The sequence below is a fragment of the Pelecanus crispus genome, chromosome 4 (assembly GCF_030463565.1).
Source record: "Pelecanus crispus isolate bPelCri1 chromosome 4, bPelCri1.pri, whole genome shotgun sequence".
Taxonomy (NCBI): Eukaryota; Metazoa; Chordata; class Aves; order Pelecaniformes; family Pelecanidae; genus Pelecanus; species Pelecanus crispus.
The window spans coordinates 58,017,879-58,306,236 of NC_134646.1; the positions used below are offsets into that span (position 1 = coordinate 58,017,879).

Sequence of the window (288,358 nt, forward strand, 5' to 3'; positions counted from 1 at the left end):
CTCTTGGTTTTCTAAGACACCTACATTATCAGCTCTTCAAAAATTCCAGAAACTCCCAAGGCATCCAGAGAAGCTTTCAGGTTTAATGCTCAAGGGTTCTTCAAAGGATCTGGGAAAGGAGGTTACACATATGGTTACAAAAAGAGCAAAACTCCAAATCCAGAAAATCATCCACAGCTCACTTTAAATGAATATACTAATTTGATTTTATCTTAAAGATAAAATTCTAGTTTTAAACAGACTTCTCTGCCAACACTGGAAGCCAGAAATGTGGATGCTACATGTGGGCATAACCCGAGCTACTTAATATCTAGATAACTAACAGCAGTTAAGCCACAAAAGTACAGACTTCCATTAAGGTCTTCAAGTACTGTGCAGACTTAGACAGCTCATGTCAAGGCCTGTGGTAGTGCAGCTTCACTGGTTTTTAGCCAAACAGATTAAAACTACCTTAAGCATACTGCAACCACACCTACCAAAAATGTATCTTAAATATGAACAATTTACATACAACCTTCTGATTTTTAAGAAGCTGAAACAACAGCTACAACAGATGCGAGATACCTGCATATTTCAAAGTGATGGTAACGCTACAGCTGACAGCACCTTAATTGCCAATGCTCTTGTGCTGATCCAGTGTATTTGTGTTGTAGGTTCAGCAACAACTGCTGTGCATAAGCACAATTCCTACTTTCTACCAGTAAAACATCTCCCTTACATGCAGTCCAGCTACAAATGACAGTGATGGTTTAGAACATAAGCTCTGCATCACATTTTTTCCTTGGCACTTTAAGATTTTCAGTGGGAGACCCCTTTGGAGAGGCAGTTCTGAGGGTCAGACTCAAAACTACACAGGAGTCTAGTTCTCGTTTCAGCCTCATGAAATCCTTTGTGGAACTTCTATTTATTTTAGTATTGCTGCTTCTGTCCTTGCCTTTCTTACTCATCGCCACACCCATTATCTTTCTACTTCTCTTCCAGTACTGTTTATTATATTCAGGTCTAAAATTAGGCTCAGATCTTACAGACTTCACTTAATATTTCACGACACTGATTTCAACTATTAGCTGCCCAAGACAGGAATCGTGCCATCATCCCTGTACTTGAAACACATAAATGTATTTTCATTTCATTAATGTGACAGCAGAAATTATGCCAGTATTTATATCCATTTTAAACAGCATACTGGTATATATCCTTACTGGCTTTATATGGACAAGACAGAGCTTTTACAAGTCATTACAGAAACCACAATTACGTTTGATAGAGGTGGTCATCAGCCACAACACTGTTCAACAGAATTCAAGACAGCAGTGAACATAATTTTCCAACACTGTAGTGAATTTTTGACAAAACTGACTCTTCTATAACCTCAGGAATACAATCAGATATTCATCACGGAGCACTAACACCTCTCTACTGCTTGGGGATATTTTGACAGGAATAACCTGTGAATCCACTTTAACCACTAAAGTGTTTCTGCAACACTACAAAACATGCCTCTTGAGAGGAGATTTCAGGCCTGAAAGACAAAGTGTCCCACAACAATTCAGGGCTCAACTACAAATACGTACCATTAAAAGTTTTGTAATTAAAAATGAAGCCTAAAGATATAGGAGCCTAGAAAAAAATGCAGGGGGTTAAGAATGCTCAAATTCTGACCCTAGTAACCTCAGAATTATTTAAGACACTAAAGAAGCAGTGCCCTGAGTAGCTGAACTGATTTAAAAGCTAGCACTGAAAGGAGATGCTCTTGCTTCTCCTACCTCCTGCTCCTGGCTTTGTCCCCTCCTTCATAATCGATCTGATACTTACCAAACCTGGTTCAACTCACTGATCTGCAAGACCTTTCACTAACTCAAAGACTCATCACTGGATTTCCCAATCCAGCTTACAGCTGTGAAAGTACTCATGTTGGCAGCGGCAGGTGGGACAGGAATGTCAGATTAGAGAGTCTTTGAGTAGTTATGTAGGGCACTCAGACCCTGATTTTGGTCCAGTTTTCATTAGAAATATGTATCAGCTGTGACTATTGCCTTTGAAATCCAGATCAACCACAGCAGTGGCAATTAACAAAAGAATGTGATCCTTGCCTGCCAGTCCTAGCTTTTGCTCCTGTAAACAGTAACTGCCCACAGACTAACTGTAAAGATTCAATCCAAAATGATGGCTTTGGACCAGCTTTTGGGGCACACAAAGGAGTTAAGAGAATTAAATTCCACTCTGATCTTGGGGAAACCATTTAGTGCCTCTCTGCTGCAACAGGGATAATGACCCTTCGTTTATCTCATGGTGATGATATGAAGATAAATGTGTAGATGTGGTGCTTAGGGACATGGTTTAGTGGTGGACTTGGCAGTGCTAGGTTAACAGTTGACTCAATCTCAAAGGTCTTTTCCAACCTAAATGATTCTATGTTTTTAAATAAGAGGTTTGTCAATACTATGGTCACTGGCAAGACATGAATACCCTATTATTTTAGTATGAAAATAATAGTAATTTTGATATTAAATGTACATTTTTCTTCAGCAGCTGTACCTCTGACAGAACAATAATTTCCGTTTAGGAACTCTGATTTTTCTTTCCTACCCTTGTGAATATTTTTTCATCACTAAGGCCAGTAATTATTATTGTGGCCTAACCCTGTAACTGACCGTGTGCACTGTGCATCCCCCTGTACTTGCCTGAAGCTCCAGGGATTTCCCTGTGACTTACATGGACCACACTTCCTTGCCATAAATCTGTAAAGTACGTGAAAGCTTACACCCTTTCCCTCAATCACCGCCGTGAACTGTTAAAACAAAGGCTTTTGTTTCTAGAGTCAAGGTCTCAATTACCTTTTCTTTCTGGTCTGCTTCCAGAGCAGCTCAGTCGATGAGATTAACATACGCAGGGGTGGCTTCGTGGCCCAGGGGACATTGAAAAACACGACAGCACAAACCTCCCTTTTCCACTGCCCACGACGGTCACCGCACCGCTCAGCTGCCGCCGCCGGCTTTGGCGGGGGGCGGCTCGGCCCCCGCAGCACCTGTCCGGACCGGAGCCCTCCCGCCTTCAAAATGTCACCGGCGGTTGGGAAGAGGGGACCTCCCTCCACATCCCAGTCCGAGTGGCAGGTGAAAGCGCACAGGTGGGTTGTGACGACCTTGCCTTTTGACGCCGAGACCCGACCGCTTCACCTTCCCCTCAGGCCTGAGGGGCGGCCGCTGCCCGGGAAAACTTCGCAGGCGGCCGGCGGGACTGCGGCACCTCGGGCAGGGCCCGGAGGGCGGCGCCCCCCTTCAGGGCGCCAGCCTCGCCTCGCCTCGCCTCCCTCCCTCGCAGGCGGCGGGGGCACCTGGCTGCCCGCGGAGCCGAAGCCGGCTGCGAGGCCCGAAGGCCGGCGGCCGCGGGCAGCCCCGTTCTCCTGCCGGCTCGTTTGTCCCCTCGTCTGGCTCCGCCACAGCCTCCCCGCGAGTTACCGCGGGTTCCTCCCACGACCGCCGCTTCCACCTTTCCCTCCCGTCACGTCTCGGCCCAGCAGCCCGGCACCGGCGTCCCCGCCCGCCCCGGCGGCCCTGCCTTACCGGCGGCACCGCGCTCATCCCAGCGCCATGGCCGCGACCCCCCCCGCGCCCGCCGCTCTCGCTCCGTCTCCGCCGCTGCCGCGCCCCGCCCCGCCGGTGCTGCCCGGCCCCCCGCCGCTGCGCCGCGCCCCTCTGCCGGCTGCTGCTGAAAAAGGAAGGGAAAAAAAAAAACCCAGAACAAAGTTCTTGGCAGACCCATTGGTCCCTGTGGAAAGGGACTGGAGTTACCAGTGCTTGTCCAGTATCAACCATGAATTCCTAACAGAGAGGCGGGAGGGCTGTGCCGAGCAGCGGTAGCTGGTTGTCCCCTCCTTCCCATGTTTTCCTCTCTTGTCCTGCATTTTAGCACGCCCCGGGCCCCTGACCACACGCTGAAAACACTCTGGTTACATTTCGGTGAACGGCAGCTGATGGTCTGTTCTTTGAGGCACCCGTATGGCTAGCAGGAATTCCAAAACATGTTGGCGTGTTACATGGAATAAAAATGCATCTACGTGCTGGAACTCCATACCTGCCACCTTGAAATTACGCAGGTTTCTTCTTCTGGGCAGGCAAAGATACAGAGTTCTTCTGTTCCCTTGGCACCTTTGCTGGCTCAGGTGCCGTAGGAAAGAGGATGCAACTCTGGGGAGGGCAGAGCAAACTGCTGCAAGACGCAAGGTGGTAGTAGGCCTGCCAGAAGACAGTTACTTTAATGTTGTTTAATGGGTTAACGTATTGATTTATTGGAACTTTCAGGTTAGCATAGGTGTTTGAGGAAGAAGAGAACATCACACAGCTTTTAACAAAATAGCCACCTTTTCTGTAATTGCATCGGCACTGTAAATAATTCATATGCAGAGTCCCACATTTCCCGTTCATATTTTTTCATGCGTGTCAGTCCATTCTGTAAGCTTACAACTACAAAAGCCATCATTTTGTTTCCCTTGTTTGCCCAGCAATAACAATTGCCTCGATTAGGCCTACACATCAGTGTGCTGCAAAAATACCTGACCAAACCATTAATGAGCTAGCTTGGCTGCCAGAAGGAGCATAGCTGCCTTAGTGCAGCACTCTGTGCGGTTCAATTAGATGTGCTGAAGCAGGGTATACGAGCTGTTCGGAGAGGTAGGTCTGATTGGGTGGGTGGGAGGCTTTACTGGCACCTGACTTGGCCATTACACGTACATGTTTTTACTTTTGTCCTTTTGTACTACTGTCCGGTAGTACAAATGGTCTTGATCCCAAGCATGCAAAGCAATCATCCAGCATGTCTGAAGTGCAATTATACTGATTTCTCCCAAGTATCCTACGGAAGAGTAACTACAAAGGAGAGCATCACCAGAGATAGTGCTTGATTGAGAAATCTCACTGATAGCTTTTCTGTGTGGAGAGAATAACACTGAATGTCATCCACACCGGTATATCCCCTTTTTTTCCCAGAGAGGTCTGCAGGTGTCTTTCATATTCATTCCTGAACCAGCACATGAAAAGAGAAAACTATGGGCACGTGAGAGCCTGTCCTGGTTTCGGCTGGGATAGAGTTAATTTTCTTCCTAGTAGCAGGCATAGTGCTGTGTTTTGGATTTAGTAGGAGAAGAATGCTGATAACACACTGATGTTTTTAGTTGTTGTTAAGTACTGCTTATGCTACTCAAGGACTTTGCAGCTTCCCATGCTCTGCCAGGGGCACAAGAAACTGGGAGGAGGCACAGCCAGAATAGTTGATCCAAACTGACCAAAGGGCTATTCCATACCATATGGCGTCATGCTCAGTATATAAACATGGGGGGTTGGCCGGGGAGCGGCAATCGCTGCTTGGGAACTGTCTGGGTATCAGTCGGTGGGTGGTGAGCGATTCCATTGTGCATCACTTGCTTTGTATATTGTTATTATTATTATTATTATATTGTTATTATTATCATTACTATTTTACTTTATTTCAATTCTTAAACTGTTCTTATCTCAACCCAGGAGTGTTTCTCACTCTTATTCCTCCGATTCTCTCCCCCATCCCATCAGGGTAGGGGGAGTGAGCGAGCGGCTGCGTGGTGCTTAGTTGCTGGCTGGGGCTAAACCACAAAAGAGCCATTGATGACTCCAGCACAGTAGGAGAGCTCTTTGGTCTTCTGCATTCGTCAAATCCTCTATCTGTTCATGGCTGCAATAGCTCTGCAAGTACAAGCATGAACAGCTTGCTCAGCTGTGCTCATATTGGCACCGGTTTGGACACATGAAAGAGAGGAACTTACATCATGGGAACCATCAACTAAACATGCTGGCAGACTGAAAACTTTCCCACGAAGACCTGGAAGGAAGAGGGAAATCTGTCATAGCATGCCATCGAACATTTCCCGGAGCACCTCAAGTTAATGACATGCTAAGAACTTGGATATGATTCCCCAGATATTCCAGTGCCAAATCCACATAAATAGCAGTGCCAGTGGGGATTTGGGTTTGTAGACATAGATGGTTATCATTTCTGCAGTGTGGATGCTCCTGGACCGGCCTGGCAAGTACAAGGTGCATTCATATCAGGTCAGTGGATGTACCTGAGAGATGTAGTGTGTACTTTCGGTATAAATAGTGACATACAATGATACACACTCTGTTTTAAATATCTTTGAATATGTGGTAGCAAATTAATCATAATTTGTAGCCAGAAAGGGACTTGATTATCAACCAGTAATTTGATCACCTTCTTCCTCCTTAGCTCTGCAGTAAACCCAAATAATTTAACTGTAGCAGAGATTTCACCAAAAAACTTAAATTTTAAGTTACGTTGAATTATTGTTGACAAGATCATTGGATAAATGATGTATTTAGAGACGTAACCAATGTTATATGTGAAACCCCAATATTTTGCCAGTGCAAATTAAAGCTGTCTGTTGTGCATATGCACTAAGGTAGTGTCTTATTACACGATCCTCAGATATATTTCCTGACAGGACCCCGGTCTGACTCAGTTTACAGGATGATGGATGCACAGTGGATGAGACAGCTCTTTATCTGTTCTAGTCTGTGTGTGGCTATAACCTTTATTTACTGTACACTGTCTAAATCTGTATGGGTTTATTGATTTCCTCGTGAGGAGATTGTGTTCATCACTGGAGTATTTTATAAACATTCATGAATTTTCCTTCACAGCTCCCAGTGAGACAAGAAGGTGCTACTACTTCCATGTTACAAATAGTAATCGAAACACGGGAGAATAAACACCACAGCGTGAAAGTGTTTGCTACTGATTCTGAGACTACATGCTCAGTTTGAAAGATCTAACATTTTTATATTTTTACAGTGCAAGATATATTCTGTGTATATTATGTCCATTTTGCAAATCTTGAGAGAGGTAGAGTAGGTATGTAAATACTATCATGGGAACTTTCCTGAAAGGCACCTTCTGGGTCATTGAATCTATTCCCTTGTTGCAGGCATGCCGTGTAGTCTGGTTCATAAACTGACTGAGCTTTATCTAAAAAGTAATTAGGTGTTTTGCTCATATTACTGTATCAGAAAACTGTTCCAGAGTACGGTTGCTATGAGGGTTAAGAATTACCTTCTAGCTTCTAAACTGAATCTCATACCCCTTTGCTCTTATACTAGCAGTGACCACTGTTTTAATGGTTTAAATAGTTCTTTTTGTTCCTGGTGTTTATCCATCCACCTTTGTTTTGCTAAAATAAACCAGATAAGAATGAATTATATCAAACTGAATGAAGGCTAACTAAATTCTGAATAAAAGTGTCCAGCCACAGGTGTAATGCCATTTAACAAATCCATTGAGACCTTAGTTAATGTTGTATAATTTGCCATGATGTAGCTTGTGTAGACAAGTTTTAAGGGAGTAACTGACTGTAGTCTTCACTCATGCAATACTCATGCTTTGCCTGTGGTTTATACCATTATGTTTAGCCAATTGCAGAATGCCAGGAATCAGGAAGCTTGTGTTATATCCCTGTTCTGGAGGGCAGTTATTAGCAGTCAGTAGGAGTTACTATTATTGACGTAGCATTTACTGATACACTACTTACTGTGGTTTGGCCAGCATGTGTATTGGGAACTTCCATCCTGAAATGATGGGACTTTTTGTTCTAGGGATTTTAATTCTGTTGCCTGTTCTGCCAAAAGTAACTATCAACTGGAATTTAACAAGGAATCTGAAAGAGTCTTTCACTTTTAAGGGGCTCTGAATTACCAGGACAAGCAGAAAATCATCTTAAATGAGGTATCATCATCTTACTGCAGCTCCTAATGCAGGAGGAATTTACCTCTTATCTTGGCATTAGTACTTTCTACAATAGGGAAGCTGAACTGGTAATCTATAGTGAGACTCCAGCTTCTAACAATCCAGGTTCACTACCCTGCTGAACTAACACGGGCTCATTGAATAAGAGGACATAAAACTATAACTCTAAAGAAAAGGAGCGTCATCTAATGCTGCTACTTCTGGGCTGATGGGAAAGTGTGTATGGGTTGGAAAGCAGTGGAATTTCACACAGATGGCTTTGATGCACTTGGATATATTGCTTTATCCCTTCTTTTTCTGTTTACTGTGGTGTGGCAATTTCCCATGGCTAATCTTCAGTCTTGTCTTATCTACAGCTGTAAGCTTGTTATTAGTGTATTTACACTGCTACAGTTTTATTGTCCATCAGAACATTTTTGATATGCACTTATGATATGTACTTATGTGCCTTCCTTGTCATTGTATATATAAGCAAGTTATTTGACTTGTTGATTTTATCTGGTCCACAAAATAACCTTAATTCTGTGTCTTCTTTTTATCAAACCACTCTATCGGCTAATAAAATGAGCTGAGTCAGTGATATCAAATTAACTATTTAGTAAATTTTGCTTTTTTCCTCTCTCTCTGCTTGTAGAAAGTTATTGTCTGGATTATAATTTTTCTCAAGCTTTTTCTCCTATTCACTTTTTTTTTTTACAGTTTTTCTAACTCATAACTTCTGCTGAACAGATGACTCCAACTTGCTAAACAAAATTTTTCACTATTTTAACATAGTTACTTTTGTCACAACTACTATATCAATTTCTTGAACAAATAATAATAATCCAGCAGATGGATATGAAGATGCCACTTGGACTTTTGATTCTCTCAAGTATTTTCACAAGGGAAAATCCAAAGCTGTATTTTCATAAGATGGTTAATCTAATTTTAGGATATCTAGTATCAGATCAAAAGTGTTTACAAGACACCACACTGATAAAAACTCATTGTTATGGTTCACATGTATTTAAACATTTATGAAGGTGAAATTTTGTCCCAGCAGACCTTATATATGATCATCTCACCTACTAGAGCCAGTATAAACCAAGATGAAGATAAACCATAGACCAAGACCAAGACAAAGCACAAGTATGGCTTTAGCTACCGTGGAAGAAATGTTACCACATGCGTGTTTCTGATCCACCTGGGTAGCCAAGTACATCACAGATCCAAGATTAATTAATGAAAAGCCATGGTCATGGTAAAGACAAGAGAGACTTATACTTTCACAGGTATCTATAGGTCAAGTTCAAACTTAGAAGGAAGCCTAGGGTTTACTTTTAACTAGTACTATATGTGACAATATTAGAACAACTGTTCTTTGCTAGGATTTTATGTCATGTAATGCATTGTAATTAACATGTGGAAAAAACATATCCTGTCTTTGAATGAACAATTTCTATTTTCTCCTTATTTTCCTCCTATAGGTAGAGGAACTATTTAAGGAAAACTAGGAAAATTAACATAATTGTAAATTTCCTATTTTAAGTCACTCAGGATTTCTCCTGAAATATTCTCCAAACTGTGAAAGGAAAATTTCTTACTACGCTCCTTACAGTGGCTTCTGGAAGAATGAGTAGACCATGTCTGCACAGTGCAAAGAGAAATTATCTGGACAGCTCTTCTTCAGAATTTGCTCCAGACTAACTCCAAATAAAAGCAAATGCCATCTCAGCTACTTCACTGAAAATTAAGAATATCTCTACTGATGCAATAACATCAAACCATTGCAAATCTGGTGTGAGCAAAATACTAATCAAAGCTATTGTCACCTGCATAATGAGATTCATTATTTCACTATAGCAAACCCTATTTATAAATACATGCATTTTCCTACCTTATGAAAGTCTTCCACTTGTGCATGAGCCAGAGGGTCTTCAGACTTTTTCAGCTGGTTGGTAATGCTTTTAGGTAAATTAGAACAGGTTTTTGTACCTAGAAAGAGAGATTATACATAGGCAAGCTGAGTTACAATGGTTTTATTGGCATGGCTCTCTTACTCATCAGTGACTAAGCCACAAGAAAATTGTTTGCCATTACAGTGTGCCTCTCATCTTTTTTTTATCTTTGTTAATTTGAGACAGTCTCATGCTGGAGAAAAAGGGAAATTGCAGTAATATAATTCAAAGCAGAATTTGTCCCAGGAGTCATGGAGGTCATGCATGGGTCATGGAGGTTATACAACTGCAGCAACAGTGCAACAGTTAGCAAGGTTCAAGAGGTTGGTAACTATAAAGAAGTTGTCCAGGACTCTTGCAACTGCTTCCTAAAGTCTACTTTTCAAATTAATACATGAATATTTAGTTAGCTTTGTGAGAAGATGTCATTTTGAAATTTTTTTTTTCTGGCCTCCTTCTCCTTTGCAATGTATTTATTTGTATTTCTCATGAGCACTATATTTGCTGTGTTTGATATCATATTGCCATGTGTTTCCTAAGAAAAAAGAATTTCTATCATTCTGGACATATACCTGGCTTGCTGCTTTTCCCAAAATACAGAAGAACTACTGGTTCTTATCAGATATTATTTAAAGTTAATAAACATGATGGTGTAAAGCCACAAACTTAATGGATTTCTACACCACCTGTAGGAACAGTCAGATACTACTATCTTAATTCTGCACATGGGGAAACTCAGATGTGAGAAGATGAAGTGGGTAGGAAATAATATAGTGGCAGAGTTGGAATTTTTTCTTTATCCTGGTTCTGTGCTAAGTATGGTAGTCACACAGTCTGTCTCAGAAAACAAAAAATGGGAACAGATGTTAAATATCCTTCAAGGAAAGTTGTATGTGTAGGTGTGCTAACTGACTCCACTTTCCTGAGCTTGGATACAGGCATGGATAGACAGGATTTGTTGTGCTGTAGGAGTCTAGGAATGTCTTCAGTGAAGTCTATTCAGTTGTTATTTCCCATGGAAAAGGAAGGGCAGAAGTAGGAGGTAGATGTGAAAAGTTGCCCTTTATATATTATTTAGAGACCCCAAGGAAGTCCAGGCATTCTGGCCAGCACGATGTGCTGCCAAACTGGACACAGACTGACAAGACTGCGAAAGACTTGCAAGTTGGCTGTATTTGCCCTGGAAGGGATTTAGTAGTATAAAAGCACTGCTGTGCTGTACTGGCGAAAGCACTCTTAACACAGATGTAGCTGTATCAACAAACTGTGCTTTTTCTTAGTCTGTTAAATTACTTTCTCTTTCTATGCCCCTGGTGGAAACAAACTCTGTCAGCAAAACCAGTTTTGCCAGCGTAACTATTTGACCAACAGCTGTTTTCATTACCTTAAAATATTATGTGATAAAAATAAAATCTATAGCAGCTATCATAGTAGCTCTCAGCTCAGAGTCATATAATACATGAAGCCCATGAATTCCTTGTATGGATGACGGGAGATATACCTGGTAGTGTGTTTATTATTTTAGGAATACTTTCTCCCTGCTGCTATTACGATGTGTTGGTGCAACTTGCTATGCAGCATATTCCAGTGTCTACTAATTGTTGTTTACTAATAAGGCTAAGAGTCATCATAATCTACCTACAGGGCATTAGTCATCATAATCTACCCACAGGGCATTTTCTTTTATCTTTTGTGATGCCCAAAGAATTTTGAAAAGCACCAACACACTATTACCATTCATTATTAATATTAAAATTTTAGGGTTAGGCTTAGAGAAGGGGAGGGATATTTGGCCTATAGTTTTACTGCATCTGCCCTAAAAGTGATTATTAATTTTCTGTTGTTGTTGTCTTTTTGCATTCCAGCCATTACAATTATTAGGTCTGCACATGGTGAGTAAAATTCCGGTCCTGATGCATACATGGTATTCAGTTCACCTAGAACTTTTTGGCATGAAAAGAGGTATGTAGAAGAATAGAAATGGTAACAATAGATTTTTCCTGATAAAATGGTAGCAATACATCAGATGAAAATAAACTCTTCTGTGTGTTCCCTGAACACAGGGTAAGAAATAATGGTCTTGAATTGCAGGAAAGGAGAGTTAGGAGAATATTCATAAAGACTTCCGTTGGCTGGGAGATGAAGGCTGCTCCCTCTCCTGTCAAAGAAGCTTGTGCAAAGAAGTGTGTCTTGGAGACAGGAGAGGAAAGGCAAGACATCCAGGTCCAGAATAAGTCTGTGCTGGCCTAGCTGTGGACAGCAGATGGTGACCTGTGGGACATGTGAGCATACAGCCCCAGTTACTGACTCCAGTTTGTGTTAAGCTATGAGTTGTTACTTTAGTGGGTATATGGCTCAAGCCAACTACAGGCTCCTTGGCCTACAGAGTAGGTCGCTCTTCTGGTCTAAACTAGTCCCCTGCCTCTGTCCTACCAAATAGTGGGTGTGATACCAGCTTCTGGTCCTTCCACTACTTCAGGCAGGCAGGTGTTGAGATGTCTATGGTACAGATATTTAAAAAACCTATGATAATAACTTGTTTGACTTAGGATAATATGTACAAGATTTTTCCCAAGTACACTCGGAGAGTCCGGCAATGGCAGTTCCCCTCTGAAAATCTTGCAATGTAGCAGATCTGTTTTGAGTGATCTCTTTAGTATGTTCTTGTCTGTGAAAGGTGGTACAGAGTTCAGTACATGAATTGTGCGTCTCTGAGGTGTTGTTGAACCACAAGAATGTCGCTCACAGCTATTGCTAGATCTTCAGTGCAATCTGTGGAAGGACAGAACTGATACAGAAACCAGAAAGAGGATTTTGAAATTTCAGAGTGAGAAGTGAAATCAAGAACATTTAAGGAAGTTCCTCTAGTTACATCTCTCTACTGGAAAAAGCTAGAGAAGACAGAGACAAGTATAGAGCTACGGACATAGACTGTATCCACTATGCATGATATAATGTACTCTTCATGTCTCATAGAGTGAATACACAAGTTTATTATATTTACAGAATGGGGTGGAGGGGGAAGGAAGAAAACCAAAATTTGTCATGGTTTTATGTGCTTAAATTTTACAAGAAAAGTAATTTAAGAAACTGAATTCTCATTCAGGAGAAATTATGATTATAGATTATGAAGAGCAAATAGCTGATGAAGAATACTCTGCTGCCAGTGTCATGTTGTTTATCCAGCCTCACTTATTATGAACTTCACTGGCTGGTCAGAGTGTAACAATTAAATAGAGATACATAATTTTCAATCTCTTTCAGCTGTAGCATAACTATGAGCATGTTCGTATGTACGCTTCTACAAAAGCTTTGAGATTCCTGGCTTAATAATTAAAGTGATTCACTGATCCACTTCATGTGTCAGGCTGTAGTTTCAGGACCAATTTCATCTGATTTAAGTGTGGGCTGCCAGAAGGGTTAGTTTTGTCTTCCCCCTAGGTCCTAATGACAAAGTTGTCTTCTGTTCGAAGTGGTCCTCTGTTCCAACCTGGCTGAAATCTAACCCATGAAAAAAAAAAAAATCAGTGCAAAAATAACAATTTGTTTTCAGCCATATCAGTTGCAGTTTTATCCTGCAGCCATAGGCACCCTAATGCTGGCAAAAGGGAGGGGGAAATGAAGCAGGACTGGAAACAGGGGCTGGGGACCAGTGGGACCTCTCTTTTCCATGGCAACCTACATTTAGCTCAGCTTAATCTGAACTGCAACCTCATGTTTCCTCTGCATTTAAAAATCCCATTTACTGGCCCCTCCATGTTGATAAAATGCAGAATTATCTATTTATTTCTATTGCCATACCAATTTAATAGTTCCTTGTGGGTCAGAGTTATACTGGTGCTCAGATGCTCTCCCCAACTGGGTATAGAATCATAGAATCATAGAAAAGTTTAGGTTGGAAAAGACCTTTAAGATCATCCAGTCCAACCATTAACCTACCATTACCAAGTCCACCACTAAACCAACTGAGGGTAGAGTAGCAATTTCGTGTTTCCTGGCTTGGTGGCTGGATCATTTGTAATGAAAGTAAAAACTAGGAATCATTAAGATTAGAAAGGACCTCTAAGATCATCAGTCCAACCATCAACCCAACACCACCATGCCCACTAAACCATGTCCCCAAGTGCCACGTCTACCCGGTTTTGGAACACTTCCAGGGATGGTGATTCCACCACCTCTCTGGGCAGCCTGTTCCAATGCCTGACTACCCTTTCCGTGAAGAAATTTTTCCTAATATCCAATCTAAATCTCCCCTGACACAGCTTGAGCCCATTTCCTCTCATCCTATCGCTAACTACGTGGGAGAAGAGACCAACACCCACCTCACTACAACCTCCTTTCAGGTAGTTGTAGAGAGCAATAAGGTCTCCCCTCAGCCTCCTCTTCTCCAGGCTAAACAACCCCAGTTCCCTCAGCCGCTCCTCATAAGGCCTGTGCTCCAGACCCTTCACCAGCCTTGTTGCCCTTCTCTGGACACGCTCCAGCACCTCAATGTCTTTCTTGTATTGAGGGGCCCAAAACTGGACACAGTATTCCAGGTGCGGCCTCACCAGCGCCAAGTACAGGGGGACAATCACCTCACTGCTCCTGCTGGCCACACTATTCCTGACACAAGCCAGGATGCTGTTGACCTTCTTGGCCACCTGGGCACACTGCTGGCTCATGTTCAGCCGGCTGTCAACCAACACCCCCAGGTCCTTTTCGGCCAGGAAGCTTTCCAGCCACTCTTCCCCAAGCCTGTAGCATTGCATGGGGTTGTTGTGACCCAAGTGCAGGACCCGGCACTTGGCCTTATTAAACCTTATACAGTTGGCCTCAGCCCATCGGTCCAGCCTGTCCAGGTCCCTCTGCAGGGCCATCCTACCCTCCAGCAGATCAACACTCCCACCCAACTTAGTGTCATCTGCAAACTTAGTGAGGGTGCACTCAATCCCCTCATCCAGATCATTGATAAAGATGTTAAACAAGACTGGTCCCAAAACAGAGCCCTGGGGAACACCGCTTGTGCCCGGTCGCCAACTGGACTTAACTCCATTCACCACAACTCTCTGGGCTCGGCCACCCAACCGGTTTTTTACCCAGCGAAGAGTATGCCCATCCAAGCCATGAGCTGCCAGCTTCCCAAGGAGAACGCTATGGGAGACGGTGTCAAAGCTTTACTGAAGTCCAGGTAGATGACATCCACAGCCTTTCCATCATCCACCAGGTGGGTCACCAGGTCATAAAAGGAGATCAGGTTGGTCAAGCAGGACATACCTTTCATGAACCCATGCTGGCTGGGCCCCATCCCCTGGTTGACCTGCACATACCAGTTGAGCATACTCAATATGAACCACTCCATAATCTTTCCCAGAACCGAGGTCAGGCTGACAGGCCTGTAGTTCCCCGGGTCCTCCTTCCGGCCTTTCTTGTAGATGGGCGTCACATTGGCAAGCCTCCAGTCATCAGGGACCTCCCCTGTTAACCAGGACTGTTGATAGATGATGGAAAGTGGCTTGGCAAGCTCCTCTGCCAGCTCCCTCAGTACTCTCGGGTGGATCCCATCCGGCCCCATAGACTTGTGAGTGTCCAGGTGGCATAGCAGGTCATTAACTGCTTCCTCCTGGATTATGGGGGCTCCATTCTGCTCTCCATCCCCATCTTCCAGCTCAGGGGGCTAAAAACCCCGGGGGATAACTGGTCTGGCTATTAAAGACAGAGGCAAAGAAGGCATTAAGTACCTCAGCCTTTTCCTTGTCCTCGGTGACAATGTTCCCCCCCACGTCCAGCAAGGGATGGAGATCCTCCTTGGCTCTCCTTTTATTGCTGATGTACTTATAAAAACATTTTTTATTATCTCTTACAACAGTGGCCAGACTGAGTTCTAAGTGGCCAGATCGAGTTCTACACTTAGAGCAATGTAAAACAACTTTATGCTACTATAATATTAAGAACCTCTGATTATTAAATTATTTCCCAATGTTTTAATTATTGCCACTACTTCAAAAACAAGGACAACAAAAGGATTAATTTTAAAATATGTTTAATTACTGCAGTTTAGGTTGTGGGTTATCTGTAAAAGCAAACACATCCCTCTATAAGTCAGCAGTAATGTGGATAGTATAATGCAAAGTTCACTCCGCATTTCTCTCTCATAAAGCTGCTTCTTTTCTTGCTGTCCTGGATTCTCTTGCCTACCTACTTACTGTTCTACAAGTTTCCCTCCCTGCCTCTGATTTTGTGGTTATCTGACAGCATACATTCCGAGGGGTGGGGTGGGTTATTGCTGTTGTGGTACAGAAGCATGAAAAGCTGGTATTGCTGAGACCTAAGACCTGATGGCAGATCCAAATAATGCAAGTCCAAACAAACTCTGAACCGCCAAAGGCCAGTTTTGTATGCCCTACTACTTTGTAGTTGTACATGGGATCAGAAACATGGAATTAACTAACCCAGCTCTGGTTTCCTTGCGCAGTCTGACTTTGCTCCTCATATGTCAATAGGCTGAATCCAAAATATTATTTTAAACTACACATCTATGAAAAGTGAAACTTTTTATTCTTCAGACCTGCAAAAAATAAGCTGCTTTGAAAGCATTCACTGAGATTGTGTCAGACAGAATGGTGGTTCCCTGTCCTCTTTTATGTGTTCCTGTCTTTCAGGTGTTCCATCTTTGCTCTCTTGCATTTGTCATTTGTTTGATCCTTTTCAGCTGAGCGGGACATTCATTACCTTTCTCCTCATTCCCCCTAACTTGTTTTTCTCCAAGTCTGAATTGCCTTCGTATTTCTTGTTTGGAGCAGAAGCTCCCCCTGCTGCTCTATTTTGTGGGGTGCAACATTGTATGGTCAAAAGAAACTGAGTAGGTTTCCAGTTATCTAACAAAGCAAGTTCTAGGGGAATAAAGGAAATTATTAGTGAAAATTATATAAAATAATTTTTATTTGCATGTTCAGCTCTTTCTGAATTTAACAGCAGCATCAAGTAATTTCTCCATAATAAAATTAAATACATTTTCCAAAAGCCTTTATTAAAAAATTGAATCTACTAGCAGTAGCAAACCCTGAGAGAAATTGGGTGCATCTGAAAGTTAACAGTCAGCAAAAAATGAAATCGGTTCTTCCCCATCTGTTTCTTCTCCAAAACTCCCATGCACCACACTGTTCCTACAAAGCCACGTATCTGTCTTTGGAGGAGATGTGCTGCAAACTGACTTAACCAGCCTGGGGTTTTCCACAGACCTTACATCCACCAGTACAGGCTTGTAGCTGCTTTCATATTCTTATGGCCCAGTGTTACACTTACATACCCAGAATTGTTTGCCTGTGAATTAGCCTAGTGATTTCAGTGAAATAAGGTCTCCCTACAGGTATTTCAGTTCCTGTGCAGTTTTGTGTCTTGCTGGGACTTGAGTTCGTACTGGTTTTCTCGTAAAAGTGGTCAGGGCATTTTTGCTTCTTCACATTCACATTCAAATCTACTTAAGACACGGAAAGCTCATTGCTAATGCTAAAACCTGTTCTGTAAACCTCCTCCATGGTCTGGTTAGCATTGAACTCCCACTTTGGCAAAGCAGAAACAAGAAACGAGTTGTTTATTAAACACTGTACCAGCAGCATGGGCTTCTGTATTTAGCATTTCTCCTAACTCCCTCAATTTCATTTAATATCAGAGATGTGGTGCCTGTTGTAAGCCTGGAACTTCCTCCCCCGCCATCAGCTGGAAGGTTAGCCTGTTAGGAGTGAAAAAGCAGAGCTGCAAAACAGGCAGAATGTGAAAATAGCTGAAGTGTTATATATATATATAATATATATTTATATATTAAAATATATATTATAACATCATATATAATAATATATAATATTATATAAAGCATATAATTATATAGTATATATTTTATATTATATATTTATATAATAATATAATATATTATAAATATTATATTATACATAATATTATATTAAGTATAATATAAACCTCGTAAAATTCTGGGGGGGGTTCAACCTCATTCGCCGTCTGACTGAAGGTTGCACAGAGCGGCGCTTTGCCCCCCAAACCCGCCGGGCGAGCCCCCGCAGCGCCGGGAGCGGGACTCGAACACGCCACCTCGGCAGTTTGCCCCTGCGCATGCGCCTCGCCGCCGGAGGGGCGGGGGGGGGGGGGGAAGAGCGCTCGCGCGCCGCCCGGGCGGTCACGTGCTCGGGGAGGCGGGGTGGGGGGCCGCGGGGCGGGGAGGGCCGGAGATGCTGCGGCTGCTGGAGAAGCTCCCGCCGGGACGGGCCCTCGAGGTGGGCAGTGTCGGTCCGCAGCCCGCCCGACGAGGCGGCTGCTTGCCGTGAGGACGGGGCCTCCGGGGCCGCGGCCGCCGCCCTGAAGCGAGCCGGGGGTGGGGGCGCGGCGGGAGTATGGGGGTCCTCTCCGGTCCCTGCCGTGCGGTGTCCGGTAACGCCTCTCCGGGCGGGGGAGGGCGGTGTTTGCCGCGGGGAGGCCGAGCTGCCGCTCTCCGGCACCTGTGAGGGAGGCCGAGCCCGTCGTCCGCCGCCTCCCCGGGCTGCAGAGCGGTGCTGCTCCCCTCACCGGGCTGTGGGCCGCGCTGCCTGCCCTCGCCGGCCTCACTGGGCCTCACCGAAACGAAACCGAAAGTACCAGCTCAAAATACGCCGGGGGTGTACCCAGCGGGTGTTTGTGCGCTCGCTTTGCTGTTAGAATATTGGAAATGTCCTTGAGCTCTTCCTAGCGCCCGTTTTCCGCTCTCTGAGGGCTCGGTACTGAGGGAGACGGCCTGCGTGCGGGAGCTCTCGGCTGCTCCCAGAGAGGCTCCATCCGTTTCCAGGCGGTGAAGCGGCGGGCTGGCTGGATTTGCCTCACTGCGCTGCTCGAAGAAAAATTACTACAGCAGGCCAAGAAGGCAGGCATATAGAAGAGCCTCAGTGCTAGAGGGCAGCGGTTTGAGAGACTAGGGAGATGCACAGGCGCAGGGTTGGAGGTCAGCACTTTGAGCTGTGCTTTGCGTCCTGACAGTCCCACTGCAGAGATGGCTGAGGTGTCCTTTAGTGTGGCAGCTCTGCTGCTCGGCAGCACGGTACAGTCATGCACCAAACTGTTGAGTCCAAATGTAAATCCAAGATGAATCTGCATCACGTGATTTCTGTAGCCAAACCTGTGAACTGACTTTGTGGGAGCAGGGAGGACGGTTCATATTCAGGGACTACGTCTTCATGACTTTTTGGAATGGTGCATGGGCTGCACTCAGACAAAGCATTGAGATGGTACCACGTGAAGGGAGGGATGATAACTGAATCGCCTGCTCAGTCTCGTATCTGGTGTAGGTTAACTGTGATAGAATTGTGTACTTAAGTTATGTATTACATTGTTTCAGTTCCTTCATAAAATAGTTGATGGCATATGTGGCCGTGCGTATCCTCGATACCAGGATTATGGCAGTATTTGGAGCTTGTCGGAGTGGATGGAGGTTTTAGAAGAAACAGTGACTTATTTCAAAACTGCGGTTGGCAAAAACATGTCTGATGAAGAGGTAAGGGCTCATCACTGGGCTTGACTTTGAGAGATCATACTGGAGTGATTAGTCTTGTAGTTTTTTAGTACTAAAGTATTTTTGTAGTGTAACATTTGAACAGTTGCAGACTAAGCCTAAATAGGTAGGTTGGCAGCATTTAGACATACACTGTGAGGACTTTTAAAAGAAAAAGTGAAATTGGACACTGATTTTTTTCTTTTTTTAAATAGGACTGGATAATACTTGTCACAGTACAGTTTTCATTACTTAAACTGATATTTTAAGTACCACCAAATTAAATCTGTTTTCCTTAAAATACATAACCTGTCATTACTGTTCATTAGCAATAAAAACAATTCATACACTTGTTTGGCTTTCTTTGTTCATTACTACTGCATTGAAGTGTTTTAAAGTGTTGACTGTATGTAAATCCAGAAAAAATCTGGACTGTGAATGAAGCACCATGTAGGACAGGGCCTATAATTCAGGGCATTCCAATATGTCTAAACTTTGCAAAAACTTGTTCATATTTTGCCTGTTGCTTGTATTTTGACTACCTGCTAGTAGCTAGATCAAAGAAAGATACTTATGTAGGCATAGTCCGTACATCAGTATGTCTGTTTCAGCTATGCTAATGTATTTTGTCTCCACTCTGATGTTCAGAAACTCTCAGAGGTAAACTTGTGGTGCTTGTGTGTGTGATTTTGTTTGGTTTTGTTTCGATTTTAGTGTCGCATCTAAGAAGGCCAATAAAGCCTTTATCCTCTGGTCTCTTTTAATTTAAATTACAAGAAATTATTATTTTTTTTTTAATACATTGCTGTGGTAAATACTAACTGTCAAATACAGAGAGCAGCCACTGAGGGCAGTATAAGAAGAGACTATGCAGTCTAGTATAGCAGCTATCTGGGTAGAAGTTTGAATGGCTACAGAGCACAGCTATTACAGGTGGTGCATGTTATTTCTGTGGTTCTAAGTAATCACAATTTTTATTTTTATTTTTGTAGGCTGCTCAGCAGATAAGTGAGTTAAATTCAAACTATGAAGAAGCAATCACAAAATGTCTAAAAGGCAGAAAGGAAGAAATCAGGAACGCACTAGTGGAAAAAGTAAATGCAATCTCTTCTGCCCAGCTGCAGGATTTTGACTGGCAGTTAAAGGTGAGAGTGTTGCCATAATGTTGTTTGAAAGAAGTGTTCCACAACACAGAAGTATCTATTGATATAGTCCCCATAGGCCTGCTCATTCTGGAGCATGGTTCAATTTTTATAGGTATCAGAAAAGCACATTCATGATAACATGTCAAAGACTTGCCAGAAATTTGTATAAATTGTACAAATAAAATTATTATTCTTTTTTTTTTTTTCCTCCTCCTTTCTTTTAAAGCTGCAGTACCTATCTCTTTCCTAAAAGGAGATTGAGTGTTATCTAGTGACACCTGAAGGTTTCACATGCTGTTATGATTTTGAGGCCTGAATAGACTATTTTTACTCAAAGGAAGAAGAAATACTTACTTAATTTTAAGAGTACCACACTGATTCAGGATGTGTTTCCCTGACTTTTTTTCAACTTTTTAGATTCCTACAATAAACAATTATTTAATAATTACCTTGAAATCATTTATCTTTAGACTTATTTTGATAATAAGCCAATGATAACTGTGTTGCCTGAAGTTGGATGGTGCTTTGGGGTTATGAAGACAGCTGCCTTAAATTGAGCTCTATCAAATACTTAAAATATAAACAGTATAAGTAATTATGTTGTTTAGTTAGTCCATGGGAGCTGTTAAACAGATTTGTAGAGCTGTTAAATAGTTTTCCATTTCAACAAGTGTTAAATAATTTGTGCAGCAGACAGCTTTGGAAATCAAAGAGCAGTGCCCAGAATAGACAAGATTTTGCAAGAGCAAATATGGCATCGTAATGCGCTTCAAATGAAGTGTTACTAGGGATTGATATCTTGCTAACTGCATTTACTGCTGACAAAAATACAAACTCAATTTATGTGAACTCTTTGTTTTTTGCTTGTAGTGTCTTTTAACTTTTTATTCTGGAGGATTTTTTGAGTTCTGTTTTGTGATACAAATTTCTGGTATGTGTCTGAACTGTGGTACTCATTTTGCTTTAAACCACTTTTTTTCCCTTGAGCTGGTTGTGATTTATTTTTGCTTACGATAGTTAAATCCTGCCAAGGACATTGTCTCTCCTCTGCTGTACCACATTCTGCTCTCTAAATAAATAAGATAGATGTGTACTATACTGACCTACAGTATTGTCAACTGATCTTTGATTTTAACATATTTTAAAAGCCTTATTTATACTAGCGTGAGTATGATAGTAAACACAAAAGGCAGCACAATTGGCAGGTAATCCTCTTCATCAGTGATTGTCAAAGAGGATATCTGACAAACAGTGTTTGATCAGCTGTAGAGAGAGTTGAAAAATGCACAAAGGTGTCCTCTTTCTCCCAACTGCCCCCTTCTATAAGACCCTTCTTACTTGTTGATTACCAGAACTATTTGAATACGGTGACTTCAGAATTCATCTACTTTACTTTTAAAGAGCCATGATCAAATGTATCCTTTCTTTTCACCTAGAATACAAAAATGTAGAAGCCCAGTTATTTTAACAAATTGTTTTGACAAATGTATTGCTATGAAGAGAGGTTTTAGTATTTCAGTATATTGTTGGTTTTAACAAACAAACAAACAAAAATCCCAACAATGGGGGGGAAGCAAAGCCGAAAACTGCAGAGATGACTTGTGAGAAGTTAGTTTTGTCATGTTGGTGTTCTGGTAGTACACACAATATATAGTGCAGATGTGATGCTATGAAAGACTAAAAACTTAATGGCTCCACCTTACACTGTGGTGTTGTTTCATCAATCTGCATAGCTTGCTCTCTCCAGTGATAAGATCTCCATGCTGCAAATGCCACTTCTTAATCTTGATTTGGATGTGAGAGAAAATGGTGAAATTAAACCAATTTCTATTGAGATGAATAAGGAAGAGCTGCAGAACCTAATAAATGCACTGGAAGCTGCTAATAAGGTACCTTTTACTGTTATCATCCTCTGTTCCTGACTTTTCATGTACTGAGTTTATTTTGACTGAAATAATTTGTTCTGGGTATCTTGCTGAAAAACCGGAGTAAATCGTTCATTGGCAAAATTACTATAGAGTTACAGAACGTCTGACATAAGGCAGACTATCTTGGATAGACTTCAGGGTTTTTTAGCACAGTTTAGTCTAGAATTTTTTAAAAATGTAATTAGAATCCTGATAAGCATAATAGTCTGTTTAGAGCACCATTAAAAAGTCTTCTGAGAATAGGAGAAGCAAATGAAATGACGAAGTGTCAGATGAGAGTTGATTTTGAAAGATTGGAGAGAACTCCAGTGTTCCCCCAGCTTCACAAAATGTCAGTGGCTGGGAGTGCATACGGGAGAGTTGTTTGGTTCAAATTGAGGGCTTTAATTTCCATGGTATAGTAAATCAGGAAGAAAGTTACAAAGATTCCAATACAGTAACCTAAGAAGAAAATTTCAAGTGAAACTTTATTTGGAGTGTCTCAGATTTCTTAATAGAAAAGACTAAGGGGAGTGAGGATATGAAGAAAAATTGTTAGGGGAAAAAGTGTCATCTGACTTGCACCCTGGTGGTAACTGAATCCTGGAGTCCCTCCTTGTTCAGTTACCTTTCAGTATTAATTCTGGCTCTGTTATAAAGGAAAGTAGGTTTTTGGCTTTGTTTTTTTAATCTGAAAATGTCTTAAATATTTATGAAGTCTGTTCTCCGAGAGATGGAATTCTCTGACATCTTGCAGGATGGATGCGAAAGTGTTGTATCAACATGTTTTAGAAGTCAGCAGCTTCTAGTTGCTTCGCAACGTTTAGCAAGTAAGGGGTTTTATATAATGTTATGATGCTATAGGTGGAATCTGTAGACCAACATTTAGAAAAAATCTTCATCAGTATATAACAACTGAAAATAATAGTTTTATAGCTCATAGAGTTGAAAACTAAGTTACAATAGCACTGTTAATATTTTGAATTACAAAAGACACTGAGATTATGTCTGTCAGTTGCTTTAATGAGGCTGATGTGAGGCTTCTGCAGTTCCCAGTAAGATAAACGCATTAGTCCAGATACAGGTGGTGTTCTCGTGAAATGAGAGCACTTAACAGCTTGCTTTCCCCTGGAATTTTTCTTCCAAAACTAAATAAAAATAGTAGCTTGTCACGAACTCTACACTAGGCAAACAAGGATTCTTCCGGGACAGACTTAAGTCTCCACATGCCTTCTGTTCTGCTTGAAGGTCTGTATGGAAGCTGTGGGATGTTGCCATCTTCTTTCTTAGTTTTATGTGTGCACAAGGAGGAATTCGCTCTAGAAATGGTCCCTCCTGCTTTGTGCGGAAAGAATCTCTCTGGACCTGGAAATTACCACTCTACTCTTTGATTGCAGGGAGCTGAGCAATGGTTTGCGTGCAGTAAATGCTAAAGAAAGTTATTGGAAGTGATAGTTGTGTGAGGTTGTAAAAGAGAGCTGAGAGAGGGATGGTGTGTTTTCCAGAGGAAAGACATGTTTATACAGTTGCATATTTTACTGTGACAGAAAGCAGAAAGCTGTATTTCCTAGACTGTTTAAGGTTTGGTCTCATCCAACTTTAATCTCATTCCTTTTCTCCTTTTTGAAGGTTGTCTTGCAACTGAAATGATGGAATTGAGATCATTGACAGTATCTGCTGGCGATGGCTCCCCAACTGACTTGGGGGGAGGGAAAGAAGAGTTCTCTGCAAAGCCAAAAGTTGTTGATGCTATAAAATACTGAAGTGAGAAGGCTATTACGACTTGTGACCAAATAAACTACTAATCCTCCGATGATAAAATCTTGTATCTGTTTGACCAAAAATATAAAAATCCAATGTAGAGTTGCTTTTAGTACTAAAGATTTCTAGAACTATGGATGAGTTTCACTTACAACATGTGCCATATTTGTTTTGGTTAAACTTCAGCAGTGACTGCACAGGTGCCTAGTAAAACCAGTCTTACTTGCATAATACGTTATCGTTATCTAAGGTGCCATGATAATGAAGAGCATGACAGAGCACTTGTAGCATTAATGTATTTATACTTGTAAATAGTAAATAAATACTTGATTTTGTGTGTGAATAATTGCAGTAAATGGTTTCTTGATTTCTTCATCACTAAACTCAATCTTTTTAGATGCTGGGAAAAATCAGCTTTACAAACAAAAGCAGTATAGAACCACAGAATAGTTGAGGTTGGAAGGGGCCTCTGGAGGTCATCTCGTCTAACTCCCCTGCTCAAGCATGGTCACCTAGAGCAGGCTGCACAGGACCATGTCCAGATGGCTTATGGCTTTTGAGTATCTTCCAAGGGTGGAGACAGCGCAACCTCTCTAGGCAACCTGTTCAGTGCTCAGAAGTTGAGGAAGAAGCACTGGGGCTTTACTCAGAGTAAAGTTTGGGTTTTTAGCTTTGGTTTTGTATCTTATTTAACTGAAAAGCCATCAACTATATTAATGTTTTCAAAAGGGGGTGCAGTGCTGGAGGGGGGCTGACCTACGTAGACTGTGAAAAGGATATTCCCAGCCCGTTTAATACAGCAGATAACTGGTAAATCCTAGGCTAAATCTTTCTGAAACAAGGTTGGGTCTTGACTGTAGTATGTAACAAAAGTTAGAAGCCATAACACTGGAGAAGAGTATACCAGGAATCTTACGGTTTCTACTATTTGTTAAAGCATTCTTCCATATGTAAAGAGCAAATTATCTGTAATGCTTACATAAATACTAATGTACACTTCTTGACATGCATGTGTGTATATACGCATGTTTTGTATATATAAAAAGGTAAAGTATTGATGACTTACTTTCTTCATAGTTTCAAAATCAGTGTCTTGAGTTTCTTCCACTATAGTTTGTTGTGCCATAGGTTTTCATGTAAGCAAAGTATAAAATAATACATCCATACAAAAAATTGGATTTCAGAGGACTGATCAGAGAAGAGGAGGAGGACAGGAAGCTCTCTTGTAGAAAGGCCTCTGAAAATTATTTTAATAGGCTTCATGCATAGGGAACCTAAATACATGTTTCTAATATTAAAACTAGCACAGAAGTTTTGTGGGTCAGAGAACATTTTAAAAAAGATAATGTGTATAAAATGTAGTCTGTTTCCCTTTTATTTGGTACTGGTACACTTAGATGTGCAGAGCAGTAGTTCAGTGTCAGCAATTCAAGAAAGATCAGGAAAAGTGGAGAAGGGGGTAAAGAGTCATAAGAATGAAAGACTGGAAAATACCTCTTACGGTGAAAGGACTGTGATCTCTTTAACAGATATGGCTTGATTGTAATCTTGAATGTACATAAGCAACAGACATTGGATAATGGATCAGGTAACAGATAAAGACCTTGCATAAGTGGGACCAAATTCAAGCTAAAAAAATTCAGGTTGGAACTGATATTTATTTAGCTTTATAAACAGTCTGGGAAGAGTTACTGCAGGTTGTCCAATAGTCTGTTCAGGAGCATGCTCTTTTTTTAATTGTGAGTTTAATGAATAAATTGGTCAGGTCTATTTATTTTATTCATAGAATCGTTTAGGTTGGAAAAGACCTTTAAGATCATCCAGTCCAACCATTAACCTACCATTACCAAGTCCACCACTAAACCAACTGAGGGTAGAGTAGCAATTTCGTGTCTCCTGGCTTGGTGGCTGGATTATTTTTTTAATGAAAGTAAAAACTAGGAATCATTAAGGTTGGAAAGGGTCTCTAAGATCATCAGTCCAACCATCAACCCGACACCACCATGCCCACTAAACCGTGTCCCCAAGTGCCACATCTACCCATTTTTGGAACACTTCCAGGGATGGTGATTCCACCACCTCTCTGAGGAGCCTGTTCCAATGCTTGACTACCCTTTCTGTGAAGAAATTTTTCCTAATATCCGATCTAAACCTCCCCTGATGCAGCCTGAGCTCATTTCCTCTCATCCTATCGCTAACTACGTGGGAGAAGAGACCAACACCCACCTCGCTACAACCTCCTTTCAGGTAGTTGTAGAAAGCGATAAGGTCTCCCCTCAGCCTCCTCTTCTCCAGGCTAAACAGTCCCAGTTCCCTCAGCCACTCCTCATAAGATAATATACCTCATAGGTATATTTGCCTTGACTTCGCTTTTCCCTTTTCTCTATATATAGTCACTTTATAGAAGAATGAATATACTGCTTTGATACAGCCTTATGTGTTTAAATGCTTCATGGATTGTATGATGCATACTGAAGGTGTAACTCTGCTTTAGCTTTCATTATACTGCGATAGCACATATTGCTAAAAGGCTTTTGTAGAAAAAGAGGCTTAATTTTTGGTAGCTGATTTTTTTTAACTGATTTTTATTGTTGGCACAGTTTTTATCATTTAGGACAAAAGGACTGAAAACTATTGCTTTTATTTACAGTAGCAGAAATAATAACCAGCAATTTATTTCATACGAGTGTACACTATCAAGTTTGGGATGTCATTTGGATAGAAGACACTTGTGTGCTGATCCATTTATACAATTTATAGATGTACTGTGAACACATTTAAGAAAGCAGATAGCTAGAAAGGTCGTACTTCAAAGAATATTAAAGTGGATATTTGAAACTTATTTTGCAGTATGTTGCTGAAGAGAACTTTTGTGTTGCTGTTTCTTAGTTTTCAAAGATCAATTGTTCAAAAATACAGTAAATTCTTCAAAATAAAGTTATGTGTTTTCTCAACAATAAAAGGCCACAAGTGATAACTTCCATTTTTACATTCAACCTATGACATTTCTGTTGCAAAATCTGCCACATATCTAGCTGATAGAAAGCAATTTTTTTTTAAAATGTAGATGCTATTTAAAAATATTTCTGAGTTTTTCTTCGTAGTAGAGACTTAAAGTTTACATAATTTTATTTAAATTTTATAGCAAGTGATGTAAAAATGGATTTATTATAATTACTCTAAAGGTATGCGGTGGCATTTCATCTTCAGTATCATCCCATATTTGTCTTGTCCTTTACTGCAGCGCTGAACAGGAAAGGCTGAAGAATAATTTTTCAATTTTTTTTTGCTTTAAAACAAAGAAGACAATACAGTTTCTGTTATGATGTGACAGCAGTAAATGTGCAATGAGCTGCTGCTTCGTGGGTGTTAGACTTTATTGAAAGTCTGAGTATTTTTTATATAACCATCAAAATGATGTTTTTGACAGGGGGCATGACAACACCGTGTGAATGGCTAGAGAGGGAGAGGAGCACCAGTCGACAAGCAGTTGCGAACTAGCAGCTAAAACATGATTGTCATGGAATTGCATTTGAAATGTGCATCCTGACCTTACATCTCTACAGAGAAATGAACTGTCCTTGTAAGGCACGTAATGGCCTCCAGTAGATGGAAAGGAAAAGGACCAAATAGAACGGAGAAGAGAGCTGGCTGCTCTGTACTTTGTACCATCTATCAGAAAGTGGTTTTGTTCTGTTTCTGCTCTGAGAATTAGGTACTTCTTCAGCAAGCAAGGTCTCCAGTTGTGACAGATAAGGCATTTGTGGAGACTGTACCAGGCCAAATTGATGCAAAAAGCTAGAGATTCCACAAAACCCATTATACTGGTGTCAGCTTCAACATACATTTTGAGGAATGCAGGTAGACATGAAAAGGTAGTGAACAGGAAAAATGTATGCATCTAAACATCTAAAACAACCTCATGTGTCCAGGGGCATGTCTGTCAAGTTGGCCCGGCCATGCTCTCTTCCGGGCTGAAGAACAGGGGGGTTAGGTAAGGAAGTTGCCATTGCATTTCCACCCGGGTTTTCATACAGCGCAAAGCACTGCAGCGCATGTCACAGCCCCTGGAGGAACTGTATGCTGGGACCAGAGAGAAATACAAGAACTGCACCGGTAACAAGAGCTGTGGAGGGGCTGTGATGTGGGGAGCATCGCTCACAAAGTCACTTGAGTCTGACTAAGGGGGGAATCGGAGAAATCTTCTGAAGGTGTAGGAATTAGACCAAAGGTGCAGGAGTTTAAAGAGACTCCATTAACATTAAATAACTTTTAATTTTGTCCTTGCCTATCTGCTCACTTTGCCCCTATCTGTGTTTTTCTGTGTTCATCCAGGCTTGAGCTCTTTCTAACTAGCTGGCTATGGTAAATTGAATGGCTTTGATGTTTGCACAGTCCACCAATGCTAGCTTGTAATGGTTGTTCCCAGGTGACGCTCCCCCTTTTTGTCCTGTTTCATGTTTGTTCCTGTTCGTATTCTCCTAGTGTTTGCCCCTGCAGAGCAGCTCACTTCTTGGTCCTGCGGTTGCGTGGGCAAAAAAAAGGAAAACAACCATCACGAGTACATTGGCGAAACATCTGTGGTTTTGCAGGTACTATGTACAGACCTCTTAAGCATGCAATTAAGACCAGAAACAAAATTTTGGGCAGTAGGTTCTTTGAACCAAAAGTCCTAACAAAAATAGTACATATAATAGACATACTGTGTGAAGTTTTAATTTCAACAAGTAAAAAGCACCTACAGAAATTCACAGTGCATAAACAGACCTGCAATTTGAATCAGAAAATGCAGCATATATTGATATGAAATATAAAAGTGAATTATAAAAATTATGTTATTTGCCCTCCATTAGCATTCATTGTACTTCTCTCCATTTCATAGAAATCTTCCCTTGATTTCAGAAAAATCATGTTTTTCTTGATCAATCATTTCAGCTTTGATCTTGGCACATTAAAGTGAATCAGAATTGGATCTGACCAGCAAACTGGTTGGTATGGAACTGACTACTGTGATAAAACTGCTTTTGGAACAAAGCGATTGTGTGTGTCAAGAAGCTGTGTTTTTCAAAAGATCTATATAAGCCTGTAGAACATTTCTGAGTTCTGGAGCAAGCCTTTCTGATAACAAACACACTGAAATGTGATTAGGCTTTTATCTGAAAGATAAAGATTAAGAACCAGTAACACCTTGTCCTGAAGTATGCACACTTTGCTATCACTTTGAGTTGTGAATTAATATTTATAATGAAGTACCAGAAATAAAGGGATTTTTACTTTTCTGGTACTGGAGAACGCTTTCATAAGTGCATCAAGATAGTCTATAAAGTTTTTTACTTCTTTAAATCCACTTTAATTACATTCAGTAATATCCTACGCTTCCCTCTGTAAATTTATAGTTTATACATACTTCAAGACCACTCCAGAAAGACCAAAAGACCACTGTCAAAATACAGAAAAGGGGGCAAATGTCACAAAGATTCATCCTTTGGACTTTTACAAGCCTGTGTGGTTCACATGATCAGGCTGCTCTGTGTAGAGGTCATCACAGGAGCAGAACCTCATGTTTTAAGCTTGTGGAGGATATACCCAATGTTCAACCCTTCACGTTGTCTATAGCTGCAAATTTTACTCAAAGGTACACTTCATATGTGCTAGCACCAGTGGGAGTCCTACATAGAGAAAGCTGTGGCTATTTTGTAGCATCAGATTAGTCAGCTATTTAGCTAATACAATAATGAAAAGCACTGGGAGGTGTGGAGACTTTTCTAACTGGAAACTACTACAGGTGCAGGAAACGGATATATTCACAGATGCAAACAAGGTTGCTGATGCTCTCACTTAAATGCATAATCTGCCAGAGGAAACCATCTTTATGAACATTTTTGATGGTGTGATTGATATTTCATACTTTCCTCTAAGACAGTGCAGATACAGATAGGCAGTGATGAATTAAAAGACATTATTGATCAGGGACCGTCTTTAGAAAAATGACATGGTTCTGCTGCTGTGAAATTATCTTAGCTCCTTATTGGTAATGATACTCAATGGATTTTGCCATGAATAAAAGTCTAAAAGAATGACTACCATGCCATTTCTTAGACTGGCACCAGCACAAGACAAGAGGTGATGTTTTTATAACACTTGGAGACTCAAAATGACTTATAAAATAATTGAAAAACAAACATGCCAAGGAGCAGACAACATAATTAGAGTTCACTCTGCACTCCAAGACAGTAAGTAGACCAAAATCACCTAATCTTCCTTCAAAAACTGCCGGATTTCTCATTTGTCTCTTAATTCTTTCATGTGCATATACATTTCGGTATCATCACATGCTGAAATTCAGTATTCTTCTGTGATCTCCTGCCTTCTTTGGGCCGCAGGGTGGATGCCTGTGGGGGTAGGAAGAAACATACTTATCCAATCACAGATGTGGGGTTTTATGCTTTTCAATGCAGAAACCATTTAAAAACATTTTTCTATGCAGCAGGGATAACCAGCCTTTTTTTGACTAATACTCGCAAAACAGTGTTAGCAGTGCATCCTCAGTACATGGGAATTCAAGAGAAGGGGCAGAGGTTCGTTGGTGATGGGAAACAGAAGCATCTGGTTAACATGGCCCTCTGCCCTGGATGACTTTCCTCATGATTTATCTCAAGAAATCCTCCACTTGCAGTACAAGGGGATGGAACATTTTCTGTAAGGGTAAACAAGGTGAATTAGCGGGTAACTCTGAAACAGCAACTTCTGCACTGTTCAGTGGTACCATAAAGTGCAGCAATGTTGTCAGAAATATTCCTATGATACTGAAAATGTTAATTTTTTGTGGTGTTTTAAGACCTTTTCTACAACTATTGCTATTCCTTCTTAGTTGCTTTGAATTGTGTGGGAATTTAAATGAAGTGGAAGGATTTTGGTTTATCCTTTGGAATGACTGCAGCTGCCTCTCACACACTGTTTCGGGCTGATCCCAGCTCTCATGCCTGCCATCACAACAATAAGGATCTTGTAAACCAGTGGTTTTGCTCAGCCAAGGAAGGTTCACAGGCTGGCTACCCAGCTGGGTTGGTATTAGAGAGATGGGCAAAATCACTGCAGTCTCCTGGCTGGCTTCATCCCAGTCTGAAGGCTTGGACAAGCACAGAGGAGCTATTTAATTTACCCTGCTCTTGGGGAAATACCTGTTCCAAACATGTTGCCAATTTAGCCACTGACTGTTTCATTCATAATTAGGTGGGATACTGCTGAAGAGAAGCAAGATTAGAATGAGATTAAAAGATCATTGTAAGTGTGAAATAAATAGTTTCAAGAGCATGAAAACCAATGAACCTTGTTTTCCCTGTGGATCTGGGTATTGAATTGCCCTCCCGTGTGGATTCTCTGATGACCAATAAAGTAGTGTTTCATTGAGTCCCTTTCTTCCAGAGAAGAGGGATGGATTAACAGGACCTTTGTCCTCTGCTCAGCTACCTGCTTTGTTAAAACTTGTAAGAATGTATTATCTCACAGATTCTTACTGTTCTGTTATCTTTTGGTTGCAACTGCCAATGGATTCAGATATTTTTGGGAGACTCCCACATAGGCAAACACATACACACAGAGTGACAGTAGAAGCTCGCATCTTTGGAAAACCTAGCTAAAAAGGACTTCCACTGCAAGTTTCTTTAAATAATCTATTCAGACTCACAAACTGCATGAAACAGTGGCACAAATTGTAAGGGGGGGTTACCTGAAACCTAATTAGCAGTAGGACCTTATCTATGCTGAGCTTGAAGTCTGGTTCCTACGGGCAGGCAAGATAACTACTAAAAGACAACAGCGACAGAGCTTAGCATTATGGCGTTATCACATTTATTGCTTAAAGCTAGCCAAATGACTCCAACCTATTGACAGGAAGAGGTTGTGTTTCTTTTGTACTCACTAATTCCTAGCTCCAGATGGCAATGTACATGGGTAACCCATACATAGCCACATTTTTCCATCCTGTGCCTCTAATAACCACAGCCTTTTCCTTGCTGGCAAGCTATTGCTCTCAAGTGAGAAATATTTTCTTACGCTTTCTTTCTAAAAGTAGTGGAAAGAGGGAAAATGTGCTAGTTATGGTTATACACCCTGTTCCCAAGTTTTGGTTTTAATTCTCTTCTGAGGCTTTGAAAGAAGGTTTAGTTTAAATCCAATGTGCCTTGCAAGCTCGTGTGCCAAATTCTGTTTTCTTTACCAGAGTTAGTAGTTAAATGTGCAGACAGGAGCTCAGTGGGAGGCAGGAGATGCTGGCTCTGGGCTAAGATATTGCCTACCTGCAATAAGTGGCTCTTGCCTCTGTATGAGCTGCGGTTATTAGCCCCTGCTGCAAAGCTTTGTGCTGAGAGCTGGCAGCTGTTTCCTCACTCACGACCACAGCTTCCAGCTCTTGAAGCGGCCAGGCCTTGCTGCATGCTGTTCAAAAGTGGCAGCAGGGCTGGGGGTTGTATCGGTGGCGTGTGTTGAAGGACGACTGATGCACGAGGGTGGACCCCTCTGTGTGGCAGAAGGCACCACCTAGCTCAAACAGGGTCTGATGCAAAGTGTTAGTAGCAAGGCCTGTTAAAGCTTTGGGCTGCAAACTGTGAATTTTCACCTAGATGTGCTGACTGTATGCTGAACTCCTACTTAGCTACATGAAAGAAGGCCCTGAAACCGGAAAGATAAGGTAGCCACAACCATCAGCAGAAGCTGCATCCATTAACGTAAGAGAAGGAATGTCTCAGCTGGAGACAGAGAAAGGATCCAATAAAGAACAAGACGACCCCAGACCGAAATATTGCTATTGGACTGAATTGTCACATGACAGGAGTGGAACTTAAATTGCAAGGGTATAATTGCCCAGGGATTTCTTCGTTCAGGGTCCGTCTCCAGAGGCACCCAGCTTGAGCTGTCATTTACCCCTGTACCACTCAATAAATCCGCCTGCGTACATCGCGTCGAAGACTCCGCTTTGGGGAAACGTAGGGTCGAGCCTGAGGGGAGAGGATGCACCTGAGAGTGAGTGTGTGTGTGAGCGAGGAGTCAAAAAGGGGCACCCGTCAGCTCAGTGAAGCTGCCTGCTGTGAAGGGACTCCGGTCCTAGCAGTTAAAGTCTCGGGTGGAGCGTGTGCGACTCCCTGGATGGTGGGTGAATGCTCCAGTGGCAACCGCTCCTTTAACATCTATTTTGGAACATGCTGTTCTGAAGGAGTTCTGCATTTGCACTGCTCTTGGTTTGTGAATGGCCCTTCCTCTGCTCCATACCCCTTTTTTTTTTTTCTTGGAACTGTAGAATGCTAGCTGCTTTTAGCCCATGTGCCTAACTTCTGTGTGTGAACTAGCTGGATGATCCATAAGCTAGAAACTATGTATATGCAGATGTTAGGAGTCTACAAGAAAAAATGCTGAAAACCAGTAGAGCTGATCTTTGCTCTTGTAGTAGAAGGCAAGGGATCCTTTTCTATTACCTAAATTCTTGTTTCAATATCATGTTGGATGTTGGTTCTTCCTAAATGTCCACTGTGCTGTAAGGAGGGGTTGTAATGTCTCCACACCACTGGAACAGCTGGGTTAAATTACTGACCTGTGGTCTGTCTGTGAATATCTTTGGAAAATCAGGTAATGCAATAACATGGGCCACTGACAGTTGTTTTTCAGAGTATTTTACATTACAAATCTGCAGAATGTATTGCTTGAATTTATTTCTGTGTATAACCACAAAGCTGGCAAGTTCACTGGCTTATGGACTTATTCTCTCTGTTTGTAAAGTCTGGTGCCAGTTTGTTGAATTCAAAGCTGTTTGATGGGGTGTGTGTTTGGAATGGACAGCACATATGGCCCTACTGCTGTCTCCCTCCTGGGGCTATTTTCTGCAGTTACGGAAAGTTCAGTTTGCTGAGCACGCAAGACTTCTATATGTTCTGTGTATTGTTTATTTTATGATACCACAATATTATTGTTAGTTGCCACTAAATGATTCTTGATCTAAACAATGTTTAGATTTGACGAAAAAATTAATCAAAATGTCCCATGCGGGATGATGTGTGGCAGTTCTTATTTTGTTTGCCGATATGGTGCAAATGTTGAAAAATTATTTGGAGTTCTTTTAGGGTGGGGATAAGCATACAAGTTGTACCCTATTCAGAAGAGCCATTTGACTGAATTAATATTATCCTGAATCATCTCAAATTGTACCTAGTGGCTGATTAATCCGGTAAGATTGTGCAACTCTTCAATAGGCTGGACATTAAAGGTTGTAGCAGAGAAGAGACAGCTGAGAAGACCACCTTTGTACTCCATTGAACTTGGGATGAGACTAGGACTTTGGAGCCCATGGAAAGACTGATAGTCTCAAGGACCCTCCTAGATTAACAATGTCAAATGCCTGGTTTTCAGCCTTTTATTTTTTGTAATGAGTACATTAAAGCTATTCCCTTTCTTGTTTGGTGATTTATCATTCCAGACTGTTTCTGCAGAAGCCTGCTGCACAAAGAGAAGGGGCGGCAGGTCCTGATCTGTTAGGAGATCAAGGCCTTGCAGGATGTGACAAACGTTAACATGTAAGAGTGGTTCATTTATTATTACCTTCTGATTAAAAAGCTGTAATGTCAACTGGAGATAAGGTTATCAGTTGACCTTACTGCCAGGCAATGAGGAACTGGTGAAGAAGCTTTCCACATCGCTCATTTGTATTCCCTACTAACTCCTAACTGCGGATATTGCTGCCTAATATCCCAATCAATGTTTCCTTCTGTACCAGCTGGCATTGATAACAATCATCTTGGTACCTACATAGACTCTGTTGGCTTGTATATCTTGACTCTCTGAAAAGTATGAAACGCTTTCAATACAAAATAAAATTTAACTGATAATAGTTCCGTTTCAACAAAATGCTATGTTAGGCAACATAGTATAAACATCGTTAGGAAATAACTGGCAATAGAGAAAGGGAATGGGTTTGATACAGGTAGGAGATGACTGACCTATTGCTCCTCAGTTGCATGCAGCTTGCTGAGCACTTCGCCTGCAGCTCCTTGGCTGTGGTTGTGTCAGGCGATCAGCAGCCGGGTGGGGAGAGGCAACTCCTCAGGACCAGTGTACCCAACATCACCAGTGTGCCGTAAGACTCAGCTGCATCTCCTGTTCCTCAGTGGAGTAAGGAAATCTGTAGGAAACTGTGTGCAGAACTCTTCTCAGATCTGTTCTCAGACATCTGTGAACTTTTTGAGAATGTGTCGCAATTACCAGCCACAGGAAACCTGGGAGTCGAGAAAAGTAGCCACTCTTGGGCTGGGGTATCCCTCGGTAGTTGCTTCCAGGGATGATCATGTGTTTGTTTTCTACTTTTTAATACAAAATTAGAGATGGCACAATTGTTCTCATCAATTTCAACTTCGCTACTTTGTGGAAATAACAAAATTCCAGTTAGGTCCAATCAGCTGATTCCTTAGCTGGAAACTCAGTGGGATTTGTCTCTGCTGCCGTTTCTTTCTTTTGAAGATCCCTGCCTCTCTGAAAATGTGAATTGACTTACATCTCCTTGAGTGACAGTTCTCACATACACTATGAAAATACTTCCTAGTATAACTATTAACTTCGAAATGATGTGTGATGTAATAGTTATAATCCTTCAAACAGTTATTTCTTCAAATTTCTTTACACTCTAAATGTTGAAAGACTGTTACATGACTACTACTTTGAGTTGTTTTACCATCTTGTTTGGAAGCATGCTGCTGTGGGAATACAGTAAGACTAATTTTTATTCCACTTAAATAAGAGATAAAAACAGGTACGGAAAGGTCATGGGTGATGCACAAACTCTTTGTAAAAATCGAGGTATAGCGCTTTTGCTGAAGACGCTCTGTAAGAGCAGATGTGTACTATTCTGATCTGAATGTAGTGAGGCTGGATTTGTTGGTTTTTGTTATTTTTTTCTTGAAAGCTTAAATCTAGAAGTATTCAATGGCTGGGTATCTTACCTTGAACATGTAACATTATGGCTACTGCAGTTCTTTGGAGTTAACAAAATTGGGAAGGAAAGAAACAAGTCTAATTATGTTAGTCTATGGTAACATTATTGCATAAATTAGTGGACATAATACAGCCAGTAAACAACATTGAAAAGAATAAACGTGATGGGAAAGACCATTCTGGACCACTTGTCTATCGAGTTAACATCAGTCAAATCAGGGATTTTGACTTTGATCTGGGATGCCCTTCTTCGTAAGCGTCCTTTTTTATGAAGCCTGTGCCTGTCCAAAGCACTCCTACTGTAGAGGTCTCTGCTGGAAGTGGCTCTTCTGTACTGCAGGTTGGCACTGTCGTACGTGTATGTGGTGGCTCGGGGGTCACGGAGACTCGTAAACACATCTGAGCTGCTGACGTCATTTCGTATTTCAAGTGGGCTAAGCAGCATGTTTCCATGGGGATCAACCTGTGTCAAGGAAGGAATGTGAATTAGACAAGTTCCTCAGCCAGCCCCAGGTGTCTCCCAGATGCATGGGTACCTTCTGGCTCTACTGCCAAGGTGGTCCTGGGGCTGCAGTGGCAGTTGTGCCTTGTATAGCTTCAACAGAAGTGAAAATGCACTTTCCTGACTGGTATGAAATTATCTGTTAGGCATCTAAATAACTTCCATTCTGACCCAGCTCTTTGGTTTGGGACCTTTTCATTCAGTTAGTTATCTCATACCCTGTAAAGTAAGAGTTTTCTAATTTTATCTTTAGCTTAGATCATGGTCTTTATGAAATATTGAGTTTTAATGTCTGGTGACCTGGCACCCTAAGCTTTCATGTACCTCAAGGTGAAAAAAAAATATTACTGTCTCTGTCAATTTTATACAGTTTTAGTGCTGTAGGTTAGTTTCAAGAACAGTTTTGTAACAATGGGTTCATCATATGATGAACATACAGATACACATGCATTTTATCAGTTATTGTACTATGCTTGTGATGAGAATTAATTTTGGAGAATTACTACATTGTGGAGATGGAAATCCCTACTCCCTACAGCATACCATTAACTTGCTCACGTGCAGATAGAATAACCCATTTTACTCAATGAAACCTTGCATTCAGTCGTATTTTTAAATGTTGGTACCAGAAGTAGTTGTTTCAAATATGTTTATCACTTTATTTGTGCTGTTAGTCACAGCACTGTAAAACTTCAAAAGTACCGGAGCAAAGAGCTAGAAACTGCAGCCAGTATGTACATGTCTGGCGCAAACAATAGAAATATATATTTCTATAAAATACTTTAATATCATTGCCTTTTTTATATATGAATGTAATTAATCATGAATGGCTGCATTACTACAAAGTGTTTGCCTTTTTACTCATCTTTAGTTTTCTACATGTTTGTAGTAAAACCTCTTTTAGGAAAAGTTATTTGGTGTTTACAGGATGACTCCTGACTTCTCCATAAAGACTTCCTGGATGTTTCAAATTCCTGGATACTTCAACACCCAGTGTAGCTCATGTGAGGGAAATACACATCAGGACACACACCTCTTAAAAGAAACTTCAAAGACTTCACCTTGAGGCTTGCATATTAAAATTGGTTTTTGTAAACTGTGGCGTTGGACCTACCCCAAATATATTACAATCTATAACTGTCTGGGGATGCCTTTATACCAAGGAAAAAAAAAAATTACTTGTTGCCAATATCTAGTCTTGTGAAGCACCAGTGATATGCAATGCTTTGTTCATGCTCTGAGCTTTACATTTTTAGCAAGACATAGCAGAGCTGGTAAATGGTATAATAATCTACAGCAGGTTTGAAGTATGTTCAAGAAAAAACTCCAAGCAGAGCACACGGGGAAATCCAGTCTCTGGGGGTTGCTGCAGAGGAAAGCTGGAAGCCAGAGAAAGCCTTGGTTCTACCTGGCAGCATGGAAGATGTTCCTTCCCATCACCAGAAGGAGCAAACATTGTGTGATGACTGCTGGCATATTTACACTGTGCCAGACTAAGCACTTGCTAACTGAAAACAAAGAAGTGAAGGGGCTATTTGTACAAAAGCCACCCAGGAGAGCTGTGGGGAAAAAAGTTTGCTAAATGGAGTAGTAAGTCACCACAGAGAGAAAATGTTCTAGTCAGGTTTAGCAACTGATTCTGTACATGCTGAAATGAGCATTCAGTGGGAACATCCCAATTCCCACCACTGTTTTTGTGGAAAAAGCTCACATATTCTGGGTTAGAGAGCCCAGCTGGTCACAAACCGGCATGGGGTTTGCAATCTTTACTTGAGATATGGGCTACCCAGTTTATGCTTTTTAGGTCAAGTCTTCAAATTTAAGCAGAAGGAAGATCTAAGCTAGGGTTTCCTATTCTCCAGAGGGCTGCCATAAATATGGGACTATTCATTACTCCTAAATTCTGACATCTTCTGTGGAAAAAGTGATCTCAGAGTTTTCTTCATGTAAAAAGATAATTTTTTTTAACTCTCAAAAGTTTTACAAAATTTTCTTCCCAGTTTTACAAAATAGCTCTTTGAGCTGTCTTTGATTACATAATTTAATGTTTAAGCTAATTGACTTCACTGTTATAATAGTAATAACAGTAGTGCGAGCATCATTAAGCAGTTATTATGGCTTCTCTTTTGTGAAGACAACTCACAACTGCCTACAATCTAAAGTGATTCATAGGGATGTTTCTTAAACTAATACGCCCTGACAGTTTATTATAAGGCAAGCAGAGTATGAATTCCCACTTTAAGTATTATGAATGAACCCGTTATATTTTAAAATTAGTTTTATTTAAATCATTTTAGGCAGGATGATTTGTATACGTCATGAAGCAATTCAGTCTTTGAATTGCAGTCTTTGCAATTCAGAGCAAAGGGCCTTACACTGATCTTGAATAAATTAGCTCAAAGGAGTATAAAACCTCTTCTTATGTACCTGGGTCAAATTCTCTGCTTGTGCAACATGAAGGTGGACTAACAGTTAATTTCCCACATTGTTAAAACCCTTTCAGAATTTATTGAAGTTCATTCCAAAACATTCTTAAAACTTGTGCAGCTGAGGTTTTGTTACTGAAGCATAGGAATTCTACAAATTCCTGTAGGAATCTGGAAAACGTACAAATTGTTAAGGGATCCCCAAAAGAGACTTGATATTAGTTTTGTTTATGTTAATGTTAGAATGAATTAACAGCAAATATGCACATAGTAAAAGCTGTAAATTTTCTGTCTTAAAATCTTTTCTCCCTACTTAATACGAGGTTACCTGGGGCTTGCTGTTGGTCCTGTGCTGGAGGAAGCCTGTGCATCACAAACAGCCAGCAGTCTTTACCTCATTCTATCCCATGTCTCAGTGATGAGGCTCTTCCCTCACATCAGGTATGTACTACGGTTGTACACAGTCTTTGACATATTTGCATTGGATGGCATGACAAAAAATGGGAATGGAAGAGACAAGGCTCTGTCTACTCATTTTTCTGGCCCACTAGCTGTCTGCCTGCTTAGGAGTAGAGTACCTTAGTCCCCTCCTTAGGTAGGAAAGATGAGCCATATCAAGCCCAGAGTAGTTCTGCTCAGCAGGGATATACTTATTCAGGTGTGGATTTACTTGAAGGTTGAGCTAGTTGTTTGGTTATGCGCTCCCTCATTTTTCCCCTTCCAGCAGCCACTGTACTGGAAAATCGTATGTTTTCCTCGGAGCCTGTGGCTGGTCTCTGGCTTTCCCTCCCAGGTGTTTTGTGGTTCGCAGGTGGTTTGAAAAGAAGGTGTGATGCTGTGCAGAACTGGGGAGCAAGAGACCATCTATCACCTGCCTTGTGTTGCCATTTATGAACTCCTTGATGGCTCACACTCACATGATTGCATCCTACCTCTTTCTCATGCTTAAGAGACATCTTCTGTGTAATGATTATGCACATTATAATTGTCTGGGGAAACAGAAGCAGCTGCATGCTAACTAAACATTTTCTTGCTGGGTGTTTTTTCCTATTTATCCGTAACTGTGGTGGTTTCCTCAGTGACATCTAGCTTCAACAAATGGACAAGGAGATATAAACAGTCTTTACACTTTATTCAGAGAAATAGAAAGCTTGTTTACTACAAATTAATATTTTTTGCATATTAAAAATTAAAATGGCATAAATTGTGAAACTGGAGAAGCTTTACTTCCACCTTCTTCAGTCTGTAGAGCAAGGAACAGCCACATATGAAACAGCAGTATGGTTTCATTATCCATCTGGTCTTCTCTATACTGTGTTAATATCATGGTCAGTTTGCTGAGTGTTGCTCACGTCTAACGCTTTTGTTATCTGATGAAGGAATTTGAACTCTTTTAGTCATGGGAGTTGTATGTCAGGTGGGAATGAGCAATATCTTCACCTGGCACAAAGAGAGGAAGCACTGTTACATATCTTCTGTGGTTATAGGTCCCTATATACGGTTAAGTGGTATGGGTCAAGAATAAAAGGGAAAAAAATATCATAGCTGTATATACTCACAGCTGAACTTCTTTTGTGCTCCAGAAAAACTTTCCCCTGCTCTGGTACAGACATCATAATGCCAGTGAAAAATCTCAGAACATGATGGAGAGGAGCTGGGAGCTGTCTTCACTAGAGATCACATAAACTTTCTGTGTCCCACTGCTCCAGTCATGTACATTCTTCCTGCCAAAGACAGAAATATGGCTGTTGGACATCAGGATTTCCATGCTGAGTAAAATGAATGCTCATAAGGTCCCACATCAATATATCTCCAGTGGGATAACAAAATCCATTGATATCCATTCACGTGTGTGTGTCTATGTGTATGTGTAGAGATATATATATATATATCTAGAATCACAAACCTGCACTGTACAGGCAGAAAGCTGTCTGTTCACTTAAAGCATTCTCAGTCTCAGAATGAATTGCAGTCTAAAGCGTGAACACTTACAAATCCCGGTACAAAACATGTATGCCTTCCATTTTCTGTCAGAAAAATGCTGATATATGCATGTGGTGCTCTGAAAAGTTCAAGTGTGTTTGTAAATACTTTCCATCCCAGTCTGAGTACTGGTCTCAGCGTAATCTTTGCCAGCATAACATTTAGACAAACATTTTTAGTCATGAGTTAGGGCTTTTTGTTAAACAAAGTCTCCAAATATGTAGGAAGAAGAGCTTACCTGTACTCTTATCCTTTACACTTTTTCATCCTTTACTCAGTTCAGTGCACTGGGGCCCATGTAGCCAAGGCTGACCTCTGAAGAACTGTTGCGTCCCTCTTCATCATGATCCCTTGCTGTGCTTCTTCTCCCCTAGGCTGGGTTATCTCAGGAGCTGTTGGGGTGGCTGGTCAGAGTTTGTGGGTTTTGTTGGGTTTTTTCCCTTCCTTATCTTCCACAGAAATAGATAGACAGTGTCTGCGCACAACAATCCGTAATGGGGTGACTCATCTCCTCTGCTCTGTGGAGGACAATACTTTGTGGGACCTTGGAGACTGCTGCAAGCCTGAACTGAATGTGTGCACCCACTGGAATAAAGCATCTCCTACACATTGGGACAGGAGGCAAATGCTGGTAAGGACTTTTACTGGGCTCATGAGTTCATTGAGACTGAGGACATGATGACTCTGTTAATGATGCTTAACTGTAGTGGTGTGGCTGCTGGGATACACGACACACAACTCCAGAACTAGTAGAATATCACAGAGTTTCTGAAATGCACTTCCTGACATGTATGTGAAATTACAACCATCCATCAAGCTAAAGTCTTACCTGTTTTATGTGTTGGTCTCATTCTTCAAGCTGAACAGGGGGCTCAAATATAGTTTAGTCCAGATGTTATCACCTCAGGCCACAACAGTACAGAAGTTTATAGGATACCCTGGGTAAGAGCTCATTAATATTTGGATTTAATATATTGTAAGAAAAGCAGAGAACAGAAGAAAATCTTTGGCTCATTAAGATATGTATTTTCCTCTGAGTCAGGGCCAAATACACCTGAGGGAAGAGTTTATTTTGGAAAAACTGGGAAAAAACAGAATGGGTTTATGGAAGTTTGCAAGTGCTCAGTGATGTACTGCTAAATTAAACTTTTTCCTGTTACAAAAATGTTCATAGTATTACTTCCTGGAGTTTGTCTGGCTTGTTTTTTTAAGAGGGGGTGGCTGTGATCTGCTTGAATTTAGCCTGAGGCAAAAATCCTGATGTCTGTGAAAGCTGTTATAACCTAGCAGCATCCTCCTTGCCTTCCTGGAAGCTCAGTGGTGTGGGCTTCATTCAAGACTCACTGAAGCAACAGTGTCTGTCTTTGCTTTCTATTTTTGGTGAAGTTTCTGTGTGTAAAGAGGAACTATATAATAAACATTCCTTCTATACCACCTTCTATAGCAAAGAAATATACAGTTGGAGTGGTAAATATTTAACTTCCTTGTACCCCTTGTATTTCTTCTGTGCTGCAAAGAAATGCTTGTTCTGAATATTCATTTGCATTTTGTATAGTTTCTTACTCTGTTTTCAGCTGAAGATGGAACAAACCATATGTTGCTGTAATCTCCTTAAAATATGATATTTCTCTAGATAATCTTAAAGGCTTTTGCATATGTGTTCAAACTGCATTTATCTCTATCATCATATACATCAACATTGTCACAGCAGAAATAATGTTTGAAAAGTTAGCTTGAAATTTTTACCTGGACTCTATTTGTTTCCAGTCTGCTCTTCTCGCCTGTAGTGTGTCCTGCCCTGCCTGCTGCCTTTTTTTGACGTTGGGGTCCTTTGCCAAAGAATATGTAGTTTACAAAGGCATATTCCAGCAAGGCCAGGAACACAAACACAAAGCATCCCATCAGGTAAATATCTATTGCCTTGACGTAGGGAATCTTTGGCAAGGTCTCCCTGAGGTGGGTGCTGATGGTGGTCATGGTCAGCACAGTTGTGATTCCTGTGAAAAGAAGAAAAAGACATTGACTAATTGGAAAGGAAGATATCCTTGCAGGCCTGCTGATAGCACCCTCCTTGGCTTTCTATGCAATGGAGGGTGAATGAAATAGCCTTCAAAAGCCCAGGCTGTCTTGGCTCATCTTGCCTTAATTTTTACAATAACTCTGCTAGGGAATGTGGTGTTAGCTGACCTGGATAGCAACGAGTTGATCACTGTTCTTTCTATGTGAGGAAATGCTTCTCACTTTATTTACAGCAGTAGTCCTGCTTGACCCTATAGGATGGCTTGCATTGCTCTGGGGAGCTGGAATAAGTATCTAGCTTTTGAAAGAAAACAGAGGATCGAAAGGAGAAAGGGAAGCTTTGTGATAAGGTGATGGTCTTTGATGAAGAAAAAGTGATATATAGGCTTGTACCAAAACAGCTTTTCCTGTTAAAGGGATGCTTGCAAGTAAAGCATTTCTATCTCATTGTGTTATCCATCACTGCATTATTCTTTCTTTTTTTTTTTTTTTTTTTTTTTTTGGTGGGGGGTGTGTGTTTTGTTTTAGCTGGATGAAATGATTTTTTAGTCTGCTTTAATCACAGGTCATTAATGCATCTAGATAATAGCTCTAGGCACAGGTGTAATGAGTTGAATTTACAGAGACGTGGGACAAAATGGCTTTCTGGCTTTAGCATGTGAAAAGCATATGTACCTTAAAGCATAGATGGTGGTAGAAGATCTTGGCTCTTATGGAAAGTTGTAGGAAGGAATATGGTATGGGAAATAACCAACTATGTAGGTAAAACACGCTTATTTGATATAAGCTGGTATATCTCCATTGATACCAATAGGACCTTGTGTATTCATTCCAGCCACACATCTGGCCTGAGAAGATGCTTTTTAACATCAATAAAACATTGATGCAGCACAGTGTAGATACCCTTAGATACCTGAATTAGGCCTTTACGCTTCAGTTTGGAAGCAAGATACTTTTGGCCTGATCCAAAGACCATTAAGGCAACTGGAAGTCAGTCAAGATCCCAACCTGACTGCAGAGCAAGAACTTCAGATGTAGGCAAGGTGACATCTGCCTGCCTTCCTGATAATGAAGACCCTGTGCTGTGTGTGTAAGATTACCATTAATGCTGCTGCAATCAGCTGTATGGATTTCGTGCTACTGTTTTCAAAGGCAACAATTATCTATATAGTTCAGTGATTTTGAAAAGAAGTTACCTAGAGCAACTCTGGCTGCAGAGGCATCATAATTGATCCAAAAAGATACCCATGACAGAATTGTGATCAGCGTGGAAGGCATATAGGTTTGCAAAATGAAGTATCCAATATTTCTTTTAAGCCGGAAGCTAAGTGATAATCGAGGATATGCTCCTGAAAGAAAGAAGCCATATAATGACTAATGCCTAACAAAAGTTAGACACTGATATTTCTGGGTTGGGGAAGAGGGAGAAGCTTTTTTAACTAGCCAGTGCTTACCTGTTGTAAATTCCACTCTCTTTGATACCATCTTGTAATCAACAATAGAAAATTGTGGGAGTTCGATGTTATTAACTCCCGTTACTGCCGACTCTCCTCCATTCCAGTAAAATTCAATATCATCAGTAGTGTATCCATCTGAAACAGAGGCACAATCTGATTATTGATTTTTCTTTTTGTTTTATTACTTGGCTTAAATAGTTGCAGTTAAAGTGGAAGGAGCTGCCATTAATCAGGAATTCAGCCTTCTGCTGTGTCACATTTCTGTTATACAGGAGCCATGTAGCCTCCTCTGTACCCAGGGGAAGCCTCTAGGTGTGGAGAGGGAGAAGACAGAAAACAAGGACAGAATTTAAGATTAAAGATCAAGTTTTAGCTATCTCTAATACTACTACTTTTTTATTCAGGCTTGAGTTGCTCAGTTTACCAACAGACTGATATAACATCAGTGAAACTTTTAAACCCTCTCGGAGGAGCTCTGACAGTAAAACCAGGTTCATTTCCCAGCTTTGCATTTGATTCACTATACAGGCTGTGACAAAATACAGAGTTTGGAGCCAGTGGAAACAAAGATGATTCTAGAAGAAATCAGGTGCCTGTCCTGTTACTTGACAATATCTGTTGGAGCTGCAGGTATCCCTTTGATATTCACACATCATTTTGTATTTTAATTAGACCATGCCATCTTTGATCTTCTGTTATCACAGAACTATTTCCTATTGGCTTCAAAACTGGCACGTTTCTTCTCTTTCATTTTAACAGCGATGTTGATTACTTATCATTTAATTAAAAATTAATTTGCCATTTTACCACTGGGAATGTCAACATTATTGTTAACATTTTCAAAACCATTTTAATTAAACTCCAAAGTGACTGAGTTTCAAAAAAATCTCATAATTGATGACATTTTTGAACTAATATATAGTTGGGTTCCAATTTGTTGCATTTTACTACTTTCTCCAGATATATCTAGCAAAGCAGAGAGCAACATATCTATTTTTAGACTGTTCCTTCAGGTGTTAGATTTAATCAGGTTTAAATCATATAACACAGATTAGATTAAAACATGTGTTTGAACTCAAAGCTTTAGAAAACTTGACAGTAGTTTTGCCAGCTGAACCAACCATAGCATCAGAAGCCTCTACAGAGTTAAGAACTTGTCCTTTCATACGCACTAGTAATGCAATTTCTAGCTAGGGAAATTAGTCCTGAGATGTCTTTTCTGATGATAGCTCCTGGTAATAGCCTCATCTCTGGAAGGCTGACCACGTACAGAACGGGTCCATAGTTTCCCTGGTGACAATCAGAGAAGCTCGCGCAACTTGCTGACAGGCTCAAGGGACTGCTTGGAAAGTCCGCAGTTATTGAACAGCTATCTTTTGATGCAAACCCACAGTGATGGGCTGAACAAGGTAAGTGTTCACATACCTTATTTGTGAACTGCTCAGTGCCATGGTTTGCTATCTGAATTGCTCCTGAAACCATACTAACCTGTGCAATATGGATTGCTGCTGTTTACTTAAATCTTCTGTGCTTCCCATTACTTATGCTATTTTTTTTTTTAAATGAACCACCCCAGGGTTGTCACACAGGGCTCTCTTTTTAAAAGGCCAAGACTAAGACTGTCAGGGAAGTGTTAACTTCATTTCCTTGCAAATCTGTACTATAAAAAAGTCTCTCTTGAATGTTTTTCCTTTTTAAAAAGATGCAGAAAAATAGAGGAAATGGTAAGCTGTCATCTCATACAGAAAGGGTATTGATTATCTGTAGACTTGACACCACACAGGCATCCTCTACACGAGGGAGCAGTCATAGCTATTTCTTTGTCCTTAGGGGCTAGAATTAGAAAGAAGAAAGGTGCAGCACTACCCAGTAGTTTCACCGGCACTTGCTGCGAAGTCACAGGTGAGGGTTTAGATGTGAGAATCCTGGATTCTGTTTCAGGGTTTGGAAGAAAACGGTGAACCTTATTCTTCTGTTCTCTGCGATCATCAGCTGGGGCCCTTTTCAGACCCCTCCCTCCAGTTTTGCTCCAGTTCTGCTGCTTCCTTGGCCGGTGCACGCTGGGACCCAGGGCAGAGAGAGGCACAGTCTCCAGTGCTCAGAAAGTCTTAACTTCATTCACTGTCTCACTAAGCAGCCTCTGCCAGCCTCTCTGCAGCTTCTCTGCCTTCTTGACAAAAGAAGGCACCTTACTGCAGATAAAATTCCCTTCCCCAAAGCTGAATTATTGTAGATTTAGTTATTAAAGCCAAAATGGTACCAAACAAACACCTGGGATATCACAGGACAGATTGGTAAAATCTCCCCAGGCAGCCCATTCCCTGACGTGATACAATTTTTGTTGTGTGATGCCCTTCATTACGTGCTTCGCACGTTGTCCTAGGTGTGTGAGAGGTGTTGCTTTCATGGCTGATGATGACTCACAGATGCAGGGCTTGGAGGCCCTCACGTTCCACAGGCACTGACATTGCTTTTTGCTTTCCAAACTAGCAAACTTGAGAGGAACACAGCTGGCTGCAGTTTAAAGACTGAAAAGGATCTCAGGTCTGAAGAGAGTTAGCAGAGGACAGATCACCCCTCCTTTTTGAAGTGGATAGTGCCTTCAAGTGAGGAGCTGCAGTGATGTAAATTAAGAAACATTCAGTGTGGAACAGCATTAGCTTCTGGCTAGCAGGCAACGATAAACCCTCATTTCTGGCAGCATATGCCTGTCGTGATTTAGCCCCAGCCAGCAACTAAGCACCACGCAGCTGAAACCAGGACAATGCCTTTAACATTTACAATGGAAGAAAAGCTATTTCAAAGAGAGAAAACGTTGGTCTAGCCTGTACAGTGGCCGGCTCTAATACACTGATTTGTTCACTGAACTTATCTGTACTGCTCAGGTATTCCCTCAGCAGCTTTTTCCCCCATGTGATCCTTTTCCCTCTGTATACATATCCATGTCACTGCTTTAAAGGGATGCCTCTGCTTTTGTGACAGAGAGTACAGTACTTACAAGTGGACAGTGATGCCTGAACACAAATTTCATAAAAGTCAAATAGAATCATAGAATAGAATCATAGAATCGTTTAGGTTGGAAAAGACCTTCAAGATCATCCAGTCCAACCATTAACCTACACTACCAAGTCTACTCTAAGCCAATCAAGGGTAGACTAGACTAAACCATGTCCCGAAGTGCCACATCTACCCGTTTTTTGAACACTTCCAGGGATGGTGACTCCACCACTTCTCTGGGCAGCCTGTTCCAATTCTTGACCACCCTTTCCGTAAAGAAATTTTTCCTAATTTCCAACCTAAAACTACGGGGAACCTGAAATATTTCATTTATGTTCATAATAGCTGTCAAGAGTGGTTGCAGCTTTAAGATTAGGATTATTAAGATTAGGATAAATTTAGGATTATTTCCCCAAATACACAAGACTGTGACATGAATAACATTTAAATAACTTAATAACAGGAGCTAGTCTATCTCGATTATGCCCATTCCCTAAAAAACCAGAATCAGTTTCTCAGCGGTGGCTGAGCTCCAGTGTCACTCTCAAGGCACGCACGGGCAGCTCCGAGGGGGCTCTGCGGGGCTTTTGGCCCCGCCCCGTCTGGCCCCGCCCCTTCTGGCCCCGCCCCATCCTGGCCCCGCCCCTCCTAGCCCCGCCCGGCGGCGCGGCGCACTGCGCCCTAGCGGCCACGTGGGGGCGCCCGCGCTCCGCGGCGGCGGCCGGGCCGCGCCGCCCCCCGCCCCCCGCCCGCTGCCGCCGCCGTCGGGCCTCGGCCTCCGGGGCAGCCTGGCTCGCCCGGCCCGAAACGTGCCATCCCGAAGGGGTTACTCCTGTTGCCGAATTTGGCCAGGACAGCAATTAGCGTGCGTTAGGGGGAAGCCGGGTTTCGGGATGGTGATGGGCTTAACGTCAGCGACTGCGCGTAATGGCTGGGCTTCATACAGGGGATGCGTTGGGATTTAAACGCATTTACTCAATACCTCTGGAGGAAGCAAGGCTTGATATCTGGGCCGACATCCCTGGCAGCCTAGTCTACTTAATCGAACACATTCCCCAGGATTTCTGTGTGTGCTTTTGTTCCACCTAAATCATAAGTGATTGCTAACATTTTTTTTTTTTAAATTAAGAAAGCTCCCATGAAAATTACTTGATCTATTTAAGCCTTTGTTTGCTTGCTAGATTCTTTTTTCAGCTTCACAACCATTAAAATATGTTTAATTGCCCAGCACCAGATATTCAACTTCTGCTTCCTAGAAAATAATGTCTAGAAATGACAATATAGTCCTTGATGTGCCAACGCTTCCTTTTTTTTTTTTTTTTCTTTTGCTTCTAGACCAGCAGCTGAGAGTTTAAGTGAGAACACTTAGGCAGAAGTACCACAGATCTAAAAAGTAACTAGAGTTAAGCATGGCAAGAAATAGGTTATGTATAAATCCTGCAGTTCACAGACAAAAAATATTTTAGAAATGTTGCTGACGTGATATAGCTGAGGTTAACAATGTATTAGATGTTAATGTCACCAGGCTGTTTTATTTGCCTCTGCAGCCCTTACCATTTCAAATACCTCTGGGATAAAGATCTGTATTACATTAACTTAACAAATAATGTCACAGTTCTACTATTATTACCACTTCCACAGAGATGTCCAAATGGACCCTCTTTTTCCTTCTGATTCCTCAGAGTAGGCAGCTCCGAAACACCCAGCAACAGGGTCTCTGCCATAGGGATCTGAGTCTAAATAGGGCATTTCAAAAGAATATTTCCACCCTGTGTGCCTCAAATCATTTGGCCTTGTGTAAGGACATGAGGCTGGAACCCAGCCTTCTTCCATCGCTACTGGATCGTCCCTTTCCTAACAACTTAATCTTCATTGCTGAATGTATTCTTACAGTAAATTTTTTCTCGTTTGACATAGTTATTATTCCTATGACTGTATTCAAACAAGAAGATAAGGCATTTCTTGCACACACCACCGAGGTGGTCCATACAGTGGTAAATTTGTTGTACTATTTCCGCTTAAACCCAACACATAAATGAGGCACTGCAGATCTGGAGATGTGTTTTGGAAAACAATGTCACAATGTAACATTAAGGTTGATAGAATTGCTTGAAATGGCTCCTTGCCACCTGTGTTAAAGTGGGTGTTTTTATCTGTAAGTGACTTTTTTTTTCATGGAGAAATACTTTCTATAGGCAGATGGCAGATTGTAACTGGAGATATGAGTCAGAATTTAGCCTAAGCAATACTGACCCAAATGAAAACTTCATTAGATTGCTGGAGTACTACAAATTGTCAGTTATTTAAGAAGGTTTCTCAAATAAAAATAAATTTAACATATGGGGCAATCTGTGCCATCCCAGTTGGAGACATCACTTCCTATTCATTAGAAGCAGAAAATAAATGTTATTACAGCATAAAGTCACTCTTGCAGCATCCTAATCTAGTTCAGAGAGTGAATTACAACCTTGTGTTACTGTGCAAACACATTTAATATTGGTTCATATTTACTTGTTATAATTTTTTGCCCCTCTAACTTTTTAAACCTCATTTGCCAGTAAGACTTGATTACGAGGTTGAAAGTCCTTTGGGAGAGGAATTGTTTGGTTTTGCTTAATGTGTCTTTAATGGCTAACACAGCAGGGATTCTCAGTATCACTGCAGTCTCAATAGATGGAAACATTGAAGGTTTCTGGATAACTAGTCAGACTTGTACCGAAAATGCCTTACCGGTTTATTTGTCTCCTTCTACTGGATTATGCCAGTGATGTCAAAGGACCTACTGAGCATAAAATAAATATAATGCAGTGCACAATCAGAAATACACATTAATGTGTTTTATCTAGTATGGCTTTCATGTGCAGCAGTAGGTTTTATAAAGAGTACTGGTATTTTTATTTTTTTTTCCTGTTCATTAGTAAGAGTTTAATTCTCATTACCTATTAAAAAAGAAAAAGCAAACCAACAAACCAACAAGGCATTATTAGGAAAGGAAAGGAGAACAAATGCAAAATCCTTTGTTTGCATTTTCATATGCTTTCCAATTCATGTTGTGCTATATCTTGACTATTATATGCAATTTTCTTTCTTTCTCAAAAATAGCTGTACTAAGTCGGCTACAAAGAAGGGCCACTGAAATAAGGTTAAGGATAGACTTGCTTCCATTGGAAGAAGGATGGACTGACTGAGTCATGATTCTTCAGCCTGGAGGTAAGGGTGCTGAGGGCACGTTATGACAAAAGTCTGTAAGATCCTAAGTTAGCATGGTGAGCTTGAATAGGACAGGATTATTCACAATCCCTCACGCTTCCAGACTAAGAAAGCAACAAATCATATGTCTAGTGGCTAGTTTGAAAGAAATAAAGGGAAATACAGCATACAGATAAACCGCAGAACTCATTACACAAGGTGACATGAGTGTCAGAAGTTCATGCTTGTTCAGAAGCTATCATACATATACAGAATGAAAAAACTGTTCAGGTTATTAAACACAGTGATACTATTTCTGACTCGAGGTAGCAGAACACTTACTGGAGGAGTTTACTGGGGAAATATCAGCGTATATATCCTATGGTCTGTTCTAGCTTCATAGGCGTGTGCTGCTGGCCGCTGTCAGAGACAAGATGATGACTGAGGTAGACGTGTGGTCTGAGACAGTACAGCACTTACCGGTCTGACATGTTCCACTGCAGCCAGATTTGCCCGTCTCATGTCTTTCACCTTTACAACTTGTATTTTTACTTCATCACTGGAGTGGTGATTTTTAGCCTGATGTTAAGAGCCTCTGACTCTACACATCTTTGTGTAATTTATGTAAATTGCTATTAGAAAACCTTGTTCGTGCCCATCCATTTTGAGTAGTAATAAGCAACCTGCCCATAGTAACTCAGTGGCCAAACTCAGAGGTCTCTTATATGCAGATGTTTAGTGAGCAGTGCCAGTGATTTAACTTTGGACTTGAGACATTTTGATGCCCTGCTGTCTCAAAATTAGCAGCAATGATATTGCTTTTTTAACTTTTCAGGTGTGCAATATGTGCTCCTGACTGGTGTCGTCTTGCGCAGACTAGATACTTGTGTAACATGTACAGATGCACAACTGCTATTAACAGATCAGCCCTGGTAAGTACAGCCATCATACATTGGTTTCTACAGACCTTTAGCTAGTTTCTCATCTTACAATCTAGTTCGAATGGCTCTGAAGCATGAAGTTTTAAAATGATGCTTTAGTTACTTTGGTAGTTACAACTGCTGAGGATCTGTTTGTTCAATTGCTTCCATGTTTCTTGCTTCTTTGCCCGAATCCTCTTCTCCTGTGGGGTTGAAACCAGCAAAGTTCTGAAGTCACACTGTCATGTTCTTGTCTAAAGGCTAGTCAACAGCTATCAGGGCATGAGGAGACTAACCCAAATAGTTGCCTTGCATCCAGGTTCACTTGCTGCTGGTACCAGACTGTCCTTGAGAGTCTGGAGCTGGGAATAGAGGCGTTGTTTCTTTCCAGTAGCAAGTATCAGAAATCCCGGTCATCTTCTCTTGCTTTCATTCTGAGATGCCTTTTTCCTGAATCTGCTTTGAGCTTTGTCCTTCTCCCTTTGTTCTTCTCCTTTTGAATGGACACTTACACTGGATACCAGCTGTATCTCAATCTGCAGAAAGTTGAACCAAAGCTCCTGGTTTCTTCTGGTGAGGTTTGCTTGCCCCCCCCCCTTTCTTTTTTCTTTCTTTTTATCTTCTACCCTTCATTCCTTCATGGTTTGATGAGGAGGGGAAAAAAAAAAAACCAACATCTTTGGGAGCACTGAAATGCAGACCACAAATTGTTTCTACTCTGATGCTGGCAGCAGAGGCCAGGAGTGCCTGACTCAGGATGACAGACCTCAGCATGTCGAGAGAGACCTGACCTCTTCTGGAAGCCCAGCGTTGCTGTCCTTCACCTCTTTTGCTAACTCAAGGGACTTCCACACCTTCACACGAACCAGACTAAGTAACCTGCTTGCAGTGCTGTCAGGAGCACATTTTATGCAGAGTTTAATGCAAATCAGCCTTTTCACCCTTCAGTTTCCTCCTCCTCCTTTCCCATCTGGAGCTGCTGTACAATACATGGCTATCCCAGTCTGAGCCATAATCCTGGAAGTTTGTTCAGACTTGAGTTGCTTTACAAAGTTAAAAAGAGAACAACACTATTTATAAGCACGTTATGTAAACATTAGCAACAGAGGTCCAGCTGCTTAGCATTCAATCAATTTAGTTCAGTCAATATTGCATGGTACATAGTTTTGTCTGCTCGTATAGTAAACACATCTTGCCCTTGAGCACTTATTTCATTTGACTAATTAAGATCTACTTCTAAGTGCTCCCATTTTACTGCCAGGCAGACTCCCCCAATTTTAGGTACAGCTGTTGTGCTTGGTGAAAAAGGCATTTGAAATCCAGGTCCATCTGGTTTGTGCTCCATCGTGTCAGGCCAAAACCTGCTCTTGTTTAAGGCAGGAGGGCCTCTGTTTTCAACAGACTCAGGTGGACTGTAGATGAGTGAGGACACAGCGTGTTTCTTACTTATGCCAGCACAGCTTATGCACATACACCTTATTTTTGTATTTCTATGCAATACTGTGTTCCCCTGTCCGAGATAGTGAAAACCCTTTTAAAATTTTTGTCACTTAATTCAGGTGCTTAAATTTTTCAGAGAGGTAAATACTGAGGTAAGTACAAGGCCAGTGTACTTGGGCTTTTTAGATAAACAATGGGAATGAAGTTTTCATGGTGGTCTCACTCACTGTGCTGACAATGTAAGTAGCTGAATTTTCAATTCATGAACAATTGTAGAAAGATTTAAAGTTACACTGAGCTACATGAAAAGTTTTCTTCAGCCAAAATGAAGAATAATTGAATGAAAAAAGGTACTTTTCTAAACAAAATTAATTTCAAATAAAAAATACAACTATTTTTACTATTGAAAATCAAATACTAGAAAATATATTTTATAATGCAAATGTATTGTGCATTTATTACACTTTTTCTGCATGCATATTTTGGCAAAATAGTTGCACATTACTGAAGTGATCTACTTCACTGGGGAAAAAGCCTTCCCTGAAAAATACCATGTTGTTCTTTAAGACTACAAAATGAAATTTAGATCTATTTGTCTGTTGCTTTAAAACTTTGTCACCAATCTGCTTTACTTCTGTAACCATAGGTCAATACTAATTCTGTGCTGCCAAGGATGGTAGGAGCAAGAAAGCCCTACGAAGAGCCAAAACTTAGGGGCAAGTACATCCAGATCTGTACTTGGTAAACAGATTTATAGCTGTAACAGAAAAAAAAGGAGCTTCAGACTGAATTCTGGTCTTGGGTCTAGAGAAATTACTCTCATTGCTTATGAAGCTGGGATGGCATTGGCTTCTCCTGAGACAATTAACCTCCACTAAGGCACTCAGATAAGCCAGTGTCATTTTAAACACTGTGACACATACTGCAGTTCACACCTGGGCTAAGCAGTGTAAGCTACCAGCATTTTGGGGGCTGCTTGCCTTGCTGAGGCTGAATTTGTGCTAGCAATGATTGGGAACAAAATAGCAAAACTATGGTAGAAAATAGCAAAATTCTGTTACTACTAAGAAAATACATATCACTTCTCATCCACAGACTTTAATACAATACAAAATCAATCCATCTCCATTTTGTAGGGAGACCTGAAGTGCATAAAGGGGAAGTATAGAAGGAATATATCACACTTTACCAACATGTTGCCCTATTAATTTCACCCTGGCAAATCAATGATAAGCCAAAGACAGGGGTATGTAGAGAAATATTAGACCTTACTAGTCTGGTACAGCCTCGGCTGAAAATCAGAATTAAAAAGTTGTATGTTCCTTGGGCAACGAACAGACTGGGTTCTGGAGTAGAGTAGAGTCCTGCACTGAGGTGATGAATGACTTCTTGGACACCAAGCTGTCCGTGATACTGCTATGGCTGCCATTTTTCTTTAAGTGCTAAAGAATGAGTGTGGGATTTCTGTGGCTAAAAGTGTAAGCTAAAGTCAAGGAGCAGCCTTTTTAGGTGATTGATATTCAAAGTCTGCTTAGTATCTGCAGTTTTGCGTGGAGGCAGGCATGTGGCACGCAGTCATTAGTGGACTGGTATGAGGTGTTAACGGAGGGGCAGGCGCTCCATAGAGGGAGAAGGTCCAAGGTCTTACAATCAAAGGATGCTGAATAATTTTCTGTGTGCCCAATCTTGTTGACACAAATTCCTGCCCACAGTAAGCATGTGAAATATTTGAATTACAAGTTCTGTTGCTTTGACCCTAAATGTAAATTCCAATAAGGCATGCTCTGTGTGGTTTGGATTAGAAATGGTAATATGTTAAATAATGGTGTGTTTTCTCAGGAAGAACTCTCTGTAGGTAATTTAGTGTTCACAGGCACTTACAGAATATAAATGAATGAGAATGGAGAGAGAGACTGTGGAGATTAGCCATATATTCTGGGTTAAAAGTAAGTCATTGAGGGTATTAGCCAAAATTGCACTTCATCATCAGGAACAGATATACTGAATAGCAATCTAGCAACCTTTAGGTGCTGCTTCATTAGCTCAGATCTGTACTTAGAGTTACTGTGCAGCCTTTTCCCTGGCTATCAGCACTATGGCTATGCAGTCCTGATCCTGGTGTCCAGGGCCTCATATGAAATTGATCATTGTCATCTACATGCTGATGGGCAGTTGTCCCTTGTACAAACCAGGCTTGCACTGCAATGGTAACAGGTATTTCAAAGACTGAGGGAGACAAACATGCACCTCTCTACACAGATGGTTCCTGCATGGTCAGGGACATCGGGGCTGGCAGTCTGGGAAACTTGGTGCTGCTATTTCTGTGGAAGCCTGATGAATTGAGGGCTGCCAATCACCAGAAAAGATGAATTTAGTGAAAAATCATATTAGGATGAATGAACTCTTCAAACACAACCGAAATGCTCAACACTTTCTTCTTGAAGTTTCCCACATTCTGTGGTTTGCTCATAATGACAGATGTTTCTTTTTGTACAGGCTACTCTTGCATGTAATTTTGTTGCTTTAAGTTTATGCAGAAGATGAATCAGTACCAAATAAAGCTGTTAGAAGTGGTAGCAGAAAGCTAATGGAGCAAGCATTGAGATTTTCTTCTCACATGCTCAGTTCTGTTCTCAGTTCTGCAGAGTAGATTGCTGAGGGCTGGAGGACTTGTAAGTAAGTGTACTGCCCACTTAATAAAATTACTTCATGCTAGTGTTGTGCCAGGTCAGGTAAGCAGTCTTTCCAGATAGAGACTTGAGGCATTCTGTTTTGTTTATCTGTATTATTGCGGTGTCAAGGAGCCATAAGTATAGATCAAGACACAAAGTGCATGGCACTGAACAGGAAGTTTCTCAAGATTTATAATATCTGTAAACTCAGATGCATTTGGGGCAAGGCTTCATTCTCACAAACTGAAGTGAATCCATGAGTTCCAGGATCTTCCAATTTGTTTTGGGTTTTGTTTGTTTTATACAGCAATTCACACCTTGGTAGAAGACAAGTAAATATATAAACTGTACTTATGGCTGTAATATCCTAGGACAACTGCATTATCTCAAAGCAAAATATACCAGCTCTTCCTAAAATGTGGTATGACACATGCAGAGATTATTTTTCCTGCTGCTCTGACTGCAGAAATACAGACTCATGTAAGAGCACAGCTGTTTCCTAAGAAATCAGCCCCTCCTCTAAATGAATTTTATCTTTGAAAAGCAAGCCCAGCTTTTCCTTTTGATGTTCCCGTGGCCTTGGGGCTGCCAGAGACTGAGACCTGGTGAGGCTGTGCTGGGAAGTGGCTCGGCTTCAGCTTTCCTGTCCTCTGCTGTCACCAGGGGACAGCCTGGGCCCTGTATCAGTACCTCTGAGGCTAAAAATGAGAAGAGCAGTCAGCGAGAATAACTCTGCATATCTCTGTGTGCAACAGAGGCGTGCTTAAGGTACACCAGATAGTTGACTTGGCTAATTTCATGTGCTCATACACTGAAATCGTTGAGTGTCAAGTATTTGCTATTAAAATCTATGCAGCCATATGAAGACAAGCTATTTTTTCTTTTTGAAAATAGAAAGGGAAAGTCATACAGACTATACTATCAGCATCTATGTAACTTCTAAATTTGCGTGCAGTGTAAAAATACATTGTGAAAGTAAAAACTGATTTATAGTCCTCTGGGGAAAGAAATCTTTCCAAAGTGTGGAAACAGAGCAGTCACTGTGGCTTAACACTAGTGTACTGTGAAGAATGAATTCTTTTAGCTTAGTGACTGACTTAAAAGCTGAGCAGTAAGGAATGACAAACTAAGCCAAAAATACATTTTAAATTTTGATGTGAAAAAGATGAAACATACAGTCCTATTTGGCTAATTTCTCAGTTTCAGTATCAACAAGCTATTTGTGAATCTGCATCTCAGAGTATCTGAAAAACAGCTTGCTCAGCTCCACAGCTCTGTGCTACTCTTTCTGTTCCCGTGATGTTTAAATCTGCTGCTGTGGATGCTCATGCCGTAACTTTAAAACCACTCCTGTTTTGCTGCCAGCATTTTCTCTGCAGCTCAGAAGGATGGCATTTCAGCTATGTCAGAAGTTAATGTGGATCTACAGATTGCAGTGTGCGTGCAGAGTCCCCATCCTTCTGAGAGTGAATTTGCAGTGATACAAGCTCAGTGTGTGTATTCTGCATAGGGTATATGGAGTGACCTAGGGTGTATTATCTGAATGTCTTTAGAAATGATTAAAGTGTGTTTCAAATTGCAAAATATGTTCCCCAGAGAGTAGTCACTTTGCTGTCCCAGTGGGTATTTGTCCTGGTCCTGGTTTCGGCTGGGATAGAGTTAATTTTCTTCCTAGTAGCAGGCATAGTGCTGTGTTTTGGATTTAGTAGGAGAAGAATGCTGATAACACACTGATGTTTTAGTTGTTGCTAAGTACTGCTTACGCTACTCAAGGACTTTGCAGCTTCCCATGCTCTGCCAGGTGCACAAGAAACTGGGAGAGGGCACAGCCAGAAGAGTTGATCCAAACTGCCCAAAGGGCTATTCCATACCATATGACGTCATGCTCAGTATATAAGCTGCGGGGAGTTGGCCGGGGAGCAGCGATCGCTGCTCGGGAACTGTCTGGGTATCGGTCAGCGGGTGGTGAGCAATTGCATTGTGCATCACTTGCTTTGTATATTGTTATTATCATTATTATATTGTTATTATTATCATTACTATTTTAGTTTATTTCAATTATTAAACTGTTCTTATCTCAATCCAGGAGTGTTTCTCACTCTTCCTCCTCCGACTCTCTCCCCCATCCCACTGGGGTAGGAGGAGTGAGCGAGCGGCTGCGTGGTGCTTAGTTGCTGGCTGGGGCTAAACCATGACAGCATTATATGGGATCACACCAGCAGCCTGTGTGTACTGATCTCCATTCCTGCTCTTGCTGGGATGTTTCCAGTGGTACTGTCATGCTTGTTTTATCAGTGTGCTGTGACAAAGTGTGCTTTTCTGTTTTTCGGATGTTAACTATTCTTTTGCTAGGGTTTGTGGGAGCTAGTTGCTTGAATACGGTATTTGATCCATGGCAGAGTCCTCGTGAAAAAAGGCATTTTGTGCATGTCAGAGCAGGCAGCAATGGGAGTACAGAAGGCGGCATGGAGGGAGACCCACCTGCACACTGGTGAATTGTGAATGCTGTGAATTGGATGAAATGCAAAGAACCTCGTATCCCTTTCAGCTGACGGATTAAGTCAAGATGGGCAGGCAGGAACTCTTCTGCCTTTTGCCTTCAGATAGTTAGTCTCAGAAGGATCCCACTGTTTGAGTGATCTGAGTTTTGGAACAGATACCTCTCTCTCTCTCTTCATAGTCCACCAAGTTTGAAAGAAATTTAAGGCTGAGTATGTATTTTAGGACAGTTAAAGGAATTGGCCGGAAGCGGAAGAGAGCTCTTATTCCCAGTGCTACACTGTAATAACCAGAGGCAAGTCAAAGTGGAGACAATGAGGTTTTTTTCCCCAGGGTTTGCAGGGCCTGTGGGAAGTGACACATGCCGGGACACGGGTTTATGGCTGACATGTCTCATGGGGGAGCCTGACAGGCGGGTGAGTGCGAGAAGCTCTTCATTTACAGATCTGGCAGAACCTAAGCAACTGTGAGGGGTGGGAGCTGCCCTCATTAGAAACATCAGAAAGATGGAATCTCTTAAAAAAAGCATGGAGTTGAGCATCCTTCCAGCGTTTTTTTTAACTGTAAAGGGGCTTTGCAACTGGTTTTTAGAATACTCTGAGCAATGAGCTCCTTTGGGAGGGGAGAAATTATGCCTTCTGTGGAAGCAATTTGATATGATTGGTGAGAAGAAGCAGGATGAGACCAGATGCCCTTTTAGTGGTTTTGGATACTTTGGGGAAAAGACATGAGTGGATCCAGCTCAAAGCTCCTGCTGCCTCACGTACCAGCACAGTCATATTCATTAGTGAATTTTTATTGCCAGGCATGAATAAATTACTAGTTATCTGGTGTGTGCAGACAGGCAAAGGAAAAGCTGTCTGGGAAAGCTTGGATTTAAGACAGGTTTTTCATCTCTAATAAAAATTGCCTTTTTTGTTTGAGGTGTAGGTTCTTACATCCTTGGTAGTTCAAGTGCAATTATACCCTGGATCAATGCAATCTTGTCTCAAGCAGGGAGCTGTGATAAATCTGTTCAAATCTCATTCTGTCAGACCACTCTGTGCCAACAGAGGTGATAATGAATGTTTAGGTATGAACACAGCTGTTGTTTTTTCTGGCAACAAACTATGTAGAGGTTTGAGTGGAGTATTTTATTGATTCACTGCAATATCACTTTAAGTTGGTTGCACTTTCACCAAAGCATTACATATATTTAGTGTTAGTGTCCCCTTCTATATGAAGCAGGGACAACCACAAAAACAATGGAGTCAAGGCGGAATTGCCATCTTCTATACTGTAGCCCACTAAATAAATCTTCTGCTTTTCCCCAACTTGCTCTGTTCAGGTTTCTGTGGGCTTGTTCAGTTCACCCACACAATTGAAGTGGTTTCTTAAGAGCGCTGCTGACAAGGCTAATGCGTAGTTCAGTGTCGATCCCTGAATCATGCCGCAGCTTTACAGTTGTCATAGAGACACAGATTTTTGAGACCAAAGGGACAGTTCTGATAATCTGCTCAGACCTGTTGTAAAACACATAGTGGCTTGCCAATAAGTAAATCACTTTGCCAAATTGGAGCGCAGCCTGGCCCTCCCTCTCTTGTGACAGTGAAACACATTTCACTTATGTTTGGGGGATGCTGGAGATTTAATGTGGATTGAATTTATTGTGGATTTAATTTATTGTCGGAGTGGTGCTGTCGGCACATCGTTTTTTTCTGCCGAGTGAAAGCCACGTGCAAGCTTAGTCCACAAGGTCATGCCGTGATTGTGATCCTGGCGACTTCAAAGGGACAAAGAGTATTAGAGTAATAACAGTATCCCGTCTTATCATCTAGGTGGTGTGGTGAGGTCAGCACTCGTATTTGTAATGAAGGATGCCAGAGCGGGGCATCTGTGTGCAGTCAGAAGTCTCTGACTGACAAGTGCTGGGTGATTTAGCTGCAGCAGTTTGATGCTACTGTCCCTGGTTGTTTGCCTCCTCCTTCTGTCTGCTCCTTTATCAGCTGAGATATGCGTCTGCATCCCAGCCATGCCAGTCCAGAGCCTGCTGCAGCTGCTGCCAGGGATGGTGGGCTTGTGCCAAGGCACTGGCTTGTGAACTGCCATAGCAGTTGTAGCCCTTGCCAGAGGCTACCTGGTACAGCAGAACTAACAGCTGGGGGATTTTACATCTTAAATTGCCAAGCTGACATCCATCAGAGCTCACGTGAGCATGCCAAATCATCTGGGTAACCTCCAGCCAAGTATTAAGTCTCCTCTGTCCCAGTATATGCTAATCTGTGAGAAATGGATTGTTACAGATCCCAGCTCTGCTGATGAAGCAGTTCCAGTTATAAAATCCCATGATTTTATACACAGAAGTTTCCAGTGGCCATCACGGCATTAGACACTGAAACAGGTGTAAGGCCTCTGATATGGTCTCCCCATCTGATGCTGCAGAATTTGGACTAAGGTGAACTGCTTGAGCTAAGACATGAAAATGTGTGTGAAGGAACACGTGCAGCCAAAATGCTCTCCTCCTCCTAAATGCATGCATTTCTCTGGTTGTCAGCTGCGCATGCATAGCTTCTGCAGTCCTGTGAGATAGCCTGGGGAAAGCTGGAAATGTAATTTTTTAATGAAAATAATCTGCTGGCTCAATATATTACCCCTGTGTTGGCTGTTCTGCTGGAGAGGTTTGATAATGGGGCAGAGTTTGCTTCATTGTGCTCTTTTCCCATTCCTGTGTAGCACACTTGTTTTGCTGCTATTTGCAGTGCCTGAAATTACACACTGGTAAGTATTATTAAGGAACAATTCTTAGCACTTCAGATTTTCAGGGATTGTCTTTGGCTAATTTCCACAGCATCCCTGTGAGGCGTAATGACTTACTGCCTTTCTGTTCACAAATAGTGCTATGTTCGCCTATTCTTTGAGCAGTTTAAGAGTAATTCATCTGTGGAACTGCCTGGTTCACAGAGGAACTCAAGAGAAGGCCAGGTTGTGTGTGCTACAGTATTGGTGGGCTCTGGCACTGCTACAGAGCTGCGCAGCTGTTGTGGAGGCGCTGCGGAGCAATGAGCTTCTGGAAGGCCAAATGTGTATCCAGTTTGCTTGGTTTAGAGGTGGGGAAGCAACCTGGGACAGAGAGAGGACACGCTCAGATGCCACCTTCCTGCCGCCCTTTAGGGATGAAGGACATCCTGCAGCTCTCACGTTGAGGGGGAGCCGGGGAGGGAGAGGGGGCGGTTTGCAGCAGCTTTCTGACCTCATATCCATGCATGGTCCAGCCACAGTCTGGCCCTGGGTAATTAAGCGAGACTGAATTGAGAAAGCAGACATGGGACTTCAAGCACAGGGGACAGCATGGTGCAGCGTGCAATGCTTGTGAATCTCAGTGTAAAATCTGTTAATGGACATGCTTTCCAAAGGATGCTCTTCAGGAAACCACTCAGCAGCCCTACTGTCCTTGTACATGGGATTAGAAGAACATAAAGCTCATAAAGTTTAGGGTTTTTTAAGGGGAGTTTAGCAATGGTGTGAGGAAGACATGATCCATCTTGGCTATGGCCTAGTGTCTCAGCATTGGTTTAAGTGGTTAGGCTTTTGCTTGCTGTTTCTATTGCACAGTCATACTGCTTGTGATTGCACCGGCGGGTATGCACCTCCATGCGAGCCATGCATTTACGTATGCAGGAGAGTGCAGACTGGTTTAATAACTACTCCTGTTTAAATGCCGGATAGATATTTTACAGGCCCATACAGACCTTTGATTTGGTTTATTATTCAGCCTTTGTCTTTTTGCTTAAATTCCAAATTGTCATGTGTATTTTCTACAGGAATTGAACTCTCCTCGTAAACATTTATCTTCATTTCTGAGTTAATTTACAGTGTTTCTGCTGATCAAATCTAATTTAAAGGGTGGGGCTAGGAAAGGGTCATCCACTTGGAACAAGCATTTGAAACAACTAATAAAAAAGCAGACAGGGAGGATTTTCAGTTAGTGTGAGTTGCGGTGGTTTAATCAACGAAAATGGAGCCATGCCAGTTTTCACCAGCTGAAGATCAGACATGTTACTCCTATGTCAGACTATGTGCTGCTGAGAGCTACTAGATTTAGGACTATTAGCACTGCATAGATCTACACATCCATACAGGTCTTTTTGCTCTCTATGGGTTTAGTTTCATTTATTGTTTTCTTTCTGCACGCACCAAGCTTGCATGACTACTGGCAGCACCAAGGACAAAAATGCTGTTAAGAAACAAAGGATTAAAAGAAGGTCAATGTTACTGTTATTACATTCCTGCTGAAGCCAAGTAGACTGTAGGTAGCAGAAGAAGAAAGTCAGTGGCAATGGCAACTTAGAGCACATCTCCTCAAAGTAGCGATTATTGTTCAGTGGTGGTTTCCATGAACCTTACTGCTCTGGAAGCTGGTGTCACGTGGGATAAACCATATAACTGTACACAGTATAAAACTGAACAAAACCACTTTACAGTGCTTTGAAAACGGTCTGACAGTGCATGTAGTGCACCATATATGTCTAGCGGTGAGAGATGCTACTTGCTGTTACATAGGCAGTTCCAGGATTTCTTAGTGATTACAGCACCACCTTCCCCGGCCCTTTTATTTAAGGAACAGTTCTGCCCTGGGGTTTATTTGATTCCTGTGTCTTCCAAAATTGAGGTGGAAAGGCAAATATCCCTTTCTTTCAAAGGGATATTTTTTTAACCAAGAAAATGTTAACAATTTGATTTTCATCCTAGCTCTGTGAAGATTTGTATACTGGCACAACAGAAAACTGAATAGCTGAAGTGCGATGCACAGCTGGAAGGAGAGGTTGAGGATGGGAATCTCATAAACTGTCTGTCATGGAAGAAAACGTCACATGCATAATGCATGTGGCACTAACAGAGAGGCAGTGGTGTATTGGGCTTGCGTGGCAACGTTTTGGGAGCAGGGGGTCTATGGGAGTGGCTTCTGTGAGAAGCTGCTAGAAGCTTCCCCTATGTCCAATAGAGCCAATGCCAGCCATCTCCAAGCCAGACCCAGTGCTGGCCAAGGCCGAGCCCACTAGTGACAGCAGTAGTGCCTCTGGGATAAGAAGGGGGAAAAAAAAATGCTGCAGAACAGCAACTGGGAGAAAGGGGTGAGAATATGTGAAAGGAACAACTCTGCAGACACCAAGGCCAGTGAAGAAGCAGGGGGAGAAGGTGCTCCAGGCACTGGAGCAGAGATTCCCCTGCAGCCCATGGTGAAGGCCATGGTGAGGCAGGCTGTGTCCCTGCAGCCCATGGAGATCCACGGTGGAGCAGATATCCACCTGCAGCCTGTGGAGGACCCAGGCCAGAGCAGGTGGATGTGCCCGAAGGAGGCTGTGACCCTGTGGGAAGCCCATGCTGGAGCAGGCTCCCGGCAGGACCTGTGGACCCATGGAGAGAGAGGAGCCCAGGCTGGAGCAGGTTTGCTGGCAGGACTTGTGACCCCGTGGGGGACCCACGCTGGAGCAGTCTGCTCCTGAATGACTGCACCCTGTGGAAGGGACCCATGCTGGAGAAGTTCATGGATGACTGTCTCCTGTGGGAGGGACCCCATGCTGGAGCAGGGGAAGAGTGTGAGGAGTCCGCCCCCTGAGGAGGAAAGAGCAGCAGAGATGTGTGATGAACTGACCGCGATCCCCATTCCCATCCCTCTGTGCTGCTGGGGCCAAGGAAGTAGGGAGTTTGGCAGTAAATTTAAGCCCAGGAAGAAGGGAGGGGTGGGGGGAAGGTGTTTTAAGATTTGTTTTTCATTTCTCATTACCTTAACTAACTTCCCCAAGTCAAGTCTGTTTTGCTCTGACAGTAATTGGTGAGTGATCTCTCCCTGTCCTTATCTTGACCCATTAGCCTTTAGTTATATTTTCTCTCCCCTGTCCATCTGAAGAGGGGAGAGAGAGAGTGGCTTTGGTGGGCACCTGGCATCCAGCCAGGCTCAACCCACCACAAATCGTCACAGTTATCACCTCTTTATTCACCCCCTCCACTCCCTGGTAGCTTTCAAGGAGATTAATGGGTACTACCAAGTGCTGAGTACTGAGGACAACTGGATTCCTTGTACTCAAATGCCTAAGAGAGAAGTAGGCAGCCTGGTCTTGAGAACTGTGTTCTTCTGCTGTGTACATGAAAATAACTTTCAAGAGTTTTAGACATGCAGACGAGAAAAGCTGTGGTGCATTAGAGGCACATTTAGGTGGAGGATTGTTCCAAGATGCCAGTGCTCCTGACACATCTACTGCCTGTGGTCTTTCGGTAGCAGGTGAGCATCTTTGTGTTTTTGGAAAATCATTCAGTTGTTAGGAGAACTGATCTAAATATTCATGACAAGTAATGTACTCTGCCAATTTTGACCTGTTGGCAAATTTTGAATGAAGATTTTGTTGATTTCTTTGGATCGGCTCAACAAGTATTAACATATCAACATATATATCTTTAGAGACATGAATTATTTATAGCAAGTGTTCAAAAGGTCTGAAAAGCAATTTTCTTTTGGGAATGTGTGACCGACCACATGGGTGACATGGTATTCTCTCATCCCTGATTGTCTTAGCATTTTAATTGCTTATTCCATCTGATGCTAATTTTGATTCTTGATGAGGTCTCAGTGGTAGTATCTAAGTCCATTTTCACTGAGCATTCATCCCTACAAAGCTTCATTTGTGTGAAAGCTTGTGAATAAAGAAGTATAAGCCAGCCAAGTGTCACTCTAGTTTTGTTATTTGGGCTGCTAGCTGATATATACTCATGTAGTTTGATCAGCTTTAGTCATGACTGGGCTGGAAACTTCAAATCGGCTATCTCCCAGCAAATAAATTCAGGTATGAATTCAATATGAATTCATATTTTGATTGCTGTGGTACTGTGTATATATTAATTTCCTCTGCTCATCAGGTAGGAAAGTTACTGAAGAGATGTGTTATGCACTTTATTTTGAAAATCAAGAAATTACTCATTCTCCAAACACATTCATTGCATGCCTTGTTAAGTTTAAGCCAGAAGATGAACTAAGCAGCAGCAAGCAACATCAAGAAAATTGTTTTGTGCCAAAAAAGACAGGGAGCTGAAAAGCCCAAGGATGAGTATGACAACCATGCAGCTTAATGAGCAGCTCTGTAGGTCCTGTAAGGTGGTGAATTATGAGACTCAGCCAGAGTTTTGCACTAGCAGAAAGTAACTGGGAAGATCAGTAGGATGATGGGCAGCACTGGAAAGGGAAGCTAAAATTGCCTACTGCCTCTGCTTCTTGGGAATGAGAAGAAAATGGCTGTATGTGGGCTCGTACACAGGGGTGTGGGTTTGCAGTGCTTCAGTCAGGTCAGAGCAATGTAGATACGGACAGGCTAACTGGAAGCAGATGTGCAGGGAAGGTTGATGCACGTTGGTCTAACACAAGGATTCATTACATGCACATTGGCTTGGCCTAGCTTGCCACACTACTGCATCTGTTGGGGGGGGGGGGTGGGGGTTTACTGTGGTGCATACAGTATGTCCTTGCAGAGACTCCCTTGTACGTGTTGAATGGTGAACAGAGAATAAGCTATTGTGGTGACTTGGGACTGCAGCTATTGAGGTGTTTCATGGGGAACCTTGACAACACTGTCTCCCTGCTTCTCTTTCCAAGATGTCTGCCCGCAGTGCCAAAACACTAGGATCTTAAAAATAAAAACCACCTTTTTTGAATCTCTCACGAAATAAATGAGCAGGTTCTGTTCTGACAATGCTCTCTAGTAAAAATAATTTTCATTAAGCCTACTGTGAATGTTTACTTGATTGAAATCTTTTGCTGGTGGAATAAAAGGTTTGTTGTTCTCAGCCGGGCAGAGAATTTTTAAAATCACTGTAAAATGACATTCCAGGAAAAGGAGAAAAAGCAAATAATTCTTGGGGAAACATTTTAAGTTTCTTACCAAACAATTTAAAATCTAAATGAAAAGCTGCACCTCCACTGATTTATATTAAGGCTGATACTGATTACGTACTTACAAAACTCAACATACGTCATTATGGAGAGTAATTTGGAAGGTGTGTGCCCATTTCAATGCTTTAAATAAGACATATTTCTGGTGACCTCAAGTAGAAACTGTAAACAAGCATAAACATTGGGCTGTGAGCCCGTCTTGTCTCTCATCAGTGCTCTAGACTGACTGTAGGCTTTTCTCAGTGCCTGACAATTGCCACATCACAGATCTGTTGAGATATACTACATTTACGTATACTCAACTGACAAAAACCTCTGCAGTTCAGAATAAACTGAAATCTTCCCCAGCAACATTTTCTAAGCGTCAAAGTGTTTTTGTCTTCTTTGGTTTAGACTTATTTATTTTATATTTGTGTTACAATACTATTAAACTTTTTATATGTGAATATTCCATTCATCCATTCCAAACTATGAAAATGTTTTTATTTGTCAAATCTAAACAACTGAAGACTAATAGAATCCTTTTGAAAGTTGATGCTGTGAGATTTTTTGGGAATTTAACCCCTTTTCAGTCCAGAACAAAATCTTATACCATGAGTTTCTGCAGAATGAAAACTGCTTACTGGACTTCTGATAACTTTTATTTCCTTGAATGGGAGGTGCTATAAACAATGAAAATGTTGCTTTTGTTGATGACATAGGTATTAGGAAATGATTTTGGTAGATAAGGAAAAACCCTTAGTCCTGGGTCAGCTTGTTTCTCTGTTTATTTAATACTTAAAACTATCCATCAAAATAGAAGTTAAAATGCTAAAACTGTTCTTTCTCTACAGTAAGCTGAACCAAAATACTGGATTTGGGGAAATCTGTTAATCCTTTCTAGAACCTGATACTTTAGAGAGAAGTATTATTATAATAAAAAATAATTTAATAGTGCAACAGTTGTAATGTGACAAGTGGAAGTTCTTAGAAAACTGCTGCATTATTTTGCCTTGGACTCTGTGTAGTCTTAACGAGTTTGTTTAGACAGATTGCTCTGTGGTCAGTGGCAGCAGCTCGTTTGACCAATGACAGAATAGAAACTCTTTTCAAAAACCTTGATAGGCATTTCTTTAAAGGCTAGCACCATAAAAGATATAAAAACTATGTTAATGACAAAAATTTGCAACTGCACACCTTGATCCTATGCTCATGGAAGGCAATGGCAAAGCTCTCATTAACCTTGGTGCTGAAGGATCAAGTTGTTTCCTTTATAACCTCCAAGTATTTTCGTAAGAGTAATTGATCAATCCTCCCACCACTGTGTGGGGCAGATGTTGATGTTAGAGATGAATGCACTGAGGTGAAGTAATTCATTCAGGTCCTGTGGTGATGAGGCACTGAAGATGGACAGTGCTCGGTTGCTGCCCTCTGATCTAATCATCAAGAAATACTCTTCTCCCTTCCTTGACAAGAGATTTTGAAAGACACCTTACAAGCTTGGATCAACCAAATATTGTGAATTAAAAATATTTTGGCTTATGTATTATAGAAATATATTGGGTATGTTCGGTGTGCAAGTTCACTGAACACACAGTATTTCAACAACTTGCTCCTGTTTTACCTAACCTGTAAATGTCTTTCAATCCACAGCTGTTATTTGGCCAACCCTCTCCCTCCAGTAACTTACAACTTTCAATTTCTAGTGTGCAATTTTGTTCATCCAGAGGATATCTGCGTAGATCCATCATGCAAGCAGCTGTTGTTGTGATCCTATAAGAGGAGGGTGAAAAAAAAAAAAAAAGAGATTTGAAACCACATTTTACTTGTTTGAGAAGGCAAGATTTTCTATAGTGGCTTTTCTGTTTGTTTAAATACAGAATGGTTATGCACACAGATTCCTGGCATACAGACTTTACGTAGCTTGTAAAGCATCATTAAATAATTTATACAGCATAATATACTGGTTACAGTATAAAATATCAGAGCATATGCTGAATACCATAGAGCAGGATTTTGACTGAAAACTTTAGGTGCAAAAGTGCACAGTGTTTCGAAGAACATTTAATGAGATTTCTACTTGGTCATCATATTTTCAATGTTTTCAATTCAGACATCTTTAAATTGTTTTGCAAATTGTTTTATTTATAACTCATACAGCTGATAGCTTTTTTTTTCATTTTGTTGTCACCTACTGCTGTTCTAATTTTGTCTGATGTGTATGTGCATTTTCATCCATGCTGTGGAAATACTGGTAATATCTGATTCATTATTTTTATTGTTTCATAATCAGTTTATCATTAGCTATGATAGTTGAACATCACCTCTTAAAAATGGCATGATGCAATCAAAAACTTGTGAAAAGTAACATTGTCTGGTGGTTACTTAATGAACATTGAGAGTAGTTACGATGTAGGCTGGATCTTCCAGATCCTTGCTCCTTCTAGAGGGCATGTGAGTTGACATTTGGTCCCTGAAGGTGTTCTCCATTGCCTAAGCCTGTTTGCAAGGCAGTTCCTCTCCTTCTGGTAGACTGTAAATCACAGAGGATATACGCAAATGCTTGCTGATAAGCCTGTGACACCTGGGAGGAAGGTTAAGTGACTGCATGGGGATAGAGGTCAAATTATAGCTTCTTTTAAAGATCCCTTTAAGAAAGATACTCATAGTGGTGCTTTCAAACTCACAAAAGTAAGTTAGCACCTGCATTTGCCTTTTTTTGTGATAGATGGGTTTTTAAATGCTTATAAAACTTCTGAAGTTGTGAATGGGAAAACTTGGCTTGTAATTTCATTGATCTCTCTCTCCCCCTCTCTCCAACAATTCCTACTTGAGAAAGGCAGATAACCTCTTTTCTTGATCTGGATTTGGTCCCGTTGTTCCAGTTCCATGTTAATTAATGCCACAGGAATACATCTGGAGATTTTATTTTTGATGTGCTGAAAGTCAAGCACACTTACATGCTGTATTGGGGTGATAATACTTGCTGTCACAGAACTGACAGAATTAAAAGAAAAAAAAAAAAAGGTACTTGCTTCATTACTGTGACATGCTTTAAATTGTCCTAAGTCTACAAAATCCATCTGTCTACCTGCATATAAGGACCATCTAGCAAGTGCTGTTATGAGAAACAGTCCCCAAAACTACTCTATAATACTGTGTAAAGTACCATGGAAATGGTATATTTATGCTTTTCCTCAGGCTGATTTTTGTCACATTAAATTGAATTACATGTGTCTTAATGGGTTTTGCATTTGTCGTAGAAAAGATCGAGGACTTCAGCAAAGGTAGGACCTCATTTAGTTTAGCCATGTACTAAATATATGTTACTGAGAGGCATTGAGAAGACATGCAGTAATCATTTGTCAGACTCCTACTTAATAATGTTTAAGATCATAACAATATACTCACATTAGTCACAGTTAAATGCTTTTTAATGAAGGTTTCATAGGGTAATGTTTTGTTCCCAATTAATAAATCAGCCTTTATGGTAATTTAGTTTACCTGTATCAACCAGATTTATTTAAATGTGTACAGAAGTAGAAGCTGACATAGTGTTTCCTAGACCACAGAGTTACAGTGGCGAGATATTTCCTAACAGCTGGTATGTCTATACTGCTGACTTTTGCAGTTTTGCATATTCTACATCAGCTACATAAGTAGTAGCAATTTGTTATTCTTAATAACATCAATACAAATTAATTGCGCAGTAATAAGCAATGCAATTGTTGTATACCTGAGTTTTAAATATTCCACGTAATTATTTTTTCCCCGACATTGTAATTCTGATACATCTTTGCTCAAATGTATTGTCTTCTCACTATCTGTGCAGTTTTTGGCACACTGGTTTGATGGGTCTGATCACTACTACAATCCAAGAACAAAAATAAATGTATGTGTTACTAAGACGCTGCACTGCTAATTGCAGGTGGAGTCTGGAAGTGAATACTTGGATTATGCAGAAGAAAGATAATAAACTCTTAGTATGGGTTTCTAGCAGCAGTAACTAATCCAAATCTGCCTGGCCTGTCTATTGGCAATTTCTCATCTTTCACCCTTGTTAAATGACTCCTTGTCTTTCTGCTACAAGGAAAGGTAAAACAGGGGCACTTTGTGTTCTCTGCCTCCCTCGGCTCTGTTTTGCATTCCCTATAGTGCCTGTAAGGCAGTGTAGTGTGTATATGTCAGTCTCTATACTTTGGGGAAAGTCTTGAAGAGCAGTCAAAGGTGGTGGTGGGGAGCAGCTCTCCCCCTTGTGACTCTTTTAACCCCTTAGCAGCAGTGCTGAATGCTACAGCAACTCTCCAGTGAAATAGCAAGCAGATGCTTCCAGGGAAGCAGGGAGTGATGGGTTTTGCAGAAGCTCGCAGAGACGAGAGCTGCACAACATGAGATGGGAAGGACAACAGGAGACTATTGTCAAGCAGGCAGTGGAGGGTGGCTGTCAAGAAGCTTGTGGCTTCCAGCAGCAGGAAAAAGGATCCCACTTCACCTGTAGACCGGCAGCTTTGGACATGGTACCGTGCCCTGGGCAGGGGTATGAGGAGCAATATCTGCCCAAGGATTTGTCAGAGCCAGCTGAGCCTGAACTGCGTGCCTGTGTGAATGGGAAAAGGCAGGCAGTAGCTACTGGAGGCTCCTCCCTGAAGGAGACGGGGGCACCAACCTGCCCAGCACAATGTGATGTCTCCTAAAGCTGGAGGTGCTTAAACTTTATTGGGAATCTTAGGCTTCCTTGAAAATAGCTGCTTGCAATTGCAGTAGGAGTGCTTCAGGATCCAGCAACATTCATTACCTGTAGTTCATAAATCTGCCTTTCAAGCATTTCTTTCTGCCTCATAACAGATCTCAGCTGTGTAAAATTTTTAATGGCATTATGCTCTGGATAACCACAAAACTTGTTTAAGGAGATAAATTAGACCCATATGCATTCATAGTAATTGCTGTCTCAATTTGAAAAAAATCAAATCTTTTATTATGAACAGAGTAAAATCCCAAACCTGTTACCGGCTGCACTCTCTTATTGGAGAGAGTAACTGATGGCTTGCATATGCACCAGAAGCTTAAAAATGAAGACATTCAAATGCAGGATACAAGGGTGTAGTGGCAGGAAGGGGAATGCAATAGTCTGAAGACAGGACAAAGCTGCAATAAATCTGTGCTCAAGAGGATTAGTCCTGAAAATCCCTGGGCACAAGCAGTTTGTGGCAATGGTGGAATATCATGAGGCTCTGTAAAAGTTTAAGTGGAGGACTAATCCTACACTTGAAGCAGGGCTATTTATATCTCGGAGTAGGTTATGTTACTTCGAGGCTTTCCATTTTTAAAACATGTTTTAAGTTATGTATTTTTCCAGTGTTGGGGCTAATTTATTTTTTTGTACAGTTTCTTTTGCCCTACTATCCTTACATTCTTTAGATTCTTTTGAATACAAATGATAAAAATGGGATTATGCAAAGATGACAAGCAGTTAGGTGGAGATATATCATTGTGCTACTAAATTTCATTCATGTCAGTACTCAGACATTCTGGGATGGAGTAAAGTCTGAATTGCTAGCAGGCAAGATAAATAACATTTGCAAAAAAGCAAAATGAACTGATTTTTTTTTTAAATTTTGGCTTGGGGTTCAAGTTATCTGATCCACTGCTTAGCTTTTATTTTGATGTCTGACTCTCTGAATACCAAATGCTTACTATATAATCAAGTTATTATTTGCCAAAAATAAAATTATATGAAAGGAATCATTGATGTCCAGTATTTGTAGAACTGACTTCCTTAAGTAATACCGTCAGAGGTTTCCCTGCAGGGCAGCAGGTCGTGGAGGAACAAATGGTAAAGCTTAATATTTTGGGTTAAGTCATCAGTGAGCAGTTAAATTAAGTTCAGAATGAGCCCTGGAAGTGGAGTTATGGTTCAGTACTTGAGCATTTCACCAAAATGCTGTCAAAAAGCTGTTCCTGAATTCTTGAAGAAGAAACAGAAGCAATATTTTAGACAGCAATGACAACTAAATGTGGAGATGATCAGAGCTAAACAATGCAAATTCTGTCATAAAATGTTTCTTCCATTTGGAGGAGAGGTATCAAATTTTAATATGTTCGTTCTTTTTCTCTCAGTCAACAGAGCATGAATTAGAAATGTATATGAAGATATGAACTAGGACGGACTAATTTTTTTCCTTAAAAGAAAAATAAAATCTTAAAAAATCAAATAGAAAATAGCCATGCTTCTCTTAACCACTGCAGAGCTGGGGCTCTATTACACACTGGAAATAGACTTTCATATTCCAGGTAAAACATTGCTTTTATTATATCAGTGTTAATTTAACTTTGGTGGTATAGGGGAGCTTAATCCCATAGCAACTGTTTGACATCAGAATCCAGTCCCATATCTCTGGTGTAATTGGCTTCATTTTTCTGGAACCAGGAAGACTCTTGATGTTTAAGATTCAATGGGATGTCTTGTAGGCAGAGCTATTGAAGGAATAGAGGAAGGCAGAAAAACTGTACATTTAATCTGCAATTTTTTTCTCTGTACATGGTACATGTACAAGGTTTACAGTTGTCATGCCTGCCGACACTGTAAATTTCCAAGAAAAGCCTGAGTGGCTTAGTCCTCGGCCCTGGGAGAAAATGTTGGCTCTGAACCTGCAAACATGCCCAACTTCTAGTGCTGGAAGAGTCTGCTTACAGGAGGTACATTTGAGCATTAGCATTATTTGTGTTGGTATCATGTATTTTGCAGTGTGTACAACGTACGTGTGTCCATGTATCAATGTAGTGTGTACTTGGGAAATCTGTGGTTAACAGTCTATGTAATGCTTGTCTGGTCAAATTCTATTAAAAAAGAAGTTAAACACGTTAGTAAGATTGGGAAGGGCCAGCAGGTGCTTAAATAAATAATGCTTTCACAGATCTCATTAGAAGTTGAGAGAAAATAGGAAGGTCCTGAGCCAGACGCAGTAAAAGATTTAGATACTTAGTTATAGATATGAGCACATTAACATGTGGAAACCAATTTTTTTTATGATTATAATTTGGCTATTTTTTTTCCTTTTTGTTTGTTTTTTTTTTTTTTTTTTTCCCCCCACAAGATCAGTGGGAAATATGTCTTCGACTCTAGGGAGACAAGCTTTCAACTGCTAGGTCTCTGCTGTAGACTACACACTTTGAGATAACACTCAAGTTTATAAGGAAAACTTTTGTATGGATTTAGGTTAACAAGTGCAACACATATTTCCTTTTAATCTTGCTCAGAGAAACAGCAGAGTTGCATAAACATGAAAAAAAAAAAAACATCTTGAGGAAGACATGTACAGAGAAATATACAGTCCAAAGGGTTAAAGTTGTAAGCAGCTGAGAACAGAGTCTAGCATGAGAAAGGCCCAACAAACTTTATTATATTGGGTAAAGTGACTGGTTCTACTAAAGTTACACAAAAATGAGGCCAGGAAAAATGTGTCATGCTATGGGCTTTCTACTGTGTTTTATTGATACCCTGAACTGGTGTTTGCTTGATTTGCCTCTCCTTCATCTTTCTTCTTCGTTGAAAAAAAAAAAAATCAAAAAATGGATTAAAATTGACAAAGAAGTGAAAATGGTTTTTAGATGTGGAAATCCTGTGGTATGCCTTTCTGAAAAGGCTGTATATTTATATATTTGTGTATGTGTATGTATATGTCTGTATGTAAATAAAGATGCTATTTATATTTTGGATTAAGCAGATGGATGTGGATTTAACACACTGCAGATAAATAAACATTAGGTCAAACCTTTCTCCCACACTTTATTAGAAGTTTGTTGTAATTATTTTAGGCACAACTGCCCAGCTAGCCAGTGGTGCTACAGCGATCTGTCACCATAACCCATAGTGCAACCAGCTTCTGGCCATGCAAGAGCCAACCTGTCTTCAATGCAATAACCAAGCACGTCTCCAGAAGCCATCTCTTCCACCGCTTGTGGACAGCGATGGCGTGGAAAGGCGTCTCAGGGACAGACTGCATGTTCTGGCTATGGCTCCCACTGGCCTGTGATGCTATTGCCTCCTCCTCCCCTGCCACCATGTTCCTTTCCTCCCAGTCTGCCCCTTTAGTTGTCCACATTGAATCTTGAATGAAATGCAAGCAGCTCAGCAGTAAGGTTGGTGACCTCAGGTATCAAGGGGGGCAATAATAGCTCGAGCTAGTATAGCTGCAGCCAGAAAAGGACATGTGGCTGAATTCTGCAATGATTTTCAAAGGCTAAAACATTGTTCTTAAGATGAAAAGAGCTGCAGTGGTCAGGAAAAAAGAAACCCCAAACCTACTGAAAAAAATCAGAAGAATTAACTATAATAGTACTGCTGGCTAGTGCTGTAGTACAGTAATGGACTGGGATTCATGCTGAGACCTAGAGGAGTCATTCTGAGTTTATTGTCTATCCCTGTGTACCTAGTAACATACGTGAGAGCGAATACACTTGTCAAATGTAGAGGAGGAATATTTGGTTTTCTCTGAGGTATAAATACAAATGTCTGTTGCCAAGTAAAAGACAGGCATGGAAAGTCAATCTACAGGGTGTCAAATCAATCAACTGCATTGGCTTGAAAAAAGAATGTTTAAAAAAGAAACCTTAATAAAAACATTACTGTCCCTACTACTCTTTCTATTCATGTATGTTCTCCCGAGAAGCTACTGAGCTGTCTGCTTGGACTGCTGTGCTGTCCTGTAGCTCCCCTGGGACACTTCTTACCACATTCCTTTTTCCTCTCGGGCATATCAATATAACAGGTGCCCACCAAAATAAGGCAGAATTTGCCTGAGTTCGTTATTGTACTTGTTAAGCTGGTTAGGAACATGGATCCGCTCATCAGTTGGGCTCACTGCTGGGCCCCAAAGATGGTTAAATATCACAATCTCTGAAGAGGGAATTAAATTTAGGAATGACCCTGGACTGGCGAGAGCTGATGAAGGCAGTGCTGGCACACAATATCAAGGTATTTGTAAGGTTATTCCATTGTTGGTGTTACACACCAGCAAATTGCCAAGATCAACTCATTGCTGGTAAGCTTCTTGAGCTTTGTCTCAGACAGAAGTCCTGGAAGACTCAAAAAGTAATTCTTAAATAGAGTTTTCTGTCCATCTCAGCAGTAGAGACTACTTCTGTAGGGAACATTCAGTACGTTTTAGGCACGGGCAAGCCACTGATGTAATGCACAGTGTGACATTCATCTAAGAGAGAAAGAATAGTTTGAGTGTGCCTTTTCATGTCCAAATGGTTACCAGGTGTGACACAGGAGATGCTGGCTTGTAGTGAGCACCTGCCTAGTCTTGCTGTTGTGGTCATTTCAGTTTGCTCTAATTAATATTCTTTAACATAACCCAGGCACTACTTTCTTACATAGTTTTTGTACCTACAAAGCTATGCAGTAAATGGTGTGTTTTTCACTTAAAAATCATGAGTTCTCTCTAAGAATGCCTAGTAGCTTGGTGGTGAGGGGAAGGTAAAGCAAGAAATTAGAAATCATCTTAAGCTCTTTCCAGGCCGTCTGCCCTTAGTGCTGGGGACAAGATAATGGGCTAGATGGACCTTTGGTCTGACCCTTTTTCATGTTTTCTAGCATTATTATCTTTGACCAAGTTAACAACTTAAATGGACGCTTACCCCTCACCACTTTGTAGTCCATCCCAGGCTATCTTTCATTCCCCAAATCCTTCCTTTCTGAGTTCAACTCACCCAGTACGTTTACATGGATATTCTGCATGCACAATGAATGAGTTTGGGGTAGTGCTTCTCAGGGAAGCAAGGTCGAGCTTCCTTCACGGGATTTAACACACTCTAGAAGATGGGTGGAAATAGTCCAGTCTTCTACAGGAATTACAATAGTACAAAGCAAGATTGATTTAAAAAGAGGAACATGTATCCATGATATTCACTCCTGTATGCCCATGAAATGTTTTCTATTCCCAAATATTTGATCTAGTCTCTTGCACCTGTGCAGTAGTGATAGTACTGCTTGGTCTTTAGATCTCTAGTTATATGAGTGGTCCTGCTCAGTTACTCGTTTGACCTGAAATTTTGTCAGTAGGGATTGTGGCATCCACAGTCTAAGGCAAGTACAAGTGGGTGCAGTGCATTGTAACATCTTTAGTGTGTATGGTAATATATATTTTTAAAAGCTTGAGTCATGAGATCATCTAGACAGAGAGATGAGATGTGGATATTGTCACAAAACACCTGAAAAAAATTCACAACTCTTAATTCTTTTTTAGATGTACACAGTGGCAAGACATGTGAAATTAAAAAGGAGAGCTCTTGGACTTGCATATTGTGGATTCATTTATGCCTTTGTAAGCAAGCCTATGATGGTGTCAGACTGAGTCACTGGCATTTTGTGCCAAGTTGGAGCAGGTGTAAATAACTAATGCACGCTACAAAACAGAGGAGCTGCGGGTCTGTATCTTTATCTCTGGCAATTCCAGCCATTCAGGGTGAGCAAACTATTAAAGACTACAGATTCTCCTAAGAATCAGCTTTGTGCTACCATCTATTCAAGCATAAATACTCTTTTGCTAGACTGAACTGACTGTGATTTTGAAACCTGTTATCCATCTGCTGTTTATTCTTTTTTTTTTCCACCTCTTACAGGTTGTATTTACTTTCTTTTCTTTTTCTTTTCTTTTCTTCTTTTCTTTTTTTCTTTTCTTTTTTTTAAATGATGAAGGGCTGTTTACTGGAAAAGGTCACTGCTGGTCTTCCTTTAGGCATCCCAGGTTTAGAAATTTCTTGAAGCACATTGAAGCTTATAGGTTTTCGGATGAGGGCTTGCAGCTGTAGTGCCTTGAGATCACGGTGCTGTGACCTATAGGACAGTACTGTGTGCTGCCTGAGAACTGCATGTGACAAGCAGATGGCCTGGATGCTTTGCCACCAATGCTACCTGGAGCACTGGGCTGCTGCATGCTGGTCCCTCCACTGTGTTAGCACAGGTTATCTGTGGGACAGAGGTGTTACCAGAAACACTGAGATATTCAGGGCTAAATACCCACTTTTCCACGATGAAATGTTATTTCTAGTCCAAAAGAAGTGTCCTAATCACATCATGTCTCTGTGAGCAGTCATGCTGCAGAGTCAAAGTGGGGGTGTGTTGCAGGGAGTGGGGGGCCGGCAAGCAGCTGCCTCCTGGAGAGCAGGATCTCCTTTAGCTAGCCCTGCTGCTGACCCCCTCCTTGTTCTCCTCCTCAGCTCATGAACCTACAGTCTCAACTACCATTCCTCCTTAAAAACAGATCTCTCATTATGCTCTGTAAATCCAGAGTGAGAGCTGCTTGTTAGTAACAAGCGTGCAGGTGGGCCAGGCTATGGCATGTCAGGTGTTGAGGTGAGAACCTGATGGGAAGGATTCACTACACTCCTTCACTGCCTGCATCACGTTCCCTTTGGGTTTATTCAGTGATCCCCATTGAAATCTAGCACTACACTGTCATGCCTAGCTGAAAATTTGATTTGGGCTAGCAGCTGGTTGATTTGAAGGTAGGTTTTGGAGTCAGTAAAAGAAAGCCAAGTATATTAAACACTAGCTCAATGGGTGTTCACCCCTGAACTCACCCTCACAATGAACCAGATCTTCAAATGTAGAGACCTGTAAAGTGCCTAACACTGTAAAGCATAACCTAACATGGTAACATGTGCATGAGGAGGTGTTCAACCCATTCAAGGTGTCTGATTCCTTGGAAGAAGTCAGGATTTCTCACCCTATACTATGTATGCATTCTGGCCAACTCTTTTTATGCTTTGTTCACATAGAACATTAGTTGTCTTGGGAGATTTACCTTGGCACTCAAAGTAATTGGCAGTAAATTAATCATCATTATTTTGCTTAAAGAAACAAACCCTTGTTGAATAGTCTGATTTTTAGCTGCCAGAACTCTGCTTCAGAGAATGGTTACATAGTACAAGCAGAAAGCAGGGATGGGGTGAGGAGATTACCCAAAATGGGGACAAATAGGCTTCCTGGCTTCTGCCTTCCCCGGGAAAAGAGCCTGAAGCTCCAGGGCAGTGGTGGGAGTAGGAGGCAGTGGGGAAGCTCTGATGTGGAGGAGTGGGAGGAGAGAGGTAGTGAGAGAAAAGGTCTGTAAGAAAATATTTTGCTTTGACTGAATTAGAAACTTGTAAAATCAAAACCTTAAGCCAGATATGTACTTTTTATAGATAATGTAAGCTCTTTTTCTGTTCAATACAGAGTATCAGAAATAATTCAGAGTGAAGATGACTTGCTTATAAAGATCTAGAAATATATTAAAAAATTCACTCAAATGTTACAATGTAACTTGTTAAATATTAGCAAAAAGCTCTCTTTCTTTGATGCTTGTAAGCCGAATTTCAGTGCAATGAGAATTTTTACTGCACAGCTATAAACCCATGAAAATAAATTTTATAATATAAATCCCAAGAGAGCTATAACTATACCAGGGCAAACAAGATACTTCAATAAAAAGTGCCTGAGAGTTGGAGCTGAAATATACTGCAAAAAGTAATTTAGTTTGACAATGCATATATGTTGCAAGCCAAAAAGAAAAAAAGAGTGAGCCAGATGGGAAACGCTTAGCACGAAGAAAGGTCCAAGAGGGAAGTCAAGTCAGTTAACTGGTTTTCAGTCTGGTTTTAATTAAAAAAATGGTGCTAAATCTGCAACTTTTTCAGTATCTCTATGCAAACCTTCTAAAAGTGACTAAATGCAAGAAGAGTGATGTTATTACTGAAATTCCTAGATGCAGGTAATATCCACAGACTGAAATATCCTGCTGAGGAGGGAATAGAGGTCTGCTAGATGGCAGCAGCGATGTTAGCGCCATTTGGTATCTTCATCTTTGGGTTGTTTGTTTTCTTGTTGTTTATTCCAACATAAAACCAAGCCAGATGCCAAGATATGTATTGTGTGTGCGTGAAAGAAAGATACGCACATGTTCGGATGTCTTCCCTTCTTTGGCAGAAGAGAAATCTAAGCAACATCTTACACACCCAGCCTGGTTTGTAACTGGAAGGCTTCAGGATGTTCTTGGTCAAAATGACTGGTTAAAAACTGGATTGTTTCTGGGATCAGACCTACTTCATATTGACCCATTGCTATCTAACTTCCTTGTAACCAAGGAAGATCTTTCTGGATTTTGGAAGCAAGGGTGAGACTGGAAGAGAGTCCTGTCATTTCCCTGTAGGTGCTGTACAACTGACTCTTCAGGAACCGTGACTTCTCATGTAGCTTCTACACATCAACATTGCCCGTATCAGTGCATCTCAAACAGAAACCTGCAGTCAGGGGAGGAAATGTGCAGAAGCAAGGATCAAAACAATTTCTTGCTTTCATATTTCTTGCCGCCTTCTGATGTCTGGCCTGTTGGATTTTCCAAGATGGGGGAGACTGCTCCTTTTCCAGTGGTTGTAGCTTTACCTATGCACTGCAAAAATGGGCCCAAACTGTGCCTTCAGTACTAACCAAACTTGGCTGAGAGACATACAGATCTAATGGTCTTAAATGAAGAGAAATGAGGTGTTATAAGCTTTCATGGGTGGTATGGAAACTCTTTCATCGTTGAGAAGCTTAATCCTTTCTTGATTTTGTGAAATGTAAGAAACAAAATGATTTTGAATGTGGCGTGTCCTCTGGCTGTTACGCAGTTACTATTTACTAAAAACACAGGTTGTCAGCCCTTACTGTTGGTTCAGAACACCTGTGTGGGCCAGCAGAAAGGGCAGGGCTCTGAGAGAGTAACTGGGAGCACCTGGGGAGGTACCCGCCTCTTTCTGTTGGTTGTGTCTGGCTGGATGTCTAGCTTCTTCTGGAACCATTAACTGAGTGGGGAGCTGCCTTGGGGAAAAAAAGTGGTAGAAAATACAAGTAAGTGCTACACTTCTGTGTTTTTTGTGGAAATGGGTGCCTGACCAGGCTGAGTGTCTGTTTAAGATGTGAAATGCTAGGCTTTTTGCTGATGGTAGATGAGCCCTGCTTCTTTTTTAGCTATAAGGAAGAGGAAATTCGTAACTAATCAATTGCAGACAAATTTGACTTGAAATAAATTTTAAGGCTTTGTGGTCCTGGATTGCTTGAAACTACAGTCTCTGTTCCTAGGAGAGTGCAAAAGAGAGGGAAGGCAGCATTTTCTATAGGGCTCCTGTGGAGAAAAGAAGGAAGGGAGGCAGGAGGAACCCTTTTGCAAAGGAAAAGAGGCTTCCACTTGAATCTGTGGTTAGTTTTATGGCCGCGCTTCTTTATAATGAGCTCACTTATGAAATCTATTAACAACAGGTATCACCTAGGAAAGATTGCAATAGCAGCAGTAAATGGCTTCTTATGGTATGGTATTGTACTGCTTTATGTTTGTAACTGACTGTAAGACCTAATACTCATTAAAATATGCTTTTACCACTTACAGAGAAGATCTTAAATTATCAAGCCTTTACAGACCACTCAAGCGATTCTTAATATAAAGTGTGATTGATTTCTGAAGGTTTTTCTCAGGTCTCTGGTTTTCACTGTTTTCCTGTGTTCTCCCATCCTGATCAGACAGTAAGCACACCTCATTTGTTCAGATAGGTAGCTGAATGTGAAAACTAATAATTCCAGTCAGCAAAGCTGGCAGTGTAATTATGTCTTGATACATATGTTGTGAGCAAACTCGAGTGCATCTGAAGAAGCTGAACTGCTGTGGCTAATCTACCATGTGTGGTGACTAATTTCATTGGAAAACTGAAAGTAAAACAAAAATCTTGCACTAGGACCTTAATGAGAAGATCTTTGCTTTTGCCAAAATATTGACCCCACCGGTGGTGTAAAGCGTGAACAAAAAAATTAGATTGCCTTTTTGCATATGTCTGACTTGGGAGGAATGCTGATGTGATGTTTGTGTAGGAAACTGATTGATGCTCATGCCCTGTCAATAGATCTTAATTGGAAGATGAGATAAATCAGAGCAGAAATTAATGTTTTCATTGCATGTGGCCCAAGACTGATTCTGTGATGGTGGATCAGTTTAAGACACCTATTACTTCCAAGAGATTTCTAGTTACAACAGCTTATTAATTCTCATAACTTTTTGAATGAGCATAAATGAATTATAACATTGAAATAAACTTGGGACAGTAGGGTGTTTCTGTTATTCCACTACAGCTTTTTTGTAGTTCTTATGCCTTATTTTTCTTTGTGAATTGTGCTGTTAAGTCAGTTAAAGTTGAGTCAGGAATAAAAGTTGTACCCTGACATTCATTTTAATTAGAAAGCAAAGTTTGGGACACAGTGGGAAGGGAAGGATCTTTGGACTGTTGTTTGTACTACTGCAAGTACTGCCTCATATTTCTTTCATAACCTGATCAACATGTGTCTTAAAATACTTGGGAGTAGTAGGGCAAACTATTAAACAGGAAATTTTTGGGGAACCACGTTTTTCTGATAGTTACCCCTCTAATTTGCAGCCTGAATCTTCTCCCAAGTGGTTGGTGATAGGAGGAGAGGAAATGGGCTTAAGCTGCGCCAGGGGAGGTTTAGGTTGGAAATTAGGAAAAATTTCTTTATGGAAAGGGTGGTCAAGAATTGGAACAGGCTGCCCAGAGAGGTGGTGGAGTCACCATCCCTGGAAGTGTTCAAAAAACGGGTAGATGTGGCACTTCGGGACATGGTTTAGTCTAGTCTACCCTTGATTGGCTTAGAGTAGACTTGGTAGTGTGGGTTAATGGTTGGACTAGATTATCTTAAAGGTCTTTTCCAACTTAAATGATTCTATGATTCTATGAATTGATTTATGGCTAGTGTGTACCCCTTTGCCTTTGGGACAATATTGTCCTGTGACTTACACGGCACTTTTCCCTATTGTCATTTTTCCCCTTTCTGGACAACAAGCACATCTCCTGTCAGTACTTCTTTTGCTGGGTAAAAGAAAATTCTCTGTCCTTGTTAAGCAGATGTGTGCCCTTTCCTAGCTGCAGCAGCACAGAAGAGGTTACCATCTTCTAATTTATCCCCCCTTCCCTGGAAATTGAAATCCATTATTATCTACCAGCAGAGCTACTGATGTGAAAACACCTTGAATAGCCTTTGTGAATCTGTTGGTGTTGACTGTAGTTAAATTGGGTAAGGTGGTAACTAGCTCACGGTGACTGAAATAGATTAGGAAGTGTTCACCAAAGCAACCTTAGTTAGCATCTGTAAGAGAGCTGTAATCTCTAGCAGAGAAATGGTGATGGGTAGATTGGGAGAGACCTTCTTAAACGAGCACGGTGTGGATTAGGAGAGAATATATGTGTACATACGCAGGCTCCTCTGTGTGAATGTTTTCTCTGAGCTTGTCCTTTTCACCCAGTTCTTCAGCTGGGCTTGCATAAGATGGAGCAGGCTAACAAGCCCTAGAGAGTGAGTAGCTTAGTTATACTTAGAGCATTTAGTTTCTCCTGACTGCCAACACTGATGAGTCATATGCAGATTTCATCTGAGTGGGTCACATCTTTGAAAAGAAAATTGGGTTTGTGCCAATGAGGTATTTTTATCCTAAAAGATCTGTTAACTAAACCTAATATTGATAACTTTGAACTGGTAGGGGGTGGATGTTTTGTATTTGAATGTGTTGGGGGGGAATATTTTCTGCTGTTTTTGTCTTTCAGTAGTGCTAGTTGTTTTACAAGGTGGGGTAGTGGTTGTATATACCACAAATGTCTTATGGGGAAGAAAAAGGTACAAAAATTGTAAGCAGTTCTAGAGCAGAATATATTTTTATTTGTTTAAATTTATTTATATTTTAACAGAGATGAGAACAACTTGCACCAGTGTTGAATCTTTGTCCTGTTTTATTTGGTTTTAGTCTTTGTTTATATTGAAAATGTAATTCTTTTTACTTTTAACCAATGATGCTTAGTGCTCTCTTATATTCACTGAATACTGTGTGCACCAGTGATCCAGCAGACTGATATGTAGCTATGTAGCATCTTGAATGCACAACATCTGTCACTGCTCCTTTGTAAACGGAACGTCCCTCATAAACAAAGCACACAGGCTTGTGATAAGCAGTATTATTTCAGGAATTAAATATATATTTCATAATTTGAAGAAGCATCTATGTCCTATAGATAATATACTTGTATAAATGTTTTCCCCATGATATCTTGGAGGACCTTATTTTGTCTGTTTGCTCTTTTTTCCAATTTTTTAATTTTATTTTTTTATTCCAAAACATTCACATTACTTTTAAAAGTTTCAAAAAAGATTGCCTAGTCATCCAAGCTAGGTACTCAAAATCCAGTAGCTATTCTAATCTCTCCTTGGCACAGAACATTTTTCAAATGGATGGAATACAGGACAGCCAGAGAGGTGGACCTGTTCAAGTAGGAGAATAAAAGGTCCAACTAAGTACTTAAAGTTCAGGTTGTCCACTCCATCCTCATTATGGAATATAGACATACTTAGTATTTTATAGGGCTGGCAGGTTGTAATTAAAACTGTGCCAATTTGTATCTGAAATCCAAGAAGAGGTATGAATTAAATCTCATGGCATCTTTTTACATATTCATTCTGACTGTAGAGCTACATTTAAAGTACTAGCATAGAAACGCTTGATTTTTCACTAAAATTGTGAAGGTTAGCTATGTTCTGAATGGTGGTGCAAGCACATTCAGCACGATTGCATGCACTTGTAAATGAGGAAGCTGGATGTTATGTGCATGTGGGGATGTATTAGCTGTTGGCTCTTCCAGCAGAGAGAATCAAAGCCTTGATGAAAGAAACAAAATGAGCACGTTTTACGAACCAAAACTATGAGCTGAACGAGGGCAAGACTTGTCTTCCTCAGCTCCTTAAATATCAGGACAGATAATACTCATATACTTTTGAGGGTTTCCTGCCTCAGACTCTGGTGTTGACGTATATCAGGCCTTATTGCCAACTTTTTCCTCCTGCCTTGAGTAAGCTTTAATATTCTGCAAGCTCGGACTCTGCAGGCTTTTGTTCTATCCTAGCAACACATCTGCATTTGATTTCTACAAATAGTTGACATATAATTCCTCACAGTTGGTATCTGTTGTTGTGCCTGTTTCTTCCATCTTTAACTTTAAGAGCTGTCCTGGTTTCGGCTGGGATAGAGTTAATTTTCTTCCTAGCAGCAGGCATAGTGCTGTGTTTTGGATTTAGTAGGAGAAGAATGTTGATAACATGCTGATGTTTTTAGTTGTTGCTGAGTACTGCTTATGCTAGTCAAGGACTTTTTCAGCTTCCCATGCTCTGCCAGGCGCACAAGAAACTGGGAGGGGGCACAGCCAGAATAGTTGATCCAAACTGACCAAAGGGCTATTCCATACCATATGACGTCATGCTCAGTATATAAACTGGGGGGGGTTAGCCGGGGAGCAGCGACCGCTGCTCGGGAACTGTCTGGGTATCGGTTGTCGGGTGGTGAGCAATTGCATTGTGCATCACTTGCTTTGTATATTATTATTACTGTTATTATTATTATATTGTTGTTATTATTATTTTACTTTATTTTATTTTAATTATTAAACTATTCTTATCTCAACCCAGGAGTGTTTCTCACTCTTACTCCTCCGATTCTCTCCCCCATCCCATCGGGGTAGGGGGAGTGAGCGAGCGGCTGCGTGGTACTGAGTTGCTGGCTGGGACTAAACCACGACAGTCCTTTTTGGCGCCCAACGTGGGGCACGAAGGGTTTGAGATAAGAACAGATTAACTAGAGTGTATTAAGGAGTCTGTTAACAGTTGCCGGTCATGATATTAGTTCATCTGATCTGTACCATGTTCTTTTCTTGGCTGTGCATGTTAAAGCTTGGTGTTGGTCTGTGCATTGCGCTATGCTCTGTAGTGATTAAGGATGTTTTGATTGGGAGGTTCCTTATCAAAATCCTGACCTTGAGCATGGTTTTGTATCTGGGTTTTATACACAAGTCATTACTGTACTTCGGGTACCACCTCATGGAGAGAGTTAGCAATTATACCTTTCCCTCGGAGACGTCTGTTGTGGAGGAACTACAGAATGGCACCTTCATTACCTTATTCTATAATGCTTCCTCCCTCATTACAGAAAGTTTTCAGTATTTTGAACATCCCTGGGCAGTTAAGATACTTCTATTGATACTTCTTGGGAATATTGTTTTGGTTTTGACAAAGGTTAGTAAGCAATTTAAGAATATCATCCAGAGATCTGCCCCAAGGCTGGAGAGTTATGAGTGGCAGGGTGTGTGGGATCGTATGCGCAAGTACCTAGGGCAGTGGGGACCTCCAGTGTTTTGGAACTTCACCCCTGAACAAGTGCAGAATCCTGAAGAACTAGTAAAGTATTTGGAAGAAGTATGTTCTCACCCTGGCAACTCCAAAGAGACACAACTCATTGCAACATGCTGGGGACTGGCCCATGCCTATCGAGCCCTGTTCAACACTATTCAGTACCCTCAAGGGAAAGAGAGGGTCTCTGGATCTGATGACAAAACAACAGGCACTGTGGCTACTCCAACCACAGCCATGAGCACTGTGGCTACTCCAACCACAGCCACAAGCACTGCAGCTACTCCAACACCCACCACAGGCACTGCGGCTACTCCAACACCCACCACAGGTACTGCAGCCACTCCAACCCCAGTGGTAGGCACTGCGGCTAAACCAGAGAACCAACCTGCGCCGGTATCAGTTGCCCCTATACAGAAGAAAAAATACACAAGGAAATCAGTTCGTTTAGTAAGGGATGAAGATGAACCAGGGCCATCACGAGAACCAGAGGAGGAAGAACCCATAAATGAGATGGTGACCACCCGATCCCTATCCCTGAGTGAGCTGCGAGATATGCGAAAAGATTTTGGTCGTCATCCAGGCGAGCACATCATCACCTGGCTGCTCCGATGCTGGGATAACGGGGCCAGTAGCCTGGATTTAGAGGGTAGGGAAGCCAAGCAGCTGGGATCCCTTTCCAGGGAAGGGGGCATTGACAAAGCAATTGGAAAAGGGGCAAAACCGCTCAGCCTCTGGAGGCGACTTCTGTCAAGCGTGAAGGAAAGGTATCCCTTCAAGGAGGATGTTTTATACCGCCCAAGCAAATGGACCACCGTAGAGAAGGGTATCCAGTACCTGAGGGAATTAGGCGTGCTGGAGGTGATTTACAGTGACCTGAATGATGAGCAGTTAACCAAAGACCCAGATGAAGTCAGGTGCACACAATCCATGTGGCGGAAGGTGGTACGGAGCGCACCAGCATCGTATTCCAACTCGTTGGCAATACTAGCCTGGAAAGACGACGAGGCACCAACGGTGGATGAAGTGGCTAGACAACTCCGGGACTACGAAGAAAAGCTCTCTTCCTCCCTACGGGCCTGTGTCTCGGCTGTGGAAAAACTGTCTGAAAAAATATGCCAAGAGTTCCAACAACTCAGAGAGGATCTGTCCTACTCCCCACCTGCACGGACCAGTGTCTCAGCCATTAGGAGTCAACGTCCCTATGCTCAAGAGAGAGGATATAGAGGATACACACCACGGGGCACCCTGTGGTTTTACCTGCGTGATTATGGAGAGGACATGAGAAAGTGGGATGGAAAACCCACCTCAACCTTAGAGGCACGGGTGCGTGAGTTGCAAGGAAAAACTATTAGGAAAGGCGGTTCTCCCAGGAAGATTGCAGCTCCAGTTTCCAGTGAGCAGTTCCCAAGACAGAGTAAGAGGGCTAATTTTACTTCCGACCTTGATCAGGGGACTTTTGATTCACATTTACAGGAAGTGAACAGCGAATACTGTGACCAGTGTTAGAGGGGCCCTGCCTCCAGCCAGGTGGAGGAAAGGGACAACCGGGTTTACTGGACTGTGTGGATTCGATGGCCTGGAACGTCAGACCCACAGGAGTATAAGGCTCTAGTGGACACTGGTGCACAGTGCACGCTAATGCCATCAAACTATAGAGGGGCAGAACCCATTTGTATTTCTGGAGTGACAGGGGGATCCCAACAGCTAACTGTACTGGAAGCTGAAGTGAGCCTAACTGGGAATGAGTGGCAAAAGCACCCCATTGTGACTGGCCCAGATGCTCCGTGCATCCTTGGCATAGACTACCTCAGGAGAGGGTATTTCAAGGACCCAAAAGGGTACCGGTGGGCTTTTGGTATAGCTGCTTTGGAGACAGAGGAAATTAAGCAGTTGTCCACCTTGCCCGGTCTCTCAGAGGACCCTTCGATTGTAGGGTTGCTGAAGGTTGAGGAACAACAGGTGCCAATTGCTACCACAACTGTGCACAGGCGGCAATATCGCACCAACCGAGACTCCCTGATTCCCATCCATAACCTGATTCGTCGACTGGAGAGCCAGGGAGTGATCAGCAAGACTCGCTCACCCTTTAACAGTCCCATATGGCCAGTGCGAAAGTCTAATGGGGAGTGGAGACTAACTGTGGACTATCGTGGCCTGAACGAAGTTACACCGCCGCTGAGTGCTGCCGTGCCAGACATGCTAGAACTTCAATATGAACTGGAGTCAAAGGCAGCTAAGTGGTATGCCACAATTGATATTGCTAATGCATTTTTCTCCATCCCTTTGGCAGCAGAGTGCAGACCCCAGTTTGCTTTTACCTGGAGGGGTGTTCAGTACACCTGGAACCGACTGCCCCAGGGGTGGAAGCACAGCCCCACCATTTGCCATGGACTGATCCAGACAGCACTGGAACAGGGTGAAGCTCCAGAACATCTGCAGTACATTGATGACATCATTGTGTGGGGCAACACAGCAGAAGACGTTTTTGAGAAGGGAAAGAAAATAGTCCAAATCCTTCTGAAGACTGGTTTTGCCATAAAACAGAGTAAGGTCAAGGGGCCTGCACAGGAGATCCAGTTTTTAGGAATAAAATGGCAAGATGGACGTCGTCAGATCCCAATGGATGTGATCAACAAAATAACAGCTATGTCCCCACCAACTAGCAAAAAGGAAACACAAGCTTTCTTAGGCGTTGTGGGGTTTTGGAGAATGCATATTCCAAATTACAGCCAGATCGTAAGCCCTCTCTATCAAGTGACCCGGAAGAAGAACGAATTCAAATGGGGCCCTGAGCAACAACAAGCCTTTGAACAAATTAAACGTGAGATAGTTCATGCAGTAGCCCTTGGGCCAGTCCGGGCAGGGCAGGATATTAAAAATGTGCTCTACACTGCAGCCGGGGAGAATGGCCCTACCTGGAGCCTCTGGCAGAAAGCACCAGGGGAGACTCGAGGTCGACCCCTAGGGTTTTGGAGTCGGGGATACAGAGGATCCGAAGCCCGCTATACTCCAACTGAGAAAGAGATACTGGCAGCATATGAAGGGGTTCGAGCTGCTTCAGAAGTGGTTGGTACTGAAGCACAGCTCCTGCTGGCACCCCGACTGCCGGTGTTGGGCTGGATGTTCAAAGGGAGGGTCCCCTCTACACATCATGCAACTGATGCTACATGGAGTAAGTGGGTTGCATTGATCACACAACGGGCTCGAATAGGAAACCCCAGTCGCCCAGGAATCTTGGAAGTGATCATGGACTGGCCAGAAGGAAAAAACCTTAGAATATCACCAGAGGAGGAGGTGACACGTGCTGAAGAGGCCCCACTGTATAATAAATTGCCAGAAAATGAAAAGCAATATGCCCTGTTCACTGATGGGTCCTGTCGTCTTGTGGGAAAGCATCGGAGGTGGAAAGCTGCTGTATGGAGTCCTATACGACAAGTCGCAGAAACTGCTGAAGGAGAAGGGGAGTCGAGTCAGTTTGCAGAGGTGAAAGCCATTCAGCTGGCTTTAGATATTGCTGAAAGAGAAAAGTGGCCAGTCCTTTATCTCTATACTGACTCATGGATGGTGGCAAATGCCCTGTGGGGGTGGCTGCAGCAATGGAAGCAGAGCAACTGGCAGCGCAGAGGCAAACCAATCTGGGCTGCCGCATTGTGGCAAGATATTGCTGCCCGGGTAGAGAACCTGGTTGTAAAAGTTCGTCATGTAGATGCTCATGTACCTAAGAGTCGGGCCACTGAAGAACATCAAAACAACCAGCAAGTAGATCAGGCTGCTAAGATTGAAGTGGCTCAGGTGGATTTGGACTGGCAACATAAGGGTGAATTATTTATAGCTCGGTGGGCCCATGACGCCTCAGGCCATCAAGGAAGGGATGCAACGTATAAATGGGCTCGTGATCGAGGGGTGGACTTAACTATGGACAGTATTGCACAGGTTATTCATGAGTGTGAAACATGCGCTGCAATCAAGCAAGCCAAGCAGTTCAAGCCCCTTGGGTATAGTGAACGATGGCTGAAATATAAATATGGGGAGGCCTGGCAGATTGATTACATCACGCTCCCACAGACCCGCCAAGGCAAGCGCTATGTGCTCACCATGGTGGAAGCAACCACTGGATGGCTGGAAACATATCCCGTGCCCCATGCCACCGCCCGGAACACCATCCTGGGCCTTGAAAAGCAAGTCCTGTGGCGACATGGCACCCCAGAAAGAATTGAGTCAGACAACGGGACTCATTTCCGAAACAACCTCATAGACACCTGGGCCAAAGAGCACGGCATTGAGTGGGTGTATCACATCCCTTACCATGCACCAGCCTCCGGGAAGATTGAGCGATACAATGGATTGTTAAAGACTACCCTGAGAGCAATGGGTGGTGGGACGTTTAAACATTGGGATACGCATTTAGCAAAAGCCACCTGGTTAGTCAACACCAGGGGATCTGCCAATCGAGCTGGCCCTGCCCAATCAAAACTTTTACGTACTGTAGAAGGAGATAAAGTTCCTGTAGTGCACATGAAAAATATGCTGGGGAAGACAGTCTGGGTTACTTCCCCCTCTGGCAAAGGCAAACCCATTCGTGGGATTGCTTTTGCTCAAGGACCTGGGTGCACTTGGTGGGTGATGCGAAAGGATGGGGAAGCCCAATGTGTACCTCAAGGGAATTTAATTTTGGGTGAAAATAGCTAATGAACTGAATTGTATAATATTAATTGCTTTATAATACTGTATGTTATCTCTTAACTATATGTTATCTCTTAACTGCATGTTAATATAATAATATAGTAGGTTAATATTAAGTATATAATACTGTATATTATGATTGCTATATGCCACATCAATGGTATTGCAGTAAGAATTGCCCAGCTTAATGAAAATGAACTTTGATGAAACCATTTTGGAATGAGAACTGACTTCAGCATGCAACAGTCCAACACTGCACACCACCTCTCCTGCTCTGAAAGACTGTGATGACAGATGGAACCCAAAGTCATGGACTAAATGAACTCAATGGACATTTTAGAGGGATGGGCCATAGACGAAGGGAATGATATCTGTGTGTATATCAAGATAGGGAAAGTGGTGGTGATTAATTGGAACACATTGGAAAGGGGAGGGCCTGTGCATGACTTAGATGGTATAGAATAAGGGGTGGATACTGTCCTGGTTTCGGCTGGGATAGAGTTAATTTTCTTCCTAGCAGCAGGCATAGTGCTGTGTTTTGGATTTAGTAGGAGAAGAATGTTGATAACATGCTGATGTTTTTAGTTGTTGCTGAGTACTGCTTATGCTAGTCAAGGACTTTTTCAGCTTCCCATGCTCTGCCAGGCGCACAAGAAACTGGGAGGGGGCACAGCCAGAATAGTTGATCCAAACTGACCAAAGGGCTATTCCATACCATATGACGTCATGCTCAGTATATAAACTGGGGGGGGTTAGCCGGGGAGCAGCGACCGCTGCTCGGGAACTGTCTGGGTATCGGTTGTCGGGTGGTGAGCAATTGCATTGTGCATCACTTGCTTTGTATATTATTATTACTGTTATTATTATTATATTGTTGTTATTATTATTTTACTTTATTTTATTTTAATTATTAAACTATTCTTATCTCAACCCAGGAGTGTTTCTCACTCTTACTCCTCCGATTCTCTCCCCCATCCCATCGGGGTAGGGGGAGTGAGCGAGCGGCTGCGTGGTACTGAGTTGCTGGCTGGGACTAAACCACGACAAGAGCACAGAACGATAGATTCTTTTTAATGCTACTGTGCCTTTATTCATGCAGTGTTCATGAGGACAGAATAAGCAAAAATCTCCTTAGATGACAGAGATGCTTTTTACCATAATGTTAAAATATTGAATTAAGATTAAAGCTTATACAAACAGATGAATTTCTTTTCCGCTCAAGTTGTCTCTCTCCTTAAGGAGCATTTTCAGATAAAATCAGGTTGTTTATGGTGTTTAATTCTTACTTTGTATTGTTTTTTCACAACCTTGCTGAGTTGCATGGTTTCTTGGAGCCCTGGTAGGTGATTGGGTAATTTTACTTGTTTTTTTTCTCCTGAGACAAGAGAGAAATACAGTAAGACACTACTGCTTGACTACTGTATTGTATTTTCTTCTGGATTTCATAGTTCAGAAGTTCTTCCCTTAAATGTTTTAATGATAGAAGCCATAATAAATTACATGGGCATTCTTTCATCAAGATAGCTAAAGAAAGTGTAGGAAAGTATGAAAGACATCATGCCAACCTGTATTGTTTTGAAACTCTCATCCTTCCACTTCCCATCCTGTATAAATTTTTTGCCATTATTCTCATGTTTAGTAGCTAAATAACATGTTATTGTTAAGGCTTAGTGTTTAGGTAAGTCTAAAGAAAAAGGTGCTCTAATAATCTAAAGCCTCGATGACTGCTCAGTGGATTATCATGAACTCTAGACTTTGAGAGAGCAAGATGGCTTACTTCAGAGATAAGCAAACAGTTCCTCTCTTACCCCTAGCAGATGCAGATGCAAAACGAATATGTAATTTATAGGGAATGATTTACACTCTGGGTTTAGCCCCTTTTTTGCTGTTTCAAAATTGTCTGAGAGCATGAGTTCCTTGGGTGAACAGGCTTAATGTTGTTTGCCAATTTTTGCCTTCTCTTATGGGCTGCAAAAGGTTCACTATAAGGAGCTATCACACTGTGTTCAAATTCCATACCAGTTACCCAGTGGTTTCACAGAAGGGTTTCTTTTCTTTGAATGGACACCTTATTTTTGTATTGAAGGAAGGAGTTGGGAACCTTTTCAGGAGAGGGATCTAAAAATGGGTTTGGAAATGTTATATTTTAAACTTTATATATTGCAGCTTCTACTAGTTTAATACATTCATCCTGGGTCTAATATAAGGCTCCTTTGGAAGGAGGAATATTTACATATAAATTTTACTTCTTGTTACATTTACACAAAATAAGTGCATGCCTGGCATAGTGGAAAGAACTATGATAAGTTTTTTCCTTTGATCTTTTAACTCCTTTTGCTAGGACCAGGGCTGTCTCTTTGAGTATGCTAATAGCTCTTCAATTTGGCAAATAATACCTTGCTTATACTGATAAAATTTCCTACAGGTGACTCAGTATGGCAGAAGACTGAATTACTCCCCATGTGAGTGAAAATCCATGGACAGCGCTGTGCAGTATTCAGGCAGCTTTCCTTATTATCTTGTGGGCATGCAGGCCTTTGAATTTTTTCAAGAAAATGCTTTGATATTTTCACTGGCATCTTAAAAAATAAACCTGACACTTTGTCATTAAGAAATAATAGCAAAAAGGAATTAGAAATTGAATAAAAGATCACCAGTGAATGAAAGCTCTTTTATATATATATTTATTGGGTTTGCATGGCAAGGTTTTGGTAGCGGGGTCGGGGGAGCTACAGGGGTGGCTTCCGTGAGAAGCTGCTAGAAGCTTCCCTTATGCCCAACAGAGCCAATGCCAGCCAGCTCCAAGACAGACCTGCCACTGGCCAAGGCCGAGCCCATCACTGACAGTGGTAGCACCTCTGGGATAACGTATTTAAGAAAGGGGAAAAAAAAACCTGCTGCAGAACAGTAGCTGGGAGAAAGGGGTCAGACTGTATTAGAGGAATGACTCTGCAGACACCAAGGCCAGTGAAGAAGCAGGGGGAGAAGGTGCTCCAGGCACTGGAGCAGAGATTCCCCTGCAGCCCATGGTGAAGACCATGGTGAGGCAGGCTGTGTCCCTGCAGCCCATGGAGGTCCACGGGGGAGCAGATATCCACCTGCAGCCCGGGGAGGATCCCACGCCAGAGCAGGTGGATGCCTGAAGGAGGCTGTGACCCCATGAGAAGCCCGTGCTGGAGCAGGCTCCTGGCAGGACCTGTGGACCCATTGGGGACCCACGCTGGAGCAGTCTGTTCCTGAAGGACTGCACCCTGTGGAAGGGACCCATGCTGGAGAAATTAATGGATGGCTGTCTCCTGTGGGAGGGACCCCATGTTGGAGAATTTCGTGGAGGACTGTGTCCCGTGGGAAGGACCCCATGCTGGAGCAGGGGAAGAGTGTGAGGAGTCCTTTCCCTGAGGAGGAAGGAGCGGCAGAGATAACGTGTGATGAACTGACCACCACTCCTATTCCCCATCCCCCTGCACCACTGGTGCAAAGGCGGGAGTAAAGTTAAGCCCGGGAAGAAGGGAGGGAAGGCGTGCTAAGATTTGGTTTTATTTCTCATTACTCTACTCTGATTTGATTGGTAATAAATTAAACTAATTTCCCCAAGTGAAGTCTTTTTTGCCCATGATGGTAATTGGTGAGTGATCTCTCCCTGTCCTTATCTCTACCCACAAGCTTTTAGTTATATATTCTCTCCCCTGTCCAATTGAGGAGGGGGAGTGATAGAGCGGCTTTGGTGGGCACCTGGCATCCAGCCAGGCTCAACCCCCCACAATATATCAAACAGCCATCAGCTCAATGCTCGTAAAAGACAAACTCCCATTGCCATTGAGAAAACGTTTCCAATGAAGCAGGCACTCCATCACTGACGTCCCAGTCTTGAGGTTATAGGGAGACCTACAAAATATCCTCAAAGATGAATCTGGATACTAAGCTTTATGGCTGTAACTTTCATAACCAGAAAAGTTGCAACGATATGGGTACAAAATACTTGTGGAAAAAGCTGCTGCATGTAATCCCGGGTAGCTTAATTGCACAGTGCTCTGAATGGTCGTACTTGGTGGAATGGAGGAGGAAGTGACTGCAGTACGAGTTGAAATATTTTACATGAGTTTTGTCAGGAACGAAAATACTGATGGATCTGTGAGTTCAGAACAATTGTTCTAACCTGTACTTAACCTGAAACTTGTTGTTATGGTTTGACCTAAAGAGGAGCTCGTGTGCCTGAAAACTTGTCTATTTTTTTGCAGTTAAATGGGGTGGTGCAATAAAAATACTATTCTTCCATAAAAGACAAAGATGAATTTTGGCACTTTTCCTGCAGTCTTAAAAGTGTTTCAGAGAAAAAAAAAAAAAAGAAAATTACTGTCTGGGCTGTTTTTGCTTGTTGGATGTTTGGGTTTTTTGTTGTGTTGTGTGGTTTGGGTTTGTTTTTTTTTTTTGTTAATCAAACTGAATAAACCAAATTCTGTTTATGGCCTCTTTAATGATAGCCACCCAGATCATCTGCCAGTTTGGATCCTTTATATGTAGCACACAGGCTGTCCATTTGAATTGTCATGTGTTTCCCAGAATTAGGAATATTTTAAAATATTTTAAGTATTTAACTAATACCAAGCAAATGCAGTTGTTATGCAGAGAAAAATTATTTTTTTCCTGTGTAGTGATTCGCTTATGAGAAATCAAGCATTCAGTGTCTCTAAGGTTGATAATATACCATATGTAGAGTAATTAAATATTACTGAAACATCTGTGACACCTTCAAAACAAAACTCTTTTCTTTGCTTCTTTTCTGAAGGCAGAGTCCCAGCAGGGGGCTCCCAGGTAACACCGAGAAATCTTAATGCACACTAGTTGCCCACACTTGGATGATAACTCTGTATTTTAAAACTTCCTAGAATTTGAATTAAATTACTATTTAGAGTCTCTTTTTTTTTTTTTTTTTTTTTTTTTTAAAGCATTTCACTTAAGGAAGGTTTTAGTTGCTAAACTCTTTTGGCTCATCTTAAAGTGTTTCAGTGGAAATTGCTGTTCCTTGGATCCAAAGGTAGATGGTGAAAAGCTGAAATTTTTGCCTTAGATCTTTTAAAAAATCTGGCTAATCTAGGTCTTGTGCCAGTTTAGGCTTAACACCATCTAACATCCCAGAGAGAGCTTGGAATTCTTATGCGTTTTAGTAATTTTCTGCAAACGGGTTACATGTATACCCTGTATCAAGAAGAGGTGGCATTAATTGTATTAAGAGCAGAATTATCAGTCTCGTGTAAAGAAATAATTTTAAAAATGAAAAATTGATATACCATTGTAGAATCCTGTCCCCCTCCCCCAATGAAAGTGTTAATTTTATAGCTGTTTCATTTATTTCTTTCAGTGAAAGACTCAACAGTTGAGAACTTGCAACAAGACAAGTAGGCCAGTACCCAACTGTATTTCAAATCATGCCACCTGGGGTCAATGGAATAATTCCTGGGAAATAATTTGACAATTTCTTATTCTCTCCCATCCCCCACTTGCAAAATGTCTGACTAGAGATTCGTCAAAAGTATTTGTTCAGAAAAATTTCTTCAGGTATTGAAATATCTCTTGTAGAATAGTTTATGAGCTAACAGAATAGAAATGGAGATTTTTTTTTTTTATTGAACTCCAAAGGTGTGTTCCACAGATGTTTTCTGACAGAAGAAAATAATGAGAAATGGGCTAAGACATTATTTGAACTAAATCCTTACCAATAAAGTAAATCTGTGCAACAGTTTTCTTTCTGTCCCTTGATCAGAACACACCAAAACTAATAAATACAGCATTGGGGACGTATAGGTGATTTACTTGAATAACCGTTAGGCCTTTTAAAAACAATTAAATTTTATCTCCCATTTTACCAAAAAATAGATAGCCTTAAGAGATATAGTCTTTCCTTTGTAAAAAGGTTTATTATCAAACCCGAGAACAAATTTAAAACATCCCACATCAGATAATAAAACAAAAAATATTAAGATTTCCACACTCGATTTACTTTCCAGGTTCTTCATTTACACAAATATATTAGGAACAGGCCTGGAAGTAGATTTATGTTTCCAATACAACCACTTGATCACACTGTCTTACATAGTTTACAAATCCATCTATCTAAAGATTATGAAAAATGCTGCATTTGCAGTCTCTTGTGACCATGCTCTCGGAGGTGGCTAGAGTGGCTCTGCTAAAAGAGACATTAGCAGCATTCAACAGAGCACCAGGTAGTTAAATTTCCCAGGCCTGAGAAGTGCCAAGGGGTCTAAATGTCCCCAAATTTCTTCTGCCTGTGCCATGATGCATGGGAGATGTCAGCTTACCCTTTGTATGAAACTTATCTTCTCGGTTGATAAAATTTTCTGTCTGATCTATAGAAATGATGGTAATATAAGAGGCTGTATATATATATTTTTGGAAGATGATAGGTGTTTTGTTGGACCAAGCCTATTGTTATGCACGTGGCTTTGAAAAATTGGTCTTTGGCATTTTTTTTTCATGAATGTGAAGAACTGGACACTTTTCACATGTGGAAAATACAGAGTTTTGCAAAAAGTAAGCACAAATAATTTGTACTTGCTTTGATTTGTTTTTAGCTGCTCTTTCCAAAGAGAAGCTAAGTGTATACTCTTGCTGACCTGACTCTAGGAAGGACCTGTGTGTGATTTTTTTGTTTGTGTGTATGTGGTTTGTTTGGTGGGGGGTGTGATTTGTAGGGTTTTTTTGGTTTTTTTTTTTTTTTTGATGATGTTGGTTCTGGGAGTTTTGGTTGGTTGGTTTTTTCAACAGAATTTCAAGAATTGGAGCCAATGCCTCTGGCAGTGGGTCATGTTGCTGTTGGTACTGATGTCAGAGGCTGTGACTGCTGTGTTACTCTTGTGAGCAGGTACCTCAGCTAAGGTGAAACCAGCCACGTTGTGTGTAGACAACACTGTACCTGGGCTGGGGGACCTGAGGCTGATGTTGCTGCCTGATGATTTACCCAGAGATCAAGAAATAGTTTGCAGTCAGCTCAGACTCCTGGGTAGGTCACTTCCATGTAAATCTACCTCCTGTAGGTTTAACTGCTGAATGAGTTTCAAGTTGCTTTGTCCACGCTTTTGACTCTTGCTTTAGGCTCTGAGTAGCTCCAGTACTTCTGATTACTTCTAGATTCTTCCCTGAAAGATGATGTCTAATTATATTTGTAATCCAATCAAATATGTCATCCAAAACGACATAAATTGTATTTGAAGTACCTACCTCCTCATGTCTGCTCAGATTGACTTCTCAGTCTAACAAAAAGAGGTCAGACTTGCAGTTTAAGGTGGGATTGTATTACCAATGCTACAGCAATACTTGGTAATTTCACCTTATTAATGGCTTTATAAATTAAAACATTCCAGTTGTCACACATTTTGCCTCTTAAAATGAGGTCATTTTGGCCTGGCAGCTATGAGACCATGTATCAAATACTGTAGCAAAAGTGCCAAATAGAGGAATGTACTATTGTATTTTATAGAGTAATTCATTTTACATTTTTTTATATCCAAGGGCTTGGCTATTTTCTAGATTGTAAATTCTCTTGCAGCTACTTCTAAACTATACCAATGATATTTGAGAAGAAAGGCTAATCCTTTTTTTCTTTTAAGTGGAGATATTTGTAGAAGAGTGAGGGTTAAGGAGAAAATACGTTGCCTGAAAACATTTAAAAATTTTTTTTATGCACGATTATTTGCATCTTAGCATTGTACTCAAAAACCAGTTCTCGATCTGTCTTAAAATTACTTAAAAACGCTGTGTTTGATTGCCTTAGTGGATTAATCAAAGCAGGGTTGCTCTTGATGGTGATACCCTTAAACACTTGACATGGTCCAAGCCAACCTTCTGCATGGTGCGGCACAGAGCAGGTGTGGCCTGATGGCTGTGAGCTTTGTAAGCAAAGTGGATGTCTCTGAGAAGCAGCAGCCCCCACAGCCTGGCACCTTTTATTAATTTTCCTTTTTCACTTTGTGTGTTGTTGTGAATGGGCTGTCCCAGCATTTGTTCAGGATTTCAGCAGCTTTAGGGTAGCGTTAGTTGGGATGGTTCTTGTCTCTTGGAGAGAATACCTAAATTAAGACTCCTCTCTCTTGTGGATCCAAGTGCATTCATCAGTCTGGTGCAGGTCTGGTAAAATATTTGCTGTCTCCCCCAGGACCTTAATTTACCTGCCTGATACTTTTATTGCATAGAAAAGGTACAGATTTACCCCTCACCCCTTGCCTCTCTGATTTTGGTTGAACAGGTACTTCACTGATGTCACTGATCAACATCAATATAAATGAAATGAGAGAGGCTGGTTTTGAGCAGTTAAGAACTTACGTTTTCTCCCTTAATAATTGTTCTCAGCATGCTCAAAATTAATAGCATGCAAATTGGAAATCTGCAGCAAAGTACAACTTTAATTACTGTCCTTTTAAAATTTTTATTATTAGAGGGAAGTGGATTTGCTTTTTCTTAAATGTCTTTTTAATGAACTTCAAGACCTGGAAAACACATGCACTGTGGAATGTACCAAATGCATGCTGATATGAAATGTACTACTTAAAGTATGCTAGCATATTAGGATTCAGCACAGCTCTCTATTGTTATGTACCTGTATATAGCATTATATAAAAACATATGCTAAATAATCTGTACTATTAACAATACATACCAGCTCTGTAAGTTAAATTGTAGTGGTTTTTAGAAAAGCTTTTGCCTTTTTCTTTCAAAAATACAAGTGGTGTAACTGTATATGTCCGTTTGGTGTTCCTTGCAAAGTATAAGCAGCAAGAAATGTGTTCAAAATCCAGTATTTCAGGGAAAAAGCAAATATTATAAAGTTATGCAAACTCAACCACTAACTTCTAGAGTATGAAGATAAAATATGTGCTACCGCAGGGGTGTGTATGTAACTGGCCACACTGATATGGTAGGAGTTACATAGCTCACTTGTGAAAAGCTTGTGGGGATTTTCTTTCTGGTTGCTCAATTATAAGATATCTGTGCACCTAACAGGTTATCAGGCACGGTTTGTGAGGGGAGAAAGCTGTGATGGTAAATATACAAAGGTTCCTTTCTCATCTCATACCTACCCCCTAAAAGCAAGTAAAGAAAGAAACACTCGTAAAAAATTGCCTGTGCTATTATTGGATGAAGTGATTCTTAGAGCATATATAAATTTATTTGAAATTCTTCTTGATCAAAGGTACTTCAGTATTAATCTCTGCCATTAAATTTATTTTTACTTAATTTCCGTCTCCCAATGTGTTTGAGGCAACTATAAATAACAGCATTATTTATACATGATAGAGATGAGCTTTGGTGTGAATGGAGTTCTTTTAAACATAAATAAATAGTAAAAAAAAAATTAAAGGCCACTATATGTAGAAGTGCAATTTTGATGCAGATTTGGTTGACAGTGGCAGAGTAATAATTCCAAAGTATTGGAAGACATTTGCACTTCTGATATGAGAGAAAGGGAAGACTTGCTCAGATGAACATAGTCTGTGAAATAGAGGAAAAGACCAAAACCAATTTATATCAAGACAGTAAGAGATGATGTGCTGCATAGAAAATATGTAATCCATACTGTGCAGCATCCTTCGGCTTTAAAATGAAACATTTGTTAAATGTTGTTTAAATATATTTTTTATTGTTCTTTGGATAGTAATAATGTGGTTAAATAGTATTTTAAAGATATTAATATATTTAAATAGGTGACATAATTTCAGTAATCTGAGTTTGATCTAAATCTGCTTGAATTAAGTGGTCTTTGAATAAAGCCTAGTGGGCTTTGCTCTACAAAGTGCTTCTAATTCAGTTCTTCAAAGTGCTGTACTTGATAGCCACAATCAATTACAGCATCTAAAGCTTGTGTTTAAATTCAAGCCTGTGAAGCCTGTTGTTGTGACTCCACCAGACTGCTTATGTACTTAACTACTGATTACAAGAGCCACCGCTCACATATTTAAAGCCGAGTCCATGTGAAGTACTTGTGTATTTTTGTTGTTTGTTGGGTTTTTTTTTTTTATGCACTCTCTACAGGACTCATTTAACCTGAAGTGTTTCCCCACCTTCCCTAGGTTATTTTCACATTCAAAAATGCTACGTGAAAATGGAATAAAAATTAAGTTGGCTGAAATTGGAGGGAAAAGTTCCAAATCAAATACAGGAAATTATTTAACAACTCAGTAGCAGTTTATGAATAGTTGCTCCCCACAGAGCTGTGCGTTTCTGCCACATCTGCTGTTTACTGGGAGTAAGAGAATGGGGAGACTTGCCACGCATGCCACTGGCCAGATTTTGGTTTGCGTGCTGTCAGTGATGAGGAGATCACCTCTTTTTGGGATGGGCCACTGGTGGCTTCCCCCCAGCTGTTTGTGAGGCCACTGCTGCTACAGGAAGACAGCAAGGCTGCCTCTGAGTGATGCCTGGGACTTCTTACCCTGCCCTGGCAGCCAGAGAGGACCCTAGCTTTCTTCCTTTTCCTTACAGTTTTGAGTCTTCCATTTCCATTTGTGCTATTTATTAACTACCAACTTTTAACTACCAAGTTTTCTGGTTTACCTGCAGTGGTAAAGACCTACCTAAATCACGCCCTGTAAGTTTTAAGGGCTGTACTTACTGAATTTCCTCACTTTTGGCTGTGTGCTTTCAGCTATAAATTACTACAATGATCTTGGTCTTGGGTATTGTTCATCAAAAAATGCTAAAGGAATGACAAAACCCTGTGCCAGTTGGTATGTTACATTCTGTATAACAAATGTGTAAGGTAATAGTGAGATTGCATTTCACTGTATATACAGTATTACATGGACATAGCTTAAAGGTTACACATCCAAGCACTCCAGAGCGAGCAGGTGCCTGAACTGAGGTTGTCTCTTTGATTTTCACCCGTGGCGTTAAGTGATGAAGTGGACAGCAGCCTCTGGGGATGGGTATAGAGCAGTGCGGTACGTAGAGTTTCCCACCAGTGCCCAGCTAAATACTGGAGAAGTAAAGCAATGATGAATTGAGCTTTGTGCAGTGAATGGACTAAATGTGCTGGTCCCCCACTGATTTATCATCCTTATCATCCTGCAGCACTCTGTCCTTTCCAATCTTTGTACATTAAGTAGGGGAATAAGAAACTGCAGGCTGGGCATGAAGAGTACTGGGAGCAGCTGGAGGAGGCAGGTTTGGGGAGAAGTGTTCATGCCTGGAGAGAAAAGTGCAGCTAAGCTGTCAGGGAGTCTAAATGTGGGTTTCAACATCTAAGCTGGAGAAAAGTCTGGCTGGACCTTAAAAAATATTTCTGAAATGCAATAGGCCCAGTGGGGAAGTAGAGCTTTGTGCTGCTACTGCCACGTTGCCTGCTGCTAGCAAGTTAGATGGCTGCAGGGAACACCCAGCCTGGGGAGGAGACAACCATTAAAAAAAAAAAGGTAAATCGAAAAGGACTCTCTGTTTGAAATAGAGTAATGCAGTGGTTGTATGTGGTGAGCTTAAGAGTGGCTAGTTCCTTTATTCTTGCTATTTTTTTTTGTTTGGTGTCTGAATATAAGTACATCTCCTTGCATCAGAAAAAAAAAAATCAAAAGATCAAATACAATTTCTGCAGGATTCTTTTATTCTGTTCCACATTTTTTCCCCTCAACTAGAGCATATAACTGTTCTTTAGTTAGATTTGCTCACTCATTCACTAAAAATGAGTAATGCTGAATGTCTCATTCCCTGGTGCTCCTTCACCATTCTTGCATAGACCTATGAGACAGACTACACCTGCACTGCCTCCTTCCAGCAGTACTTGAACAAGAACATGTCTCAGCCTCCGGATAAAAAAAAATAACCTGTATCTTAGTATGCCGGTGTCTGCTTGAGTGCTACTGTGCTTCATGCAGTAAATTGCAGACTGTAGCTCTATTGAGATGATAAAATATATATTCTTTTTTTTTTTTTTCCTAAGAATGTATTATACAAACCAGTTTGCAATCTCTATCAGATTAACTGCAGTGCGTGGCAAGTGACCCGAGACAGACTGTGTCAAATTAATCAGTTTTGTACGTGGTAAGAACGATCCTGAAAATGCATTTTAGCTTATGGCAATGTCACATACTGATGGTGCTGCAGCTCCCAGCCAAATACAGATATTCTCTGTTTTGACTTTATAGCAGGGTGGAGGAGTCCTTGCTCAAGCATTAGGGAGCATAAATGAACTTTGGTGATTTTTTTTTTTTTTTCTTTTTTTGCTTTGGTAACCATCAGGGGTAAGGAGTAGCTGTTTCTCCTACAGCTACTGAAGTCTGGTTAATAAATGCAGCTGTATTTTGGCCATGCATCCTGTATTCCGTGCATAGACTGTTGGTTCCAACTGCTTTCTCCCCATGGATTTAGGTACTGGTCTTTGCTCACTCATCTCCTCGCAGCAGCCACGCTGTGCCCAAGGACTGGGTTACAGACTAGGAAGAGGAGATGACAGTAGGATTGACAGAGGGGCACAGACAATTTGAACAGTCTGCAAGCAGTGGGAGGGACAAAGAAGAAAATCCATCTGCCTCAGGATCAACCTGCCGTGTCCTCTTCCTCTCCTTTCTTCCTTCCAAGTTAAAGAAATGCTCCTAGCAGCGCGTCTCCTGTCATTAGGGGCCATGCTGGCTGCCCACCAGGCATGCTTGCTCATTTAAGGGTAGTGTGTTGGAAGAAAGTTTGCAGTAGGCCCGGTGTGACCTGTGGCAGGCTGAATTGGCATCCACAACGCGTCTGTGAACTGCCCCCCCTCCCCTTCCTAAGAGCTGTACACTGAGGAATGTATGCATTCGCCTCTGAATCTGGAAAACTGACCCTCAGAGACCGAAATGTTTTGGGAGGTGGAAGAAATGACAAATATTTGATTGACTGACTTTTGCAAAGTTCTTGCGTATCTTCAGGTTTCAAAAATATAAAGGAATTCCCAAATTGGTTCTTGTGAGCCTTAATACCGGGTAACTGCATATAAAAATACTAAGTAGGAGAAAGTTTTCTTCATCAGCTGTGATCTAATGTCTTGCTCTTCCTTGGATTCTTTACTCCAGCATGACACTACTTTTTTTTTTTTTTTAAAGATGCCTGCTGCTAAATCTTTTGGCATCAATACATGGAAAGAATAGCTTTTTATATCATTTTCAAAACTACTCTATCACCTGATGAAAGAATGCTTTATAAATTGCTCTGCATTTTCCTGTAGAGCAAAATAAAAGGTAGGTTTTTATTTCAGTTAGATGACATAATTTTTTATAATTTAGAAGGATTACAGTAATTTCTTTTTTTTTGGCTGGAGCTGTTTAGTAACACAGGTGAGGACAATCTGTTCAGTACCTGCATAAGGAGGCTGCTTGTTGCCTTGATGGGATGTCCTCAAAAGTACACCATAACTGACTCTTTAATCAAACACATGAAGGTATATGGAGGAAAACCAAAGCACCAAATCCATAGCCCCAAATCACGGCAATACAAAACCAGTCCAAAAAGCAGTGAAATTTCACTGCACTAAAAGATATGAGCACCTGGCTAGCAAATTTCTTTAGTAACTCTCAGATATATCACCAAAATAGAGACAGTCGAGAAGGGAAGTTTACACTTGAATTTACTTTTAAGATTATATTTAAAACCAAAGCATTCTGCATTTAAATATAGCTTTTCTTGTATTCCACCTTCAGAATATGCTAGATGGACTTCCATGGATATTGCATGAATAAGTGGTTAGTAAATCCAATGTTGCATGGGTCAATTTGCATTTGTGAATTGGTTGGAGGTAGATGGATGACTCCGACTGTTTACATCACAGAGGACCTTCTTTGTCTAAGAAGTGCTGAACTAAGTCCTAACATTGAAGGCAAAGATCATCCTTCTCCCCTGTCTCCTTGCAGTTGTAGTAGTCCCTAGCAAAGTGGCATCCTCTGCTGCAGCACTACAAAAACGTGTGGTCTTACTAAAACCAAAGGTTGGTGGTGGTCCAAGCCAGACCTTTGCGTTCTTGTCATGATGTGCTCAGTCCCCCTGCCTTGAAATAAATGAAGCCCTCTTGTAATGAAAGATGGGTTTGTGTCTGAACATCAGAAGGAAGGGAAATCTGTGTAAAGGTATCACTGAAGGTATGCTGCACTTCTTAATAACTAATACTTTTGAAGGATGTGCTGCTTTCACCACACCAGATGAAATTCTGCTGATGTTTATTTTGAGGCGATGTCATGATAGCAGAACAGATGCCTCTGAAGCAATAAGACATCATTGTTCTGCTAGTGAAATGCTGAGAATTAAGACGTGGCGTAAAAATACTAGGAAAGGATGATTTAAAACAGAGCTTCTATTCTTGACATCATGACATAAGAATTTTAATATGGAATTTAATACAATAGATTAATAATGTTTCCTTAAATATCTTAGACAGATTACATCTCTAGCATCTTACCCAGGAAAGAGGGAGAAAGGACAAGCAAAAGAAACAACAGCATATGTTGGCTTGAAAATCTAGAGGTTTGGGAGAGATTTGTAGAGAATCTTGCCTGAAAAGGCAATAAAAGTAATGAGACACGCTACTAGTGCCAAAAGGGTTATAGCTAATGGGATCTGCTGACTTATTAAAAATGGGAAAAAAATAAAGAAGAATCCAGTATTTTACCAGCTGTACTGGGACCAGGCTAGAGCTGTCTCAGACACGAGCCTCACAGTGCTGCAGGTTTGCACACTGACTCAAAGGGATTTTTTTTTCTCTTAAGAAGCAGGTGGCTACACCACATAAAATAATAATAGCTGCTGGTGGGAGTATTTGATAGAAACTGAAGAACGACGCACTTCAGGTACCTAATACTTAACAGTGACACTCAATTTCCCTAGCATATTTGAAATGGAATTCAGTAGAAATATTAATGTGGAGTTAAAGATGTTTATGTGTGTTTACTTCCTTGGATAATAGGATGAAAGAGTCATTTGGTTAGTAATGGTATGCATTATTCATTACTGCGAATAATTAACAGAAGTAGTATTTGCAGTAAGAGACAACAGCAATGCACAATTCTGGAGGGTAGAGGGTTTAGGAGTATTCTGTGTCTGTACAACTTTATATGCACACGTTCTTTAAACTGTGGTGATACAGCAGCTGAAAGTTACTGGAAAAAATAGCTGAAGGGACTGGTTTTTTTCATCGTAGAAATAATACCATAATTGAGACATACTGAAGTGATAATGCTTTGTTATATGATCTAAAACCAGTCCAGTGTATTCAGTGCATATTTCCCTTGTTTATTCATCTGTAAAGCCAGATGGATTAACCTTGTTTTATTTTTCCTCAACTCTGTTGAGACTGAACATTGCATCAATGCCAAAGTGCCGAGGACATGGATGCAAGCAAAGCAGGTTATCTAGAGCTGCCGTGATTGTTCCATTTCCTGTGTAAAGAAGCCAGTAAAATTTCATATCTGAACCTGAAAAGAAACATTTAACTCTGGATTGAAAATAGAAAATTTGTGTGGGGAATAGGAGACACAGGGGAAAGCAAGCATTTAAATCATCCTTGAGAGATGTTTTAAGGTCCTGCCTAATTTGCTGGGAACTCAGACGGTGGTTTGCAGCATAATTGGTGTTATCTGTCTTGTTCAAGTCACGCCAGGCCAATGATCTGTCTTCAGTAATGGAAGAGAAACTCACAGGTCACAGCACCTCTGTGAGAGGTTTGGTGATACTATCTTTACGCTCTTTACTGCGTAGAAGCTAAACAGAAGCTAGTATGTCGCAAAGTTTCTTCTTGTGAGGCTAAGATCGGAGCTGTGCTCAAATCTCTAACAGGCAATGCTGAATTTTACCTATGAACATTTTCTGCAGTGTTTTCTGCTGTTCCATTTCTTAGGAGACATGTGTGTCGGCTGGTATATGAAGAAATTGCTCTTTGTACGATCTAAAGGTAATTGAGAGGCTGACAGAAGCATATTTATTACCATGAGGAAAGTGACCACTAATACATGCAAACTTAGTGCAGTAATTGCATCTGTTGTACGAAACCCGTTTCAGTGTTTCTTAACTTCATTCTTTCTTCTGCTCATTTGTTATCTTTGTCTTTGACCAGATCTTTCTTGTGGGATGGGGACATTACCTGTGTTTTCACTGGCAGCTGGCAGACCAAAGTCTGCTCACCGGATGTGTCTAAACAGCTGCCTTGTCCTTGGAGAAAACACGGCGCGTCAGGTTGAGCTGTGAAAAAGACCCAACAGCTGAGTGTCATCTCCTGCGTGTGGCTGGCGATGACAAAGCTGTTGGTGGAGATGGGCACATCCGGCAATATTGGGCCCTGCTGCACCCTGAGCCCCCGCTGCCTTCCCTGGGGTGAGAAGGTGGGGAGGGCCAGAAGCCTGGGAGAACCCCAGGTTGCCCCTGTGCCAGCGTGCATTAAGGGCATGGGGCAGGGGTGAGGGAGGAGAAGGGGATCGCCCAGTACTAGAGTGCAAGTGTGTGGAATATAGGTTGCCCTCTGTTAGTGTGGGTTTTTTCTGTTTATTTGGTTTTTTTGGTTTTGTTTTGGTTTTCCTACCCAGAGCAGTGAGGTATTGGGTGGGGTATTAAGTTGCAGAGGTGCAGCTATTACAGAGTTGCAGACCTGCTGCTTAACCATTCAAATGTGAATGGTTATTTAATCACATGAACTAGCAACCTCGTTACGTGAAGGTGACCATCTTTGCTCTTTGCTGTTGCACTGGAGGTTTGCCTGAGCACCTCTGAGAGGAAGAGCATGGGCATTATGCTCAGGCAGGGTCACAGCTTCTTGGCTAGGCTGGTGCTTTGTGGATGAAGCATGTGAGAGGACTTGCAGCAAGTTCATCAGATGTGTCACAGCTGCTTTTGCTACCTCTGCAGAAGACAGTTATTTATATCAGATGTATGGCATGTATATGGAAGTATGTGCATGGCATACATTTCTAGGTGTAGTTTATATTCTGTACAACTTCTTGTGAAGGACTACTCAAATGCATGTTCTTGCCACTGTGCAAATCCTGGAATGTAAATAAATTTAATTCCTGGCCTTAGGAAAAAGAAAAAAAAAATTTTGAAAAGTTCTTAGGCCAAAAAATCCTGTAATACTAACTGCCCTGCTAAGCTAATTTTCAGGAGTCAGTCTGATTGAAAGGAACTGTAGGAGGCCTGAAGGCAATGGGAAAGATGTATTTTTCAAATGCTCTGTTTAGCAGATGATAATGACAGCCTGTAGTCTATCAGCTATTTCCTCATGGGTTCCTTGTTTTCTTTGTCACAACTAGAAGTAGCAGTTTTTCTGTAGCAGAACAGATCTGGCTGTAGCAAAGTGCCTCTGTGGTCCTTGGTAGTGACTGACGCGCTGCCTGCAAATCTGACAAGTTCAAAAGAAAACTTATGATGAACCAAAATAATAATTTTAAATGATTTTTTTTTTTCTTGTGAAGCTTGACTTGATAGGTTGGAAAGGTTTTTTGGAGTGCATGGTTGGTGTTGTTATGTTATGTTAAAAGGTTATGTTTTTATAGGCTAAGATGTAATTTCAAACTTTTCAGTAAGCTCTAAGTTAACTTTCCCCAAATATTACTTTCATTTTGAATTGCTGCAGCAGTTTGCTTTTTTTCCAATCCTGTCTTAGGTACCATTTTGAGGTATTTCAGCTGGGTTTTATGCTTTATGATTCTACACAACCCCCCCGATGAACTGAAATACACTTTCAGGTTTATATTCTCTGGACATTATTTTCACTGTTGAGTGATAACAGTGATCAAAGGTTGTTTCAAGCAGGTGGTGTTTTTTCTCCCAAGCAAAGCTACCTTAACTTTAAAAATAATGCAAAGCCTACTCAGGCTCTGCAGCAACCTCAACATAACAAATAACTTGGTTTAGTTTTAATGTTCTATTTGTGCAGTTTATCATTAGATTGTGCCTGTTCAGATTTTAGAATATATTTTTATCTACAGGAGTGAACAGAGCTTGCACGATATGAAGAAGCAGTTGTGGTGTGAAGAGGCAGTGATAAATCAAGGCAGATTAAAGAAAACCTGTAGTCGGCTGTATAGATAATCCTTAATTCATGTAAATTTTCAAATGTCCTCTTTTTATTCTGTACCAAATGCTGGTTGCATTCTTCAGAAGACTCCCAATTTTATATTTTACATTCAATTCTAAAGAACTGCTGGAGAATTTCAGAAGGAAGGAAGTGTTTGTCTAAGCTATGATTGATTACCAGGTGAGAACCATAATAAAGAACTCAGTAGTAGCGTTAACATGCTCAGAAGAGCTGAAAGAGAGGGAGGCATTAGGCTTTGTTAGTTATGCCTGTATCTATTAAAGGTAGTTTTGATGCCTTGAGGAAAATTCTTGGATGTATTGTGATGGTCTAGATGGAGTATTTGCTGACTCATAAAGCTGCACTGAGAAACCAGGAAAAAGGAGAGGAGAGCAGCATTGGTACTAGCTGCACTTACCAATCACGACTTGCATTCTGCCAGGACAGCCATATATCCAATTAAAAAACCCAACATACCGTAGGCCATAAAGGACTGTCCCATCTGGATGGAGTCGAATCATTCGGTTTTTCACTGTCACCCCATGGACAAATGACTTCTTGTCATTTTGGAAATACGTGTCCGGCACCCAGAGCTGATCAGCCACTCTGTTGTCCAGAGTTAGGTTCAAAGGTATTCCAGAATAAGAGAGCCTTTTATCCCTCCAGGACTGCTGGAAGTACATGGTCAGGGTGTAGTCCTAGGGAAGAAATAAGAAGGGCTTTTTGTATTTTGCATACTGATTAACTTAGCAGAAGTTTATTTCTTAGATAACCCTCGGTAACTGAGTATCAGTGGCAATAGAATTTTAAGGATCGTTAAGATGGTGGTGTTATTAACCATGATTGTAAGTCTTGGCCTGTTCATGTTAATGTTGAACTTCACACTACTCACCGATGCCAGCGACCGTCCACAGCCACAGGCTTTCAAAACCTCTTGAGCAAGAGGGAACACGTGATACATTTGGGTCTTCAGTCTGTGGATCACACTTGCATGTTTTTTGATAGATTTTCTTTAACGTGAAAAGAGCAGGGTTTAGCTGACCTCAGCCAAATAGCATTGCAAACCATTGAGGACACTCTTTTGACATTCCCTGTCTTTGTCCTGAAAGATTCCCCCCACAATCCAGACAGGCCAGCACTCCCTAGACCGCCTGAGAAAGAGCAAATACGACCTCAGAACGTGTAATGGACAACTTCTCATTCTGCATCTGCAGAAGTTGCCAGATGTAGTGACCTTAGATAGCTGGGCACACCTCACCTCAGCCTGGGGAATGTCGTGCTTTCTGTCCTTGGCATCAAATATTACTGCATAGAAAATGAACATTTTCTCTTGACTATCATGTTGTAGCTTAGGTGAAATACCATTTATGCAGTCCTTCAGCTTTCACTTAGTCTGAAAAGAAATTGTTCTAAAAGACTTCTGGTCTGATTTACTCTCTCATGTCTGTCTTTCTGGGAATTTGGTGATTTTAAAGTGGAAAAGCCCATATACTTTGTAACTGATGGAGTTCTTAAAAGATAACTGTAACAGCAGTATGTGGAGTATTAGCTTTATCTTCCATGTCTCCTCCCCCAGCCCCCTTTTCAAGTGGCAGGTCATTTTGTCACATGTCTTAATGGTGGAAGTGCAGCGAAATTATAGATATTATTGGAAAAAAAAAGGTTAGGGGCAAGATTTTCTTTTATGTGAGGGAGAGCCGTACCTCTGTCACCCTCACAGATCCTAGCCTGGACTGTAATTTTTGAAGAAACAGAGAATAAAAGTTGTCTGATGTGATTTGCTCTCTTCATCTTCAATGGCTTCTTAAGACTGTACCATTGCCATGAAATCAAAGCAGAGTTGTTACCTTTCAAAAAGACTTTGTGCCTGGAATGTTGCATGTAGCAGAGCTATAAACTATAGACTTATCAGTAAAAGAAGTTAATGAAAATACTTTTCTTGCTGCCCTGGGTCTGTAGTAGTTGTTTGTATGGAGGAAATGCCATGACTTTGATGATCAGTGGTCATATACAATAGGACAATTACATCCATTCTGAGCACTGATTTGCAAGGAGTTCATAGATATGCCCTTTTCCAGGCCTGCAAGACAATGGTTACCCAAGACAGAGCCAAGAGGTGGTATGCCAAAGGCTAAGTTGGTTTTCACTTGTTTTGTGGGGTGGCTTGGTTTTTTTCCTGGCCCAGGTAACTAGGAGGAGGTTAGGACAGCTTCTTTTGCTTTTCAGACTGCGCTGGTCAAGCCTGGAACTGCAAAGTAATGTAGTGGGGTGTATGCTGTGCTCTGTTGAGTAGGTGATTTATAATTTAAATAGCGGTATGGTGAAGCATGAACCCCAAGGAGGCATTTTTGAATGTATAATTTGAATAGAGTTGGGTTAGAAGCAAACACTTAAGAGAAGTTAAATCCCTGCCCTTTGTTCCTCTTATGCATGTAGAGACCCACAGACGGGATGGGAATTGGATGAGGAGAAAAGAAAAAAAATCACTCTTCTGGTGCAGTTTTCATATGTTGTATCTGTTTTCTAGCCTGTCCTATTTCAAATAACTTCAGGTAGAAAAGCTTTCATAAATGGCTGGTACACGTTAAATCCTCGGGGCTCAGTGCTTCACTTAGTATCCTCTACATCTTCTACCTGATTCAGCAGAGCCTGTGCAGCCTGCAGCACAGATGGAATAGAAAGTCCAATTATATGTAATCATCTTTTTCCTTCCTGCTTTCCTTTATATTTTCACTAGGTCTTAAATCTGGTTTTGTAGAACTGTCATGCCATCCTGGAAAAAGGCTAACAATTGAGAGTGGTGCCTACGTGATGGTTCTCAAAGCTCAACCAAGAGAGAAAAATAGCCAAGATAAGCTACAGGAGATCTTAAAGGATGTGATCAGGTGAAAAAAAGAAATTCTATCTCTTGGCTATGGCTAGTAGAAGAAATTCAGTTGCTATTTTTAGCATCATAGTCTGCTTTAGAAATTTCATTTCATCCAGCTGTGCTATATACAGAATACTTCTGTTGGTAACACTACAGTAGAGTGATCCTCTGCCCCGCAATTGTTCTATACGAGGTAGAAGTACATGGCAAGCCAACGAGTGTTAATGGGGAGAAAAAATCTGAGCTTCATCCTAAAGGAATCTCAGTGTTTCTTAACTGAGAAAGAATTATCTATTTACTTTTTCCTTTCCCCAGAAGGCGGGGGTGTTACTCATTCGATAGTTTAATGAGGAAAATGAAGAATCACATGCCATGATTGTGAGAGTCCCTGTTGATGTAACTTCTTATTTTTTAAAAGCATAGTTAAAGTTTTTTTTTAATGAAAAGCAAATGATATCTGAGCTATAATAACCCAAATTATGTAGTTCACATTTTCTAATTTTTTTAATGGAATACAGCCTTACCTTTCTCATATTTCATCAGTGAAGAATGAAATGCTGGCAAACCATATGGTTAGCCACATCTTAGAGGTGTTGTTTTGGGTTTTTTTTTTTTTTTTTTTTTTAATATTTTACAGTGGTGTGAGTGAAGTGAGAATTTAATGACTACTTGCCTTCTACCCTGTAAAATTTGCTGGGGATTTTGTGGTTTCAAGCTCTAGAGTCTGTGAATAATTTCTGAATCTTTCATATCTATAGTGGTAATTGGCTGCAGAATTTTTTAGCTTTTTATTACAGCTTCCCAAGATCTCAAGCATCAGCCTAGATATGAAAATAAGTCACACTATGTTTAAATTTTGTATTTAAGAATTTCTAATCATAAGTTATAAAAGCAGGGCCCAACGTAAAATTAAAAAAGAGAATATGTTTTTGCAGATAACTGTTCCTTTAAATGATTTGTTTTAAAAAATATTTCACTTTTTTTAGAAGCACACTGAGTATTTTTTGCTTAACTGTTCTTTCTATAATAAAAGAAAAAGCTGTAATGCTGCTGAAAAATCATGATATTTCAGTAGATTTAATTGAGCTGTCTGTGCTTTCCACAAATGCCTCCCTGCTTTTCCAGGGCATAGTCAACATTCCTAGTGGTAAATGCCTGGGCACCAGTGATAAAGTTGTTTTATGTGTGCTGATTTTTTTTTTTTTTTTTTTTTTTTTATGTCATGAAATCTGATTTGTTAGAATGAGATGGGTTTTTTCTTTACCTAATAATTGTGCAAATTTCTTATTTCTTTGTATCAAACTGCAAATGTGTAAGTGTGTGTATAGACATGTACTATAACATATAAGCCCATCTGTGATCAAACAGTGTTTTAATAAGGTGCATTAGGTTGCTAAGACAAATACTTGCGTGCTAGTACTAGGTAAGAGGGATTCTATGAAAATGTGAGCAAGAGAAACTAGTCTAGTTTACTCAAAATGGTGAATTATTTCTTAATCTGAATTTAAGCAGCCTCATAAATAAATATTAGTATCAAGCTTCACAGTTCACTCGGTAATATAAATTTCTTGTAGTAAAGAAAATGAATGGACCAGTGATGCATGTTGTAATTGAAAGTAGAAGAACAATTTTTAGTTCCAGTAAGTAATAGACTGGAGAGCTCCCATACAATACTAAATTTCCTTTTTATTTCTATTTTTTGGTTCCCTAATCTTTTTTTGTGCAATATGTATAGGTGATGCAAGGGCAATAATGGAATTTTTCTTTTCTGATAAACCTCTGTAGCTCTCCAAAACCAGTAAAGATGCATTAAAATAGCTAGATTATTTGGACTTGCTGGTAATTTCCACTCTGTGGTTTACCAGTTCAGCACAGCAGAATATAATGTGGAATACATTGTTATATTATAATCTAACCTTCTGGGAGACACAGAACTGGTACTTCACCATGCTTATCAGTTGAATTAAGGACTCTGTAGTAAAAGATGATTTTACACGTCTGCTGTACTGGCGGTTGCTTCGTCCTTCACAAATTCCAGACATACATGTTTTAAGGGGAAAATAGGGAATCTTTTAACTTGCAATGTTCAGCTTTGTGATCTAAAAGACCTTTTGTGTTTGTCCTCTTTCCAAGGTGGCCTCAATCTAAGTTCTGTTATTGTTTCATGTATTGAAAAACAGCTTAGCACATTATGATATATTTAAGTAATAACTGAATATCAAAGCACACTCCAAAAGTCTTGCCAGCTAAAAACTAACAATATGGATGCAATTCTTAGCAAAAGTTAGTATGCAGAATAATATTTTGTGAATATTTAGCTGTTCTAGGTCAATTAAATATCAAATGGTAGATTTCTAGATGAGTTTGCATATGAAGGCACAGTGCAGCAAAACAAATACATGAAATTAATCAATGTCATACTTTTAATAGATAACAGTGTATATTGATAGTTGTGGGATGCATACTGTACACCCCAATTTAAATGATATCCTCGGGAACCATCCAATAATTAAATATCTGGCAGCATGACAGAAAATGAGATGCAATGCAATTCAAACATAGTATAACTTAATCAAGACAAACATAACTGAAATTGCAATTTAAAATTAAATATGGAGAGATGATCAGAATACTAATATTGACTGCAATAAGTCTAATAAATGTAGAACTGCAATATATGCACATCCTGCTGTGACTGCAAGCTGTTATTAATGGGGGAAGATTATTTTCCATGTTTATTTGATACTAATGGGAAGGGCAGAGTTTTGAGACAATGGTAAGTGCTGAATTTGCAAATTGCAAAAAAACTTACTCATTCATATGTTGTAAGCATGCTAATGCATCAGAAGAAGGTGTTAGCGTTTGTTTAGCAACAGTTAGCTGTCCTATCTTGGAACTCCTAGGGAAGATCTATAATCTCACCTGCAAAAGAGCTATTTTAAGATAAGAGAATGCAAATGGTGATGTGTTTTTTTGGATGTGGGGTTGGTTTTTTTTGGTGTGTTTTTTGTGGTGGTGGTGTGGGGTTTTTTGTTAATCCTGTATGATTTCCCGTATACTTGGTGCTCAATTCCAGATACTGCACTGAAATTAGGGAAAACATTTTAACTCAAATTATGGAGGAAGAAAATACTGGTTCTACTCGTGCTCTTCTCTAAAAATGTCAGGGCAGCTACATCTCCTCATTAAGCCTGCAGTCCGGCCACACAAGGCAGCCAGCGAGTTAGGGTTGTGCATGTTAGTGGATCAATTGTATTTGCCTTTCTTTCTAAGGGCATAGTTCAGTGTTCCTTTTGGTTTTGTTTTCAGTGAAGACTGATGCAGCATATCCCATCCAGTTCCCCTCTTCTGTCCAAAGTAGTGGGAGGAGGGGGCAAGGACCACGTACTCAAATTATTCAGTGCACTGGCCTAGTTCACAGGAGGCTGTGGTGCTTGTGAACTACACTTCTGGTCAGGGGAAACAAGATAGGAAGCTCCATTGACTCCAGAACAATAGAATAAAAGACTTCTATTTTCCTGAGAGAAGCTGTTTGGTTTTCTTTAACAAGATTGGAATTTTCCCAGAGCAAGCATCAGTTTTGCAGAAATCATGTTTTCTGTCAGAAAATTGCAAATCACTTGTAGGTGCAAGATTTCTGTAGGAGAAAAAGATGCGCAAGGTATTGTTATTCTGTTTGATCCAATTGGTAGCTCTAGTTGCTAGTGAAGTGCCTTGCATTTTTGTTTTTCAAATGTGCTGATAATTCTCCAGAGAAATGTTTCATAAACCTTGTTGGCATTTATAACTTCACAATTAAATTAAGTATGTGGCATCACAGTCGTGTCTTGCAGAAAGAAGCAGAGATCTGGCAGGAGTCCGCATAGCTGTAATGATGATGCTCTTTATTGCTCAAAGCACAGCCAGGAACAAGATTAGACTCGTTATAAGTGTAGCATGTTGGAAATGAAGATGCTTATCATTACTGTATTGGGATCCAATATTACTGTCTGCAGTCAAGGCAGAAGTCCCCTTAACTGCAATGGGATTGGAATTACATCCAATGTCTTCAATCATTACTGAAAAAGCAAACCAAAAGGCAAAACGTTTCTCAGTTAGAACAGTAGACTATGTATTTTGTTGCAGTTTGTTCACAGTTTTAGTAACAATACCTAGCAGAAGTATTTATTACTGCTTCTGACATTTAAATGGGTTGTTATGATAGTTGTGTTCCACGAGTTTGGCATTATTTAACAGAGAGGAGGGTAAAATCCCAATTTTATCTTGTGTGTTCTACTTTACCTCTCAGGGAGAAGAAGAGTAAGGACTTCTGTACTTTGGATCAACATTGCCTTGCCCTCTGCTTTTTTTCTCTTATTTGAGCTTTGCTAACCTGGGAGGCCTGAATGTACCGCTACTTCTTTGTATAGCAAGAGAAGACGTGACATACTAAATACTAATGTGGATTACTTTGATTAGGAGTGGACTTGGCTGAACTTAGGAGGAAACTAAGGTAGCAGGTAAGGTAGGCTTACAGATACGTCGTTGTTATCCTCGCTGCATGCTGGAAGCTCCTTTTAAGAAAGCTTGAAAACCGCTATAGCATTCCCAGCTGCACTTCAAATTTCCAGCCACATAACCCACTGTCTGGGGTAGCAATGAGGTACACCAGTGTAACATTGCTCATAGTGCAAATTAATACCATGTCTCTCTTAAGTGCGTATGGTAATTGCTGACATAAGAATCAGAACATGTTCATGGTATAATTGATATTCCCTGAAAGATCAATGAACTGCTTTTAGTACCTGTAGGATACAAGTAGTGATATCTATTCCCACACTATTCTGTTTTGCTTTTGAAGCTGGTCATCTTTTTTATATAGAGGGTAATACTGCCATAAACATGCTTGAGGGGAGGGGTGGAAAACAGGAAAAATATGGCACAGGAGATATATGTGCTTAAGTAAGATGGCATTGTAATGAATGCTGGAGTAAACAAGTGCAAGTGTACTGGCATATAGAGTAACTGTATTCAATGTGTGCATATATTTCTACAGGCAGCAAACAACTGTGCTTTATATTTTGGCTCCAGTGAGAGCACCTGGGGTTGAATAAACAACTGAAGGGAAAACAAAGGAAGAGAAAGAAAGGAAGAAAGAAAGAAAGAAACAAAGGAAGAGAAAAGAAACTACTACTGGCAAGTAGCCCACAGACCATCATATGTTACTCCACGACTAGATACATCTTTTAAGAGCAAATGTAGACAGCAATAAGAGATAAACATGTTTTCTCTTAGACAATTCTCTCTGCAAGTCAGCTGAAAGCAAGTTTTTGCCAAAAAACACAACCAAACCAAACTTGTCCAGGTGGTCTATACCTGTCTGTCTGTATCTGAGGACTCCGGTTAGCGTTCAAGTCCAGGTATTAGCAACTACAGTGCAAAGGTGTTCTAGGTATTACACGCTGCTTTGTGCTGAAGTTGAAGATGTTCTAGGATTCTTCTGCGAGTTGTGCAAAACCTTGTCTGTTCATATGCAGGTATGAAAGGGAATGGTGGGATGACATTTGAGGACTCTGACATTGTGCCCAAGTACTGCTGCCTACATCTTCTCTGCAAAGCAGGTGGAGCAAGTGCTCCAAGGAAATGAAATTTAAGGCTTTAACTTATGTTCCAAAATGTTTCAGCCAGCTTGGACTGAACGCACCAATACACAGGAGTGGGACTAGGCATTTGGGAGGAAACTGTACTTCCCACGTTCTTGTGTGGACTATGTGGGGATGACTCCTTACTGACTGGAGGACTGAATCCTAATGACGTGGGCGTAGATCAGCTCTAAGGGTCTACAACATGGAATGCGATGTGAGGAGCAAAGCAAACTAAGAAAAAGATATGATGGAATGATGCAGCACTTTAAAATTCCAGTAAAGGCAAAAGATTGTGGAAAACTGAAGAATTAATTAAACCACGCTTCCCTTGCTGCCCATAAGCAAGATAATTGGAAATCAGCCTTTTTTCTATCAATAGTTGTTTCTCAAGCACTTGGTTATTTTTTTCCTTTGTAATTTCCCGTTAGCTCAGCAGGGGTGAACTATGAGACCATTATGAAGTGCACTGAATGTCTAAGGAGGATGGCACAGTGCTAAGAGCTCAGAAGAATTCCTCGTGATGTCAGTGCACAGCATTGCAGGTGAAGCTGAACCGACTGCTAGCTCTAGGAGTAAATGGGAGAGGTTTGCTGAATTTTGTCTTGAACGCTATTGTGTAAGTGATAACAGTACCCGAAATCTTATAAGCACTGGACAGAAAGTTGAAGAGAACACAAGCACAAGAACGTCAGCAATGTCAAAAAAGAATTGTTCACAGGACAAGCTAGCTGAGCGTGTACAGTAAAAGAAAAAGCCCCACAACCCTAATTCTGTGTTGTGCAGGGGCTTATGTTAAGCAAAGCTTATGAGTTAGAAATCAGTAGTGAAGACAGCAAACCATAGCCAGACTCCTTGGCTCCAGAAGATGCTCAACCATGGAGGAGGGAAGTTACGTATATCTTAATATGAGGTTAGGCTACCTTTGTAACAACAGCTACTGTTTTTTGGGTTGGGTTTTTTTTTTTTTTTTTTTTTTGATGTCTTCGCAGACATATATATGCAATATAGTTTTTACCAATTTACTTCTATGCAGATCAGTTAGGAGTTATGCTATTTCTGTGGGTCTGGTGATTAAAATCTATTTGACTCTTCCTGCCTGGTTCTCAGTTGTCATTCTACTGTATCAATTTTCTCTAGTTTTGAGAGAAGCAGATGGAGGTCCAAGTGACATGCAGTGAGTCAGTGGCTCTACCTGGAATAGAAACAGTAATCATTTAGCTGCCAGATCTTTAGACTTGTATATACCTTAATGGGCTTTTCTGGTGGTTTTTGTGTGTGTTTGTTTTGTTTTGGTTTGTTTGATTTGCTTGTATGTTTCAGTTTGTCTTTTTGTTTGGTTTTTTTTGTAGGTTTTGTTGTTGTTCTAAACTGCTTGAGACTACTTTGTTTCGTTGTTCATGATGCTTATGCTTGAACAGTGTTGTGTAAAATGGTGATGATAATGAAGACTTATGCGGCTGGAGAGATTTTTCCTGTATGTTGTTGGCACCCTGATTGCTTTACAGAATTCTAACTCATAAATCATAAGGTCAGGCTGTCTCCCTGATACTTCTAAATGAAGGATTGTAACGTTTTGTGCTGTATCTGGGAACTTGGGATAGAGGAACATCATCACGTTTCCGCTTTATAATGTCTCTCAAAGTGAAGGTATTTTGTACTTGGAGTTGATGACACTGAGGGTATTAGTGACACTGTCATAGTATGATAAAACTACTGACATAGTGGTTGGAAGGTCCTCTGGGAATTTCTAGTCCAATCTTCTGTTTGAAGCAGGGCTGTCACCAAACCTGTCTCAAGTCAGACACTGCTTTCTCCAGCAAACCTTGAAGACCCTCAAAGACGGGAATTCCACAGCCTCTCTGGGCAGCCTCTTCCAGTGTTGCACTGCCTTTCTGGTGAAAAAGTCTTCCCTGACATCCACCCTGAGGCCCCCAAGGTGCAGTTAGTAGCTATTGCCCTTCATTATATCATCTGCCACTACTGGGAGTGGTTTGACTGTCATCTTCCCTTCAGGCAGTAGTAGGCTGCAATGAAATATTCCCCTGGCTCTTCTCTTTGCCAGACTAAGCAAGCCCAGCTCCCCTGTCTCCCTTGATAGGTTATGTGCTCTAGGCCCCAACTATGTTGATAGCTCTCTGCTGGACCCTTTGCAGTTTCTCACAATCCCTGAGGGGAGGGAAGATACAGGACACACTGTTTTAAGTATAGCCTTACCATTACAGAATATAGGAAGGTAATGACTTCTCTCTGTGCTGGCCATACACCTACCTGCCAGTGTAGCTTAGTATGCAGTTCACTTTGTATGTAATGAGAATGTACTTGGTGGCTTGCATTCAGTTGCTGCTCAACCAGGTGGTTTCTAACCTGCTCCAAGGGCTGACATCTGTAGTTCTTGCTGAACTCAGAGTTTTCTGCTAGAATTGTAGAATCGTTTAGGTTGGAAAAGACCATTAAGATCATCCAGTCCAACCATTAACCTAACACTACTGAGTCCACCACTAAACCAATTAAGGGTAGAGTAATGATTATTTTCATGTTTCCTGGCTTGGTGGCTGGATTATTTTTAATGAAAGTAAAAACTCGGAATCGTTAAGATTGGAAAGGACCTCTAAGATCATCAACCATCAACCCAACACCACCATGCCTACTAAACCATGTCCCAGAGTGCCGCATTTACATGTTTTTTGAACACCTCCAGGGATGGTGACTTCACCACCTCTCTGGGCAGCCTTTTCCAGTGCTTTACCACTCTTTCAGTGAAGAAATTTTTCCTAATATCCAATCTAAATCTCCCCTGATGCAGCCCATTTCCTCTTCCTATTGCTAACTACTTGGGAGAAGAGACCAACACCCACCTCACTACACCCTCCTTTCAGGTAGTTGTAGAGACCAGTAAGGTCTCCCCTCAGCCTCTAGGCTGAACAATCCCAGTTCCCTCTCAGCTGCTCCTCATAAGACTTGTTAGCCCAATCCTCTAGTTTATTAAGGTCACCTCAAATGAAGCTCTGCCACTGATTGTGCCAGCTGCTGTCCTTAATGTAAAGTCATCCATGTACTTGCTAATGATGTACTCTGTGCCATTTATGAAGATGTTGAACAGTGCTGGCTCCAGTGTTGCCTGTTTTGCTTGCTGCTGCTGCCAGCTTTACCTCAAGCCATTAATCACTACCTTTTGAGCCCTGGCAGTCCAGCTAGCTAATTTTCAACCCATCTAACAGCCCATTTGTCCAGCACATCATTCCTCTGCTTCCAAATATGAATGCTGTGGGGGATGACGTCAAAAGCCTGACTAAAATAAAGTTATATTACATCCATTGCTCTTCTCTCATCCACGTAGATAGCCTCTGTATTGTAAAGGGCAGTCAGCCTGATCAAGTATGATTTGCCTGTGGTAGATCTGTGGTGACTATTCTAATTACCACTTTGTCCCTGATATGCTTTGAAATGAATTCCAGGAGGATGTGCTGCATGAGTTTTCTAGGGACTGAGGTGAGGCTTATAGCTCCCTGGGCACTCTTTCTTGCCCTTCTTAGAGATGGGTATAACACTTGTCATCTTTCCTGTCATCAGACACCTCCCTGATCACACATGTTTTTCATGGAGGTAGGCAGCCATACTGAAATTATATCGGTCAGCTCCTAAGTACCCTTTGAATCAACCTGTCCTTCACCTTCTTTTTGCAATTAATGTTCCTACAAAAGCCTTTCTTGTTACCCTGTCTCTTTCTACTTTCAGGTTCAGCTGGGTTTTGAAGCAATACTTTTACGCTTCACAGAATCAAAGAATCATTTAGGTTGGAAGGGACTTTTTGAGATCAGGGAAGAACTTGTCTGAGACATTAAAGTCAGAAGCAGCCTTAGCTGCTCTCCTGAAACCCAGGGCTGTGGTCCTGCCTTTTGCCCTTTTCCCTCCTCTCAGGATCCTGAACTCTACCATTTCACAGTCACTGCAGCTAAAGCTGCCTCTGACTTTCATGTCTTGGACAAGTTCTTCTTCCTTGCAACTATGAGGTCCAGTGGAACACCTTTTCTTGTTGGCTTCTCAGTTAGCTGTGACAGGAAGTTGTCATCAGTGTATTCAAGAATTCCTCAAGATTACCTGAGCCCTGCTGTATCATCCTCCTGACAGATATCAGGGTGGTTAAACTCTCCCATGAGAACCAGGACCTGTGAACATGAGGCAGCTTCCAGTTCTTGGAAGAAGGTCTAATCTACACCATCTTTCTGGTCAGGAGGTCTATAGTAGATACCCACTACAACAGCACCTGTGTTGGTCTGCCTGCTAATCTTGATCCGTAAACTCTTGGCTGACTCCTGACCCATTCCAGGGCAGAGCTCCATGCATTCCAGCTGCTTTCTCACACACAGGGCAACTCCCTCTCCTTGCCTTCCCGGCTTGTTCAACAACCAATAATTCTTCCTTGTTGGTTTTCTTGCCAGTTTTGTTGCCTTGCTTCCATATCTTGTATACTCCCTTCTGTGTTTTAGTTCATCAGGCAAATCCTGTCTTAGCCAGGCAGGCCTTCTGCTGAAATTCTTGTTCTTCCTGCATGATGGGGTGGACCGTTCCTGGTTCTTAATAAGTTTTCTTTAAAAATCAGCCTCCACCCTTTATGCTTGATGACTGTTTGCTGGGGAATTTTACTTAGCAATTACCCTAACAAACTAAATTCTACAGCCCTAAAGCCCAGAGTCCTACCTCTGCTGCTCACCCTTCCCAGCTATCCTCCAGATCCTGAACTCTGTTCAGCCTGGAGAAGAGAAGGCTGCGGGGAGACCTTACTGCGGCCTTTCAGTACTTAAAGGGGGCCTATAGGAAGGATGGGGGCAATCTTTTTAGCAAGGCCTGTTGTGACAGGACAAGGAATAATGGATTTAAACTAAAGAAGAATAGATTTAGACTGGATATAAGGAAGAAATTGTTTACAATGAGGGTGGTGAAGCACTGGAACAGGTTGCCCAGGGAGGTAGTGGAGGCCCCATCCCTGGCAACATTCAAGGTCAGGTTGGCTGGGGCTCTGAGCAACATGATCTGGTTAAAGCTGTCCCTGCTCACTGCAGGGGGGTTGGGCTAGATGACCTCTAAAGGTCCCTTCCAACCCAAAGCATTCTATGATTCTATGAGCTTGCGGTCACCGCAAACCAAGCACACTCTAAATACCTGCTTTGCATCTGGGATGTTTCTACAAAAGGCAGCTTGAGAAAAGGCTACCCCATGTGATTTCTCACGAGCTGCATAATTTAAATACTAAGCTGCTTACGTGATAATTTAACATCATACTTGATGAGTTTACAACACTGATGTAAATTTTCTGTGGAAAACTTGCTTTTGGCTTTTTCGGGGAATCAGTTTGCCTTTAGATGCATGTACCATTGACACTAAATCCTCAGAGCAGAATCCAGGGTATTTTTAGAGTGTTGATAATAAAGGACCTTGTTTTATTTTTATCTTACTAATAGCATAACCAATTGGATAACTGAGTTGGCCAATTTAATATGATTAATCTGATTAAAACCCTACAAATCCAGTGTCATTGCCAGTTTCATGAGAATCCACATTTCAAAACATTTTATAGTATGTGTAGGCATTTTAGGAGAGACAAAAACAAGCAAAAGCAAATAACTCATCAGTCAGTTTGAAGGCACGTGGATAATATGCCTGAGTACTGACTGGGATATGGAAGTGCAGTCTCCCTTTCCTGCAAAATAAGTAACTAGGGAGAACATAGGAATAATAATTATTTGGAGAACTGAGTAGCTTAGTGCAGAAAGTTGGGATTGGTGCCAATATACGAAGAATTTGGGAAAGCGTGTTCTTGCAAATTACATTATAAATAAAGCAAAACCAAAAATCAGTTTTCTTTAATGCTTACAGCAATAAAACCTCTCTGAGACCAATGTTTTGGAAGGCTTTCACCTCACTAAAGCCCAAGACAACCACTGTTCCCATCCCTTCTCGTGGGTCAGCACACATTTGCATAGCTAGTTGGGAAGTGGAAGGAATCGATCCAGTTTAGAAATGAACCTTGTCATTACTATTCTGGTGTGTTGTTTTTTTATATAGGCAAATTCTCTGATCCTGTCCCAACATGGCTACTCAAGCACTAATGCTGGGGCAGGAAGGGACAGCTAGGAGCAAAGGGGGAAGGCAGAGCAGCTCCTTTGCAGGGCAGCTCAGAGCAGCTGTGAAACTACAGTTCTGGAGTGGGTTTTACAGCCTCAGAAATGAGGCAAGAAAAACTTGGGGACTTGTCAAAGATCATAGAGCACATCTACCACCATTCTCAAGTGAAGGTAAATGCCATTGCATTTTTCATATTTGCCAGTCAGAGGAGGTCAGGAGGAACCAGAATGAGTTAGCAGTGTGGTGCCCTGCATGGGGCTACAGCAGAGAGCAGGTTTATTAGCTGTGTGAAGTTGTTCCACAGCTTCAGGTCAGGGTGACAGAAGAAGCTCAGATCTGTTGCCAGGGCTGCACCAACACTGTTCAAATGACTGCGGCACCCAAGGTCTGTGGGTTGGCATCCGGCAGCCTACCTGCTATCTTACATTGGCTACGTAAGTTTTGTAGTGTTTTCATAGCATTAAAATACCATAGAGGCTCAGCAGCCAGTTGGCTGTTTCAGTATTATCTTGCCTTTGTTTGCTGTTATTTATTAGCAGGGGTAAAAAAAAAAAAAAATTAGCATCCAAACCATTTGCCAAAGTAAGGAAAGCCAGGCTGACCCTCCAGCTTTTCCTTGCTTGCTGGAGCCTATCACTGAATGTTGAGGCGCTATTGTAAAGCTTGTCCTGCATGGTGACCTCTGAGAAGGGCAGACTGGAAGCCTTGCTGGGAGAAGTGTGGTGTCAGTTTGGTGTTTTTGTTTTGTGTCATGTCATCCGTCCGTCCTTCCCCCCCCCCCCCCAATTAATTTTCTTAGTCCATCCTGAAATGTCAGAAGTATGTGTCAGAAGCAGTGCTCTTGCACACAACTTCACTTGCCTTAGTGCTTTTTATGGACAGCTGTGTCACAGTATGAAGGGTGAAGTTAAAACATCTCACAGGGACTTATATGTGATTGTCACTGACACAGAAGGCATAGATTAGATGTGTCCTGAATTTGTTGCACTTGACCTAATATAGACCAGAGGAACTATTGAGGGCTGAGGGATCCTAAATCCATGGGTTGTTGCCAGGCAGTGTTCACTTCTGGGGCTTTAATTTCTGGAGTCCTTGCAGTGCCTTAACCATGTCAACTAAAAGTCCTCTTGAATTTTTTCCATTTAAACAAGCAAACAGCTGCTTGTTACTGGTAAGTTTTCACTGCTTTGCAAATTAGACAATTTTCATCCCATAGAGGAATGGAAATTCAGTGTGTTTTCAGGACTGAAACAAGCATTTCAAATTGTGCCTATGCTTTTATTCTTTCTTCTACACATAGGGCTGTTTTTCTGTTTCTTTTCTTTAATGCCTCCACTGAGTAGAAAGACTCATTTTTCACTAAAATCCACTTGTTTTCAGCCAGAAAAGTTCTAGATGCAGATGGCCAAGCTATGTCAAGCTTAGGTCTGTGCCACTGTTGTTTAAAGCTAAAATCATAGAATAGAATTGTTTAGGTTGGAAAAGACCTTCAAGATCATCCAGTCCAACCATTAACCTACACTACCAAGTCCACACTAAACCAATCAAGGGTAGACTAGACTAAACCATGTCCCGAAGTGCCACGTCTACCCATTTTTTGAACACTTCCAGGGATGGTGACTCTACTATCTCTCTGGGCAGCCTGTTCCAATGCTTGACCACCCTTTCCGTGAAGAAATTTTTCCTAATATCCAACCTAAACCTCCCGTGGAACAGCTTGACCCCATTTCCTCTCGTCCTATCGCTAACTACTTGGGAGAAGATGTGTAATGTTTTCCCAACTACGTCTTTTTGTAGGACTGGCTTAGCTTATTACAGAGCTAACCAAAGGCTCTGGTGTTGGAGGCATATGAAATGCAGAGGTCCAGAAGGCTTGGCTTTTCTGAAGGTAACGCTGATAAATGGGGCGTTTGTGGACATGAATGGAAACCAATGTCAGTGAAGCAGCCTGGCAGAGGAGTAAGTTATGGGACAGCTGTAGCTCTTCCTCCTGCACCTATAAAGCTGGTCTGTGGTAAGGAGGAGATGATAGTAAGAAACTGAAGCTGGGACAGGAGACTAGCTGTTGACAGTTTTGCTGTATGGCAGAGGTGGCTCAGTAATGCCATTGTTCATGACAGGAGCAGTGATGGAAATGACGAGGAGGTTTTTCTTCGTTGTGGTAATGGTGGTGAATCTCCTTATTCTTCAGTATGATGAAATGGCTCTGCCTGGTGACTTCTAATCAGAGATAAGGCCCTTACAGGTGACCAGGTAAGGTCACAGCACAAAGTAGGATGCAGCACCATGCCAGGCAGCAACAAAAGCCTTGAAGCAATATGGCAAATGGCTTCAGTTAAGGTTCCTGATTATATGGTGTAGATGTAGTCAGGTATGGCTTTAGTGGAATGAACCTTTTCCATTAATTGCCTGTTATTTATACCCAATCACATAAAGCTTAATTAAACAGTTACAGAATTAGTGGGCTTGTATCAGTAGACACTGAATACTTAAACATTCTGGCTAGTCACAGGACTTTCCAGATGGATCTGTTGTATCTGGGTGGATGTTTAGTTTTTCCTTTATTTATAGCAGGAATGGCTTTTGTATCTGTTAGAATACAGTCATAAATTTACTGAACTACCAAATAATTTATCTTTTTGCTTTCAGCTGATTACAACCTCTCTAGGTATCTCAGCGTAATATGAACATCTGTTCTCTGGAGATTGACTCTTCACAGACAATAATCATAAAGCTAATGAATGGAGTGGAGAATGATGGTTAGGAAACAACTAGGGATAGCTCTGCCTCTCTTTGCTAACTCTCACCCTAGTATTTCATTCCTCTTACCACATTGGCTTTCTGACACACGCTACAGCAAACTTGCCAGATGCAATAGTCCATTTTTTTCAGAGCAGGATAGAAAATCCAATAGGACTCTGGGACTTGAACAGCTTGCTCTAACAATTAGTATTAGCAGATCATCAGAAACAGACAGTCCTGCCTCCTTTCCCACCCACTCTGAACCCTAGAGCACAAGACCAGAAGCAGGTCTCACTTCAGCGCTCACCAATGTTTTGGGGAGAGATCTTCTCCCATAATTTCTCATCATTTAAGATGAGTGAAATCGATTACTTTCCTGGTACGCTTTTCTGTTTGCTATTTTTAATGATTGAAGTGAATCTGACACCTAATTTGCACTCGTTAAAACAGGCTTAGGAAAATGTGTTGTAAATAAATCTTGGGAGGAATATAAATTAGTATGGTCAGGGTAAAATAACTTCCCTAGTGTGGGTCAGAACAAAAATAAGGCTGGGGGGAGATTATTCCACTTCTGTGTGCTGGTGGATTCTTGTATCTTTTTATGTATTATTTGATGCTGGTCATCACTGGAGACAGGACTCTAAATGGACCTCAAGTCTTAGGCAGCAATGCAGCCCTGTTGTTCTAAGGCAGCCAGATGAATGTTTACTCTTGGGTCTCTCCTGGATTACAGACATGATAAAAGAGGCAAACAAATGTCTGTGTATCAAGCAGTAAAGTAGCTGCAGATGAGAGAGAGCTCTGTAGCTTCTGCAAGAAACATGGATATAGTTAATTCAGAATATGTAATCTTACTGAAAATGTATAGGGTGCAGGATGGGAGAATAGCTTGGTTTTGGCTGTAGTAAAATGAAATTTGGTAGGCTTAGTCAAGTATTGTATGTTGCCTGCTATAACAGTAGCTGCTGCAGTTTTGTGACATGGATAATACTCTTTTGACTTACATCTCGTCTCAGGGGGCAGCTAAAAAAGCTTAGTTCCTGCCTAGCACTCTTTTTTTATACCCTTTTCTATATCACCAAGCTGAAGTCTGTGAAAAGCTTTTCTATGATGGGGAATGTGTTAGGCGGAAGATAAGTGTTCTGTGTGGGAACAGTGCTTTTATTTCTCCCTTTTTTGTATTTACAGGAACAATTCCAGTTCTTTAATCCCATTTTTAGTCAGTTTTTAACTGTACTCCTTCTTCAGATTCTGTATGCAAGGATTGCTTGTCATAAATATACTTTTTTTCTGCAGCATTGATGTAGGTTCAGCAGTAGGTGTCAGTTCGATATTGGATGAACTGTTTAAATGTCTCCCCAAACCTCTTCCTTCTCCATTTCATGGCAAATCAAAGTCTAGCAACTGAAAGGAAATCACTATGGTTACAGCACCCAGTTCTAGCAATGAGTCCAAGATTTAAGTCTTACTGCTTGTAGCAAAATATATGTATTTGAGACACCCCCAGACATTTGTTTGCAAGTGTTAAAACAGACATTGACAGTTTTAGATAATTCCATTGCAATGCTTTGCTTGCAAGACAGTGGTCTGCTATTATAAGTGGATTGCTTACATAAGAAGTGAAAGAATACACACTAGTTTAAAACACAGCTCGAAGCAGTGCTGGGTTTTTAAAGTCAAAAATCTAAGATTTAATCACCACCTGGTTAGCAGTCTGTGTCAACACTATCAGCCAAAAAAATGATTGAAACTTGATTCCTTCCCAGCTGCAAATATTACCAAGACATCACCATGGCCTTTTTTAGGCATTATGAGATCTATGAACATTATGAAGCACCAGAGTTTCCAAAACCTACAGCAGATGGCCCAGGTGGTTGGTATTTCCTATGCTGAGGTCTCTTGCCCCAGTTAGTAACTAATTTTAATCCAATTGCTTACAGGTGGCAGAAAATTGCTGACCTACCACTGTTCTCTACAGTAGACAGGTATCCATCCATAAGCCAAATTAGCAACCCAAGACCAGAATCACACAGAGAGATGACTGAGATGTTGAGATGCCCAGCCATTGCATAACATCAAGCGTGCAAATTGACTTCAACAGGGTGGCTTGTGTGTGCAAAGTTAGATGTGGGCTTAAGTTTCTTATGGAACTGAAATTGGCACATGGTTCTGTGCTCGATCTTCAGCTGTTTTAATTTGCCAAACCTCTGCAGGGCTGGAAACCACATTTTTGTACTGGTGCTGCCATGATTGGTAATTCACTTAACCTTGTGCCTGACTTCCAAGTGCCCAGTTTTATCACTGAAATGAAAGATCCTTAGAGGAACATAGGTGCCTGAGCGCTGTTAGAGCAGTACTGGGGGCTCTGCTCAGGGCCAAGCCTAATGGGAGAATCTGAACACATAATGATTTTATGCTGGCAAATGCCTCTCCTGGCTCAGGCATAGGAGTTAATCTGGATGGGGAACGTCTAATCTGGACCATTCTGTCCTTCAGGTGAATAAATGAATTGTACAGGGTTGTCTTTATGCTTAATAGACAGGAAAAGAAGGCTCAGAGTTCCCTCAGAACTGAATTTCAAATGTGAGTACAGTAACTAGTGCAGATCCAGTGACTGTATCATAAAATGTGATAGTGTGGGGGTTTTATTGCATTCTTAGAATGGCACTACTTGCTAATCTTGAAGTGTTCATTATCCTACAATATCTGTTCTCTAGATTCTTTTTCTTAAGTGTTGAACTAATTAGAATTTTTAAGCACGTTTAAGCAAATCTCATTCATAACATTTTTCCACATTAGTTGTCAATAGCACACCACATTTTTCCATTTGATATATGATTTTTTTTTTTTTACATTTTGATAATAATTTTTTGAGTCTTTCAGGCAATTGAAATAATATATTATGTTTTACTGTAATCTGTTCCATTTAGTGACTCATCATAATTGGTGACTTTTTTTGTCCTGAATCTATTAAATATAATATTGGATGTAGAATTTTCTCCAGACAGCAAGTCTTTGAACTTTATAACTAAGTCAACTGTGTCTCCAGCAATTAGGACATATTTACTATGGGATTTTTTTTTTCTTTTTGTGTATGAATTAGGAGGCAGCTGCTGCTGCTTGACTTTCAGACTGAGGGTGTTTGAAAGGATGCATTGCTTCAGATTAAGCCTCATTTGTATATGAGGCCTGAGATGGGTAATTGCTAACTCTTTTTGCCCTGGAGTTTTTGTTTTGCTGAGGGAAACCTTCAAAATTATGTTAATTTGTTTGTTTAGTTTTTAAGGCCACAAGGGACAAAAGCAGAAACAGCTAGTGATGGAATAAAGTGCAACACGTGCTCGGTAAATGTAGATCATGTCACTTCTTGTTTTTTCTCTGATAACTGGTTTCCTAGATAAATGTGGTGTGTCTCAACTATGTGATGTTCAGTAGAACATCTCCATGCAATTTAAATTGGAGAAGATGGGAATTAGTACAAGAACAGTAGAATGGTTAAGGGGATGTGCTAGTAGTGTGCGCTGAACATAAAAGAAACACACCGAAGGAGATTACAGATGGAAATCCTTGAAGATCAGATTTGGGACTAATTCTTACTTTCTCTTATATTGTCTCTCTGGCACAAAAAAAATCAAAATGTGTCAATGAAATCTGCAGCTGATATTAAAGTAAGGACCCACTGTCAATACCATGGAGTATCAGAAAATCCCAATGATCATCCTGAATACTGGGGTAGCAAAACTGGGATTATGTTCAATACTGAAAAGTCACAGACTAGGAGACTAATGATGAGGATTTATTTTATATACTGAGACCTTGTTGGGGAATGGGATGAAGAAAGATCTGAATATTTATCGGTCTCATGTGTCGCCCTTATGCAGATGTGATAGAAGAAATAGGATTCTACTGTGTACTAAGTGATGTATGCCAGGTGAGTCAGGGGCATGCTAACCTTGCTGTCTGTGAGCAAGTGGGGCTGGGAATGCTGTGCATCATGCTGGTCATTCACAGAAGGACCAGTTAATCACTGAGGAGATTAATTCAGGCTGGAGCCGTTGCAGAGAAGGGCTGTGGTAGTGTTGGGTGAATGGAGAGTGGGGTCCTGAACTCCAGGTCCAGCCCTGTGTGACAGCAGAAGGCGTGGTTACCCGGAGTTTGGGAAATCTGCATGCTACTGTGCAGAGATCCTGATTCGCTCTTACGTGAGCTGTGTGTTCTGCTGGGTAGTGGTGGGCTGTAAAAGCTGGACTGGTCATCATGCAGGCAGTTACAGCGTACCTCTGAGACACTCAGTGGGCCTTGAAGACCTGGCTGAAAAACTCTCTGAAAGGTGTGGGAAATGCATAGCACCAGCAGTGGCTTTTAAAGGGTGAGACAGATGTGCGCAGTGGAGCAATTTTATAAGGAAAGACTGGCAGGGCTACCTTCTCTGACTTTCAGTGTGACACCTGTTGCTTTACACGCTGATGCAAACTGATCTTCAAAAATGCGCTTCTGACAAATACTCTGTTTTGCTGTCAGTGTTGAAACTATAGCTGGTAATGCTGGATCTGCCTCTGTAAAGCTGTAGGTGTTCCCTCACTTGTGTGCTGTGGGTAGGAGAACAATTCATCCCACCCCCAAGCATCAACGTTATCCTGATAATTCCAAGGATGCCTACAAGCTGTAAGTGATGCTGGGCTGCTGTGTGCTACTCCCTGCAGGCATAAAGACCATTTAGGAGACGGCAATTTCAGTTTAAGCTGCATGGCAAAGATCTGAGGGTGGGGAGATATACTTTGGCAGGGGGATGAACAGTAGGGTTGTCAGTAGCTGTTTGATTGGAATTGTCATTTAGATCTTCATTACAGTTTTCTGGGGAAGGTGATGGTTGAAAAATAGAATAAAGGCAGGAAGGTGAATGTGGAGAGGAGGTAGAGGGAGTGTGAAGTACTGGGGCAGGAAAAAGGTAGCCAGTGAGGAATCAGTCAAAGGCTAGCTCTTCAGAGATCAGAAAAGCGATCAGGAGGGATCAGAAGACAGTTTGGGAAATCACTTTTCTGAATAATATTTTGAGTGAAGCCAGGGAAATGCATTCACTTCCACAAAGCTTCCACTTCTAAGGAACAGGAAAAATAAAAATAGGAGTTTAAGCAGTAATGTGCTGGGAAAGCAGGGGAAAGGAAGAGGCAAGCTTGCACTCTTGTGCATTAAGGAATAGTAGCATTAGAAGGAAGAATGGGGTGTTTAGGGTTTGTGGTATTTTGTTGTTTTTCTGTGTTTTTTAGTTCAGCAGACAAATGAAAAAATAATTTTATATCACCCGTGTCCTGGTTTGGGCTGGAATAGAGTTAATTTTCTTCCTAGTAGCAGGCATAGTGCTGTGTTTTGGATTTAGTAGGAGAAGAATGCTGATAACACACTGATGTTTTAGTTGTTGCTGAGTACTGCTTATGCTAGTCAAGGACTTTGCAGCTTCCCATGCTCTGCCAGGTGCACGAGAAACTGGGAGGGGGCACAGCCAGGACAGCTGACCCAAACTGCCCAAAGGGCTATTCCATACCATATGACGTCGTGCTCAGTATATAAACTGGGGGGTGTTGGCCGGGGAGCAGCAATCGCTGCTCGGGAACTGTCTGGGTATCGGTCAGCGGGTGGTGAGCAATTGCATTGTGCATAATTTGCTTTGTATATTATTATTTTTATCATCATTCTTATATTGTTATTATTATCATTACTATTTTACTTTATTTCAATTATTAAACTGTTCTTATCTCAACCCAGGAGTGTTTCTCACTCTTACTCCTCCGATCTCTCCCCCATCCCATCGGGGTAGGGGGAGTGAGCGAGCGGCTGCATGGTGCTTAGTTGCTGGCTGGGGCTAAACCACGACAACCTGAAACAAAAAACTTCAATTTTCTTTTTGAAAAGAAATTCCTCTAAAATGTTTTTGAGCAAATGACATCTTACATTTGTTTTTGTGTTTTTTTTAACTTAATCATTAATAATGTATAGATGAATATACTACAAAATGTAATGTTAAAAATCAGTATATCAGGCTGTTGACACAGTATTTTTTATGCTAGAGAGGTTGAAATTCTTCATAAAATGTGAGAAGAATTCATGAATGTAATTTTTAAAAATGTTTCTGTTCTGAGAGACCTTCCCAAAGTTCCACCTAAATGATTCAAAGTGCGTGGGTGTTCAGTCTCTTTCTAAGCTATACCTACAAGTTTTTATATGAATTACAGTATCATACAGGTTGGAGGGCAGGTCCAGAAAACATCCTCCAACCTCCAGCTCACAGCATGTCCAATGAGATCAGGCTTCTTGGGAACTTGTCCAGTTGAGTTTTGAGTATCTCCAAGGATGGAAACTCTACAACCTCCTGGGCAACCTATTCTGGTGTTTCATTGTTCTTACAGGGAAAATCTTTATCCTTATGTTCAGTCAGAACTTCTCACATTCCAACTTGTGCCCCTTGTGTCTCATCCTGTCCCTATGATGTGCCTAAGTCAAATACAAAAAAGCTCATACTTATGTACTGAACTGGAAATTTCATTACAGCTGATAGTTAAAGATATTACATGATGATATTGACTTTTAATTTCTTCTTATATATGCATGCGTGATGTTTTAACATTCTTTTTTGAACATGAAATTTCTCGGCATTTAAATCATGTTAAAGTAGAATTATATGTGACTATGTAAGACAACCTATGGTTAAAAGCTTCAAGTGTATTGTAATTATCTCTAAAATATCTTTTGTTCCACTGAGTTTATATTTGAAATTTTGGCTGAAATGCTTAGCTTTAAATACGTAGACCAGAAAATCAATTAGATCAAAGGGCTTTTGTAATTTCCTAAATCTTCTTCACCTACAGGTGAAGGGAATGTTCTCACAGACATGGGCTGGGTCAGTGATTTTAAACCCTCAGCTGGTAGGGAACATCTGTCTCCCATTCATGTGAAGGTAACCCAGAAAATTATTTTCATTCACATAAGGTATTTTTCTGAGGTAATCTCCTGCATTATTTTACCCTATAATGTTCTAGTAATAGCATGTGTGTACTTCTATGATATTTTTCTTTTTTACTTAAGGTGTGTCAGGAAATAATACTGAGGATTATTTTTTTTAACCATGAAATGCTGTCACTTCTCAGCAGAAGAATGATAGAGCTCACAAAGAATTAATCTAGAACATTTTACTGTGATTAAGTTCTTATTAGCAAAGAAGAAGAAAATAAGTGAAAGCTTTGAGTCACTTTGAGTAACAGCTATTAAGAGTCAGGTGTGTTTTAATTTGTTTTAGATTCTTGCCATATTCCTAAGTGCAAATAAAACTGAGAGGAAAAAAGGAAAGAAAAGCATGCTTTGCTAGTATGCTTCTAGCAAAGAAATTTTGGGAATCAAGTTTTGTACCTGCTTGCATATAGAGATGCACAGGTGATTTGAGAATGTATTCAGCATTTTCTTTAGCTGGTGTGTGCAAATAATATTTCTTTCTGGCCAACGTATTTTGATGTTTAGGTATCTACCATGGAAATAAGAGTGTAGCTCAAGTAATAAGTCTGTAGGAATGCTTCAGTGTATATCCTCGCGTAAGAACTGGCTTCCAGCTAAGCTTTTCATAATCATCTGCAAGCTTAGATAGGGGAAGATCTAACATCTTATTTTAGAATACTAGCTCATTTCCCTTTCTTTTCTCTGTCTAAGGTATATCGTATTTCTTTAATAAAGAAGACACATTTCCTTAATAGAAGATACTCTGATATTATGATAAAGGAGCATAATAGAAACCGTAGGGACTAAGATAGTGTTTGCATTACTTTCTCATCTGTTTGCAAATATTCTTTAATATAATTTTTTACTTTGATGTGGCTGTTTTGTGTGGCTATGACTAATAAGATACTTCCTATTCAAGCAGGGGTGTTCCTGGCTCTCTTCATCTCCTGAGTGTGTGCTGTAAAGCCACTGAAGGAATCGGAGTAAAACTGGAACCTGTACAAATTCTGAATGCAGTGCATCCTGCCTCTTGAATTTCTCTATGAACACTGCTTTTGTTAGGTCAACAGGCAGCCTGGCTTTTGCACAGGCTTGCAGAGCTTCTACAATTAGATTGCAAACAAAAGCTACGGAAGAGTTTGCTGGTTAAGGCAATACAACATTTGTATGGCAACAAAGAGAGAAAAAAATTAAAACGGAAGTAAAATTGCCAGTGGAGATGCTGGGAAAGAGGAAGATGGTATTGCAGAAAAAAGGGAAGATCTTATTTCAGTCCTGGAAAAATCTGGAAGAAGAAATTGAAGGAGAAACATCAGAAGATTTATTGTAAATTTAGAAAGGTGTTAGTGTCTTACAAGAATTGTTTCTGAGCCTCTTGATTTTATACTTTGTCAGTCTAAAATACTGAATTGCTCTGTTAGAGCTTCACAAGCTCTAATATACACTTCAGGGATGTTCACATGAACACATAATTTGATCTACTGAACTTTGACACTAGTTTTCTCAGGTACTTTCTGTAACTTTATCTTTTTGACTATGCTCTCCTGTCAGCAGGAATATTCAGCCTTGATTTAGAACAAAGCTTTTGTCTGCTGCCACTCAAACATAAGCCACTGAGCAAACTGTTCCTTTGTGAACCGAATTTAGAGCCAGTGGGACCTGGGTCCAGGCCCATTTCTTGAAAGTAGTTACTATTTTTCTGATGAGTGAGTAACTCCATATCTTTATGACTTTTGTCATGCCCAGCAGAATTGGGCTAGAGAGTTCTCTCATCCACTCTGTGAGGGCTTGTAAACATCTGAAATACAGTGGGAAGATGTATATAATATAGCCAGCAGCAAAATCAGAAAATCATTATCATAAGAAATTTAACATGGGATTCACAGAGCTCCTTCGGCCTCGAAAAGCAGCATAGCAGCTTTCCACAGAAAAATTGGTTAAGGGCAGGCAGTGACTGCCTTTGGAAATCGATGCTCTTTTCTGACAAATGCATTCATTTATAATGGCTGGTAGTGTCAGCTGTAGGTAACCTCCCTGATCTAATAAAGACAACTCTTACATTTCACAGATGCTGAAATCTAAATTTGGCTTTTGATGCCAGACTGGATCAATGTTTTAATTAAGGGGACCTATAATCCTTCCCTTAGCTGCCACTTTCCACTGCATGTGGCCACATGTAGCTTTTTGTCCTACAATGAGAAGGCAGGACCTCTAAAGGAAATAGGAGAATCATATTAAATTCAGAGATATACTCTTGATGTCTGTTGTGCTGTATTTCTGGTAAATGAAAAAGTCTGTGCATACTGTTTTGACTATTCTGATACCTGAATTTTGAAGCAGTTGGCTTGAATTTCTGGAATTGTTTCAGTTTTTGTTATTTGCTTATTGTATACCATGTAAGTGTTTTTTGTTTCTTCATAATACTGATGTCTTTTATGTAATGAAGTTCACTTGTGAACTGACTAGTTTTGAACAGACTAGAAGGATCTGCCATTATCTTATAAAGGAAAATTTCAAATTATCTTCCATCATGGGAATATGTTTACAAAGACAGTATTTAGAGGGGCTTTGTTCTGGGGTATTCCCCCCCCCCCCCCCCCAACAGCCCACCTTATTAGCTCCACTGTGGTACAGTATTTTATCCTAAAGCATGCTTCAAATACTAAAAATGTCCCTCTTAAAGAGTGCATTACCCATGAGGAAAAAGAAAATTCTCAGTATATTCTCAATACATTAACTATGTACTTGCCACAGATATTTCTGCAATGAGGAGTAGTAGGATTACTACCAAGATAAAGATTCTTTATAATTTTTGATCCTAAGAATTTTATTTCTTCTGAATTCTTTTTTTCTTTCACTTTAATTTTTTGCCAAATTCCTTTCTTACAGGACAGTCTGTCTTCCATTTTCAGCCTTTTACTATGTTAATATAAACATATTCCTTTATCATAGACATTACTTATTTTAATTCCAACATCATCTTAATGGGAAGCATTATTATGGGTACATATAATGGAGTCCACAGCCAGTGTCCTGGCCCACAGTGGACTTCCAGGTGAAACTGAAAGAACAAGTACTAATGTCCAGAGCTCTAATGGGCGGGGAAGTGAGATTTTGCCTTCTTGTGCCATATTGCCTCTGGTTCAATCTATGTGGAGCAGCTGTGCTCTGCTGTGCTCCCGTTAGTCCTTGCCTACCAGTCATCCCAGCCAGAGGACCTATCAAAAAACAGCCAGTGGCTTTCATTTACCCACATCCACAAGTTTCCTTTGGGAGGAAGCCCAGATGAGCTGGAGAAATGCTGGTTCAGCACAATCTTCTTGCAGCATGAGCACATGGTAAAGGCTGTTCGTGGCCTGGAAAGCAGGGTGGGTGACAGGGTGCCCGTGCCCCTCTGGCAGGTCTGCGCAGCTTCGCTGATGACAGTGGACATGCTGGCACACCTGCGATCTGCCAGGGAGCGTGCTATAGGAACTGTTACTCTGTGAAAGGTCCTTAGTACGGGAACGTGACCCCAACCTGTTTTGCTAGCCTTTTAGCACACCCCAAAGTATGTCTCCTCTTAGTCATGGGGAGGGCAGTGGCTTCAGGCTTAAAGTTTATTTTTGTGAGTAGTCTTGAGTATTTTAGCATGTTTTGATCAGCAGAGGATGGGCAAACATATCTATATTTGATGAATGCCATAAATAATGGAAGCAGATTATTTGAACTGAACAGCTTTGTGGTCTCCTGGAGGAACTGAGTCACTGCTTTCATGTTTTTTAGGTCCCCATATGGCATTTAGGGAGTCCCAATCATGTGTGTGTTCTGTAATATTTCAGAGCTTTTGGAAAGAGTTCTACTTTTCTTTGACAACACACAAATTGCTTTGTGGGTAACATTTTCTTTTGGCTTATGACTGGACTTTTCCTTAAATAACAATGTTTTAAAAGAAAAGTAAATGTTGACTTTTTTTCCTCTTGTGCTTTTGCATCTACCACATTTATTCTTCCTCTTCTGTCATTTCCAGCTGGATGTAACTAATAAATACATGCCCCAGATGTATAGCTCTGTACCATGTTTCTTTCAGCTGGTCTTGATGAGTTTCTACCAAGTTATTTCTTGGTGTGTTCCTTCAGTGACTCCCTGGTCAGCTATCTGACAAAGCACCATGGGAATCGCTCCTTCAATTTGTTCAATCCTAATGAATGCTGGGGCAGTGCTAGGCTAGAAATGTTTTCTGACAGGCATACACACTTTTTCTAGCAGTTTTGAATGTTAAAACCATCTTATGTTGATATAGATCATTACAGAAGTGGCTGTCATTTAACATTTTTTATATTAAAGTCTAAGACTATAATAGGGCTTACTATGGTGAACTGTTCTTTCATTTGTGTTCAGGACATACCAGCTTGCTTTGTTGTCATTAGTTTGCATGGACAAATTGTCTCTTCAATTACTTGGCCATGAGAGTTCTGTGTTTTCATGTTTTCTTGTCTTATGTATATTTTCAACAACCTGCCAAAGGAAAGACCAGTTTTGCTCACTTGCTTGTCCACAGTAAGCAGACCATAACAGTCTAGTTAAAATCCTGTATCTATGCATGTGGGGGAAGGAGACCTGAAACAGAAGAGTTACGTAGCCATCTGAGGTGAAGCATGCCTGTAAGAAACAGCTACATCTCAGACAAATAAGTAGAAGCCCTAGACATTACTGAGTCCCTGGGAGAACAATGTTTACTACTGCATCTATAGGAGATTCAGCAAATTAGCCCTACATGCTGGTTCTGATCCAAGGACTGGTATGGAAAGAGAAAGCAGCTTATTGTCTGTCTTGGGCTTCCTTACAATGCCAGGAGAACTGGGAGAAATGACTGTTAATCTACAGGTGGTCCTTTCCCCCATCACCCAGGAGAACTGGAAAGATGTTTTGTGTCTTCTGCCCTTCCACGTGCCTGTAGGAGTGACAGGCACTATCTGGTCCTTCATGAGAAACTAAGACGTAAGTGCATCAGAAACTTGTGTTGGTACCTGTGCACTTCATCTCATAGTAAATTGTTCTTCACAAGCACGTGTCTACTGGAAGGAAAATTAGACTCGCAGAGTGCTTCGCTAGTGAGGTTTCAATGAGTGTTAAATGATTTAGGGGATGTTTCTCTTAACTAAGTCTTGGGTTTCCACTTCTTGTGCTGGCCAAACTCCCAGTAGTTTCATTCAGAGTGTGAACTTCAGCCCTTGAATGAACAAGCACACAAAAAGGAAGGATTTTAGAAAAGGCAATATATAGAACCAGATGACAAGGTCTAAAAGACTACATGGCACTGTAAGACTTTTGTAAAAACCTTATGCAAATAGGTCATCTGCCCTGCTGAGTGGTGGCAGATGTTAAAACAACTGTTTTGTTAACTGAACTCTGCTCTGTGCTAAGAGCTGTCTACAGAGATTTGAGTCAAATCCCTGTGATAAATACCTTTGGAATAAGCTCAAAAACATCGGGCCAAGCAAATGTGAAAATAATTTTCAAAAAAAATAGGAAATTAAAAAGATACACAAAAATTAAATTGGCATACATGTGAATGAACACTATTAATTTGGCTGTTCTGCAGAATATGATGTTGCTAATGCTTTGATTAGCATGTGACTGAGACAGACATTTTTAGTTTAGATTGTCAGCCCAGTTATACTAAGGTTATTATTTCTTTCTCCATAGGATAGTTTCCTGAACAAAACTCGGGACAATCACATCAGGAATCTGACATGTGATGCCAACAGTGTCTTTTGGGATAAACTCTCTAAGGTTTCCATGGTTTGGAAAGAAAAAGTAGAAAAATAACATCTTAAAAATGTCCTGATAGAGATTTGTTTTCTTTAAGTGTCTTTTCTTTGACATACTATGGAGCTTCATATAGACTTTTATGATGGTGTCAACTACTTTTGCCTTAACTCACGGGACCATTAACACGTATTCTGCAGTTACACCCAGGACTTTGAGTCAGGCACAAAACCCAGATATATGCCATGTGCTGAAACAGTCCCAAAGAGTAGATCTGTGGGTTCTAGCACTTAAAAAAAAAAAAAAAAAAAAAAAAATTGGGCCACTTATTTCAAGACTTAACTAAGAAGAATTTGGAAACAAGGAGAGAGATGTGTGAAGGGGGAGAGCTGCTTTTTTATTTCGACTCTTTTCTGTGGTTTCAGACTTGTAGGAAGTCTCCAGCTGTAGTCACTCTATCCCTCCCAAACATACTTGTGCAAGTGATAATGAGAGATGGTAGGCAGCTGGCGACACCAAGCTGCGCACACACAGCAGGCACTTGTGTCAGATGTCATTTGAGTTAAGTTGTTGGTGACAGATTCCCCAACATTTTTGAGCTGGGCTGGAGGGGTAGCGAGAAGTCTCCCTGTCTGTAGGTAGACTAAACCTGTGCGAGTGTTGTCACAGAAAACATGTCTTGTTGTACTTTGGTAAATCAGAAGGAGAAAGGCTGATGTCTCATCTCAGTTGGCATGAAGATGAATTAAATGTGAGAGTTAACAGGGACAAAAGACAAGAGAGGAGCAAGGACACAGTGTCTAGATTGGGGAAACTGTCTATGTTTCTAGAGAGAACATAATGGAACTAAATTTTATCATTTGTATGTTTTCTATGTTAAAACCTGGCTCCTTATGTATGGGTATGGTGCCACAGTATTAGGGAAACAGAAATTATTGTTATGTTTTAAATCAGATTGGCTAGCACGGATTTCTGTGTTTGCATAAGGAAAAATCCCAGAAGGTGCTCACACACTGTACAACTGTAAGGATCAATGCTAACTTATCCTGAAGAGTTTAATAAAGGAAGCAAGGAAGAAAGTGAAACATAAGCTTGGTTATATGTTCTGACTAAACATAAAAAATAATTAGAAAAGGCAAAAAGACCATCAGCAGAAGGTAAGACTCTTGAGCTGTGCTCACAGGGGTTGTTAGAAGAGATGAATGAAACTGCTGACAGATGAGCAGGTAGTTGGTTGAAAGGAAGAGAGAAGAAAGGCTACCAGGGCTACTGGTTGCTCTTAGAACAACAGCCTACCAAAAGTCAAAACTCAGAAGCCCATTTTAGGCTACGGAGTTTTGATATCTGAGATCCCTTTTGAACCAGAACACAGCCTTGTCCATATACAAGGACACACTGCGTACACTGTGTTGTTGCTAAAATCGCTGGGAAGAGATGAGCATGTTGTGATGTGTTTACATGCTGTTTCACTGAGGGTGTGAAGAGCTACCTCATTATAACGAAATACAATTTTATATTATTTTCATGTTATTTGTTATCATAATGAGTCCCTCACAGGTATTAGCACTAGGTTTATCCTTGCAACACTCGCTGGGGTAGGGAAGTTGCTCTGGAAACATTGTTTGCCATATAGACCTGATAGTGACAGAACATGTGAGAATCTGAAATAGTTTCATTGTGAACTTAAAAATTCTTTTGAAACTTTAGTAATAACTAAGTTTCCATTTAAGCTGCTTTGTTTTATTTTAAATAATCACTGCATATAATTTAACTTGGGAATTGGCCTAAAAAAGGGTGACTCAGTCACAGAAACTAAACTAGATGTGCTGAGAGCAGTTAGTGGTGTCAGGGCGTCATCTTGTGTCAGAACAGGTGGCAAAATTTATCCAGGAAGACAAACTCTCTAAACAGTCTCTTTAGGTGACCCTCTGCTACCTGGGCACTTTGGTTTCCATAAGCTTAGCATTATAGCTCCCTAGCACAGAGGCTGAGGTCTGTTAAGACTACGGAGTGTGTTGTCCTGGTTTTGGCTGGGATAGAGTTAATTTTCTTCCTAGTAGCAGACATAGTGCTGTGTTTTGGATTTAGTAGGAGAAGAATGTTGATAACACACCGATGTTTTTAGTTGTTGCTGAGTACTGCTTATGCTAGTCAAGGACTTTGCAGCTTCCCATGCTCTGCCAGGTGCACAAGAAACTGGGAGGGGGCACAGCCAGAATAGTTGATCCAAACTGACCAAAGGGCTATTCCATACCATATGGTGTCATGCTCAGTATATAAACTGGGGGGGGTTGGCCGGGGAGCAGCAATCGCTGCTCGGGAACTGTCTGGGTATCGGTCGGTGGGTGGTGAGCAATTGCATTGTGCATCACTTGCTTTGTATATTATTATTACTATTATTATTATATTGTTATTATAATTACTATTTTACTTTATTTCAATTATTAAACTGTTCTTATCTCAACCCAGGCGTGTTTCTCACTCTTCCTCCTCCGATTCTCTCCCCCATCCCATGGGGGTAGGGGGAGTGAGCGAGCGGCTGTGTGGTGCTTAGTTGCTGGCTGGGGCTAAACCACAACAGTGTGTAATAGAACTGGAGAGAGAGGACTTAATGAGCTTGTGGAGAGCCCATGGATAGACCTTCTCTGTATTGTCTCATCTTAAGTCCTGTGAGGCCAGTGGGAGTGATGATGGAGGCCTCCAGATCAGGAGCTGTGGATCCAGTAGCTGCCTCTCCACTGCTGTATGGAGGTAGCCTTAACGCCAAATTGCCTCGCTGTTCCTCCTTACCCATTGGCTGGCTGTTACAGCCTGTTTCTGGAACAACCTTGCTTACTGTTTTTTGGGACGTGCACAGGGCTTTAGTTTGCGCACAAGCACATACACACCTGCTGATGGTCATTTCATACGCTAAAGGCTTGATTCAGTTTCCTGCTTTCAAACTGCCAGAGGTTGTGTGACAGATGCCACCTGAACTTTCAAAATGATGTGGGACATCTTGAGTGTGAGTCCTCTGAAGGACCACAGGCATGAGATGACCACCAATGAAGCACTTGACAGCCTAATGATAGCATTTGAATAATAGAAGCATTTTAAGCACTTGCTAATGAAAATTTTGGTACCTGTTGGCTCACTTAAGGAAATTTCTTGAATTACTCAGCTGAAAGCAGGCTACTGGTTATATTTCCCTGAAATGTCATGGTTTTTGGTAACTTATTATTTCTCAAAACCACCTTCTCCTGGCTTTAGCTGGGTGTCTTTGCACTGGTCCCACAATATTTTGAAAGTTTTTATTGCTTACCCTTATTTTTAAGAAGTTAATACACACTGGGTCTTTCTAGTAAGTTCAGATAGAAAGCCCTGAGGTATCGTATCTGAGAGGATTAGTTCAGAGAGAGGTCAAAATAGGTGACTAGTGTTTCCTGCTGCTGGTCTTTAGGGGATAAGTAATTTCTCTGACACTAACCTGTTGTACCTACTGTCAATGTGAAATGTTGAAAATACTTATTCTTTGTTTTGAGTGTAATGACTTAATTCTTACAGTACTTCTTAATCCTTTATTGGTCCTTTTTTGCGCAATGTGGTGAGCACTTCTTCCTCCCAACTCTGATATTTTTCTGCTATTGAGGCTTTCTTATTCTCTGCCTGAGTTGACTGGTTAAGACAGACGGGAGGTGCTGGCACAGGTGAATACTTGTTTACAAACTATGGGCTGTTCATTGAAAAATTCAGTGAGCCCCTTATAAAATGATCTGTCAAACGGTTCATCTGGAGACAGTCTGAGATGCTGTGGCAGCGCAACACTGTGATAAATGTGAATTTTGACAAGTGAGGGCTACTTAAGTTGGTGGCCTTTGAACTTGGGGATAGTGGTCCTGGACTCATGAGTTGAAGCTGCAGACTGTGTAAAGTAAATGGGATCTGTGGTCACCACCTTCATTAAAATCCACTCTTGTTTTCATGCTTCCTACATCATGCTGTTGCCAAGTAATAAAAATTCAATTCCTTGTGAAATGAAAATCATTCTAGCCCTAAAATGCTTAGACTTTAAAAAAATATGGCTTATTGGCAGGTGCATCCACCATACCATGCTTTACTGTTCTTCTTCGGTATGGCTGAATAGCATATATAGAGCTTTCTTTACTGTTTTACTTATTTATAACATAATGGTTCCTTTTACGCTTTCAGTGGCTTGTTTTGCAAGACATAGGCTAGCCTTAGTATAGATTTATTGCTGCTAAAATATGTCATGAGAATAATCAGATTAACTGTACAGGTGACGGGTAAGGCTGATTAATCTGTTATCCTCCACTATAAGCAGTTTCAGAAAGTAATTATTTTTATTTTCTGAATTAAGTTCATAAGCCATCTATGCCTGATGTCTTCAGATGTTGAAAATCCAGACCTTCAAGCTATATGCTAAACTCCGGGGGTGGGGGGAAGGGATTTTAACTAACTATTCAAAACCAGTCCCATTACACAATTAACAAACAATGTTGAATGTCATCTTGCAAATTAATAAGCTGTTAGAAGCAAGTAGTGGAAACTTACAGTATTTGTGCAAGAATGATTGCGGTGAGCTCATAGTAAGTATTTCTCGTGTTTCTTCTTGATCCTAACTTCTCTATGCCTCAGTTCACTCACCTGTAAAATAATAAATCTTAGCTATTTTGCAGGGCTCTTCTGAGGCTTAATTAATTGTACTCTTTAAAGAACTACAGTCGTTATACTGTGATATATAAAATGTTACACTGTAATTGGTGTAAGAAATGAAATGTCCAAATAGCTATATGTGAGGAGAAGAGATATGTCTCTTGAAGGGACTTTTACCTTTCTTTGCAGCAGTAATTTGAGAAGCAGAAAGGAATAGAAATGAAAAAATGAACCAGTAGAATGTTTCCTTTGCTGCTAATTTTGCAAGACCTGTTTACAGTGGGAAGGTGTCCACTTTGAAAACCAGAGACAAAACAAATGACTGCACAGTGTCCTCAGCCTAGAAATGATGGACTGAAACCGAAATATTGAAGACATCCTGCTAATCTACCACCTACTATGATACACCAGCTGAACCCTTTGCAAAGCTATAGCTCTTGGTACTAGAAACAGTGTCTTTGTACTCAGTATCTTTTCTGAGACCTTTTGCTTCAGAACCAAGACAAAGTCTATTTGTCATTGCCTGGGGAGCTGCAAGCACGTGGCTTCTCTGAAGGCCCACAGGGTTTTAGTGCATTTCTGCTTGGATTTTTGATAGACTTGCAATCCCAAGCAATTTTTTGATTGCTGAGGAAGGAAATTGCTTTTTCATCCTTTAAAGGAGTTTGGATCTAGCAGCTACTCTCAGCTCAATTAGTATCTATTACTTAAGACACTCCCTGCAGCTACCCTACAGTAGAGAATTAACATTTAGTTATAAAATTTGCAATTCGTTCATGCAAATCACAGGGAAATATATATATACACACAAACATATATACATATATATACGCACATATATAAAAAGAGTGGGTTTTGACACCCTTTGGTTTAAATTGATGAATGCCCCTATAAAAGGAGGAGGTGTTGGAAAAGGTCTGAAAAAGCCTGGATGCTCATTGTTCCATGGGGCTAACAGGAATGAGATGCCAAGAATCCTAATAATGCATAGGGACCATATTGGGCTATAACAAAAGGAAAATATAGACAAGGATTTTGGAAGATTGTAGCCAGGTAGACTCACCCCACGTGCTTGCTTCATTATTTACGGTGGCTCTGTTGCAGCTATGCTATAGCTGAGGGGGTTAGTCTATGCTTTGCACTCAGACTGGCATAGAAGGAATCAGAAACATGGGGGATAAACACAAGGGGAGAGCAGTGGATATTGTCAAAAGCCTTACTGAAGTCCAGGTAGACACTATTCCTTAAGATCCTCATAGAGCTGATGAAGTATGGGCTGGATGAGCAGACAGTGAGGTGGATTAAAAACTGATTGAACAGACGGATCCAGAGGGTGGTGACCAGTGGCACAAAGACTAGTTGGAGGCCAGTAACTAGCAGTGTACCCCAAAGGTCAACACTGGGTCCAGTCCTGTTCAACATCATCATTAATGACCTGGATGACAGGACACAGTGTATCCTCAGGAAGTTTGCTGATGATGACAAACTGGGAGGAGTGGCTGCTATGCCAGAGGGTCATGCTACCATCCAGAGGGACCTCAGCGGGCTGGAGAAATGGGCTGACAGGAGCCTCACGAAGTTCAACAAGAAATGCAAAGTCCTGCACCTGGGGAGAAACAACCCTGTGCACCAATATATGCTGGGGGCTGCCCAGCTGGAAAGCAGCTTGGCAGAAAACGACTTGGTGGTCCTGGTGGACACCAAGTTGAACATGAGCCAGGAATGAACCCTTGCTGCAAAGAAGGCTAATGGTATCTTGGGCTGCATTAAAAAAAGTATTGCCAGCAGGTTAAGGGAGGAGATCCTTCCTCTCTACTCAGCACTGGTAAGGCCACACCTGGAGTCCTGTGTCCAGTTCTGGGTTCCTCAGAACAAGACAGACATGGAGATACTGGAGAGAGAGTACAGCAAAGGGCCATGAAGATGATGAAGGGACTGGAGCTTCTCTTCATTTCCTATGAATAAAGGCTGCAAGAGCTGTGACTGTTCAGCCTGGAGAAGAGAAGGCTCAAGGGGGATCTCATCAAGTAGACAAATACCTGAAGGGAGGATGCAATTTGGACAGAGCCAGGCTAATTCCAGTGGTGTCCAGTGACAGGACAAGAGTAAACAGTCACAAACTGAAACACAGGAGGTTCCTCCTGAACATCAGGAAACACTTTTTTTTACTGTGAGGTTGACTGAGTACTGGCACAGATTGCCAAGAGAGGTCCTGGAGGCTCAGTTCTTGGAGATGGAGAAATCTGGACATGGTCCTGCACAGCCTGCTTTCGGTGGCCCTGCTTGAGCAGAGGGTTTGGACAAGATGACCTCCAGAGGTGCCTTCCAACCTCAACGATTCTATAATTTTTATCAATGTATAATCTGTTAAAAGTTTGCAGTTCTTAAGTGGTTTAAATCCTGGACACTTGTGCAGCCACAATGTCTACCGAGGAGAATTTGGCCTTTCTGACTTACGTAATCACCCTTCACCAATACATGTTTATGCAGTAGATGGAACTGTTTATTGAGATCACCCAAAAGGTGAATTAGGTTTGAATGGGTTTATCTAAGCTGTAATGCTTCACACATTCTGCTAGCACACTGCATGCTGCATTAGCTGCTTTCTGCTTTATTACCCTATAAAGCTCTAAATGTTTTGGGACTTTGTTATTGTAGAGAATTGGCTTTCCACATCTGATACCTCTGCTGCTGCAATTAGTGTTAATGTGTGAACTAACAACCAGTTTTAAAAAGAGAGGGGATAAAGCAGAAACATCTCATGAACAGTAATAATCCATATACCTTTTTCCTTCATATCACAGAAAGCTGGGAAGTGAGAAATGCGGGCAAAAAAACAAGAATGTGACCTGCTCTGGGGACTTTGAGCTGACATATGGCATTAAGAGGCATCTGTTGCAAGCAAGGGAAATTTCGAGACATGCATTCTTTAGAAAGAACTGGAAACTCTTGAAATCTGAAAAAGTGGTTTTGTTTGTTTAATTTCTCTGTGAAATTTCTTGGTATATGACTTGTTTCTCCCCACTTTTGCACTTTATGAAGACTCTAGCTCAAGTGTTTAGTGCCAGAGACATTCACTGAAGGGATACGCTGGGCAGGTGGTGAGCTTAACTAGCCAAAACAGTTCCTAGAGTTCCAGACTTTTTGCTTTGACCTCTATAATTTTTGTGGCTCAGGTAGAATGGTGGCAGTCTGCATAGTATTTTTGTTTCTGGTATTGATTTCTATTGAAAATGATGCTAGCTCTGTTGTTGTGCTTTGTAAGACAGGCTGTTAAAACCAAGCATCTATGTATGTGTCTAGGAAACCTTTAGATGATCCATTCTGAAGTGGATTCGATACAGAGATGAACAGCTCCAAACACTAGTATGATACGAACTAAACTCACTCTTCATATTGAAAAGGAGCTTAATTAGATTTTCTATTTACTTTAAGATCGTAGACATCACATTTATTTCAAACCAGTTAAAAAATAATGAAATGAGTGGAAATTTTTTCATGTGGAATACGTTAATACACAAGGTAGATGATTTATATTCTGAAGGGTTGGTTTTGTGGTGCTTTCTAGCAAGGCTAATGGGTAAAGATCAGTGGTAATAAAGAACTGTGCTGAGTAGTCTGACATTGAAATGAGTACAAGGAAGAATAAATCTAGTGCTAATCAGGTAAGGTATATCAAAATGATGTTCTTAAATCACCTGTTGTGTTATTGTGACGAAAGTCTAGAGAAGCCAGTAGTGGTCACTGAAGAAGACTTTAACGCATAACATTTAGCCAACAGCAGGAAATTTGGGGAATTTTGGTTTAGGATTTGAAATGTCTGCAAAATTGTTTTCAAAAGAGAAATGGAGAGTTGCATAGCACAGTGTGCAGTTGTGTTAAGTGAAACCCCTGGTTACACACAGTTTACTTCAAGACTAGTGTCTCAAATAGTTGCTGAACCTAACCCAAGAGTGGCAGCTTGTGAGAGACCATGTAATACAATAATGAAAAAAGAGCACTATAGCAGCAGTGAGAATCAGAAGAAATCTACAGCTGCGATGGATATAAGAGAAGTCTCTGTTTTCTTCGACCTCTTCCTTTTGCCTCCAATATCACCCCTGAAAAAGCTTCAGATAAAAATCTGTTAAGAATATTTGTTCAGTTATAACAGTAGGCTTCGTAGTTAGAATGAATAGATTCACACACCCCAGAGGACAGGAGATTTCTAAACCATGTAACAACAGCTTTTAAAAAATACTGCGTTTCCTCTAGGAGGAAAAGGTGTAGTTCGTGTGCGAATGCTTGGTGGAGAGCTGACTAAGGTATTGGGCACTGGAATGGGGGAATGTGCCTACACAGGTTCGTGTTGGCACAATAATGCAGTGAAGGAACAGCCCAGTACGTTCTGAGAAACTCTCACTGGGTGCTAATGGTTATAAAGATGTGACATCCAAGTCAACCACAAGGTAAGTTGAAAGTTCAGGTGTACTCTGAAGAACTGGAAAGATCCCATGGCAAAGAGAGTATTTCTGAAAGTCTGTATGTGTTGGGAAAGATGCTGAAATGAATTGCCCTGAAAAGAGACTTTTCAGGGCAGAAGGGGCTAGTCAGTCCCTGAATACAATTTGTGCCTGAAGTAAGTTGAACGTAACAAAAATGTCAAGGAAATATTATGGCATAGCTGTGGTCAGATGTGCCATTACCTTTTGCTTCACTTATTATATACCTCTGTTATGAAGAAACTTTAATAAACCAGGTTCCCAAAGAGCAAACACCATCGGCAGTATGATGTGATGAATTACTCAGGCAGGATAATCCTGGCAGAGTTGCGAGGCTCTGCCTTGAGAGGTGCAGGCACAGCGTATCCTGGGTGGAGGAGTGCTTCTGTGAAGGGCTTACTGCACAGCCTGGCCTGAAATCATGGCACCTAATGTCTGTGAAGCTTATCTTGGTGAAAAGCAAGTCTCTTGCCTACTTGGAAAGAACGTCTATAACATGAGTGAGGGAGGTTTTGGATGCACTTGAATTGTGGCACTTACTGCAGAGGGTGTAAGGCTGCTTTGCAAACCCTTGTTCACCTTTGAAGAGTCTTTAACGTGGAGCCATTATTTCTAGATAGCATGAAGAATGCTTAGGGCAATACAATGAAAAATATGAAAACCAGCAGAAAATTCTGATTATTACTTTACTTACAAAAAGCTATGTTTCTGAGAATATTTGGCTTCTGGCTGAAAAGAATTTATTAAGCTAATAACTGTTCTCCTGGCCGGAGTTGATCAAAACTGCCACAAGCAGGACGCTGACAGCAGTGTTGGGCAGTCTGGGATCAGCCTGAGTTACAGTTTTGCTTTCCTCTGTAATGGATCTGACTGAAGATACATGGCCTGTAAAAGCTCTCTGCATAGTAAGGTGGGGCTGTTTCTTTTCCTCTGGCTCTTGCAGCCAGGTTCCACGGCTTTTGCCTGCCCTGCTGGGGAATAAAGCATCACAGTAAACATATGGGGCAGCTGAGCTGTCCCTTCACAGACCTTGTGCCCACCTCAGACATGAGGCCCCTGGGAGCAGCTCACTCCTCAGAGGGTGACTTTTTAGCCTTGAAATTCTAACTCAGGAAGACAATGATCTATAATGTATTGCTTACTCTGAAAAACAACAGGAAGGACAAAATGCCACAGTGAAATGAAGCAAGGGAATGGGTAAGCCATGTTAATGTGCTTGGAAAAAAATAAAGCCCAAGGAAAGCCATTGTCAGTGTCAGAATTCTTTGGCTGTCATAGTCAATTTTACAAATCCCTGTGATGTTATGTCTGCAGCAGATGTTTTTTATTATTTATGATGGGCTGTGGGGAATTTGCCTTTTAGTTGGGTTTGGTTTGGTGCTACCATCTTTTTTCCCCTAGGCCGTTTCAGGTCTTCTGACAGTCCTGTTGCAGAGTGAGTCTTTTCTTAGATGGTCCATAAACTTCAAAGTCACTTTCCTGTATCTGCTGCTGTAATGCTTATTTTGATCGGGAGCTGACAACAGGCTGAATGTATACATTAAAAGCAATACTGTATGTCATGTCTTCTCTTAATGAAGTCAGGCAGAGGGGTGAGCTTTCTGCTGTAAAACTTCTTATTGGTCTTCCAGAAAGTGTGGGCGTTCAGAAACAGCCTGTGATTTCCCAGAAATACGACGAGCTGTGTTTGGTGCAAGAGTGACGGATTAGGCAGACTATTAGAAAGTTGGGAAAGGAAACATTCTGTAAATTAGAGAGATCATCTCAGATCTGTTTTTATTGGAAAAATCTGTGTAACAGAAACTTTGAGCAAGGACATTAGGCTGCAGTGTTGCATCATGAGAACAGATCATCACCGCTCAGTGGTTGTGAGGACAAGACACTGTTACCTAGCAACTTGTCAGACAGAGCTGTCTTTTATAAATCCATCCTGTCATGGATGTCACGTATACGCCACAGTTGGTCTTTACAAATTTTGCACCTGGTAGTACTGCAAAATATATCTTCTGAGCAGTAGTATCCTTGGCAGGTATTAAATCACGACAGCCCAGGTTGTTCTTGCCCTACCTGCTTGCACAGCAAGGCAAGGGCTGTGGATTAGTTCTTTGCATGTTACCAGCCAGCTTGGATTCAGAGATGGAGCAGCATCTGTGGGAGCTGTTACTCAACTTCCCTCCTTATTGTACAGATGGAGAAAGAATGGACAATGACCCGTGTTGATTCCCATGCCTATAAGCTGCTCTCCATCTTTTGTTGCAAGAGGTGATTATGACCTGTAACTTTGTCATCTTGAGGTGAAGAAGAACCCTTACTCTGGCTCAGTATTAAAATCTGAAATTAGTAAGTAGAGATGCTGTCAATTTTGGATAACTGCTGCCTTCCTATACATCTGTACAATTCTCAGACACAGAGGATTTGATTCTGGATAGAGATTTTGGATGTCACTGGATTACAGATATTCAGCAAGACTGACTTAAGACCTTAACTTTTCTTTCTAATCTTTGCCTACTAATCACATTTATTTTGAGATAATGCAAGTTCACCATTGTTTCCAATGGCATTTGGAGTTGTAATCTGGAAATTCCAATCTTTGTTGTATGTTTCATTCCTTCCAGTATTTTGATGTGTACGCTGTAGTACTGTAAAAAGGGAGTTGGACACAGTATCCTAAATATTACATGGAAAAAATACCATGCTGATTCCTGCATTACCATTTTTAATTGCTTTCCATTCATTCTGTTATGAGCAGATGGAGTGTAGCATCTCATACTTCAATAGGTAGTTGCCTTTAATTTGATGTGTTACGAGCTGGACTCTTTCTCTTGGATTCTGTTATAATACAAGCAGTTCAATAAGCTAGGCTTTCTCTCTAGTTCCTAGAAGCTGACAGATACCACATCCCAAAAGAAGATACCATTAAAAAAAGAATTTCATGTTTTGAAGCGACCAACACTAGTAGTAAAATATTCTTCATGAATATATATGAAGAAACCATGACTTCCTCATGGTTACCTTAAGTGACTTGATATTAACTGGAACTTAGGTAAACTAAGTATCAGAGACACTGAGAAGACTGAGGTCCCATTCTGTCTTTTTTTGTGGGTTCTCAGCATTCTTTCTATGGGAGAAAATTTCACTGGAAATTGTCACCTTCTGTAAGAATGTTGTACGGAGAGGATGAGATACAAGCCTGTCGCAATAGTGGTGAATTCTACCTTCAACGTGTTTTGTGATGAGGAATTATCTTACTTTTTTCAGATTTCTGCCTGTAACAGAAGTAGCAATGACTATAAGGACAGGAAAGATACTATTAATGCATTTTGCAGGCTGCCCATTGACTGGGAAGCTTCAAGTAAACCAGTACCTTTTGTATTGCATACAAATTGACATTTTGACTCCATGTGATGGGCAGCAACTATTATGTTAGTTTTCCTTCCTGAAACAGATGACCTGGACAGTTATGATGAGATGCCTTTCTCGGTTCCATGCAGACTTTAGCCCATGTTTCAAGCAGCTCAAGCTACAGAAGCCAGTAAAAGGGTTTTCAAACCTATTCTGACAAGTACTTTACATTTTTTTCCTCCCAATTTAACCAGTGGGATTATTCAGAGTATACTGGCTTTGAGTACAGGTGTTTCTGTTTTATTGGAGTAGAAAATGGCTGGGTAAGTACCCTGACAATGCAATGTTGAAAGTAGCTCACTCAAGGAAAGTGATTTCTGCTCTCTTCCTTTAGCTGTCTTGTCTTTTGTGTCAAGATCTTGACAAACTCAAGAAACACTCTGAAAAAGTGGGATGTGATTCAGTTCAGGATGCATTCAAATTCCTGTATACACCCAACAGGAATATCGAATGTGCAAATACAGGACAGGGAATAGATAACAGCTCTGAACAAAAGGATCTGTGGCTCACAAGATGAATGTGGACTAATGTCAAGCTGTTGCAGAACAAAAAAAGGCATATGCTGTAGTGGGATGTGTGAAGAGAAAGAGAACCTGCAACATCTTGTATTTAGCAGAGTATAGAGAAGACATAGAGGGAATGTGATACCAGTCTTCAAATACATGAAAGGCTGCTGCTGACTTCAGTGGCTAAGTCAAGACATGATGGGCTTAAAATGCAGCACGGTAGATTTCAGTTAGTAAGGGGAAAACTTTCTAATACCAATGATACATTTTGTGTCAGTTGCTTCAGGATGTTACAGGGAATCAGTCACTGGCAGTTTCTAAGTGCATATTAGCCAAATGTATAGTACAGGGACTTTACCACCAATAACCCTGCCTTGGAGCATCCAAAGAAATGGACTGTGTGACCATCTTGGGCTTCTCTGGGATTATGCCAATATGTGTAACAGCATTATCTCATTATCAGGACAGTACTTGATAAGAGGCAGGAAGAAAGGTAACAGATTTTTGGAGTACATTTATTTTATTTTACAATTACCCAAATATCTGTTCATGCAAATTCCTAACATCCCAGCATTAAAAGCTTACAATAATATCTAAAGAAAGCATCCTAAATACACACGGAGTGATCTCCATGGTACAAATCAGCCTCTGTTACCAAAGCTACAGGGCCTTCTTCAGCTGAAGTCTTGTTTTTGAGGTTCCCTCCTACCCATGCCCCCCTGCCCCCAACACCTATATTCTCTCCTATTACCTCTTCTAACTGTGGAAAACTTCCTACAGACAATTCCTTCAGCCTCCTTTACCATGACATACAGTTAGTCTTTCAATCTGACCATGGCAGGTGGTAAGTTGTCATCAGGATCACTCACTCTAAATCGTGTACCCAGGACGATGGTGACTGGACAGAAAATAATTTGCTTTTTAATACAAGCTGGATTCCTACACAATTTTCTTTTGGCTCACTTGTTTGCTTTATACAAATATTCAGTCCTGTGATTTAGATTATAAAGTCTTTGAGTCAGAGCTTCCACCTACTGTTTGATTAATGTCTTGCACATGGTTTTTTTGTCTAGGTAAAGATGGCTGTGGTCTCTCTTTGGTACTTTCTCCTTTGCCCTTCACCTGCTCAGAGTGTCTGAGACAGTGGATTGGCTTAATAATCAGAACGATTTCAGGTCAAGTACTTGGCCAGAAATGTGAGTAGAGCACTCATTCTGGAAATGGCCCTGAACAGCAGAGCTTGATTAATTGATTAATATCTGATTTCCAGTTAAACATTTAATAAATCTTATCTTTTATGCTATTTTATGCACAATAGGTGGCATATGAAAGCAGCCAGCTGGTTAAGATGCACCCTGTGCTGTTCAGCATATTGGCCAGCCAGCCAGTGTGCAAATGAAGCAAGCTGCCAAGCCATTTGTGAGGATGGGGCATCACAGGAAAAAAAAAAAAAGAGGAGGACATGGTAGAAAAAGGTTCTCTTTCTAGTAGCAATGATGGAAGAGAAAAGAAGTGTTTTAGGAGCCAGGGGAGGGGGCTGCAGCCATTGCTTATCAGGTGAAGCCTTTAAGTATTGAACCCACTTGTTTTGAGTTGATTACTTCTGGTTTACCATCTGATTTTGTTTAGTGCATCATATATCAGCCATTGTTGCTCCACATGAGGACAGAGGCTGGAGCCAAGATAAAATGACTTTGCTCACCAGTTAGTTGCTGCGCAAAGTGAACTGAGCGCTAGATGACAGCATATGATCATCTCGGGGAAGCTGCTCTCATTCAGAGTAGAGGATTAATTAATTAGAAATGCCTCTTTTGGCTCAGTGAACTGTACCAGAAGAGAGCAAAAATTTTAAAAAGTGATTCAGAAACACTAGCCATTGAGCAACCAGAGGATCTTGACAGGAAAAGGAGTGAGACCTGTCAGAGGTACGGACCTAAAGAAGATTCCTGGAATAATATTAGTTCTAGTAAAATCCATGATGAAGTACTTGGTAACATAATGGAAAACAAGCTCAGAGCAAATGGTATGTTTCTTACATGGAACTTTTATTATTGCTCTCTCTCTAGCAACTGCTTCACTCATTGATCAACCTATTTTAAAGACACCCCTTGTAATAACACATATGTGCAGTCTATTCAGTCCAGCCAGCAACTGGACTTAGGGAATCTGGCTTTTTCAAGCAGAAATGGACATACCTCCCTGTTTTGAAGCTTTATCAACAAAAATGAAGTGCTGCCACTTGTACCATTAACACTTACTTAGGTATAGAAAGCAGTAAGGTGCAGCATTTTTCCTATCAAATATAACCTCATTGATGAAGTCCTTTTTTATATTTTTGTGTTTGCTTGACATAAGCACTTCTTTTTTTTTTTAACAGAAATTGTATAGTTTCACAGTGTCTGCCTTTTTATACTTGGCATGTTATGATGGGTCTCTTAACTGCTACCATTCCTTCAAATTTCAGCCCCATAAGCCTTGACTGATGTTTTCTTCAGCTGAAAGTAATTTTAATTTGAAATGCACACAGAAAAACAGTACCTCTTTTTTTTTTTTAACTCAGCAGTGCAAGTCTGGCAGCACCAGGTGCCCCTAAGACCTAGTACTTCTACAACTTAGTTACACAAATGAAGTCTACAAATTAAGCATGACAACATCTGAAATGAGTGGGATTTGTTCTGTCTTCCCTTGACTCTGCTTCTATGGCTGAGAAACCATGTGCATGGGTAGGGAGAAGCCACGCTGTGTTCCTGTTCATCCCCTGGATGCAGGGATGGGGCCACAGGGACTTGAGGCCATGTCATGAAACGCTCCCTCCTACTGCAGGGCTGGGTCTGGCTCGGGACACCGGGGCCGGGACTGTAAGAAGGCGTGAGGGATGGGTGTAAATAGGAGACGCAGATAATAAAGATGCTAACAATGAATGGCAACGTTTTAAAATGGGATGAGGGCTGGGGAGTTTGGGTGCAGTGTTTATGAATTGTTCTGTCCTCCTCTTTTTCCCTGTATGTACCTTTCAGAAAATACAGTTCACTGAAATCGTAAGTAGGCTCCATGATGCCGTAATGGACTGATGTGTATTGAAAATGACCTGCTTGGTCTTCTGTGCTTGCTGTAGTAACGCTAATAAGAATTATTTCATTGGCTTTTATATGGATGGTGCAAGCACTTCACATAGCATTAGCACACATGAGGAAAAACCCTTGAAAGTCATTCACAGATTTCCTCTCTTTATGCCACCTATGTTCTTACCCTTCTACTGTTGTCCATTTTAATTAGATTCAGATGAACATGTTTTAAACTCCACAAAAAAGATGGGTTTAGTGATGCTTTATTGATGTGCACGTGGAGGCATGAAATTAGCTGCAATATATAATGCTATTTCTTTCCAAGAGGCTTTAATTGCTTTATACTCTTATGTAACTGGGACCACTCTGCATGTGGGTGTGTGTTTAAATGCACATCAGTGTGTTTCTGTCATGCCGTTTCCAGATGACAAATATGGAACTGGAGAGGATCTCCAACTAGCCTTTGCTACAGCCACTCACGTTGCTTCAAATTGGAGTGGGGAAAAATGTCATATAACATTTGAGACTGATTCAATTGCCCTAGCTTGTTGAAACTTTTTATTGTTGATTCTTGATTTCATTTTCTTCCCCTTTCTCATTATCTCAAGTAAATCCTCCCCCCCTTACTAAATCACTTTTTATTTTATGTGAACTGTCACTTCACTTACAGTAGAAGAACCTTTCATCACAACTTTGTTTCACAGACATCTTATGCATCTTAGAATGGGGATGAATTGATTGATAACCTGCTGGGCAGACATGTCTTTCTCTGATGACAGTACAAATAAGCTTAGCTGACTGATTTGGACCAGATTCCCAACACCTAGGGGCTGTGCTTTGGCCTGAAAATTTCCACCTTCGTAGAACACAAGGCTCACAGTGGGTGCCTCTGCCCATGGTGTAGTTTAGTCTGTACAACTTGGACCTTTATAATTTCCCTTCGATAATCTGAAAAGCGTTTTGTCAGGTAGCAGAAAAATGAAAAAGAGTTTATGTAAAAAATAAAACTATTTTAAACCGTTAATACCTGCAGCAAATTCTCTTTTTGAAACTGAGCCTAACCCTGTAGGGAGATGCTGCTTTCCTAGGATTGCAAATGGCAGGATCAGTTCAGGCTCTTGGTTCTCTTGCAACCTTCTCTTTGGGAGGCTGCAGTGATTCTTCTAGGATGGGTTTGAGAGTAATTGTACAGGCTTCTTATTCCATCAGGCCTAACCCTTATATCAGTCAAAACCAGTGAGTGAGAAGACCTCTGGAGTTAGGGGGTAGGTTGTAGGGAAATTTAAGCATAGGAAATTTAAGCATATTTGATATGTAACTGCTCCTTGGTCCTTACAGATTCAGCACAGTGAAGTCGTATCTTATTATGGAGGACATCTTCAATGATAGCAAACAGATTCTCCTTGTGGCAAAGCATGCTGTGTCAAGATCTGTAGCCTGCTGCTGTGAAAAGTACATGGAAGATGCATCATGTGCTGTTTTGCATCTGCCCACATATTGAGTTGGCTGCAGGTTTTGTATCGGTGCAAACACAATTAAATATTACTGCCTTGAGCACGAAGAACTTACTCATTTTGACAAAATTCAGTTTCACAGCCACAAGAGAGTGGCTCTGTCAGGCACCATATACCTACGTGGGCTGGGAGCAAAGGCTGAATGAGCAAAGGCTCCCTGTCCTGATGCTTGTGTCTGTTTGTGTATTCAGTTATATCTAAAGCTGCTGCTTCCCCTGCTGATACTGAATTTGTGTGCCCAGTTCTTGCCCTGTTGTCTGTAGGTTGATGAGAACATGGCCAGCTGCTTCTCCCTCCCACCATCCTGCCCACCTAGGCAGCTTGACCTGTGCAGCCCTTCCTTCAGCATCAGCACTGACAAGAAAAGCATGGGGTCAGGTGTGCGTTGCAAGAGGAACTTGCCCTCAGAGATGCATGGAGAGGGCACTTGAATGAGTTGCGCTGGGGAGACAGCCTAAACCTGCAACAGTGCTGGGGTCACTGCCATGAGACCTACAGGACTTCCCTCCTGTGCTTACCCCTACAAATTCGCTGTGTCTAGCACTCGCTTAGTTTAGGTTGTGCCTTCACCATTGCTGATGTCCTGGTGTTGGCTGGGATAGAGTTAATTTTCTTCCTAGTAGCAGGCACAGTGCTGTTTTTTGGATTTAGCATGAGAATAATGTTGATAACACACTGATGTTTTAGTTGTTGCTGAGTACTGCTTATGCTAGTCAAGGACTTTGCAGCTTCTCAGGCCCTGCCAGCGAGAAGCTGGGAGGGGACACAGCCAGGACAGCTGACCCAAACTGGCCAAAGGGATGTTTCATACCATATGATGTCATGATCAGTATATAAGCCGCAGGGAGCTGGCAGTGGGGGACAGCAATCGCTGCTCGGGGACCAGCTGGGCATTGGTCAGCAGGTGGTGAGCAACTGCATCATGCATCACTTACTTTGTGTAATATTATTTGTTGTTATTATTACTCCTACTATTTTATTTTATTTCAATTATTGAACTGTTCTTAATTCAAACCACGAGTTTTCTCACTTTTACCCTTCTGATTCTCTCCCCCATCCCAGCGGAGGGAGTCAGTGAGCGGCTGGGTGGTGCTTAGTTGCTGGCTACGGTTGAACCGCAACAGCTGCCTGTAGCCTTCAAAATTCTATTTTAACCTGTACTGTCTGGGAACTGCAAGCCGGTAGGGTATAACTGCTACGCTCCCATGCATTGCACCAGCACTTGGGAATCATTTGGTGATGCAGTTGCTAAGGCATTCTGACCTGGTGGGAGCTACTGATTTCCTGCCTTCCACCCTTTTTTAGCACAAGCAGCCACAAAGGAGCAGGATGCTGTATGTGCTCCAGCCTGTAATTCCCAGAACAGCTGGCTCATGCAGAGTTACCAAGTGGGTAATTTCAGTTAGAATTACAGATGCTGTGTATTTTCATACAAGACTGGAGAAAAGCAACAAATTATTGCCGTATTGCTGTTAGATTTTAGCACTTTTGTTTGAAAAGAATGGTCTTGATATTGTATTAAGAAATTTGTCATCTGGAAAACAAAGCCTGTCTGTGTGTGACGGATGAGCTTGACCCCCCTTGACCAGACTGGCGGCGGTTTGGTGCAGGCTCTGGAAGGGGTAAAGGCCTGAGCCATAGACGGGCCATGAACTCCTCTAGTTTCAATCTGTTCTCTAAAAATCGACAAAGGAGCAGAGTGACACAGCGAGCATCGATGAATATGAGCTTGGAACACCAATCATGCAGCACTTTTGTCTGAAATTAGTGTGTATTTAACATTAGGCATTTACCAGGCTAGGGCGGAACCTCAGATACGTTTCCTCTCATGTTTTCTTACTCAAAAACATGCAACAGCTTCCAAAGGAGCAACTTAACCCTTCAGTTCAGAGCATTCCTCAAGGAGGAAATCAGTTACTGCGGAACAGGGAAATTTTATTTTGCATGACTGCTCAAGCCCGTAGGCAGCCAAGTGAAAGGGAAACAGTACTGCACCCTCCTCTTCTGTGAAAAACATCTGGCTTGGATGCCTACACCATGAGCATTCAGAGTTAGGAAGATGACTTCTATCTGGCTAGGTTAGTCTGATCTCTCCTTAGTGAGCTGACCTCATGCTTTGATTTCGTGCACGTGTGTCTTTTGCGGTGAGTCTCGGTATGGGCAACCTAAACCATTTCTGACCCATGTCTGTTCTGAAACAGAAACGGTGCAGCTATATTTGTGGATGCTAAGCGCAAATTAGTCAGCCCTGCTGAGTCTGGACTAATCATTTTGGGCATAGTGCTGCATGATCTGGCTTCCCTGCTTCCAGACTCAAACCAGTATCTTCATGTTATTCTGCATGATGTGAAAATACAAGCCTGGAAGGGCATTAGCTATGAAGCTGATCATCAGATTAGCTTATGCTCCATAACAGGATGAGCCACTGTCTTGGACAACTCACATTCTCCATGTATAGCGTACAGTATGTAATTCAGGAATGCAGGTACCATTCACCTACTCAACTGCACCATTGCAAGTCAGACACAAAGTACTGCTATTCAGATTTGGTCTCACAAAATAGAGTGGAAGGAGTAAAGAACGAGGCTCTAAATTTAGTCTGTTTAGAATGACACACCACTGAGTATTCCCATCTATTTTCAAAGATGCAATAAAACAGCATGGCAATACTAGAAAATGTCATTAACTCTTTGAATTAATAGAATTACTGTTGGCAGCCAACGGTAATAGATTAGAGCAATTCTCATCTACTACATTAGAGTAATTCTTGGCAGTGTGAACATAATCAATCTGAGGAGTTGACAATACAACCATCCAACTAAAACTTGGAAAATAAATTCTCAGCCTGTAATCACTTCCTTTTTTGCCTCTTTTCTCTTTATTCAAGGCAGTATGATTTTTTTTTCAGTCAGAGTGTCGTAAAATTTCTGTTTAAATTTTTTATTGGTTTTCAAAGATGCAGTTGATTGGTCAATGTGATTTAAAAAAAAATTCGTCTCTTTTTAACACAGGATGTGTTCAAGCTTTAAGAAATTTACCTGAAATCATGGGGGTTTGTAGGCAGATGATTATAAATTGTTATTACACAAAATATATTAAGTCATGCTATCTTAACTATGCTATGAATATTAAAGTACTGATCCTGTTCTATAGCTTCTTTAGAAGCCTTTTCAGTAAAAGAAAAACTGCTTCCCAAACTTCTCAAGTGTGTAGTTTATTTTTCCCAGTGTCTAGTAGCTGTATTGATAAAAACAGTATTGTCACAATAGCAACAGCACTATGTGAGCCCTTGAAATCCTACAGAAGCCAGTATTTTGTCACTATAGTTCTTAAGCCTGATACCAATTTCTCTGTTGTTGGTATAACCTGGTATATAAGTGGAGTTTTGCGTGGAAGAACTAAGTCCTGCTGAGGTTGTTACCACTGGAATGGGATTGGGAACGGGATTACGGTTCTTTCTGTTTGTGAAGTGGTCTTTGCTGTTCTTACCCTCTGTCTGGGCTACAGTCCAAACACTATGAGAGTGACAGAGCTAAATCTGAAGAGAATCAGAGACTCCAACTGGTTGAGAAACAGCGTGCTTTGATTCTCCATCTACTTGTGTTAAATTCTGAATGATTTTTAAATAGCCATACTTAAGAGGGAGAAAAGAGCAGCTCCTTCTGCTTGCCCCTAAAGAGATGCTGGTAAGACAGTGAGCAAATGTTTTCTGCCACCTCTTAACAAATGAGTTCCACTGCTGAAGAGGACCACTGCCACCTTTTAATAATCACATCTTTGGTTATCAAAGGCATTGAAAGATGCTGATGGCTCTAATATAGAATAGCACCTATGTGTCGCTTGCCAGAAGAATTGATGTATGTGGATTACAGGTTATCAGAAGATCTGTACAGATATTGGAAAATATGTTCTGTGCTCTTTCCCCAGTGGCAGATTTACGGACAGCTAGCAATTTCCTCAGATTTCAACACAAAGCAAATATTGAACCTAATGGCTGCACTCTGGAATGATTACTGACAGATGATATCCTGCACGGCAAAGGAGAACCACCAGTCACAGGTGAACATGTCTGAGACCACGATGCCTGTGGCGAACCTGACAGCTGGCTCCTTCAACACCGTGGGGAAAACCCGGCTTTCTTATGGGAAGTTGAATCTGTCCACGTAATCTTAAAAATGTGCATCCCACAGGCTGGACACTAGGTTTTTTTATTTAGTTAGTTTTCCTTGCTGAGCGACATATGTTTGTCTAATGCTTCACCTTGATGGTCATCACTAAAGGAATGCCCCTGAAGAACTGAAGTTAGAGCAGTATTTATGCATTTAGAGGACTACTGAAGAGTTAAATGTTCCGTTTCTTCTTTGCAACTAACCTTCCAGTACCACTGTAATGGAGAAGCAGTGTTTTTTGTAAGCTGAGGAAAAGGAGTGGATGAACCTTCCTCTACTGTTTGACCAAGAACAATGTAAAAGGGAAAGGGGAAAAAAAAAAATTATGTACAGCAATATAGAGATAGGGAAGCCCAGTGTTTCTGAAATGACCAAAATTACACAAATGATAAGCAATTCTGATCTCTTTCATGCCCGTCCCTCCAGTTTTGATCATTATACTATATTCTGTATCTTCTGACACTCTGAAGCAACCAAATAGTAATCTACACAGGGAGAACTTGCTAGAGGAAATGACCTACTAAAATTAAATGCAAGACAACACTGTGACTAGTGCTGCACCAACAGGTCTTGCCCTTCTCTGTCTACATTGGCCAGCCTTCGCTTGATTTAATTCAGGAAGGATTTTGATTTTGTAATTGCTTCCAGTTGTTTTCATTCCAGAATGGATGGTGAATGGAAAAGAAAGTAAAAACCAGTTCTCTCTCTGCAGTCCACCATAGAAACAAATGATATCTCTGGTTTGACAAATGTGCCAGACTCACTCAGTAAAAATAAACAAGCTGCTTTTTTCTTGCTGTTCTGTAATTAGTTTAGAGATTCCAGAAACTTACAGAAGAGACAAAACATTCAGAGACTTGGAGGCTCCATAAAAATTACATTTTTTTTGCTAATGTGTGTAAGTCCAGTAAATATTGTTAATTTAATTCTCTTAGGCTTATAATCAACAGGACAGAAGAAAAATTGTATGGAAAAATGCATCTCTGTAGGCATTTTCTTTCATAAAATAATCCTCTTAACCACCTGGGTTTTTTTTCCCAACTGTTTGAGCAAAAACAAATTCTCAAGTGATTAGTAACTTGAATTACGAGCATTCAAAGAAAATCCTCCATGATCTGAAAATGTTGGAAGCAAATCATAGTCACCTAACAAAACATGAAGATACATAAAGGCAGAAATATATCACACAGAGAAATCATTCTTTGTGACTCTAACTCTATGCTGTGAAATTCATTTAGATAATTCTGCTTTTAAAATTAAATCAGAGATATCATAAAATATCATAGTGAATTAATAATCCAGTATTTTAGTAATAAATCTGTTGGATGTTGTCATAACTGGTCATGTTGGAAAGATCAGATCTTCAGCAAAAGTAAGTAATATAGCTAGATAAAATAAAACTACAACTCTACAGCTGATTTAGGAATTGAATTAGGCTATCTAGAATCTTAGCCAAAAACCAGCTTTCCTTTCTAATCCTGGTTCAGGGAAGAACAATACTTTTATAAGATCCCTAACAGCCTCACATATGATGTCCTTGATCACTGTCCTGTGCAGTTTCTTATTCTCACCTAACATTTCTCTGCCTCACTCACCATTTTGTCTAAGCAAATGTTTAAATAACTGTGGCCAGCCATTCTTATCTCTTTTGGGAGTGATTTTTTTTCAAAGACCTTTTTTTCAAAGGTTGTGTAGCTTGGGGAGCTCCGTGCAATACACTCACAGTTCTCCTGTGTCGTGGTTTAGCCCCAGCCAGCAACTAAGCACCACGCAGCTGCTTGCTCACTCCCCCTGCCGCGATGGGATGGGGGAGAGAATCGGAGGAGTAAGAGTGAGAAACACTCCTGGGTTGAGATAAGAACAGTTTAATAATTGAAATCAAGTAAAATAGTAATGATAATAGTAACAATAAAATAATAATAATAATAATAATATACAAAGCAAGTGATGCACAATGCAATTGTTCACCACACGCTGACCAATACCAAAACAGTTCCCGAGCAGCGATCGCTGCTCCCCGGCCAACCCCCCCAGTTTATATACTGAGCACGACGTCATATGGTATGGAATAGCCCTTTGGTCAGTTTGGATCAACTATTCTGGCTGTGCCCCCTCCCAGTTTCTTGTGCCCCTGGCAGAGCATGGGAAGCTGCAAAGTCCTTGACTAGCATAAGCAGTACTTAGCAACAACTAAAACATCAGTGTGTTATCAGCATTCTTCTCCTACTAAATCCAAAACACAGCACTATGCCTGCTACTAGGAAGAAAATTAACTCTATCCCAGCTGAAACCAGGACATCCTGCTACTGATCAACTGTTGTATTCTTACAGTTGCAAATAGCTGCTGTGGGAGGCAAGGGATAGATTCATGGGTTGTGGAGTATTTTTTTCAATGGGTTTTCGTACACTGACAATTTGTCAGCAAGAAATGCCAAGTGAAGAAGGCTCCAGAGGATCCTACAAGAGAACCAATAATACCCATTTCAAAACATGGGATTCCATGCTGAAGAAACAATGGCTGCCACAGGTATGGGAAGAGTGGTTTATAAAACCTGCAGAATAAAACTCGGATTTCTGCACTGCATTATGTTTTCATTTACTGTTTTGTCCACAGTGGGAATCCACTGCTTTTTGCCATGGCACACTGCAAAGGGAGACAGAAACTGAGTCACAGTATTTTGATTAGATAGAAACCGCATCACAGTATTTTTGGTACACTCACTTATATTTTTTTAAATCTTGCATCTGTATGTAGAAATAGTAGTGAAGCAAAGAGTAAATTTCATAACACTCTGCTTAATATCATGCTCAGTTGTTGGTACTGTGTGGTTTACAAAACAAGAAGTTGGCCCTGCCTGTTTCAAAACATTTTCTAGAGCAAGAAGGCTCTAGAGTCGAGTTGTGAATTTGTCTCCATTCCAAAGCTAATACCTTCTGCTCACAGTCATGGTGGAGCACTACAGGGTTGATTTTCATCTTTGGGAAGACTTCTCTGAATTTTGCTTTTGCTATATCTATTTAGCAATAGAGAGTAAAGCAATGCTTTAGATTATCCCATTCCATTCTCCAATGCTAACACTGAGTCCCTAGCACAGCCTAAACCTTACGTTGACCTGTATGTTAATGGTAATCGCTAAATAGATAAAGGAATTTAAGAAGCATTTTTCAGGATGGTGTTTTCCCCACCATACTTCTGCCAATATCCTCCTGCTCAAACTCCTAGCTATGCAGCTACCTGAGCTGAACACCTCAGCACTAGTTTTTGAAACACCAGTTCTGGCTTTTTATCATTTGCTGATACAGCAAGGGATGGGGGCACGAGGTGGGAGCCATGGGACAGCAGAGTGCTCTCTTTTGAATGGAAATTTTCTTGGCCATTCTTTCCCATTCAGCTAAACATAGACAGCAAAACATTTCATAAAGTAAAACCAACTTGAAGTGAGGGAAGAAAACTAAATTAAATTAGAATTATTTTTTTAACAGAAGTTCATCCTACGTTTCGTATTCCCTTTAGATTATATTGTGCTCACAGATGTCCAGATAACAGAGATTTAATCTGTTAACAGAGATGGACGAAAAAGCAATTGTTTTGAGTTTAGTTTTCAATACTGCATCTTCTGAGAGACTTCTTTGCTCAGAAACCATCTTTTACTTTAATGAAAAATGTAGTTCGTTTTGTAAAATTTGATTGTACTATAATAGATTGTATACAATACACTGTCTAGTATTTGTATTCCATTCTAGCATTATTATCATATTATTTACATGTTTTCTGTTGATCATTTCTGAAATACATTTCACTGATCCTCTGATATGCTTTTATCATTTGACACTGTGAATGCAATTGTCATTAAGACTGTCTGGGTGTATCAAGACTACAAAGAAAACTCAGAAATTACCCATGTCTGCTCTCAAGGTATTATATTGCCCCTTGCTAAGGTGAGAAACATATTCTTGTTTGATGCTTATAATCCACTTCAGAGAAACATACCTCCCACCCTCACAAAACTCAGAAACATGCTGGAGAGAAGACTGGTTTTAATTTTTTGTTTTTAAAAGCACTGTTGTTGATCTGGGTCTAAGCTATGCCTTGCTGTCTGGACCGAAGGCTCACTCACTATTTGCCTTCCTTGCTTCCAGTGCCATTTTAAAATGTCATAATTTTCTCCCTGGAACTCGATAAAAACCATTGAATGCCATCCAAAGTGACTCTCAAAGTGCAGGGCAATTTCAGCAAGTCCATAACTAAACTCCAGCTGGGTACCTTCCTACTGTCTGCCAGAAGTCCCCCTTCTCATCTGCCATGCAGGTGTTTGGTTTGCTCACCTCCATGATAATGAATCAGACACCTGGTGAGCCCTCAGCTTGCTGCCCCATCATGCATATCTCATGTGTCAGAAGATATTGGATCTGAAAAAAAAAATCATTTGGTGATTGCCTACTGCTGCATATTCAATGGAAAACCCAACCCTGAGAAAATGAGCTGGACTGCTGACACTAGAAAATGTGCGTTTACTTATCTTCTTATAACGTTTTCACTCAGCCTTGCATGAAAATTCATTTGTGGCACTGATGTGGAAAGCAATACAGAAGTTGCCTATCTACTAGAAGTCATATTGTGGAAAATATACTGCCTCTCCAGGAATTTGTTTGTTTCAGGTCTGTAATAATGCCCAGGCTGAGTGGTTAAAGCATTTTATTTCCAGCCTAATCTCAAGGGCATTGGTTCAAAACTTGCCTCAGCCGGAGTACCTGGGAAGTCAATGAGAAATAATTTATGCCAGCAAAGCATCTGGTGTCATAATGCATCTTGAACCTGTTTACTCCTAGTTCTTTTCACAGAGGAATTTAGTGTAAATCATCTACTGTTCTTCCCTTAGCTCACTGTTGTTCATCAGCTATTTACAGCACAACTTTGCAAGGTGTCAAGTATCCCTGGGGGATCATGAGGCTCAGTTATTGATGGAATGTACCAATGTTTCCACAAGTAACCTCTGTGAGAAGGCTTATTTGATATGAACCTATCTGTGGGATGACACAACCAGAAAGCTGAGTGAATGCAGGAAGTCATGTATTAAAATAAACAGGATGCAGGTACATTTAGGTAAGATTGCTTAGGTGCAGATAAGATTGCTTAGACGTAAAACCAGGCAAGATAACAGAATTAATAAAAGATAATTCATAGTATAGAAAAACAGTAGGGCTGTCCTGTAAGGAACAAAAATTACAGGGAAATGAGGAGATGTGGGAATAATACTCTGAATTGCAATCACTTTCCATCCAACATCTGAAAGATGCTTTGTTCTGGAATGAATACATATGCAGAAGTCGGCTTTTGAAAATACACTATGTCTGCTTGTCCTCTTTCTTTCATCTGGATCTGATTCACTGATTTCAGACTAGTGACTGCCAATTTATAACAGTATTGGTGAGCTCTGACCCAACATCAACGTGTAGTGAAAAGTGTGACTCCAAATTGGACTACTCACACTACAAAGCATGACATTACTCATCAGTTGTTAAGTTTTCTCAGCAACATGTGTGAAAATACACCTACGAAGCAGCAAGGTAGCCAAGCATGCATTTCCAGACTGCATTAAGGTGAATCCTTACACAGGCTGGTACTTGAAATGACATATGATGTGCTGTTTCATTAACTTGAAAATAAGTAAAATGGCTATTGAGTTTAAGGATATCATGTAAGAGAAAAACTTGAGGAAAAAAAAGGATTATGGGATGTAAAACAAAGGACATAAGATGACTTACCCTTAGGTGAAAGGAGCAGGTATTGGGAAATGTGATATAAAGTCATAAAGTGAATACAGGAGAAATAATGTCCTGGAGACAAGGGGAACCCCCTGACTGAGACATGGGACGACTCAACAATGATCTGATTTTAGTTCCTGGAGCCTTTCAGACTAGCTTGGAGGAAGCACAGGCATACACAATACAGGGCAGGATTCTCGCTAGGACTCTCAGTAGGCAGGATTCACTCAGTAGATGACTAGATATGGCAACTTCTCATATTTCGTGCTGATTTCTACACTTTCCTCTTAACAAATGTAGCAGTTTTTGTCATGGATCTAAACATCTTGTCTGTGCTTAGGTCTTGTTACTCATTCAGTATCTTTATGCAGCTATAACGCCAGTTTACCCAGTTATCCAGGGACTTCTTGCAAAGTCCATGAAAATTTTCAGGTGGCACACACGAGCCACATTATCTTGTGTTGCCTTTGACTGGTGTCTCTGGTAGAGACATGGCCAAGAGAATGAGTCTGAGGAGCAATTTTATCCACCAAACGACAGTTAATACCCATACAGTTTTTAGGTGGCTCTAAATTGCTTTGTGCAACTGGTCTGGTAGTGCTTGAATCATGAGGCTAAGGATTGTTGGGGGAAAAATTGCTCCTTGTTTTGAATTTAAGGAATAACAGATTGTAAAGCAAGACAAAAAAAAAAAAAATCTTTGTCAAGGTCTTCATACTGCCTAACTTTATCTTCCTAACCTTGGAGAAATATCTGTATATACTTTGTATGATACCAGTAATGGAGAGACAGAGAGACACGAGGATCCTTCAACCAACTTATTTAGAGGAGGGAAGGAAACTTTCCTCTTTGGCACTTTAAGCAACCTGCATTACTTACCTAGTGAGCAGACTGATAGCAGCTGAAGATATTAGGCACTACTATGCTCAGCTCTCATTACAAAGCGTCTGTAGCAACGTTTGGGAACTGAAGTACTCGACCTGCTCATCTACCCAGGAACTAAAGCTGTCCACCTTCTTGTGCCCCCCAGGGATGGCTGACTTGAAAAGTGTTGCTCCCAGCGCAAGACATAACTTACCTAAGAGGCCAAAGGGCTGAAACTGCAGTGGAGAGTTGCTATGGACATTTTTTTTTTTTTTTTTTTTTTTTGAAGAGCACACTGGGCATTGTACCGACAGAGAACCCAGTGAACTAAGTGTCCATTTTAGAAATGAGACTGGCAGGTCTGGGAATACTTTTTCCACTTACAAGCTGCACACTTTGCATGAAGGCTATGGTTTGTAAGGGTGTACTAAAACTCTCCCACAAATACCTAAAGAAAAGAATCTTTTCCACAGAATGGAATTTCTGCTCATACTAACTGCCCTGGTAAATATGTGAGACAAAAACCACAATTTGTGTCAGTCCCTATCGTTTCTTCCTCCCCAAATACCACCCTTGCGATTTCTTGCAAAAGACAACACGACCATGAAGGAATATATATGCAAATCTGCCCACCTCTTTAATGATCAGCAGAGCCCTCTGCTGTTGCATGTTGTTGTCATGTTGCATGTTTGCCCAAAAACTGGGCAAATAATGATCTGAAATTTAATGAGATTAAATAGCCTATTTACAAAATAGTCATGCATGTTGCTTACCTGTTCTGTTACTCACAAGAAACAGGCATTTAGTGGCATCAAAGAGTAAATAGAACGAAAAAGTAAGTTTTCTGATTCTTCTGACAAATGAGTATCATTATTGTCTTCTCCTGGGAATCCATTCTGCAAACAATATGTTCTTAAATAGTAAAGTGAGTATGTAGGCTAAATAATGAATACACAAAGTTTTCCCAAGCCAGCCCAGAATAATGCGTGATCCTGTGAGGTATTCAGAAACATCCCTTTATTCTCACATTCACACTATGTTCATCTGGAAACCTACTGTACTGGGCAAAGTCTACTGTGCTGACTCAAGTTACATTCACAGTTGCCTCTTGATATATCACAATATGTCATTCAGTAATCCCACTGAGGAAAATGTAATTACCATGCAACATCTTGTGCTGTCTTGGGATTTCTCACTAGGTAAGTAAGAAATAAATTCCTGTCAGTACTGCAGGAATACTATTGTAGATATGTAGGAACAGACCAGCTGGGTCATAAGCCATGATGCTGTGTTGAAATAACTGGTCACCGGGGATATATTCTTTTTTAGCTGCAGGCTGTATGTCTTTTCTTTCCATCCGAGTGTGCAGAAACTTGCCCACTGTCCAAATGAACACTCATACAATGCATTTAATTCTCATAATATCCCTGTGGGGTAGGAATAATAACAGAGGAGGAATTCATGTGTGTCCAGAGTCATGCAAAAAAAAGAGAAAAAAAAAGCCATGTTAAGGAACAGAAGTTGACCCTATGCATCCACCTAGGACCTCACCCCTGAGACCATTGTCTTTTGTTCCGTAATGCAACAATATGTAACCACTGTAAGCGCTGATCTCCTGCTGAACATGGAGTGAAATCTAAGGCTTCTGCACTCGTCTCCAAAACGCTTTCTGAGCCTGCCCTGACCCAGTTAAATCGCTGCCTTTTCCTTTGGAATCAAGACCTCCTCTCGCTGCTTTATTCCACCACTACTACAATGATGGCATGATTGTTGGGAGGGAGAAGCATTAGCACCCACATACTCTCCCAGCTTCCGCACAAAATTCAAAGCTCCTCTGGTGGATCTATCCTGATGGATTAATTTCAAGACAAATATAAAAATAAAATAAAAGTTGATTGCTCATACCTACAGAGAACAGAAGAGATTCTCACTTGTGACTTTTAAAGCTTGTATGTCATTCTGATAATGTAGTTGTGGGTGTGAATAATAAATAATAAAAAAAAGAAAATGCACAGGTAGTTGTTCAGATTAATTTTATTTCCACTGGAGCTGGCTCAACGTAGACTAAGGAGACTGAGATCTCAGATTACTGTCAGAAAGACTGATAGCTTCTTACACCAACATTTAAGTGTTAGGTTAGGATGGATGAATATAGCAGCAGGAAAATTGTAAAAAAGCTGCAAGGAAAAGCAAGTTGTCTGCAAGCCAAGACTCTGAAATGACAGAGAATATATTCCTGGGAGCATAACGGGCTTGTTGCTTTTTCTCACTTGCTCATTTTTATTTGTTTGCATTTTGCTGTTGAGATCTTCTCAGAAGCTTTAGCATAGAAAGTAAGCATTTTGAAAAGTTTTTCCTGGACGTCTGTGTGCATTCAGGACAGTTGAGTTTATCCTGAGTTTACGAATGTTACAGGCAGCGTTTTTGCAAGAAAATGCAATTACTATAGGAAAGTATAATCAGCCTGAATAAGATGGGTCTGATTCACCACTGACATATCATCACTCTTTTCAGTGGAACCTAACGAAAGGACAATGTGGGCTGAGCACTTCTATACTCCATGTACTCCAGAAGAGCCCTTTGGAGCCAATATTCAGTGGAAGAACAGCTAATAAATGACAAACACTTTTTCCCTATGTAGATTTGAAATATATTTGTTTTTCTTCCACAGAATTTCTACAAAAGATGACTCAAGAGCACATGGACATAGCTAAATACTAGTGAATTGAAGTATTTCAACCAAAGCATATTGGTTGCAAATTGGCATTGCCCAAAGTTTGTCCAGCTTCCTGCTGCAGAGTTCTTGAATGTTGCAATGTACTATGGTGATCATTTCTGTAACTGGAAGGCACATGAAATACTGACTTGCCATTTGTTTGGACTAAGAAGTGCAAAATTACGCACCCTAATGATTTTATTGGATTCATAACGTTTTAAGTATAGAGCGCCATATTTTTTAATCCCTTTCCACAATACTATGCTGACCTCTCCATCACTGTAATCATTTGGATGAGGAAAAAAAGCCCAACAACTAAGGAATGTAGATCTACCTGCTTTAGTCCAAGCTCCCTTCCAGCCCCACAAAAAACATCCCTGGACACACAGCAAACCAGAAACTTACAAAAAATGCCGACCGCATTGTAATAGGCTCTATGTAGTCCCATAAAAAAAGATTTAAACCACAGTATTCCTGTTTTAAATATGGTGAAAAGAATTAGCCATCTGTCATGACAGCAGCTTGACCTGATGGGCCCTGCAGAGTAGCAGTGAGATCAGCAGGGTCCCTGCTGAGCCAGCAGTCCTCTCCTGCAGAGTCAGGTGCTGACGTTGTTCCCTGGAACAACAGGTTGTCGTCAGCAGCTCCTCTTGCACTTGTTCTCTATGATCTGGACCGCCAGCGTTGCCTGGATTTCTGAATACAAGCTGTGCAAAAGTCATTGAAACCATCAGGTCCTGCAATAAACCCATGTAATAAGCTTGCCTGAATAATACATATCTGAATCATCTGTAGATTAGTATTTAATCTTTTTAAATAAAAAGTATTTTTTTCCAATAAGATAGTAGCTTAATAGCTGTCCTGCTGTGGGAGGAGGGTAGGTATAAGCAGGAGTATTACCTCAATAGGGAAAGTGACTTGTAAACCAATTTAAAAAAAAGAGTCATCAATTTTCTCTTTCCTTTTGAGAAAGAAAAACAACTTTTAAATTGGACAACTTAATGAGCAGTGATCCTGGGTGGTCCTTTGTTCTGTGTTACCCTCCGAGAGAAAGAGGCAGTTCAGGAGTTGACCTATCATTTTAATTGCTTCTGGCTTCTGCAGATGTGGAAAGCAAACACCTGATACTGATGACACTGCTGGCTGCTCTTTGCCAGTGCTGCACTCGCTCCTAATGACGAGCTGAAGAATTAATATTAATACCCCTTAAAAAGTAATTTATGGTGTGTATTTAATGTCTGTTATTTGACTCGCTGGAGTGCTTACAGGTACTTCGAAGGCACTAAAATAAAATAAATTCAAATCCATGGTGTTCCATAGGGAGCAGTGTAGCAATACTGTACCCACGTCACACTGCAGAATGTCCAGAGACCAACAGTGACAGTGCAGCATCACGTTATTCATGAGAATAGTCTTGACTCATGCTGTTTGTGTCTCCTCTTGCCTATTCCTCTTCCAGGAGCTAGAGCAGCATTACTTACAAAGTATCCCTGTTCCAGTAAGAGACTGAGGAGATCAAAGCCAGAGAAGAACCATGGTTGGACATGGGCCACACTTCCCTATATTGTCTCTGGCAGTGGTATTTCCCTGCTGCTATCTAAAGGGCAGAAGAATGTAAACTGCATTTAGGATTACAGGGTTCTGGGAAGGGAACAGTGCAACATCTATGTTAATGGTATTTTTTCAATATTGGCATGATGAAATGTTCATTGGGATGAGACACTCCAGAATGAGGTGGAATTTTAGCTTCATATTTGAAATTGGCTCACTGAATTGATCCAGTGCAAAAATTTCCTCAAAGAGCAACATTCTCTGATAGACTATGTCATACTGGTGGGAAGAGCCAGGATGATTGCTGTGAGTTGAGTGGTTACTACTTCATTATGTTTGTCTTTATATTTTCCTGAAATATGCTAGTCCTTCTCATCACCTGCTTTGTGCTTACTCTGAGTATCTACTAGGAATAATCAGAAAGAAAGAATATGTTATCTGGAATATAAATATTCCTTAAGATCTCAGAAATTCATACTCCCAGTGTGCTTTTGGAAAACAAACTCATTTCTGTTGACAGTGGGAACTGAAAAGATCTATATTCAGGATTCATTTCCAATTGACACCACAATGACACTGCATTTGCTCCCTATTAGTTTAGGACTCCACGGAGCATTTAACAAGCTGTGAAGTCTGTCATTGCAGATTTGCTTCCTAGCATGTTATTGATGTTTTGCAGCTTAGTTTTTTTTCCCTAGTTGGTCCTGGCACAGTGGATAGAATAAACCCAGAATTTACAGGTGGCTATTAATCCCATGTTTTGTTTCCCTCATGGGAAGCCAGTGACAAAGCTGCACTGCCTGTGAAATGCAATATATATATATATATATATATATGAAGCCTCTGAACCTCATCCATTTCTCTCCTTGACCAGTGTATTGTTTTGACCAGTATATTGTTTTGACCAGCGTACGGTTAACAAAACAACTGGTTAAAGAAAGGATAAATCATCATGGAAGAACACAGGGTGGGAGGGTATCATTCCAGCCTTGGTTATTCTCTCATGCTGAAGCGTAATGACACAGAAAATTAAAAGGAAACAGGTTTAAAACTGAGGTAAACCAGAGAGCTGGACTGCTCCTGCAAACTGCTGAGCTGGTAAAGCTAACATGCACCTAGTTTTACTGGTGTGAGAAATTTTATCCATGAGCATACTCATTAAAACTAATGGGACTAGCAGGATCTAGTCTTCTTGGATGGGACCAGTGTCCTCAGTGCTTTGTGGGAATTAGTACTGCCTAGAAGTTCCTGAGATACACAAGCATGAACCTATCTACCTGCAGCTGACTGCTACTTATGTTACTTCAGCTACACTTAAGAGCATCTTCAGGTTAAAAATATGCTGGGGAATTAATTGCACTCCTCTTTTAATATGTTTAAGATCCTGAATAATATTTAGACACCATGTACCTGTTTCAACAGTTTTAACTTTGCCCTCTCTTCAGTTCTTTCTATAGGCAATTAAAAAAAGACGTGACTTAAATTCTTCCATCTCAGCCAAATGGATTGATGAATGTTAATGGAGAACATTTATTCCAACCTTTAATTAAGTTTGGCAGTCTGAAATCATTAATCTTTGCTTTGAAACTACACATTCTACCGTGAGCATTTAAAACCTTGCAACTCAATCTTGCTATAGGGTGGATGTCTGTGTGATAATGCAGCTTTCTAGAAGTTGCCTTTGTGCCTTTTAAATCCCCATTCCTTTGTTCATGACATAACACAAACAATTGAGGATTTGCCCCAGCAGAGGATGTAGCAAACCTCAATGTGACACTGCTTTGGCCAAAAGCAACTTTTTAATCTTGAAAGGTCATTGCAAAGGTTGATAGGCAAGAAATCTAATCTACCTTCTCCAGCCCATGTAAATCTTAATACAGAGCTACTGCTTAAAGAAAGAATCGAACAAACTGCATTATCTGGTGTTATTCTGCTAGATTATTCAGTAACTGCTACTACCAATCTCCTTGTGAACATATTTGCAGTAGTTTAGCCTTTGGGGTGGAAAGAATTTCATTTTAATATGCTGTTTGGAGCACTGCCAGAGTTACAGGCAGTACTGTATGTGAGGGAAGAGGAATTCTACAAGCATGGAAGTGTGGGCCTTGAGATCCTGAATTCTTTTTCTAGAAGAAAAAAAGGAGTCTCAAAGAGCATTAAAGGAAAAAAATCTTTCTGGTAGCCATCTTGGACTCTTTCATCACCTGCTAGAAGGCCTTATAGTTGGTTTTTTTCAGGCTTTACTGATGCTTTAAAATACAGCACACTTGGATGGGAGATGAGACACCCCAGAGAACTCTTCCAGGCAGCTGCTGTTTGGAATACAGTGATCAACAAAACACATCAGCTGGGGATACTCCTGAATGATGGCAATCTCTGGGTTTGATTTAACAGTTTCAGCTGTTGTTCCAGAGTACTTGGCATCCTGTGAACGCGACCAAGTCCTTCTCGTGCTAGCTTTGGAGCTTGTTACCGTTCCTCCCCTGCGGCTAGGATCTTTGCCCACTTCAGGGTGAACTGGTGGTGTGACTGCTCCCTCGCTTGGTTCCGCAGCTTTGGGGCCAAGTCTTTACTGAACTGTAGTTAGAAGGGAACAGTTAGAACAGCCTAGAGGCGTTAAGGAATGCTTTTCAGGCAACAGAGTACAAAGTAAAGCTGATTAAAAAAAATCACAAAGTTTTGCAGACACTTGAAATGTATCCCTTAAATCTCCTTATGAAGAAAAATGCTTAGTTTGGACGATTCTGATACTCTCTCCTTTCCAGAATCAGAAGTAAAAAGGCAATGCAGTTGGGGAAAATGAAAACACAAGCTTTTAATTAAGCCCCTGCCCTGTCCTACACACCCACACAAGAAAAGAAACATCTTTCAGGTTCTTGGAAGAACTTAAAATTTAATTTTATGGATTTATTTTTCTCTTTTTAGAAAGCAGTTACTTTTGGGGAATGGGTCTTTCATGTGAATCGTTGACTGTTCCATTCTTAAAGAATGATTTGGGACCCTGAATGTTTCAAAAGGTTTGTGCCACTGAACTGTGGGTTTTGTGCATGCTAACAGACCACAAGCTGGAAGTTTCCAGCAGTCACAGCACAGCCACGTTGTTTGATGCGGGTGTACAAAACAGGCAGTGCTGGGAAAAACTTGGATTTTCTCATCCACATAACTGAACGGTGTATTTCACTGCAGGTATACCCCTTATTTAGTGAAATCCTAGACACCCCAAACTGGCTTCCACTAAACAGGGGGAGGGTGTCACCCTCCCATTTCATATGCACCACTGCTCACCACTGTGATGTGATTAACCGTACACTTCAGGAACCAGACCTGGCTGGAGAAGTGTTTTAGGGCATAATTAAGAAAACATGTGGTCCTTTCCTTTGCAGGTGCTTACTTGCTCACTCCAGCCAAAGAGATTTTTGACAGTTCATCACAGTAATGCCATCATATTACAGACTTGCAGTTGTTTTAGGGTTTTTGACTCCACACTCAGGAGAAATAACAAGCAGCAGCTTACCAAAAAAATTATGACTCTAGTAATTTCCTGTCCTTTGTTATCTTGTGCTATTCTGTTGCATTCCTGGAATATGTTTTAAACAAATGGGAAGTGTGATCACTTTATTTCTTGACTTCAGAAATGCAAAATCTGCACAGGTTATGTTATCTGGCTGGACTACAGATGTGTCAGGATGCCCTGTGGTGTCAGGAGTAAAATCTGGGCTAAAAGATGAAGTATACAGGTCAGAACTCAGCTTATCAGCTCTTGAGAAAAGCTGGAAAGTTAGGGTAAGCCACCTGCAGTGCCCAGAAACAGAAACAAGTGAGGGACTTACGAGAGTTGCCCTTGTGGGAAACTGTGAGTTTAACATTAGATAAAAGAATCACATCTTTTCTATGAAGGGCATTCATAGCTAGTTTGTTTAAACCTTGAAATCAGGGAAGTATTATGCCTGTCAGGCTAAAAAGAAAATTTAGAATATAGCTTGTATCAACCCTGAAGCTGGTCTCAGGTTAGTTTAACTTTTGAAAAATTGAGATATATCCACTTTCTGGATCATATGAACCAACATTTAAGTTATTGCTTTATCCTTTTTGCCTACTTGTTAATTTTTTTGAAGAACCGCTTACTCATGTAGTCAAATGAAAAATAACCCAACAAAACATCCAATAATACTGACCCAGTTGTTTAACCTCAAGCGGCCTATTTCTACATTCATTCCATGTTTCACTCTTTAATATAATTACTGCTGTTTGGAATAGACAGTGATGAAATGATCTGACCTTTGTGTATTATTACTTGATTAGTTTTTCCATATTTGCTTGAAAAAAATAAAATCAGTTGCTGGATATTCTTCTTAATATTCATTTCAAGTGCTTTTGCATGTCCTTCATGCTCTTCAGGGGAGTTGCTATATAACAGAAAAGTACTCCTTTCTTCTTCTGCACTACAGCTAAGCAAATTTTCATTAATAATTATTGAGTTTTATGTCTTTTTTAAAAATCAGTTTAATCTGTATGAACATCTTCAGGCAAATATATTTAGACCAAGAACCATTTATTATCATTGTGACTACCCCGATCACTTCTGTTGCCTCACTGGCTGAGCTGAAGGAACTTTTTAGTTCTCCAGGAACCAGAGTTCAGATTGCAAAAAATGAGTCTTGGCTGCTCTGATGCAAACAGGTACGACATGGGGTTCATAATGCCTATTTGGTTCCCTAGTATAGAGTTTGTTTCCTTCATTGAGATTCACAACAGCCACCATGCTAAATTCTCACATACTTAATCCAGGGAGAAAGAACAAGATGACATATGAAACTCTGGCTATGTCTGTAAACACAGCTTAAGCCTCCCTCAGGCTGCAAAAAGTGCCTTAAGATAACCTGCACCCATACATGAAAGTCTCTCTACCGTTCCTAAAATTGTGGTCCAATGCATGAGCACTGGCCTGCCAGGATTAATGGGCAAATGTTCAGTGCCTTGGTTCTAAGCTTTACCCAGCCTGAGTGTTTAAACCCACAGATTTAGCTTCTCTTGATTAAACACCTACCAGTGTAGGATGCCACAGCCACCTGGGCTGGTGTCAGCCCTAAAGTCAGGGGAAGTCCTTCTGTTCTTCTAGGCCCTAGAGGCATCTATATCCTTGCCTTGGATTTATAGGCAAATTTGAAAACTTTTGTGTGTATATATATATTTTTTGTCAAGTTCACCTTGTGTGATCATCCCAGAACTCTTGAAAGTAGGCACAGCTGACTATCAGTGAATGTTTATTAATATTAAGGGAAGTTCTGCCTCCTGAATGTGTTACCCAATTATTATTTTATAAAATAGAAAAAATTCAGCTATGAAGTCAGACCAGGCTGCTCATGGCTTCATCCAGTCAGGTCTTGCAGACAACCAAGGACGGAGACTGTACAACCCCCCTGGGCATCCTGCTTCTCTCCTGGACTGTCCTCAAAGGGTAAAAAACCCTCTTCCTTATATCCAGTCTGAACCTCTTCTGTTTTCCTTCTTGTCTGCAATCTCTTTTCCTCCCACCATGTTCCTCTGTGAAGAGCCTAGTTCCATTTTCTCCCTAACCTTTTCACAGGTCCTGGAAAGCTGCCTCTGAAGCCATCTCTTTCCAGGCTGAACAAGCCCTGGTCCCAGAGCCTCTACTCACAGAGCAAGCGCTCCAGCCATGATCAGCTTGGTGGCTCTCCACTAAACTTGCTTCTGTTCAACATCTTTCTTGTATTGGCTGGTGCGGGGGGACTCCAAAACTGGATGCAGTACCTAGATGTGATCTAGCGAGTCCTAAGTAGAAATAATCAGTTTCCTCAACCTACTGGCTATGCTCCTGTTCATGCAGCTCTGGATGCAGATGTCCTTCTTTAGTGCTGTTTCTACAGCTGAACAGAACTCTAATTCTCTGTTTCAACCTGCAGAGTGATATATGCTTGGACAAAGATTGCTTATTCATTTGGCTTGGTTCTGATGCTCAGGCTGTCTGGAACATACTCTGTTGATTTCTGTCATTTTTTTGAAGGAAATTGAGCAGTTAGACTGGTGATAAACAGCAAACACAGCAAACCTGTGCAGATCCCCAAAGAAGTGAAATACATCAACACTGTTATGTGGGAAATGAATCTGTGAAAGTTCAAACAGAAAAGCATGAAGTATCCCAGAAAAGACACACTCTGAAGATCGAGAAGATTCTTTCTGGAGATCATGTAGGGGGAGACCAGAAGTTTGTTCTTAATTTTTCCACACTTGCAGAACTGTTCACTATCCAAACTGAACAAAGATGATCTGAACTAATATAGTTGAGCCTTCAGACAGAGAACTGTTTACAAGCCTCGAAAGTAATACATCTGTAAACTTCTAGTACATTAGAAAATGCATTTTACTTGGATTCAGTTTGCAGTGTAAGCTAGTGTTTCAGGAGTAGGCTTGGGAGCAGCCCTAAAGCAAGAAACAAAGTTAAATACTATATTGCTTCCAGGGAAAGCTAAATAAATGTAGTAGAAAAGGGTGTCTGACAACATGGGCAGTGGAGCTTTAAGTACTGTGGGAGACGCTTCATCCTCCAAACCAATGGCAATCGGCTGTCATGACAGAGTGAGGGATCAAACATGACATGCAGGTCTACTCTGTGCTGCAAACATGACTTCATCATTCAGCATAAGCCATGGTGTCAAAGATGCACCAGAAGATAATGGCTGTCTCAACCCAATTTCTTATGGATGATCATACAGGCTAGAAGGATTGAGACAGAATATGAGAGGTGGTATCATGTGAAATGGATGGAAAAAAAAAATCTATGTAGCTGGTTTATTTAATTATCAGTTTTCCCCAAAGGACACAAAAAATGAGTGGTTTAAGCTAAATTAAATTCTTTCTGGGGCAAAAAGACATTATCCAACAGGTTGGGATGTTGACAGCGTAGAGGACAGACTACTTAAGGAGAAATCTGGAGAACCAGGTAGTGACTTTTGAGCAGCAGGCAATAGATGAGATCCTGCCTCTCTGCCAGATTTGCAGCTTATTTGGGAGATCAGATAAATGTAAGAGCCTTGAGTAAAAGTGACTTTGGGTGTACAGAAGCTAAAGAATTATACTTTTCCTGTCAAAGAATGATGAAACATTCTTTCCGTGTTTTCTTTACCCTCTTTTTGCTGGGACACAAAACCTTCAGTGTGCTATCATACAAACCAAACCTTCATTATCAGTGTAAAATCAGTATGGTAGGTCAGAAACAGTATTCCCAATACAAAATAATGGGCTTTTTTTTTCTTCCTCTTTTTGGTTTCTTTTAATTGCTCTATAAAAGGTTCTTTATCATGTGCATTGGTTTTCAAAACTTTAGAACATGTACAGCTATCTTTTCCCTATTATAAAGGTTTGACCACCTGCTCAGTATGAAATACATTTTAGAGAAAATTGTGTCATGTACTGATGTGAATATTTTCACAGAGTCCAGCTACTTCTTAACTGTCTCCTAGCAGATAAAGCAATATGCCGTTTGCTTGCCCTGAAGCTTGAAGGTAGCTACCATGAATCATGCTATCCATGTTTATTCTTGATGTACAAGCAGCACCTTCTGTTAACCATGTAAAGGTATCAGAGTAAACCAGACAATGCATGTCACAGCAGCTTAATAGATTTAGTCGCAGCACGGTTCTTAATGAACTCTTTATATTAATGTAAATGTCTGATACACTTCTAAAGAAACTCTATCATGGATGAAAGTTAGCTGAACAGTCATTAACTGAGACAAAGCAAAGGGTCACCTTGTACCTTTGGAAGGGAATGCCTGCAGTTTTCAAGGATGTGAAAATCTGTTGGAAACAGATTACAACTAATCTGATGGTATATTAGGGAGAAAGTATGGTTAGAACCGGGCAACTGTCATTAGGACTTTTACATTCTACTTCTGCTTGTTCGATGTATGACGAGCTCTTCAGCTTATTACCTGCAAAAAAATCAGTGTATGACAACACATCTGACGCCAAATGGGAGTCATGAGAATGAGTGCTTCAATTAATCCCTCTGTAAAAGTTGTTATGACAGCTCACTACAGTATTAGTGAACTACCAAGCAGTGATAAAACAATGCAGTTTAAAGAGCTGAACAGATGAGGACCGAGTACTCAGGGGAAATAACAGAAAGGTTGACTTCAAGGCTGTGCAAGTCTCACTTCATTAACTGAGTAACGTATTTCACAGTAGTTTAGTATACTTGAAGAAGCCACTACAACTAGGCAAGCTGCTTGAGCAGACAGTTACTACTGATAGCATTCACAGAGTTCACAGTAGTTCTGTTGTCTATATTTCAGCTTTTTACCTGAGGACTGGATTTACTCGGACATACAGATCAGCCTTTTTGACTTGACAGACAGCCTACAGCCATGAAAAATTCTCAGCTAATGCACCAAAGAGGTATACCTCCTTCATAGCCTAGATATATATATAAATATTTTTTTAATCTTTACTCTTATTTAAGCACTGAGACTGGAATAGAAAATTTAACCCTGCCTGTGGGCACCAGGATTTGGAATAGCTGCCCCTGTCATTCTGAAAATAAGGTTTCATGTGCTTGAGGAGAGCCAAGGGATGAGACAACTCCCTCCATTACTGCTAGGGTGAGACTGACTGAACAGAGCTCTGGCAGAGTCCAACCAGACTCTCTGGCCAGGAAGAGCTTACACGATGAGGCTGCTGCTGTCTCTTGCTCATGTTATCGGCTTCCTTCAGCAACAGAACTGTCCTATAGACAACAGAAGCTATGAACTAGCATCTTCTGCTAAAAGTTTCTGGCTCTGAAGCCACAGAATGGTACCTCTTACTAAACAAAGAAAAAAGAATCATCTACAAGACAACAGTTTAAAAGGACAGGAGAGAAGGTGAATGATTCACAGGTTGCTGCAACATTAAGCATTTCAAGGCTGCGATTCTTAGAAAAAGTACTAGAATAAAGCATTATTTTACTAGGTAGAAAATTTTTTCTTAAGCTGAGATATTGATCTCCTTATTTCTGCAATGATGGGTGAAATTATTGATCATTGCCCAGAAGACTATATAACAGTCTCTAGCAACACAGTAAAGACCTTGCAATAAAGAACACTCTAGACATGGGTATGTACAGGTAAGCACTTGTGATATGGGAAAGCCCCTTTCAGACTGATTGAGAATGGATACTGTTTTTTCCATATTTTGCCTTAAGGAACGGGCTATTGGCTATACCTGGGAATGGTTGCTTCCTTCCACTGAGAGACATGGCATTTTATGAAATGAAAACATCTTACTTTCTTGACCAGTCTTAGCTGACCTGCTTGCTGCCCCGCCCCCCCCGGAAATTACTTAAGGAATCTGTCTAGCATGTAACTTTCCTTGATTAAAAATCAGGAAGTTCAAATTACAGTTTCCCAAGGGCTGTGCAAGCATTGGAATGGAGGAGGAAGTTGCATGTTGGATCCATCAAAGCTAAGCAAAAATGCTGTGAGCTGACACAATGCAATTAGTGCCCCGTGACATTGCCACGGGAAACCGTCACATCGACTCCCCTCCAAATCAACAGTATTTCAGGTGTTGAGATTTTAAAAGATAAGTTCTGGACATTTCAGAGCAGGTATTTTGGTGATGGTGTTTGCTGTGTTTGGCTTTCCCAGGGTGCACTGCTTTGCAGAAGCGGCAGTCCCATTACAGAGAGGTAGAAACAGTTTGGAGTTGGAGTAGATTTGTTCTTTGACTATTTTTATAAGGTCTATGTTCTGTTTTCTCTGCCTCAGCTGCACAGTCCCTACCATGTTCCTCCTTGAAAGTACAATAGAGCAACAGGAACTCCAGGAGCTGAGACTTGCAAAATGCTGTCTTTGTGTGGTATTAGCACTCTGCAGAGCCTGGTATGCTACGAGCAATGTGACAAATCTCCCTTCCTTCCCATTCTGCCAAGCATGTTCATAAGCAAATATAACAGTTGCACACAAACAGGAACTGTATAACAAACAACAGAAAAAACTAAATATGAAAACAATTTCTGAAGAGATTTTTTTAATGAGAACTATCAACTCATACACCACGGAAAAAATCGCCGCTCTTGGGTAAATTACTTTGGATGGGCAAATATCACCTTTATTTGAGTAAAATTAATTGGTGATCAGGATGGAAATTTAAGGTTTCTAGCTTCTTTGGATTAAATAGGTGTTCCCCTATGGAAAGAAAGCATCTTAGATTTTCATGAGACACCAAACATAAGAAAAGAGAGCAAGAGCAAAATGCCCACGGTGCATACTAATCCAACATGATGTTGTAAAATGTTCAGACTTGTAACTGATTTTTCGTTTTCTTCCGGGAAAAGGCTGTCAGACAAGGCAAGTGCTATACAGACACACTTCTGCTCTTTAAGCCTGCATATCTATCAGCATTCCTTCCAGCCGCAGCACTGAAATCAAATGCAGTATGTTTCACACCTGTAGCTAGGAGACTTTTCTGATTCTGATAGCTGGATATAGGCAATGTCCTTATGTACCTGATCTGCAATGTTCATTTTTGTTCCCTTCTGCGAGAAAGGGAGGGCTTTCTAGAAGCTCCTTTTCCTTTTCTTTTTGCACCTTTTACTCAACGCCACTAGCTTGCAAAGCGAAGCGTCTTAACTCTTCGAATCATTTAACGTGAACAAACGCACATCTGCCCATCTGCTGCTACAGCTCAAGGAACGCCAACGTTTCTGACGACAGCCGCTGATCACGCAAAGGGCAAACCAGTGCAAGCAGAACCCAAAACCTCAACCCCGTAGCTGGTATTTTGCTCAGGGCGGGGAGCGCTTCTGGAGTGCCAATGCAGGCAGGCAGACACGGTCTCAGCAACGCAAATAACTCTTCCTAGCGGCCTAGACGGGCTCGGCGACGCTGCGGTACTCGCTCCCGCTCGGGAGGCAGCCCCTGGGCAGCCGGGCACCCGGCAGGTCTCGGCCCCTCGCCGCGGGGCTGCTGCTGCCGGCGGCGCCCAGCCCGCCCCGCCGGGGCGCGCGCGCCGCCTCCCCACCTGCGCCGCGGCCGGCAGGCGGCGCTGTGGCGCCGGGGGCTGCCCCGCTGCGGCCGGGCGCGGCGGGGAGGCGGCGGCAGCAGCGCCCTCGCCTCGCCCCGGCCCGGCCCGGCCCGGCCCGGCGGTCACTCACCATGTTGACTTCGGAGACCACGTCGATGCTGGCGATCTCTATCCGCATGCCCACATCCACGGGCGGACCTGCGGAGGGGGGGGAGCGGGAGGCGGCGTTAGCCGGCGGCGGGCGCCCGGGGGGCTGGGGCGCGGGGCGGGGGAGCGCGGGCGCCTCACCTCCGAAGTCGGGCCGGAGGCGGATGTCGTAGCCCTGCAGCAGCCTGTCCACCGTCTCCTTCACGTAGGACATGTTGCTGGGCCCGTCGGCGCTGCGGGAAGGAGCACAGGCGGGTTAGGGAGGCGGCCGGGCGGCCCCACGCCCGCACCCCTCCGCGGCCCGGCGGCGCTCACCTGCGCGCCGCGCACGCCACGGCCAGCACCAGCGGCAGCGACAGGGCCCGCGGGCCGTCCCGCCTCGCCGCCGCCGCCCCCATCCCGGCCCCGGCCGCGCCGCCGCCTCGCGGGGGAAGAGCCGCGGACTGCAACTTGGTGCGGAGCGGAGCAACAATTCCCGACAGCAGGACGCATGCGCGGAGCGGGGCGCCGCGGCCCCCGGGGAGCACCTCTGCCCGCCGCGCCTCGCGTGCGGCGCCCCCGCCCCGACCGGAGCGGAGCGGGCCGGACACGATCGGAGCCGGCCGGATCGGCCCAGCCCGGCCCGGCCCGGCCCCGCGGCGGAGGGGCTGAGGGAGATGGCGCGGCAACAGGTGCCGGCGGCGGAGCCGAGCGGCGGGTTTGGGCGGGTCGGAACCGAGAGGCGCCGGGCTGCCGTGAGGGGCCGCCGCGGCCCGGTGCAGCCGCCCGCGCTTGGGGCGCGAAGTCCTCGTCAAGAGACAGTAAATAATTGCTGAGGCCGCTTCTCTGTCGAAACTCACACTGACAGGCTCTGATGTTGCTGATAACGTGAAAGGGGAATTGGCAGGTTGGAAAGACGTTGCGCGTTTTGGTGCAAAAAGGGCTGCCCAGAGAGGTGGTGGGGTCACCGTCCCTGGAGGTGTTCCAGAACCGTGCAGACGTGGCACTTGGGGACATGGTTTAGTGGGCACGGTGGTGTTGGGTTGATGGTTGGACTGATGATCTTACAGGTCCTTTCCAACCTTAATGATTCCTAGTTTTTACTTTCATTAAAAAATTAATCCAGCCAGCAAGCCAGGGAATAGAAAATTAATTATTCCTCTACCCTTAATTGGTTTAGTGGTGGACTTGCTAGTGGTAGGCTAATGGCTGGACTTGATGATCTTAAAGGTCTTTTCCAGGCTAAACGATTCTATGATTCTGTAAATAGTACTTTGGCCAGCTGTGAAGGCTTAACTGCATCCATCCATCGCGCTGCTCCTTGAGCAGCGTTGTCGCTGGAGCTGTCCCACAGAAGTACCTGCTGTGGCATATGCAGGCGGTCGCAACAGATTTTTTTAGTGGCTATTTTTCAACCAAAGTAATTGCTCTTGCGTTTAGAAGGGGATTTTTTTTAAAGACTCTACGAATTGATGCTCTTAACGTAGCCTGACCTCTTACGAGCAATATTACACACCAACTAAGCGGAGCCCTGTGAACAATTTCTGACTTTGCCAGCGCCGCTCTGTTTCCCTGCACAGTAGCTCAGCAGAGATAACATTTATCCCTTTCAAATTCAACCCACCTCATCTGCGTGCTATACAATCCTGCGCGCTGAGCTTGGGATACATTTGATGTTTTTGAGGCTCCTACAGTGTCGTGCAGACTTATTTCTGAGAAAAGCCGGACTTTTGGTGATGGTTTTGTGGTTGAAACATGCCACGATATTTGAAAAAGGCAGGAATATTGAAATAGGTAGTTTGTGACACAAATTCTGGTGATAATTTTGAACATTTTAACAACGCATATTTCTGTGCAAACCTGCTGCTCTTGGAGAAGGAGCACAACACACTTCCTGAGAGATTACCATGGGAGTCTTTCACCCTCACAGCTACTTCCTGTGACCATGACAGTACAAGTTTATGAAAAGAATTATTTTATTGGTGGTTTGTAACAGTATAATAAATATTTTCAATTGGCTTTGAGGACTTTTATACAGAACATATCTTTCTTTTCCTCCTATTTTAGTCCTTAGTTGCTGAAAAATGTGATCACCCAGCTCAACTCGACGGTACTTTAGCATTGCTGTTTGGAAAGAGCTTTTAAAATTTACTAGTCATGATTTGTATATTTTAGTAGTCTTCAGTTATAATTGGTGCGGCTTGGGTATAGCACTTCTAAAAAAAAAATTCCTACCCATAGAAGTCTACCAAAACGTATCTTTTTATTCAGAGTTTTGTCAGACATAGCCGTAATAAAGTTACCTGGTTCCTCTGAAGCACTGAGTTAGGATTTTCCATGGGATGAGGGAGTCCTGTTTTACTTCCTGATGGTGTGCAGGATTATAATATATACATAAAATATATAAAATTGTCCTGTAGATAGTTTTAGCTTTGTCATAAGCCATGTGAAAGTCAGATCTGCCTGTATGAAAGTGAGACCAGTGCTCTCTATGGCTGGCCAAAATCTTTCTTAAGGGATAAGTGCAGGGGTTTATTCTATGTGAATTCTTCATTCTCTGTACATTTCAGGGCAGTTTTAGTTTGGAGTAGGTGTAGTTCAGTCCCTGGACTGAATGCCCATTACTGGTTGAAATGGTTTAGGTGCATTTCTGGAGCTTATCATCTGGTTGGAAAAGGCGTGCGCTAAGCCTGCCCTGCAGGTCTCCTGCCATTAGGGGTGCCTCAGCCCAACAGGTGTGCTTCCAGGGAGGCTGAGGATGTTCTCCTCGGCAAGCCGGTTCCTCTGAGAGCTCTGCCAGCTGATCTGTCCTGGCTCCTGCAGACCAGCGTTGAGCTTCCTCCACTGAGCATCCCAAAAATAAGACTACTGAGCCATTGACTGTTTCCCAAAGGTGTCATGCTATGGAAATTCAACTCCATTTTGTTCAGCTTGATCACTGGGGACATCTGGGCTCTAAACTGGGATCTTGAAACAACTGCAGATATCCCGCTGTGTAGAGACAATACTGAAAAGATCCCTCAGTAGCTGGGGCTTGGGAACAAAGAGGTCTATATGGTACTTTTAATAACTTTACAAAGGTGGAGGTGCATGGCATTACACCACTGCAGCAGGGGTGGTGAGGAGGATCCTTTTTGCCCCATGGGGTGGATGATGGGAACATGTCTGGGACCTGTCTTCCATCACTTCCAGGACTGAAAAAGATAAATTACTAATAACAGGACTTCCACTCTCCCACGTGTTACCAGCTGAAATGCTCAGTAGTTTTGTCCGAAGTTTAAGAACTTGAAGTTCTGCTTTCTTTGCAGAAGATCTGTTTCTAGGAAAATATAGCATGCTTTTCCAGGCCACCAATGTGGAAGAATCTTGTCGTAATTTTGATAAAAATAGTCCTCGTGACATAATTCTTGCTTTGGGCAGCTTTTTAACAACCCCTTTTACAAAGAACAGGTGACGTCCAAAATGAGTGACCATGGCAAAGAAGCTAACATTCAAAGCTCAGATATTATCACTATTGTTCGCAAACATTTTCTAAAAGCTTTTTACATGTGACAAGGCATCTGGTAGTCTGATTCACAAATGTGGTTCAAACTGCTGCTTCTTCCGCAGTCAATAAACTTGATTCAAAATACAGCAGTGTGTCTTTCCATCACCTCCAGTGGGGCTGGCTGACTCGCTCAGGATGAGTGAAACCTCATGGGTCCCTAATATGGCTTTTATGCATCTTGGAATTTGCTGAGCACCGCAGAATTTAGGCTCATAAGTAGATGTGCTGCTTTGCAGTTCTGGAAATCAGGCTGCTTAGTGCTTAAAAACCTAGGAGATTAATCTGGAGACTTTTGCCACTAGTTTGCAATATTTTTAAAGAAAAACAGACTTCTGTGGTGGCTTCAATTTCTGCTTTTATGGCCTTCTGGTTATTTTCTCATATTTGTTGCTCAATAATCTCTTTTCTTTAAACCATTGCTAATGATAATGCCAAATTCCTTTCCCACTCATTTCTACGCTGTGTTTGGTATTTATAGGGTCTATGAGACAGACATACATCTTGTAAATAAGATTTTTTAAAAATATTTTCTGGGCTGTGTTAGTGAAGGCACACCTTTTGGGTGGGGAATAGTTTCATCTTGATTAAGCGTATATAAACACTAGTAAACTAAAACAATTGAAATCCAGTAGTTCTAACATAGTAACCATGACTTTTTTTTTTTTTTTTTCATATTCTGAGGCATGTCTAATGCTTACTAGAAGCAAGACAAATAATATAGTTGCAAGGCATGATTCATAAAACCATCCTGGGCCAGTTGGATGTTCATGTTTCACCTTCGTTATACATAAACTTTCAGGAGGGAACCTTTTTTCTTACACAAAAAAAATGTTTCTAGTTTATTAAAAATCTTTTTTGCGATGCTTATGTTCATTTGGAATCAGAAAGTGCACACAGTACAAAGATAGCGTCCTGCTCAATGTTGGCTAATTAAAAAGAATGCAAGATCACTGGAAAAAAAAGGGAAATTCTTCCTGTTTCCCACTGGATAAGATCTGTAGGAGGGAAGACCATGACTTTTAATGAAACTAGGGGAAAAAAGATTGCAAAAGTGGTAACTATGCAATCTCTCTCTAGTGATATGTCCTGCCTTCTTAAATGCAGACTGAGGGAAGGTGTGTCTTTGTGATGCTGCTCAAAACAGAGGAGGGGAGCTGTGTGCCTTACACTGTGCACTTTGCATGTGGAAGTGATGACTGAGAATGCTAATATTTGTAATATTGACTTGTTTGAGTAATTGGAAATAGCGACTTGCAGACCCAGGATACTCGTAATCTTAAGTGTCCAACTGGACTTGCAGTTTTCCAGTCAGTGGGGAGAACTATTGGGGGAACAGGTACACCAGCCACCAGCCAGAAGCAGGACTAGTGTTAAGTGTGAAAGCAGCATCATTAGTTAGCAAAATTGCATTACAGTGTAACAGTGTGCACAGAAAATAGAACGGGAAACTAAGCTCAGGATCTTTGGATTATTCATTGTCAGACATCTGTGCCCTGCTGGTTGCTTGGCTGTGTGGCTTGTCAGACTGCATACACCCCAGGTAAAAGAAAAATGAGAATTGGGGTGGATGTACATTTTTTTCTTACTTGGCACTGAGCAGGTGACATTTTGCAGTAACTATACTGATAAGGTATATTCAAAATTTTAGATCAAATTTTCAAATTTGTAAAAATTAAGCTAAATGGTTGGGTTTGAAAACTGAAATGAAACCTAGGAACTCTTAAGTGACTACATCTGCAGGTAAAACCCAAATCCTGTTAATATTTATACTTAGAGAAAAGAGGCAGGTAACAAACTAGGTCACATATTTCATCTGCTTAGTGATAATGCTATTGTAATTTTATACCTACAGTAATCCCTTGAGTCAAATGCAGCTTGTGAGCCATCTTCTCGGATGGCAGAAAATAGCAAGCTGGAGATACTTTTAGTGTGATTTGGAGATTTCAGTGCAGTATGAGAAGAGTTGTGGAGTGACACACTGAACTTGCGCTTTCATTCATTCAGGTCTCTCAGGTCAGAGACCTCATTCAGGTCTCTCAGTAAGCTTCCATGCCCTTCCATGCCCTTGCCCTTCCCTCAGGAAATAAAAAGGTGCAGCTCAAAACTCATGTCCTCTTTGTGCCCCATTTTTATCCCTCTTTTTATATGCTGTAAAGGTCAAGTAAGATCTTCTTAGTGCAAGTTCTACTTTCTTTTAAGAGCCTGCAAAACACTTGGGACAGGGCTTTTAAAGAATTAATAGTAAATATCAAAACTGTGCATTGAAATTAGTCACCTTTAATGATGAAATTGAGAAGAGAATATATAACAAGAGCTACCGGATTCTTTTTGTCCTGTAACATCTACAGCCAGAGTAATGTAGTGAGTCTTTAATCATGTCAGATAAACATCTGTAACACTCATCTGAAACACCTTTTTCGATCTCCCAGCCTTGTGTCTACACCACTCATCCAACATCCTTTCTTAACATTACAGAACTTGCTTCCTCTCTAGGTGCACAAGTCTGGCACTCCATGCCTAATGACAGAACCCCCCTTGGCAGCACGTTTTCTTTGCCCCTCTCCTCACTACCTGTGGGAAACAACTCTGCTGACTTTCCGAGTCCTTCATCCAAGGTGTGGGAGACCCACAAGCTCCTTCTTCTTCTGATGCTAGCTCAAGAGAAGTAGTAGAGGCTGAAGATTAAGGTCTTTGTGCCAGATGCTATAGAGATGTCAAAAAAGACAATCCTGACTTCAGAGAACAAACCATCCAGGATAAATTAGGAAGGCGTACAACAAGTGTTGAGATGGACATGAAGAAGGTGAAGGCAGCAGTTAGTCTGTATGCATTTGAATAGTTTAATGGCCTCTGGGCATATTAACAAGTAGCCAGTAGTCCTAAGTGTTGCTGAAAAAAAGGAAGGCAGTCGTAGACAGCACTGCAGAGGCTGGTTTTAAGGAGATACTTAAAGAACAGAGAAATATGAAGTGTGATATTGTTATGATTCCCATTAAAACGTATTTCAGGTACTTCCTTTTGTACAGTTCCTAACAACTGAGGTTTGTCAGTGCTGTCGCGATGTCAGAAGCAGGACAGAAAGAGTTAATACCTGATTTCTTACAGAATACCTTTCCATTGCAAGCAGCTCCCTTGATTTTAACAGGCCGATGCATACTGTGGCAGGTTGTGTTATGTATTTGTAGGGTTGAGACCTTTGCTTCTATGCTTTTTAGGCCTGGTCCTGTCTTTATTTGTATGGGGTTTTTTTTGGTATAACAAATGAAACACTGTTACTGGAATGGCCCAGAAATTATTTTTCTGATAAATGGAGTTCATTTTCTCCAGTTTTGCCTTTTCATTGTTTTCTGAAGCAGCTCACTGCAAAACCCTCTTTAAATTGTCAGGTTAAATAAGTCCTTTTAAAAGTAGTGAGTAGAGAAATATGAGTAGTATTCTCATACTCAGAAGTATTTTACCACACTGAGCCACTAGAATGCAATGTGTCTCTTTGTCCCATTTCAGTGATGTGATGCACTCGCTACGTACACTTATGAATCTGTGAGTCACATAAATAAGAGGCTAGCTTGTTTGCTTCTAGCAATAAAGCGACAGAATGGCTGAATTCAGTCACACAAGCAACTTGTCTGGGGATATTTTCACATAAGCATTTTGATCAAAGCATTCCTTCATCAGGAAGAAGAAAGAAAATACTCAATCAAAACAAACTTTTATTGGAGAAAAGATAGATTTCTGCATTATTTACTCTCAAGAAATTTAGAATTAAAAGGTACTCCTTTCAAAGCCCTGAGCAACCTCTATCTTTGAGGTTAGTGCAGCTCAGAGCAGGAGCTGAACTTGGCTCTGAAGTTGAGCAGGAGGTAGGCTAGATAACTTCCTCTTCTAATTTCCAGTATTTTGTGATCTTGTTACTCTAAAGGGTGGTAACATCGCTGTCTGCCTCTGCTTATGGTTTGCAGTTCTTACATGGAATCTGTAGCTCCAGTTCCTTTGTTACCTCATGTAGCCCCTGCTCACTTGCTGTGCTACGTTGCTGGGGAGGTTGAAGGTCCTAACTAGTTTTTCCTCAAAGCTAGTTTTACATTAAAAGTGGTTTGTTTGTTTTTTGTTTTTTTTTTTAACTTCAGTCCGATTTGGGATGAAACCTGGGCCTGAATACTGGTCTTATCCATTGGCCGGCACTTCCACTTTTAAAAATAGATCTACCTGAAAATGTCCTTAGTGCATTGGAGACCCAGCCTCCAAATTACGTACTCCTCAAACAGCCAACTTCAGTAAGAAAATAAACAAGATATTTTGGTTAAGATTGTGTAATACTTGGTTTTTTTAAGAGGTTGTGCTTGTATATGGTAAGACCCTAAAGAGTAAAAGCTAGAAGAGAGACAAGAATGGTCACCGCAAATAGAAACTGCTGTTGCACCGCCTCACAAAAGGTTGGCACTTTGTATTTCCACTCATTACCAAGGTTGTCTGCTGCCTCCAAGGACAAAGGTGACAAGAATGAAAATTTGCATTGTATTTCAAGAATATGTTTACAAATTATTCCACCTCTCACATTTAAAAGTGAGTATTAGAAAAACAGCAAAATATAACAATAAAAGCTGCCAGACTGAAAACTTACGGGCTGATTTCTTTGCTGATGGCAAATTCCTCTGGAATTCTGTTGAGTAGATTTACAGCCATGAAAATGACAGCATTAGTTATGTATTGCCATGTATAGTCATACCTATGCTGGGAGAAAACAAAGTGGGCATGATTTTAACAAATGCAATAGTCCTACACAACAGCTGCTTGCACACTCCTTTCTTTTCTCAGGAGCACATTTGATGAGTGAGATAGATGCTTCTTGCTTGCTGAAATAAAGAGCACATGTGAATCTCTTCAGCTGGGAGTCACTTTGTCAACAGGGAGGTGTAAGACAACAAGTAATTTTACTTATCTCTTTGACTGATGCAGGGGTGCAGGTCTAAAATCCATGATTTATATATGTCGTGTGGGCTGGCAGCAGTCACTGGAAGCGGTCCATAAACTGAGAAATAGATTACGCCCTGTCATTTGTGCTGTTTTTAGCTAGTTGAAAAAGAGCCCTAAAATAAAGGCTAAAATAAGTGCAAAGATAAGAACTGAAAGAAAAAAAAGAAATTGAACAAAAAGAAAGAGAACTGGCAAAGATGTGAGATAGAGTTTCCTCAGCCAGACCACAAAACTGGGATGGTACTAGTTGTGCAGCCCCTGTTGATATCTCTCCCCACAGCAGTGTTGGACACAGGGACACAGAGGCTGTCCCAGGGATAACTGCTCTGAGAAGAGGCCCGCAGGAGGGATGGTTGAACAACAGCGGTTACTGGTTTATTCACTGTTCATGCATTTTGGAAAAGACTGAACTGTTTGTGGCTGCCTTCAAACCCACCTCAGGGGGTAAACCCATCCCGACTCCTCTTTCAGGGCAATCAGCAGAACTTGAATGCTCAGGAAGCAGTAAAGGGGTGGGGGAGCGTCCCCTTGTTCCTCTGAGCAGCGGCAAGCATTTGTGTGATGTCAACAATATTGGCTACAAATATTTTCTAATACCATCTCTGGACAGAAGTGAAAGAAGTTGAAAGAAGACGTAGTTTCATGGGCAGAAGAGGCCTACAGAAGAAATATCAAGAATATACTTAATTTTATAATTTGGAAGCATTTCCCTCTCATCACTTCGTACTGTAAGGGATGATTTTTGGATCCTTCCCATGAGTTAACTTCTCATATTCTTAACCTCTCTGTTGTGTCTTCCTTTGTCTTGCCAAGCGTCTCCTTAAGTGACTTGTTCTTTGGTTCAGAGAGTTTCTCTCCCTTCACCTAGCACATTAAGGCTTAAATTTTACTTCAGCTTCTGGACATTATCAAGGTTTTAATTTCAGAAAATCTGCAAAATGTGTTTCAGTATTGTCTCTGGTTTTGACCAGTCTGAGGAGCTGGCCACAGGAGTGGCAGCCAAGTCAAATTCCTGTCCATCCCCCCTTTGATGAAGGCAAAATATTGCCTGCCTGTCTGTCAGATGGGGAACTGAGGAATTAGAACATTTGTATAATAGGATAAAAACAGCAGCAATGAGGCTGTAAGAAAATAAAGTATTATAAATATAGAGAAAACCCCAACACCACAGTAAATCAGGAACTCGGAGTGAAAAATGGTTTCTGGTTCTGATCCAGAATCCCGAGGGTGAGTGGCAGGTTTTTAGTTTACTTCAGTGAGTTTTGGAACAGGACCTAAATGACCCTGGTATCTAAATCATACATAAGTCAGGGTAGATTTGTACTTCATCTTTTTGGACTGTGAGCTGAACCGTACAGCAGGGAAAAGAGCATGTATTGCTCTGGAGTAATAAGACAGGGAAGGGGAAATACACAGATGGTTTTCCATGAGATAAGAGAGCGCGGTTGTGAGTGCAAACCTCATCCATCCTGTTAAAACCATTCATCTTGTGTAGTCTGCCTCCTGGAATTGTGTATCTGTCTCTCTAAAATATTCAGCTACCTTTTGTCCTCCAGGTTTTCCACGCACTCATTTTCACCATCAGCAGTGGAAGTCCTTCATGTCTCATGTCTAAGTAGGCTAAGAGATCCGGGAGGTGACTGTGGAGGCCTGTTCATGTAGACAGTGTATTGGCTTAAGGAGTGTTTACTTCTCAGATAGTGTTAATCTCATGTACTTTGATGCCTGTGTCCAGCACAGAAATATTTAGAAAGCTGATTATGTATTAAACATCCGAAATGAGACACAAAGTCGACAAAATGTCTAAACTAACAAGGACATGAGTATTGGTTAAATACTGGCCTATTTGGTAATAATACTTAGTATTGATATACTTTACATTTCTAAGACACTGTGTGCATTTGAACTAATAAATACCTTCTAATATCCATGCAGCATATGTAAGTCTTTTCTAAAATTTACGGAACAGGAAATTCACACACAGAGGTCTGGGGATCAATTTTAAGTGCAGATTTGGTTACTTGGCCTCCGCCAGATCTGGGTCACTCTTACTTATAAAAGCCTTCATATACATTCATGCACTTAGTATTAGCTACACTTGTTGAGAAGACTTGGCCTAAATGACTTATCCAAGGTCACAGAAATCAGTGGCAGGGCTGAAGAGTGCATCTTCTTTAAAGGTAAAAGGCAACTGAGCCATAAAACTATTTCTGTTTTCAAGTGTATTATGCTTTGTGAATTTTAAAATTACAATAATGAATTGACTTTATTTCATTTCATGCTATTCTTGAAAAATTCAATCCAGTGCATAAGACAAGAGATGCTGCAGCTGCACTGGATCAACCCCATGGTGTATCCAGGCTGGCACCCTGTGTGACTGTGGCCAAGAGGTCATATTTCTACTGTTGCAAAATACTTACAGTGGACTTGTCACTGTATATAAATTATCTGTTGATCCATACACTTAGGTAAAAGCAAAAGGGTATCCTACTTCATCAGTTATTGTACTTCTTTCACTCAGTATAAGACCAGACTACGCTTCCTTCGTAAGAAATACTCCAAGGATGAGAAATACTCCAAGACTGAAAAGGGTGAGGATCTCCACAGAGGCCCTGAGCTACCTGATCTAACTTCAAGGCTACCTGTGCTTTGAGCAGGAGATTGGACTAATGACTTCCCGAAGTCCCTTCCAAGGTGAATCACACTGCATAGTTTCCCTTTGATGAAAGCATTGGGTGGGAAGGGGGCGAGACTGTAGAGTGGAGTAGGGGAAAGGGAGTACTATGTACCAAACACAGGCATCCTCCTCAGAGGCACAGGAGCAGAGGCAGCTGCTGTTCTTCCCAGCTGCTCACGAATCCTAACCTAAAGCACTTTTTGTCCAGAGGAGGAGGTACTTACATGTGTGTGGAGTAGGGACAGCTTCATCATATTTAATGGTGCTAGCTTCTAGCTTTAGCACGAGAGCATAGACTGTGAGATATAGCCATATCTATATCTGTAGAATGGGATTATCTCCCTCATGCTCACCACAGAGGACATAATGCCCCTACTAGGATACCACTTGTAAGATACCTCTCTGGGTAAGCAGTGAAGGAGATCCGGGAATTAGTTATTAAAAGTGGATAACAAGATACCTCATCTTGCAAAATGGTCTCAGCTGCCATTGCTTTCAGTGGGAGGGAACAGTGCACTAGGCTTCCCAAGCAATTCTCAGCTCCTTGCAAATGATATTCAGATACTCCTTACATTATTTGATGAAATGCTGAAGTGTCACCAGATGCTTCTTAATTTTCTTTTTTCCACCCGCTCATTTTATCAGTGTTTTCTGGGCCTGATCCCTTTGTATCAATGCCTGTGAAACAAAACCAGTGCTGTGCACTACTGCTACAGTGCCCTTTCCTTTTTAGTGATGATATGAAAATTCCTCTCAGTAACTTTTTGAGATGTGAGTAATGCCACTCCACGCAGCAACCACCAGATGGTAACGAAGAGCAGACTGGTTGTGTGTCTTCTGCGGATTAACTGTATTATCACAATGGCAAATTTTGCCTTTGCAAGCAGAGCTTACAAGTACAGCTCTAAATGCCAGTTTGCTCAGCTGTTTACAGACCCCTGGGCCACCGCAAAAGTCTGCTTGGCAGCTCTGTTTGCATAAAAAAATCATTCTGTTTGTTTTTATACTAAAACATTTTAAAGGGAGTATTTTCTACCTAACACATGAATGCTGATGATATTATTTAGTACAGAGATGTTATCATTATAAGAAAGGCTTTGACTATAGTTGGTGTACAACTGTACAAGTTATCCCTTGTAAGAAGGTAGATGCGGAACACCTTTAGGTGACTGTATGCGTTGCTCCTTCTGGAGCCATAATATTTCTTAAAATGTCCTGACATAAAGGATGTATCTATTCCAAGGTAGAAAGGAAGGTCTTTCTGTTAATGTGTGTGGTGTGCTTGACATCAGCAAAGAGAGCGGTGGTGGGAAGTGAACCAAACCAAAGCAAAGTGTCTCTTCTTTACTGAACATCATTTGTCACTGCAGAGGTGGTGCTGAGTGCGGCTCACTAGCCCCCCAAGAAGGGCAACATGAGGGAAGAGCAGCATAAGCAGAGCCTCGTCAGTACTGCTAGCCTCAGACTTGAGAATCAGAAGTCAGTCCCACAGGGGTCATGAGATTCAGAAGTCTCAGTTTTACTTATCTGCCTGCAGGATTTTGGGTTCTTTATGCCGTACCTTGTAAAACTCCTAGGTCAATTTTCAAGGTTTTCTCTCCCATTGTACAATCCAGATACTTTGCAACTCTTCTCCTCTCTCTTTTAAAGAAAAATAAGGCTCCTCCTGCCTTTGAGAGACCTGAGCAAGCCAAGCACCATGAAGGCAGGGAGAAAATCAGTAGAGCTGATGCCGGTGGCTTCAGTGTGAGTCAGGAGGCAGACCTATGGCTCCCATGGCATATTTAACTCATTCCCCAGACATCTGCCCATGACTCATATACTTCTGGGATTAATAGACATGTAATGACTAAGACCATGAAGCGTTCAAGGAAGGCAGTTTGTTGGTGCTTCTGCTTTCGTGTTCCCTCTGGGAGCAGGGGCCAGCAGCGGGATGTAGCTGTCTTAAAACTAGGTGGTATAGTGTGGAGGCTGCCTGAAAGCAGGATCCTGAAGGAGACCACAGGCAGGAACACCCTTTCCTTCCCTCCCCTGAGCCACAGCAGTCCCCAAGAACTGCCCCTGCCACAGCCCCCTGCCCCTCTCTCCACCCTGCCTGCTGTGGAAGGTTTGCTACTGTTGTTTGGGGCAACCAAAAATTTTGACATATTTTGCATTAAACTTGGAAGCCCTGACAGGTGAAGGCAGGGTACAGGGCAGTGGCTTCCGAGATTCCTTCTCACAACCCTGGCTGCCTTCACCTCAATGAAACAGAGACAGCCTTGTACTGCTTTTAGAAAAATCTCTATTCCCCCTGCATGAAGAGATCTTCTTATCGTATTTTCTGGGGATGCCCATTTTAGAGACAGAGCTCAGGAGATCTGCTTTATTCTCCACTTTCCCACTGAGGAGGTGGCTGTGACATTCCTCGATGGCCCCTGCATCTATAGGCTTCTGCTGCAGACATAATGTGGGTCAGTGATGTGCCTGATTATATGAGTGTGTGTGCTGGGGAAGCAGTAGGGCTGGATGAGAAATGAGATGTAGAGGCATAGGAATTCTCTAATGCTTTCTTGCTGAGAACACTTTTTGCCCCAAATTGGCAGTTCTTGCAGTGAGTGCTTCCACAAACATGTTTCCATTGCAGTGTGTAGAGTAGAGGTCCCCTTAAATAGGAAGCTCACAGTTTACCTCCTTAAACATCCATGTGTCAATCACTAGAAGAATCCACATAAATCCTATTGCAATCAGTAATAGCAATATATATATGTGTGTGTGTGTATGTATATATGTATATATTTGGTACTCAAAGGATTTTCTAGCCTTATTCCAAGCAATCAAGGACATGTGTGTTAACATAACCATGGTACTGTAGAACAGTCTTGTAAATACCATATGTCAGAGGAAAAAATACACGGCTAAATGCATGTCGGCATCAGTTCCTGCAGTTTTGTGGGAGTTCTGGCCATGGAAGTGAAGCAAAGCTGGGCCAACTGAAGGTTCAATTTTACACAGAGCTCAATGCTGTGCTTTGAAAAGACAGCTGAGGTGATGATTAGAGAACTGACCTGGGACACAGCAGACTGGAATTAAGCTCCTGTTCTGCTGCAGATTTCTTACATGGTGTTATGGTGTTGCGTTGTCACTTAGGCTTTTTGCATCTCGTTTCCCAGGAAAACAGAAATAATAGTACTTTCTTGGTCCAGTCCTTAGTCTTATCTTTCTAGCCTGTAAGTTCTTGAGAGAAGGAAGCACATCTGATAACATCTTTGCTACAATGAATGCGATGGGATCCTTTTAAAACTGGAGGTAATGACTTCGTGATCAGATACCGAAATAAGAAGCCAGAAGGGAAACTACCAGAACTACAGCTGGGAGGGAATGCTGGACTGGAAGAAGAGCCAGAAGCAGCTTAAGCATCTATCTTACTGCTCCCAGAGCAGAACTTAAATTGCAATCAATAGACCCAAAATCAAGACTCCTTAAACATAAGCACATCGCTAGAGGTGCAACCAAGGCCCACAATATCCTAGTGTCTCCACTGATGGAAAACTCTTCCCTGAACAGGTAGTTCAGGATTCTCCTGAGCTCCAGATCAAAGTCTTGATAAAGCCAGAGACAGGTGTACTTTTTTGTAGGTTTCCATGATCTCTTTAATGTGTGTGGATGCAGGAAAGGAGGGGAGTGAAAGACCCCTTGCACCCTTGAAGAAGTGCAAGGAGGGGAGTGAAAGACACTCTAGGAACTTTACAGAAAAGGTACCCATATCTTTTCTTGGTCATCTACCAAAAATGGGATTGGCTTATATATTTTCCAAAGAATGGATGTTCAGCCACTAAGTTTTAAAAAGGATATATGTGAAGACAAGCTGTTTGATCGAGACTGTAAGAAATTCTGTTGATATGGGCAGAAACTGTAAAAAGTCCAAGGAATCAATGACTTAGCTATTCAGATAAAGAAACTTTTAGGTGCTTGGCAGTGACCCCAGTTTCATCTCCTCTTTTCTAAGTGTTAGATGCATTTAACTATGTAATATATAGTTGGGCATTAAAGATTTTCCCAGTCTTTTCCACATAAGCTTGGTGTCTTCATGGACTTGATGCCAGAACTAAATCAGGTCAAAATCAGCTGAATAATGAAATCTGCTGTGGCAAAGGATGTAGCCTACAATTTACCTATATAACCTGTAATGTTGGTGGAATCCATAGTTTACAAAAAAAACCTGGAAAGGCTAGATAACACCTTCCACAAGAAAAGTACCGACTTTCTTTCCACTTAGTCTGATGCTAAAGTAGAAATGGGGAGAGTGATGAAAAACTTTTCTGCTTCTCTGTGTGTTGTGATAAATAAAAAATGATCAAGGTAAACTTGAAGATCCATAGCTTTAGATAAAACTGCTTTTCAGGCATGGCCAGAATGTCTGCTTCATCAAGAATCATTAGGAGGATACATCATAGGGGCAGTGAAAAAAAAAAAAAAAAAAAGTTCTATTTATGATATTCAAGTGCTTTCTGAGCATATGGAGCCGGGCAAAAATAGTCCCCTTCTTACAATAGTCCACGATGGGTGAGATTTCTTTGGAGAAATCTTGGAAGAATTGGTGATAAAAACTGGAGAAGCTGAGAAAATGCCAAATTCAGCAAATATTTTTAGGGACCATCAATCCAGCCTGTGACCACTAAATCCTTCTTGGAGTCATGAAATTCTTTTAGAGAGATGATATAACTCAGAAATTCTTTGAAGTGATCAAAGATCATTTGAAGCAGTGTTTTTAAAATCAGCATATAGCTGCTGGTGACAAAGAAGCACCCTGGGAATTTCTGTATGTGTCTATGCTACAAATACATTACAAAAGAACTTAGAATATCTCTTAAGATGTAATTAAAAAAAAATGTTGAAATTGCCAGGGCAATGCATATATCAAAAAGTATAAGCAAATACTCAGAAGTGATTTATCTGGCTTACAGGACTGTTTACTGTCTTTCTGAACTGTTTTATATTCCCTTCAAGCCTAGTCTTGTGAAAGTTTCAGCAATATACAAATCATTCAGTTGTTCAGATATCAAGGACAGCAACCTCTGGTTTTGGTATTAATCTTACTTAATTCTTGATAGTGCTGGATCTAAGGGAGATATGAACCACTGATAAATTTGAAAAGTGTTTGAACTGATTTTCTAGATTTAGAGAAAGTGCTTTCTAATTTGGTTTTAGCACTTGTAGGGAGTAAATGCACCCAAATAGCACCTGGATCCTACACCAGTATAACCTGCGGCAGGGAGGGGGTGAGAGAAGGGCACTATGTCTACCTTTTCTTAGAAAAAACAACATGAGCATCCTTTTAGAAGCCATGAGTACTTCTTGCCTGGTGTCCTGGCATGGCATGGCATGTCCACAAGTCTTTCAACCTGATTTTACCTTTACTGAAGTACCTGTACTGAAGAGACAAAAGACATCGGTAATATTGTAATGTTATAATATAATATTATTCTTTGTTCCAAAGGCCTGGGAATCATGCAAAGACCAGCTCAGTTCCTAGAACTGCTGGAAGGGGAATAACTGAGTGAGTTGCTTTGATTTCTACCTGTAGTAGAACTACTGGGCCTACGGCATCCATGTTCCCTATGACTCGAGGCATGGATTTGAGAGGGGGTTGAGTGATAACATTTCTCAGGACATTCATGTGGGGAGATCATTACTGGTAAATACCACTCGACTTTTGTATTTCAGTTCATGCAGGTGCCTGTAACTATGCCGAAGGTAACAAAACAATCTAAACCCAAGGGTGTCTCCAGCTGTGCCAGGGTGGTGTTGGCTTTCTTCCATGGCAGCTGCTGAAGTGGCAGTGCTGTAGAGCCACGGTTTGCTCTGCATCTGTGACTAGCCAGCAGCATTCTTCCCAGTTCTCGATGACCATCCATTGCCCTTGCTTTAGTTTTGTGAATTTGGTTTCTGCCAGCAAAGTTTTTCTGAAGTATCTCTAGATTAGATAATCTCACTTAGAAATATCTTCAATGTTCTGTGACCAGGGATTACTTTTTCTTGCAAGGGACAGGAAAACTAGAGATTATCTTTACTAGAGGCCAGCCCTAAGTATCGCCTTGGCATAGTCCGTGCTATAGCAGAAGACTGGTCCAGAAAAACAAATTACGTCAGTTTACAGAAGATCAAAAGTGGCTGATTAACCCAGGCAAAGTTATCTGATGTGGTGAAATTAGACTCCTGAAGAGCTGCTGATCCATCCTTCTGTTGTTCCTGATCAGATTGCTAATGGAGCCAGGGCAGTGGACTCCAGCTGGTGTGCTGGTTTTCACCTGTGTGTGGAGTTAAACAGGCTGCTGCCAGAGCCTCATCACGGGAGTTGAAGTGACCTTGGCGTGACATCCTACTGTCTGTGTTGTCCAGGCTTGTAAATACTGCATGGAGCGCGCGTGCTGTCCGTAGGCAGGCCGCCTGCTCTGTGAGGCTTCGGCAGAGCATTTGTCGTTCCAGTAGGGAAGTCAGATCACGATCCTGTAAGGCAGTCAGGAGACGAGGTTCCTGTCAAAATCTCAGGAAGCAGACTAGTAATCTGCAAAGGCCTAAATAGGGCTTTTAAAATTGGAAGCAGAACTGACTGCCTGGACAGGGGTTTTTGAAAGATAAACAGCATCAGCAAGCTAAACGGATTTCAAGCACAACTTTAATTGTTTTTCAAAGGAATCGGCAAAGGGCACCTTAGCAGGAACAAGCTCTGAAGTACAATCAGGAATATTTCAAGTGTACACTAGTTTTGAAGATAATCAGGCATTTCAGTGCTGGGAGATACTGTAGCAAGTAATGAATAAAGCCTTTTTACGTCAGCATCGACAGTCCTGTAGCCTTGGAGTCAATTACAATACCTGCTCGATGTGCTCCTGCAGGATGAAGTTCACCATCCTCGTTAAAATTGACATGTGCGCTGATTTCCAAACCCAAACGATTGTCCGTGCGGCACACTCGATCAGAAGAACAAGTTGTTTATTGCCGATACCTATTGTGTGGGGGACACCCCCCGCTTTCTCTTCCTTTCCCCCCTCTCTTCACTTCTCCGCCCAACCATCCCAACAGCCTGCGACAGGCTAGCAACACTTCTGTGTGGATTTTACTGTAATGACTGCAGAATCCCTTGGACCTTGTGTAATGGAAATTATTTGGGTCACCAAATCTTGTTTCCTAATTGTAGGAGTGAAAAGAAAAGGAAAAAAAAAAAGATATAATGTGAAACCGTTCTTTTATTCTGGCATCTTTTTGCTTTTGGAAAGCCGGGATAACCCACTCGCTCCCATCCGTTTCGTGTGCGCTCGGCTTTAACCTTGAAGTCGGAGCTCTCTTTCCTCTCCTCAACGCCCAGCTCCGCTTCCAGCGGGGCGGAGGGACCCTCCTGCTCCCAAACCCTCCTCGCTGGGGAATTAACCGCTTCCCCCTCCCGCTGGTGTTCCCCGCCTCGGGCAGCAGAGATGATGGGGACGAACGAGGACTTCGCCGCCGCGGCCACCAGCCCGACGCCCCCGGCCACCCTTCGCGCACGGCAGCCGCCCCACCTCGCCGCCCCGCCCCGCCCCGCCCCGCCCCGCTCCGCCCCGCCCCGCTCCGCACACCCGGGCGGCTTTGACGCCCCGGCGGCCGCCCGGAGGGGGGCTGCGGCGTCCGCCCCCTGGCACCGGGCGGCCGGGAGGGGAGAGCGGGGCGGAGCGCGGGGCCGCGGGCGGGGCGGGGCGGCGGTGGGAGCGGGGGAGCGGCGGGCACCGGCGCCTGTTGCCCCGGGAGAGTTAACGGTGCGGGGAAACTCGCCGCTCCGCCGCCCGTGCCGGGCGCCTGGCAACCGGGGCGCCGCGCATGTAGGGCCGCCGGGGGCCGCCGCCGCCGCCGCCCCCGCGCCGGGCCCCGCGCCCCCCTCCCCGCCCCGGACAAGGCGTTTAACGTGCCCAGGCGTGAAGTATGGCATGCAAAGATGGTTTCTGCCAAGGAGCCAGCCATCGCCATGTCCTCGGGTCTCTCCATCGCCCTCCTGCACTGCCTGTGCCTGGCGACGTGGTGAGTACCCCCGGCGGCGGCGGCGGGGGGCCCGGGGCGGCCGGTCCCGGTGCCGGTGCCGCTGCCCCCGCGGGCTCCCGGCGGCTCCGCTCACCCGCTCCCCCCTTTGCCTCGTAGTCTCACCGGGCCGCCAGGGCAGAGCAAAAAAGAGGAGAAATTGTGGCCGGAGAATTTCACCAGCATCCTGAACAGCCTCCTGGATGGCTATGACAACCGGCTGCGACCGGGATTCGGGGGTACGGTGGCGGCGGGAGGGGGGGGGGGGGGCTCCGGGCAGGGGCGGGGGGCGCAGCGCTCGCCGCTCGTACCGACCCGTTACCGACCGAAAACCTGTGTGTCCCCCCGACCCCGCTCCGGGGTCCGAGCCCCATGGGGAGGGAAGGGCCGGCAGCGACGCAGCGCCTGGCCCCGAAATGCTCCGGGGGGATGGGTGGGTGGGTGGGTGGGTGCTGAGCGACCCCCGCCGTGGGGGCCCCGCTGGGGCGGCCCCGGGCTCAAGCCCCCGCTTTGCTGCTCTGCGCACAGCCCGGGCTGGGGCTGCTGCTGCTGCGCTGGAGAAAAACCACAGAAGCCCCGAAGCCGGTGTGCGTTGGTTTGATGAGGGTGGAGGGACCTGTGTGACATCCAGATTCTTCTCGTTCTTGGCAGTTTTTGACTCCAAAGTGCCACGGACCGCGTCCTAATAGAAACAAGTGTACTTTCACCAGCCGAAGAAGTCAGCTCTTTGATGGGTTGTGTTCCGCTAGTTAGGGAAAACCGGAGCTCAGGTGTCTGAGTACACCAGTTCTTTGCCACGGTTGCTCGAATTCCAGCTTTGATTTAGAAGTAGTAAACTTAATTGCTGTGTAGGAATTAGAAATGGAGGAGTCTTGAATTTGCCTTCACCGGTGCTCTGCATGTGGGGGCATCGTGCCCCAGGCTGTTAAGATGCAGTTCTGTGCTGCTGAACAAGCAGCCAGACTGGCTGTTCTTTATTGGTTTTGATGCTACTGTGTAGGGACTTGGAACCAAAAATCATTCGGATCCAGACAAAATAAAAGTTTATTTTGTAATCTGGAATGAAGATATTAAAAATAGAGATTTGAAAGTTAAAAAAAAAAAATTTAAAAAGAAATGCTACAGTCCTTCTCATGATGCACAAAGCTATAACGAGCATTTCATAGGCTGCTTCCTATACAGGATTGAATGAGATGCTTGCGTAGGTTTATGTTGCGAAATACTTTCTTCCTCCTCTGAAAGTACCTTCTTCATACACGTGATCCGTCTACACTGACATGTATGCCAACACATTCCCCACATGCCATATACAGTGCTCACATGCATGATTGTGATTGTTAAAGGACAACACCTGGCAACGTTGATAACTCCTTTATTATATTTTGCGCATATGGAATAAATGAGGCCTTCTATAAGTTAGCTTATGTGTTAAGTGAGAAGGAAGCTAAATTTATTAGCATCCAGAGGAATCATTGGGAACCGGTAGCCTTTTGCAATTTAGTCTCTGCGGAGAGGTTACAGACACTTCTGCACGCGTACAAGAGATGTGCTATGTTTGGCATCATTTTAGGTTGAATGCCAACTAATTAGTCATCTAGCAAAGATGCTTTATGAGCATTATCAGATTTCTAAAATTAAACAACTACTAAATATGTAATATGACATACAGTTTATGTTGATTTTTTTTATTTCAATACAGTTGTCCTTTGCAGGATATTTTGCAAGGGTAGATCTTTTTCCCCAATAAGTGTTGCAGACTTTCAGCAAAAAGCTATCAAGGAGAAAAAGTTCATTGTATCTCCTTGAACTTTTGTAACGGCAATATTGAAGTAAACAATGGAGGAAGAAACACTCAGATTCCAGCCTGCGGAAAACACTTCTGGGTGAATGTTTCACAAAATGGATATGATATTGCTTCTTTCTGCTTCTTCCTTGTAACATCTAAATCACTCATCTTTGAGTTTTGAACTTCTAAGTAACACATGGGGGAAAAAAATGCTTTCTTTTTGAAAATTATGCCTGCCTCCCTAGCTCCTGACAGCAAAAGTTATCTTCACCTGATTTGACAAGAACAGCTTTTAAAAAAAAACAACCAAACAAACCAAAACCAACCAAAGAAAGAAATCTCTGCAGTTGGTCAGATTTGACTTTTTGACATAACTCAGAGTAGTAACTATGGATTAGCTATTAAAATATACACTAGCCAAATCAAGTTGTCCCTATATTTGTTTTTTTTTTTTTTCCCCGATAAATCTTCATGACAAATGGGACTTGCATCTTAAAAGTGGGTCACTCACTAGTCTATAGCATAGCAAATAAAATGTCAGAGGGGATGGGAATAGAGGTGGAAAGTATCGTGTGTTTTGGTAACTTTAAAGCTACTTCACTTTCTGATGAACAGCAGAATATTTATTTTTGTTTTATTCTTGAAGCTGATTCACCATCTAGTTTTCACGTGGCTCGAAACGAAGGTTTTATTTTAAGAACAAAAAGCCGCACAGAGGTCTGACTGAAGCTGATTTTAAACTTCAAATCAATGAAAACATTTCTAATTCTGGCACAAATGATGTTTAAAATCAGTCTTGGGGAGGTAGCCAAATTCTGAATTTTGCTGGCATCTTCCAGAGTTGCCACAAATAACAGTTCATGAAGATTTTTTGCATGCAGAACGAAGTAGAAAATGTTAGGTTTGGAAATTTCCTAAAACTGGATCTAAATTCTCTATGCTGTCATTAATTAGCACAATTTTTGGTAGTTATGGAGGAGAAGTTTAATTGCCTGACCATGCTTACAAATGTGGAAATGGTCTTTCAGGAGGGTTTTGAACTTCAATGGAGTATATGGGCTTGTATTGGTACTTCTTACGCAGGAGCGTGGCGTGTGTTGAGGGTTAGTAGAAGAATGAAGTTCCCGGTGTCATTTGATTGACACCTTGCATTACAAACTGACTTTATTCAATGGATTTAAAAAGCCTAAAAAGTTGCTGTCACTTACTAAGCACTGTGAGGTTTGGTAGTGTAATAAACAAAACCAGAAGGGTTTATGAAAAAGGTTATTAAAGACCATTTAAGTGAAAGTTCCCATTAAGTTTGGGGGGCGGAGGGGAGGGAATCTAAAGAAGCGAGAGAGGAGCAAAGAGATTTCACCTAGAAATGTAATGAAACAAAGCAGAATGGGCAGTTTTGTGGGGGAAATTAAAAAAATCCCAAGTGCTGTCAGGAAGACTTTAAATGCGTAAGACTTTTGAATTTCAGTAGAGGGTAGGTATTTAGGGAGTAATGAATAAAGTAATGCTGTATGATGTTTGAAAATAGTGTGGTGGAAATGAAGTCAATTCCATTCCCTACCCTCTATGCTCTGTTTTATCATTATCCTGAATTTCAGAATGCAGTTTGTAATGCATGGGGATTTCCTGGTCAAAACCACTCTTATCGTCTAAGAGATCATAAGGGCAAGGTGTTTACAGATGCTACTTGTAGTGTGATTAATTAAAAGCATTATCTGCTGGAAAACTTCAAGAGTGTTACTACAGTGCTATTTTGATTCAGCTGGAAAACTCTGAAGCAAAAGCTTTTCTAGTTAGACCATGAGTCCAGTTTTCATCTGCTTTTAAAAATTTTGTGTATGACACAAAGGGAAACTATAGAAAGTTGGAAAACCTGGGTTTTCTCTGAAAATCCCCTTGTTACATTTCTGCTGGTGATCAGTTTCAAAGTGACAGTAGAAGTCCAGATGACTTTTTGAGAGGAGCATTATTCGCTTGAACTAGAAGGCCTGGATCTGATTTGCTGTTTTAAACACTTGCATGGTTTCAGACTTTACCTGAGCGACTCTTGACATAAGTAAGGGCCCATGAGATCCGATTCAAACGTGTATTGGATTGTAACTTTAAAAAATGTAATGGTGTCTCTGAAACTTTCATGATACTGTAACTTACCATGCTTAAGACTGCACTTAGGGAAGTAAGAAGGAATGGAGGGACTGAAGCTGGTGAGGGCAGCATCACGGTGTGCTGCCACGTATCTGCTAATTTTAATGAATTGTGCCTTTTAGAGAACATCTCATCTCTGGTGTGTTTATTTTTACGGCCAATTGTATGGCCAAACCAAAGAAAGAAGGTGATGTGTGACTTGCCTCCTGGCCATGGCTCTTAGGTTGACTGCGAAACCTGCTGACGTTAGCTACAAACAGGCTGACAGTATCGCCCATGGCATGTTACCGGCCCATTGTGGTGTGGTTGCCCAGCAGTCTGTGAAAGACGGAGCTCTCTCTCCTCTTGGGTTCTGTTACTTGTGTGAGCTGGAGTCTGGCCAGAGCTGCAAGTCTCTCTATCAGCTAGCAAAATGGTGATAGCTCTGTGGCTTTCTGTTTAGAAGTTGCCAACGCACACTGGCTCATGAGTAGAATGAACAGGACCGTGTTCATTCATTTCCTTTTTCTTTCCTTCCTCTGTTCATATTCTTTCTCATGATCTCATACCTGTGAAAATGCAGCTAAGTACATGGTGGAATTAAATATGTTGGCCATTGTCTCCCCTAAGAAGTGTAGGAGAGGGCTTCTCTGCCCCTTCTAGGCTGTGTGATGTTCAGCTGATGAACAGCATTTTTGAAGAGTTTCATTTCCTGTCAATGCAGGAGGAATGACTTTAGTCAGAAAATAAACACAGAATACATTTGAAGAGCAAAGACAGTTTTCTGGTTTTAGAGAACAGGAAAATATCCAGGTGATGATCTGCTTTTATTAGGAACTCACATGTACCTTCAAGGTTCCATTACTCAGCATAACAGATGTAGTTAGTTATTTATTTTTCAGATTTCAAATGGACTTAAGTGAGCACTGTAAAGTGAAGCTGATCCTTTTTTTTCAGGCAGTTGTCCAGTCTTCCTCAGCTGGGGAGAGTAGATGACTCAAAGGCTTAACAGGATATGGTGTTAGATACCTGTAGTTGACTGATTTGAATTTGGCCCAGGTTAGTAATGCTTGAAGTCATTACCATCTGTCTATTGTTCAGTGACCTGTATACAGTCAGCTGGTATTCTTAGTCCTGTTCTTAGTAGACAGGTGTCCACATCATGAAAACTGGCACCAGTATCAAGCTTGTTGGCTGTCTCAGCAGAGATGATCTGCTGATGAACAGGCAAAGAAACAGAGTAATCTCCTCATTTCTGAAGGTATGTTTTACCCTTTTCAGGGTTCAGACGTGCTGAGGGATGCTGGCTTCCTAACAGAGATCTTACATATAGCAGGTGTCCCTGTGTCCCTGGCTGTTCTTTCTGATAGAATAAAAGAAGAGAACATGCTTCATATGATTTTTTTTTCTTTTTTTTTTTCCTTCACTTAAAAGGTATCAACCCTATGCAGGCAGCAAGAATCTGGAAAGAGAAAGCACCAAATCTTTCACATGTAGTTATATTTAAAAAATCTGTAGCAACTACTTTTTTTTTTTTTTTTTTTTTTTAGATGTAGCTGTAGGAACTGATGTAATATAATTTTATGTAGCTTATGTATCCTGGGACTGATCTCATAATAGCAGCAATAACTGCACTTAGCATTTAAATTTTACTTCGTATGTTGAAACCTTTGTACAGACTTGTTTGCTAATGTTCCCGACTGGTTGCGTGACTCTTGATGGCAAAATTTGCAATATACAGAAAGCCTGTGCAGGATTTGACTGTTTACATACAATGGAGATCTCTGCAGTGACAGTTGCCTATGGAGACGCGGGGATAATGGAGCCCAAAGTCTTTCGCTGGGAGCTGTGCTGCGGTTCAACCCATATGTTGGCATAAAATGCATGGGAGAGCTGTCTCATGCTCCTCTTCACAAGGTTAGGGCCTGGCATCGCTTCTCCAGCCCACATGTAACATCTCTATCTAACACTGAACTATTCTGGCTTTTTGCAGGGGTTGCTTTTAATCCTGCCTGAGCTTCTTTAAAGTATATTATCTTGCAAGCAGTGATTCAGACTTAACTGTTCCCACTGCAGTGTGTAGGACTTTCCTTCTATTTCATTGACATAAAAATATACACCAGTATGTTATAAATAGTTCTTCAGCGTTCCTGAAGATTTATGGTGGATAGATGCTTTCTGAACATCCATTGAGGGATAAGCCCAAATGGTCATATTTAAAGCTAATTTGCCTTCTTACAACTCACTGTATTTTATTGCCAGTAAGAGTGTTAAGGTTTCTAATAGGATCTTCTGCTTGCAGACCGTGAGTTGATTAAGTGGTGCAACACGTTCATTTCAGAGGGCTGCTTAAATCACCAGTAAAAGTAGGTTAGGTGACTACAAATCACCTCCTCGTTGACAGGAATTCCCATGATTAATAATAGGGTTTTTTTTAAAAAAAAAAAAAAAAAAACCAGAAGCATGACTCACTCACTATTTGTACCCCCGCTATTGTTACCAGCAGGAGTTATGTTTTCTTCTAGAACAAGAATAAGGGATAGGTTTTGGTGTCACCATAGATACTCCTGGGTTGGCATTAAGTACTGGGATATGCTAGAAAATCCAAGATTTGGCCTTAACAGTTGTGAACTGATGATGTAGGTGGAAGGCATGGAGCACAACAGGAAGAGCTTTAGGGAGATAATCAGCTTCACTGTCTTCACTTCCTGTTGTCTTCACTCCTACCAGTCACTTTACTGTTTGACCAAGGTTTTGGATGCAAAGCAAGGATTTGCACGTCAGTACTAGCTATAAAACTGTTACGATGACTAATATATTTCTAGATCCTCATTCATCTGCCATATTTGAGTGGCCTAAAATGTGATTTTAACATTTGTTTTGTCACTGTACTGCCATCATGTTGGGCAAGCAACCAAAAGTAAACTTTAATTTCAACCTTATTTTGTGGCTTCATTATTGTCTGAGAGTTCTTGCTTCCTTCCTTCTCATGGGTCCTACTAATAAATAAAAGTTTGAGAGCAGAATAGCAGTTACTGAAGAGTGTGTTGCTGCTATAGGATTTCTAATAGCATTAAATCATAGGCTTGCTGATTTGGAGATTAGTTTCTTGGTCTTAGCTCTCCCCTTCTTTCTGAGAAACTCCAAGAAAATAAACTTGCAAAAAATTACATGAACACTTACTGCCCATGAAGCTGTAATCATTTAGTGAAACAAAATAAATCAATGTCTGAGGAGAAGCAGCTCATGCCTGTGGGAAAACTCTGTCCCTTTGCTCAATTTGATGTGATTATAAAATTACAGTGTTCTGAGAGCTAAAGAAAAGAAGATATCACCAGAGGAAAGCAGTTAAAGGTTTGGGTATTTTTGAGGAATATTTCTATTTAGTTTCTTAGAACTAACAGATAAAGCAGTTCCTGAAAGGGATTCAGGAACTGAGTGCAATATTCAGTATTCAATTATTATTGAGTAGTAGAGACTAATTCCTACACTTTCTTATTAGAACTGTGTGGGAAAATTACTTTTTCATTTGTGTAGAACTTTTATTTCAGAAACATTTCAAGTTCAGGTGAAATAAATATTTATATATTTAAACTGACCCTAGATAAATTAGAGTCTTGTGATTATGGGAAGTCAGATATGATTGGATCTCTTCTATTTCTATGTACAAGTATGATTGGGCATTTCTCCCCTATTTTCTAACACTGCAGGTGAATGTCTTCACTTCCAGTATCTTGACAGCTCTCGTATGAGTTTTTCCAATCTCTTAGAGCTCTTCTGCTCTTCAGAAATAATTATATTCAGGAAATGTCATTGGACTACGATGTCAGTAAAATGAGTGGTCTAACCACTCATGGATTTCCCTGACCTAATGAACACTTCGTTATTTGTAGAAATGGGAGCAGCTTCCATTTGACATGTTTAGAGAGTAACCCATTGCAAAACAAACAGCATGGTATGAAAGTGTGTTATCTGGAACTTGGGAGTTTCTTCTTAAAAGCTCTTCAAGACAGACATGCCAAACTATCCAACTTTCCAGGGACCGCTGAGCTACCAGCTGTTGTAGGGTGAATTTTCTTTAGATTTTTATCTTGGAAAAATGTCCTTCTGTGAAACTGTTAACTTCCAGCAAAGTCATTTTTTTGACATTTAGCTGAAAAATTCTTAGCTGTTCTTCTCTACATTACTTGCAAACTGTTTAGTGAAATAATTTTACATGGTTTTACTTTACTTTCTGTTCACAGTTTGACACTTGTTCTAGGTGCAAGAAGTATAGGTTCCCTGTTTTCCAGTTGCTTATTTCTTTTTCTCCTTTTAACATTTGATTCAGTGACATCTGAGAGCAGTGATTTTTTTTTTTTTAACATTTTTTTCTTTCCAAGAGGGACATATTGTGCTGCTGCTAATGGTCTTAAGTCTTTCCTCCTTTCATTTTTAGATTGCAAATACTATGATAAAGCCTGAATTAACAGACTCGAGCCACTTATTCTCTTTAGAAATTAGTGTTGTAGGGGTTTAGAAACTGTGGTTGTGAATTTGTAGATCATACTTTTTTTCCTCAAATAGATACTGTTTTTTTAAATTTTTTTATTTTTTAATTTACAATGTGAGTTTAATTAGCTGAATTAAACCGTTAGCTAATGCTTTCATCACAGAATCATCGTAATAACTGGTAATGATTAGCAGCTTTCTAGCCTTTTACATTGGGAACAGACCTAAATCCCAGTGAAACTGCTTAGTGCATGCGTTCTTTGGTTTAAGGGGAACTGCAGAGTGTACTGTAGACTGAATGCCCATCTGAAATTTCAAGATGTTTTGTCCTGTAGTAAAGGAAATGATCCGCTAAAACGAAACTGCTTGCTTTGACGATTGCTATATGGTACCCAGCTGTCAGAGCACAAGACCTCTGCTCGGTGCACTGTTTTGAACAGTATCCTAACTATCACTAGTTCTTCCAAGACAGACTTTGTAGTAGCATCTGAACCTAGGTTCAGACCTTCAAAAATGCTTAGATATCCAACTTTTATTTTGATTGTTAGTATTAAAGCGCTTGAGTGCATTTCAGGATATGGATGCAGTTCTTGATACTGTAGTACTGAATTGCCCAGTGCACGGTTTGCTAATATCTGTAGTCCAGTTACTATGATTTGGTCCTATTGGTAATAAAAAATGCCTTGGGGAATGTGGATTTCCTGAATTCGGTGCTTCTTGTTAATTGGCATGGTGTTTTCAGTGAGCCTTTTAATTTTTTGGCATCTGTTTTCTTATCCGTTGAGTCAACATTGGTTTTCTGAATGGGGATTTGCATGGAAATGCTGCTTGTGATTTACTTATATGGTAAAGGTAATTAAGCAGTGGTTGTTATTAGAGCCTTACCTGAAATGACCTGTATTTGCATTTTGCTCTTGCTCGTCCACAGAACCCTCAAAGTGGTAACTGTTCACACACCGGGATCATTTATGGGAATTGTTGACCTGCAAAATTCAAATTTTCTTGCTCACTTCCTTTTCATACATTAGGTCCTGTTACTGAAGTCAAAACAGATATATATGTCACCAGTTTTGGACCTGTTTCTGATGTAGAAATGGTATGTATTTCTGGGATTAAAATGCCATTTCCTGGTTCTGAGAAAGCATTAACTGCAGTAAGGAGTGGATGCTTCATCTGTACTGTTCTGTCAATCATGCAACAAGTAGGCAAGATTAGTAACAGCTTAATTTACAGGTTATAATTAGATACATCAGGCCTGATTCTGGTCACACTTTCACTGGTTTTTGGCTGGCTTAAGCAATTTACTTCATAGGATTTAAAACAGACTTTCATGGTGTAGAGGCAGAATCAGGCTTTGTGGGGAGCTTCTAAGTCAGTCTACTGTGGGGAAAATGTATAATATCTTTGAAATTGCTTTTCCTTTCTGAAACTTGTGTTATTCTTGGGTGAATAATAATGACATAATTTCAAAAATACATGTTGACGTTTTCATTTCAGATGAATGCCCTTTGCTGATCTTTGTGCCCCTTTTAGCATCACTTTCAGCAAATATTTGACTGATAAGAGTTTGCATAAGTGTCTGCAGAAATTGAATGTCAAAGTGACATGCATGAAATAGTCACAGAAGAGAAATGTTCCATTTGCACGTACCATTATTTGTGCCTGAACAACATCTGCATTCATTTGAGGTCAAATCCAGCATAACTCTCATCAACTTCTATAACCTAGTGGTATACCCTTGAATCTCACAACAGTTTCTCTTTTTATAAAATATCCAAGAAATCACATGGAAGTAACAGCCATATATGCATTATATGTTTGTACTGAACTTGTTTAAGGGAAAGGCAGTTTCAGGGCAGTAACTTTCTTCCCATACAGTGCTGTCGTGCACTTTGTGGTGCACCTGATTTGGTTCTGTCATGTGGAAAGCTATGTGATAGCAAGATATTTTTCAAGGGGCTAGATTCGTGACAGCAGTCTCATGCTGAAATGCATCTTACCCCTTCAGTGGTTGTCATGTACAGTATGATGCTGCTCAGTGTGATGAGGGGTACAAGAATCTGGGTCCCAAGGAAATCTAGTAACGCATAACTCAAATCTAAAATGAGGGCTGCATGGCATCTCTCAGGTTTCGGTAAAACATTTGACATGGTGCCACATGGAAAATTATTAGTTATATTGGAGAAGGGAGGAGTGAGAACATGGGCTGAAGGTTGGTAAGGAACTGGCAAAAGAAGTTTACAGTTAGGAGGCTATTTGGAGATCAAGGAACTGGTTTTGGAGTGATTTTTAGTTAATGTATCCGTTAGTGACCCAATGTAATCTGAATGTGGCTGCACTCCTAAAACTCACTGTTTTATAGTGTGATATAGTCTCAGTACAGGGGATGATCAGAGTGTCTTTTTAGAGCTGGGTTACTTCGGTACCCAGTGTAATGAAAAGGGTTGAAATCTCATATTACAAAATCTATCATGTAGAAGCTAATAACAGAAATTGCTAGTTATGAGCTATGAAGTCACCAGCAAGAAATGATGCTAGAAAAGGGACTTGTCATAGATTAACTATAAACCACAGTGGAGGATGCAGCCAAGGAAAAGAAGACAGATATAATTCTAAGATGCATTGCACTAGTAGACATGCCTCCTTGCCCATGTGAATGGGTGTGGCAATACAAGTAGTTTCAATGGTAATGTTACGTAGAATAGTTTGAAGTAAAGTCAGAAAACATTGTTTGGCTTATCAACAACATCACAACTCTAAGTTAGAAAAGACTGAAAGCTTTCTGTGTTACCTTTTACAATGCCACATGATGCTTTTTTTGTGAAATGCTTTAGCTTCCAGAGACAAGAAATGCATTCCTTCGTCCATTCATTCACATATGATTTCTTATGATGTGCCTGTGTCTGCAGTTCTACAGTTGTTGTTTGCATGTTTTCTTTGGAGTATCTGAATGGCTTTTCTGAGGAAGTTAATGAGATAGTTATGTAGTTAAAAACAAATGTTTATGTGTGCATTTATCCATGTTTTGTGGTCATGGCAAAGGAAATATTTAGCTGTCCTCATTTAAAAGCTTCCTTTCCATCAGTTGATATTAACTTTTCTTTCCTGACTTTAAAGTGGAAGTAGTCGTTTGTCCTGGTATTTTTAATTTAGCCAGCAGCAGAAAATCCATGGATACCTTTTCTTTAAAAATCTGTTGACGCTTATTGTCAGAGATCATTTTGTTTCCAGTTATATGCTTGACTACGAATTCAATTGCCTGCTTCCTGCAACCTAATTAGATTAATTATTCCTTAATGATTAAATATGTGTAGCAATTTATTGATATAACTAATGTGGGAAATTAAGCTATTAAGAAGTACACAGCACAATTTAATTGGTGGAAATATGTTTGTGTAGTGGACTTAGCATTTTCTTTACTACTGATTTCTTTGCTCCTGAGGAATTTCTTTTTTTACAGGAAATACTTATACATGCAAATCTGATCTCTGTTTTTCTGCAATTTAATACAGGAGTATACAATGGATGTCTTCTTCCGTCAGACATGGGTAGACAAAAGATTAAAATATGATGGCCCTATTGAAATTTTAAGACTTAATAACTTGATGGTTTCAAAGGTGTGGACTCCTGACACCTTCTTCAGGAATGGGAAAAAGTCTGTTGCACATAATATGACAGCCCCAAATAAACTCTTCAGAATAATGAGAAATGGCACCATCCTGTACACAATGAGGTATCTAACTTGTTTGTTCAGCTTCTTACAATTACTGTATGCAAAAAGTTATACTGCCTAGACAAAATGGCAACCAGAGACTATTTAATTTGTTCCATTATAGGCTTACAATAAGTGCAGAGTGTCCCATGAGATTAGTGGATTTTCCCATGGATGGTCATGCTTGTCCTCTCAAATTTGGGAGTTGTAAGTTGCAATTATGAAATTTCTTGTAACTACAGAATTTAAATAGTAGAAGTAGATTTTTAACAATTACTAAACTTTCTAAATGTTAGTCTTGATACACAATCCTTATGCAGACAAAACTCCTGTTAAGTTCCTTGGCAATTTTATTTAGGGCCTGAAAAATTAAACCCAGGCAGAGAATTGAAAAGCAGGCAGTGATTCAGCTGTTGTGTTAAACACTGCTATTCTGGCTACACAGTTGCTTGAAATATGTAGTTTTTCTTGGTTCTTAGGAAGGAATTGGATACTCAGTGAAGTGAGAGATTCTCTGGAGAAGACAAAGAGGGTGGGATCCATCTCACTTTTCAACAGACAGGTAAAAGGCACCTAGGGAAGCAGGTTATTTGTCTGTCTTTGCAGTTGGTGGAGGCGCATTGACATCCTAAATTAGATGTGTAGGTTATGGGTAAAGATTTGATCTTTAGTTGTATTTGTCTATCTCCTGGCCTATAAACAGGAGTCTGCATGGCAAGTTTAGTCTAGAAAAATAATTTTTAGACTGGTGAGAAGAATCTTAGTGCAGGTGATTTTCCTCTTCTGCTTTGAAATCAGATGTTGATTTCTGGATAATCTCCAAACTTTGGCTAGAAGGAACATTTTGGGACATACTGCATAACAACTAAGGGAGGTAGTTATGATTCCCTGATTTGAATCCACAGCAGAGACCTCTGCAACCACCTGGGGATGGTTGGTGCACTCCATTAACAATGTTGTCACTTTTCTAAGCCTCCTCAGTCACTGACTTCTCTGCTTTACACTCCGATGTAGTCAGTGGCTGGACATTAATCTGTTTGCCTTGACCCCAGAGCTCTGAAGTTAGAACTGGCTGGAAGCTACTCATAGTCTTTCCTTAGCATAAATTTAGCTTACGTAGCTGGGTGGTCAACCAAAAGGAGGATATTAAAGACACTGCTCTGATAAGGTTTTTCATCCCTGTTACAGTGAGACTGGAGACCAGGTGCTGCCAGAATTGGCTTTGGTATCACCTGTATGATAGGGGAGCTTCAATAGTGGGGGCTTCTCCACAGGCGTATTTCTTCAGGCGGAATCACCAACCAGCAGAAATTGCACTTGACACTAATCTGGTATCTTTCTTGGTGAAAGTTAAAATAAGGCGTAGCCATTTCAAATGCAAGACTGATTTAATTTAATTTTAACAGGAGTTTGGGCTGTGTAGGGATTGAATGCTAGGCCTAAGTTATGTCTTTTGTATTAAATGTAAAATGTTTCTTTGGGTGTGCTTATTTTTGGGCTATTGTGAATTTTTCACTGACCTCTGGTTTCTGGAAAATATTTGAAATACAAGTTTAAAATATTATAGTTTTTAGTATAGTAGAGTTTTTACTATAGCAATTCTTTCCTGTAAAGAAATCTGCACCCAGTCTCCAAAATACATCCTCCTTATATAAAAAAGAGCATGTATATTTTAATGATAAAATTTTAGATAGAAATTTCTAAACTAATTTAAAGATAAACTTTACGTGCCCAATAAGGGCTGATCCAGAAAGAACTTGTGTTTAGACTTCACATTCAAATGTGAATTTGTGTGTGACTCTTGACATATGACCTTACCTCCTGTTCTCCTCTGAGGGTGGCTTTTGGGGGTAACTTCACGTGCAGGGTATCTTCTAAAGTTGTTAGTGTGAGTCTTGCTGTTTGATTTCAGTAGGTTTGGATTGAGCTCTTAGTAAGGTGTGAGAAGAAGTTTCCTATTTATGCAAACTGATGATGTGTTGTAGATGCTTATCCAAAGAGTGAAATGATTTATACCTGGACAAAAGGACCTGAGAAGTCAGTGGAAGTTCCTGAGGAGTCTTCCAGTTTAGTTCAGTATGACCTGCTTGGGCATACGGTATCCACTGAAACCATTAAATCTATTACAGGTAGGAATCTCGTCAGTGAAAAGAAACTTGAGGTAAAACTAACCCTGTAACATTGCCCGAGGCTTTTTTCTTTCCTTCCTGTAAGGTATTCTACTGAATGTCATAGGGTATGTATTAAGGGCTCAGAGCATAAATCTGAATTACGTTTCTGTCCTTCAGATTTACATTTGCAGATTCATTACAGTAGATTGCGACGGTCTTTCAGAAAGCTAGAATGAGATCATTACTCTGAGGGACAAAATGAGCATTTAATCACTGCTTAAAATGCAGTTTGAAGAGTCAAGAGGATGCCTGGGTGAGGAAGTAATTTCTCAGCACTGTATCCACATTATGTGCAAAAGACTTCCTTTGTTTGGCGGTGCAAGCAGCTCGGGATAGAAGTACAGCATACAGAATGGGTTATTAAAGCCATAAAAACCCTCTAGTCAGATAAGGATAGGCACAAATGCATTAGTCACAATAGATACTTCTGCTGATTTGTGCTGTAAGAAATAAGGCAAATGGCAACTACAGGCATCTGAAATGAGTGAAGTATCACTGATGAGCAGTGTGGTGATAAACAAGCATATTCCCAAAATATTTTTAAAATTTGGAATCATTTTCTAAGCATCAGCAAGTTTGTGTGTTGTGAGATGGTCAAAATGAAACAGATAAAGCAAATATACTTGATGTATTGCTCTCTGGATATTTTTCTCAAAGATAAAGCAGCAGTTTGCAATACACTAGAAATTTACTTCTCAGCATATTGATTATTATGATTTAACAACAGAATTTCCTTACTGTCCCCAAAATGCTCATTCAGTTTATGGTAAACCTGCAAATTCTTTTTTGTTTAATATGAGTGATAACATTTTAGATAAACTTACAGTATTTTTAATTCTTGTCAACAATTTTTGCATTTGTTTCGTTACCATAGTGGTGCTAATGTATAAACCTAGTAAAAACCTGAGATGCTTCCATGTAATTTGATGTGCATCATTGTTGTTATTATTTTATTTGGCAGGTAGGTACCGCAATGTTCTGGATACTATAGTAGGTAGATAGCTTGTGTCTTGGGATTTTTTTCTTCAACAGGAGCCAAAAGAATTTTTTAAAATCATACTTATACTGTAAAAAGTAATCCAGTATTAGCTGTGCATTTATAGTATTTTTGATAGCAGAATGGCACTGTAAGGACCTACTACTTCCAGGATCTTTCATTCATTCTTGTTTCTAAGGAACATATCTTTCTATATATGTGAAGTGGTATGAATAGCATCATCTTAAAAAAAATCCGAGCTGATAGCCTGAAACAGTTATTCTGCAATTCGAAAATCTTATGCACAGTTGGCAAAATATTTTCTTTTTTTTTTTTTTAGGTGAATATATTGTTATGACAGTTTACTTCCACCTCAGACGGAAAATGGGTTATTTTATGATTCAGACCTATATCCCATGCATTATGACCGTGATCCTTTCTCAAGTTTCATTTTGGATAAATAAGGAGTCCGTTCCAGCTAGAACTGTGTTTGGTAATTATTCCTTTTTTTTTACTTTTTCTAGTACTTCCTCTTTTAATGACTTTCACTAGAATAGGCCTTTTTGGTGCCTTGGGGTATAGTAGCTCTGTGCTAGTGCAGAAGCATGGGAATAAGGTCAATTCAGAGGAAGTTTTGCTATCGATGTATGAAGAATGTATTACATGAATCCTTGGAATCCGAAGAGAAACTTGGAATATTTAACCGGAAGGGTGACACGGTTGTCTGTGGCACATGGATGTACATCTGTGGGGATTCTCCCTGCTTGAGGGAGTAAATTGAGAAGGTCTGGCCCTGAGTAATCCAGTCAAGTGCTTAGCCTACATCCAGAGCAGTTTTATCCTCCAGTGGACAGCAGTGTAATTACTTGAACTCACACCTTCTAAAATCCTTTTAAAATTATTTGTTTGGGAGTGTGTGAGATGTATAGATGTCTTCTTACAAGTTATCTGTGTCATCAGTGGAAGCTTGCTATGAGTAAGGCCTAGATCCTGTTACTGTAACTTCATGTTTAGTGCTCTTCTCTCCTTTCTGCCATTGCCCTTATGAAAATGAATTAAAAAAGCAAAATAATCGCAAGATATTAAAATTGCCCTCATCAAAATACAGCTTGAATGAGATGCTACGGTGAACTCTGCCAATAAAAAATGAAAAAGCTTCTATGGAAGACAAAACCTAAGAAATTAAATGGAAATATGATGCCTAACAAAGAAGTAGGATAAAAACATTTTTAAAAGCAGTCTTTATAGAGCAATGTCTTGACTTTATAATGTACTGTAGTCTAAAGCAGGACTAATCAGGAAGAGAATGTTCTACAAAAAGCCTTTCTATAGATAGATAGATGCTGGCAAGAGTGATAGGAATTAATGTTTCTACGTGACGGCCCATTCAGACATTTAAGGGGAGTCAGAACACTGTTTAGTATCACAAATTAGACAAGGTTAATGATGAGTTATAGGAGAAACAACCTGTAAACCTAGTAAGAACCCCACGACCTCTCAACTCAAGCATTACATTAGGCAAACTAGTATATCACTTCACATGCCTTTGCAGTGATGTTGAATAATGGTACTTTTTTTGAGGGGAGTATTGCTATGAACTGGGAAGGTAGAATCTGTATTTACAGACAAAATGTGATAATTGAAAATGTACAAATTATTGAGCAATACATGTAATATGTGTCATTATATCCATATACAAAACTGAAAACAAATAATAATAATAATAAAATTTGGAGATCCACTAAGTTACAGATAAGCCTTTGAAAGCAAGTGGCTTAAAGTATGGCTAAAGCATCGTTTTAGTTTTCTGACAAATTCCAACAGGGACCCTGTTTTCTAAAGGTTTTCTTAAAAGAAGATAGAAATGTTGCAGGCCAGAGATAGGAATGAAGTCAGAATACCTGCTACGTTACCAGCTTTCTAGAGGAACTGTCAGAAGAGGCTAACCAAAAGATCTTTCCATTGGACACTGCATGATTAGGGAGAACTTGGCAAAGGTTACAGAGGAAGGATACACAAGGGACTAAGGTATGTCAGGTTGTGATTTCTGCAGTCAGAGCTTCAGACACCTGAATCTGGTGTTTCTCCACCAAGGAGAGGAGACACAGTAATTTTAAAACAGGTTTTTAACATTAATTTTTATAATAAAACACTCCTAATGTATTTTTATATGGTTATGTGCATTTCTAATCAGAAGCTTGTGCGTATTTAGCTCTGGATAATTACAGTTCATGTGTACATATAATATTTTTTACCAGAACTTAATTCCCTAGCCTGTAAATCCCTATGGCACATATCCAAGGGCAGTTGCAGTGGCAACCGTAAGTCTCGCAGAAGAATGATTTAATAGGGGAAATCTGATGCTGTGGCAGTAAACTATAATACTGTCACAGTCTCCCCTTTCCTCCTTGTATTTGGGGAATGGTTGGTCATTCAAGTCACTTCACCCTATTCTTACATCTGTTAAGCAAATGTCTTCAGAAAACCAATTCAGCCAAACTATTTGCTTGAAGTGGACAAAGGTAGAATCAGGAAGGGCTAAGCAGGGATGGGTCTCTTCCAGGAAAAAAATTACTTTCCATAATATATTTTTTTTCTCAGACTTAAACATTTTCAGTGGCGTGTTTTTCAACACCTTCCCACTGAATATGGTTTTGTGAGCTTGCATCTGTGTTTTTATCCTGCTGAGTTTGCTTTGAGATATTCTTTGTGCTTTCATGAACTAGCTATTACTCTTTTTTTCTTTTTTTCTTCTTCAGTAGGAAGGACTGGTCTCATTGTGTCCAGTTCTCTGTATGGCAGTGTCTAGGTGAAGCTTTTTCATATTAGATTACCCAGATGGAATACCATCATTTAGGAAATAGGGGATGTGAGGATCATGTTGGAAAACATGCTCTTCATTATTTTGAATTCTTCTGAGTATATGCATTTCATCTTGAATTAAAATGGGTACAGTGCTCTTTTCATAAGAGTAAAGTCGTCTCCATTTGTAGTCAGTCTTCCTTGAGGTTATCATGGTAGGACTTATGCAGTGTTCACGATATGCTCTATACTTTACATCTGTATGATATGGGATATTTTGGATGAAAAACGAAAAAAAGACCTCATACCTTGGTTTTATACAGCATGTATTTGCATTTGAAGTATCACCATGAAGTGGTCATATTTTGAAGTTCAATGTTCATGCTTGTACACTTTAATTAAAAAGTTGTTCTTTCCGAAGATGAAATTCTAATTAAATTTCATCGGTTGACTAGTAGCAGAAGGGCTTAAAAGATAAGGTGATGGTTTCTTAATTAACAGAGTTATGTTAACATAATAGTCTAGTTTTCCTTAGCACCAAAATAATTTGCCATGACTTAATGGCACCTGGATTACGAGTGGGATCAGAGGAACAGATGCGGGCTAATAGGTGGCATTCTGAACCCATTACAGGAAAAATCATGTTTTTTGTTGCAGTCTGAGGAGCACTCCCCTATTTAACAACATAATTTATGTTCAAATGTTTAGAAAATAACTTGTAAGAAATTCTACTGAACTTGACATGAGAAGATATGAAGGCCTCCATGTTTTCTTCATGTGAACTGTAGATGATCTGCTGAAGTTATGGCTTTCCATGGCTCCTTTAAAAACTGGTTAACTGTTTTGTGTGCATAGCTGCTCATGGATATGTGGTGATTGCCATGACTTAAATCTAATGTGCGATTCAAAAGCAGCAGAGCATGACTCCTAAGTGATTTAAAATTCTTTGTTTGAAACTGCTTGCCTATTCTCACTTTGTTTTACTTGGATTCAGCAGTGCTTTTGCTTTATTTCTTTGAAGGAATAACCACAGTGTTGACAATGACGACACTAAGCATCAGTGCAAGACATTCACTGCCAAAAGTATCCTATGCTACTGCCATGGACTGGTTCATAGCGGTCTGCTTTGCCTTTGTGTTCTCTGCTCTTATTGAGTTTGCTGCTGTCAACTATTTTACTAATATTCAAATGGAAAAAGCCAAAAGGAAGACGGTAAAATCCCTTCTTGAATTTCCAGTTGCTCCAATACAAAGAAAAAGAAGTACAGAAGAGACAGTCACGGTACGTTTTCAGCTTATACAAACATTTTCTGTCTTTTTGGTAGTGCTTCTTGGTAAAAACAGGCCTTTAACTTCCTCCCAGGTTCCCTCTGAGCTAACACTTTGTAAGTCAGCCTAATGGAAGGCTAATGCTACACTATATTCAATGATAAAAACCTGCAAAACATTATTTAATTCTTACTTGCATTATTGGATTAACTTGGGGGAGAGAAGGAGATTGTGTCCATCCATGCCTGCAGTCTCTTCTATATTTAGTTGTGGTTTGGTGAAGGTCAGTTAGGATGGGTATCTTCAGGAAATTTTCTTTCCCTTTGCACATTGATTCTGATTGCACTGATTATACAGACCAAGATACTACAGATTATAAGGGCAGCATGTTATTTTATGTGGTTAATGTCTTTAATGAATTAAAATAAGCTAAAGCATTGCAGTTGTACCTTGGAGCACTTCCCTAGACATCGCAGTTCTCCTTTCATTGCACGTATTGCCTATCTAGAGTTTTCTTTCTTCACCAGTTACAATTTCAGGAATTTTTGAAGAATGCTGAATGAAACCTTTGTGTCCACCATAGATTACATTTTTATGTAATTTGCGTATCTTTGCACAGGAGCTCACCTCAACTCCTGAAAAGGTTTCGGGACTGTCTTTAACAAAATGCTTTGCAGCTTTCGTAGTGCTTTGGCTTAAGTGTGACTTGTGTGGTAGCTATCTTAGTGCGCGGACCAGTTAATAAAGGCTTGATCTAAATTCCAGTTGAGCTTAACGGTGATTCTCCTTTCCTTCCTCTTCCCATTCCCATATGCTTACTCCCTGCTCTATTGCTCCTTTTATTCATGAGACACCTAGGTAACAAAGTCCTTACAGCACCAGCCATGCAGTAGGCCAATAATTCCCAGCCATGGCTGACTATTGGCAACACTACTCAAGATGCTGACAGCAGCATTGTAATTTACCCTTTCTGTCAGGCTGACTTTGTAATTTCCTTTGGCTGAGCCATGATTTAAGAAACGCTGTTTTAGACTAACTCTTGGTAATTTTGCCTTCTGTCTCTTTTCAAATTTCATTTGTCTCCTTCCCTATTCATCTGCTCTTTTTTTGCCTTCCCACCCCTTCCATTTGCTATTGCTGCTCAGCTGCTGTCCACCCACTTCCATTTTTCTTCCTCTTCTTTAGTCTCCTGCCGTAGATCATTACTGTTTTCAATCTCCTGGTTGTGGTGTTCTGTTAGCTCCCATTTCTGCTTAAAAGGATAGATGTGCTTCTGAAGAGTTTGTTACTCGTCACTCTGTTGGCTGCTAGTAAGAGATGGGAACAAGAAAAAGTATGTTTATATTAGCGTTTGCCTTGTACATAGAGGTATTAGTGCCGTTAGTTTATGCTAAGCTTCTTGACTGTACCACATGTAGTTTAGTATAGTATCTCAGGCTGAAAAGTGTTAATAAATACTGCTTTTGGTGATAGTCGGGTTTTACATGGGTCCATAGGAAAATAAATTACATAAGAACAGTTTCACCCTAGGTTTATTTATAAGAGTTGATTAAAACAAAAGGAAAAATAGTAGTTTTCTCAGGTAGCAGTGATGAAGGATTAACGAGACTGTTTTGATTCATGGTCAGAATTGCTGTAAGTCAGTCTTGTATCATGCTTAGCCATTTACACACATTTTGGAGAAACTTCTCTTTCTCTGTTTTTTTTCTTTCCTTTTTTTACCAACAGCAATAACAGAACACACACAGCTTCACCCAACTCGAAAGCTAGGTAAAATGAGATGTGAACAGTCCTATTCCACTGCTTAATTAATACCTCTGTGATAAATGTGGTAGCATGCTTACAGGTTTAGGGATCTTGAAAGCACTCAAGGGAGCGATCTACTTTTTTGAAGGGTTACACATTAATGTTATGAGTATGTGAGTGAGTGATAATGCTGATTGTACCTTGAACTGTTTTTGGTTTTTTTTTTTAATGGCTTTTTCTCCAATTATGCCAATGCTAAGGCTTGAGTCTTTGCTCTTCCAGGACAGGTGCACAGGGTGAGCCCACGGGTACTGTTAGAAAGGCTTAGCTGTCGTGCAGTCCTTTCCATGAGTAGAGGGTGACTTCTGTTCTGCTCTCTTGCTGTGCAGAACAGAAGCTAATATGGCTGTTCTAATTTGTTAGAAGCTAATATGGCTGTTAGACTCTGCTTTCCAACCTGACGTGTAATACAGTCCTCACCTTAAAATTTTTAGTTTTGCTTATAAAAGGCTAATCTAGAATTTTCTTATGCCATATTATGAATCTGATTTTTTTTCTTCTGCACATACACTGTCCAATCAGTGCTGATTTACCAGAGATAACAGAATTTCAGCTTCCCTGTGAGTTTTTGGTGCACAAAGAATGCAGGACAATAGCCTGACTGTAGCATGTAATCTATAAGCATTGTGTCTTAACATAAAGACTACATATCTTATCTCCATAGCTAAATGATAGGCTTTGATTTCTTAACCCAGTTAGTGTTAGTACTGGAAATTAGGTATATTAATAGTAAAATTTGGTAAAATATAGACAAATTGCCCATAATTGGAAGTTCTTTTCTGACATGTATGTGTTTGATCAATTTCTGACCATAGAATTAAAGTGGGTTTTCTGTATTGAATCAGTTCATGTATTATTCATGCTAATTAGAATTCTTGGGGTGGGTTGTTTTTTTTTTCTTTTCAGTCAAAAACACTTCTCCAGTTGTCTTGGATTGAAGGCAACTCCTGTGATTATGATAAAATCATGATTTGGGATGTGTTGCATTAACATTATGTATTTCTTCACCACAACCAATGCATCCTTATTGTAGCAAACATGGACTATATGCTTTTCTAAGTTATTCTCTTGTGTAATTATATTTACTTTTTTGGAGCCACATGGTAGGTGTGACTGATCAATATATTGGTAACAGTAAGCATTAAATGAATTTCTGATGCTAGACAAGTAATGTGAACTGCGTTAATTAAAAAAAAAAAATCCTGATGTCAAGCTGATTTACTGGGCCAGGGATGGCAGGGGCAAGCGGACAGCCTTTGTAGTGCCTGCAGATGCAGCGCGTGCTCCTCTATCACTTGATTTGGTTTTAGCCATGGTATTATTCAACCTCTTTTTACCCTCCCTGCCCCATTTCAAATCTTTCTTCTTGTTGCCTATAACTTTCTGATACAAACTTAAGGTGTTTCTATAAGGAGGGGTGCAGTTCTGCAGTAGACATCCCATGAGTAAGACCCAAGCTTGTATGAGATCTGCCTTGAGTTCTCAAGGGACTTGGACAACCTCACTCATCCTGTCTGTCAGCCACAGCGAGATAGTACTGGAGTCTGTCTAAGCCAAGACAGATGACTTTCACCATGGTCTCCTGTGATATCCTTGTCTTGGGAGCAAGTTAAAATGCTCTTGGGTTAGAGTGAACGAACCTGTCCCTACATGTTCTGAACTCCTTTCTTTAGTAAAAGTAGAAGTGGTGTTGCAAGTCAGTGTGTGATGGAAGTGAATGATTTATAGGTTTGGGTTTTTTTTTTTTTTACTCCTGAGTCTATTTTTATGCTTCTGCACTATTTCCTTGTCACTGTATTCCTATGAAGTTTATTTTTAAAGACATACCCAATTTTGGAGATGAAGAATGCTACTGAAAAATAGCCTTCAAAAATAGGCTCCTAAACACTGTTAGCATGAGCTTCAACCTCAGCTGTTTGTTAAAGAGTGTGAAACTTGGAAAAACAGGTCAGGCTCAAACAAACCTTTTGAATGGAATAACAACTTCAAACTCGGACACAAGTAGATAGTAACTCTCAAACTTTCTTCAGCTTTTCTGAAGCCAGTTAAGTGTCACATTGTCTTAAGCCACGTAGCATCTAATGGAGGAACTCAAGGGTCAAACTCTTCAGCGCCATGTAGATGGACACTCCTCACCAGGATGATCCACGCTGGGGTGATATGTGACTGACGTGTACCTGACAAGTTTACAGAAACATTGTCATGTGGACAACCTTCATACATTTAATGGCATTAAGATGTATTTTCTATGACGGGGAATACTTGCCTTTTAGTCATATGATGAACACAGCTCAAGTTACATGATGGGGATGAGGGGAGAGCGAGGATCCTTTGGCAGCATTTGGTGAACAAACATCTGGAGCAATTAATCTCTGTGCCCAACTCTGTGCCCCTGTCTCATGACTTCCAGAGCAAGGATGGGGCCAGATGAATTGTTCTGATGGGCTGGGTACAATCCAGAAGCCAAAGGCTGGATATTTACCTTTTTTTTGTTGTTGTTACTTATTTTGTTTTGTGGTTTTGTTTGTTTGTGTGTCTTGTGTCTAAGGCCTAGACTGTAAGTGCAAGTGGAAATTTTAACCTTTGAATTAAAACTTCTTTCTGAATATGTAGACATATTGTGTAATGAAGACAGGGGCATAAACTGTACCATCTCTAGAGTAGTACTAGAAGGTACGGGGAAATGCACTTACCACTTAATTTCTTTGCTTCTTCCTTGGACTAGTAAAAAATAGGTTCCCCTGTCCCACTAAATAGAGAATGGAGTAAAACTCATTTTTCATGTACGTGGAGGGAGTTCTCTTGAGGAGCAGACAGATCTTAATGGCAGTACCTGGACCACAAGGTGATGGTCCATTTACTGAGCTCCTTATGTGGATGCATAGCCTACCTCGTCTGTGTGACTTGAATAGGCCTGCAGTTGGAACAGCATTTCGGTTTTTAAATATAATAATAATTTTTTGCTGCTTTGCTACTTCTACACTGCGTAGGGTGGTATGGTTTGTAGTTTGTGTGGGTCTGGTTTTTTGCTTTTTTAGGGCAGTGTCATTTAAATCTCAGATCCTAATGAAGGACTTCAGGCTCAAGAAATGCATAGAGTTCATGCAAATATAAGGACAGGACCATGCAAAGGGAGGCTGCTGCGCTATGTGAATAATTTCTTTGTCATGTTAACAATTTTCTGTTGCTCTAGTTTCATTAGTCAATATTTTTGATGTGTATGATTTACAGTCATAATATGCTGGCATCATGTTTAAGTAGGATGAGAGTGGATGCAGGTCATAAACAACTGGCACATTTTGTACTGAACACTGTTTGAAAGATAGGAGAGAATGACTACCTAGGGTAATGCTGCAGTGATTTAGTGGGAACATGGAATGTTTGGATACTTGTAGATAGAATAGATCCAAAATGGTCCTTAAAACATTTTATTGGCTGTGATGCTTAGGTACAATGTTTTGTGGGGTGTCCCCCCCCACCCCCTTTTTTTTTTTTTGATTGCTTGTTTGGTTTTGTTTGGGGTTTTTGTTATTGTTTTTCTTTGGTTTTTGTTTTTTACTTGGTTCGATAGACTTAGATAGTCCTACCCAGCAACTGGCACTACTCACAATGTATGAAGCTAAATATGTGCTCAGACAATACAATTGGGGCATAAATGTGGGGTGTACAATTTAAAATGGTTTTCTTAATATTTCACACAGTATGTCTTCCTAAATAGCACAAATTAAAGTGTTATATTAAAAAATTTGGTCTCTTTCCAAGAACCTGATATTGCTCTACCTTTAACATGGTTGAGTTGTGGAATAAATTTACACTGGAAGTAGAAACATTTGTCTACTGTAAAGTGAGCAGAGTAATTACTGGAAGTGTGCAACATAGTATTAGGTTTGGGCTAGATTCTCACCCAACTTATCTGTGATGCAAAAAAAAAAAAAAAAAGGCTGAGTTGATAAAATGAACAAAGTTGTTGGAATTCAAAGTTGGGGGATGAGGTTTTTCTTATTGATAGTGGAAATGCTTTTTGCTTGGGTTTTTTTTTTTTTTTTAATATGCACAAAAAGCAGGAGCTTAGTTTCAACACCTGATTTATAAATAAACAAGAAATCCTGATGGATTTCTATCCTATCTCCCTAAATCATCTGATGCTCAAATACCAGATAGTGTTTACTGTAGTTACTGGAAGACTAATTTAAATGGTATTAGGATAAGGCTTTTATTTTGGATGCCAAAGCATAGGTCAGTAATGTCAGTCTTTAAAGCAGTTATTCTAGAAAATACTACACCCCATTGTTTTTAATTTTTAAAATATGCTTAAGTGTGTTTCTCTGTCATTGCACTCATTTACTGAAAAAAGGCACTCCTTATGGTTTCGTCATTAGAATAAGCAATACAATCCTGTTTAGCATGAAAGCAATTTTTATTACTGATATCAGTTGCAGGCATTAAGCAAGGTCTTGTATTGATCTAATTGCAGTTTCCTTCCTTTTTTCTTTTTTCTTGTATAGGCAAACATGAAGTACTCAAGAAAAAAAAAATTGTAGCATTTCAGAAACACTGTCAGAATAAACCTGTATGGTGGCAGGAGTAAGATTTTCAGATTGGTCAGCATTCCTCATAATGCAAATTGTCAGGGACTTTATAGTTTTCCCTATGATGATTAGTATGAAATGATGCATTTGAACACAAGGCTCTTCATATTTTCTGCTTAAACCTTTTTCTGTATTTATATTTAAATTTCAGTTTTGTTTCCCCTCTGCAAAGAGTTTTCAATATTGGTGAGCCCAATGACAGCAAATTGCAATTGAGTTTCACAGCTGCATGTGAGATTTCTAGCTGACTTCATTTTTACACTGGGAAAATTGGAGTCAGAAGAAATAAACGTTGAGACGCTTGGGAAAATCTATGAGGAAATGAGTGTTCAAGGCATTTTCAGCAAACTACTGAAGCAAATTTAACTACAGCTTTAAGGTCACCAAAAATTGAAAGATACAGAAAATAATGAGGGTCTTTGCTCCCTAATCAGCTGTTTCATTTCATTTTTGTGATGATATAAATAAAATCTTTAAGAATTGTGCACACCAGTGCTTAAGAACCATATACATACATACATACATATACATGCATACATGTATGTATGCATGTATATGGCTTTTAAGCAACATACAGGTGGAGGGGTTTATTTGGCCTAAATTTGGCATCCATTTTTTGCAAAAAGCTTCTTTTAATTTATGTCTTTTTATAACCTTGAATTCACTTTTCTTCCACATCGTGCGCTTTTAGGCATGTGTAATGGTGGAACATAAGATTGAGTGCTCCTCTTACCTCTCCTCCTCTCTCATCACATGATTCAGATTGCAAAATAAGCAGTGTGGATGGTACACTGGCTCTTACAGCTTATCTCCCCTCACTTTTTCTCCCCAAATAATCTGCATTGCTCTTTGCACTGCTAAACCTATGGGCTAGAATTCATTGTATTTGGTGGCAGGAGGAGCTTTTATGTGGTTATATTCCAGGGCTCTATAACGCAAAACAAAATCTCTAGTACTAGTCCAGTAAAATTTTGATTGACTGGCTGTACAACATAATAGTAAAACATGGTAGATTTCTCCTCCAAGTTGTGCATTTGCTAGCAGCATGGCAATATGGTGACTCAGTGGGATTTGGGACAAGCAGCATTATTTACACTGATGACAACATGCTACTTCCCTGGTAAATGTCAAATGGTGTGAATTTGGCAGGCTTTATAATGTCCTCCCAGAAGAACAGACTGTTTCCTTAGGAAGGAATGGTAAGGATAAAAAACACTATGGTAGAGTTTAATAGGAAAATATTACTAAATTACCACACAAACAATTTTCATGTTGCAGCTAAACAGTAAGTAATGCCAGACTTGGTTGCTTTAAGCCTTCCAATTTTTGAATGAGCTTTTGTTTGAATTAATTGAGATCTCCCAATTTGGGAAACCTATGCTTTCATATAGCACATCACTGACCTTCCTATATATTAATTTACCTGCATCTCACTGAAGGTTTAATAGTGCTGTCATGGAAGGCTCTAATCTTAGTCCACCTCTTTGTTATCTGCTTTATTATTCTAATAAACAATTAAAATTCTTCTGTGCAATTTTAAAACTGCTTTGATTGTGGTACCCTTTTCAGGGCTGGGTTTTTTTGTTGTCATTTTGTTTGGTTGATTTTTGTGGGGGGTTTTTTGTTTGGTTGGTTTTTTTGGGGGAAGGTGTTTTGTTTTGTTTTGTTTTGTTTTAAACTTAGGGAGATTAAGTATCCAAAATGGTTATTAGGCACTTAAAAGGCTTAATTACTAAATTCCCCTGGGTAGGCATGTACAGAACTGACTTGCTGCTTCCAAAGTGTTTGCTATGTGTCTTAGGTGGAAAAATACCTACTCTGTTTCATCTGAATGGCCAGCATGCCTATTAGGTACAGCCTCCCACAAACCCCAAGTGGGCGTCTGAGCAGGCTTGAGTCCTGCCCCTTCTGTCTCGGAGAATTGTATTAGTAAACAGACTGCTAGGTAGTCCAGGGCATGTTAAGTTCCTATTGAAGCTGCTCTTGTTATGTTAAATAATTTATATGGGGCGAGGGAGAAGGAAGGGAATTGATTCTGGAGTCAGCTTGTCTGTGCATGCACTGCAACGGGAAGGTGAGTTTGAATTGTGCAGAATGCAACATCTACAACAAGGAATGAGGATCACTTGTCCTAGAATATCTAGTGACCTGGTGGGGAAGCGCTTGAGATGTGGGAAGCCTGTGTTGATATCCCTGCAACAGTCAGGGCAGATTTGAGAAGAGGTCTCCCATCACCAAACCTAGGTTCCCATCCTGTTCTCTGGGTTACTATAGGGGAGGGCAGAGCCTGTTTGTGTGTGTCTTTTCAGTGTGACTTTGCTATCTAGCTTTAGGAAAGAGCTCAGAGCTGAGAGCGCTGGGTAGAGTTGGATGGCTGATTCTGCAAAGGCATGTAATCTAGGCTCTGATCCTACCCATGGCATTTCTCGACAGCTTTGACAGCTGCTTGCTGGATGTTGAAGCATTAGCTCTTTCCTGCTAGGACTGGTACCAGGTGGTGGTGTTGTGACTTGTAAATTCTGCTGTGAATTTATCCCTGAAAAAGTAGAAGCTACTGCTTTAAATATTGTACTGCTTCTGTCCCAGAGAGAGATACCACTTTAGTGAAATCCCATGTGAAAGATCTGCTAAGGATCTAGAAAATGCATTGGCTTGCAGCAATGAACAATCTGTTTCAGTAAACAAATGGTGCAAAAAAGCAGCCCTGGGACCTTGCAGTGTTGCTGGGAAAGTCTGTCGTAGGATGAGGCTGATGCAGGTCTTCTGAAGTGTCTATATATCCAAGCCCAGGACTGCTGAACTATTTTCCAAGGAGTGCTGAGGCAGATTAGAATAGCTCTGAATTATATTGCAAATGCATGGCCCTAGTTTTAATATGTAGTACTACTGGTTCTCTGTTAGTTCAGGCAGTGGGAACTGCTTGCTTTGGATTTAAATCCTAACAGAATGTATCCATCCTACAAACTATGAAGCAATTTAAAATTGCAGAGACTGAGCTGAAGCTGCAACATAGAGTGCTAACAGGCTATAGGAAGGTGCTCTTGTATGAAGGAGCTAACTATGGTGGATGAAGGAGCTAACTCCATACAGTGCTGTACCAACACAAGACTTTCTCACAGCTTGCAGCGTTCTTGGTGCTTACGTTCTTAAGAACAGTCCTAAAGATGAAGTTGCCTGATGCCCTGGTAATTACTTTTATCATTGCTGCATTCTCCCCAGGACTTGGCATGTGACTTTTAAATAATGTTTTTGTTTGTTTTACAGATTCTAGGTTGGCCTTATCATAGGGAATACGCACTGTGGTTGTTACCAGCTTGCTTTGTTCTGTAATAAGATGACTAAGTTTGTCAGTTCAGGATTGTATTATTGCTGTGCTGATGATCCCCTTCCCATGAATCTCAGCTCAGCTGCTGCACGCTACTTCAGTTCATGCTAAATTTGCAATCTTGACTTCATTGAAGTGCAAAATTGGCTTGCTTGTCAAAAACTGGTAATACGTACAAAACAATCCAGTACTTTATTTTTTTGGCTCAAGTCAAGGCTTATGGAGGCTTAGGGAAAGTTTCAAAATTTCCACATTATATGAGCAGCTGTTTATAGTGTGCAAACCTTGTTAAATATTGAAGGGCTTAGACTGACTCATATTTGTGCATCATTTTAGTGCGGTAGTAAACAGCAGTATCCATCAAAGTTGAGCTTAAATGGAAAAGCAGATGATGTGCAAATTGATTTTTTTGCAATAGATTTGTTGTTGTTGTATACATTCTGTCATAGAAGCTGACCACCAAACTTGCTCCACAAATCTGCCACAGCATTTAACAATAAATTGTATAGATTTATCCTGAAGTGTGCCAACAGCATTGTTCATTGTATTATTCATGGTCAACTGCATGTGAATCCACTTGTCAAGGGAAGGATACAGCATTAATTACCACAATTTACACACGCCTGCAAGGAGGTTGGTTTGGTAATCCTATCTTCATACCAAATAAAATGGACTTTCTGCTCTGGGACTAGCAAAAGGGCATCTTACATCAGGACTTTCTACACAGGAAAAATTTGTACTGAATGTATCTTTCCCCACTTCAGTTCTTTTCAATATAAAACCCATGCAAAATAGCATATGATGCTTAAAATTAAAGCAAGATCTCTATGCTTTTTAATGCAGTAAATATTTCGAAAGCTTTTTGCATACTGCGTGCTGTTTCATTGGTCATGATAAAACAGTTTCCACCTTGACTCTCAAAACTACAGGGAACACAGCTATCCTCTATGGAACAGAGGGTTTACATTATTTTATTTCAGATCGGGTGTCTTTTTATTGGGTTTAGTACCAAATTTGGTGGAAGTCTATTATCACCTCATGTAAATTAGAATCATAGAATCATTTAGGTTGAAAAAGACCCTTAAGATTGAGTCCAACCTAATGCTACTGAGTCCACCAATTAGAATATATATGCCTAGTATTATTATTTAGGGTGGGCAGAACAATCAAACCCCAGAAGTAAAACAGTTCTTAGCTGAAGTGCTGGCAATTACCCATCCCTTCTGTGACATGCTTTTGCATTGATATCTCGGAAGGATACATCTTTGCAAAGATCTGACATGCTCTGCTCTGAGCTGTAAATCATCTGACTGCACCTCTTGATTGTAAACTGCAGTGAGGTTTTTGCTTGTTTCTTTAGTTTTAGTACACAAACTAGTTGCCTAAAGAACTTGGATGTTGTAGCACGGCATCCACAGACCTGGTGGGATCTCAGTACTACATACACATCCGGTGCCTGAGGAGACCCAGGTCTCAAAGGGAGTGACACTCAAACCTCAAATCCAGAATGCTGAATTCCAGCCGCATTGAACACCATGGGAGAGGGCTTGGGATGTGTAAGCTTGGCCTTCAGCAGCTGCTGTTTACAACCAAGCTGCTCCAGCTGCTTTCAACAAATTGGGAGGCAGAGGGGTGTCCCATGCTTAATAACTGGAATGCTTCTCCAGGAGGTGGGAACAGATTCAATTGTTTCCCCGTCTGACAATTTGAATCTCCTGTCTATCCTATGACCCCCCGCTTCTCCAGTAAAGTATGCTGCTGCATAGGATGGAGCTCTCTAAATCTCTTGTACTGAGCCTTTTTTAAAATCTCTCTCTCTCTCTCTCTTTCTCTTTAAATTTGTATGGACTGATGAAATATTCGTTTGGACAGAAAGAAAGAGTGATTATCAATCTCTTCTGAAAAAGACCGGAGTCTTCATTTCTCTATGTTTGGTCAATTCCTTGGCTTTGTTAGTACAGTCACCTATCTAACTCTGGCATGTTGTACCTTTAAGTGTCCCTAAATCAAAGTCTCGGTAATAAATGTTTGAAGTCCCATACAGGCTGAAACTTAGCTTTCACTGTTGTCAATCTTGTCTGTTGAAAATCAAATAGGAGATCGGTGCTGTAGACTCTTGGCATTAACATATCTCAGCCAACTACAGAGCTTTATCCAATTAAGATGTCCTACAATTATAACAAAATACATATTCTTAGATTATTGTCAGAGCTCTTGAGGACTTTGTCTATGCATGGACAGGAATTGTGCTCTCAGATTGCCCAGGATTTTGAAACTCTCATCCATAGTGTTTCTGCCAGTTAAGATTCAGATGCTTAATTCTCCTGACAGTATCAACAGCAAGAAGGTTTCCTCTTGAAGGAGGATACAGCAAAGCTAAGTATTTACAACTTGTGTTTTGGTGGTGGTTGTGAAGTGTGGAGTTGGTTGGACCAAGTCAGAATGATTGGCTATTTTAAAGGAAGGGTGAAGTGTCATTGTATTGGGTTTGCATGGCAAGGTTTTGGGAGCGGGGGGACTATGGGGTGGCTTCTGTGAGAAGCTGCTAAAGCTTCCCCTATGTCTGATAGAGCCAATGCCAGCCAGCTCCAAGATGGACCTGCTGCTGGCCAAGGTCAAGCCCATCAGTGGCGGTGGTAGCACCTCTGAGGTTAAGAAGGCGGGGGTGGGGGGAAACCTGTGCAACAGCAGCCAGAAAAAAGAGTGAGAATATGTGAGAGGAACAACTCTGCAGTCACCAAGGTCAGTGAAGAAGCAGCGGGAGGAGATGCTCCAGGCACCGGAGCAGAGATTCCCCTGCAGCCTGTGATGAAGACCATGGTGAGGCAGGCTGTCCCCCTGCAGCCCATGGAGGTCCACAGTGGAGCAGATATCCACCTGCAGCACATGGAGGACCCCATGCTGGAGCAGGTGGATGCCTGAAGGAGGCTGTGACCCCATGGGAAGCCCATGCTGGAGCAGGCTTCTGGCAGGACCTGTGGACCCATGGAGAGAGAGGAGCCCACGCTGGAGCAGGTTTGCTGGCAGGACTTGTGACCCCGTGGGGGACCCATGCTGGAGCAGTTTGTGAAGAACTGTAGCCCGTGGGAAGGACCCACGTTGGAGAATTTCATGAAGTACTGTCTGCTGTGGGAGGGACCCCATGCTGGAGCAGGGGAGGAGTGTGAGGAGTCCTCCCCCTGAGGAGGAAGGAGCAGCAGAGACAGTGTGTGATGAACTGACCACAACTCCCATTCCTTGTCCTTCTGCACCACTCGGGGGGAGGATGTAGAGAAAATTGGGAGTGAAGTTGAGCCTGGGAAGAAGGGAGGAGTCGGGGGAAGGTGTTTTAAGATTTAGGTTTTATTTCTCATTATCCTACTCTGATTTGACTGTTAATAAATTAATTTCCCCAAGTCAAGTCCCATTTTGCCCATGACAGTAATTGGTGAGTGATCTCTCCCTGTCCTTATCTCAACCCATGAGCCTTTCATTATATTTTCTCTCCCCTGTGCAATTGAGGAGGGGAGTGACAGTGTGGCTTTGGTGGCACCTGGCATCCATCCAGGGTCTACCCACCACAGTCATTTACATAAGCAGCAAGTTGTTGTGTTTATAGAAAGGCAATCTTTATCAAATGTATTAAGGCTGGTGTTGTGTGCTGCATTTTATGGTAGCTTCTAGGCTCCCATTTTGCATTCCTGAGCTACAGCATTTTAAATGTCTCCCAAAAATCTCACTGAAACGTCTCCAGCAAATCAGATCCATCCTGAATCTGGAGTGAGAATGTGAAAAATGTGGACTCGGTATTTCCTGTGGAGCCCCATCTGGACTAGCACAGCAGCTCTCTGTTGGTTCAGGATAATTGAGTGGTTTCCTGACTTGCCCTCGGAAAAGAATCTTTACTTGGATAATCCCTTCATTTCTTGTGTTGCATTTTAATTTGGTTTCCATTTGATTTTCATATTTTATTTCTTGTTTTCATGCCTCCAAACTAAAAGCTACCGATAAGCAGTAGGTTTGTCTTTCTCGCTGTTATTTTTAAAAAGAGAAAGTAAAATAATTTTGGGAGGCAGCAACTGCTTTACATATGTATATAATTTTGTTGGTCAGATTGTCATTATCACAATATCCTTTTACTAGGGGTATGCACTGTAGCTGAAATGTCTGTGGAATGTTTTGCTTGGTGTAAACTGAATGTCATATTTTACTGTTTTGCAATATAGTGGTTAACCTGACTTCTGCTGATGTCAACAGAATTCGGTTTGTTAAGACTTGGCTGTGGAATCTGCCTTGTTTAATATTTTTATTAGTGGTCTTGGCACTAACCTTCAGGTGATGTAGAGCTGTGAGATGGCATCAGTACAGAGGAGGAATAGACTAATGTAGGAAGAAATTAATTATCTTTATAACATTGAATAGAGGAATATATAGGGATTACATGTATACAATCAATAACAAGAATTTTTGCTAGAAACTTTTTAGCTAGCAAAGCCAAAAAGGAGACACACCTGAGTGCTGTGAAGGAGGAGAATGAGCTATTGTCATGACATAGTCTTGAGTAAGGCAAGTGCAAGAAAAGGATATTTATGGGGAGGTGGTGGGCAATGCGCTGGTGAGGCCACACTGGGAATGAGTGTGCATTCTGCTCACCTTTGACAGGGCACGGAGCTGGGCGCTCGCCACTCACAGTGGAAGTGATACAGCTGTCCTGTTAAAAAAGGGATCAGTGAGACAGGCTGCTTGCCTCTTGTTTTGCTGGTGCACGCTGATTCTGCAAAACCTGCTGGTGACAAGAGTTGGAGTGTGTTTCCCTTAGGGCCTCTGGGGTGCATAAGGTATTGGAGATAAGAACTGACCCAGGAGATTTTCTATCTCCAATACTTAAGTTGCTCCCAGCACTGTTAGAGTGAGTGTTAACGGTTAACAGGCTGCTGCAGCAGTAGCCAAAGCCCCTGTCTTTCTGTGTGTAATGTAGTATCTCTCTCCATGGAACATTCTTGTTTCAGTACATTCCAAGGACAAGTTTCAATTCAAGAACTCAAATCCAAACCATTACAATGACATTATGCAAGAACAACCAGTTTTCAGTGATACGTTGTCTGTGGAGCATGTTAGAAATACTATTTCTAATTTCCATGCTCTGAGTGCTTGGAAGGTGGTTTCCAGAAAATTAACAAAAAATGTACCCATATTTTTGGGGCTTGTTATGCAGTTATGTGCTATCTTACAATGTTATCTATTTGGGCTTTATGTGTATGTTGTAATACTTACGAGGAAACTGTGTTTCTCTCTAAACTTAAGGTTCCCGAAGTATGGGAAGTTTTGTGTACCAGTGGCAAGAAAGAGAATGCCCGGTAGACTTTTAAACAATTACATGTTTTGACCATTTGAAATAGTATAGATAATTTTATTCTAGAATAAACACTGTAATGGGACATGAGTAGTGGATTAAACAGCAATAGGTCTTATTTGGTCACTTAGATGACAGCTGAAGTGGGGGTGGGGAGAAGAGGTTGTATTATGCAAACGTATTGATGGAAACAAGTTCCCACAAAAGAAATGGAGATGACTGGAATGTAAGAAGGAGCCTGGCTGTTACCTGTCTGTCTTACCAGTGTCTGTGGTTGATGATGCAAGGAAAGGAAGGACACTGAGGTGGCCGTTGAAAACGGGAGACAGTACAAGTGAGCAGGAAAGTTAAATGGTGGCTCTGTGAATTGCACGTAATTCTCTGTTCTACTCTTGGGACCATTCTTTTATGGTTGTGCTTGGAGTGATTGAAGATGTGGCACTTCTATTCTCCAGCAGCACCACCTCTAAGCTACTGGTCTAATGTATGCGGAGAGCAGGAGGGAAGCAAGACATATCTCAGTTTCAGTGCAGATCTACTTTGCAAGCCCTGTCCCAGCCCATGGGCTTTTGCTCCCCAGGCACTGCTTGAGAGCTTTATGATGGGAGAATCTTACTGAAGCAAAGCCAGGTTGTCCAAGGATCTGCATGCAGAAGGTAAAACTCACCTCCTCTCAATGACTCTAGTGCCAGTTTCTCTGTAGCACAGAGCTATTGTTTTGGATGGTGAACATCGATGACTTACATGAGCTTAGCTTTGCAAGCCTTCAAGTAACATGCAATACTCCATCAGGTATTACTAAGTCTCTAGTAAATGCTCTCCTGTCCTGATTGTACTTTATAATTTCGGTTTAGCAGTCTTGAAAGCTGCTTTAATATTCCTGGGTCATTGACAACCCTAGTGTGAAAGTATCCAAATTGCACACCTGTGTGTACTTCTGCGCTTCCCAAAGAGTGACTCAGGCTTCTCTTTCAAACAGTACAATTAGTGTTTCTCTCAGGAAATACCAGTTTCCTCTGGTGTTTATTCCAGTCCTCTGCTTCTTTGAATTGCAGATGCAGAAAAATAAATAAAAGGGATTGACACGCTTCTGTGCAGGAAGGCAAACTGTGAAACCTAAGAGGGGTTCTTTGATATAGCAACCATGAGCTGGCAAATACATCAGCCATGAACTAGCATATAGCCGTGACAGCTTCAGATAAATTCAGGCCAGCAGTATTGCCAGTGACTGATTTGTACTGCAATTAACAGGATTTGGGACTAGCATTCTGGCCATGATGGGAATACTGGAGATGTCAAGTGATTTTTTTGTTGTTGTTGTTTTTTAAAAACTATTTTTTCAGTTGTTTTTTCAGCTTCCATTTCTGTTTCCTTGAGCAAAACAGCTAAGCATGACTGATCCAGCAGACAGACATGGTTGTCACTGTTCTCACTACTCAAGGTACCAGTACCTTGAATAACACCTGAATTGTTCTCCGTTACTGCTTTGGCACTTAGCTGGAGAGAATTGCTGTTGGATGAAGGAGGGAAGGGAGATCGCTGCCCACTTTCTCTCCCTTTTCGTTGTGCTGTGAGCTTTGGCAGCATTCTCTGGTAGGGGTGAAGGGAAGGGGAGCCAAAGGCACAGTAGGTGTGGTGCAGGGCAATGCCTGGGAACCGTATCATCAGAGAGGTGCAAAACGTGGTTTTTGATATATAAACAAGTGATTGTTTGGTCCTGCCTGTATTTAGACCTGTATTGCTGTGGTCAACCACATAGGTATATGTATATGTAGCCTATCTGCCATTAAATCTTTGTCTTTTGGAAAGCAGTGAGTCTTTTCACAAAATATGTTCACATATTATATCTAAAAAATAATAATGTAGAATATGTTTTATATTGCATTTTAGATACAGGGCTGAAGGTTCAAAAGTCTGTTCTTCAGGTACCCTTCCAGAAGGAGCTTCAGGAGATGTTAGGCTTCCTCTTAAATGCAGAGAAGAAAGGCAGAGCCTGAGTCCCACTCCCAGAAGTCAGTGAAATATTAAACTCAGCTGGATTTCCCATCTGTACTTCCTTATTTGTATTTCAGTTTCTCATCCAGCCTAATAAGTACTATTTAGCTTAAGTATATCTTTCAGAAAGACATCCAGACTTGCCTGAAGACATCAAGTGATGGAGAATTCACCACTTTTCTTAGCTAATTAATGGAAAGGAGTAGTTGATGAAAGACTGATTTATTCACTGGTTCAATTGCAGCCGGAGAATTTATTGCTTGTGGTTGATGTGTGTTGTGGTTTAGCCCCAGTCGGCAATCAAGCACCATGCAGCTGCTCGCTCACCCTCCCACCATGGTGGGATGGGGGAGAGAATTGGAAGAGCAAAAGTAAGAAAACTCGTGGGTTGAGATAAGAACAGTTTAATAACTGAAATAAAATAATAATAGTGAGGTGGGTGTTGGTCTCTTCTCCCAAGTATTTAGCGATAGGACAAGAGGAAATGGGCTCAAGCTGCACCAGGGGAGGTTTAGATTGGATATTAGGAAAAATTTCTTCACAGAAAGGGTAATCAAGCATTGGAACAGGCTGCCCAGAGAGGTGGTGGAGTCACCATCCCTGGAGGCGTTCAAAAAACGGGTAGACGTGGCACTTTGGGACATGGTTTACTCCAGTCTACCCTTGATTGGTTTAGTGTGGACTTGGTAGTGTAGGTTAATGGTTAGAGTCGATGATCTTAAAGGTCTTTTCCAACCTAAACGATTCTATGATTCTATGAATAATAATAAATTGTAATGAAAAGGAGAACAACAAGAGAGAGAGAAACAAAACCCAGGAAAAACAAGTGATGCAACCACTCACCACCCACCAGTGGACAGCCAGCCAGTCCCTGAGCAGTGATCGCTGGCCCCCAGCCAACTCCCCGCAGCTTATATACTGAGCATGACATCATATGGTATGGAATAGCCCTTTGGCCAGTTTGGATCAACTATTCTGGCTGTGCCCCCTCCCAGTTTCTTGTGTAGCTGGCAGAGCATGGGAAGCTGCAAAGTCCTTGACTAGCATAAGCAGTACTTAGCAACAACTAAAACATCAGTGTGTTATCAGCATTCTTCTCTTACTAAATCCAAACCACAGCACTATGCCAGCTACTGGGAAGAAAACTAACTCTATCCCAGCCGAAACCAGGATAATGTGAAAAAACACTGTCATTATTTCTGAAAGAGCAGCAGTGTGGTAACTTGGTTTGGTAAATACTTGCATTTTAATAGCATCTACTCTAGAAGACAGACTACCAGAGGTAAACCATCATGGGTGGTAAGTTGCATCTAGAATGTTTTTATATCATCAGAGAAATAGGTAAACATCAGAGAATTTTGTTTTGAGCATGAGCCTGGAAAAAAACCTCTGACTCTAAGCCAAGAATCCTTAGCCTCATGGTATTAAGTTTACGTAGGTCCCACATCACATGGAGTGTGATGCATCAGAGGTGTTCACCCTGGAATTCCAGCCACAGGTAAAAGAAACTCTTGTTTATCACTTTATATGCTACTAAATCTATTTTCATGAGCATGCGGTATCTTTGTGCTTCAGGATCAAGATACTGGTTATATTTGTGAGTATTACTCCAATAATGCTTGATTATAAAGTTTGCATTGCTTGTGTTTAAGTGTTTAAGAATGACTGGTATTTTTTTGTAACTTTGCAGAGTACAGATGCCAATTCAAATGTGAGGAAAAGAACGAATGCCACAGTACAGTCTGAAGTTGATGGTGGGAGCCGAATTGACACAAGGCACAGCTCCATCCAGCCTCCCTCTGTAGCTCAGGGGTCTTCTGACATTACACCCCACTCCCTTTCTGCATCAAGTCCCAACCCTTTCACACGCATCAATGCATCAGAGACATTATCTTCTGCAAGAGCTACCCCTCCAGCTCCTCCTTCTACCCCAATTTTAACTGGATTTATATCCCAGCATGCCACAGCTGGATCCCCTTCCATTCAGCACTTGCTTGGATCTAGACTGGAGCAGATTCAGACCACCACACCTAATACATTAGGAGCATCTGCAAAGCCATCTGCTGCCACACCACCTGCTCCCCCCGCCTCCCACTCTGGCACGAGTAAGATAGACAAATATGCACGCATTTTATTTCCTGTTACCTTCGGAGCATTTAACATGGTCTACTGGGTGGTGTATCTATCCAAGGATACCATGGAAAAATCAGAAAGTCTAATGTAGTTTTGCTGCTATGTAGTAGTTCCTAAATTATACTCACATTTGATGCAGAGTTTCTTCTTTTGAAACTATTTAAAAAGGTCAATAATTCTTATTTATAAAAGCTGTGTGCTACTTTCCCATTGTAAAGGCTGGAGTTATTGGGGATAATTAGTTAACTCCTACCAGAGTAACAGGTAACAGATTTGTCTTCCTCCCTTTGGCTAGCAGTGAACCATCACTCTCTTCAGACAGACTACTCTGGCTACACAGAACTTGCCTTTGGGAGGAACATGCACCCCAAACAAATTGAAGGCAGAGGTGTACAGCTGTGCAGTGGAACACATCTTGACTGCTAGGAATACGCATGTTGATTATTATGAATCCCTGAGGCACCCAGCACTGCTGTCTGGACACAGCATTGCATTCTCAGAGTGCAAGGTCCATGTCCTGAATATTTTGACAGTGCTTGCGAGAAAAGGATTTTCCCTGCTAGATTAAAATTGGCAGAATGGGGGGAAGAAAATGAACAGTGGAAAAAGAAAAGAGAGTCCAGCCTGGGAGAGTGCAACTCCAGAAAAGTTATGCAAAGGAGTTGTTCAGCTCCATATATTTTTACTAAGCATTATTTTGCCTTGCAACCTGGGAAATTCTCACTCCAAAACAAGAACAAGTGAACCTTGTAAAATCTGAAATCTGATGTAATTCTCAAAATTGGAGTTTTTTGTTTGGTAAGGTGATCTTAAGTATGTGATTCTTCTTTGACCTTGCTGACCAGCTTGAGTGGATTTATTCCTAAATTATATCCATTGTGGTAGGTGAGGACCCAGGTCCACAATGTTCAACTTTTTATTTGAATTCTTTGTTCTTTCTTTGGATGCTTTGGGTTTGTTTTTTTCCTGCTCCCTTCCCCCCACCATTTTTCAGTCACACTCCTCTGATTTCCTTTGAACACATAATTCCCCCCTCCTCCTTTATATAATGTTTGAGTCAAGTTAAATTTTCAACACAGTTTTTAAAGTGGCTTCAAAATTAAGCAAAACAATTTTTCCTGTGCTTTGATGAGCGTGGCTATGGCACATCTTTGAGTGAATGAGACACACCCTTTTGTGAAGGAATGCTGTGACATAAATAAGAAAAGAAAGTTTCTAGGTGGAGCCTGCGGAAAAAAAAGTTTATTTATGATGCATTTGTTTCTCTTAAACTATGGCATAGACAGGCGCTTTTCTTAGTGGCTCAAATTGCAATGTGCAAGCAGGCAACTTTATTAAAGAATTGAATAGTTTAAACCTGATAGAAGTCTTCATCAGAAATGTTCTTTTCACCAGAACAGGTGGAAGATATGCTGGCAATAAATCTAAAAATGCTTGTACAGATCCATCTGGGTAGGCAAATGGTTAGCATTTCTGTGCAGGTGACAAGTAAAAATCAAAGGCCAAATTCTCAGCTGTGATCTGGCTGTGCCTTTGAAAGGGTCTGGACTAATCCTTAGGTTCAGTTGATTGGAATAGCAGATTGGTAGCCTATTGTCAAAGTTTTATGTTGGGGGGGTGAGCGTTGAGTGATTCTGTGCCCATGTAATGATCAAGTACTGATGGAGACCACAAGCAGCTGGGGTAATTGAGGACATGCATGAGACTGCCCTAGGCTATGGTGGGACAAGAATCAGAGTAAAAAGACCCCATAATGGTGAAACTACGACTGTATCTCTGTGCCTCTTTCTGTCTCTCTCCAAACCTTTTAGCCAGTTCATGGCTGAGAATCTGACCTTTAACTTATGGGACCTGGGAGACTGCAAGAGATGTGCACTGTAGCATGTAGTACGGCTCCCAGGCTGCTATTTCATGTATAGCATTGGACTATTGATGATAGAATGCACAGGATCTGGGAATGTCTTACATGACTTTATTATGATGTAGTGATATAAACCTTAGTTTACCTTAGTCTTTTTTTTGCTTAAGTGCTGCTCTCAAAAGGCCAGGTATGGTCCTTTCCTTTTTGTCTTTTACATCTAGAAGAATTCTGAGGTTACAACACTCCTTAGAAAGCCATTACAGATGCCATAGCACAGAACTGGAAATGGAGCATCCATGCAAGGTGTTTAACTGCAGTAGTTTGCATCTTTGGATGTATCGGTAGTTGCTGTACATGTTTCTTCCCTAATTTGGTTACATTATTGTCAGAATAGAAGATAGTATACAAGAGATTGTTTATTTATTTTGTGAAGCCAGAAGAAATAAAGCTAATCCTTTGGCAATTATTGATCATAATTGCACAAATGATAAAATATTTCTAGTATGAATAACAATGGCCTTCTGTGTTGAGAACCTGGTGTTTGCACCAGAAGTTACTGAAATTACTCTTTGCTTTCCTCTATGATGAAAACCAAGGATGTTTTCTCTCAGGCAGAGCTTCAAATGATTCATTAGAAACAGCTGTCTCTTCCTTCCACCCATCCCTGTATACTGATTTATATAATCAGCTTTTCCAATGCATTGTTCAGTAGGATCAACACTCGTTCAGGCTATTTGACCAAGATAATCTAAATGTGCTACTTGGATTCATTTGTAGTTCCTGTTTCATTTTAAAGACTTACAAGGAGGAAAAAAAGGGTCGCAAAAATTAATAGATTCCAAATATTTATTTCTATACTTCCATTTTGGAAGAAATTTTTAATGATACCACACACATACAAAAAAAAATCTATTTTTAATCTGTCAGTGTATTTCTGAAGTACCTTCCAACACTTGCATGCCTACATTCAAAATGAGATTTTTTTCATTTCAAAAATGAAAAAAAAAATCTCATTATGAGTTTAGGACTAACTTATTGTATTGTGCTACATTTTTGTGTTACAGCATATGAAGAAATTACTATAACTAGCTTTCCAAAGTACCTATGGATAATATAAATAGGAATTTATTGTTAACAGTGGTTCTTCATTGTATTTAATCTCCTTGTATAGTGATCAGAAACAATAAAGGGCCTGCAGTATACTCAGTAACAGTGGCAGGTTCTGAATAATGTGTAATTCAGGAGCACAAACAAAAGCAGGGATATGCTAAGAATAGTGGCCCAAATGTTCAACAGTGCTAACTAAAATCCTAAAGGAGAATGCTGCAGGTGTCATTTCAGTGACCAAATGGCTTATTAGGGATGTGTTTGAGTGAGATGAACTCTACAGGAGCTATTTTTATTTTTTTTCTATTGGCTTTGTTGAACAATAATTTTTTGACAGTACCATAGTGATTTAAAACTAACCAAACACTTCAGATAGTCATCTCTCTGAACAAGAAAGGAAACTGGATAGAAAGCCAAAAAACCTTACCAGGAAACAGAGATAGATCTCCACTGCCTGCTGTTTCCTCGGAGACATTGTTACCAACAGCAAAACTCCCACAGATTGCAGTGATGCAGCCCTAACCACTAACACAGTCATTTGAGAAAACCTGTTAAAGACTCAGTTCAGGAAGATTGCCTTTACAGGAACTGAAGTGTATTTTATAGTCAGTTGTGAGCAAGGTCAAATTTCTATCAGCCCACTATTAACAAGTTTCACTGCAATTGTGAAAATAATGAAGCCAAGCAAGGCGTCAAACCTAGACCCCAGCCCTCCATGGTGACCTGAGCTCTTAGAGCTCCCCAGCAGAACTGGAGTCTGTTTCTTCTCCTATAAAATGGACTCAACTCCATCAAATGGATGTTTGTGGTGCATTTCTTCTCCCATGTGTCTTTTAAGGGGAAAAAGGTGGAATTTGTAAGCTGTTGAGTCATCCAGTGTGTATAATCCTCTAATCAGGCAAGTAGACCGTATGATAATTGAATGAAAGAGGTAAATAATTTAATAAGGAATGTGATTAGAGCTTTTCTATTGACGGGAGCTAAAAGTTACTGATTACAGAGTGTTCAAGTGTAGACTTTGACATCTCATCATTTTCATCATTCGGGACGGACCTTGCAAAAAAAATGGGGAAACCGAGTAACTGTATTTAATAGGATTTAACCAGTATTTCTACAGAAAACTGAATGAGCTCAGCTTTTCAATATACACAGAATAGTGTTTCCTTCAACTTTCTTGCATATTTCCTGTATGTCATTTGGCCACAGTGTACCTTATGCTGTAGTACAGTGTGTGCCATGTGAGAACATCAGAGTATACAGTGTATATTTATCCAGTTTATCCAAAGCCCAACACTCCCATCTCCCTTGTGCTATTGGAAGTGGAGGGAAGGCCAGAATGGAAGAAATGACCACACAGGTTGTGTAAGAGATGTATATTGGCCACCTGGGACATTTTCCCATAGATGCTACAGGAGATTTCCTAAGAGAATCTTTCTCAGTGAGAAGCTGGAGCACGGGTTCTGCTGTAGCACACTCTCTCCCCAAATTCCAAAAGCTTCCAAAAGATCTATTTAGAAAGCTGAGTAGATCACAGACTTTGCACACTGGGCTCCAGAACTTTTGAACTGCAGAACTAAATCTTTTTAGGAAGAAAGAAATTTTGATGACTTTTTCCTTGTCTTCCTGGGACTTGCCAGTAGGGCTTGCCTGCACTAAAATAGATAGGCGTTGTGTGGCTAGCACTGTTGTGAATTGCAATACAGACAGCTGACAAAAATTTGCCTTTGGTTTTATTTAATCCTAACATTGAATAACAGATTAGGAAAATGCCAACTGTGGCGTTGAGAAGCCTAGGTGAACTATAATGTTTAGTGACGATGTGGATAAAGCCAAGGATGATGAAAGTTGTAGAAGTATTACAGAACTGCAGAACTACATGGCAGTAAGTTTGCAGCAGGTCAGTGGGAATTGGGGAGAATAGGAGGTGCTTCTCTTCATAGTCTGACAAGCATAAAGCAATACAGCATAAAGTTGGAGGAGTGAAACTCTATAAATAAAATTTCTTACTCGGTGAAAATCCGAAAGGTAAATAGCCTTATGGAGGTCAGTATTAACCAGCCTCCCTTCCTCCCCCAAACGCCCCAAAACTGGGAAAAATCCAGTAAAAAAGAAACCAGTTAAGTGACAATAGCATAATTTCTCCCCAAATATATTTTTTATATTTTCAAGACCTTATATTTCTTTTACTGTGTAATTCCAAGGTAAGTTACTTACATTGTTGTAAGGACCTGTACTGCTATCCACTGAAATGAATATGGGTTTTTTTCATTGACTTCAATGCACTTTAAACAGGAAGTTTACTGGAAGAAAAAATGCACTATTTTGAGAGTCTGATATGCATTAATTTGTACAGTCTTCATTTGCAGGTCTCTCCTCAGAGTCAAGATGTAGCTTTTTTGGAGAATGTGAGTGTGGTGAGCAGTTTCAGCATGTTCTGAGTAAATCAGACTGTGAAAGTAAGTTTTTGCCACATCCCAAGCAAGTGAGAGTAGTGTGAAGTAGAGAGCACTCTGAAAAGATCTCTCTTTGCTACTGTTATGTACTGTGTTCTTAACTGGAGGGAATGAAAAATGCAATTTTTGTCAAACTGGTAGAATTTGTAAAATGTACTTTTGTTTTCATGTGAATTCGACAATGTGGTAGGTATTTATTTCAGAATTGACTAGCACTGCCTTCTAGTCCATGACTTCAACAGATACCTCTTAGAGTTTCTTATGCTTTTTATATTATTCCACTAGAAAGGACTTCAAAGCAAACCAGTTACTATCCACTGCAGTTCACTACATTTTTTGGTCATAATTCTGTTTTCATTTTCTTGTGCAAGAGAAACTGAGAGCATGATGGCTTCTTTAAAATCAAAATAACAGCAGCAAAAATAAAAAGCCTTGGAGATTCCCTTTTTAGAAAACCATCCAAACTCCCATCAATTATTGAATGCTCTTTTTAAATAATAGCATAGTTTTAACATTTAAAAATACTAATGTGATCACAGCCTGGATACATATATATATATGTATCCATTCACATAATATGTATTCCCTGAATTATAAGGGGAGGCAGGCTCAAGACGCACTTGCAAGCGGTTTTGTTTTGAAAGAGTACTTTTCTGGATGGAAAGCACTGTGTGAGGTAGGTATTTTTTTTTTTATTATCTTCATATGTCTATTTTCAAGAAGAAGATCCTGAGGAAAAATACAGCACTACTGAATTAACCCTCAACTAGCACAGAGATCTAGGTTATTTCCTGCTGGTAGTCTTGCTGTTGTTCATCTCCTTCAACACTTCCTGTATGTTTTTTGTGAATGTTTTATCCACATTGCTGTTAACTGATGTAGCACCCTATAGGTGATCTGATGGCATAAAGAATCATTTAAAGAAATAATTATTTGTGAATGTTTTCATCCTTGGAAAAACCTTAGCTGGAGGTTGGTAGAAGCAGCAGGTGACAATATGAAGCACTCAGCTGGACTTCTGAGCTCGATGCATTACAGAATTTAGTCGAATACTGCTTTGCCTTGCCTCATCATCTTGTGCTGGTGGCTCATCTCCATGGTAAGTAAAGATGCACAAGGATGGAGGACTTGGAAGTCAAGAACATGTACAAGTATTTCTTCAAAGTGCTTTCAAAGTATGAGACAGTTAACCTTACTGCTAACAGTAACTTCAAAGTCTGCCTTACCTTTGCAAGCTTGAAAATCTCCTGTTCTGCTAGGATGTACCAGGTCGTCAATGGAATAATAACATACTGTTCATAAATAGATGATTCTGTATGTACATGCATTTAATTTTTTATTAATTTGTGGCAATATTCTCTGGCACCAGATCAGTGGTGGAGATTTGAGGAGTTTCAGATAACCAGAGTTCTTGTAGAACTACGTGAAAATATCATTTTGTTTCATAGATGCATGCCTTTGTAAATCCATACCAGCAGCACATTCATGGTGGAGATGAATCCCCTTGTGCAAAATCCTTGCTTTGAGTATTTAACCCATATTTGAAGGGCTCATGAAGCATATTGGGCAGGGCAGGACTTGGGGCATGTTTTCCCTAAGAGGCTTCTGGATTGGAGCTGGCTTATGTCCTGCCATCCTCTGAAGCAGTCTGCACCAGATAGACCACAAGTAGATTCCATGTTTGGTGATGGTTGTTTTTTTGTTTTTGTTTTTTTTTAAAGACCATGATTACTCCACCATAAAACTGTATTACTGCTGAATGTCATGCTCCCTCCTTCTTCCTTGCTCTCTTGCTTCATGTGGGGAGAAGTATTTGTGTGGTCATGGTGAGCTGGCTGAAATAACTTGTCTAGCTAACAACCAAATTTGTCTTGTTGTCTTTTGGCTGATTAGCAGCCAGGAGGATCAGTTCTCTGATCTGGCTCCCTGTCTTAGTGCTGGCACAAAGGAAGTGGTGAGGAGGCTGGTATTGATGTTTCGAGCTGGGTTAAAGCTGGTGTGAAACCACAGCCTGAGGATTCTCATCCTGCCTCCACTGGCATTAAAACAGGGGCTTTTTTGAACCTCAGGTGCCCTCTGTGGTCATTTTTTCTCCACAAAGGTGATTTTGTGAATTACATCAGTGACAAAATGGAGAAAAATACATAAGCAGGCCAAAATTTATGAAAGAGCCCAAATCAATAAAGTTATTTGAAGAGAGAGAAAAGGAAGAGGGGGGAAAACATGAGTAAGGATGAAAAATTTAGTTTCTTGCTACCAAGCAGTTATTTTAAGATATGTCCTATTAGAGGTACTAGAACAGCATCTGGCAGGAAACAGCCTAGAAATAATTATTTCTTCATTATAAGTATAATGAGAAAGTAATAAAGAAAATAAGTTGCTAATGTCCTCTTAGAAGCATTTGTGTTCTATTGAAGTTGTTTTCATTAAAAAGGGGTATTTTCATCATCAGCCAGGAAGAATTAGGAGACAGAATGGTAAGGGGAAAAGACTGAGTTTTATTAAGTATTACTGTTTCCCTCTGGTTTAGAGCATTTCTCAACCAAAAATGTGAACAGTAACTTTTAATCTTTCTGGGACTCCATATATTTAATTTTTAGTAATGAAGCACTTCGGAACTTTTAGCATTTAACTTGCTTTATGTTTAAGAGACTGAATAAAGAGGTTGCTGCCTCTGATTTAATTTAGTCGGGGGGGGGGGGGGGGGAGGGAGGGAAGGAAAAAAGCTTTCATTACAGTAACAGCCAGTTTTTGGAAGTATCATGCCTTCCTACTAAATCTGAAGATTCCATTCCTGTACCTGAATTCGTGGGAGCTTTTTAGTGCTCAGCATTTCCGATAATGTGTTCAGTACTACAGCTTGTGGGCTGTGGCTGCATTTAAAGTAGATGTGTCTGAAAATGTACATCCACAACCTCGCATTTGCACAGCGTGGGTCCCATGAAAGGCAAAGATGCGTTTGTAACCTACCGTATGGGTGCATGAGAGCTGTCTTGTGGCTGATGTGGGAGAAGGTAGGAATCTATGGTCAGAAATAGAGGGGAGGAAGAAGAGTGAGACTGCCTCTTTCAGAGACAATGCAGATCATATATTGGATTAAGCCACTTATGAAAATGCCCCCTAAACTCTTTTCCAAGTAGGCAGCTTAGGCACCAGCTGAGTGCAATGTGGAATTCAACACCAACCGCAGCTCCTGCCCAAGGATCAGCACAGTTAATCTGTCCTAAGTTTTCTGATGCTGTGACTAGAAGATTGGAAAGATGTGAGCTAGCAGCTGCTGCTAGCTGGGTTGCATCCATGTTGCTGTGCATCCAAGCTGTACCATGGGGCATCGGGGTCCTCGGAGCATGGAGGGTGGGATGGAAAATGCTTTCTTGGAGGACAAAATAGGGCAGACTCAAGCTGAAGAAAACTCTTCCTTCAGCTCAGCACTGCTGATACTCACTGTAACAGCACTGAATATCCCAAAGGAGGATCAAGGTGTATTGCAGTCTTGTCTTCTCCTTGCGTGTCTGCTAAATGTTCTGATGTGAAGAGTGGTAGGAGTGACAAGTACGTGTATGGTAATGAAACAGAGCATGCTTAGTGCTGCTGCCTGGTAAGGACCCACAGTCTCATGCCAGCAGTTTGTGGGCCTTACCAGAAGCAGAACTGCATTGCTGATTTTTCGTAGGTATAGTTGTTATGCCCCTACCACTTCTCCCATAGCTTAAACACTGGAAAAGGGGTTTTCTCTTTGACGCTCATGTCTCCATTTTGTTGTGTATTTGTGAAGAAGTAAATCAAGCTGATGTTTTCTCCAGTTTTTTTTTTATTTTTTAAAAAAAGAGGTTTCCTCACCTGCACACCTGAAAATCACAAGCTCTGTTGCAAAGTTTGAGAAGGCAGCAAATGCTTCTAAGCCAGCTTCAGGAGAATCTCTGTGATTATTAAAAAGACAGCTTTTGTTTTCAAATAAAATCTGTCATTTGGAGCGTATTTAGTTACAACTTTTTAAATGAGCTGTAGTTTATCAAAATATTTTCTCTGTACTGAAAATGAATTTTATTTGTAGTCATTTCACTTAGGAAGGTAAGACACAATGAATGTATGTGGGTTTTCTGTTAAGCTAGTTAATATATGTCATGGTGGGAAAAATGCTTAGCCATGTGATATTCACTACTGTCATGGTTTAACCCCAGCCAGCAACTAAGCACCACACAGCTGCTCACTCTCCCCCATGGTGGGATGGGGGAGAGAATCAGAAGAGTAAAAGTGAGAAAACCTGTGGGCTGAGATAAAGACAGTTCAATAAGTAAAGCAAAAGCTGCACATGCAAGCAAGGCAAAACAAGGAATTCATTCACTACTTCCCATGGGCAGGCAGGTGTTCAGCCATCTCCAGGAAAGCAGGGCTCCATCATGTGTAACGGTTACTTGGGAAGACAAATGCCATCACTCCGAACGTCCCCCCTTTCCTCCTTCTTCTCCCCAGCTTTATACGCTGAGCATGACATCATATGGTATGGAATATCCCTTTGGTGAGTTGGGGTCAGCTGTCCCAGCTGTGTCCCCTCCCAACTTCTTGTGCACCCCCAGCCTACTCGCTGGTGGGGTGGTGTGAGAAGCAGAAAAGGCCTTGACCCTGTGTAAGCACTGCTCAGCAATAACAAAAACATCCCTGTATTATCAATGCTGTTTCCAGCACAAATCCAAAACACAGCCTCATACTAGCTACTATGAAGAAAATTAATTCTATCCCAGCCAAAGCCAGCACATTAGCCATTTCATAAATACATGGATTCTATTTTTTAATTTTTTTCCTTTGGAGAATGTGAAGATGTAAAGAGAAGGTGGGAGAATATTGTAGAGAGATTTAAAAAGGCTACTTATCACTTCCTATCTGATTATCATATGCATAAGTATAGTGAAATCAGGTAAAGGAAAATACGTGAGTAAAAGACCTTCTTTTATCTTTAGGCTCTCAATTGTTCTTACTAAGTATGTGAGTTAACAGCTTCCCTATACGCTTCCAGGTTTTCCCTCTGCTGTGCCATGGGGGAAGTGCAGAAGTCAATGCCTTTTCAAACAGGACCTAGGAGTTTTTTGGTTCAGTTCATCAGTCAAGCCAGGAGGGCACTTGGTCATTGCTGGCCTTGCTGAGTTAGGAACGTGGTTTCATATGTCTAAATTTAGTCCTGATGGAGCAATCTGTTCAGCAGGAGAAGGTACCCCAGTTCTGGGTAAGAACAGCTGAGACTGGAAACCATTAGGCATTTTGTTGAGGTAAGATGTGAGAGTTGAATTAGACTTAAGAGCTGCTTATTAGCTATTTAAAAACTCCTGGGTGTCCAATCTAAAACCACACTTCAGCGTGTCCTGCTACTTTTGCACTGTGTTGGTCTGTTCCGGAGCTGTCCCTCGCTTTGCTCTCTTGCCTCATGGCTGAGGCAGGGGGCAGCAGCTGCTGGGATGGTGTGGGATTCGCACACCTTCCCTCCGCTGCAGGCTCTGCTCCGTGCTGAGCATCACCACGGTGGACAGCAGAGCCTGGGCAGGGAGAGGGTGTGTGCCCGTGCTGGTGGCAGATAAAACCTGACAGTCAAGCAGCGAGGTGCAGTGTAGGTAGGGTTGGAGTACTGAAACGCTGGTCTTCAAAGATTGTTGCATGGGTTTAAAGATCCAGTGTTAGTGCAGTGGCATAAGGCACTTTGGATGCTTGAAATACAAGTCAGTTGTAGAGCAGATAAAAGATTTTCTGGTTTCTAGATTTTCTGGATGAGTGCTAGCACTGCCAGCCTGCTCATGCTGTTCCTGCTGTGGCAAGATTGTTTGACTTAGATGTATGTGAAAAGTGTTGCATCACTAGCAAATATACAGAGCAGCAACAGTATGTTAAAAGCCTGGCTGCAGACATATATTTACTTGCTGGTAATAAGCAAATAAGCTCCCTAATAGTTGCCTCAAGTTCCTGTTTCTCCTCACCTTTACCTACTGCCCTTGTGATCTGCCAATCCTGCCAGCTGTGATATTCCAAATTGCTGAGGCACTTCTGTAAGCTCTTAAAACCAGTCTATCTAACAAATGATGTGGAACATCCTTTCTCTTGCTCTCTCAAGTCACAGTGGTCAGAGAGAGACGCTGAGATACACACTTTGAATTAGCACAGAAGTTAGTAATAGCTCTACCACTTGAGGAACCAAAAGAAAAAGGGAATTTCTGCGTGATGTGCAGCAGCTGCTATAGCTGTGGTCATTTTTAAGCTGAAAAAAGTAAAAAGCAAGATGATGATATTTACTGGTATTTTAATTAACTGTAAGCTTTTCTTTTCCTGTGAAGCCCTGTCCACTGCAGCCAGAGCATTTGGGTTTAAGCTTAGACATGGTAAGGAATACTCCCAGTGAAAAATATGAAGCTTTTTGAAGTATTTTTATATTTGTTTTCTGTAAAAGCCATGGCATGCAGAAAATACACAATGAAGCAGCATAGTAGAAATGCTTCTTTAATGCCCTCTTACAAAATTCCTAAATCCCCTAACTTCTCTGTCAGTAATTTATTACTACTGCAATATGTGACTGTCCTAGGTGCATGTTGCAAGAGTTTCTGTGCCATACCAAATTCTGATGTTTATCCCTTTGTATTGACTCATTCATGGGGAAAAACTGAAAGGAAATCAAAGCAAGGGAAGCCTTGGAGTTGAATTCTTTTACACTATTCTTCGTGCACATTTTTGTTGCATGGAACAATGTGGCTGGGAGGATTGGAAGAATCAGAGGTTAACTAAATTATTTGAATGCATATATTCAATGCTGGTCACCTGACTATACTAACAAACTTAAAAGGTGGTTTGATAGCTGTCAACTTGTTTTGCTATTGTGCAGCTTAACTGTTACCTTCCTGTATTATGAACATCTATGTATTTGGAAAATAAATCCATCTTGCAAGAAAGATTGTGCAAAAAATTGTTCCTATTATACTCCAGTGTACATTGCTGATGTCAAATAAAATACAATTGTGAGAGTTCTTAAACAGTTGTCTTTCTAATTGTGGCCTGAAGCAGGAAAAGGAAGGAGCATAGTAAACTTCTTTGATATGGATCCTCCTGTATTGATGCTAGCTAAATGATTCAATCCGCCTGATGCTTTATATATGAACACATAAAGGGTTTGGCTTCATCAGCAATATGATGAATGATAACCTGTTGTATAATTTATTAAGATGGCACACCAGTCTACTAAATTATCTTACCTCTCTCACAGCAGCAGAAACAAATAATACACATACTAGCAGAGCCCACTTTATTATCTCCACCTTCCCCCCGCATTGAGGTAACCTAACAGCACTTACTCCTTGCCTTACCTGCCAACAGGCCAGTTGTCAGCTGCTGTACTTCTTTACGTGACCTAAAGAGATTTTTTTAATATTCTGTGCTTGGCCCTGGTGAAGCTTCCATGCATTAAAAGACATAGACTTGCAAAAATTGTGTTTCAGTAAGGATGAAAAATACCTAGCAATAAATATGTGTAGAGAGAGATGCATGGAGAAATCATTTCAGTGTGCGCAGTGGCCCATGCAAGGCAGGGAGCGGGGCACCCTCATTTCTTTTGCTAAGTGTGGCCAGGACCATCAAATCCTTTTGCAGGCTGAGATGAGTCCTGTCAGAATGGCTTACAGCACTGCAACGTGCTGTAATTGCTGCTTGCTTCAGGCACAGCTGTTGATGCCAAGAAATCTGCTGTGTTTGACAACCACAGCTAGTTCATAGATTTAGGAGACTCTACATCCCTTTCTCCTGGCTTCCGTGGCTGTACTTTTTAAGCCTGATGCACAAATTAGTCATATGTGCTGCTGCCGCCACTTAATGCTGTATGGCATGATGCTACCCCACATCCCACGTTTTATTAATGGCACTTGTATTTGTTATGCAGGGAATTCTGCTGTTAGGCTACAGATGAGCCCAGCATACCATCCAAGGAAAGTTGCCATTGACTTTGATGGATGCTGGGATCAGGTTTTATGTAACTCAGAACTCTGACTGCTGGTGGTGTAAGATGAATTCAGTCTGGAGGCTGAAAGCAACTAGGAACTTTGCTCTGGGCTGGTGCAAAGCACCTTCTAAATTAATTTTTCATACCTCTTCATGTATTTGGGTGTGACTAGTGTTTCTTGAGAGCACTAGAACCTGTTCCTGGTAGTTAGGAGCATGAGACTTCTGTTGTATGTGTATCTTCAGTCTGAGTTGAAGGGAATTGAGCCTGGATTTGCAGTCTGAGTGGTCTCACTGTGGGCCTGTGAAAAATCTGAGATTGAGCTGGGAATAGGTGCTCTCGATTCCCATTGAAAAGTTCTACTTTTATATGTAGCACTTAGTGCTTCTCATAAGAGAAAAACCACAACCGAGGAGGACTCAGTTGGGGAAGTCAGGTTCTGGCTTTTTGCCTGCCACCGTCTTCTGCCCTTTTCCTCCTTCCTTTCTGCAGGGGTCGGTCCCACAGACATATTCTGGGATGCTCTGTTGGAATGGTCCTGGAGAAGAGACAGGTAAGTACACTGTTACTTGCATAAAAAGTCCTCATCTCAAATGCTGAATATTGCTGTTCATCCACTGAATGGACTCTGACCTGGAATGTATTAAAGGTAAAACCAGCTCAGCCTGTTAGATGGTCTGAGGTGTTAAGAGTAAAATTGTCTAGGAAACCAACCAGATGACAGCTCCAGATATAAGTGAAGGAACACCTGGGAATGGGCTGGATGTAACCTACATGGCTTTTTGTAGCTTATGCTAATAAATGTCATGTCAGGATGAGAGCCAGCCCAGGCACAGAGAGACAGGCAGTTGTCCTGAGTCCAACTTGGGAGCGAGCACAGCTGAATGAGGCTGGAGGAGAAATTCATGGGGCAAGGTGAAGGGTAGCCCCAGTGTGAGAGTGGGAAGGATCTGGTCACAACTTGGTGTTATTAGGTGAGGGAAGACAAGGCAGGAGTTGATGTGGTTGAGCCAGCAAGATTTAGAGAAATTACACATCAAAGACTTGTTTTTCAGCTTTGGTGGAAAGTGATGCTGAAGGGTAGTCTTTAAGAGGGGTAGAGGACTTATCTGTATTGCTGAGCTGGCTCTAATGCTGATGAAAGCCTTTGGACAGGAATTATGTTGCTGCCCCAAGGGATGGCTTGAAAGGAATCTCGCTGGAGAACTAGCAGGCATGAAGCTGTTGGGACAAGATGCCAAAGGTGTTCTAGGATGGGAAATGTGTCCAGGCTTACTCACTGGTATTTATTGCAATTTTGGCTATGTTTCCTCTATGGCTTTTTCTGTTTGCTCTGTGGAGATTTTTACTTTCTGAACTGAGAAACTTTCATTTCAAACTACAGAAAATTCATTAAAAAATGTATTGAAGTATTCTCTTTTTCAGACAACAAGAAGCTGAATAAAGAGCTACTCTGAAGTGTTGTGCACAGCGTTAGGAGAGCATGCCAAAGCAACACGAACAACTCTGGGCTCCCCGGTGTTGTATCTACTGGTTTGTTTTGTTGTTTTGTTTTGTTTTGTTCTGGGTTTCTTTTTTAAACTGATTACCAGCTAAGTTACTTATGTCCTTTTTCTTTACTAGGCTAACAGTTAGAGTATTTGCCCATAAAAGACCTTCAAAGACTTCGGCCCAAGACATACACCACAAGGTGTATATAGATGCAAGTTCCCAGATGACATAAAATAACTGTAACCATAACCATAACGTGAAGTAACCATAACCAGTGGGCCATTATAGCAAAGGAGAAGCCCCATGGGGTCCCTTGAAGCATACTAGAAGGCTTTTTGGTGCAGGAGCCTGTCCAGGATCTGCACAGGGGAACTGTGCATGATTCAGTTCCTGGTTCAGGAGACACATTTTTCACAGGGTTTCTGGATCCCTTGTTTGAGGAACCTATACACCCAGGGAACCTTAGCACCAGGTAACATTGTATGTGGAGTGCATATAGACAGGTGTTAGAGTGCCTACAGATGTTGCTGGATTTAGCCCTGAATACTGCTAAGATAGCAGCTGAGAAAGCAGTTTTTGGACTTCCAGTATGGGAACTGGACTCAGCTGAAGAGGCCCAAGTGTTACATGAGTTGTATGGACACAGATCCAGCTATAGGAGGACTATTGTCCTCCAGGGATATAACGATCCGGTGAGCTCTACCCCAGCTTTGTGGCTAAATGCCATAGGGGTTTTGATACTTAGCTCAAAGAGAGACTTTGTAAGGGTGGAGGTAGCCAGTCAGAAATTAAATCAGCCTGATTATTTATATGGGTCTGGGCCTGTCTGAATGATTTTTGCTACTGCAATATAGTAGCCTCTTTTTTACCATGCAGTTGGCTTTGATTCCTTTATTTTTAATCTTTGACAACATTCTTTGCTTTTATGGAAGCCAATTACATCTGTCAGTTTAAACTGGAAGTTGTGCTTGTGTTTTTTCTAAATCTTCAGCTCCTCTAAACAGCATTGCAGCTTCGTTATGTGATTTATTGTGGGCTATAAAGCACAGCAGTGCCTTGGAGACAGTGTGTGTAGGCTCTGCTTTGTATGTTGAGAGCTGAAGGTTGAGAAGGTGGGATGCGTTGGGGCTGCAGAAGCAGGCCACTACCAGATTCCCTGTCCATCATATGGGAGGAGGTGTTTGATGTCTGCTTCCATGCTCTCCATGTGGCTCTCAGCCTCTTTAAGCAGCTCTACTGTCTGAGAGTTGCTGTAGGTGGTATTACCCCAAAACTCCTTTTCAGTATGTTTTAACTTCAGCATGTAAGATTGCAATAAATATTGCCTTTGGAGAGCAAGTCTGATAAATTTTATCCCTGAATTTGAGAAAAGATTATAACTGTTCATGAATGTAGCTGCATAAGTAAGGAAATTGTGTATGTCTGCTCTAGTTTTCTGAATGGAAGCCTCTTTTTCTGCGATTTTAAGAGCCTGGGATCCTATCAGCATCTTGGGCTCTGATAATATTCACATACACCTAGATTAGCTAAAATGTCAATATTGATGCTTCTGAATATATTTAGTTGTTATCAAACTCTTGACCACTTGTAGATCACTGTATCTGTCAGACCTTTTTCAGTCAGTTCTTGTATAATGAGTTTTTTATCTTGCCCTTATTTTCATAGGTTGTTGTCAATGAGCTGCATTCTAAAATATGAGCAATTAGACTTCTCTGGGACATGAATAAAATCACATGAGTATAAATGGCCATCAGCTTGCTATTGCAAGCAGTGATGGGGAGAGAAGTTGGTTTGGCAGATTCTGAAATCTGTGCAAAATACATGTGTCTGTATGCCGAGAAAGGTTTGGAAAGAGCCAGTCGCTAACGTATTGTTCAATTCAATGTCCAAGGCATCTGTGGACAAAGCCTAATATTGAGGTGCATCAAAACCTAGACATGAAAACTTTTGTTCATATTCTGTATGTGCCTTTTAAGTATTTAGCCATTGAGTGCTCATTGTGGTCACTGAAGCTGTCACTTGGAATGCAAAAGCAGTGGATATAAATGCTATCAGTAGGGAAGAAAAATGCTGTTGTCAGAGGCAAAAATACAGAAGCTGGAAACATGAGACCTGTACAGTTCACTGAAAAAAACCCCATAATGCACTTAGCAGCAACTCGCCAAGAGTTTTTAGCCTGGAGGTAATACATGACACAGATGTCCCACTGTAAACCTGAGTGAAGCCAAAAGGAGGGGTTGAGGAAAGATTAGGATATGCTGTCTTCTCAGTGTTTCCCTTTGAGCCATCTCAGGATAGTCCCTTTCTAGCATCCTAGTCTCTGAAATCCCTTTCTGAGACCCCCCTAGCTCTCTGATAAACATAGGATAAGGAGCCAGGGATCCCACAGGAGGAGAACCAAGAGCCTCTCCTGTGAAGCTCTGGATTGAAAACCCTGGGCTAAGTGCCATTCATCCCAGCTTTTTAGATGCTGGTCCCCCTCAGTGAAATCCAACATCCAAACCTATAGTAGAATTTGAACCTAAACCCAAGCAGATGCTATTCACGCTGATGCCATTGCAAAGGCCTTTCTTCTTCCTGCATTTTTTTGTAGGAGCGGGGAGGGGGAGAGAAGGGCAGGTGACAGGGAAGTAAAGGTGAGGAGTGGATGGGAGGGAGAGGCAAATCTTTTCTCAGATAATCTTGGCGTAACTTGAATAATAAAAAAATGTTTGTTTTCCAGGGTCCTTTAAGGTCTTGGAATCACTGTTTCTATGTCTCTTTCTAATAAGTATGTTGTGGAATGTAAGTCTGGCTAAAATGTTTAAATTTGGTTATGTAGAGACTTGTACTGGACTTCAAATGAAATCCTTGGTTAGGTAGCCTCTGTCTCAGCACATGCTGTGGTCGGTTGTTCAATCAGACGGGAAGAAATGATGTGTGGCAGCGGTAAGTTACAGGTGCTCAAAGCGAGAGCTGAGGGAATGAGCCTGAGCATTCTCTTGTTTCATGCAGCTTGATTTATTGTTACCTTGTTCACATGAAAGTCAAATTCATTGAGTAAATTATCTTATATAGTGTGAGCATCTCTTACTTCCATTATCATGGGAGCAGGGTGTGCTAAATTGAGCAAATCAACCAAATCATTACTTAATCGTGTGCTTAATTCATTGTCATGGATTTTCCCCATGAGTATTGGTTATGTCCTTGCAAATGCATTACTGTTGCATTTCTCTGTAACCATTATTTTGGTGTTTTTCCACTATTCAGTTAATACATATTACATTAATGTCTTTAAATTTAGGTGACCTCACAAGTAGTTAATTCAGGTTACAAATAGCTTTGCATTGTGTTATTAACATGCTTATTTAAAGAGTTTTCTAGGGAAACTTGTATAGAATAAAGCATTTTGCAAGAGTGATGAAGAAATGAGAGAAGTACAGAAGATATTTTCTACTGTGTTTGTGCTGGAGCTACTGAAAAGTGAGGTACAGATCCCTACAATGGCCAAAGTACAGTGGTCCAAGGCCACCAGATTTAATCTCAAATCCTGTTCTTTTTCAGTTAGGCTTTGTCCCATATACTGTTTCTGTTTCTCTCCTTCTCTGCTTCTCAGTTCCTGCTTTCCTTTGTCCAATGTTCCTCCCCGATCTGTCTTCATAATTAATTCCCTCAACTAACCTAATAATTGACTTCAATGGGACTTGAGGACATGTTCAAGTGCTCTCCTGAAGAAGGATGCTCTAGTTAATCAGGATTGAAATTGTGAAGTAAATAACATTTATGAAGAGTTTTCTGAGTTATGAATAAATGTAAGAACAATTTGGTCATGTTCATTTTGTCACAAATTACTTTACTCATAAATTGTTCAGGCAGCTAGATAAACCTCTCTGATACCTGCTGTGGAAGAGAAATAACCCCACATACATATTTATTTAGGAGCTTTTGTTGGCATCCCAGAGTGAAGGAGTTATACTCTGCAATCCAGTGTTTGGACAGTGAAACAAAGACAGTTTTATTTCTTTCTTGCTTTTTTCTTTTCCTTCCTGACTACATCTGTACTAGAAGTTAAACAGCTAAACTACTCTCTGGAGTGTTTTTGGCTTGCATCAACTAGCCAAGTGGTTTCTGGACACAATTTGGGAGTTCCTGATAGGAGCTTTCTCAGGACATAGTTGCCCTCGCTGGAAGGCAAGAGAAGTAAATGGTGTTACTCAGTTCTGCACCAGCTGGCCTCAGCAGCAGACAAAGGTCCTGGGCAGATTTAACCCAGTAGTAGAGGTGCACCAGACTGCAGTGGGGTAGAGGAGAGTGTCTGTGTTCCTTAAAGGACTGTAATTTTACCTGGTCATTAAGCAGAAGCTGTAAAGGAGTTTATTTGAGTTGAATTGTGAATGTATGGAGCGATGCATCAAACTGTGTTTGTTGAAAGTAGACTTTTTAAAAAGCTGTCGCACAGGAATCCCCCACAGGGTGAGAATAATTCTAGCTGAAGGTCAAGCTTAATTACTATTAGTGGCATTGTATGCCATTAATACCTGTATTTCAAAATGAAATGACATGTATTACTGTAATTTGGTCCTTTGCAAATGCTTTTCATTGTCTAGGAAATAACCCTAACAAACTCCCTAAATTTGAGATGAAGCCATTTAGTGTTTCAGACACCACAAGTAAATGATCTTGCTGGTGCCATCACATGTGAACTTAACAGCCTGTGATCACATTCAAGCAGTGGCGTACAACTAAATCACCTGAGACATACCGCAACTTATTCCACTCAGACTAAGATACAGTGATAGCTCCATGAATCATCAACCACATGGCCGAAGTGCACATACTCTAGATAAACTCTGCACTCCTTGTAGTCTTTCAGGTCTGACAGTACACAGACAATCCTTCTGGTCCTTGCATGCAGGTGGCTGATTTCGCTTCTTGCAGATCACTTGAGTCCATGTCATTTTCATTAAACGTAAGGGAAGTGCTGGAGTTGTTTGGAGCTGAAATGGTTCATAGACATTTCTTTGACTAAGAAAGATGTCATAAAAAATGAAATTATCACAGATTTTTATTTTCAGTTATAACATTTAGATTTCTTCTGTGTTAAAAACTTGAGCTGGAAAAACGAGGACAATAATTGAAAAACAAACCTCTAAAAGGCCTAATTTTAAATGTCAGCAAAACCAAGATTTTCAAAATTTCTATGAAAAAATTGGGAATTTTGTCCAGTTCTGATAGAAAAAGACAGATTAATAAAATAGCCACTGGGTAGGGATGTGCATGCCCTGTTTTAATAAACTTTAATTACTTGATCTAATGAAAGAATTTCAAGTGAGTGGTTGCATCAGCTTCCAGATTTACAGTTTTAATCCTGGCAATAGAGAAGCTCATAAAGAAGGGTGGCATTCAAAATCTAAGAAAAGGAAGATGACTGAATCAAGGACAGATCTTGTTTTACTCTACTGACCAACCGCACAGGTCTGTGGCCCTGTAGTGCAGAAGCAATAAGGCTCTGTACCCTGCTTGCCTTGAAGTGCATGGGAGAGTTCAGGTAAATAAGAATGATTCCTGACCTACGTATTTATAGACAAATTGCCAGACTTTTGACCTGCACAAAACTATTCAATATAATGACATGGATATTTCCAGCAACTCTATAATTAAAGACTAATTTCACAGAAATATCCGGCATGAACCTCCATGGTGTTTTAGGAGGAATTTGGTGTTTTGTAGATCTGGCCTTATGGGTAGGTCTAAGATATAGGGTACTGCAGGTATCAATATACGTTATTAATAATAGAAGGGAATTTAAGTTAGGAGGAGGTAAAGACAGGTAAATGTAGAATGGCATTGTGGCTAAAGAATTGCATTCTTAGATGAGGCCAAAGAAAAGAATTAATCAGCTTTAATATCAAAGAAATTAGCAATGGACAAATCGAGAGTCTTGGTAAGTCAAATTTTTAGAGTTTTTTTTATATACAAGACAAAATTTAGAGCTCTGCAACTAAAAAAATTTGTTAAATGTCAAGAAGTGTGATACAATATGGAAAAGTGTAACCAAAAATGTTACCTCAGCTGGAGCAAATGTTTCCTAGTTTGAACTGAATAGCAAGCATATCTATAACATACTATTGCAGCACACTGAAAAATATGTTAGTTGCCATCTGGAAAGTTGCAGTGATTGCACTTTTTAAAAATTTCCTTCTAACAAGAAGCAATTTTGCAATCTATCTCAGCTGTGGCAGAAATTATCAAGATGAAATGCTTCTTTACCTTTACTTAAATGATACATTATGCAAATTGAAAACAGCAATTTAAGGAAACAATTACATAAAGAGAACAGCTTTTCTGATCCTTGAACAGGAAATGTTAAGGGATAAAAAAAGCAAACCCTAAATGCTGTTGACTTCAAGCTATTACAGGAAAAAAGCTCAATACCTTTCTTCATTTCAGGACTTCCTGGCTCAGCAGTTGCCAATAAAGACAGTCCTTGTATGACTTCCCTGATATGAAGCCATTAAAAGGCTGAGGACAAGTAAGTAAAGTTATACACCTGCTGAAAATTTGAAACACGAAGGTAGTACTATTGAAAAGGTATAAGGGTACTAAAAAAGTTACTTCCAGGGCAGAACTGAAAGCAGATTCTTACCCTGACCTAAATTACTGCACTCCTTTCACATTTATCAGGTTTTAGGGGATTCGTGGCTCTTTGCTGCTAGTGTCAAACAGCCCAGTGCTTGCTGATCCATGTCCATCAGTGAGTGTTTTTTACTAACAATTTATTTATGCCAGGCTTTAAAACTGAGAACATGGTCAGTGTCTGTATGGCTGGGGAAAAACAGGGACATTCAGATGACAACAATACTGTGTCCCACCTCAGTAACCCATCCCCGTCGTGTATTTCAGTGATTTCAAGCATGTGTTTACATCTTGTTGGCTTCATATGCTCTCTTGATTAGCTGTGTGTAGAAGATTACCTTTCAGTCTTCCACATTTTGACTGGCAACTCAAACTCATGGGTTGACATTCACACAGCGAGGGAGACCTTTGACATTGGGAAAAACCTGCTAGCTGCTACTATATTCCAGCACAGGGCTGTCTAGGAACTTTTTGGAGTCTTTGTCATTGCTTTTTCTTCTTAAAAAGCCCGTATCAGAAATGTTTTAATGCTGTTGTTCCTGCCTTGGGTCTGAGTCTGGATTAGCTGATCTCTTAAGGTCCATTCTTGAGGAGAAATAAGGTGTATTTCCTTTATTCAGGAAAAAAAAGAATCAAGTGATTTTTTTTTTAATTATTATTTGGCTCATATTTTTGTGAACATAGCTCCTTGTGTTTCTTAAGAATTTGCATCTTTATTTTGAGGACTTCTGCTACTGTCTTTATTAAACAGTGTGATTTGGTGACTGGCAGAAAAGCCTAGCCTTCCATTCAGATTCTGTGCCTGCGTATTCAGTTTTCTTAGGTAAAAGTAGAGAGGTTAGATCATTTGTATGTAAACTGATCAAAATATTTTTTTTTATAAAAATATAGTTTTTACAAAAGCTTTTCTTAGACTATGATGTTCTCAACATTGCTTTTAGTTTTTAGCTGTGCTGCAGCTCAGTTTTATTTATCTTGTCAAAGTAGTATGTGTAATGTAGTGGTGAGTGGTGAGACTGAAACCATGTGTCACCTGGGCCATTCAAATTATGTCCTCTCTCCTTTTCAAAAGGTGCAGCTAAAAGGTCCTGCTCTTCTCTTTTTGCCAGCCCTCCACCTGCGCACCTTTCTGAATAAATATATCAGCAGTAGACCGATGGAGGGGACTGTGGTGCAAGGCAGATGTGGTGTCAAAGAAGCAGAAGTGGCAGATGGATTAACTGAAGCTGTGTGTGACAGTAAAAAATTAATATGAATGGTGTGAATATTCAGGGGTGAGGAATAAACCTAGAACCTGTTAGCTTACAAAAAGACAGCTGTGATGTATTGGGGTCATGGCTGTTAATTGCCTGCTGTCATCACTACTGACATCACTGTATTTTGGGATAAGGGACAAGAAGAGGTTGGGTGCATTACAGAATCATAGAATCGTTTAGATTGGAAAAGACCGTCAAGATCATCCAGTCCAACCATTAACCTATCATTACCAAGTCCACCACTAAACCAATTAAGGGCAGAGTAGCAATTCCATGTTTCCTGGCTTGGTGGCTGGATCACTTATAATGAAAGTAAAAACTAGGAATCATTAAGATTGGAAAGGACCTCTAAGATCATCAGTCCAATCATCAACCCAACACCACCATGACCACTAAACCATGTCCCAGAGTGCCACGTCTACCCGTTTTTTGAACACTTCCAGGGATGGTGACTCCACCACCTCTCTGGGCAGCCTGTTCCAATACTTGACTACCCTTTGCGTGAAGAAATTTTTCCTAATATCCAGTCTTAAACCTCCCCTGACACAGCCTGAGCCCATTTCCTCTTGTCCTATCACTAAATACTTGGGAGAAGAGACCAGCACCCACCTCACTACAACCTCCTTTCAGGTAGTTGTAGAGAGCAGTAAGTTCTCCCCTCAGTATCATATATTCTTGGAAATACATTTAACTGCTGCACAAAAGGTATATATTTTTAGTTAGGATGTGTTTATTATTTTAGACTATTATTATTTAGGATTGTGTTTGTGTTTTCTTTGTTTAGGGTTAGGTGCTCAATCTTAATTGTCACTGAAAGTAGAGTTTACTAGATAGATAGCTGTTCGCATGTAATCGCTTCTACTTCTGGCTTCCCTCTGTATCCTAATATTATGATTCACTGTGTCCCTGGTTGAGCATAAATTCGTATAGAGAGGTAGCTGGTAAGCACTGAAAATGTGATAAAAATGCTCATAATAGAAAACATCCTTAGATTGAATTGACGTATGTCAGTTCTCTTTAAATTTTGTGAGAACAAAAGTAGGTCTATAATTAAGATGTTCAATTTGTAGACTAAACTATGAGATACAATGAGTGAAGAAAATGGAGCTGAAGACAAATTGAACTAAGCAGCTCAGAAATTGATGTGAAGATGATGCCTGGGATTTCCTTAAGAAAAGAAAGGAAAGATCAGGAAACTTGGGATTAAAAATATTGTAGAAAAGATCTTCATATCTTTTTAAGTGAATAAACCTCTCAGAAGGGATTTTGAGAAGTATTTAAAATGCCTTCAAGCAGTCAAAGACAGACTGAAGATTTAAGTAAAATGCCTTGGAGGTCAGTAAATGAGTGAGTAAAGAAAATTACAAGCAGTCAACCTCAGTTAGACATTGAAAGGGAATTAAAGCAAATAAAGGGCTTTTTGCTTAGTAAATAAGGACGAGATAATGAGACTTTACATATTGTATTAAGACAGAGAAATATTATAGGGAAATAATATAACAATAGTAATAGAGAGCTGTACTGAAATATATACAAATGAATGAGTAAAGTCATGAGAATGAAATATCTATCCATCAGGAAGGATTGAAATAACAGTCTCTTGATTAAATAACTAATTTCTTAGGGTCAAGACTTGTGAGTGATGATAACGAAGAAAGTATGATTAAGGATGCTGTGACATCTTTGTGAAACAAGAAGCAAACAATGTAGCTTCATGAAGGACCATGCAAAATTGGAGGGGGGGAAACTTAAGGCACAGGTAAAAAAATAAAGGAGACATTTGCAAGAATATTAAAGGCACTATTAAAACCATCACAGAAAAGATAAGAGTAATAATGATTTGGTTTGGCTGAAACTAATCAGGTGTTAAAAAGGATTTACTAACTGGACAAGGGTAAGAAGGAAAGGAAATTAGAAAAGTAGGTGTGTTAATTTTTAAGAAGCTAATGGGTCAGGAAAAAATAGCTGAATTCAGAATCTCTTTGAAAAAAGAAAATAAGGAAGTTGAGCTCAAAAAAACCAGCTCCTGATTAAAATCAGCTTTTCTCATTTCTGTGTTTCCAAGAGAAAAATGAAATGGGATTTTAAAAAAAAAATCAACAAATGAGAACATGCTATTTTGCATTTTAAAGTAGCTTGGAGACTGTACACAATAAAATGTTAGAGACATTTAGAATTGAATGGGCAGGTATCGTTGCTTGTATGTTCACCACCTCCGATTGAGAAGCTGTGTAATTGCACTAGGTTCATGTTGTACCTGAGCTAAAAGCTCTGCTGGGACATGACCTGCATGTTGAAAAGGTGATCTGTTGCTGGAAAGCGCATTTCAAAGAAAGTAGTGTTGACGGTGTATCTGATCCAGAGCGGATTATGGGCATTATGAAACCCATTGAAAAGGGCTCTTTTCAAGACTTTGGTGGAGGAACGGCTAACTTTGGCATCCCCTTGAGACTTGGGTGGGAACTAAATGCTGAACTACGCAGGCTGAAGCAGATACGCAGAAGAGTAGAAGGCTGCCAGTGAGGATTTTGGGTGGTGTCAGAGGGATTTGACCACTTCCAGGTTTTGAGGGTTGCTGAATGCAATTATGTTGGGAAAAATTGGGTTGACTAAATCCTGCTGTGGGGCTTGCGTACCTCTTCTTTAGCACATCTAACCTTTAGGTCAGATCAGTAATTTCAAACACATCAAGAGCTGTTAACCTGAGTTCGTAACGTTCACTTAAAACCAAACAAACAACTCGACTCATTGTAAGCTCTTTCAGCAGACTTCATTTCACTAACGGGGGATGTCTGGTGAGAGATCCGATATAGTCTGGGGCCAGGAGGAACGTAATCACCTTAACACCAACACGTACCATGTAGCTGTAGCCCCAGGAACCCTGTCTTGGTCATGTTTGGTAAGGTACACATGAAAAGATGGACTTTGACCCAAAGACCTTACAAGATTTTCACTATTTGTTTTTATGTTATTTAGTTTTTCTACATTCTTCTATAAACTATTCGTCATCCTTAATTTTCACTACTGTGCAGCAATTTTCCCTTCTGCAGTGCCAGTCCTTCCTCCTTCAGTGGGTGTCTCTAGTGCTCTCGTCAGGCTGTTTGCTCTGTCTTCCCCTTCCCCTGCTACATCCCCCCGTTGTCTAGTCAGATATAAGCTGATCAGAGGAATCTTTATGTTCCTTCATTGAAGCACCTCAGCACAGTTCTTCACTTCTTTCTGCCTGACAATTACGTTCATGGCTTTGTCATCCCAGTCAGTGGGAGTACAAGAACTAGCAACATCCTGGCATCCTTTTTGAACACACGCACTGGATAGCTTTTGCTGAATGCTGTTCTGTCACGATGTTCAAAGCAAACATCTACTGCAATGCAGCTGTTTGAGCTCTGCCTGCACTTCTTACTATTTTTGTTTGCAGTTCAATACATCTTCTTAAACCTCTTTTTGTAAACTCAAATACATGCTGCAAGCTGATAGCTATTCAGGGAAAAGCATAATCCCTAGGAGCTGCCTGCCTTGGCAAACATACATATGCTTTTCAGTGTATCAACAGGCAGTTGTTCAAGTAGTGTTTGTTCCCTCAGTTTATGTTACCCTGGCCCAACACTTGAATAGTTTTTCAATTTGCCTTCACTTTAAGGAGAGTAAATGAATATCCAGAATGGTGAATTTGACAACTGTGGATCTGTGCAGTCCCAGGTCAGATGATTTAGTTATTCAACCTTTTATGCTCTATTAGGGTTATATTAGAATACTAATATTTCCAGAACCAGGATCATGCAATTGATATTACTCTCACGAGCAGTCCCATTTTCAATAAAACCAGGTGTTGACATCCCAGAGGCCGTCTTTTGCCTATATTCATTAGCTCTTATTTCCTATTCCCCTGCCACAGTGCATGCCTACAAGAGCTTACCTCCACATCCTCAGGAGAAAAGCTACTGCTCTGCTGTTTTTCCCTATGAAGATCATTTCAAATTAAAGCATCTTGCTATATGCACACCCAGGGCCTCATCTGTAATCATCCTTCAAATCTGCAGTTTATTCTGTAATTAACTTGTAACTACATGGCTTATGCAGTATACAAATAGTTCAGTTCTTTATGTAAAATGGTCTGCTGATTTGTGAATGGTTTCAAATATTTTTCTTTGGGAATAATTTTTTTTTTTTTTTTGAGGGCGAGAGGGGTGAATAAGAGTAAAGGAGAGTGTTTCTCTTGAAGGGTCTAGAGTGCTCTGTACTCCCACCTGAAGAAGGGCAAATAGTTTCCTTGTGTTGACCTTAACTAAGTGGAGTTCATCTGATCCCTTGGTTTTGGTGAAAAAGGAGGCAGCTGGGGATTTTTTAATTAAAGTAGCTGTGGTCCTCACTGAGCTGACCAGTAGGAGTCATGGACAACACATCTCTGCTGCCATCCCCTTTCTTTCCTGGCTGTTATCACAGGCCATGTGTGCGGCATTATCCCACCAGCGGGAAGAGATGTGGGGGAAGGAAGGTGAAAGTAGGACCTGGGCCAGGAGCCTCAGATAACCCAAGCCTGATCTCATGGAGATTGTCTCTGCCAGAAGTATCTCTGCCTGACAACTCTGAAGTAACACTACTGTGATAGTAGCATGCCACCTCTCTCTTGAACATGGCTATTTTGATAGATTTGACTGTGTTTGCAAAGCTCTCGTATCTTAAAGAGCACAAACATCTAGTTTGTCTCTTTGTTTTTCCCTTAGTATTCACAGTTTGCTCTGGGCACTTGCAGCTTTTAGGAAGAATATCAGTCTGATTTGTTGCCTGCAAGAGAGTCTAATTAAAACGAGAGAGCAGGATGGGAACTGATGACACACAGTGCAGCTGAGCTGCTCCCAAAGCTGAACATGGCAGCTGCAATTTTCGTCATTTGCAAAGCCTCAGCCAACACGTTGGCCCACAGAGTTAAAATAAATGTCTAATTACATTGTTTAATTATTTCAGTTCCAAATTCATGCTTGCAAAGTATTGCAAAAGATGGGAGAGAAACACTGAGAGTGCCATGATCATGACTGTGGCCTGCCAATAAATCAGAAATCACGATGCTTTTTCTGAGTCAGATTCCTCCCCTCCCCATGCTGGGCGGTCAGGCTGCAAGTGAAGGTGTGTGCGCTTGAACCAGTCTCCAACCCTCTCCTCTCCCCTCCCCTCTCACTCTGCACTGAGTCACAGCACTGTTTTTCAGCACGACGCTAATTAGCTGCTGAGCAGTGAGATACTGCAAATGCTAAGAGAAAAGACAGGAAAAGACTTCAAAGATGTTTACCACTTTTCTTTTTTTTTTTTTTTTTTTTAAACCCATATTGTGAAAGTGATAAAGGAAATATATAATCACTGCTGCTCAGATCCAGCAATTTGTTGGGTGCAGTGAGAGGTTGCTCCAGGTTATTCTGGGGTGAGGAGGTTATGACTTTCTTCTTTGCTTTCCATGGAGTAGTTATTCAGTGGGCCAAGGAGATGGAGGAAATGTGGATTGCCTTGTTAAGTCTGGTGGCTAAACATAGACAGGGTGATACTAGAGTGCCAGGTAGAGGAAAGTTGCTGCAGCAAGAGGGACCGAAATCCCCACATCAGAGCAGCCTCTTGGCAGGTGAAGTGTGTTAGGTTTAAGTCCAGTTTAGGACATGGGGGGCAAGTGGAGACAGTTTCACCCACAGCTTAAGCAAATGCTCTTGATTAAAGGGATGAGGACAATTAGGTGCTCAAGTCTCTCTATAGTTTTAGCCCATACCCACAAAATTATTTGCCAGTAAAGAGATTAATACTGTCTAGATTAATGGGTCCACTCTGTACAAAGGTTGTGTATCAGTTAAGCTGTTTGTGAATCAACTGTTCATCTAAATTATCTTTACCAAGAGCACTGGAAATGAGGTGACTTTCCACACATGAATGGTTCCCACTGATCGTGCATATTTACTTAAGCAGTGGCCCACTACAGCTGTAATGTGTTATTCTTAATTTGCCATTCTTCAAGGAGCTCAATAGCAGATGAATGAATGTTGAATACATTGTCAAAAAGTAGGAGAAAAAGTCTTTAAGAAAGACTTCTCATTTTCATCTAAGTCTGCTTGTCTTATCTTTTCCTGATATTAAAGGTCTTCCTTTCCCCAGTCAGGGAAATTCTGCACAACATGAGTGAAGATTACTAAAATAGTCAGTGCCTCACTTGCTATTAATTTGTATGATGAAGGAGACATCTGAACTGTTCAGGGAATACTTAGAGTCAACAGTTTGCAGTCATCAGTTTCATGATAAATGTACAAAGAAATTGAGACTGCAGGTGATGGACTTGGTGATCTCTCTTGAGAACATAGTTTTGTTCTCCCACAAACCGAATGTCACATTTCTCATATCTATACTGAGACCTTCTCCATTTCTATGTAGAAGTAATAAGAGGGGAAAATGAGCACTATAGAGCACTGAGAAGCCAGGCGTTTTCAGAATCTAATGTTTTGGCTTTTTTTTTTTTTTTTTAAATGATGCACATTTTGCACTCCAAAGGGATTTACTCTAATAACAGTCATTAATTGTTGCAAAGAGAAACTGGTTGAAGAGGAAAAAGAATTGTCCCCAGAGTTTAGTGTTAGTTTGCTGCTCATCTCTTCAGCTAATGTAATATTGGTACTACAAACAATGACTGCATATCACAGTCAAGTGGAAAGCCAATTGATTTCTTAATACTTCTTTTGGAGCATGTGGTCAGTCAGCTGTACTCTCCTTTTTCCAATCAAGGCTTTCTGATTTTAATTCTCTTGTTTCTTCCCCAAACTGATGCTTTTTGTAACTACAGCATTACAAGAAGACTTTCTTGAAAGCCTACATAGAAGAAAAAGTAGGTTTCATTTCTTTTGTTCTAGTCTGATCCTGTGGGGGGTTTAATGTGATGATTACATAGAAACCTTGGTGCCCATCTGAGAGTGGTAAGAATTTAAATGAGTGATTTTTATTTCTCTTAACCTGGAGATAGCATAAATTAGAATTTGATAAAATGCGCAAATTACAGCAAAATGAAATTACACTTTTTCAGCTGCCCTTGGGTCTCTAAACCTTGCAAGTCCCTTTCCTTGTCTGATTCTTTTTCTTGCATGTGCACATCTGTGAGTAGTATTTTATTCTCGCATGTATTTCAGGATTTATTCAGGTCTATTTGTTTAAACTGTGCAATCCATAAATGTATAGATTGTCACTAACCTTTATCCAGATACCATCCACAGTTCCTTTTTACCTTGGACATTATTTTCATATAATCCAAAGTAAATCTAAAATGGTATTTTATTTTCTGCACCTTTTTATACTAATCTTCAACAAAAGGAGTGAATATGACTGCTAGATTTTGTGGCAAGGGCAGAATCAATGTAATTACTCAGATATAGAAGGATATTAAAATATAACAAGGTAGCTCCTGCTCACTAAAATCTCTGATCTGATTGCCAGTTCATAAGCAGTTGAAGGGGACCAAAGGAAGTGTTAACTGTACCTTTCCAAATGTGAATTTCCACCTGGGCATGCAGAGGAAGGTCATTAATCAATACTGTCCATGCTGGTCCTCTGCTGGTGAGACCGCTTCCCACCTCTGTTGGTAAGGATGCACTTTCTTACTTTTGAAGGCTTGGACTTACTCCTGCCCACTGTAAACTGGAAGGACCAGAGGCAATATGAGGCTGGTGTCGTAGGATGCGATGCTGTGATGCATAACTACTGCTAAAAAGACAGGGTATTTACCAGGTTGCAGCTCATCTCTCTGCTCTATGAAAGCACGTTGCTTATCAGATGCAATAAGCACGGGGCCACTAGACCTGAGATTTCATTCTGCCACAGGGCCCAGAAAGGTAACCACACTTCCCAATGACAGCGATCTACTTTCACCCTCAAATGTTTATGCAAGGCAGGACTACAGTTAAGCTCACACAGTGCTTACATTGAAAAAATACTTCATCAAAACTTGTGTCAGCATTAAATTTTTACCTTGAATGTTATCCTGGATTTTCAAACACCTTGTTAAGCAATGGATACATTTGTGTTCTTGCAGTTCTAGAGGAGTGCAAATTTGACAGCATGACAATGGGGCACCCGGAAAGCATCAAAACAGCAACAGGTGAGATTTTCAAGGCGAGTACAGAGTTAAGCTAGCAAAAGGGACATTGAAAGCTGTTATCATAAGGACAGCTTTCTGCATCACAATCCACGCTTGAAAATGGTGTGGATAATTTTTTTTCTTTTGAAGAGGCTGCAGTAAAGTGGGAATGGAGAAAGAAAAAACCAGAATGTAGTATATATAGGCTGCTTTTATGCCAGGCTGTTACTGCCTGTTGCCCTTAATACAGCTTTTCTGCTGTTAAAATAAAATAAAAACATTGTTCTCCTACTTTTCAGTGAAGTATTTAAAAGACTGAAATAGAGACTTCTGAGTTCTTGCAAGATCTTGTTATCAAGAACCTCTCTGGAAGAGTCTGGTACTTCAGTGAAACCTTAAGGTACCCCACATCGTTTCCGTTCCAGTTTTCAGAATTCCCCTCATGGGGATGGTCACTGGCTCTCCTGGCCCAGCATGCCATCCAGTTGCTGAGTCTCTTTCAACTTTAAGTGTGTGTTTACACAGTTAAATCAAGTGCTCTGCAAATGAAATGCTCAACTAAAATCCAGGCAGGAGGCTGCCATTGGTGGATGAAGAATTTCTCTTTGAAACCAGTTGCCATCTTCAAAGAGAAATTGCCACAGATCTCCCACCTTCTAGATACTTTATTCATCCACAGAAGTTGTTAGGCCAATCTCAACTTTAACTTTCAACTTCAACTCACATGATAGTGGCTTTAGATATCTCTGGCTCAGGTTTCTAAACTAAAGTAAAAATGTTTACGAGTGCTAGCATGGCAGCTGCAAGATGTGCGGTGTGTTACTGTGAAGGTTGGGTAACTTCACAACTTACCTGCTTGGGTCTAGATACAATAGAGACTTACTTGCCTAGAAATTAGGCTTTGCAGCACCTAGCTTGACCCTAGAAACCAGGAAGAACTCTTAAAGAGGTCACACCACTTGGCTAAAGAATAATCTGGGTATAGCAGTAAACTTCAGAAATGTCACTAGCTTAATTTTTATCTTACTTTAATGGTAGCCAGTATTACATGCATGAAATTTTGGACAAAATTTGAGTGTAATTAGTAATACCCCCTATAAATTTTCTAAATACATGGCTGAGTGAAATTGTAACTAAGTATTTTCAATTTACTTTTTTTTCAGAATTAGATGGCCTTGGATATTTTTACTTAGAAACATTTTTCGTGCTTCAATACTCAGTAAAGCCATGACCAAGGTGCACAGTGTAACTTTGAACAGTCTGTTTAGCAAGTTTTCTCTTTCAAGGTTCAGAGCCTTAAAATTATGGATGAACTGTCTGAAATTATACATAAGCCTTCTGCAGAGTGCTTGCTTTTATGAACTCCTCCTAGTTTATGTTTCTTTAAGATTATTTGTTATTTAAAACATAGCTTGCCTTGTTTTATTTAGATGCTTGAATTGCATGTTACAGTAGCAATAACACACTCCAGGTAATTCATTTCCAGTTGAGCTTCACTCTGCTTGAGTGCTTAAAAAGCCATTTGGCTTTCTGTTTTGTACCTTTTAATGCCCCCCGCAGTCTGCAATAACCATTTGAGAAATTCACTGCTTGTCATGGCCTATTGCTTTAATTTAAAAAGCTAAATTTGGAGACTCCACATGCTCTGCTTTCAGTTTTTCCAGTGTAAAGCTGTCCTACCATGGGAAATTGGCAATGGACTTCACCATTCCGGAAAAAACCTCAGCATTAATATAGTGGGAACAGAGTAGAAAAATACTTTGGCTGTGTCATAGTTGGTGAAAGGTAGTGTGGATATAAATTTGAAACCTGCCAAGGCTTCTAAAAAATCCCAGCTGTCTTAAGGCAATCTCTACCCTGGGGGACTGAATGCACCACAGAGACCCTGAGGTGGCATGTGGCATGGCAGCACCAGGCAGAGATATTCACATGAGTCAGGAGGCACTACAGGAATATCAGCAAAGCCGCATGCCTGTGGCAATGCAGTTACTGCCTGCGTTTCTCTCTGTCTGGAGCGTCTGGCTTGTGCTGCATGATGCTCTTGGCTCTTGGGGATTGCTTTTGCGGAGACATGTCCAATGGCTGTGATGTAAATACAGCAATTCAAGAGCATCCTAAGTCTCACCATAGCATTTTGCCTTCTGGACAGCCCCCAGATCCCTTTTTGCTTGACTAGATTTGCTCATGTGGTACCTAAAACCCTGGGGAGAATGATAGTCAACAAAGTGTCCCATCCAGCAGTGGGCATGGAAGGTCTCATTTCTCCTATTTATCTAAGCCTTTACCTTATCTGGCATCAGAAAAGAGTATACTGAAGTCAAGAGCTGATCTGGACTACAGAGCAAAGCTGATTGGTAAAAAAAGCACAGAACAACCAAGGATAGACACAGTTGATATCTAAAGGGTGGTAAGCAAGTCAATAAGAGCTCCTCCCACAACCCCAGCACTGTGAACCAACTCTAGATAGCACAGATCAGTGAGGTGCTGAATCTAGATTATCACACTTGTGACTCTGCATGGTTTATTACTGCTTCGTCTTGGCAGATCAACTTCCAATCCATTTGAAGGGCAATTTCCCTCACAGCATCCTCCCAGGTATCATCTAGGTATAAGCTTATGTACAAAACCCCAAATCTGGGCATTTTTTGGGTTCACCTAATGGATAGGACGGGGTCCCTTGTCATAACATGGTAGAAGCCTGTTTCTGGAAAAAGAGGTTGGTTTACATGTAAAGGTTCAGTCATGCCATTGGGATGAGGGAAGTCTAGGTTAAATACTTTCAGCAGGTCTGTGCTGTCCCAGGGGAATGCCCTCCAGTGCCACAGAACATTGGGTAAGATGTCACCTCTGTTAGAGCTGTGTTATTGTGCAGGCACAAGATAAAGGTTTATGGATGCCAGAGAAGAAAGAAGGGTATAGTTTGGCTTTTGGTGTATCTACTTAGTATTTTGCAAGTAGAAGCAAGCTGGCTCTCTCCAGGCTTCAAGCTGGCTGAACAAGAGCCAGCTCTAAGGCAAAGCTGTGTGGCTCCAGATAGTACATTGCTAACCCTAGGCTAATCAGTAATCTGTAAGGCAGGATTTATTAGGCTGGGCCCACTGCCACTCTAACGCAACCAGACCGTATTGAACCAGCTGACAGAGCAGGCAGGCACACTGCTTGAAGAATAGGGGCCCCCAGCTTTGAGGTGCCTGGAGAAGGCCTTGGGTTCCAGGCAGCAACCTCTAACTCATTTCTGGGTTTGTAGCCATTCTCCTTCATCTATGTCGCACAAATCATACCAACTTTAGATTGATCACAGCATGATCAGAGCCACGTTGTGACAGTAAGCAATTTGAGCTTCCCTTTTTGCCGTTCATGGTGAGACCACTACTGAGCTTTTGAGTATTTATAGCTTTATAACTTAGTTACTTGTCTCCAGTCACATCACATGCTGTATATTGACTGAAATTGATTTTTGCTCATTGTGTAACCCTAACTTTAAAAAATAAAGCTATTGCAGAATTATATTCAAAGGCCTTGTCTCTTCACTTAGAGGTAGCTCATGCTATATCACTTTTTTCTCTTTTGTGATCAGTTTAGCACATAAAGCTGTTACATATTTAGTAGGCATTTTCATTTGCAGATTTTTTTTCTTTTTAGACTTACACATTTTTGCAAAACAGCGGAAATCTTAATATGTTAAGAGATTAATATGCGCTTTTCTTTTCAGATGGTCTGAGCATTAGCATTCCATAAATAGCCCAGTTTTCCCTCTGAGTTGATAAGTAGTCAAATACTTCCACTAAGGACATTTTTACTTTATCATCCAGAATGTGAACAAATTTAAATTTAACTGGCAATTATTGGTGGTGAATGGAAGTTAAATATATGAATGTTTTTCTAATTTAGTTTGGTTAATCTCATCTTCAGTGCTACTAAGTAATTGCTTGAGCAGCGATCAAGACAAAAGGCTCATGACAGGCTCATAGGCTCATATATTGCTGTGGTATACTAATTTATGCTGTATCAGCATCATCCACCAAGAACCAAGAAGAGAATCCAGCCTCTGATCTCAGGAACTTTAAAATGCTTTTTATTTGCATTAAGGAACTCTAAGGAATATAAAAATGCAAATTCAGCCTCATTGTGGAATTTCTGTGTTCAGCAGCTGAAATATCACCATGTGACATCTCCTCATAAATCATATGTAATTCCAGACATACACATTCCCCATGAGGCTATACCTCATTTATGTTATTTACATAGACTGAAGGCTCAGGATCTATGCAATCATTGAAACCATCTTCTGATCTTCAGTTCCTTTGTTGGTGCGGCTTTTTTATTCCGATGTTTGACTAATGTAGCAAGCTCCAGGATTCAGGGGACCTGTTTCTGCAGTTCCAAGAAAGGTATTTGGGGAGCCAAACCTTAAAGTTAAAAAAGTAACAATGGATAAGAAGGGGAGTCCCTACCAGCTGGTATTTTAGGCATGCCACAGATAATTACAAATAAAGGCAGGACTAATAAATGTTTGTACCAGTGGAACCCATCCTGGAGCGGGACTGTGTTGTGCCAAACTATTCAAACACAAAGCTTCTTTCTGTATAGCTGTACTAACTGGATAAAGAGAAGCCGTTTGGGTGGTCCAGCTGTTATAATAACTTTTCAGAGCTTTAATAAGCAAATTAAAACAAATTGTTTGCTCCCCTAGTTCTATTAGATTCTTGAATGCATTTAGGTATAAGAAGAGGTTGGTGGCACCACTCTATGAGGCAGTGGTCAGACTTCATCTTGGGGAACAGTCATCTGATTTTGGTCACCCGCACTGAGGAAAGATGAATATGAAGCATAGCTGATGCAGAGTAAGACTACTAGTGTAATTGGCGGACTAGGAGCCTTTTTTACGACAGAAGTTCTGCTAGTGTGGCCCCGCCAGATTAAAGCTGAAAGATGACACCTATCTGGTAATTTAATTAGTATTTAATACATTGGAGATTCAGTACCAGGTGAAGGAGCAGGTAAGTGACTGATGATTCTTTACATTCACTTTAAGCAGTTTTATAATTTTTCATTCTTTTTTTCATAATTCCAATTCAATGACTGTTCCTAAAGTCACTGTACATGGAAGCCAAAAGGTAGAGAGTGGCTTTCTTTAAACTTACTGAATTCAACAAAAACAGACAAATAGCCATTAAATAATAGTATTATTTATTTACTTATTCCTTGAAATATATAGAGCTGGTTTCTTTCTCCATTGTGTGTCAAAAAAGTCAAATGGATTTCAAACACTGTTACATTACAGTTTGTTGCTTACACTAGGGGTACTAATTTATACTCACATTGAGCAGATGTAAGTGGTACAGAAGACTACTGGTGAAAAGCCAGGTGTACATACTTTTCTTATTCCAGAGAAACAATACCCTAATCTCCTTTTAATTAGTTTGCACCTAGGGAAAGTAACACTTCTCTAAACATCAGACTAAGAATAAAAATCTGTTCCTTTCTATGCTTGATAAATATGTTTTTCGAACTGAAATAATGAGACTATCAGGAAATTGGTCATTTATTGATCCCACGACTCCAAACTAATTAAAATTAGTCAAAGGAGCTGTAATGGGCAGTCTCAGGTTTCCTTCTGAAACTGTGTTTTTTTAATGTACACTTCCCTCAAATCTCTTTTCATACCATTTGACAGTGATATATAACTAAAATTCATGTGTTTAATTTAGTTAAAATATACAGTCATGTTATATTGCTCAGAAGGGTACAGGACTAATCCTGATGGATAGATGCAGATCTACATTCCTAGCTAGACGTGTTTCTTCTCTAAGTTTTGCTGATGCACGTCCATTCTGAGCACTTGGCTTTCTTCCTGAGAGAATACCATTCATGGCTTCCTCGGAATCTAGATGAAATGAGTCAGGGTTTTGTCAGGAGGATTAAGATGCGATCTAGTGAGGCATCCACATTAAAAATAGCAATGTAGAATATCCCTGCTCCGGCAGCCACCTAAGCCAGGACAGCTCTAAAACTCATGCAGCATCTGTAAGCAGGTCACAAAATTTTCCTTAGTTTGCCTTTATAGGGGAAATCAGAGGCTTCCTTGTTTAAACAAAAGCTGCCCCACTGATCTGAGCTTCACTGTGACCTACATGTGAGGTAGAGCAGAGTTTAACCTCTGCCAGTCTCTGGAGGTGACTACCACCTAAGTTTGAACCCTTCTACAGAGGAGACAAAGATTTTCTTACCTAAAGTACTTTCTTGGCTAGAACCTCCAAATGTTAAGATGCACAATTGGAAGGTGATGGAATTTCTATCTCAGTTATGCTTCTTCTTGAGGCAGTGAAGGTCACCTCTAAATCCTTTAGCCAGTCTCCTGAAATTTGTAGGTGCAAATGTTATTTGTCTTAACACAAACCACCAGAAAATTCACTTTCAGCATTATGTTTGAATAGCAAGATGGTGTATATGTAGTGTATTGGTCTAAGCAGACACTCCAGTTGTGATCCAATGTAAGAAATGATCTGAGGAGAGAATGTCCATGGTCACTTGGACTGACAGTCTGGCAGTGACCAAGCAATTTCCTTACAGCAGGAGCTGTCTTTCCAAAGACTGCTAATGGTAAAGGAAAACAACTTCTTTAATTACTATTTCAATGTAAGGACTCTTTAAACTAATTAATTAAATTTAACAGACAGTTTGGAGAGTTGATAGACCTTTGTGTAAAAGATAAGCTTGTTTGCACTTATTTGCAACAGAACTTTAATTGATATTAAACCCTGATGAAAGTAAAAGGATGTTTCACAAAAAGTACCAATGAAGGAAAAAGTAAGCTTTGAAGATGCTGTAAAATTTCTCTGCTATAAAAATAAAGCCATTTGGAAAAAATACTGCATATATATGAAGCCAACTACATATTCACAAGCTGAGGCTGAACTAAAAGCATTGTGTGAAGGTGCTGAGTCAATAAAGAATGACAGCAGCTAATTTCAAGACCAGCCAAGCATGAAAGAGCTTCATGTTTAGTTTTGTCTTTTTTTTCCTTTTTTCAGAGCTGTTGAAACGGTAGAGTTATGAAGCTGTCTTTATTATACTAGCAGCTCCTCACTACCCCTGCCTCAGTTTTATAATATTGTGCATAGCCTCTGGCTTTATTCAAGATTGCCAAAAATAAAGGACATAAGAAGCTACAATATAGCTTAATAGCTGCCCAGTTTATCACTGTCTTGCACTATATTAACACCACAGAAACATGACCTCACAGAACACCCAGATGGCAACAACCTCAAGATCAATAAAATACTTTTGTTCTGATAAATTCTAAGTTACCACTTCTACTGGCTTTGTATAAAGATTTACATGTCTATGCAAAAAAAAAACCAACAAACCAAAACCAAACCCAAACCAACAAACCAACCTCCAAAACTCCCAAAAAATGATCGACTGACCCCACAGTAAGTTTTAAATAAAAATTCCTTCTCACAGATTTTTTTCCTTTTTATGATGAGGAAGGGGAAGTTAACCAACACAATGGAATTTAATGAAATCTTGCTAGTATTGATATAGCCTTTTCTAGCAAAACTAGATACTGCAGCAAATATTAGGCAGTGCAAGCAAGGATTTCAGTTTTGAATACAAAACTAAATTCTTTATCTCAGACTTCTCATTTAGCAAATAGTGATTATACTCAGTTGTGTACTCAGTACCATTCCCATTTTTATAACACTATCTAGCACATTACAGGAGTGGACACTTCCTTCTCCCTTTCCTTTCCAAAATGATTATCTTCTGTCTAGTTTTGGAAATGGCACTTATGTTGGGAGACTAAGAACTCATCCCTTTTACTTACCCATGCTCATCCCTGTTTGACTTCAGGGTAGGGATTCAGTTACCTGCACATAAGTGCCTACAACCATTTTAGATGTTTTAAACACCCCCTTGGCCCCTGGTTGCCTCTTCTTCAAAGCGGTGGGGCTGTATGGTAAATCCTGCACCTCACCTGCCAGCCCTGTGCAGATGTTTACCTGGACTTTAGTAAAGCCTTTGACACTATTTCCCACAACATTTTCCTGGAGAAACTGGCTGCTCATGGCTTGGATGAGTGTGTGCTTCACTGGGTAAAAAAATGGGTTGGATGGCCGAGATGGAAGAATTGTGAATGGAGTTAAATCCAGTTGGTGGCTGGTCACAAGTGGTGTTCCCCAGCGGTCAGTACTGGGGCCAATTTTGTTTAATATCTTTATCAATGATCCTAATGAAGGGAACGAGTGCACAGGAAAGACACAGGTGCTGGAGCACATCCAAAGAAGAGCAATGAGGCTGGTGAAGGGCCCGGAGCACAAATCTTATGAGGAGCGGCTGAGGGAACTGGGGTTGTTTAGCCTGGAGAAGAGGAGGCTGAGGGGAGACCTTATCGCTCTCTACAATGACCTGGAAGGAGGTTGTAGTGAGGTGGGTGTTGGGCTCTTCTCCCAAGTACAAAGTGATAGGACAAGAAGAAATGGCCTCAAGCTGCATCAGGGGAGGTTTACATTGGATATTAGGGAAAATTTCTTCACTGAAAGGGTTATCAAGCACTGGAACAGGTTGCCCAGGGGAGTGGTTGAGTCCCCATCCCTGGAAGTATTTAAAAGACATGTAGATGTGGTGCTTAGGGACATTGTCTACTCTATGTCTCAGATACTGTGGCTCGTACTTCTCTTTCTTAATGGATGTATCATTTTGGAGAAAGTCACTTTATCATAAGGGTCTCAGTTTTTAGTTGCCCTCCACGTTTGAAATCTCTAGTGAATAAATGATAAATTGAGAAGGAACATTAACTGCTTCTTTCCATGCTGGGGCCCACTTGCACTGTGGGTGCTGCTCCACAATGCAGCCACCTCGGTGGGTGCTGGCTGGGCTTGCTTGCCTTGAAGTTCCTGAGACTTGACTCTTCACTGTTTGAAAGGCAAGTAAAGATACCCAGGGGGTATGTTCTAGCCAAATCCACTTTCACTCTGCTTTATTGCTAGTAGCGTTTTATTACTTACATACTTTAGCTGTTGTGTTATTTCAATTTGAATACAAAGTGTTTCATTTCATAGAATCATAGAATCATAGAATCATCTAGGTTGGAAAAGACCTTTAAGATCATCCAGTCCAACCATTAACCTACACTACCAAGCCCACTCTAGACTAATCAAGGGTAGACCAGACTAAACCATATCCCGAAGTGCCACATCTACCCGTTTTTTAAACGCCTCCAGGGATGGTGACTCCACCACCTCTCTGGGCAGCCTGTTCCAATGCCTGACCACCCTTTCCGTAAAGAAATTTTTCCTAATTTCCAGTCTAAACCTCCCCTGGCGCAGCTTAAGCCCATTTCCTCTTGTCCTATCGCTAGCTACTTGGGAGAAGAGACCAACACCCACCTCACTACAACCTCCTTTCAGGTAGTTGTAGAGAGCGATAAGGTCTCCCCTCAGCCTCCTCTTTTCCAGGCTAAACAACCCCAGTTCCCTCAGCCGCTCCTCATAAGGCCTGTGCTCCAGACCCTTCACCAGCTTCGTTGCCCGCCTCTGAACACGCTCCAGCACCTCAATGTCTTTCTTGTAGTGAGGGGCCCAAAACTGGACACAGTATTCCAGGTGCGGCCTCACCAGCGCCGAGTACAGGGGGACAATCACCTCCCTGCTCCTGCTGGCCACACTATTCCTGATACAAGCCAGGATGCTGTTGGCCTTCTTGGCCACCTGGGCACACTGCTGGCTCATGTTCAGCCGGCTATCTACTAACACCCCCAGGTCCTTTTCGGCCAGGCAGCTTTCCAGCCACTCCTCCCCAAGCCTGTAGCGTTGCATGGGGTTGTTGTGACCGAAGTGCAGGACCCGGCACTTGGCCTTGTTGAACCTCATACAGTTGGCCACGGCCCATCGATCCAGTCTGTCCAGGTCCCTCTGCAGGGCCATCCTACCCTCGAGCAGATCGACACTCCCACCCAATTTGGTGTCGTCTGCAAACTTACTGAGGGTGCACTCGATCCCCTCATCCAGATCATTGATAAAGATATTGAACAAGACTGGCCCTAAAACAGAGCCCTGGGGAACACCGCTCGTGACCGGCCGCCAACTGGACTTAACACCATTTATCACTACTCTCTGGGCTCGGCCACCCAACCAGTTCTTTACCCAGCGAAGAGTATGCCTGTCTAAGCCGTGAGCTGCCAGCTTCCCGAGGAGGATATTATGCGAGACGGTGTCAAAAGCTTTGCTAAAGTCGAGGTAGATGACATCCACAGCCTTTCCATCATCTACCAGGCGGGTCACCAGGTCATAGAAGGAGATCAGGTTGGTCAAGCAGGACCTGCCTTTTGTGAACCCATGCTGGCTGGGCCTGATCCCCTGGTTGACCTGTACTTGCCTGTGGAGTTCGCTCAAGATGAACCTCTCCATAATCTTCCCCGGCACCGAGGTCAGGCTGACAGGCCTGTAGTTCCCCGGGTCCTCCTTCCGGCCCTTCTTGTAGATGGGCGTCACATTGGCAAGCCTCCAGTCATCAGGGACCTCCCCTGTTAACCAGGACTGTTGATAGATGATGGAAAGTGGCTTGGCAAGCTCCTCTGCCAGCTCCCTCAGTACTCTCGGGTGGATCCCATCCGGCCCCATAGACTTGTGAGTGTCCAGGTGCCATAGCAGGTCATTAACTGCTTCCTCCTGGACTATGAGGGCTCCATTCTGGTCCCTATCCCTATCCTCTTGCTCAAGGGCCTGAGTACCCTGGGGATGACCGGTCTGGCTGTTGAACACAGAGGCAAAGAAGGCGTTAAGTACTTCAGCCTTTTCCTTGTCCTCGGTGACAATGTTCCCCCCCACATCGAGCAAAGAATGGAGATCCTCCTTGGCTCTCCTTTTATTGCTGATGTACTTATAAAAGCATTTTTTATTGTCTTTTACAGCACTGGCCAGATTGAGTTCTAGCTGGGCTTTTGCCTTTCTAATTTCCTCCCTGCAGGACCTAACAAGATCCCTGTACTCCTCCTGAGCTGCCCGCCCCTTCTGCCAAAGGCGGTAGACTCTCCTTTTTTCCCTGAGTCCCCGCAAAAGCTCCCTATTCAGCCAGGCCGGTCGATTTCCCCTCCGGTTGGTCTTACGACACACGGGGACAGCCCGCTCCTGCGCCCTTAAGACTTCCTTCTTGAAGAGGGCCCAGCCTTCCTGGACCCCTTTGCCCTTCAGGACCGCCTCCCAAGGGACTTTCCCAACCAGGGTCCTGAAGAGGGCAAAGTCTGCCCTCCGGAAGTCCATGGTAATAGTTTTGGTGCCCCTCCGCTTAGCATCACCCAAAATTGAGAACTTTATCATGTCGTGGTCGCTAAGCCCGAGACGGCCTCCGACCTCGACATTTCCCACAAGCCCTTCTCTGTTGGTAAACAGCAGGTCAAGCGGGGCACCTCCCCTGGTAGGCTCGCTTACCAGCTGCATTAGAAAGTTATCCCCCACATGCTCTAGGAACTTCCAAGACTGCTGCCTCTCTGCTGTGTTGTATTTCCAGCAGATGTCTGGCAAGTTGAAGTCCCCCACGAGAACAAGGGCTAGCGATTGCGACACTTCTGCCAGCCGCTTATAGAATGCCTCATCTACCTCCACCTCCTGGTTGGGTGGTCTATAGCAGACTCCCAACAGGACATCCGCCTTTCCAGGCGGATTTCAAGAAGTTGCTCTCTGTTGACTTTTGCTGAGACAATTATCTTCTCTTTTTTGGTATTGCTGAGATTATAGCTTTTCAAATAGTTCAGGTTTATCAGTGCCATATGATTTCCTGATAAACTGTCCTACCCTGAGGCAGGATGTCCCTTCCTCCTGGCTACTGGGTATGGGAATAAGGCGAGAAGAATCACCTGGTTTTAATGGGGATGTCCATAACTGGAGCAAAGAGTCTTCCTGTTTATTTCTGCTGTATAGGATGTTTTAGGGTAGTATCCACTCCAATTTTTCTGCACGAGAAACAGATGTTTGCTGATGAAGAAGCATGTGAGGAGAAAGGGGACCTCACTAACACCCAGGTTGAGAATTTGCAGATGTGGAAGGCACCTGCTTTTTCAAAAGTTACTGGTCTAATTATGAGCTAACTGTGATGCCACTGGCCTTTGTTAACTGCCCTGCTATGGAAGTCACCATCCCTGTGGGCAGAAGAGGCACAGAGGAGGAAGTCAGCCTGTCCCTCAAAGGCTAAGACTCTCGACCTGCTGGCAGAGGAGTGGGAATGCTAGTGTTTGAAATGGATGACCTTAGCTGTGGTGATTAGCTATGCTAACAGTCCTTTCACCAGGACAGGAAAGAAGGAAAAGGGTCTGCATGTGCCTGTGATTTGTGTTAATCTGCTAGCTTGTCAGTGGGACCATTTGAGGTGTGAGCAGTTTTTGCTGTCCCCAGCCTGCCATGCAATGCAGTTGCCCGTTTGCTAGCCCCAGTGATTAAATAGCACCATTTAATTTAGTACCATCTAATGTTCATCCTGATAACAAGAGGTACAGGACAATTGAGAATTAAATTAAATTATCTGCAAACCCAGTGACCCACTTTCTACTTTAAATAGAGCAGAAGTGTTTAAAATATACAATTTGTTCATTTGCCTTGCAGAAGTGTGTGTCAGGGAGAAATGGCTATGCTGTGCACAATATTTTATCAAGGAAAAGCTAATATGATATGACAAATTATATGTAGAACTGCAATGATGAAATAATTGATCTTCTGGAGATTATTTTAATTGTTGCTTTTTGTCTTTCATATGCAAATAGACAACTGTTGGTCTTATAAACTGTTTTACAGCTCAGAGGGGAACTTATTAGCTGCCTTGTTAGTAGCATTCAGCAAAGTGTCATCTTCCCAATACAGAGAATTTGTATAAGCAGGGTCTAGCAAAGATAACTCTGTTATTGCAGTTTAGACTTCATATTCTTACATAATTGAAATTCAGAGAAACAGCTATAATAGCAGGTACAATTTAGATCCTGCTGTAGAAACAAATGTATTTTTAATTCACTAAATAGAGAAAGCCTAACCTTAGGATAGAATGATGCCACCTACTTTACCAACATGTTCACTATCTGTATCAATTTGTATGGAGCATAATTACTATTGTTTTAAGTAATTGCAGCTATCAGTGAGGGCCTTTGAACAAGGGAGAGCGTATTCAAAGACAATAACCTTTTCAGGAATTAATGGTGCTATAATTTTCTTAAAATATCTTTTCTTTTTGTGCTTATGCAACTCTCTATCACTCTTTGGCTAATATGCCTGTATCACATGCTGGTCTGAAAAACCCTTTTTTCCTGTTTTCTTGATTTGCTAAAAAAGAAAGATCCTAGCTAAGAAGGGAAAGCAATCTTTTAAGAGAACATTTCTACAAAAAGAAAAGTGTTGCCTTAGTTGTCTCCTGTTTGCACAGTATTTCTTTCTCATCAGCTACTTTATTCCCTCTTACTGTTGTGTAAGTAGACCATTTACAAATGAAAAAAACCTAGGAACCAAAAATCTAGCTATAGTCTTTCCCCAACCCAGCTCCTATCAGCATTTATGATATCCTTTTCTGTATGTATCTTAATTGTCAGTCCAAGGTGGACCACTCAGCACTTAGACTGCAGGCCTCCAAATAGAACTGACTAACCTTAAGTTTACCCTGAACAATGTTAACATATATACATATTAGTTATGCATGATACTGAGGGGTTTTTTTAACAAAGAATAGGGAGGTTGAAGGTAAAACAAGAGAAGCTGTGTCCTGTCCTGAAACTCTTGTTCTGTGATGCTGTTCCCAAATGATGTAAAAATCCCCATAGACTGCAGTGACTTTCCTCAATGACAGTTCAGTCATATTTTTGTCATGTTTTATGGTGGCATTTCTTATGTCTGAGAAGTAGCATGCTAAATTTAAATTTATTTCTACAAATAATAAAGGATTTATTGAGAGAAGTCAGAAACCTTTGCTAAACGGATAACCATACTTTCCCTGTCTCAAATACAAAATGATAAAACTATTTTATTTTTGTTTGTATTTTAGAATGTCAATAAAATGTTGCTCATTGTTGAAACCAATGAACCCCCCCCTTTTTTTTGTGTGTGTCTTGTGTCTGGATACTCTGGTGCAGACAGATTGAAATCACAACACAATCTTTACCTTGACACTTGCACATCTTTTCTTCTCTTTCTGGCCACCTATATTTACAAAACTTAGTATCTTCATGAAACTATTAAAAATACTAAAATATAAAGGTATTAAGAATATGTTTAAGGTGTTAAAGACAAGATGTGTCTTAACATCTTTATGATATTTAAGAAAGTATGTTCAACTCTGTCAAATCTGTCTGATAAATGGCAATGGGTTCAAAGAAGAGCACACAGAGATACAGACAAACTTGTAGATATTCACACACAGACTTGAATTCTTCATGAATTTAAACCTCATTTCCTTGAGGCAAAGACCAAATATGGGTAATTTCAGTTTGTCAGTTAAATTGAGGAAAATCTATGATGAAGCTTAATATATCCCTTTTTCTTCAACATTAAGCCTGGCTATAAGTTCGCCTGAAAAGGCTGAAAGTTGTAGCTTACAGAATTAATACAGGTACATGGTGTTTAGTGGCATTAAATTGCATTTTCTGCTGTTGGTTACTTTTTAGCTTGGGCTTGTGCTCAGTAAAACACGCTGTCAGAATTGACTAATGACATTGATGTTTATCATTTGTAACGCAGAAGGATAGAGAGTGAAAAGATGGCTTACTGCATTTACTTAGTGATATTAAATGATCAGTAGCTGATTATTCTAATATACTTACCATTCTTCAGGTGACTCTTACCCATGACTCAGGGTATTTGATAACAGGCTCTTCCACCTCTTGGGGGAGTATCCTACTCATTAGAGGTAAAATGTACTGTGAAACATGATAGCCCTATATTCCCCTTGTTGGTCCTTGTGTGAAAGAGCACTTGCTCAGGGTGCTGAGGTATTTGTGCCTACCAGCCCAGCAGGTGAGATTTTGATAGGATGAGGCCTGGTTTCAGAAACCCATCTGTGCCTAGAAAGGACAATTGGCACCTATGTTTATATCCCTGAATATTGTCCTTTTTACCTAAAGAGCTAGACAGATCTGTGAAGTGAGGTACCAAAAGCAGCTGGTACATATTTTGAGAAGCACATCATCCTAACTGTTGGATGTGAGCTCTCCAATCCCTTCCTGGATTTGGGTCACAATTCATCTTCTACTACCGTAAAACATAATTTCAGAGGGGGAGAAAAGCTATCATGTGTACATATAGAGCCTGTGAGTGCCTTTAATCTTAGGAACTACTAATTTGGGGGGCTTTGTAGCAAGCTGTTCATTAAATACTTGCAAATTTGTGTTCTTTTTTTCCCCATCTCTGATATTTAATTCAATGACAGGTGACAATAGAAATGCAAGGTAGGTACCTTCTTGGCAGCCCAGGGTTTCTGGTAGCTGTGGTGAGGTGGAAAGTGTTATCCACTGGCATGACATGGCAGATTCCTGCCCATTATTAAACTCAGTGCTTCTGTGAAAATCCTATTTCTTTTCCCTAAGGGCTTGGGATTAGCTAGTCAAGGAGTCTTTTGCTTTGGAGGGTTAATATTGCTATATTTTTGCCTTCCCTTGGGGAAGAAATACTGCCTGGTGTGGGTGAAGAGGCAAACGAGCAAAATATGGATGTCTTGGACAGAGAACAAAGTGATCAGTTCCTCATTAAAGGGACAGAGAGAGATATTGTAACTATAGTAACCACTGCATATATGAACCTCTACCCACCTTATTGTAACCCACTTGGTTACAATAAAGATTTCAAGCCATTGCTACTTGTTTGTACGCTCTTCCTCTAACTCAAGAGTCACATCATAAATACTTGTCAAATATGCATATATACATATATATATATGTATTTGTATATTCACACACATACACAGACTCAGAGAAACTGAGTTCCCTTATGATTAGCTAGACAGATGGGTAAATCCACCCATATAAATACCCATCAGTGGTATTTTTAATATTTTTTTTCTTGATGACTAATGGAAAAGAAATGCCACAGTGACTCAGGAACCATGTTAACATTTAAGAATACTTGTATCTGTGCATATATTTCCATTCTCTGAAGCATTATATGTTTCATTTCAGCTGCTTCTTTCTAATAAAATACAATTAACGTTTAAAATTTGAGTAAATGGAGTATGTCTCAGAAATCCTGTCACCTGTATCAGAGCCAGTTTCCAAGCTCTCTCTGGTCAGCAATGCCATTAACCCGTTCCACTGCACTCACTTCACACCTAGCTAACCGCATGAAGGCACGATACTACTTAGCTACTTGGAATGAAATGACTAACATTTAAACTACTGATATGATCAAGCATAAATCTGAAAGACAAATGGCTGGCACATATTCTCCTTTCTAAGAAGGTCATATCGAGGCTTACAATATTAATTGTCCTCAAACTGGCCAAAATCTCCTGGTCTGTACTGAAATCAAAGGGCAAATGTGAGTTAAACCTAACACCTTAGCAGCTGTTTCCAAGTCCTATATTTTATGGCCTTTTAGCTAGACATCCTGAGAGCTCCTAGTCAGCAGAACTGAACATCTTTCTTTGGTTCGAAACAGTTATTGCCAAATAGCAACTCCTCACATTTATTGGTGATAATGAAACCACTTAGCTGTAGTATTTCCACCAGCATTAAGGAGATAGAATTTCAGTCAAAGTCCACCAAGAAAGATCCCTTTGCCCATGTCAATGAGGTGGTATTATAGCAACTGAAATGCCAGAGAGGATCGAATATATTTCTACACAATTTCTTTTACAAAGAGCAGTGAAAGCCCACCTCCCTAGTCTTACAATCATGCCTGTACTTCCAGTCACTGAAATGTGTGGGGTTTAAGGGTCAGAGGACCTATTCTGATAGCTTTTTTTTTGACTTTTAGACTGGTTCAGTGGAAAGTGTAGAGATTTTTTGTGCTCAAACAAGCTCTTGCAGATTTTCTGCCCACCTTTAACTTTTAGAGTCAAAAAAATCCTTGCCTCTCAGTGAATTATCTCCATTAGTCTGAATACCAAGGCAAAATGTCAGTAAAACATCTCCATTAACCTGAGTACCAAGGCAAAATTTCAGTGAAACATGAGCTTCACTGAAATTTCTTCTGGTTGTAATAAGGCGCAAGATTTCTTCTTTCCTGAGGAAAAATCAGGCTCTTCAGGATCAGGACCTTCCTGACACGGTTCCTGGGCATGGGCTGCTGCTTGCCCTTTGCAGGTATAGTACCATGAGGTGAGTTATCCTGGGCCTCACAGTGAATACTGGCCACACCAAAAAGTCCTGGGACTTTCAGTATGGTTTTCTTGCATGTCTCCTGATTTGGGAGCATGTGGAGGCTGCAATTTCTGAGGTATCCAGAAAGCACAGCATATACAGTCATTTGCACACCATAATAGATAACTGATGGAATTAACACGGAGAAAAACCTGCAGACGTGAAATCTGCCTTGGGTTACTTATCATGTTGGAGATCTCTTATGTTTGGGTTGAGGTGCCCTTGGTTTCCCAGAGTCTCCTTTTGAGGATGTTGCAGGTTCTTTCTCCTGTGTCAGTAACTTCTTCCCCAGAGACGCTTCTTGCCTAGGTGTGCAAGAAATGGCAGCAACTCGGAACAGGACGGCACTGAGAGATGACAGATGAGGACCCCCATAATGTCTGTCCTTGAAAGCCACTTTACAAAACACTGAAAGAATGCACAGGGCCTGCGATTACTTCTCATCAGGGTATGTCAGAAACAACCAAAGAAGCCCTCAAAAGGCATATTGCTTTAGGCTCTCACCACCAGTGACATAGAAAACAGGCATTTGT

General features: G+C 40.9%; 3 protein-coding genes across 7 annotated transcripts; 2 read left to right on the plus strand and 1 right to left on the minus strand.

Moving 5' to 3' along the window:
* The first annotated feature begins 17,949 nt into the window (after positions 1-17,949).
* On the plus strand, positions 17,950-25,995 carry COMMD8 (COMM domain containing 8). Of its 3 annotated transcripts, none has more exons than XM_075709347.1 (5): positions 17,950-17,995; positions 19,087-19,242; positions 20,232-20,384; positions 22,118-22,273; positions 23,921-25,995. In XM_075709347.1, the coding sequence occupies exons 1-5, from the start codon at positions 17,951-17,953 to the stop codon at positions 23,939-23,941; spliced, it is 531 nt and encodes a 176-aa protein (XP_075565462.1). In that variant the 5' UTR covers position 17,950; the 3' UTR covers positions 23,942-25,995. The 3 variants fall into 3 exon arrangements, with proteins under 3 accessions (XP_075565462.1, XP_075565460.1, XP_075565461.1); XM_075709346.1 differs by lacking the exon at positions 17,950-17,995 and adding an exon at positions 18,702-18,789; XM_075709345.1 differs by lacking the exon at positions 23,921-25,995 and having other exon boundaries at positions 22,118-23,548.
* Positions 25,996-36,140: 10,145 nt separating this feature from the next.
* GABRB1 (gamma-aminobutyric acid type A receptor subunit beta1) lies at positions 36,141-182,338 on the minus strand. 2 transcript variants are annotated; one of them, XM_075708972.1, is made up of 9 exons: positions 182,256-182,338; positions 182,082-182,173; positions 181,924-181,991; positions 108,467-108,687; positions 67,717-67,799; positions 44,410-44,547; positions 44,152-44,304; positions 42,683-42,933; positions 36,141-36,488 (listed from the first exon to the last, which is right to left on the minus strand). In XM_075708972.1, exons 1-9 carry the CDS (start codon positions 182,336-182,338, stop codon positions 36,141-36,143), a joined length of 1,437 nt encoding a protein of 478 aa, XP_075565087.1. The 2 variants fall into 2 exon arrangements, with proteins under 2 accessions (XP_075565087.1, XP_075565088.1); XM_075708973.1 differs by having other exon boundaries at positions 42,689-42,933; positions 182,256-182,284.
* Positions 182,339-201,057: 18,719 nt separating this feature from the next.
* Positions 201,058-239,746, plus strand: GABRA4 (gamma-aminobutyric acid type A receptor subunit alpha4). Of its 2 annotated transcripts, none has more exons than XM_075708740.1 (10): positions 201,058-201,086; positions 201,266-201,384; positions 210,575-210,642; positions 213,059-213,279; positions 213,383-213,465; positions 215,244-215,387; positions 216,746-216,898; positions 220,229-220,468; positions 237,518-237,539; positions 239,215-239,746. In XM_075708740.1, exons 1-10 carry the CDS (start codon positions 201,058-201,060, stop codon positions 239,744-239,746), a joined length of 1,611 nt encoding a protein of 536 aa, XP_075564855.1. The 2 variants fall into 2 exon arrangements, with proteins under 2 accessions (XP_075564855.1, XP_075564854.1); XM_075708739.1 differs by having other exon boundaries at positions 201,066-201,148.
* Positions 239,747-288,358: the final 48,612 nt, after the last annotated feature.

Bases quoted from the DNA above. Each gene is read 5' to 3' on its own strand.
- COMMD8 (XM_075709345.1), top strand. From the start codon at position 17,951: ATGCTGCGGCTGCTGGAGAAGCTCCCGCCGGGACGGGCCCTCGAG. The intron at 17,996-19,086 runs GTGGGCAGTGTC...ACATTGTTTCAG, and splicing joins CGCCGGGACGGGCCCTCGAG to TTCCTTCATAAAATAGTTGA. The intron at 20,385-22,117 runs GTGAGAGTGTTG...CAATCTGCATAG, and splicing joins ATTTTGACTGGCAGTTAAAG to CTTGCTCTCTCCAGTGATAA.
- GABRA4 (XM_075708739.1), top strand. From the start codon at position 201,066: ATGGTTTCTGCCAAGGAGCCAGCCATCGCCATGTCCTCGGGTCTCTCC. The intron at 201,149-201,265 runs GTGAGTACCCCC...TTTGCCTCGTAG, and splicing joins TGCCTGTGCCTGGCGACGTG to TCTCACCGGGCCGCCAGGGC. The intron at 216,899-220,228 runs GTAATTATTCCT...ATTTCTTTGAAG, and splicing joins TCCAGCTAGAACTGTGTTTG to GAATAACCACAGTGTTGACA.
- GABRB1 (XM_075708972.1), bottom strand. From the start codon at position 182,338: ATGGGGGCGGCGGCGGCGAGGCGGGACGGCCCGCGGGCCCTGTCGCTG. The intron at 108,688-181,923 runs GTGAGTGACCGC...TTTCTTCCCTAG, and splicing joins TGGTCTCCGAAGTCAACATG to GACTACACCCTGACCATGTA. The intron at 42,934-44,151 runs GTAACTTCTTTT...TTCTTTTCACAG, and splicing joins TGCAGCCAGAGTTGCTCTAG to GAATCACAACTGTGCTGACC.